Genomic DNA, 288,358 nt, shown 5'->3' with positions numbered 1-288,358 from the left:
AACTCTTCCTCATATGGATCCTCTGTTTTTGGTTCTTAGCTTCTCAAATAAAGGCCTAATATAAGCATGAGCAATTCTCCTTCATATATATCATTATTTTATTGGAACATTTCTCAAAGGGAAGATGGAATATAAATTACAAGAGACAAGAGTATTTTAGAAAACAAACCAAAAAATTCATTGTAAAAAAAAAAAATCATCGACCATCGACCATTGCTTACCATAGGGCTGTCTTAAACTGAACCAGCTCAAAGGAATCTAACTCAGATACCAGAGTCTGCTCTGCTACCTCCTTTGCCTGTCAAAAGAATTAGAGAGAGAGAGAGAGAATATGAATCAGCTTTCAAGCAGTAAAAAATACATGTATTACTATAGGAAGGGACCTTCTAACAGTTGGCAGGTGCCCCCTATATAACTACTCTGTATATGTTAAGACACTAAAGTATAAGCATCATGTCAAGGGAAACAGGTCCCTGCTTTCTTCAGGCTCACAGGAAAAAAACAAAACAAAAAAATTGCTTTCAGGCAGGTGGACACCTGATCTGCCAGAGAGAGGTAAGCAGCTAGGGTGATGCTGGTGGTATGTTAAGTCTGGAAAAGGGCTCCCCTCTCCCCTGACTCTAGGAAAGGGACCGCTGCCCTTAGTTCCTGCCAGATACTAAGAATATTCTAATATAGTATATTCTAGTAGAATATTCTAGTAGCTACAGTTACAAAAGATCAGTTAGAAAACAAAGGTGTGAGAACAGACTGAAGGACATTCCATGACTTTGCATAGGCCCTCTGCTATGGTAGCAGTTAAAGGGTTGAACAATTCCCCATCAGTACCAGGATTTCAGGATTCAAGTTGAATGAGGAGGGGAGACAGCAAGGAGCTGGTGACTACGGCTATGGTCTTTCTCACATCTACATCACATACAACCTTTCCAATGTCAACTGGCTTCCTTCGGGAAAGGTCCCACTGGCATTGGGAGGCACCAAGCCGACTCTTCTCATCTACTTACTGGGTCAGATTTAGGAATCCAACTCAGCAAGGCAGGTTAACCATAAAACATCAAGGAAGAAAATGATCAGAGAGCAAGAACATGCATGCTTGTCTAGGAAAGGCGAGTCAGATTTTCTAGATTATAGTTGATTTTTTAAACACTGAATTATAGGAAACCAAACTCAGTAGCTCAAAACAAACTTATCTATTAAAATTCATAGCAGAATAATCTACATTTAACTTCTAAAAGCATTCTGTTTAAACTCTTAACAGAACGATGTACTATAGAATGACTTTAACAGAATCAGATGTCTACAAAGTGCTGATTAGCTGTCACTGATAAAACAACAGCAGCATGGCTATAGGCAACAGAAGTTCAGCACTCCACAGGCATTTCTGCCTGGTGCCATTGCGGTCCAAGTTCACACAAAAGTGAGAACTCCAAAATGTTCAAAGACAAACAAATGGATAGAATGCTTTAAATTAAATAATGACTATAGAAAGAGAAACATGGTATTTAAATTACCTTTGTTAGACTGGAAGCTTTAGCATAACATGCAATGCCAGCCAAAACAGCCTCAATAACAGCAGCATATATCTGGGACAAGAGCCTACTTTAAAAACAAAAAGTAACTGTTAACTATAGTAAGGTAAGTTTTCATCATAAGTTGCATGCATGTAAACAGTAGTCTCCAAGGAAATGATTTTTAAACAGAATGAGAAAAGTACAAAAAATGGAACTCACTGAAAAAGGAAACTAACTTATTGAAAAACAGAACTCTTAAGTCACATGCCTGTTTGATTTATACTTTACTCTTATTAAATCATCTTAAAGTCAGCTCTTCTGAACTCTGCTCAAAAGTCCAACCCTCCCTTAGTAGGCTCCCTGAGCACTGTATGTGTAGGAGCAGCTACCCACAGATCAAGAATCTCTTCAGTGCAATGATACACACTTGCAGCTTTTCCAGGGACCAGTCACACCACACCTTCATGCTGAACACTAGCTGCTACAGAACCCCAGGGAAGGAGCCAGTAGGAAGCAAGAGAGATTTTCTGGTTGAAGAGAGTTAAATACAGATTAAACAAAGGCAGGCTACTCTCTAAACAGCCTGCCTGATCAAAAGAATAAAGAATGCTTCTGAGGGGATCTCTCACCTTCCCCTAAAAGTTTGGTCTTTCTGATTTTTCACTTCCCAAAGCCATTATAAAAAGGTCTTCTTTGCTAGACTGAGACTTCCACGAAGGTCTTCAGAAAACCCAAGTCTGGTTTCCTTTATGGAAGGGTTTCTCAAACTTGGTATTTTGGGCTAGATAATTCTTTGTTGTGGGATGTGTGCAGCATCCCTCCACCTCTACTACTTGACACCAATAGCACCTTCCAGTTGTGACAATGAAGTATCTTCAGACCTTGTCAAATGTGCCCAGGGTTGGGGAACAGGGGTATGAGGCAGAATTGCCCTTGGTAGGGAACGACTGCTTTACAGGAAGGAGGCCCAGGCTCTTCTCGTTAGGATACTTATGGAGAAAAGGGGCTCAACCACAAGGCAAGGGCTCATCCCAAAAGCAAGGGGAGGTGCCTGGCAAGGAACTGACATAGTCTCACAAAGAATATGTCTATTTTTAAGCCTATGAGCCTCCTATAACAGGAAAGAGGAAAGCAACAGCAATCCAAAAGTGGACAGAAACACAAAAGTAATGTGGTCTAATTCTCTTTAGAATTACGGAAACACGCAGAGCCTCTAGAGGTAAAGTAGGCTAAGGGCACAGAAATTCATGGCATTCCTGAACTCAGGTCTACTCTCAGCTGGTGCCTTCTTGCTGTGACACACTCATCCTGCCATCCTCTTCCTGCCATCCTGGGTTCCTGCATCACACTTCCCTTTCACAGTCAAGGGATTTTAGTCGGGTTGAAAAAGAAAAAGGGGAGAGAGTGTTCCATAGCAAAATGACAGCTTCAGAGAGTAACATATCCTGAAGATTGCTAGCCAGAGCAGAGGGTCTGCCTAGTAGGAAGGGGCCTGGCCAGGGACACTGTCAATGAGCTTTGCAACTTCCAGATGAGACCAGAAAAATTCTCCGTATCACCACACTTGGGTAAAGTTTTATAAAGGTCAACCCCAAACATATGTAAAGATATCCCCTTCCCTGGCTTGTCCAACACTAGTCAGCTTCCCTTCCTGGCCTTCTCTTACACAGATCCTAAGATAAGAGCTCAATACATAGGCCAATACCTGGTTACTGACCCTTAAAATGGCTTGGGTAGTACTGCTGTTTCCTTCACTATGACTCCACAAGGCCCAAGTTCCACTAGCTCTGTGATTTACCACATCTCCTGACTTGGGTACAAGTACTTCTCAAAAACAGGCCCCAATGCAGGGCACCAATGAATTTGGTTTAGGCACAATATCTAAGGGTCTCCAGAATGAGGATCCTGGGCAGTGGCTAAGCACATCTGTTATGGAAGCACAAGCAGGCACAAAGCACGACTACATCCACCAACATATGAGAAAATGGTTCACTTGCTGCTAGTGAAGAAAACCTGCAAAAAATCTATAAAGGTATTATAATTACAGTTAAGAGTCTCATGCTCAGGCTGGGGTTGTGGCTCAGCAGAAGACCGGCACTTGTGAAGCACTGGGTTCAATCCTCAGAACCACACAAAAATAAATAAATAAAATAGAGGTAACTTTGTCCATTTACAATGTAAAAAAATTCAAAAACAAAAATCTCATGCTTTACTGAACAAGCTAGCTGAGCAACCACAATTACAGTTAAGTAAACCTAAATGCATATTGTTTTTGTTTTTTGGTCATTGTTTGTTTGTTACAGAACAAGACTCTATTGGGACTTCCTGAAGGGAGATGCAACACTTACCTGTGCTATGCTTTTCCTAGTACAGGTTTGTGGGCCCTGACCTAGAGATTCTGATTCAATGGATATGAAAATGAGTAAGGGGAACCTGTACTTAAAAAAAGATCCTTAGATAATTCTTTCTGGCTTGTCACTGCTGGCCTTTAAGAAGCATTGGTGGTCAGAAGAACTTTATTATGATCATATTTCTGAAGGAGTATGCTTTTGGGAACTCAGTAGTTTCAACACTAATAACTTTATTTCCTATCTTTGGTTTTCTGCTGTATGTAAAGAGAGGGGTCATCATTAGTAGGCCTTTCAGACTGCAGCTCTGTTCTACCAGCCTGGGTGTCAGGTTCAGAAAACATACTTCTCAGGCCACATGGAGTTCCACAAAGAATCTTCCAATGTATTTCAGGATATTTTACTTTTAGATAAGCTCCCAATTAAAAATGCACTATGCAGAAAACATATGAAGGGAAGTTATGTCATGTAAATGCATGGATGTACAGATAGGAAGACTCTCAGTTCCAGAAAGAAGAGCAGATGGCAAAGCTGGCAGGGTCCTCTGACATGGATTCCAAGCTGACAGACAGGTGCTAGGGACCACCTGGAAAACCATGTAGCAATGTCCACTTCATAACCAGATGTCCTAATCAGTGATGATCTCAATAGGAAGTACATAGAACAGCCACAACTGAGAAATGCGATTTTAAAAAAGAAAAAATAAGATAAATATGAAGACCTACATTTGTTCAGTTTTCTTGGGCAGCTTGTCATTCTTTCGCAGCTTGTCACTGCCACCTGTAAAAGAACACGGTTTAAGAATGTGACCAGAGCACAGAATATGCAAATACTATACAAGAAAGTAGAAGTGATCTATCTATCTATCTATCTACCTACCTACCTACCTACCTACCAACCATGTTACCCATCATTGAAGCTAGAGGTGCTCTTCCACTGAGATACAACCCTAGTCCTTCTTATTTTTTCATTTTGAGAGAGGATCTCAGTAAGTTGCTGAGACTGGACTCCAACTTGCAATCCTCCTGCATCAGCCTCCCAAGTAGCTATAAATACGAGGGTGTGCCACCTTACCTGCTTAATTTAATTAGAAGACATTATCAAGAACTATATTTTTCTTTTAAGTTAAATACAGTATAAGCACAAACAACAATGGAACCTGTCTTCTCCCATTATCTTTTTGGACCTTCACCCTGACATTTCCTTTTACATCCCAGTTAACATCACTACTAAACACAGGAGATGTGCAGATTCTTAGGCTCCAGAATGTTTATACTTTTAACTTTTTAAACTTTGAGGTAAACAGGTTCAGTTCTGTTTATTTTCTTAATTATCTGACTCGAGATAATTTTTTTACAGGAACAAGACTCTTCATTGGGACTTCCTGAAGGGAAGGGTACTTTTCCAGAGTTTCCTGGCTTATCTGACAACACCCAGGAAAAATATCTGGTTTCTGATACACTATCTTCTGGGTTCACATTCATTCTTTTTTATTTTTTTAAATGTTGATAGACCTTTATTTTATTCCTTTATTTATATGTGGTTCTCTCTCTCTCTTTTTTTTTTTTTTTTTGTGGTGCTGGGGATCGAACCCAGGGCCTTGAGCATGCAAGGCAAGCACTCTACCAACTGAGCTATCTCCCCAGTCCTTCATATGTGGTTCTGAGACTTGAACCCAGTGCCTCACACATGCTAGGCAAGTGCTCTACAACTGAGCTGCAAGCCCAGCCCTGCATTCATTCTTTTTTTAAAAAATTAAAAAATTTTTTTTAGTTGTCAATGGATCTTTCATATTTTTTCTTTTCTTTCTTTCTTTCTTTCTTTTTGTTTTTTTTGGTTGTTGTTGTAGATGGACATGATACCTTTATTTTATTTATTTCTATGTGGTGCTGAGTATCAAACCCAGGGCCTTGCACATGTCAAACAAGTGCTCTCCCACTGACCCATAACTCCAGCCCCCCACAATCACTCTTTCAGTTACTCTCTTTAGAAGCTGGCAGCTTCTGGGTACCCCAGCAAGCAGAGCCTTTTTGGATAGTGCTACAGCATGTGCTGACTTCATAGATACCCTTCTAGTATGGTCCTTTGACACTTTTCTCACAACGGTCAGGTAGGAACCCAGCTGAGTCATTCATATTTCAACTGTCGCCCATATCTTCTGCTATCTCAAACTAGATCATCTTCATTTTGGTCTTCTGACACTGAGTACAGGGTCTTACACACAGTTAGACCTCCAATCCATAGATTGAGTCAATGGTTTTTCTCCTGAAATATTTTGTGAGTAATATGTTAGACACAGCAACTTCCCAGCTACAATCAGAGAAGGAGTCAAGAGTCCCACAGATTGGTATCATAAATTTCTGAGCAAAGTAGTGAATCATATGTTAACTTCTCATTCATGGGAAAAAACTACTAGGTAAGTTGATGAGATGATTCCCAGGGACTTACCCAAATAAGGAATGTGAGTAGCTCCAAAAAAGTAGGTTCTTGAACATGCGAGAGGTCCCTTAGGTGAGACACACTGTGCTACCTGCATTTCAGAAAATATTAAAAATAAAAAAAGGAGCAGAGGCTTAAGTATGAACTGCTAGAGAAACAAAAAGCATATAATCAATTGATATACATTTTATTTTACAAAAACATTATTTTTTTTTTTAAAGAAGTAGAAGAGATCACCTTTAATTTTGCTTTTTCCAAAGGTATCTTCTGTGTGTGTATGTAGGGTCCCCCTGCTCCAACCTTGGCTATAATGTGAGGCTGCTGTCAGTTACTCAGTTAGCTCATCATGCTAATGAATTCACAACTCAGATGAAAAAACAAGAAATGTGCTTGAGTTTTGACTGTCATTAATATTCAATCCAGAACTTTCACATAAAGGCCTTTGCCCACATGACAGGCAGAGACATGGGGGAAGCTACAAATTCAGGAAACCCAGGTCCCCACCTTCATTTGGATTTCATCTCTGTATATAGCCCTTGTAGAAAAGAAAGTAAGTTCTTCCTAGGTTTTCAGATTTATATTATTATTCCCTGTTAAGTTATGCATTTATACAGAGATAGAAATGGATGTCCAATATCTCATGTGCATTCCTAGGAGAGCAGGTACAAAATACAAAAGTGTATCATAAAAACTAAAGAAATGTAAATTAGTATAATATGTAAAAAGTAGGTGAATATTCATGAGTATTCATTCCTTCTATTCCATTTAAGGAAGTCACACCAGAATACATGGCATTTTCCCATAATACTGTGAATCCAAGTTACAGTTTTGAAATGAGAACTTCCTCTATCTATAATTTACTGAAGTGAATGTGATCAATATTGCCATGACAATGAAGGAAAACTCATGTACCTATTTGTAATTGTTGGCTAATATATTTAATTATCTAGAGCTTTTCCTTAAGCATGTTCCTTGGGTTTCCAAGTTTTTCTATACTAAAGGTTTTTTTTAAAGGTGCCATGTGTTTTAAGTCTGCATCCTTAGGTCATATCATAAATTTGGGTCAGCACATATTAGCATCAGATTTTTCTGAAATTTACTTTAAAAAGAAAATTGATACAATTTCATATAGAATGTAAAATTGCTTAAGTTATCTGGGTTTGCATATTTTACATGGCACTTACTAATCTGTAAATTATTCACAAGTCACACAAATATGGAAAAGATGAGTATATTACCTTGGAATACAGCTGTTTTTTTTCTCTTTACATTTTAGTTTATGAGGATTTTACTGATTCATCATCTTCAAGTTCATTGATTCTTCCTTTGAATATGACTTGTCTATTAATAAACCCATCAAAGGCATTTTTCAATTTCATTACCATGTTTTTTGGTTCAAGTATTTCCTTTTGATTCTTTATTCTTAGAGTTTCCATCTCCCTGCTTAACATATTCACCTATTTCTACATATTGCCTTCTTTTTCCATTAGAGCCCTTCACATATTAATCATAGTTATTTTAAATATGCTGTCTAGCTCAGTGGTACAGCACTTGCATAGCATGTGCAAGGCCCTGGATTCTATCTCCAGGACTGTAAAATAACAAGTTATTATCATCATCATTATTATTTTTGTCTGAAAATTAGAAAATATGTTTGATTCTGATGGTTGCCTTATCTTTTCACACAATTTTTTTTTTTATTGTCTTTTAGAAAGACTTGTGATTTTTTTGTTAAAAGCCAGGCATGTTTTATCAAGTAATAGAAACCAAGGGAAATAAGTCTTTAATATGAGAGTTTAAGTTAACCTGACTAGGAGTTGGGTTCTGTTCAATGTTTTCTGTAGTTCTAAGTGCCAGGTGCTCTGCATTCCTGTACTGTTCTTATATCTGTCTCTATTGTTATCTTTGGATTTCCCTATGAATTCCCCCTTACATAGTCTGTGCCTTGCAGCTCTTCCAGCAATAGCCACCTAATATACTGCAGACCTTTGCAGTGGTGTAATGGGGCAGGGAAAGCATTCTGTAATCTTGTGATTAAATCTCGGTCTTTGAGTGGGACTGTATCTCCAGGCTTTGACCTTTATAAGTGTTTCTTAGCTCTCTTCCCTTTCTCGTAGGTGAGACAGGAAGGCTAGTGTTACAGAGTCAAAGAAACGCCTTTCTCCTAAATGGAATAGGGTTTGGGTAAAATTGTTTATCCTGGAAAGTATGTCTTTGCTATTGAGGCCTTTGTTATTATCTTTCTTATATTTCAAAACAGTTACTCTTCTCTTTACCCTGCCAGTCATGAGAGAATTTTTCTTGTCTCTTCACCATGTGAACCTGTGAGGGTTCTAGAAACATAACCCACGAAAGTGTGAAAATTCTGTGTCTCACAGGAGTTTCTCACTCCCACACTAGTCCACTTTCAAGTCCCAGAGTTTCACTATAATTAACATTTAAGTGATCCCACCAGTATGCAACACCAGTGGTTTCTGCTTCAGGTAAGGAGACACTGGTTGTGATTCTCTGGATTTACCTGTCTCTTCAGATTTCACAGTGGGAGTTTGAGACCTTAGTTCTCTAATGAATCCATGAGAAGCCACTGATTTTCAGTTTGACTTTTTTCTTGTAAATATAGGGATAATTTCCAAGTTCTTTATACATTAGAGCTGAAACTGAGAGTCTTCTCTGAATCTTATTGAAATCTTATGTGTTAGAAGGCCTCCTCCAACACTGCTTCAGTGGTGAGCAGGAGGACCTGCCTCCTCATTACTGCCAGGTAGGAGTGCAAGTCCAGGTTCTCTAGTCAGCTGCTACTGACACCTGGCATGTGTGTGTGGGGATATATCTATAACAGCTTAGGTTCCCTACTCTGCCTCAGCTGATACCATCCCAGCTTTGGAGGGTGACAAACACTATGGGTAAAGGGGGGACACTTTATTACTGCTCAGTGGTGATAAAATTAATGATTCCCCATTGGCCACCTGTGATACTGCCCTAAGAAGAAGCCTCTTATTATATTGCGGAGTGGAAGTTCAGGCTCCCCACTGGGCCTTCTATTACATTATCCTAAGCAGAATATGGGTGGAGGTGGCACCTCACTCCAATATGGCAAGTGAGGATATCTACGGTCTTCGCTCAGCCTTAGTGGGCAGGGGTAGAAGAAAGATGTACTTTTTTCTGCAGGGCTTGTGTAGAGAGCAGTTATTATCTTCAAGTTTTCTATCTTACTAGGCTGTACCTTTTCTGGTCCTCTGAATATCTCTGGATATTCTCGAATATTCAGTCTGTATATAAGAGGGGAAAAAAAAAAAAAAAAAAAAAAACCCAAAGAACTCACCACCATTTTATTTCTTTTGTCCCGAGGTCTTTAGTCATCCTGCTTCCTTCTCTCTACCTTTCAGAGTATGCTTGTGTTTGTTTTATATGAAAGGTCCCAGGTTTTTGATTGTATTTAATGAGAGAGAAAGCATGTATACGCCATACACCATCTTTGTAGAAGCAGAAGTCAGAATTGTCTCTATGTTTTTTATTTAATTTGTGTACCCAAAAAATAATATTACATAGAGAAGCCTGTTACATCTGGCATTTTCTGTGTATTCCAAAAGTGCTCTGGGATTTAAAATGGGGTCTGAGCCCTCCATTGACAGAACAGCAAGGTCCTGAAAGCCCATTCTTTCTGGTAGCTCTATATCCTGAGCTGGCTTAGAGGCAGTTCTGGAATCATAACTCAGACTACACTATATACACCTGGGTCACATGTTCTCCAAATCCAAATTTAAAAAAATAACAACACCTACAACCCTGGTCTTCCTGATAGCCAGAAATATTCTGAAAATATTTAACGTTCTATTAAGATAGCATAAACATTTTCATTCATTAGAGTTCCCACATTCAAGTCTAATGTTTCCTTTAAAACAATGCAGCAGATAATATACTATCAAATGTAGAAATCTTCTCCCTGGCACTCTCAATAAGTAAACAAAGATCATTAAGGTTCATGATCTTGAATATAAGCCAGAACTTAACATACTTAGGCTTAGAATGACTATTAATCTGAAATTAATTTGAAATAGATTTTAATCTTTTTCCTTCAAATACTTCAAAATTAAATGTGTTCAAATCGTATCTAGTACTAATATATATTTATGCTATATTTATAAAATATACATATATAAATATTACATACTTATTTATAAATATTTTATAAATATTTATTTTTAAATAAATATAAATGTATTGATATGTATATAATATACATTATATACATACAGTCAGTTTTCAATCACTTTTCACTTTAAAACAAACTTCAGACTCAGGGTTAAATAAATCCACTAATTGTCCAGCAGGCACTAGGCAGTCCAGCCACTCACCATGTGTTTGGCAAAGCTCCCACCAGGACCAGTGCTGCGTACCAAATGCCCTTCAGAAGGGAAGTTAAAGTTGCCAGCATTCAGGTTTTCTCGGGTGGAGTGATTACCAAAGAGAACAAATGGCTGCCGGTTAGGGCTAGAGCAGCAAGCAAAAACATGTGATTAGAAGAGATTCCTGGCCAGGGCAACTTCCTATGACCTGAATAAGTTCTTGGATTTTTCTGATTGATGTCCTGCAGGGTGAGCAAAGTATAGTCTACCTAATGCCCCTGGCTGATTGGGAAGGGATGCCAGATGTCTCTGACTCTTTCTAGTGACCCACAGGGGTTAGTCATTGAGGGACATAAATACATCCACACTAGGCTTATATTTTCAGCTTACCCTACTTTTTGAGGAATCAGTTCCTTAAAAATTTGCTGTGTATAATGCAGTGATGGAGTAAAATTCCAGTTATATCCAACAGTATTATAATAGAAATACAGGTTTCAAAGTATGATAATCGTGATATTCAGACTAGACAGAAAATAGAGTAGTTATCAACTTCTGAGTAACTTTCAAGTGGAAAGGATAAGAGGAGGGTTGCAAATGTTTCATTACCTACCTACTCCTGTACCACCTGTCCATACTCTTCCTACCTCTCTGGATTCTACCCTTCTCCCATTTTGCACTCATTCCTCCTTCACTCTCATCAACCCCTCCTCAGTCATTTCATTCATAGAACTATTGTAAAAGTCACCAAATGACTTTCACATGTAGTATACTATTGCAAACCCAATGGATTTCTGCTTCCTCACCCACTAAATCCAAACAACCTCCTGAAAATCTTCCCATTTATTTATTTCTCTCCAACCACATGGTCACAAACCCTAGTCCCTGCTGCCATGGTTTCCTCCCTTAACAACTGCAACATTTCCTGTTTCACTGATTCCACCCTTGCCTTTCGATAACCTATTCTCCAAAAGCAATAATCATTTTTTTTTTCTACTGGGAATTAAGCCCAAGGGGGGTTTACCACTGAGCTACATCCCTAGTTCTTTTTATTTTGAGAAAGGGTCAAACTAAGTTTCTGAGGTTCTCAGTTGCTGAGACTGGCCTTGAACTTGGATCCTCTTGCCTCAGTCTCCTGAGCTGCTTGGATTACAAGAATGCGCCACTGTACCTGGTTGTGATATTAATCTTTTAGATGTGCAAAACATTCACTGCCTGTTATTCTCAGAAGAGTCAATTTCGCAAATGGCAAATAAGGGCTTATATGGTCTAGTCAATATCTTCAGTTCCACGTGAGGCAGGTCTCCTCCAACTCCCATATTCTAGGAAATTTCATGTTCTTTATGTCCCTTGTACTCTTGTTTCAGGACTTCTCATATTCTCCCTTCTCCCAATTATCTCTATTCATTGTTCACATCTCCCCCAGAGGAGGCCAGACTGTCCAGTTATGGTTTTCACAGTACCATCCATGTTCTTTTCTCTGTTATGGCACTAATCAGTTTACAATGATATATTTCTATGTGAGGTTATTTGATTAAGGTCCTATTTCTCCAGCATACCATGAACTCCATGAGGGCAGAGACCATATTTGGTTTATTTATTATCTCAACCATGTACCTCTCTTCCTTGGCATGTCATAGTAAATATTTTTGATGAGAGGGATATTTAAAAAGATGATTTCCTTTATCCCCTACCCTTTCCTTAAAGTGCCCTTAATGTGTGTCATGTAAAAATGTTTTTGCATTTCTTCTTGGAAATACTACCTTAAGCTTCAGGTAAATGGGGCTTTGAAAAATAAACATGACTGATTTTTCTTCTGAACTTAATTCAAGTTAAGTGACACTTCAGGCAGAAAAGGATGAGTCTGAATTCCAATGGGATAGTTTGTTTTACTATTAAGAGTGGACTGGAACTGAGGGAAGCAAAAAGGAAAGATCTATCTTCTTTATCAGAGGAAGCACTTCCTGTTGATCATGACAACATGTTCCTAAGGAAAACCTATGGAGCACTCCCAGCTCCCCTCTTCTTTGTGAGAAGACCCTTTTACTCCCTGCAAAACACTATTGCTCCCCTCTCCTGTGTCTAAATACTGTTTTCTCTTGTTTTCCTAAGCTAGGGATGGAATCAACATTCCTTTTTTTAAGTTTTAGCAGACTATGATGTAATAAAAACTAGTTTACTATAAAATTCAGAAAAATAAAACATATATTTTTTTTAAAAAAGCAGTGAAACCCACAAATTTACAGAGTACCCTGTGATGACTAAAGCCATGCTCCCCAAATTCACCTTGCTTATAAGTCTCATTTCTGCTATCACCATTCACACTTCTTCCCTTGAGGAACTTACCTGTTTTCAGTTATATGGCTGGATATCATTCCATGACTGAAGTAACTTCTGAATGGCTAAAAAGAAGCCAACATTGTATATAAGAGCACAATTTTATAAAATAATCAGAAACCCCTCATACGTCTATGTATGTGTACACACACACACACACACACACACACACACACACGGAGAATAAGTAGAATGTGTGTGTGAGAAAGAAGTTTGTAGATTATTCTAAGAATATGGAAGGATATGTGTGGTGGATAGCAACATTAATTTGGAGGACACATAGCAAAAAAAGCAAAGAAAAAAGACAAAAGGCTGCAAAAGTAAACAAAAACTAAAAAAAAAATTCTTTTCAAAGTTACTGTTTTTAGCTGGGCACAGTGACACATGCCTGTAATCCCAGCAGCAGCTCAGGAGGCTGAGGCAAGAGGATCTTGAGTTCAAACTCAGCCTCAGCAAAAGTGAGGCACTAAGCAACTCAGTGAGACCCTATCTCTAAATAAAATACAAAATAGGGCTGGGGATGTGGCTCAGTGGACCAGTACCCCTGAGTTCAATCCCTGGTACAAAAAAAAAAAAAAATTATAATTTTTAACTATTGAAAGAAAACTGGACCAACCACCATCTATTGTCCAAATTGCTAATCTTATAGGAATTTTTTCCCTTATGTTTAAAATGTTTTTTCTAAATTTCTAATACATGAATATGTATTAATTATAACACTAATTTATATTTATTTAAAAAATATTTTTAGATGATAGACCTTTATTTATTCATTTACTTATATGTGGTGCTGAGAATCAAACCCAGTGCCTCATGCATGCTAGGTAAGCACTCTACCACTGAGCCATAACCCCAGCCCCTAATACGTTAATTTAAAATCAGCAACAAGGGAGAATGCAAGGAACACAGAAGTACACTGACATAAGTTTCCTGGGAAACCAAAGAAACAATTCTCAGCTTTTGGATGTACAGCATTAGGCTAAACACTAACCAAGTTAAAACACAGGGTCTAGCATCCAAAGGGTCCAAAATTTCAAACAGCAATTACTAATCCCTCTAGAGAACACTTGTGTTTTTTTTCCCAGTTATTTAAGTAGTGTAGGTTAATAGCAGAACACAATAAAAACCACCACTGTAATCTCTCAGAACTGTTAACATTTTGGTATATTTTCTTTGAATCTTTTTTTTCCTTCTTTTTTTGGGGGGGGGCGGTGGGGAGGCAGCAGGGAGATACTGGGAATTGAACCCAGATCTTGTGCATGTCAGGCAAGTGTTTTACCACTGAGTCACAACCCTAGCCCTTTATATTTTTTTATTTTTATTTACTTATTTATTTTTGAGACAGGGTCTCACTCAGTTGCCCAGGGTGGCCTCAAGCTTGCAGTCCTTCCCATTTCAACCTCCTGAGTAGAGGGAATTAGAAGCATGTGCTGCCACACCTGGCCATTCAAATATTTTTTTCTATGACACATTCATAGAATTTATATGATTGTAATTAAGTTTATTAAGTAGTCCTTTGTTTATATTGTTACTAACTCTTCTATATCAAGAATAAATAGTGTACTGAATAACCTGTAGCTCTGAATATTTCCTAAGACTGCTCTGTAAATAAAATTATACGACAAAAAGGCAGAACTACATTGCCAAATTGTTTTTCAATGAAGTTTTATTAATGTATGTCTTCATTTACAATATCTGAGTGTGCTTATTTCTGGGTCTCATCATCAACACTGCCTAAGGAATGGTTTAAATAGATTTGCCACAATGATCAATGCCACAATGATTACTACATTTTATTTTATATCTCTTTGATTTTGTGTGTGTGAGTGTGTGTGTGAGTGTGTTACCGGGGATTGAACTCAGGGCAATCACTGAGCCACATTCCCAGTTCCTTTTTGTATTTTATTTAGAGAGTTGCTTAGGGCCTCCTAAGTTGCTGAGGCTGCCTTTGAACTCTGGATCCTCCTGCCTAAGCCTCCCAAGCTGCTGCAATTACAGGCATCCCTTTGATTTTTAATGAAGTAGAATATTTTGGATATGTTCAGTGGCCACTTGGATTTCTCTGTTAGTTGCTTATTATATATTCTTTGGAAATTTATCAATTAGAGTTTTGGCATTTGTGTTGCTGATTTATAACAATACTTTTAAAATAATAATTGTTGAAATTTATTATGGGCTTACCATGTGAACTGTGAAAGGCACTTAGATTACTTACTTCTAAGTAATCTTAATAACAACCTATGTGGTTCATGCTATCATCATCCCCTCTCTACAGATGAGTTGACTAAGACACAAAAAGTTAATTGATTTGGCCAAGACCACAGAGCTAGTGAATTACATAGTTGGGATTTTAACTAAGTAATCATTTAGAAAAAAAGATAAAATTAGATCTGTATCTCATGCCATACGTAACAAAAATCCCTTGTGGATTAGGAATCTAAATGTAAAACATTAAACCATGCAAGTACTAGATGGTGAATTACCCTTTAAATTTCAATTAAAGACTTTTTCTGATGGAGACTGCAATAAAATTCCTTGCATATATGATTTTGTCAATATTACCCACTACTATGTATAATTATAATGCTCTAATTCTCTGTACAATGACTCAAAATTTAGAGATGATAAAAGGTTGATAAATTTACATAAAAATAGTTTCCATGGCAAAACAAAATCATAAGTAAAGCAAGTGTGATTAACATGGAAGAAATATTTGGAGTATATATAAATAACTCTTTAAAACTAAGGGACGAAAGACCTAAAAACCTGTGTTCTTGTGCTGGCGATATAGCCCATCACGTAGAGTGCCTGCCTCTCAAACTCGAGACCCGGGTTCAAGTCCCCAGCACTGGTAGATTGTGGAAATTCCAAACAAACAAAAACCTATGTTCTTAGCAAAAAAAAAAAACTGTGCTCTTTTGTTTAGTCAATACTGTACCAGGACTGGGGGCATAGCTTAGTGGTAGAACACTTGCCATCATGTGCAAGGTCCTGAGTTCAAAATTGCATCACTTTTAAATTGGGAAAAAGACATAAAACAAAACATAAATGACTCTAAACATGTAAACGATGTTCAAACTTACAGAGAAACCTAAACTAAAACAATTCTGAGATACAATTTCTCACCTGTGAGACTGTGTAAACAATTTGTGTGTGGGGGTGGGTACAGGAATTGAACCCAGGGCTTCACACACGTTATGCAAGTGCTCTACCACTAAGTCACATCCCCAGCCTGGGACTGTGAAGATTTTAAAACTATGACCATATATTCTATCGGTGAGACTGTGGAGCAACAGGCACTCTCTTATACTGCTGGGAATGAAAACTGGTATAATCCTTCTAAAGGGGGATTTGGCAATAGCTAACATAACTACATATGTACTTCCCTTTTGACCCAGCAATCCCATTCCTAGGTGTGTGTGTGTGTCTATCTATATAACACTATGGAAATAGATAAGCATGCAGTTATTTGCATATAACACTGTTTGCAATGGTGAAAACTACCAAAATATGCATACATAAGAGAGTACCTGAATAAATTAAGATTCATTTACAAAATGGAGTATTGTAAATTATAGCAAAGAATGAGGAAGATCTCAACAAACTGATTTAGAAAGAGTTCCAAGATATTGTTAAATGAAAAAAAGCAAAGTAGAAACGACTCTATGCTACTCTTCAATGAAAGAAAGATTAAATAAGAAAATACACACATATCTGTTCATTTGAAACATGAAACAGAAGAGATAAATCAGAAACTAAAGAGATTTATGTGATGTTAATGAAATAGATAGGAAATGGGTGGGGAGAATAAAGCAGGGGAAGGAGAGCAGGATAGTAGGAAATAAAAGTGACACTTTTTTTTTTTTTGGCAGTGCTAGGGATTGAACCAGCAGGGCCTTACACATGCTAGGCAAACACTCTACTACTGAGCTATGTTCCCAAGTCTACAGAGTGACACTTCTGAGTATGACTTTTTGAGTATCTCTCATTCTAAGGACCATGGTAATGAGAGAGAAAAGAATGCAAAAAAATGAAAAGGGCACCATTGAAATATATGACAATTTTTGAGGTCTAATTTAGGAGTAACTGGAAAGGAGAGAGGTGGAAAGCAGAAAAAAAATGTTTGAACAAATAATATACAAAAATTAGCAAACTTGCCAAAAACTATAAGTCCGCCAAACTAAGCTCAACAAAACCCACACACGAGAAATATGAAGAAAACTGCAGCAAGACATATCATAATCTGATTATTCAAAATCAGTAATAAAATCTTAAAAGCTGCTAGAGGTAAAAAAGACCTGCCATGTACAGAAAAACAAAGATTAGAATGAAAGACTGCTCAGTAACAAAGTGAGTGATAGACAGTGGATCAATATCTTTTGAATATTGAAGGGAAAAAACTGTCAACGAGGGGTGTGGTTCAGTGGCAAAGTGCTTACCTAGCATGTGTGTAGCCCGGGGTTCAAACCCCAGCACCATAAAAAACAAAAACAAAAACAAACAAAAAAAAACTTCAGCTCAGGAGAAGGAGAAGGAATTGTTCTGGATCACAGGAGAACTTAGTCCTGGTGGTACAAGCCCAAGGTAGACTCAAGACAAGCTCAGGAGAATTGTTCCTCTTTTTTTTTTTTAATATTAATTTTGTATTTGTTCTTTTTAGTTATACATGACAGTAGAATGTATTTTGACATCTCATATATACATGGAGTATAGCTTCCCATTTTTGTGATTATATATGATGAGGAGTAACATTGGTTGTGCATTCATATATGAACATAGGAAAGTTATGTCTGGTTCATTCTACTGTCTTTCCCATTCCCATCCCCCCTCCCTTCTTCCGTGACACACACCAAAAAAAGCAGTTTTTTGTCCTATATGTTTTGGTTCTCAATTTAGGTACTTCAGTTTACTCATGGAGTGGGTTTTAGCCTGAACCTGGTAACTTCTTACTTTTGTTACTTGCTTTAAAAAGACAGTTTGGCATTCATGACCTGGTGGTTCAATCGTCAAAGGTGTGCTACGCACATGTGAAGAATTATTAACTAGTATCCAACAGAATTTCTGGCTGACAGAGGCACCACATGCTGAAAAGTAAATAACCATCTAGTAGAGAACCTGGCACAGGAAAAAAGACGACCCCATCCACCCCCTTCTGCAGTGCTGGAGATTGGAACTCAATGCCTTGCGCACGCTCAGCAAATGCTCTGCCACTGAGCTACATCCATAGCCCCAAACACATTTTTAAATAGGGATTGGCATGGGGGGGGCGAATTTCTTTACGGCATACAACACAGTTTAAGGAAATGACAACCAAACAATTTAGGATTGATAGTGTACTTTGGAAAAGTATTTAATAAAAACAATAAATAATCAATTTTTTCTTCTCATTGACCCTTCCCTTAAACATACCTCACCAGCCTGAGATTCTGAAAGTTCTAGCAGGAAAGGAATTTCTGTGTCAAAATTAGCAAAGAAGCTAGTCCACTGATGTTCAAAAGCCACCAAATCCTAGGGAGAAAATGAAACAGATATTATCATAAAACAGAGGTACTTTAGAAAACCAGAGTCATGAAACTGCCAAGGATCTCAGAACACCAGACTGTTTACAAATATTGATTAAAAAGTTGTAGCACACTACTGATAGATACTGCTACATAGACAAACCTTAAAAACATGTGCCAAGTGAAAAAAGTCAGATGTAAAATACCACCAGGAATGTAGTCCATTTATATGAAATATCCAGATGCAAAAGACCACCAAGAACATGGTCCATTCATATGAAATATAGAGCTAGAACACAGATTAGTAGTGTCCTACGGCTGGGAGTGGGGATGGAGAATGACTCTAAGTGGGCATATGGTAGATCTCAAAGGAATATTGTGAGATATTCCTGAGATATTGTGAGATGGCTAAGGCCCTGAGAAGCTTGCCTACCAGTCTTCTGTCTGATATTAGGTTCACTGGGGATGAATAAAGAGTTAAATGTCAGCTGTTTTCTCTGTAGCTTTTTAAGTTCAATGGAAACATCATTAAGTACCCATCTATAACTTACCTTTAAATTTTTGTCTTATAAATAAAACAATGACATGTACAGCTCTTAGTTTACAAGAACATGTTTTAAACCATGATCTTCTTCAAAGTACAAAATCCTTGTGACTTGGTTATGGTTTTCCCTGAAGAGTTGTGGAAACTGAGTCTCAAATGCTTTAAACAACTTATCTGAGGCCAGGTGGTGACTGAATGAACTGGACTTTAACACAGATCTGAGTTCTTTCATTCTAAGTTCCATTTTCCCTCTTTAATTCACTTCCAAAAGGTTAATTTTTTAAAGATAATAATGACCCTTGAGCGTATTGATTTATCAGCCTTTACTACAGGAAAGAACTTATTTATGAGGCACCTAAAGTAATGTGCTATGTCCAAGTGCCAAAAGGGTCACATCATAAAGCTTGTTCAAGTACAAATTAGCTGACCTTCGTTATAAGTTCAGGGGGCCAGGAATGACACAGTGCCCTCTTCTCCTTCAAATCCCCTTCTTAGTGGTTGTGTGAGTACTGAAGAACTCTGTACCCTTCCTGGTTGACTCCTTTACGCTCAGCTTCCACTCCATTCCATTCGCTTTTCAGTCTCTTCTTTGAACTCATTCTTGTTCCCAACCACCACATGCTGGGTTTTGCTATTATCTTTTCGTTAAGGAATCACCAGCTAACAAGAACAAGCCAGCTATGAGTTGCTTAAGATAATCCTCAAGTAATACCTTTGCCCTTATTTTGAAGTTGCTAATAATTTGTACTCTAACTGTATAGCTGTCTTCACTGTCTACCTTATACAAATGTCAGGCACCAGTCTAACACCTTGCTCTCAGTAGGCATTCTGTTTACTACACCAAAACCTGTAGTCTAGATTTGTTCTCCTTCATTCCTCTCTTCCAGTAGAGGATGCACTGATGGGCTCTATGCTAGCCATGCACTGATTCTCTACTACGTGAAATAAAATGGACCTCTGCTGGGAATACTTATTATAAATACTTATTATAAATACTTATATTATAAATACTTATTATATACTAACGGCTTCTCTACTTGCAGCCCAGACTTTTTATATACACATACTTCTATGTGCATATATGTATGTGTACATATATATGTACATATATACACACACATATATAGATGTATGTATATGTGTATATGACACATATATAAATTTCAGTAATCATTTAGGTGAAAATGTTATTTTCTGAATGTTTTCTATAGAATATAGGATAAAATAAGTGAGGCATACATGTACATGTCTATGTATATGTGTATTCATATACAATCAATATACCACATAAAGATGTTCTGGTTAATGAGGGACCACATACATGATAGTATATATAGCCTAGATGAGTAAAAGACTATACCATCAAGGTTTGTGTAAATTTATGATGTTTGCACAATGATAAAATTGTCCAATGATACACTTCTCAGAATGACTCCATGTTGTTAAGTGACACATGACTGTACACACACACACACATACACACACACACACACACACCCTACATGAGAGAGAGAGAGAATTTCCTAGTTCTGTGCACTGAAGAGATCTAGAAACAATGACCCAAACAGCAGCAATGACCATTTCTAGCACTTAGATTGTGATGCTGAAATACTATTTACAATTAAAAAAAACAGAACTTAATAGAGAAAAGACTAATTCCAGGTCTCGAACAGGAAATGTATAAAATTTGTGCCTGGAACATCTTATCATACTTACCAACTACTACTCATCATAGTAGCTGGCAAGGAAGTTATCAAGGACTATTAGTATTGTGTTAAAAGAACATATGAAAGGAAGTTCACTACCCAAAGATGGAATAATGTGAGCATCACTAAAGATGGTATCTGCAATGAATGTAATTGTGTCAAATATGTTTAAATCTAGGACTTCAAAATTATATATTATAATTTATTATATATATAATAATATATATTATATATTTTTAAAACTTAATTGGTTATTTTTGAAGAATGGTTAAGGAACCAACTTTATTTTGAAAACTGGTAGGTTCAGACATTTGTCCTGCTTGTCCTATATGAACTTTACAACTATATATTGCAAACTGAACATTTCTCTTTAGAATATGAATGGAAAAGGAATTATGGAATTGAAGTATCACCAATGTACAATGGTGAACTAGGGATCTAAGTATTGCGCAGCAATGGTGTTTCACCAAACGAAAAGAGTATCAATTAAACCTTATATGCTTTTTGCTAAAGAACCCATCAGTTACGGTGGAGCACACCTGTAATTTCAGTGGCTCAGGAGGATGAGGCAGGAGAATTGCAAGTTCAAAAAGCTAGCCCTAGCAACTCAGCGAGGCCCTAAGCAACTTAGTGAGACCCTGTCTTAAAATAAAAAATAAAAAGGGTTGGGGATGTGGCTGAGTGGTAAAGTGCCTCTGAATTCAATCCTCCAAGCCTGCCCTCCAAAAGAATACAACACCCTCCAGGAAGAAGTCTTTCCTTCAAATATCAATTCTGAAATTGATTAAACCTCTAGATTCAATGACTAATTATCAGGAAATACAAAAGAGGAAAATTTTAAATACATTATGGAAATGATATCAACAGAATCTCAACTGAGGGCAACTAGAAGACTAATGGAATGGCTTCTTCAACAAATAGAGAGCAAGTTGGTAGGAAGAACAAAGATATGGAGGGAGAAACCTGTAGATTAAACGAAACCTAAAACATGCCCCCCCGCCCCCACACACACACACACACACACTCTCTACAGGCAGGCAGTTCTACACTATGTGTTAATGGAAGCAAACTGGATGATAAAACTGCCAGGAAAAATGAGGAGGTGATTACCAAAGAATTCATGATAGTGAATTCTTGGGCAGGGAGGAAAGAGGTAATGCGTTTGGCAAAAAGCATTTAAATTACTTCTGCTGTGGCCAGCAAGGTTCAGTTGTTTTGCTTTATAATTCATTAGGTTATCCATTAGTTTTATTCTATTTTCTAAGTCTGTGTTCTTATTTTTAGTTTACTTGTTAATTATTATTTTTTGCACTACTAGGGACTGAACCCAAGGTCTTGCACACGTTAGGCAAGTGCTCTCTTACTCCCCGCCCTTCCTTCCTTTCTATCTATCATCTATCTATCTATCTATCTATCTATCTATCTATCTATCTATCTATCTATCTATCTATCTATCTATCTATCTATCTATCTATCTTGTGGTGCTGGGGATTGAACCCAGGGTCTTGTGCTTGCAAGGCAAGCACTCTACCAACTGAGCTATCTCCCCAGCTCATTTTATTTTGATATAGGGTCTCACTAAATTGCCTAAGATGGCCTCAAATTTGGCAATCCTCCTGCCTTAGCCTCCTGAGTAGCTGGATTACAAGCGTGCACTACAGCACCCAGTGAGTCTTTGTTATTTTAATACTAAAATATCTTTAAAAACAAATGCACAAGCAATATTTGTTCACTACAGAAAACCCAGAAAATATAGAATAAAAATAATTGTTAGCATTTTTGGAAATGTTCTTTCATCCCATTTATATATGTATATATTTTGTTTGCTTGTGATATTGAGGACAAAACCCAGGACCTTAATAGGCTAGGAAAGCATTCTACCACTGAGCTACAGCCTCAGTCTTATATATATATATATATATATATATATATATATATATATATATGTATGTATTTCGTATACACAAATATGCATGTAACTGATAATCTGTCATTGTCTAGGTCACACTTCCTTCTCATACATACTACCTGTATGCCTTGTCTCAGTAAATCAGTCCTTCAGGGTTTGGGTTCCTGACCCCCTGCTACTGCATCCAGTCGGTACTCTGGATCCTGGGTTCAGGTAAGTCTTCCCACTTGGGCAAGGGTTAGCTCCCACATATCCTCATGGAGTCTGAAGAAAAGTACATTCCCTACTGTTTCAACTGACACTTGAACCAAAGACCTTTAATGACTGTCTGACTCCTCTGGTTCCAGATCCACTCCCCATCTCTAGCTGACCGCCACCACAATCTAGCACTAAAATTATGTTTCAATACAGAAAGATGTGCTGAAACCTCTGCTCGCCTCTTTTTGCCTGTGTGACCTTGGACAGGAACTGCACTAGCCTAAAATACCTTATTGTACATAACTACTTCCTACATTACAGAGATGTTATAAATATTAAAGGAATTAAATGAAATAATCTATATAAAGCACTTATTACGACACCTTGTTCGTGGTCTTCGATACTTGCAAATCTCTCTGCCTCTGCAGTAGGCAAGCACAAGACTAGCTATGAGAACATCTGAGCCTCCACCTAATCCTCCTGACATTTGACAAACACCATAATGTACATCACTGGTCTCCAGAAAGCTATGCCTGAGGTTGCCCATCTCAGCATGTGTCTGACTCTGTACAATCTTTTCAGTTACACCAGAATGCTACACTTGTGAGACTTAAAAACACAAAAGGAACAAACATAGTTATTATTTATTAAAATACACTATTTTGTTTTCCAAATGTGTTCAGAAACAGACCCTGAAGGTACATTTCCATTTTAAGGGCCTACCCTAGTGACCATCTTGGTTTGGGACTATGATAGGAAGCAGAGTTACACCATTGAATGATAGCCATTCTCTGGCTATCTTCAAGGTAAAAAACACTGTATGCTTCAGGGTTACACAGAAGAATACAAGATCTTTGCTCCCAAAAATCACCCTGAAGGAGATGGCTATTGTCAGTAGTAATTACAGAATGAGACAATATTATTAAATACTGTTTTCAGCTCCATGTTATGCGTGAAATGGAAGATGTCATGAATTCTCATACTAAAAAGAACTAGCAGTGTATATGAAATGTTCTTTTCTATGGACACCACTAAGAAAGCATCGTTAAAGTCTCTGTTCCTGCTGCCATCATGTCTAAATCAGAGTCCCCTAAAGAGCCCGAACAGCTGCAGAAGCTATTCATCGGAGGTCTGAGCTTTGAAACGACGAGATGAGAGTCTGAGAAGTCATTTTGAGCAATGGGGAACACTCACGGACTGTGTGGTAATGAGAGACCCAAACACCAAGTGCTCCAGGGGCTTTGGGTTTGTCACTTATGCCACTGTGGAGGAAGTGAATGCAGTCATGAATGCAAGACACACAAGGTGGATGGAAGAGTTGTGGAACCAAAGAGAGCTGTCTCAAGAGAAGATTCTCAAAGACCAGGGGCCCACTTAACTGTGAAAAAGATCTTTGTAGGTGGCATTAAAGAAGACACTGAAGAACATCACCTATGAGATTATTTTGAACAGCACGGGAAAACTGAAGTTATTGAAATCATGACTGACAGAGGCAGTAGAAAGAAGAGGGGCTTTGCTTTCGCAACTTTTGACGACCATGACTCTGTGGATAAGACTGTCATTCAGAAATACCATCCTGTGAATGGCCACAGCTGTGAAGTGAGGAAAGCACTCTCAAAGCAAGAGACAGCTAGTGCTTCATCTAGTCAAAGAGGTCGAAGTGGTTCTGGAAACTTTGGTGGTGGCTGTGGAGGTGGTTTTGGTGGAAATGACAATTTTGGTCGTGGAGGAAACTTCAGAGGTCGTGGTGGCTTTGGTGGCAGCCGTGGTGGTGGTGGATATGGTGGCAGCAGGAATGGTTACAATGGATTTGGTAATGAAGGAAGCAATTTTGGAGGAGGTGGAAGTTAAAATGATTTTGGCAATTACAACAATCGATCATCAAACTTTGGACCCACGAAGGGTGGAAACTTTGGAGGCAAAAGCTCTGGACCATGTGGTGGTGGAGGCCAATACTTTGCCAAACCATGAAACCAAGGTGGCTATGGCAGTTCCAGCAGCAGCAGTAGCTATGGCAGTGGCAGAAGGTTTTAATACTGCCAGGAAACAAAGCTTAGCAGGACAGAAGAGCCAGAGAAGTGACAGGGAAGCTACAGGTTACAACAGATTTGTGAACTCAAGCACAGTGATGGCAGGGCCACCTTGGTGGCACAGTGGTGGCAGGGCCTCGCTGCTACAAAGAAAACAAAGTTTAGACAATACTCATGTGTATGGGCAAAAAAACTCGAGGACTGTATTTGTGACTAATTGTACAACAGGTTATTTTAGTTTCTGTTATGTGGAAAGTGTAAAGCATTCCAACAAAGGGTTTTAATGTAGACTCTTTTTTTTGCACCCATGCTGTTGATTGCTAAATGTAATAGTCTGATCATGATGCTGAATAAATGTCTTTTTATAAAAAAAAAAATTTTATATATTGTCCCTTTTAATTGCCCTAATATCCTTGTGTACTTCTCTATGTCCATTTACAGATGAGGCACACAGCAGTAAAGAAACCTGCCTGAGGATGCAACACTAACAAGCAGTAAGGGTGGAGACAAGACACCTAGAGCCAGTGTGCTTTTCACTGCACACATCATTCTCTAACTTTCCCCCAGCACACAAGGCATTTGTAGAAATGGATTCTGTGCTGGTAAGTGGAACCAGTTAGTTTGATGGAAAGTCTATCTGCTCAGACTCTTCAAGGACAAATCTCAAGGTGAGATATGCAACAACAGTTTGAAAACCCAAAGACCATGCCAGTATGCCTTGGCCCTTAGCCAGTAGACAAGGACACTGAACTTCAGATAGAACTCAGCCCTAGGCTGGCATCCAGCAGAGGCAGATCTTGGGTGGCTCAAAATCCATACTCATGGCACCATCCCTGAGTCAGGCAAGGGATGGCTTAAGGACTAGGCAAGGGCCAAGGCAGCCACATTTGAGGAGCACCTCTCAATGTGCAAAAGGGAATGATTCTGAGGCTTTCAGATGAGTTCCTTCCCTGTGCCTAGCATGTTCATAACAACTCCTCCTCTATTTGGAAAATTCCTGATCCCACACGAGTCCTGAGAAACAATCCTTAGCATTCACAGGAAGGGTTATTCCCTTAACTCTTATTTTCCTACCATTACTGTAGCAGTTACTCCTCTGAGAAGTAATCCTGAGCACTTCTAGAGAAAGTTAACATCTTACTTTATTGTTTTTAAATAAAATTAAGTCTGGCTCTTGGCCTTTAAACCTCAGGATAGATGTGAAGTCCACAATCAAATATTAAAAGGGCTTCTTTGCCCTTCTTAACATCATCTAAGAATATGAAGCTTATGGCAAGTCAGAAAAACAGGAAAGGGCCTTAAATACAGCCACTGCTGCTTCTTCAGTTATAAGATGTCACTGTTATTCCAGGCACAATTAAAGATGCTGTCCTGAGAGGGCCCACTCCAATGATTCCAGAAACACTTGCAGGGTTCTCCAAACAATGATGCTATGTCTAGCCTCCACGTGGGGCCTGCAGTGTCCTCACATTCAGGGTAGGGTATGCAAGTGAGACATGGGTCTCAGACACTGGAAGATACCAATATTCACATGAAACTCATCTGTAATTTTCTTTTTTTAGCTACTTTTGTTGGGGTTTGATATCATAGCTAACGTCAAGTAAAAGTAAGTTGCTCTTTCTCTACATTCTTTAAATTAATTCATCACTAAATTCAAATATATATATATTTATATATATTTATTTATACATATTTTTTATATATTATATATATTTATATATATATATTTTAGTTGTAGATGGACACAATATCTTTATTTGTTTTTTTATATGGTGCTCAGAATCAAACCCAGTGCCTCACACATGGTAGGCAAGCACTCTACCGATAAGCCACAACCCTAGCCCTAAATTCAAATATTTTGAGAGTAGGATTGGATTTTCCTTCTGAATATCTCTGGGACTATATTTTAAGATTTTAATAGAATTCACCCATGAAACCTTTGCCTTCTATGCCTTTTCTCATATGCCTTTTCTCTTTGGCTATTTTAGATTTCAGGTCCTTTGGTTATAGCAATGGGCAAGAGGAACCACATGAGTATATTGAAAGCCTCTGCTCAGACACATCGTGTGATGACCATTTACGTTATACTGGTCAAAGCAAGGATATATGACCAAAGCCAAAACCAGTAGAGCAGAAAATACTCTATACACTGTCAATTATAACAAGGCCATGAAGGGAAAGGACACTTACAAAAAAATAAATAAATAACCTAGCACAACTGAGCTAATGATTTTATACATTTCATTGTTCTCAATTTCAAAGTATCAGCTTTGAGCTTAATTATGAGTTCTAATATTTCCTGTTTTCTAATTCATTAGTTTTGTCTTTCCTATTTTTTTATTTTTAGATTTAAGATATTTTATTAATAGCTACTACAAACAGTGAGATAGCTCAATTAGATTACCAAGTACACACTCAACATACAAAAATCAGTAGTTTACATATATTCAATCTTTTGGAAGATTTAATGGAAGATAAGATTTCATATATAACAGTAACAAAAAATATATTAATGTTTGTCAATAAAAATATAAGACTTATTAAAAATTAAAATTAAAATACCGCTAAAGCCAAAAAAACAGCCTTTCTACAAATAGAAGGACCATATTATTGTGTAAATTAACTTGTAAATTTAACAAAATGTCAATGAAAACAGTCTTAAGCTATATCACCTGATGCTAAATTTAGGAAAAAAATAAACATAGAAGTGGGACCAGCACTAAAACACATTAAGGCTTTTTTAAAAGTCTAAATAATTTAAGAGTATCATACTGGTCTATTAGCAAAACAGAATGCCCAGATATAAGTACACTCAGATACATATAGAAATTAAATGTATAAAGAGAACGTCAACTCAAATCACTGGGAAAAAGAAGCAGTCAATAAATGTTATAGGAATAAGTAAAGTAATATCCCTGCCTTACCTACCACGATAAATTTCATATGTACCAAAAATATTTTTTAAATAACACAACAATTACATAAGATAAAGAAAACTTAAAATTTTTTTCTTTACAAATCTGGAATTACCAAGAACTGCCTAACTTTTCATGACTCAAAATCCACAAGTCATAAATTATTTCATTGGTACTTTTTGTTACATAAAAGTCAATTTTTTATAGATTATCTTTCCTGTTAATTACTTCTTTCCTTATTCTTTCTCGCCCTAAGTATTTCACTTACTGCTTAATTTATTTTAATTTAAAGTTTTCTTCTAAGCATTGCTTTTGGTACATTTCACATACTTTGATGTGAGTGTTTTCATGATTCTACTTTCTGAATTCTCCAATTTCAATTTTATCTTTACTTTCCATTAAGAATTAAGAGAACATTTAAAATGTAATAAGCTGTTAAAAAATTGTTGCTTCTCAGTTCTACTGTCTACCTGGTAAACTAATGTAGAAGTTTTAATGCTCAGTCTCCTTAATCTACTAATCTCTGACCATGTCCAAATGAAATTGGTTGTGCTATTGTAAAATATATATTTGGTCTTCCTCCCAGTTTCCTAAAGCCCTTGGAATCTCCAATGTGATGACTATCTTTTATATGCTAATGAGATGACTAGTGCCCAAGCACTCCAGATAGCTTCTAGAGGCAAAGACCAAAGTATAATTAGAGGATCGGAACTTTCAGTCCTACCCTGTAAACTTGGGGAAAGGCTAAGCTAATCACCAACAGCTAAGATTAAAATCAACCATGCCTACTTCACAAAACTTCCATAAAAACCTAAAGGAAAGGGTTTGGACAAGTTCTGGAAAGTTGAAAATATGAAGGTTTCTGGAAAGGGTACAGAAGCTCTGTTCCCCCTCCCAAATGCCTCTCACCCTAGGCATCTTCTCCACTGACTATCTGTATTCTTTGTAACATCAGTTTGTTGGGTTAAAAACTATTCAGTGCCTAGGAAAACTTGGAGTGAGATAAGGATTCCACAAAATGTGATAATGAAGGAAATGGAGTGGGGAAGCTTTACTCCAATCTTCAAATGAGGTTCAAAAGAATGACTGTGGTTGTAAAGAAAAGAATGCACTCATAAAACATCTGCAGAAATCCACCTGTGCAGTGGGCACGCATCCTTTATATATATATATATATTTTCTCCCTGCTTGTAGGCATGGTGCAGCCCTTCATATCCTGCCAGTCCAAACCCTCTCCACTGAGTCCTCCAAGTTCCTTCCTTGGGGATCTATAAACAGTATGGTGGAGCATTTGCAGCCCTGGGGCTGAACATGGTTATAATGAACAAGTAAATGTAAGTCAAGTGTTCCCTTGAGTTCTGCGAGTCACTCTAGCAAATTAGTTGAACCTAAGGAGAATTTTGTAGGAACCTCTGATGTATAGATGGGTCAGAAGTACAGGTGACAGATAACCTACTACTTGTGACTGGCATTTGAAGTGGAGGATGGGACAGTCTTTTGAGACACTCCTTAACCAGTGGAATCTGATACTAAGTAGACAATGTCAGAACTGAGTTGAATTGAAGGATACACAGCTGGTGTCTACTACAGAACTGGGTGTGCAGAAAAATACCCCCCCACACATCTGGCATAAGAGATGTTGTGTGGAGTGGCAATTGAGAGTAGGATAAAACTTTAGTTTGCTTTCCTATCTCTTTACATTAGCATATTTTTTTCTACCCCTCTCCTTTACCCATACAATTTTATTATTTTTAACTGTTAAACATATTCTTGTCCTTATTATTTGATTCTGGGGGTTCTAAAAGGCATTGTTTGTAAGGTTCCTTTAAGGGACGTGCTTGCCCTTTCCCTACACAGCTATAATTTCCCAACTGTGCCCAACTGTGGCTGTCAATGTAGGTAGATTTATATATTAGTTCTGTGTTGACCATATTAGCTAATTTCCTTGACTTGGGATATTCTCCATTCAGAAACAGCCATTTTCCGAGGGGAAGAACTGGAGGTGTTTATTTTTTTCTCACTTCTAAAACTAAGACATTTAGCACATGAAAGAAAAAAATTATTAAAAAACCCTTAAAATTCTATTACTCATGAATAAAAGGCATTGTTTGATAGTCTACCTTCCAGGTATTAAAGATTAAAAAATAATTCTCATGCTACCTCTTACCTTCTTTCTTCTATCAACGTTTTTCAGTTATATCATTCCTACAAGCAAGGTTAATACATTTACATTGCATTGTACCATCATAATGCTCAAAAATGCTCCAGTTTTAGTCTATAATTAAAGATCTATGCTCATTGCCAGTTCTTTTGCTATAGCTTTTCCAGTTATAGCTTGTTCTATTTGGTTTCTTCAGAAGCTCTTGAGAACCACATGTCTCAGTGCTTGTATGTTCAAAAGGTTTTGTGCTTTTACACTTGAAACACAATATAAAATTTGGAGATTATTTTTTCCTTGAGGACTTTATTTTAGGTATTACTTCATTTTTTATCTGCTGTGGAGAAACCCAAGGCCAGTATGAATTTCTCCTTTATCTGCATCTGGCTGCCAAAGCACTCTGTTGTTGAGTTTTGTGGGAGGAAGTCTAGTAACTTTACTAAAATATTTCTCAGTGTTAATCATTCAAGGGCAATTTTCTCTGGGAAATAGTACAACTTTTTAGATGTATAGATTCAAATTTTCTATTATTCTGTGGAAATACAATTTTTGAAATTGTGTCTTTTCCTTTTCTTCTTATTTCCTCACTCTGCCTACTTGAAGGAGCTACAACCATTGTCCCCACAGTAGCATAAATTATATCCAGTGCCCAGCTCATAGTCTCTAAATATTATTCTAAATAATAATAAAATTAGTAAAAATAAAAATAAGTAGCCCCTTAGACAAACAGCAAGTTCCAAGTGTGAGACAGAGAAAATTATTGATGATCCTGGAATATCTTATGTTATAAAAGAGAGATTTTTCTAATTTTCTTCATGCACCCTCCTAGTGCATTGGTCTTAGGTACTCTTTTTAAAAAATTACTGCTAGTTATCTAAAATGATGTTAAACACATTCTATTCAACCCTATTCTAAATGAGCAGTACAAAATTTAAGTGATACATCACAAGATTCAGCAGGTGAACCCTGACCAATTTTTTTAAAAGTCAAACATACTGAATACTCAAATCCATGACAATGCACATCCACCCATATCCACTAAGAGACTACTACTTGCTTAACCATAATACCTGTTCCTACATGGCTAGTTCTCATTGCAAATTGCTCTTCCCACCCTGAAAACAGTTTTCAAAGTTTAGATAAACAATTAATGTCTGAGGAGTTGGCAATTACAGTCTACAGGCGGGCCACATATTTTTATAAACAAGGTTTCCTTGGAACAGACACACCCATTTGTTTAAGCATTGTCTACAGCTCTTTCAAGCTATAATGGCCTTGCTGAGCAGCTGCAACAGAGATGTACAGCACACAAATCCAAAAATATTACCCTCTAGCTTCTACAGAACAAGTCTGCTGCCTCTGCTTTAATCCTTGATTCCTTTAAGCCATACCCCATTTTTGTCTTTTCATGCTGCAAAAAAAAAAAAGACACCAAAGATACCATCTGCGTTATTTTACTAAAGTCCAGTCAAATAGAAAGAATGTCTTTAAGGAATTTATACCCTGTAAGAGGTAGGAAGCTTTGGTTTTGCCTCAGGCAAGGTTTCCTCAGAGTAGAAGTAGTACTATTTATTTTTCTAGACTCCCTTCTAACCCCTACAAAAAGCTCAAGACAGTACTCTAAGAAGAAATTATTCTTTGACTAAAGCAAACTAAAATATACCTTGCATTTCTTCAAATTAAGTATCTTTAGTGGATAACTGAGCTGACTAATATAAGTTAAATACTATTTTGCTCCTTACTTCTGACAGCAAATTCTCCAGGGACACAGGATCCATCTTGCTGTAGACATTCCAAAGATTCAAACTCACATCCTGCAACTGCAACAAAAGGCAGAAACATTAAAATAATTAAAGTCAATTAATTAGGACAATCAGAATTATTCTGAAGCTCAGAAATAAATATCTTGGTGCAGGGAGCAGTGGCAAGCAATTAAAACTCCAGAAACTTGGGAGGAGGTAGGGAGATTGCAAGTTCAAGGCCAGCCTTAGCAATTCTGCAAGACCCTCAGCACTTGTCTCAAAGTAAAAAAATGAAAATAAATAAAAAGGACAGGGGATGTAGCTCAGTGGTAGAGAGCACCTGGGTTCAATCCCTAATACCAAAAGAAAAAAGAAAATTACTATCTTGGTATATACCCAGTGTAATTAAAATGATAAATCAAAAATTTTAATCAATTATAATACGACCTGTAGATTTCAATAAATGCTTTCTCATTCAATGAAATTATTTTTTTCAGGATCTTTGAAACATTTTTTGTTCAATGTGGTACATATTTATACACACACACACACACACAACACACACACACACAGACATGTTCACTACGAGTCTTTTGCCTTTGTTTAAAATAAATTTTTAATCAAAATAATATGTCCATGGTTTAAAATATCAAATAGTATAAAAAGCTTGCAATAAAAAATTCTAATCCCCTATTCTGACCTTTCACAAACCACTACTACTACTCTCACTTCTCAGAAGAAACCACTTTTTTTAGTTGTCAACGGACCTTTATTTTATTTATTTATTTGTATGTGGTGCTGAGAATAGAAACCAGTGCCTCACACATGCTAGGAAAATGCTCTACCACTGAGCTACAATCCTAGCCCCTTGACATTTTTTCTTAATTAATTTGTTTTTTATTGGTTCTTCTTAATACACATGACAGTGGATTCCATTTTGATAAAATTATACCAGCAAAGAATATATCTTATCCCAATTAGGACCCCATTCTTGTGGGTGGGCATGATGGTGTTTGGTACATACCTCTACCTTTTGATTTATGTTTCTATCACTACTTCTTATCAATCTAGAATGAAATATTAACTTATGGCAAAGATGCAGCTCTTCTAGGCTCAACCCATTCCCACTTTTTTTCTGTACACACACATACTCTTAACATTACTTTCTATCATAATTCCACTTTTTGTTTATATCGCTAATTATTGTTTATGACACTAAAAACCTTGTAAATATTATTTATTGAAGGCTAAATACAGACTACATTTCTTTTTTTAATGTAATTTATTTTACTTGTTCTTTTTAGATATACATGAAAGTAGAATGTATTTTGACATATTATATATACAGGGAGTATAACTTCCCATTCCTGGAGTGAGACTACATTTCTTTTTGCTTTCTTATTTTTCTCCTATTTACACTTTTCTTATAAGTACTAACAGATTTTGTTTTTGAGGCGGTCTCTCTGTTACCCAAGCTGTGCTCAAACTCATGATCCTCCCACCTCATCTTCCCAAATAGATGGTGTTATAGATGTATGCCATATTGTCCAACCCAACAGCTTCATTGTTTTCACTTGGATAATTTTTAGAAATGAATCCTAAACTTTTTATAACTCTCTACACAATTTGTTTATTCAAAGGTTTCTCGATAGTGATACTTTTGTCATTCGAGGCCTGATATTTCTTTGCTGTGTGAAGCCACCCTTATGTAGTGTAGGACGCTGAGCAGCATCTGTGGCCTCTATTCACTGGTTGCTAATAGCACCTCTCCTCAAAGTCAAACCAAAATAATTTCCAACATTGTCAAATGTTTGGGGATAAGAGAGGGCAAAATCATCCCCAACTGAGAAACACTGGCTTAAACTAAAATAATCCATTAATTCTCTTTCTTCTAGCTTCACTCTGGCACAGCTGTTGTGCAAGTTCACATAGCTACAACATTCACTTTGAATCTTCTCTTTACTATCCTCTGGAGCTCTCAGATGATGGAGTCGGTCCCATGACTTACTTTTCTCCTTTTTCTTGGTTGGCCACCTTGTTTGCTGGCATATACCATTCAATAACTTTCCAAGAAGGAATTAAGTGGGAAATAAACTTTTTTTTTTCAAGTCTTTATTCTGTTCTCATGACTGATACTTTTTTTTTTTTAATTCTTTAATCTGTTTCACCTTGGATAGTTTCTACTACTATGGCTTCAAATTCATTAACCCTTTTTCTGTAGTAGCCAATCTCAGCTAATGTACTTTTAGCTTAGCTACATTTTTTATCTCTAAAAGTTCTATTTGAGTCTGGTCTTTTTTATATCCTCTGTGTCTTAATCTTTCCTATAATTTCTTGAATAGTTATAATAACTGCTTTAACATCCTTGTCTACTAATTCTAACATTTCTGTCAATTCTAAGTAAATTTTATTTTATTTATTTGTTGTATTGCTGGGGATTAAACCCAAGGCCTAGCACATGTTAGGCAAGCACTCTACCACTAAGCTATAACCCCTGACCAATTCTAGGTAAACTGTGATGACTGACTGTCTCATTATCAATCATGTTTTCCCTACTTCTTTTAAACTTGATAATCTCTGGATGCCAGATACTGTGAATTGTATCTTGTTTGTACTCCGATAAACATTCTTGTGCCTTGCTCTGGGATGCAGTGAAGTTGATTCTTTGGGGTCTTATTTTTTATGAATTATTAGGAGGGTGTAAAGCAGTGCTCAGCCTTGGGATGATTATTCTCCAACTTTCCTGAGTACTCTACCCAGTGATTATCAATTATGTTTTTCCAGTGGTGAAAAAGGATACTATTCCCATCCTGAGCACAAATTAGGCACTTTTCTTGAATCATTTTAGATGAGTTTTTTTCCTTAGCCTTGGGCAGTTACCTCACACACAAGTATCAATATACTCTGCTGAATACTTCAGGTAGGGGACTCTCTGCAGATCTTAGAAGCTGGTGCTTTCTCTGGTGGTTCTTTCCTCTTTAGCATTCTAGCTGTGGTGGTGTTCTGGAAGTCCTAGCCTCATCTTCTGATTCAGGGAGTACACTAGGATCCACCTGGGTATACCTCCCTGTGCCATGGTCTAGAAATTTTCTCAGAGCCGTAAGCTGAAACAATCATAGGGCTCACCTTGCTTGTTTCCCTCATTTCTCAGGGCATCACTATTTCTCGCTGCCTGATGCCTAGTTTCCTGAAAATCATTGCTACACATTTTTTTTTTGGCAATGGGGGAGGGGATCTAGTTCCTCTATCTGTTATGTTTTTTCTAGGTGAAGGTAACATTTGGCAAATGCCTGATTTGCCTGTCACTCTGGGGGCAGGAGGAATGGCAGAGAAAGATACAGGTTGTTACATAATAATCTTCGATTAATTCCTTCATTTTTTTTTGCTTTAGTTGTCAATGAATCTTTTATTTCATTTATTTATATGTGGTGCTGAGTATTGAACCCAGGGCCTCACATATGCCTGGCAAGCACTCTACCACTGAGCCACAACCCCAGCCCTAATTCCTTCATTTTTAATATCACCAATTTTCATTCTCTGTCCTCCCTTTTATCATCTTCTCTATTGACTTAATCTGTTTTGGCCCCTTCCAACATTCTCTAAAAGAGTTTTTCAACTAAGAATATGTCAACTAATTAGATTTGATTTCTATTTTTAATGCAAATTTTAATTCTACTAATGAATTTTGGGATTTTTTACAATCTTTCCTTATAGTCATCCACCTCCCTTTTAAACTGTTCACCTGCCGCACCTCATTTCTCTTTTTACAAACTTCATTCTTAAAAGGTACAAAAAGGAGATTTTTTTCCCATTTTTATTTTATTTTGTAGAAAAAATCTTTATTAAAAGCATGCCGATCTATCCTTGCATTTTGTATGCTATGGTCTCTTTCTTATATTTTGTTGAATCTTTTCATAAGTCTTATTCCACATTTCAAAATGAAGATCTTATGTTTGTCCATAAAATATTAAAGAATGCTCATGTTATTCTTGTTTTTCAGAAGCTTCCTCTTAGGATTCTTCCCTTAGGGAACTGGTTGTTATAAATTAACATTATCAAATCACAGTTCCAGCAGCTAGAAAGTAAGAGGAAAGTAGAGGCAGGAAAACCTGAGCAGAGGAACCTTCCCTTACTGCTTCCAGAAAAAAATAGTTCCCATATCCATGACCCAGTGTAGCTAACTCTATATGAAGCAAAAGCTATGGCTGGGCTTGGCTTCCTTTCTCATGCTGGCACCTACCACATCAGGAAAAAAAGACCCTTTGGATGGATGATTTTTTTTTTTTTTTTTTTTTTTTTTGGTACTTGGAATTAAACCCAGAGGGACTTAATCACTGAGTCATATCCCCAGTCCTTTTAAAAAAAATTTTAAATTTTGAGACAGGGTTTCACAAAGTTGCTTAGGGCCTTGGTAAGTTGCTGAGGCTAGTCTTACAATTCTCCTGTCTCAGCCTCCTGAGCCAATGGGATTATAGACATGCACCAGCACAACTGGCGGCTGACTTTCCTTTAAGTATGGTCATGCGATAAAACAGAATTTTTAAAAATTAAGTTATACGTATCTGTAGTCCTCTTTCTCTTATCTTTCATAGGAGGCAAGAGTCTTTCTGGCTTGGGCAGTTATTAGGCCATCAAAGAGGAATACAGAGGACACTGGCAGAGCCAATCTGTAGACCAAACTGCTCTTCACCATAAAGGACTAGGAAAGGTAAAGAAAATAACTAGATGGGGTAAATGAGACAGAAACTGAAGAAAGTAGCTGGGAGAATAAAAATTAGCAGTTACACAGAAGGGCAGAAGCTAGAGAAAGTAACCTGGAGAGAGGACTTATAGTAAATATATGATGTGCACTGTTTCCTTCCCATGGCCCAACCCATCCTCTCTAAAAAGATATACATTATTTTTCAAATTTTTTGATGAGAGGTTTTTGTTTTTTGTTTTTGCTTTTTGCTCCTGTGAACATGACTTCACAATGTGAGGTACTTTAAGGCCAAAAGTTTATATCACTGGGTTTGCAACAACTGTATAGCCTCGAAGTGTACCAATCCACCTTCAGACTGGAGATCGGGGCAAAGCCTCTGAAGCCCAACCACTGTGCCCCAGCCCTGACACTCACTGTGACATTGGGAAATTCATCTAACCTCTCTATAAAAAGAGGGACATAAAGTAGTACCTACCTTGGAGGGTTATTGTCTACATTTTTTTTTTTTTTTACATAGAGTGCTGGCATAGAGTAGGTACTCTGTGTTTAGTTTATAAAATTAATTATGAATAAATATATTTTATTATTGTAAAACCGTTAAGCTTTCTCTATGCTCCCTGGGGCCTATCTCCCTTCAAGTCCCTTCTCTTCTGAATTACAGTATTATTTCCTATCAGTGGCAGCTCCTGCAGCCCTGCTAATGCTCTGCTACTTGTCGTCAGTATGAGAATACTGTGGTTAGGGAGCAGGAGAAGTACAGTCCAAGTGATAGCATCCCTCTTCCCTCTAGCCCCCCTTTAGCACATGCTGCTTTACATTAGAGTGTGTGATGTGGTCCCACCAGGCAAACCACCACACATGTCCTAGGAATATTGGTACTTCTTAGAAGGAAAGCCAGGAACCAGTCCTGTGCCTTGTTTCTAAATGTCACACTTAGGGCAGGGGTGATACAGCACTTGCCTTGCATATGTGAGGCCCCGGGTTCAATTCCCAGTATGGCATAAAATAAAATAAAGTGAAGGCCCCACCTACTCCCTCCCTAACAGGATATTCCATTTCTATCATAACAGTGCTCCCCATTTCAGGTTTCCTGTGCTGGGGCAGGTCATGTCACTGATGATCCTATGGAGGCATATGAATGCCTGTGATCCATGCTGCTAGCCCACAAGGCCATCCTCCCTACTCTCTACCCTGAATGATCCCATCTCCCAGACTCATTCATTAATTCACTTGAAAAATATTTATTCATTATGTCCTAGATGCAAGGAATACTGAAATAAAAGATAATGTTCTTACCACAAAAGCTAACCATTTCATTTAATCTACTATACTATACTTGTACAATATCCTGCACTGTCCCTTTCATTGTTCGTGAACAGTTTTCAAATTACCTTTCTGAGGTACAAAGAACAACAATAACAGGGCTTTGTATACGTACTCAAGAAGCTTACAGGGCTTGGGAGATAGTTTAGTTGGTAGAGTCCCTGGGTTCGATCCCCAGCACCGCAAAAAAAAAAAAAAGAAGCTTACAGTCCAGAGACCACGGGTGGGTGGGTGAGTAGAGTATGTATGACAAACATATGATAATAGGACAAAAGCTGTAAGAGAAGTCAGCCTTGGGTGCTACAGGGGTAGACAGGAAGAACAGTTAACTCAAAATGGGGAAAGAAAGAGAAGCATGGAGAGGAACTTCAAGAAGAGAGGATGCAAGAGCTCAGTTTGGAACTAGCTTCAAATAGCAACTGTTTTCCATTTCAAGTCTTCTAATTTGTCCCATGCCCTAAGGAGGTAACTGCCAGTTTTCAATGTGTTATAACAATGTATGCTTACATTGTGGGTCCTTCACAAAAACAGCCCAGTGACACACAAAACCTAAATACTGCCTTTCATACCTACCTCATATTTCATGGTAAAAAATCCATCCCCTCCAATGCCCTCAAGTGCAAAGGCCTGTACAATTGGCCATTTCTCCACCACAAACATATCAAATATCTGCAAGTGACCTAGAGGAATCAAATACAGCAACACATATCAAATACCATCCTAGATATAACAGTTTAAACCTGACCTAATGTGATTAGACAGGCATTGTTTCTCACAAGTTCACCAGGACCTTATCTGGGGCAATAAATTTCAAATAGATAAAATAGTTAGGTATTAAAACTAGAAATACACAATGAAAGCCAAGGAAAATTAAAAACATAAGCAAGTGACGTTGGTTTCCTAATTAAGTAATTAAGTAAAACATGAGTAAGTAAATAGTAGTCTGTTATATTTGAATTGCACCATTTAGTGAGTATAATTATTAACAGACCCCAAAGTTGACTCTTCTCCCTTAATAAACATAGGCAACTGGGACTGGGGGTTGTGGTTCAGTGGTAGCATGCTGGTTTTGATCCTCAGCACCACATAAAAATAAAATAAAGGTACTGTGTCTACCCACAACTAAAAAATATATTTTAAAAACATTTTTCAAAAAGAAACATAGGCAATCAACTTCCTCAAGGGAAAACTGCCAAATCAAAAATTTTCCTTCTTTAACAATAGCTTAAATGTGCAAAGCTTTTCCCACCTATAATAAAAATACTGCTAAACTTGTTGGGTTTTCTCAGTATTCCCTACATCATTTTTGAGCCTGGAAGCATATATTTAAAAAGCTATACAAATCACTATTTCTTATTATCAAGAGGTCCCACATCAAACTCTATATAACAAACAACAGAGAGAAATCAATTATACTAGATAGTTTATCAGTTCTTCTATCTAAGCATAAGAGGCTTGCCGTGTTCACGTGAAAACTTCATAGTTATAAATACAAGGTTATATAGGAAAGTGGCCAATTTCATTTGACTTGATCCTTTGCCTTAGTGAAAATAGATCAAGGGGTTTCTCAAATGAAAGCCTTCAGTGAAAGAGAAGTAGGGACATTCAATTCACACTTCATCCAAGCAAGGTTCTTACTCATTGTCACTCACCTTGGGAGCTGTAAGGAATGCCAATTCTGCTACAATCTCGGACCATGTCTACAAAGCTGGAAATTTTAAATTCTTCTGCAGCTTCCTCATCTTCATACTAAAGAGGGAAATTAAAAGGCAAACAGACTCTGATGAAACATCATGAAAAGTTCCATATTTTCTCTATATTTTATCAGGGTTATCCCAAGACATTTATACAAGACTGCACCCAAGAAGGTGTTAACTATTGAAATTGCTGGTCAGAAAAATTTTGTCACTCCCTTATCTCAATCATACACAAAAATCAACTCAAAATAGATCGGGACATCTAAGGCAAGGCATAAAATTTATCTTCCCTCAACTCCAAATGCTCAACATACAAAGAAGAGTTTTTGACCAATGTCAGGTCACAACTTCCATAAAGTCCTAAAACTCAAATCTCAATTTTTATTTCCAATCAAATTCTTGAAAAGGACCCAAAAGGAAACAGAAGCAGATACCAGGAAACCCAAAGACAGAAATGTCACAAAGCTGAAAAGAATTCTGAGGGTAGCACTAGTCCCAGGAGAGAGTGGGCTCAGGTTGGTGTAGAAGCAGCAGAGTAAGAACATAGGTTCCAAGCCTCCTACTAGGACCCAATTCCAACAGACCTTTTTGACACCTTTAAGCAAACAATTTACCTGAAAGGTAGCTTCAAAATGAAATATGAAAATTTCTACTTAAAACCATTTTGAGGGGCCTCCTATTCCAGACCAACACTTTCCTTAAATAAGTGCCAACTTTATCTTTTTTCCTCACCTCATTTTCCGTCATGCAGTGGAAATGCAGATTTCTCCAATGCGCCACATAGGGTAATAGATAGCGATAGTTAACAGGATTACAGTACAGATGGACACTGTCTGATTTAATCAATATAATTAAATCTGTAAGAAAACAAAAATCAAAACACAAGATTGTTAAAGGCTCTTCCTTTAGATAGTTCATTCCCAGAAACCATTAAGGGCTGGGGATGTCCAAGTTAAGTGGTAGAACGCTTACCTAGCAGGAGACCCTGAGTTCAAGACCCTGCACCACCAAAAAAACCCAAACAATCATCAAAAGTATTTCAGAAACAATGTAACAAAACTCTCAAATTATTTATTCAAGCAAGTGCTTCAAAGTGACTAGCACATTCAAGTGTTGACAATAAGAATTTCCTGGTCTCCCCCGCCCTCTGGTTATGGCAATGCAGGCACAAAAGAATAGACTTTCCTATATAAGCTTGTATTTATAACTATGAAGTTTTCACGTGAACACAGCAAGCCACTTATGCTTAGATAGAAGAACTGATAAACTATAAACTTTATCAACCAAAACAGGGTGTTTTGCAAAGGTCAACACAGTCAAATCTGTGGTACCAAACTTAGCTATGTAAATACAAAATGGAAACCCCATGGTTTAAAGTCTCTCAGACACAGGAAAACAGTACCAACTATGGCCAGTGACTGTGCTCCTACAGACATCAGTGTCTAAAGCTCTTGACTACTGGTTTATCTGGCTCAAGGCAATTGTGGTCCTGGATACTGCATGTCAGTTTTGGGAAAGCTTACTGTATAGTGGTGAACTCTGTACACAGGAAAGGCTGGGAGGAAGGAAGCTGAGGCAAGGGGAAAGAGTTTCTGTAAATAGATCAGCACAGCTCACAGATTTAAGGAATGACCATCAACAATGGTAAATCAAGTAAATAAAGCAATACCAAGGGTACAAATAAAACCAGGTAAATGGAAGAGCCATGGACTAGGGAATGGATATTATTAAAGTAGTAGGAACACTGAGAATGAAAGAAGCCATACCTCCAGAACAGAATCAGAGGTTTAATTCCATGGTTCCTCTGAGACCAGAACCAGCAGGCTTCTAACAAGATGAAGTTAGAAGTCACTAGAAGTGAAAAGGTGCACGGGGGAGGGAAGCATCTGATGCAGGAGAACTGTGGCAATGCCAACACAGCAGTGCAGTGAGACAGACAACACTTTATGAAAACTATTGTAAGTACAATGAATACAAGCCACAGTTAACCACACAGTGGGGTAGTCTCCTGAAATAGAGTTCCATTATGCTAGCCTTCACACCTGCACTTCACATCTGGTAGGCCCAGGGTATTCTAGGAACACACTAGGAACACTGTGGACCCTCAGGTTAAGTGCTAGAGTCAAAGGGTAGCAAAAGGTAGGAAAGAGGTGTACCCTCTCATCTTTCAGTACTGGGTTTCCTCACCACCCTCTCAAGAGCCCTGTCCTAAATCACTTGCAGATTATCTGCTCAGGAGTGTGAGCTTGATGTCACTCAGAGAGACTGTGACACTCTACACTGAAGTGTAACACGCCTCAAAGAACTAGGTTACAATAAAGGGCATTAACACAAGCCGGGCACAGTGGCCTGTAATTCCAGCAACTCAGTAGACTGAGGCAGAAGGATTATAAATTCAAGTCCAGTCCAGGCAATTTAGCAGGATCCTGTCTCAAAATAAAAAATAAAAAGCACTGGGAACAAGGCACAGTGGCAGAGCATCCTGGGTTCAATCCCCAGTAACACAAGGAAAAAAAGTTGAAAACATAACAGCTGTTGTACTCTTAGGAGCTCAACAGACTCATGCCATCATTATAAACACGAGTTTAACAGTACACAGGCAGGTAAGAGAATAAAGTATATATGAGTTGAATATGTAAAATATTTTTAAAGTTTCTTTTTAAAATAAGTCACTCTTGTTGATCCTTTTTCCTTTCATATATTGAATAGTTAACCGTATAAGCATAAATGTGATCACAGTTTTCTAAAAATGAATTTGCTCATTTGGAGGAAAATATTCATTTGCTAGGCACCCATTGTGCCAGATGACAGGATAAAGACAAAAAGGTAAAGACAAAAATAAGCAAAATAAAGCACCTTTGAGAATTTAAAGTATTTTCTTAATTTCAGTACTGTAATGTCTTTAGCAATCTTGGCTGCAGTGAAATGTGTAGCTGATTCATGTTGCCAAGATTAATTCTTTATAAACAAGCAGATTCTATGCAGTATAAGGGGAAAAAATTTTTAAATCAAACTCTGAAACCAAATTTGAATTGCAAAAACATTAATGGAATGGGTAATTTCAGTCAACTGTACTTCCTAATAAAAAGGAGAGATTTAATCTGTATAAGAATAAACATAACTAAGGACTTTACCACAGAAGATCAGGGTTTCTCAACTTCAGCACTACTGACAATTTATATTAGATAATTCTTTCTCATTAGGGGCTTCTCTGGGCATTGTGGGATGTTTACCAGCATCCGTGGTCTCTATTCTCTGATGCCCACAGCACCCCCTACCCAGTTGTGACACTCAAAAATGTCTTCAAACATTGTCAAATGTTCCCTGGGGGACAACAGTGCTCCCAGCTTAGAACCACTAATTTCACATCAGATGTTTGCTTTCATGGCTCCCCCAGCTGCCTCACAACAGTTGTCTGTCTTCTGTCCAGTTTCATTTGCCTCCTCCGTCTTCTGACCCATCTGGCTGGCAAGTCATGATGCTAAGTATGTGATATCAGAGATAGCTCCTGGGCAAGAGCCCACTGCAACATCCACACAGGCAGAGTGTCTCAGAGCTAAGGAAAGGGCAATGTAAGCAGAAAGCCTGCATTGTAGCCACAGACATCGTCATGAATTAAAGTCACACAGAAAACAATTCCAAAAGACAGCAGGACAAAGAGCCTTTGTCCCTCAGCTGAAGATCCACATGAAGTCTTCCTTGTAGGGGCAGCCTGCAGGCTTATCCTTGCTCCACAACTAAAAGTGCTTTCACTGGAGAACAGCACATATGTGAACCTCTAGCCTTAGAGGCAAATTATGGAGCCTTAGTGGAAAATTATGAGGAAAACTAGTATCTTGCCAAAAAAAAATAAAGTCAAATACTGATGTTTATTTTCTTCCCAAAAGTTGATTTACCCAGTAAATATATTCTGAAAATAACCTGTTACTATTTTCTTATCCAGTGAGTGACCAACAGAAGCATATTACTTAATATATCAACAAACAATAAATGCTACTTTTCACTTTCAAAAAAGCAAAAATTCGCCAGATGTGGTGACACATGCCTGTAATCCCAGCTACTTGTGAGGCTGAGGTGGGAGGATTTTGAGTCTGAGACCAGCCTGGGTATTTAGCAAATCTCTGACTGACTCAAAAAGAAAAAGGTGAGATGAGAAAAATATAAAAGGCAAAAATTTTACTGGGGCTTATATTTTAAATTTTATCATACTGTCCCATAAAAAAACATCAAATAATGATGCCAAGAAATAAAATGCCCACTCTTCTCTCACATACAATTTTACCAACATAGACTTACCATCAAGAACTTCTTCAGAAAATCCCGTTTTCTCAAAATCACTAGTATTCTGATTGTATAAACCAAACAGAAGATAATTTGCCAGTTCTCTGCAGCCTTCATTGTACCTGCTATCAATTCCTGCAAGGCAAAGAAAGTTCTGATCAGCTGTTCTGTATTATGGGAAGCAAATGAGTCCCAATAATTTTCCCCAGCTCAGCAAAACTCTGATAATCAAAGATGACATCTCAAACCAATTTTGTGCTAGAAACTAAGCAACTCTCTGTGAAAGAAACAGGTTTCAGCATCAAGTATCCTTACTTGTATCCCAAGATCTATATGCTTAAGAAAATCAAACAGCACAGATTTTTTTTTTTTTTTTTTGGGGGGGGGTTACCAAGTATTGAACTCAAGGGCACTCAACCACTGAGCCACATCCCTAGCCCTATTTTGTGTTTTTTTATTTACAGACAGGTTCTCACTGAATTGCTTAGTGCTCAAGTTTGCTGAGGCTGGCTTTGAACTTATGATTCTTCTGCCTCGGCCTCCCAATTTCCTGGGATTACAGGTACGCGCCACCACACCTGGCCCAGCACAGATTACTGAGACTATTAATTTCTGAAAATCAGTTCTTGAGGATAGAAGGAAACAGATAATAATGTTTGTTTCAGTTCTTCTATGGCTTGTTTAAGATCTTGGAAACACTTTCAGTTAGTCTAAGAATAGGGATCTTAAAAAACATTCACTTTTTTTTTTTTTTTTTTGGTACAGGGCAAGTGGATTGAACCCAGGGGCATGTTATCACTGAGCTATGTACATTCCCAGTTCTTTCTATTTTTTATTTTGAGACAGGGTATCACTAAGTTGCTTAGGGACTCACTAAGGTTTTGAACTTGCTATATCCTCCTGCCTCAGACTCCCAAGGTCCTAGGAATTTCAGACGTGTGCCACCACTCCCGCCTAATATTCACTTCTTATAAAGGTCTTTAGCAAAATATGTAAGATCAAATAAAGGCAATTAAAGTGGCTTGAAAAGAACACGAAGATGACAAGTGAATGGAACCATAAACACTTAGCATCTCACAAATATCAGGAGCAAGAAGACTGAGCATTTCACTGGATGCTGGAGTGCAAAGGTGCAAGTGCCTGCTAATGGTCCTCATAAAGTTTAGAATCTAGTGAAGCTGGGTCAGAGATAAATAAAAAGGCAATTAAGCAATGCTGTCTTTACTACTGCCTCTCAATGCCTCAGGTATATATACTTCCTGGTTCTGGGTATCTGTGAAGTCCCAGAACTATGACTCTGAGCAAGAAGGAAGTGTCAAGGTGGGAGGTAGCTGTCCATGCACAGCTGAGAGGAAAGGATTGGCAGAAAGAGCTCTAAGAATGGTAAGGGCTCGTTATCTCTGTGGTGTTTCCTTATCCAACCTCATTAAAACAGAAACAGATTTCAGGGGAATAATAGCTAGGAGGACATTACCTCACAGTTTGTCTTCCAATAATACTACTGTTAATAAGAATCCAAACTGCCCCCACCCTGAGTCCCACCTTGTTAAAAGTACTGACCTAGGATGCACAGGATTCCATCAGGCCGAGATTTGCTGCTCTGGGTCAGGATGCTCTGTATCTGGCGGAGTCGGTTACAGCTGCAAAAAGAACAGGAAACAGTTCTCTGAGTTCCAGCACGACCTGATGATAAAAGTTGCACTCTGTGTGAGATGCTCACAAGGCATGAAGAATAGGAATGACTTTGCTAGAGATGGAAACTGGTCCTTATCTGGTTCTAGTATCAAAACTACATAATTAGCTCCTCTCTCTTGTATTTTCTGGAAGAGATTGTACAGGACTGGTCTGAAGACTAAATCTAATCACTGATTACAAACTGGATAGCCCCTGGATCTATGGCTCAATGGAAGATGGAGTCTAAGGCCCTCTCATGGTCAATCCCAGTTAGGAATGAGACTCTGCCCCTTACTCCAAGAACTTCCAATGACTTCTCATTTATTATTATTTTTTTCTTTTTGAAACTTGATTCTTCTTTTATGGTACTGGAATTGAACCCAGGGCCTAGTTGTAGATAGACAGAGTACCTTTGTTTGTTTATTTTTATGTGGTGCTAAGGATCATGCTCAGTGCCTCACACATGCTAGGCAAATGTTTTGCCACTGAGCTATAGCCCCAGCCCTCTATGACTTGTTTTTTTATCAAGGAAGATTTTTCACAATCTTCCACAAGATATCAGAATTAGACCAAGGCAGTGAAAGAAACAAAGACCCAACCTATAAACCAATGTCCATGACGAACATAGATAGAAATCCCTTAACAGCCTGGCATGGTGGCACAAACCTATAATTCCAGCAGCTCAGGAGGCTGAGGCAGGAGGATTGCAAGTTCTAGGTCAGCCTCAGCAATTTAGAGAGGCCCTAAGCAACTCAGTGAGACCCTGTCTTAAAATAAAAAACAAAAAGTGCTGGGATGTAGCTCAGTGGTAAAGGGCCCCTGGGTTAAATTCCCATACAATTAAAAAAGAAAAAAGAAAGACCAAATAAACCCTTAAAAATATTTGCAAATAGAATTAAGCAACATATAGAAAGAATTACACACCACAACCAAGTGGAATTGATCCCAGAAATAGCTATTAGGGATTCACTGTTAATTTTCTTAGATGAAATAATGTGCTTATGCAATTCCTTTTCTTAGAGATGTATGAGGATGTAGTAGTAAAGTGTCATGATGACTGCAATTTATTTCAGAAAGGTTTAACATGAAAGAAGAAAGATTGAGGAAAAGAAGAAAAAAGATAAATCACATATGGCAACAAGTTAAAAATGGTTGAATCTATGGTGGGCTAAAGATAAATTCATTGTATTATTCTTTCACCAGTTCTCTGGTGAAGCCAGAATTAAGGACAGGCAGTTAGTGTAGAAATAGGGGATCAGGTCAAATCGAGGAAATGAAGGCCAAGAAAGCCATCTGTCTCTGGAAGTTGGAGACTACCCCTGGGAGAATGGAATGTTAAGGATCTCGGGAGCTCATTGATTACCAAATTTACCTGCCCTTATCAAGTACTGCAAGAATGGAGTTGCTAATTAAGCCCCCTGGGCCTTTTGCCTGGCTGAATTGCTTTGGCCCTCCCTCTGCCCCATCCACTTCTCACTTTTTACATCTCACCTGCAAAACCAGGCCTAGTCACTTAGGCAGGAAGGAGAGATAAGGGGGGAAAGAACTGGAGAACAAAAGAGACCTTAACCTATAAAAGATGTAGGGTGCGCTCACTTCTTGGGATTTTAGAACATCAGCCATGGCCCCCTTCTCCCTCCCAGGAGAAGTCTGTATTATTACTTTTAAATAAAACCTGCTTAATATGCTTGCCTTGGCTTGCTTCTCTAGTGTTCAAACTTCAACATTAGAGGGAGCAGAACTCGTCACCAGTAAACGGCGGTATCATAGGTTTGAACATTTTCACATCATAAAAATTGGGGAGCTGGGAGGAAAGGGTTGTATGAAGTAACGAGGTTTAAGAAGTAGCTTGAGTAGAAACAGCACGAACATTCAAGAACATTCAGAAAATTTTTTTCCCTGGGAAATGATTACTTGGCCCTCTCCAGTTTTTCATGTTTAACTTAAGACTGATCTTCCAATCATTCTCTGCACTAGAAAGATTTCATCAAATTGGCTCTTTGGCCTATTTCCCAATCCATACACCAGTGAGCTGACTGACTGCCAAGGTTACCAAGAGCTCTTTGGTTTTCAAACTAACAAGCAGCCAGTGACAAAAAGCATGAATAGGTCATGTGACCAAGAAACAAACAGCTCCCCGACTCCTGCTGTAGAAAGCCAAGACAATACTGAAAACAGAGTTTCTTTTCCACAATAAAGTGGGAGCACATAAACGTAGAAAGACCTTCCTCTTCTCAGAGTAAATTATCCTAATTAGTGTTTCTTATTTTCTTGTCAAATGGGTGAAACTAAATTCTTTTATTTTCTCTGTACATTTTCTTGCTTCCCAAATTTAATTTTTAACCAGAACATGTCCTGTTGTCACTGAACCATGAAACACGACATTTACTGAATTATTTACCTTTTAACTAAAAAAAATTTTTTAAACAAAACCACAATCCACCGGGCATGGTGGTACACTTGTATAATCCCAGCAACTGGGGAGACAGAGGAAGAAGAAATGCAAGTTCAAGGCCAGGATAGGCAAAACCTTTAGCACCTTAGCAAGTCCCTATCTCAAAATAAAAAAGTAAAAATGACTGGGGGGTGGGTTAGCTCAGTGGTGAAGCACCTTTATATTCAATCCCCAGAACTAAAAAGAAAAAGAAAGAAAACCACAATCCGTTAACATTTCCAGGACCCAAAATTACCAACTGTAAACATCTTGAATATTTACTGCTATCTACAATAGTGCTTTTGGATTTACATGTGTAATAAATTTATCATCTTTTTTAAAGGAAAAAATGGAATATTACATGCAAAACTAAAGTCTTCAAGGATCCTCATCCCCAGAGTCACCACTACGAGGATCTGTGTATCCAACCAGTATTTTTTCTTTTAACAGAAACTATGAAACATACATCAAACTTTGGCAATAACACTGCCCCAGAGCTCACAGGTCTACCTGAACGCAAATCCTAGGCAGGTCTATGGTTGCCTAAGACTTTACAACATTTTATCTTTAGAAGTCATGTAAACTCAGCCAAGCTAATAATATAGCTTATATCAAATATGTTGGTTTCATACTATAATTTATTTCTGATTTTCCTTGGGTTTAGGCTCCAACTTTGGACATGATGGCAGACAGTATGAAGAAAGAACAACTAAACTGATGCAGTTTTCCCAAGATTAACCCCAACAGAACCTGAGTAATCACAGACCCTGATTTTGAACTTATTCTTTCTGCTATATCTCACTGTTTTATATTTGTATTTCATTACTCTGGTTCCCTGGAAATGATGAAAATAAATTGAAAAAAAATTTACCTATTTTTCCTCTGGAATTTACTCTTTTTTATTTTGAAAATTAAGCAATTAAAATATTAATATACTGTTCTGCATGCTTCATGTTTTGAGTATTTTAGTAAATTAATCCTTATACAAATCTGACTAACATCGTAGGAAACTGATATGAATAATTTGATAAGAATCTCTAATATATAGTCTGAGTGGGCTGGGGGGAGTTATTTGTTTATGTAAATAAAATAAGGTATGTAACTGTTCTGCAACATGTTTTTCTCATTTATATACAACAGAAATCTTTCCAACTTAGCATATAGAACTAAACTCTTTTTTAATTTGTTCAATTTAGTTATACATGACGCATGATACATAAATGGAATATAACTTCTCATTCTTTTGGTTGTACATGATGTAGAATTACACCAGATATGTAATTATATATGCACACAGGGTAATAATGTTGATTCATTCAACCATCCTTCCTACCCCCATACCCTTTCCTCCCTTCATTCCCCTATTTCTAATCCATAGTACCTCTATTCTTCTTTGGCCCCACTGCGTATTGTGAATTAGCATCTGCATATGGGAGAAAACATTCGGCCTTTGGTACTTTGGGATTGGCTTACTTCTCTTAGCATGACATTCTCCAGTTCCATCCATTTACTGACAAATGCCATAATTTCACTCTTCTCTATGGCTGAGTAATAGTCCATTGTGTATATACACCACATTTTCTTTATTCATTCATTTGTTGAAGGGTACCTAGGTTGCTTTCATAGCTCAGCTATCATGAATTGAGCTGCAATAAACATTGATATGGCTGTGTCACTGTAGTATGCTGATTTTAAGTTCTTTAGGGTATAAACCAAGGAGTGGGATAACTGGGCCAAATGGTGGTTCCATTCCAAATATTTTGAGGAATCTTCATACTGCTCTCTAGAGTGGCAACACCAATTTGCCCTCCCACCAGCAAAGTATGAGTATATCTTTTTCCCCACATCCTTGCCAACATTCATCTTATATTCTTTTTTTTTTTTTTTTTCCGGTATTTTTTTAGTTGTAGATGGACACAATACCTTTATTTATTTTTGTGTGGTGCTGAGGACTGAACTCAGAGCCTCATATGTGCTAGGCAAGCGCTCTACCACTGAGCTAGAGTCCCAGGCCTGTTCCTTGTACTCTTGACAAATCGCCATTCTGACTGGAGTAAGATGAAATTTCAGCGTAGTTTCAATTTGCATTTCTCTAATTTCTAGAGATGTTGAAATTTTTTTCATATATTTTTTGACCGTTCATAGTTCTTCTGTGAAGTGTCTTTTCAGTTCCTTTGCCAATTTATTGATTGGGCTATTTGTTTTTTTGGTGTTAAGTTTTTTGAGTTCTTTATATATTCTGGAGATTAATGCTCTATCTGAGGTGCTTGTGGTAAAGATTTTCTCCCATTTTGTAGGCTCTCTCGTCAAAATTTGTTTCCTTTGCTGTGAAGAAGCTTTTTAAATTTGATTCCATTCCGTTTATTGATTTTAATTTTACTTCTTGAACTTTAGGAGTCTTTTTAAGGAACTCAGGTCCTAAGCTGATATGGTGGAGATCTGGGACTACTTTTTCTTCTATTAGGCACAAGGTCTCTGTTCTAGTGCCAAAGTCTTTGATCCACTTTGAGTTTTGTGCAAGGTGAGAGATAGGGGTTTAATTTCATTTTGTTACATATGGATTTCTAGTTTTCCTAGCACCATATGTTGAAGAGGCTATCTTATCCCCATTGGATGCTTTTGGCACCTTTCTCTAGTATGAGATGACTGTATTTATGTGGGTTTGTCTCTGTGTCTTCTATTCTGTGTACATGTCTAAGTTTTGGTGCCAATACCATGCTGTTTTTGTTTCTATTGCTCTGTAGTGTAAAGTTCTGGTAGTGTGATGTCTCCTGCTTCACTCTTCTTGCTAAGAATTGCTTTGGACATTGGTTGATGGCTCGGCGGCGTTTTGGAGTGAGGGTAGCACGTTGAGCTGAAGCCGTGCTGACCGCGGTGGCACAGGGCCAGGCATCTATCCCAGTTCTGGTGGGAATTTGGGGCAGGGTCAGCTCTGGGTCCCCAGGGTATGGATCGTGTGTGGAGTGCATGGTACGGAAAGTGTGTCAAAGAGAAAAGGTCGTCGCCACTCTGGGCTCAGAGCATCGTGGTCGCCTGGCTTAGCAGGGCCGAGTGGGACCAGGTGACAGTCTATCTGTTCTGTGATGACCATAAGTTGCAGCGGTATGCGCTGAACCGCATCACAGTGTGGAGGAGCAGGTAAGGCGGCGGGCTCAGGCCTCTTGCCTGCGTGCTGGTGGCATTTCACCTCTTCTTGGTCAAGTTCCTAAAAGGCCCTATTCTCAAGTCCTCCCCTAAATCGCTTAATGATGCCACTTTCCCAAGTGCCTGGAGGGAAGTCGCAGTCAAACTCTTGCACTAATTCCGTTTGTGGATGAAAAGTAAGAGGGTGTGTTTCAACAATCCTCTTGTCATAACTGTGAGGTTTGACTTTTACCTCCAAAAAGTAACCCTTTCTTGGGGAGGGAACCTGTGGGCCTGAATGAGGACTTAATGAGCAGGCCAACATCCTAGTGTGGATTTCTGATGCTAATTAGGGCAAGTGCAAGAGGATCTTACGTGAAAAAACATTTTCAAGTGAGGTACCTCTGTCCAGTTTATAAGATTGGAGGGGACAGACTAACAAAAGATTCAGGGATTCTCTAACTGAATGGTTTGAGGGTTGCACAACTATTGATTGGCAATTTCACAGTTAGATGTCTTGTGTACACCCTAGCCAGCTCCTAATGTCCTGTGTTGTATCCCACAGTCATTACCCTATTATTCCCATCTTCTTGTTTTGTGTCTTCATGCACTCTTGGGCCAGTATATAATGGGAATATCCTGCAACAACCAAGGTTCTGAAGTAGAGGGTGGACCAGTGCAAAGGATCTTTATGATGGTGCTGGACTGTGGCCCTTTAGGTTAGGCAACGAACTGCCCCTGGCAGTGGCTTCTACTGCTGACCTGATACGCTGTAAGCTCCTGGATGTAACTGGTGGCTTGGGCACTGATGAACTTAGACTACTCTATGGCATGGCATTGGTCAGGTTTGTGAATCTTATCTCCGAGAGGAAGCAAAAGTTTGCCAAGCTCCCCCTCAAGTCCCTGGCTCAGGAGGTGAACATTCCGGATTGGATTGTTGAACTTCGCCATGAGTTGCCCCACAAGAAAATGCCCCATATAAATGACTGCCGCAGAGGCTGCTACTTTGTTCTGGATTGGCTCCAGAAGACCTTCTGGTGCCATCAACTGGAGAACAGCTTAAGAGAAACCTGGGAGTTGGAGGAGGACAGGGTGGAGACAGAGGAAGAGGACCAAGAAGAAGAGAAGAACATTGCTGACGACATCAAAGGACAGAAACCAGAGCCTCAGGATGATGGGAAAGGTGCAGAATTGGATGTCAGGGCTGATGGAGATAGTAAAGTCAGTGAAGAGGTGGATGCTCATTTGGCAAAGGCCCTGAGACATAAAGAGTTGTATGAAAGAGCCCGAGAACTGCTGGTATCCTATGAAGAGGAGCAGTTTAAGGTGCTGGAGAAATTTAGGCATTTACCTCAGGCTGTTAAGGCATGGAATAAACTGTCCCCATGTGTAGAAGGCATCCTGGCAGAGCTCAAGGGGATTTCATGGGAGAACAGGAATGCTGTACTGGATGCTTTTTTGGACGATGGCTTTCTCATTCCCACATTTGAGCAGTTGGCAGCTTTACAGATAGAATATGAAGAAAACATGGACTTGAATGACGTCTTGGTGCCAAAGCCGTTCTCTCAGTTCTGGCAGCCCCTGCTCAGGGGCCTGCACTCCCAGACCTTCACGCAGGCCCTGCTGGAGAGGATGTTCTCTGAGCTGCCAACCTTGGGGGACAGTGGGATCCGGCCCACCTACATCCTTAGATGGACCACTGAACTGATCGTGGCCAACACCAAAACTGGAAAGAATGCTCGCCGGTTTTCTGCAAGCCAGTGGGAAGCAAGAAGGAGCTGGAGGCTGTTCAACTGCTCTGCCTCCCTTGATTGGCCCCAGGTGGTTGAGTCCTGCTTGGGCTCACCTTGCTGGGCCAGTCCCCAACTCCTTCAGCTTGTCTTCAAAGCCATGGGACAGGTCCTGCCAGATGGGGAGCAGGAGAAGCTGCTGCGCATCTGTTCCATTTATACTCAGAATGGAGAAAACAGCCAGGTGAAAGAGGGATCAGAGGCTCCCCCCATTGTGAAATCTCCATACACACTGGACAGCTTGTACTGGGGTCTCAAACCAGCTGGTGCTAACTGCGGGTCTGAAGGAAAGGCCCAGCAGCAGGGGGAACAGGGCAGCCATAATGATAGCAATCAAGAAGAGAAGGAGGAGAAAAAAGTGTTGCAAGACCAGATGGAGGAAGAAGACGAGGAAGAGGAAGATGACCTTGAAGAGGAAGAGGGGATTGAAGATGATGATGAAGATGTTGATGAAGATGATGATGACGATGATGATAAAGTAGATGAGGAAGAAGATGAAGACAGAATGGAGGTGGGGCCTTTCTCTACTGTGCACGAATCCCCTGCTGTGGAGCATGCCAGGCTCCTGGCTCATAAAAGAGGAGCTTTGCAGGGTTCTGCATGGCAAGTTAGTTCAGAGGACGTACGATGGGACACTTTCCCCTTAGGCCGAATGCCAGGTCAGACTGAGGACCCAGCAGAGCTTATGCTGGACAGTTATGACACCATGTATCTTTTGGACCAGCCTGTGCTAGACCAGCAGCTGGAACCCCCAATAGGCAAGACTGGCACCCTGGGCCTAAGCTGTGGTGTTGGCAGTGGCAACTGCAGCAATAGCAGCAGCAACTTTGAGGGCCTTCTCTGGAGCCAGGGGCAGCTGCATGGGCTCAAAACTGGCCTGCAGCTCTTCTGATGCCAGCCTTGATGCAACTATTCATCCATCCCTGCCAGGACAACAGCCCACCCCAGAGTACACCTGATGTTCCATGATACAATTGGGAGACAGACTGAATCAGCTGCATCAAATCAGCTTTCCACCACAATGGAATTTTGAATGTTTCTCCCCCTTTTAGTTTGCTTTGTTTTGAAAAACAATAAACAGGCAACTGTAAAAAAAAAAAAAAAAAAAAAAAAAGAATTGCTTTGGCTATTCTGGGTCTCTTATTTTCCCAAATGAATTTCAGGGTTGCTTTGTCTGTTTCTATGAAGAATGCCATTGGGATTTTGATAGGATTTGCATTGAATCTGTATAACACTTTTGGTACTATGGCCAGTTTGACGATATTAATTCTGCCTATCGAAGAGCATGAGAGATCTTTCCATCTTCTAAGGTCTTCTTCAATTCTTTCTTTAGTGTTCTGTAGTTTTTATTGTAGACATCTTTCACCTCTTTTTTTAGATTGATTCCCAAGTTGTTGTTTTTTTTTTTTTTTTTTGAGGCTCCTGTGAATGGGATAGTTTTCCTAATTTCTCTTTCAGTGTATTCATCACTGATATACAGGAATGTGCTTGATCTGTGGGTGTTAATTTTATATCCTACTTTGATAAATTCACTTATTAGTTGCAGAAGTTTTCTGGTAGAATTTTTTGGGTCTTCTAAATATATATGTTGTTGGCAAATAGGAAGAGCTTGAGTTCTTCTTTTCCTATTCATATCCCTTTAATTTCTTTTGTCTAATTGCTCTGGAGAGAGTTTCAATGACAATGTTGAATTGAAGTAGTGAAAGAGGGCATCCCTGTCTTGTTCCAGTTCTAAGAGGGAATGCTTTCAAGTTTTTCTCCATTTAGAATGACGTTGGCCTTGGGTTTAGGACAGATAACTTTCACAATGTTGAGATATGTTTCTACTATCCCTGATTTTTCTAGTATTTTGAAAATGAAGAGGTGCTGTATTTTGCTTTTTCTGCATCTACTGAAATGATCATATGATCATGTCTTTAAGTCTACTGATGTGATGTATTATATTTATTGATTTCTATTTTGAACCAACCTTGCATCCCTGGGATGAACCCCCCACTTGATCATGATGCACTATCTTTTTAATATGTTTTTGTATGTGATTTGCCAGAATTTTAATGAGAATTTTTGCATCTATGTTCATCAGGTATACTGGTCTGAAGTTTTCTTTCCTTGATGTGTCTTTGTGTCTAGTTTTGGCATCAGGGTGATACAAGCTTTATAGAATGAGTTTGGAAGGGTTCCTTCCTTTTCTATTTCTTGGGATAATTTGAGGAGTATTGATGTTAATTCTTCTTTGAAGATCCTGTAGAAGACAGCTGAGAATATGTCTGGTCCTGGGCTTTTCTTAACTGGTAGGCTTCTATTTTAATGCTTGAAGTTGATCTGTTTAAATTGTGTATGTCCTCCTGAATCAGTTTGGGTAGGTCACATGTCTCTAGAAATTTGCCAATGTCTTCAAATTTACTATTTATACTATTGGAGTATAAATTTTCAAAATAGTTTCTTACTATCTTCATATTTCAGTAGTGTTCACTGTGATATTTCCTTTTTGTATTTTAATAATTTGAGTTTTTTCTCTCTCTGCATTAGCATGGCTAAGGATTTATCAATTTTATATTTTCAACAAATGATGTTTTGTTTTGTCAATTTTTTGAACTGTTTCAGTTTCACTGATTTCAGCTCTGATTTAATTATTTCCTGTCTTCTACTGCTTTTGGAGTTGATTTGCTCTTTTTTTGCTAAGGCTTTGAGATGTAATGTTATGTCATTTCTTTGTTGACATTTTTATCCTGTTAGTGAGTTCAATGCAATGAACTTACCTCTAAGCACTGCCTTCATAGTGTTCCAGAGATTCTGATATATTGTATCACTATTCTCACTTACCTGTATTTTATTTCACCCCGATATCTTCTGTTATTCATCTGTCATTCAATAGTGTATTATTTAGTCTCCAGGTGTTAAAGTAGCTTCTATTTTTTATTTTAACCTTGATTTCTAATTCCTTTCCATATGATCTGATAGAATACAAGGTATTAACTCTATTTTTTCATATTTTCTAAGAGTTGCTTTGTGGCATAAAACATGATCTATTTCAGAGAAGGATCATGTGCTGCTGAGAAGAAAGTTTTTTACTCATTGATAAATGATATGTTCTATAAATGTCTGTCAAGTCTAAATTATTGATTGTATTATTTAGTTCTATAGTTTCTTTGTTTAGTTTTTGTTTGGAGGATCTATCCAGTGGTGAGAGAGGTGTGTTAAAGTCACCCAATATTACTGTGTTGTGGTCTATTTGATTCTTGAAATTGAGAAGGGTTTGTTTAATGTATGCAGATGCTCCATTGTTTGGGGCATAAATATTTATAATTGTTATGTCTTGTTGATGTATAATTCTTTTATGCAGTATGAAATGTCTTCTTTTTTAAAATTATTTTATTCATTTATTATTAATTTTTTAATGTGGTACTGAGGTTTGAACCAGTGCCTCACATGCACTAAGCAAGCACTCTACCATCGAGCCACAACCCCAGCCTCTGAAATGTCCTTCTTTGTCCCTTCTGATTAACTTTGGCTTGAAGTCCACTTTATCTGATATGAGGATGGAAACCCCTGCTTCTTTATGCAGTCCATGTGAGTGATTGATGTTTTTTTCCATCCTGTAACCTTCAGTCTATGGATGTCTTTGTCTATGAGGTGAGTCTCTTGCAGGCAGCATATTGTTGGGTCATGTTTTTTAATCCAATCTACCAGTCTATGTCTTTTGATTAATGAGTTTAGGCCATTAACGTTCAAGGTTATTTTTGAGGAATGATTTGTATTCCCAGTCACTTTGGCTTACTTCTGATTATTAATTTGAATTAGTTTCTTTGATTGACTATTCTTTTAGTGTAGTTCCTCCCTTTGCTGGTTTTCACTTTTTTTTGTTTTCATCTTCACAGAATATTTTGCTGAGAATGTTCTGTAGTGCACGCTTTCTAGTTGTGAATTCTTTTTAACTTTTGTTTATTATAGAAGTTTTTTTTAATTTCATCTTCAAATATGAAGCATAATTTTGCGGGATATAAAACTCTTGGTTGGCATCCATTTTCTTTCAGAGCTTGCTAAACCTTACTCTAAGGAATGCAGTATACTAGCTGGGCTTGGTGACACTTGCCTGTAATATCAGCAACTGAGGAGACTGAGACAGGAAAATTTCAAGTTCAAAGGCAGCCTGGTCAACTTAGCAAGACCCTGCCTCAAAATAAAAACTAAAAATTTAAAAAGCACTAGGAGTGTAGTGTAGCTCAGTGCTAAAATGCCTCTAGGTTCAATTCTTGTACTGTCAAAAAAACAAAAACAAAAAAAAAACCCAACAACAAAAAAACCCTGCTATATACTTTATCTTTTGTTTTACTTTAACTGGATGTTGATTCAATATTCCAGGTTTTTATTTATTTTCCTACTGCAAACAATGCTTTATTGAGCAACCTTATATATTCATCTTTAGCACAAGGACAAGTTTCTGTAGAGATCTAAAAGTAGCACTGCAAAGTAAAGAGGTACCTACATTTTAAATTTTGATAGATTTTGCCACATTATTCTTCTAAATCATTCACCTACAAGATACCACAGTACTTATTTTCCCACAATTTTCTAAACCATGTGTCACTCTTCAATTAATGCTAATACAATGCATTAATTGCACTGTTATAATTTTCCTAATCACTACAGAAATGTTTACTGATCATCAACATTTATTTTTCTATGAGTACATATTCATGTTCTTTGCCCACTTTCTATTAAGTCATTATATACTTCATCATATTAAAAAAAGTTGTACTTTGGCCATATGTTGCAAATACTTTCCTCAATTCTATACACCTTCATGTCAAAGTTATAAAATTAAATCTACCTTTACTTTTAAACTTAAGGAGCTTCTGTTTTCCTTTTGGGCTTTCTCCACTCAGCATCATAAACAAAATATTAAAGTGCAGCATTTCATTTGTGGGTTTTAATTTTTTTTCAGCTCTGAAATATTTTACTTTTGTGGAGCAAAAATCTAACTGTACTTTGTTCCCCAAAATATAAGTGAATGTTTCAAGACCATATGTTGATCCTTTTAGTCCTCTGATGTAGAATACCACCTGTAGCATATGCATATCCAGCTACATATGCCCTATGTAGCTGGATCTAATACTTGGGTCTCTACTTGATCCAGAAATATTACCCTTTAAAAAATAATCAGAGCTTTTAAAATATGCTAATACTTCACCTTTCTAGTATATAGATTATTTTTATAATTGATAGGACAAATCCTATTATTGCTTCAAAGATTTCATAGTTGTGAGTTCTAGGAGGAGAAAAATCAGGAAAGGCCTCAACAAGAGTACCTTTGTATAAAGTCCAGTGCAAAAGACCCTACAGAGGAGTGTTCCTTAACATTTTCCTTTCAAGATGAAATATAAAAACAGCTTGTCAAATTCCATAAAAGCCTGTTGAGCATTCATATTATAATCATATTGAGTATGGATAGTACTGAGCTCCCCACTCAAAAACATTTCTCCCTCCTATTCTGTTTCATACTTTCAATTTTATATTTTCATTTATAAAATATGGTCTTCCATATTCTTATTAGATTGATTCCTATAGATCTTATAATTTTTTGTTCCCATTTTCAATGTAATCTTGAATCCATTACATCTTTCAGAGTTTACATTTGCTAAACTAGTTTTAATAGAGTTGTCATCATATTTTTTCCAAGTAGAAAATTAGCAGTTTTATCTCTTCCTTTCAAATATTTACAGATTTTATCCCAAATCATAACTCACTTAAGTTTTACTGAGCACCTGCTGTGTGCCTGGTACTGTTCAGAGCATTAGAGATTTAGCAATGAAAGAAAGGGCAAAAAATCCCTCGGACAAAAACCTCAGAACTTACATTTCAATGCAGAAGGAAAGAGAGAAAATAAGTAAAATACATTTGTCATACAGTGATAAGTAGGAGATTTTGAGGCTTAGGAGGAGAGTAGATTACAGTTTTAAATAGAAATGTCAGGAAAGAACTCACCAAGAGTACCTTTACTTAAAAACTAGAAGCAAAATCACAGTTATGCATCAAGTGTAAAGGCCCTTCAGGGCAGTGTTCCTTAAATCCATGTGGATGGAACAGAATGAAGAAGAGAACAGTAGGAGATTACTTTGGAGGAGGACAGATTAAAGTCTTTTAGCTGATGATTTGAACTTCTACTAAAAGTACTTTGAAAAGAGGAATGACTAATATGAAAGTCATTTTAATAAGATCACTCTATTTGCTGTTCTGACAGCAAACTGAAGAGAGGTAATAATTGAACCTGGAAGACCAATTAAGAGTCCACTGCAGAGCTGGGGATGTGGCTCAGTGGAAGCATGGATTCCATGCCCATCATCACTTGAAAAAAAAAAAAAAAATCTATTGCAATGTTCCACATATCAGATGATTATTTTTTTGGCTTACCTCATATTGACTAGAACCTTATCATGCTAGCTGGTTTAAATCAGAAATGAGTGTTAAATTTTAAGCAGCTGTTTTTTTCTGTGGGGGGGAGATCTTCTACTACTACTTATCTGATAATTTCATTAATAGATACCTTAGTAATGAACAGTTCTTGCATCTTGCATTTCTGGGACAAAACCTACATGCACTTGAAGTAAGTATTGTGTTTTATTATACTTCTAGACTCAATATACTACTGTTTTGTTTAGAATTTTTACACTTGTGGTTCTCCTTTCCTAATCAAGCACCAGGATTATGAAAGGCTTAAACAATGAATGGGAAGCTTTCTCAGACATACACTTCACTCAGTATGATTTCCATCTCTATCCCGGCCCTGCTGGGTAACATACTCTGCTTGTTCCTGGTCACAGCATCCCATCATGAATAACCCAGGGCAAGACAGTTCGAATGGAGTCTTTTCCATGGACGTTTTAGTGCTAGAAGAGAAATGGCTCCAGGGTCATGATGCAGGAAGAATGTGGTTTGGGGTTACCATAGTCATCTATCCTGCCTTGGGTAAGGCATGTTGATAGGAAAAAAATGCAGAAAGTTAGTGAGAACAGGAAACAAAAGGCAGCCTGGACTATAAAGCAAACCATCCTGATAGCAGTGTCTTGGTTCTAATGCATAAGCCCTAGTTCCTTGCAGCTCAGCTCCTCCTGTCAGTCTAAGTCTCCACAGTCCTTCCAGCCAAGTAAACCAACAAATTACCTTTTTTACTTAAATCCTTTGAATTAAGTTTTTGTCATTTGTAAAACAAAACATTCTTCATTTTTCATTTTCTTTTTATACTGGGGATTGAACCCAGGACTACTATACCACTGAGCTACTTCCCCAGTATTTTTTTTTTTTTTTTTTTGGGGTGCTGGGGATCGAACCCAGGGCCTTGTGCTTACAAGGCAAGCACTCTACCGACTGAGCTATCTCCCCAGCCCTGAGTACTTTTATTTTTCATTTTGAGACAGGGTCTTGCTAAATTGCAGAGGCTGGCCTCAAATTTGCAATCCTCCTTTCTCAGCCTCCTGAATCACTGGGACTAGAAGCATGCATCACTATGCCTAGCAAAACATTCTTCTAAATATAACATCAATCTCAAGACATGTTTAAGACTGAAGCACACTGATATCATTACCTACTTTCAAAAGTATTAAAAAACGGGAAGGATGAAAAGAAGGATGAATATATGACAGGTAAACAGAACAAATATATTAAGTATAGAACCTAGATATGGATATACATAAATGTTCACTGAACAATTCTTTCAACTTTTCTGGTCTTTTGAAATTTTTCATAATAAAATGTTGGGGGAATAAATCAACAGCAGTTGTAAAAAAACCAAGTTAACATTAATCTGGACTTCAGGTAGTGATTAAAATGAGCTCACTGGAGGCTGAGCCAGGAAGATCAGAAGTTCCAGGCTAGCCTGAACAACTCAGCAAGACCCTGTCTCAAAAGAAAAAAAAAAAAAAAAAAAGAAAGGGTTGGGAATGTGGCTAAATGGATGAGTACTTAAGTGCAAAGTCCTATATCCCCAGTACCACAAAAAAAAAAAGAAAAAAGAAAAAGAAAGAAAAGGAATCTGACCCTTCACCAAAGCAGCACTTACTTCCCTTTGCAAAATGAAAGACTTGGAAGAAAGGCAGAAAGAAGATGTGTGGTAAGGCAATAAATGTCATCTCTCACTGATGTTTTTGTTAAAGAAATACCTGCAAAGGAAAAAGCAAAGTCAATGTGGCTGCCAATGCATAACCACTAACCATAAAGTGACTCATAATGAAGGGATATAAACACACGTATGATATGATTGAAGTTGGCATCATTTAAGTAGTTAATGACTTTTGTTCCCAGCACTTGTGGTGCAGCTCACCAGAGCCATTTCTAATACAAGGCAATACAACTCATTCCACACAGCTACCTCCCTGTGGTAGAAACAAACAGCTATCTAAGCTATTTCCAATCTCCTTTTTTTAAAAAACTAGTACCCTGATTTTATTTGGGAAATAAGCACAGCTTCTTTGCTTCTAGAGCTGACCAATGAGACTTATGAAGAAGTCATCAAGTGAAAGTTTCTGGGGAAGTTCTTTAAAGGGTACTGACTGAATAGCAGTCACCAAGAATACAAACAATAAGAAATTCTGAAGAGAATGTGAAGAAAAAGGAACACTTTTACAGTGCTGGTAGGACAGTAATTAGTACCACTATGAAAATTAGCCTGGAGGTTCTTCAAAAGACTAGGCATGGAGCCGCCATATGACCCACCTAGACCACTCCTCAATATTTAACTTAAAGAATTAAAGTCATCAGTGATACATAGATTTCCATATTTATAGCAGCACAATTCACAAAGGCCAAACTATGGAACCAGCCTAGGTGCCAGCCAATGGATCAATGGATAAAGAAAATGTGGTCCATATACACAATAGAGTTTTATTCTACCATAAAGAAGAACAAAATTATGTTATTTGCAGGAAAATGGATGGAACTTGACAACATTACATTACGTGAAATAAGCCAAACTCAGAAAGTCAAGGGCAGTATATGTGATCTTATCTGTGGAAGCTAGAAAGAAAAAAGGAGAAGAAAAGTGTGGGAGGGTTAGCTCATGAAAATCAAAGGGAGATCAGTAGAGTAGAGGAAAGGGACCAGTGGGAGAGAGGTGGGGAGGAAAAGGGGAAATACTAGGAAATGACAAATGGTCAAATTATATTGTTATATTATGTGCATGCAAGAATGTGTAACAACAAATCCCAACATTATGTACAACTATAAGGCCCTAATAAATGTATTCTACTGTCATGTATAATTAGAATAAATTGTAGAAAATTCAGAAAACATAAAATTTTTAAAAACTGGGGGAACTGATTTGGGAAGTTGAGGCAGGGGGACTACAAGTTTAAGATTTGCCTGGACAACTTAGTGAGACCCTGTCTCAAAATACAAGGGCTGGGAATATATCTCAGTGGTAGTGTATTTATCTTGCATGTACAAGGCCCTGGATTCAACACCCAGTATGGAAAAAAAAAAAAGTGGAGGGCACTGAGTTGACTAAGAAAGATACTCCTTTCCTTACCTTCATGCCTGACAGACATAAAGGCACTGGAGAGATCCTGCAACCATTTTGTGACCATGGGGCTATGGTAAAGATAAAAGTCACTTGCTAAAGATAACAAAATACAAACATGGAAAAAGGCCTGGTTCCTTGATGATTTTATACCAGAACTAGCCTACCTTTTTCTAGATATAACTCTTTTACATGAGACAATAAGCTCCAGAGTTAAGTCATTTTTGCCAGGCCTCTTTTACCAGTTGCCAGATGTAGTTCCTAACTGATAGACCACCTTATGTCAAAGTTAAAACTCATGCCTAATCACAGTTCATGTCTATACATATTTCCTAAATTGGTAAAATTTTAAAAATTCATAAAATACTCTAAAAACTAGAGCTAAGCACAGTGGCAGCACATGCCTGTAATCTCAAAAATTTGAAAGTCTGACACAAGAAGAACACAAGTTTGAAGCGAGCCTCCACTACGTACGAGAGGTTCTATCTCAAAATTTAAAAAAAAAAAAATTGAGGAAGGGAGATTGGGGATTTAGAGCACTGAGGGAGGTGGGAAAATACAAACTTCAAGAACTTCAGAAAATGTTAACCACCATATAGGAAAACATTATCGAGAAGTCTGTTGACTACATTCCAGTTTTATGACACCTTATTTTCCATTTTCTTCCTTTTCTCCTGCTTTCTATGAGTATTTCCTCACACAATCTGCCCTTTGTAAAGTCAGTTTCACAAATCTTCATTCAGAAAGCATTCACAATTACTCCCCTCACTTCTTTGACTATTAAAAGCATGCCAAATAAAAATGCAGTGTGGAATCCTAGAGTCGATCCTGGAATAGAAAAAGAACATGTAGGAAAACTGGGGAAATTCAAATAAAGTCTGGAGTCCAAGTTAAACTAAAGTTTACTAAGTAAACTAAAATATTATACCAGTATCAATTCCTGAGTTTTGAGATATACATTATGGTTATATGTAAAATGTTATCCTTAGAGAAAGCTGCATCAGCCTGGCACGGTGGTGCACACCTGTAATCCCCAGGTGAGGCTGAGCAGGAGGATCACAGGTTCAAAGCCAGCCTCAGCAACTTAGCAAGGTCTTCAGCAACTCAGGGAGACTCTGTCTTTACACAAAACACAAAAAAGGACTGGGGATGTGGCTCAGTGGTTAAGTGCCCCCAACTTTAATCTTTGGTAACAAAAAAAAAGGGCGGGGGGGAAACTGCATAAAAGGGGTACATAGGGATACTCTACACCATATTTGCAACTCATCTATAAATCCAAAATTACTTAAAACCCAAAAAGCATGCCAAATGAACTACTTTTCTTCAAACTAGGACTCAAAAATCACAGATATCAGTTTAAGTACCCAAGTTGTAAACCCTACTTTTCCTTTTCTCTTTATTTTTTAAATTTTGGAAGGGCGGTGTAATATACAAGGCAAGACATCTCTCATCATTCACTCTCCCATTTCCAAATGCTAAGACATGAAAGAAGAGCCCCAGAGGTAGGAAACATTGTCAAGATATTGTACACTACTAATGCCATAATGATCACCAAATAGGAGTCACAGTGTGCTATCATCCTAGACACAAGTGAAAAAGTAAATAGCAAGGCCTCTATCTCTGGGGCAGAAATAAAGCCACAAAAGTATAACTAAGCATACCCTTTTGCTTCTATAGTAAGCACATCAAGCTCCCTGGTCAGCATCCAAGCAAGTATTTTACAGGCTGAAACTTCACATTTTCAGACATCCAAGGGCACAATCTTGCTTTCATTTTGCATTTTGTTTTCTTAAGGCAGTTATCATCTGCACTATATTTATTACTTCTGTAAATATGCAAACCCAAAAAGTGTATTGACAACTGGCCAATGAACATCACCTAAAGAGATAACTGACCTCTGTGAGGTTTTAATTAAAGTTCTCAGTAAAGCATCACTTTTATGAATCATTTTCTCAACACCTAGGTCACAAGTATGACTCTTCATTCTCTAAGCACTCATGAAATTTAACATAACCCACTGCTTCACCCCAATTATTCTCTGTGCACTCAATAAATAATTAGCACAAGTAGTGTTTCATACTAGCTGTCAAAAGCAGTTGATATTGAGTGAGCAGAGATTATGTGCCAGACACTGATCTAAGTACCAGTGGAGGCAAAGTGGGAAATGGCAATTAAAAATTATCTCATCCCTTTTGGTAATTTCCAGGGGAACAAAGAATGTCCTTCCTATGAGTCCCTTGATAAGGAAGGAATCCCATCTGTACCCCGTAGAGAGAAACTCAGGACAGGGACCCCTGATTACAGACCATTTTGCCAGGGTATATCATCCAGCATTTTCTTCATAAAATGTGCATGGGATGTCAAATTTTAAGACCTTGCATGTGTGCATGTCTTGATCTTTTACTCACACCTGACAGTTTAGCTAGATTCAGAATTCTGGGTGGGAATCCATTTTCCTTCAGAAGGTACTGTTTGCTCCATTATTTTCTAGCCTCCAATCCTGCTAGAACCCTATATATGCAATTTATAGATGTTCTTAGGCTTTAAGAGTGCTCGAAGATTTCCTAGTGCTGTGCCTTCATATGGATTTTTTTTTTTTTCTTTTTCAGTGCTAGTAATGGAACCCAGGGTCTCACACGTCAGACAAGTGCTCTACACTGAGTTACACCCTCAACTGGCATGACTATTGTGCTGGATTCTTGGCAAGTCTTTTTAATATAAAAACTGAGGTCCTTTGATTCTGAGAAATTTTATTTTGGGATAAATTCTTCGTGCTGTCAATGATGACCACCCACTATCTTTCCTTGTTGCACACATTTACAGGTCCCTGGTCATTTACTCCTCCTCATTCCCTAAAGATTTCAGCCTCTCAGTCAATAATTCTACCCTAATTCATGATAATCTCAATACGCACCGTTGTCTTCACCTCTCGGTTTCTTGACCCTCTCTTTACAATGGTGTTGTTCTATTCTTCTGCCACTACCTCTCATACCACCCACATCCAAGCAGTTCAACACAGTTGTAGGGAAACCATGCAATTGTGTTAACTGGGTCTCATCTTAATTCTTTTTGAGGGGTACAGGGGTTGAGCTTAGGGGTAGTTTACCACTGAGCTACATACATCCCCAGCCCTTTTTGTTTTTATTTTGAGAAAGGGCCTCACCAAATTGCTGAGGCTGGCCTCGAACTTCCAACCCTCCTGCCTCAGTCTCAAGTTGCCGGGGTTACAGGTACAGGCCATCACACCTGGCCTTAAGTTTATCACAGCAAGGAACAGGATATAGCTCAGTGGTAGAACACCTCTGGGTTCAATTTCAAATACTACAAAAAAATTATGACCACAAACCCCAAATGAGCACTTGGTGCTGCCAGTCAATCCTAAAGCACTTCCTTACTCAACTCATTCTTGCCCTTCCCTAGATGAACTTCTAACACTTTTCCACTCTTCACTTTTAGCTGAAGACCTTTCTTATTTATCTGAGAATATAGATATAAGTGGAAAAGAACTTGATTTATTCCCACCACCAAACTACCAACACAACAGTACTTGAGTTCATAAAATCTGCTACTAATGAACTGTCCACATTGCCCTTATCTAGTTTCAGGTCAACATATTCATTTGTGGACTAGTTACCATTTCCTCTTACCTATTCAAAGATTTCACACCTCCAAGTGTCCCTTCTTTATATTTAATCAATTTATCTTCCCTATTGCACTATTCCCAGTAATTTACATATAAGCAATGATATCTGTCCACCTAAAAACAAGAGATTTTTTTTTTAATTGGTACCAGGGATTGAACCCAGGGGTGCTTTACCACTGAGTTACAATCCTAGTCCTTTTCATTTTTTGAGATATGGTCTTGCTAAGATGCTTATGGCATAATCAAATTGTTGAGGCTGACCACAAACTTGCAATTCTCCTACCTCAGCCTCCTGAGTTGCTAGGATTGTAGGTGTGTGCCACTACACTTGGCTAAAAAATGCATAATACCTCATGACCTTCCAATTATAGTTCTATTCTTTGGCTTTCCCTTACAACAATACTCTTTTCCCATATTTTATTGGCACATTATAATCGTATATAATGGTAGGATTTGTTATTACATATTCATACACACACACAAGAATGTCACTATGACTATCTATACCCACTGTCTTCGATTCTCATTTTCTCTTGAACCCACAGTACCAAAACTGTTCTTGTCAAGGTCACCAATGACCTCCACCTTATCAAGCCTAATAATTTATTCTTAGTTATCATCAGATTATTAACAGTATCATTCAACTTTTGATTCTACTACTTGATTCTGTTCTTGATTCTCAGTGGTAGAAAACCATTCTTCCTCAGAATTTGTAAAACAATGTTAAACTGTCCTTTCTGGAACTTTTTTCACTCTTACTTTACACAGGCACTATCCCAGGGCTTAGATATTACTCCTCTATATGTACTCACTCCCTGGATCTCTATTTAGTCTCCTGGCTGTATTTACTTATTTTTGTTTTGTTTTTAGTTGTAGGTGGACACAATACCTTTATTTTATTGTTATGAGGTGCGGAGGATTGAACCCAGGGCTTCACTCACGCTAAGCAAGCGCTCTACCACTGAGTCACAACCCCAGCCCTAGTCTCCAGGTTTTAAATAAAAACATGCAAGCCATCAGCATATGGACAGTATTTCCATAGTTCCAATATCACTCTTGAACTACAGACTAATACAGTCTACTGCCTATTTAGTATCTTCAATTAGATATCTATTAGGCAATTCAAAAGGATCATGGCCATAACTAAACTCTATTTTCTCCACAAACCTGCTCTTCTACCAGTGTTTCCACTATCAGTAAATACCAGCTACCTTCTTCCAACAGCTAAAATCAAACCCAGCTACGCCTTCTTGCATTATTGTTCCTTCAGTCCTATTTCTTCCTCAGTATTTATTTCTCACTACTCTTTATGATTTTTTGCTGTATTTGTCTATTTCTACTTATAAAAGAGTTCTCTGTAGACAGGGGACTGCCTTATTCATCTGCATCCATGGTGCCTAACATGGTATATGTTGGATTATTTACTTAAAGAGGCAGTGAAATTTAAATTGTTAAACAAGTCCTGAGCAGGAATCTTTAAAAAAAAAAAAAAAAAAAAAAGATTTGGCAGCAGAAAAGTATATTTCAGCCAGATTTCCACCAATTTCTTACTACTAGTCCAGATAGGCTAGGTTATACTTTAGTAATAATTCCAAAATTCCAGTAGCATTTCACCTCTTTCTTACTCGTTTTACTCTGATCCCAGACTGATAGAGTAACCACAATTTTGAGCAACAGTCATCATGACAGAAGGAAAAAGAGTGACAAATTACACACTAGATGCTTTTATCATGAATGACTACCATTTTTCCTACATACATTTCAATGACCTAAGGCAATTTACGAGGCCATATCCAACTTCAAAGGGCAGACAAGTACAATTCTACTACATGCTCGGGAGACAGAAACAAAAAAATATCTGATAGACTGCACTGATGACTATCATATCCTTAAAAGGAAACCTCTAATTCTGAGCAACAATACTTTAGCCCCTGATCTCCATTCTCTATCTGTGAAAATGAACTCCCCTGCTAGAAGAGAACCATACACTTGCAAATGCTATCTATGGACCTTTAGGAATGTAACTTCTCCAGTTAGGCCTGCCTCTCATCACCCAGGAATCAGAGAGCAGCAAAGAAGCCAAATATGGGTGACAGGAAAGTGCTGAGTCCAAACCTGCTAGAAACATTCAGTGTCAAAAGTGAGGGAAAGGTTGGGTGTTGTGACACATGCCTATAATCCCAGAGACTTGGGAGGCTGCAGCAGGAAGATAGCAAATTCATGGACAGCTTCAGCAACTTAGTGAGACCCTGTCTCAAAATTAAAAATAAAAAGGGTTGGGGATGTGGTTCAGTTGTTAAGCACCCCTGGATTCAATCCCCAGTACCAAAAAGGGTGGGGAGGGCTTGAATATGTAAGAAAAGCAAGTTCAACTACAAGTAGGGAAAGGAGGGAAACCTTCACCAAATTTCTTTTACCAAAGGTATAGAATAGTTAAGCCTTGGTGTTCCTTTCACTACCCATCTGAAGTCTAACAAGTTTCACTCAAACCACTTGATAGAGTACTCAGAGTTTGGGTATGACTAATAAAAGACAACAGCATACTTCTTTTTAACATAAAACACTATCTCGAAAAAAACCCAAAATGCATGCTGCTCTGCTATTAGAAACAAGAAGGTAGCAATTACTTTAGAGATGGATTTTTACCAATAAAGATGATTTCCCCATCCCTCAGAAATCTCAAAAAACTCAAGTAACAAATCCTGAGTTCAAGATGATCTGGGATAAACCCCTAAGTCTACAAAGAGCTGGATTTAGCGGGTGGCTGCTCCAAGTTCTAAATTTCTATGCAAAGTTCAAATACTTTCAAACAGTGAAACCATCTGGCAGAAACATTGGGATGGATTGGAGATGGTTACCATAATCAACTAAACACTCGAAACTGTAAAGCCCAGAAGGAATTTCATTAAAGAGCAAAGAAATTCGCATAACATTGAATTAGAAGTAAATTAGGACTCCTAAATGCATCATCTCATTACCAACTAGCCCCTTCTTCCATCCTTTAATCATTCAACAAACATGTATTAGTTGCTGGGATGTGGGAAGGAATGCCAGGAAGTAAAAGAGGGACAGAATTCTAAGAATGAGTACTTCCTTTCCATGAATTTGGTCTAGTTTTTTTCTTTTTTTGGCGGGTGGTCTCTCTCTCTGAAGACCCTCACTCCTACACACAATAGCTCCCCTGAAAACCCCACACCCCCAAAAAAGAAAAAAATTGGCAAGCAAAAAAACCACCAAGCTTTAAGTACCATAACAAGAATACAGGAAAAACCATTCTAACATAAGTTAGTAAGTTCAAGGGAAAAATGCCATATTCGCTTTGCTAAGTGGCTGGAATAAAGAAAAAACGCAAAAAAAAAAAAAAAAAAAGTCATCTAATTTAATGACAGTTTATCAGTACCAAAGCTCATTGCTAGTTCTCCCTCTCTCTCAGAGGTCTCTGCTGCAACCCCTCCATCATTCCAACCTCCACACTTCGCTGGCAGCCCAATATCAGCCCGGTCATGAACAATGGCCAGACTATCAAGGTCAGCCCCAATGACACACGGAGTAGAAACTGGAAAAGAATCCCTTGACATAGAAAGGGGGCAGAAGAATCCTCTCCAATACCAGCCCCCACACCATACCAAGACACCCGGAGGCTCTGTCTCTAGGCTCCGGGGTCTGGCGTCAGAGACTTTGGGGGGTTCGGGATCTTCTTTTCTCTACCCATCTAGTTAATTTCCACTCCTGCGACCCTAATGACCTCCATCTCCCTCCAACCTGAGCTCCCCGTCGTGGAGTGAGGGGGTGTCCCGCTTCAGGCTGGGGCAGGAGAGGTGGGGAAATGCGCAATAAGGGAGATGCTCTCGGTAGATATGTAAGGGGCGGGGGTGCTCTTTAGGGGAGTCGCTGTCACAGGCAAAGGCTCTAGAAAGCTACAATAGTGGAGGTTTATAGGTAAACGGTTTCTGAGCGGAACCCATTTGGGATTCTATTACAGGGGAGCTATTGTGTGTAGGAGCGAGGGTCTTTTCAGACAGAGAGAGAGAGAGAGCTATTTCTACTCCGTGACCAAGGCGAGTGAGTTATCCACGGAGATGCCACTGTGGGTTCTCAAAGGGCACTCTTTCCTGGGGGAAACGTTCTACCGGGATGAGGATGTCACAATAGGGGGGGGTCTCCACAGGGAACCGTTGGAGGGTCGTCCGCAGCGAAGCCATTAAGGAGACTCCACGGAGGGCGCCTTCCTGGCGAAACGTTCCTCCAGGAGCCGTTTTAAAGAATCGTCCGCCAGGAAGCCATGTCGGGCCACGCCCTGCGGCGGGAGGCGTCGCCGGACCCCGACATCCCGCATCCCCCGCCCGGCCGCCCCTCTGCGGCCTCGGGCCCGCGTACCTGACGGAGGGCGACGCGCGGCCAGAGCTGCCGGGGAACCGTGAGCGGGGCAGCCCCAGCTGGTGCACGGGGTATACGTCCATGGCGGCGGGCTGCGGAGGAGAACCGTGCCGCTGCGAGGGTCGCTAAGGCCCGCCGGGCGGCTCCAGGCCCGCTGCGGCCGGGCGGGGCGCAGGGGTGTGCCGGGTGGGAGGGGGTGCGGCGCGCGGGGGCACGTCGAGGGGCGGGGCGGACGCAACCGGGGCGCGGCCGGGGGCGTCAGGACTGCCCGGGAATGGGGGTCCAGTGGACTGCCGCAGGGCCACGCCCAATTTAGGCTGCGAGGCGGCCGGGCTGGACGCCGTGGGCAGGAGGCCCCCGCTTGAGAGATACCCGGCAGCCGCTCTGCCCTGTTATCAGACTCCGTATAATCCAGAGGGACTCTGCCCGGCGCCCCCCAGCCACGCATACGGACGCGCCTGGGGGCGGAGCCTCGCTCCGGCCCCGCCCTACCGGCTCAGCCTTCCAGTGAAACCTTCCGCTGCAGTCGCAGGAGTTGGGCCACCCCCCCGCGCTGATCTTTGGTCGCCGGGTCCCCTGGGCGGGTACCGCCGCTGCGGTCTCTCACCTGCTGCTCATCAATTGCGCACTCGCGCTGCACACATCTGCACGCAGATTCCTAGCAGGCCTACGATCTGCAGTGCGTATCCAGCCCTGCCCAGGATATGAGCGTTAGGGGCTCAGGCTCCTGGAGGACCTCGCGGCTCGTTACTCTCCAGATTCTGGTTTGACCCTTTCCCGACTGCAGAGCCAACGACCAGAAACATAATCCCACTAAGCCCCAGTCCTTTTCTCTGTAAAATTGGGGAAGTATTTTATTGATAGGGTTGCCAGGGTTCTGTATGTACAGGATCTACTAAATGATTTCGTCCTGCGTCATGGATGTTTTAAATTCCCTGCATTCATCTTTTTACTATTAAAGGAATTCGCTAGAGCTGTTTTTCCGCCATAATTGGCGTTTCAATCACTTAAATGACAGCACTGGCTGAAAATTCTCCTTCCGTGTATAACGCTCTTGACAATCCCTGTGGCGTCTCCTGCATAGTTCGCTAAAAGGAAGACCAAATGGTACAAATTTAAGGTACGTGTTTTTCATATTCAAGAAAGGGAAAGACTTTTTAAATTCAAATCCCAATGGTGAACAAGTAACCACCATTAGAGATAACGTCACATCGCTACACAGGCTCTGAAAATCAGCCAATCAGCGACAGCCTCACTCCAGGGGTTTAGCTTCTGAAAATCAGCCAGTCCTCAACAGCTTCTGAGAGTAAATCAGTGACAGTCCCGTGCTTCTGAAAATCAACCAGTCATTGACAACTCTTGGTTTCTAGACACTAGCCAATGAGCAATTGACTCACACCAGTGACTGGGCTTCTAAAAGCCCGTCCTCAGCAGCCTCTCTGAAGTAACCACACTAAAACGGCTGAGTCTGTCGTTTGCTAAACGTGCCAATTTCTTGGAAGACCACCAGTCCCTAGAGGCCAGACTTCCCAAAACTTTTGTGTACAGCCCTGGCATTGTTCAGAGACTGTCCCTTGCAAGCAGATGAGAAATTCGTCTTTGGCTTTGGTTTTGTTTTTGCATCACATTGAGTTCAATTCGTTGTTTTCTCACAAGTTGGAAGTTTGCAAATCTTTCAAGATTCAACTCCAATTTATAGTTAAGTATGAGTTTGGATTTGTTTCAGATGCAATGATAAAAGCTAATGAGACTTGTCAAATAAAACCTTTCCAATTCTTGCTGTGGTGGCTGCTATCAATTTTTGAAAGTGCAACAATCGTTTTTAGAACTCGCTCCGCCTCCCTGTTACTACGCATTAATTGAACCCAGGGGCACTCTACCGCTGAGTTACATTCTCAGCCCTTTTCATTTTCATTTTGAGACGTTCTTGCTAAATTGCGAGGGATGATTTCCAATCTTAGATCTCCTGTCTCAATCTCCTGAGTTGCTGAAATTACGGGTCTGAGCTACCATGCTGGGCCATTTTTAGAACATTTTTATCATCCCAACAGGAAACCCTGTACTTATTAGCATTCATTTCCCATTTCTTCTCAACCACTCCAGCCCTAGACAACCACCAATCTTTGTCTGAATTTACCTATTATGAGCATCTAATAAAATCAGAATCATACACTATGTGGTCTTTTGTGACTGGCTTCTTCCAATTAACATAATTTTTATAAGGTTTGTCCGTGTTGTAGTATGGATCAGAATTTTCTTCCTTTTCCTTATTATGTTTGAAAAAATTCCATCTTATGAATACCCCACACTGTACTTATCCATTTATCAGTTAATGGATATTTGGATTATTATTTTTTTTTTTGCTATTTTTTAGCTAATGCTATTATGAACTTTGTTATAAATTTTTGCATAGATATACATTTTCAGTGCTCTTGGGTATATGCTTAGGAGTAGATTGTTAGATCACATGAAAACACTTTAATATTTTGAGGAATTCCAAACTGTTTTCCAAAGAAAGAGCACCATTTCTATTCCTACTAGCAAAGTCTGAGGGTTCAAATTTCTGCACATTTTCCCAACACTTATTATTATCTCTTTGGTTGAAGTAATCTCAGCAGATAAGAAGTGGTGTCTCATTGTGGCTTGGGTTTCCATTTCCAGGATAGCTAAAGATGCCAAGCATTTTTTAAAATTTTTAAATTTTTATTTATTTACTTATTGGTACAGGGATTGAACTTGGGGGCATGCCACCAATGAGCCACATCCCCAACCCTTTTTTGTATTTTATTTAGAGATAGGGTCTCACTGAGTTGCTTAGTGCCTTGCTTTTGCTAAGGCTGGTTTTTGAAATTTTGATCCTCCTGCCTCTGCCTCCAGAGCTGCTGGAATTACAGGTGTGCACTACCACACCCAGCTATTTTTATCTTCTTTGGAGAAATGTCTGTTCAAATCTTTTGTCCATTTTTATTGGGTTATCTGTGATTTTGTTATTAAGTTCTAATAACTCCTTATATAGTCGAGATACAAGTCACTAATCAGGTATATGATTTGTGAAATTTTTCTCCCATATCATGGATTGTCCTTTCATTTTTTTCTCCCCACCCATCCCCCAGTACTGGGGATTGAACTCAGGGGTGAGCTACTGAGTTACAGCACTAGCCCAGTTTTTGTTGGTTGGTTGGTTTTGGTACTGGGGATTGAACCCAAGGATGCTTTACCACTGAGCCAACCTCTCACCTACCCATCGCCCACTGCCCACTGTCCACCTGCCAGTTGTCCACCATTAGCCTGCAGACCACCTGCAGACCGCAAGCAGATCTCCTGCTGCCTGCTGTTGCCTGGAAGTCCATATTGTCACAGTACCCACACGTTTGGTTACATGCAGCTGCCACCATCTTGGGACAACAGCCAGGGCCTGCAGGTTTGTTGCTGCAGCCACTGGCATCTTGGGGTGTGGTCTCCTCTGAACTCAGTCCAGGACCTGGATATATTGGAGTACCTGCAGGTCTGATTGCACCTGAGGTCTTTCTGCTTGGTGTGGTAGTTGGCTGCCATCTGGCTGCCTCTTTGCAAGTTCTCTCCTTTGTGTGAGTGCATCCCCGGTGATCCCAAGTTGAAAGGGCATTGAGATTTTGGGACCGCAGCAAGACAGGGCCTAGAGAACCTGAAACCCAGGTCCATCAGATTGCAGCTGAGTATGTGTGGGACAGTCTGGATCTGGCAGGCCCGTGGAAAACCAGAGACTAGGGGCAGTTCCCTGGGGGGAGCACAGGTTGAAGAAACTGGAGAAAACTGGGCTCTCTCTAGTTCAGTGAGTCCTAAAGTGTGCAGGGACGGAAGGGGCCAGCTACAATGGGTGGGAAAACTGTAAGAGGCTGTGAGAGCATCTTGCTATCAGCTCACCCACCCAACCAGTCTGACACCCACTGGACTGAGCTAACATGAAACTTCAGACAACCCCACTTCTCGGAGGAGAAGGGAAGCTAAGAACATTTTTGAATGCCAACGGAAGCAATCATTCAATTTTCCATTCAGACTTTCCTCCTTTTTTTTCTTTTTTCACCTCTCTCATACCCCTACCATCTTTGAATCCAAGTATTTTTCATGCATCAGTTTATTGAGAAATGGGATGTCTGAATAGTACATGACAGTTTTGTGTGTCCTTATATTTTTACTTTTTTTTTTAATCTGTGCATATTTTTTTCTCACCTGTCTCCCTGGATTCTCTTTCTCACTTTTCTCATACTAATAGCCAACATCCATTAATTCCTCCCTCACACTTACTACAAATTTTTACCTCTGTCTTCTCTTCCTCTCCCTCATAAACATCACATCTTATATTACTTCTATTCTCTCATTGTCCATCATTTGAAACGGTAAGCCCTTTTACCAAACTTACTGTTTATATTGTAGACAATAATTGAACACTTCATTTCTATTGTGACAAAACTGTATATGCCATAATAGGGGCAATTTGGTTTAAGGTGGCATATTGTTTGCATTGGGTGCTGTTAATATTGGTCTCCTCCTTAAAGGTGAGGTACTGGAAGACTTCAGGGACACTATAAGACTACAGGGTAGAATCTGTACTGCCTCAGCTCCATACCTCTAGATGAGAAGACATACAACATGAAAAACCAAGGGAACAAAGTGCCTCAAACAAGTGAAGATGTTCCAACAATAGAATCCATAGACAACACAGTAGAAGAAATGTCAGAGAAGGAGTTTAGAAAAAACATAGTTAAATTGATCTTTGAAATAAAGGATTGTTTTGGAGAGAAAATACAGGAAGTGAAAGATCATTTCAATAAAGAGGCAGAGATTATAAAAAGGAATCAAATTCTCAGAATGAAGGAAATAATAAACCAAATTAAAATTTCAATGAAAAGTATCACCAACAGACTAGACCACTTGGAAGACAGAACCTCAGACAATTAAGTGAAAATATATACTCTTGAAAATAAAGTTGACCATACAGAGAAGATGGTAAGAAAACATGAACAGAATTTCCAAGAAATATGAGATAACATGAAAAGATCAAATTTAAGATTTATCAGAATAAACAAAGGCACGGAGATACAAACCAAAGGAATGCACAATCTTTTCAATGAAATAATATCAGATAACTTACCAAATCTCAAGAATGATATGGAAAATCAAATACAACAGGCTTACAGGACCCCAAATGTACAAAATTACAGCAGACCAACACCAAGTCACATTATAATGACAATCACTAACATACAGAATAAAGATAGAATTTTAAAGACTACAAGAGAAAAAAATCAAAGTACATATAGGGGGAAACCAATTTGGATCTCAGCTGCTTTCTCAACCCAGACACTCAATGCCAGGAGGTCCTGGAATAACATGTATCAAGCCCCAAAAGGAAATGGATGCCAACTGAGAATTTTATATCCAGCAAAATTAAGCTTCAGATTTGAAGATGAAATAAAAGCCTTCCATGATAAACAAAAGTTAAAAGAATTTACAACTAGAAAGCCTGCACTACAGAACATTCTCAGCAAAATATCCCATGAGGAGGAAATGAAAAAAAGCAGTGAAAACCAACAAAAGAGAGAAACTACGTGAAAGGAAAGGTCAATCAAAGGAGAAACTAAGTCAAGTTAATAACCAAAATAAACCAAAATGACCAGGAATACAAATCATATCTCAATAATAACTCTGAATGTCAATGGCCTAAACTCATCAATCACAAGACATAGACTGGCAGATTGGATTAAAAAAAAAAAGACCCAACAATATGCTGTCTGCAAGAGACTCATCTCCTAAAAAAAGTACAAAAAATAGGAATACTACCCTGAATTCTATCAGATCATAATGGAATGAAACTAGAAATCAACAATAAAATAAAAAATAGAAGCTACTCCAATACCTGGAGACTAAATAGCATGCTACTGAATGCTGAATGGATAAAAGAAGAAATCAGGGCTGGGGAGATAGCTTAGTCGGTAGAGTGCTTAGGCCTTGGGTTCGATCCCCAGCACCGTGAAAAAAAAAAAAAAGAAGAAATCAGGGATGAAATTGAAAAATATCAGGGATATCAGGGTAAGTGAGAATAGCGATACAACGTATCACAATCTCTGGGACACCATGAAGGCAGTGCTAAGAGGAACATTAACTGCATTGAGCTCATTCATTAAAAGAATAAATGACCTAACATTACATCTCAAAGCCTTAGAAAAAGAAGAATGAATTGACAACAAAAGCAGCAGAAGACAGGAAATAATTAAAATCAGAGCTGAATCAATGAACTGAAACAAAGAAAAATTGAAAAAATTAACAAAACAAAAAGCTGGTTCTTTGAAAAATTTTTTAAAAATTGATAAACACTTAGCCACACTAACAAAGAGAAAGAGAGAAAATTCAAATTACTAAAATTAATAACAAAAAAAATATCATGATGGATACTACTGAAATACAGAAGATAATTAGAAACTATTTTGAAAATTTATACTCAAATAAAATAGAAAAACTTGAAGACAGCAACAAATTTCTAGACATATTATCTACCCAAACTGATGCAGGACATATACAATTTAAACAGATCAACTTCAAGCAATGAAATAGAAGACTCCATCAAAAGCCTACCAACCAAGAAAAGCCCAGGACCAGACATATTCTCAGACAAGTTCTACAAGACCTTCAAAGAAAAATTAACACCAATACTTCTCAAATTATTCCATGAAATAGAAAAGGAGGGAATCCTTCCAAACTCATTCCATGAGGCTAGTATTACCCTTATACCAAAACCAGACAAAGACTCATTAAGGGAAGAAAACTTCTGACCAATATCCATAATGAACATAGATGCAAGAATTCTCAATAAAATTCTGTCAAATTGCATACAAAAACATATTTAAAAAATAGTGCACCACGATCAAGTGGGGTTCATCCCTGGAATGCAAGGTTGGTTCAACATATGGAAATCAATAAACTTAATACATCACATTAATAGACTTAAAGAATATGATTATCTCAATAGATGCAGAAAAAGCATTTGACATAATACAGCACACCTTCATGTTCAAAGCACTATAAAAACTAGGGATAGTAGGAACATACCTCAACTTTGTAAAAGCTATCTCTGCTAAGCCCATGGTCAACATCATTCTAAATGGAGAAAAATTGAAAGTATTCCTTCTAAGAACTGGAATAAGACAGGGATGCCCTCTTTCACCACTTCTGTTCAACATAGTCCTTGAAATTCTAGCCAGAACAATCAGGCAAAAGAAATTAAAGAAATACGAATAGGAAAAGAACTCAAACTATTGCTATTTTCCAATGACATGATTCTAAATTTAAACGACCCAAAATGTTCCGCCACAAACTTCTAGAACTCATAAATGAATTCACCAAAGTATCAGGATATAAAATTAACACCCACAAATCAAGTGCATTTCTATACATAAGTGACAAATTCACTGCAATTAGGAAATTAGGAAAACTACCCCATTCACAACAACCTCAAAAAAGACTACTTGGGAATCAATCTAACAAAAGAGGTGACAGACCTCTACAATAAAAACTACAGAACACTAAAGAAAGAATTGAAGAAGACCTTAGAAGACTGAAAGATTTCCCATGCTCTTGGATAGGAAGAATTAATATTTTCAAACTGGCCATAGTACCAAAATTCAATGCAAATCCTATCATAGTACAGATTCAATGCAAATCCTATCAAAATCCCAATGGCATTCTTCATAGAAACAGACAAAGCAACCATGAAATTCATTTGGAAAAATAAGAGACCCAGAATAACCAAAGCAATTCTTAGCAAGAAGAGTGAAGCACGAGACATCACACTACCAGAACTTAAACTACACTACAGAGCAATAGTAACAAAAACAGCATGGTATTGGTACCAAACAGACATGTACACCAATGGTACAGAACAGAAGACACAGAGACAAACCCACATAAATACAGTCATCTCATACTAGAGAAAGGTGCCAAAAGCATCCAATGGGGATAAGATAGCCTCTTCAACATATGGTGCTAGGAAAACTAGAAATCCATATGTAACAAAATGAAATTAAACCCCTATCTCTCACCTTGCACAAAACTCAACTCAAAGCAGATCAAAGACTTAGGCACTGGAACAGAGACCCTGTGCCTAATAGAAGAAAAAGTAGTCCTAGATCTTCATCAGGTGCCCTACAAAAGATGAATGGATAAAGAAAATATGGTACATATACACAATGGAATATTACTCAGCCTTAAAGAAGAATGAAATTATGGCATTTGCAGGTAAATTGATGGACCTATAGAATATCATGCAAAGTGAAATAAGCCACTCCCAAAAAACCGAAGGTTGATTCCGATCCATAGCGCCGGGGAGTGACGATAGGGGTGGGGTGGTGGGGATGGGAAGGACGGTAGAATGAGACAGACATTATTACACTATATAAGTGTATGAAAAAATTTAAATTTTTTATCATTGTCAAAAAAAAAGATAATGAAAAAATTTTCAATACCACATATTACTTTACTGGGATTACTCTGAAATGTTCACGTTTTTCCTGCTCCCAAAGAAATTGATGTGTACTTTTAAAAAATCACATTTTTACACTGATTATATGTTGAGGTCATATTTTATTTATTAATTTATTTATTTTTATTGTAAACAAATGGGATACATGTTGTTTCTCTGTTTGTACATGGAGTCAAGGCATACCATTTGTGTAATCATAAATCATAGGGTAATGTTGTTTGATTCATTCTGTTATTTTTTTTTTTGAGGTCATATTTTAGATGCATTGAACTGAATAATATATTTGAGTTAATTTCACCTGCCAAAAAAAAAAAAAAGGAAAGTCAATTTCATGATGAGTTTTCTTTTTCTTTTGTTTATTGTTTTTTGTTTTTTCTCATACTGGGAACTGAACCCAGGGCACTCTACCACTGAGTTACATCCCCAGCACCCCTGCATTTCTTTTAATTTTGAGACAGAGTCTCATCAAGTTACTGAGACTGGTCTCAAACTTCTGATGCTCTTGCCTCAGCCTCCCAAGTCACTGGAATTACAGGTGTGTACTACCACCCTTGGCTCCTGATGAATGTTCTAAATACTGCACTTTTGAATAAGGGAAATATTCATTTTCAGTTCTTTGTGAAACATGCAAGTAATCATTCAATATTAAAAATGGTGGAAAGTCAGATAAAAAGCAGCCTATGCTAACAGCTAAGCATAAAAGATAGGGGATTCCTTCAACTTGTACCAAAGGAAATCATAAAAAGAACTTTTGTTGTTGTTGTTGTTACCAGGGATTGAACCCAGAACCACTTAACCACTAAGCCACATCCCCACCCTTTTAATATTTTATTTAGAGACAGGGTCTCACTAAGTTGCTTAGGACCTCCCTAAATTGCTGAGGCTGGCTTTCAACTCATGATCCTCCTGCCTCAGCCCCCAAGTCACTAGGATTACAGGTGTGGACCACTGCACCAGGCCTAAAATAACAAATTTTTTATTGAGATTCCAATAAAGGTAAAATAATAACAGTAGAAGTTGTAATGGCTTCCTACACTATTGTCTTCAGTCAAATGATTCTTTGAATACCCTGTTACCTGAAGTTTGTTTGTTGGTACTCCTGTCTTGAACCCAGAGGCATTTAACCACCAAGCTACAGCCCCAGCCCTTTATATATTTTTTTATTTTTATTTATTTATTTATTTATTTATTTATTTATTTTCACTTGCAGGATCAGGTTTTAATGAATTTGTACACAAGGCTTCCAGGTATACAGAAATTACAATTGCTTCCTCTACCCCTTCTAGTACTCGGGATTGAACCGTAGGCTGCTTTACCACTGAACTACATCACCTTTGTACTTTTTAAAATTTTTTCATACAAGTTCTTGCTAAATTGCCAAAGCTGGCCTCAAACTTGCCAGCCTCAGCCTCCCGAGTACCTGGGATCACAGGTAGGCACCTCCATGCCTAGCTACAAGTGAGTTTTGCTTCTTTCATCTCTTACTCCTTTTGGACAGGGATGACAGAATGTCTGAACTTTTTCCTGTTTAATCAAGAACTTCCTTAATATAGCTTTCTTCCCACCCCCCTCCCCCAAAAAACTACTCATCAGAATTGCTAAGACTTCTTGAAATTTTTTTTTTCTTTAAATTTCATTTCTACTACCTACCTCTAGCTGGTTGTTGCTCCCTAGATCCTGGTGAGTTATCTGTGATTAAATGATGCTTTTAATTTCTGCATCTATGCAGACCCTCTTGGTTGGTTTCTCCAAAACAGTATTTTCTTCCTCTAGTGTGTCATTACGTCCCTTTTGGCTTTTGTTTCTTCTTTATGGAATAAATGTGGGTGTTCAATGCGTCCTCTGCGTACAAAATACTGGATCTGAGATTCCAAACCTTGGCATTTAGGACGATCCATGAGGGGTCTATACGTGCCCATTTTCACTCCTTCTACAAAGGCACTGGTCTGCTTTATGACAGAGGGCTTTATGTCTCTCCACTCTATTGTTCCATCCATCTTTGGTCCTGTCTCACAGGGTAACACAACAGAGTCCAGTCCGTGTAGCATACTATATAACATGTGAGTTTTGACAGCATGATTAGCCCATAGTAGGTGAGTAATATTGTATTCCTGAACCTCCTGATCATAGATCCATGTAATATTTTCAAACTTACAGTCGTACAACACTAGAGGAAATTCTACAGCCATACTATATTGAGGTTTCTGGGGATTTCTTTCTATGTTCAGTAGTTCATCAATAATCTCTGGCTTCTCCAATCCTTGGCCAATCAGAAAGAGGATAGCCATCATACAACGGACTTGATGATAAAGGAATGCCTGGCCAATCACTTCAAATTGACATAACTGCAAAGGTTCTTGCCACCTCTTCTCACCCAGGCTTTGGCTCACTAGCTATACTTGAGCAGACAGAATAGTCCTTTGAAAATTAATCACTCCATTGGCTACATCCATTTTACACAAATTCCTGAAATCATGGGTGCCAACATACTTCTGAGCTGCAAAATTTATTGTTATAATATCTAAATCAGCACGAGGGAAAAAATAGCAGTATGTCTGCTCAAGACAGCTAAACCTAGCACTGAAACTAGGTTCCACAGGGGCCCAGGCCAGTATAGGACGTCTGGAGGAAGCACCCGATTGAGAATGTGGGTGTAACGGATCTCTTTAGCAGCATCATTGGCTTCCTCTTTTAAATTAAGAACCTCTGAATCCCTGCCCCTTGGAAACTGAGAAAGTAGGTCAAGAGAAATCACCTGTCCAAAGGCACTAACTCCTTTGTCTGTTCGCCCACACCAGTGATAGCTGGATGTCTGTCTGCTTTCTACTAGTCGAGTCTTGGTTAAAGCATTGAATAGTTTCTCTTCAATGGTATTGTTTGTGTTTTCCTGACTAGCAAAGGCCTGGTATCCCCAGCCCAAATAAGCTATTCTTAGGGCTACATGTCTTTTGCCATGAGCATTGAAGTCAAATGCATGCTTAGCTTTTCCAGATCCTGAAGAATCTTCTCTAACAGTTGAATCTTTAATGTTGTCCTGTTCTTTCTTAAGCCTTTGCACCTCCTGCTCCAATTCTTGTACTCTTTGTAGGAGTTTCTCAATCTGGTTTCTATCTGTGTCATTTTCAGCCATGATGTGACAACCCCAGGAGTAAACAAACAGTACTGGTCTACCCTCCCTTCCGGCAGTCGGCAGCGCGCCCTATATTTTTTTATTTTGAGACAGGATCTCACTAGGTTGCTTAAGGTCTCACTAATTTACTAAGTCTGGCTTTGAACTTGGAATCCTCATGCCTCAGCTTCTTGAGCCACTGGGATTACAGGCATGCACCACCGCACCCAGCAACCAGAGTATTTTCTATTTCCAAAATTACAAGCAAATTTTCAGATGCCACGACAAAATATATTGCAATAATTAAAACTGTAATAACTCCATTTACCGCTGCAGTGATTATAAAGCTCTAAACGCCTCACCTTTTTTATAGAATAGCTATAGATGCAAGTAATCACAATGTAGAAAAATTTCCCCTTATACAATATCTTTCTAGTGAAAAAGACTTGCTTGTAAGGCTGTTTTGAGTAAAATTCCTTCCAGACCATTCAGAAATAAGAGATTCTCTTATGGAACTGGGAATTAATGAGAAAAATTTACTGTTTTTGATTGAGACAATACAAATAAAATTTCAGTAGGCATTCACACAATGTTTATTCAAAGTTGAAGTAAAGCTTGAATAATCCTGTGGAAACTGAGTGTCTTGCTCACGTTGTGAATACTGTTGCTCTGAAACAATCTGTTGTCCTTTCTGTTGATTATGAAACAATTGTCATGAAATTATTCTCTTATGTCAGCATTTATATTGTTTGAATTGAACAATTAAAAGATTTTTGTGGCTGGGTATGGTGGTACACACTTGTAATCCCAGCAGCTCGGGAGGCTGAGACAGGAGGATTGCAAGTTCAAAGCCAGCCTCAGCAAAAGCGAGGTGCTAATAAGCAACTCAGTGAGAACTCTGTATTTAAATAAAATACAAAATAGGAGTAGGGATGTAGTTCAGTGGTCCAGGGACCCTGAGTTCAATCCCTGGTACTCACCCCCGCCCCCCAAAAAAGATTTTTGTGATTTGTTTGGCATTTGACATTCTTTGATTCTGTTGCATTCAAAAACCTATTAGAGGGCTGGGGATATGGCTCAGTTGGTAGAGTGCTTGCCTCGCATGCACAAGGCCCTGGGTTCCAAGGCCCTGGGTTCAATCCCCAGCACCGCAAAAAAAAAAAAACCTATTAGAAAAAAAAACCCCATTCGAGTCAAGCATGGGGGCATATGCCTATAATCTCAGTGGACAGTAGGATCACAAATTTAAGCAATTTAGGGAGACCCTGTCTCAAAATAAAAAATAAAGGGTTGCAGTGTATAGCTCAGTGGTTGAGGACCCCTAAGTGTGATGCCTAGTACCAACAAACAAACACAAAATGTCTTAGCTTTCTTTAACATATGGAGTGGAGAGAATCCTCAGTTTATTTGAAACACTGATATTAGATTTCTAAGAAAAGACCTCCAAAAGTCTTATTGGCTTTTAAAATAACTAATTGAAATAAACCTGTTTATTTCCTATTTGTTGACCACAATATATTATTAGTAATAGGATTACATAAAGTGAAAGAAAAAGAACAGTGTATTGAAGTACTTCATTGCTTAAGGAATTGTTGAATGTATTAAAGAAATAATCAATGAAAAAAATGTATCCCTTTAAGTGTCAAGACTGTTTTTTAAAGAGACAATATTATTTATGAATGAGAAGACATTCTAACTTGATGTGGATAATTAATACAGCACTTGTCATGACTACTTTTTTTTTTTTTTTTTTTTTATTTTATTTTTTGTGCTGCCTGGGACGGAATCCAGAATCTCACACACTTTAGGCAAGAACTCTACCAACCCAATCTTTATTGTTCTGTAAAACAAACCCACTCCTTGCTCTGGGTGACAGGTTCCTTCCAAGTATGCTCCTCTTAAAATAGCCTTTAAATGGTCTGGAGTAATTGTTGCCTTGCTCCTAACCCATGAGGAACAGAAGACCCTAGGAAAATTGTCACCCACAGTGATGTCTTGGAATTTCCAAGGTACTGATAAAATAAATAAGTGTACAGGTGTGCAAAAACATGAATCTATACCAAATTTATTTTAGTTTCAAATTTATAATTTTATACTCACATCTTAAAATTCTAGAAACACAGGTCATCACCACATCTGTCAGTTCCCGCAGCATCTGTTGCTATTGAAGCAAAATGAAAAAGAAAAAAACGCTGGCAGTGGTAATGCCTGCCAAACTAGTAGTCCCAACTACTTTGGGAGGCTGAGGTGGGAGGATCACTTGAGGCCACCAATTCAAGACCAGCCGGCACAACACAGAGATCTTGGCACAAAACAAAACAAAGAAAAACTCAGTAAAAGTTATGTGTGTGTGTGTTTTCCTTAGTCACACTACGGATTGAATCCAGGACTTCATGGATGCTAGGCAAGCACTACCAGTCAGCTGCTAGTTTTAAGTATTTTTAAAAATTGTAGCCAGGCACAGTGGTTCATGTCTGTAATCCCAGTGGTTCAGGAGGCTGAGGTGGGAAGATCAAAAATTCAAAGCCAACCTCAATAATTTAGAGAAGCCCTAAGCAACTTAGTGAGACCTTGTCTCACTAAGGGCTGGATTTGTGACTCAGTGGTTAAGTACCCCTGGGTTCAATCCCTGGTACAAAAAAAAATCATTGATGCTGACCAGGCATGGTGGTGTGCAGCTGTAATCCCGGCTACTCAGGAGACTGAGGTAGGAGACAGGGAGAGCTGGAGACCAGCTTGGGCAACATTGTGAAACTCTCATCTCAAAATAGAAAACAAAAAATTGCTATATTCACTAATATTTATCCATAAAAGGCAGGAAGAAGATGAAGCAATGTCTAAGCTCACCCTTCACAGTCTGCTACTTCACAGATAGTAAGAGGTTTTGAGTCATAGCCAATACCAAAATAAGGCTTCAATGCTTCAGAAAATGTATCCATGAAAGAATGGATGTGGGACCTGTCATTCACACTGTAAAAGGAAATCTCACCCAACTCATAGTCCAGATAAATGCCAATCCATGTGGGCTTTTCCATTAGCCAGAGAGTGACTGGGTGCACAGTGCACCACATAAACACCATTGTGCAGCTGAATCATCCAGCATCTGCTCAGACTTGACAGTGGCCATTTCCCCTTTCTGGAAATGGAGTCTTGACAAACCCCCACAGTCCATTCAGGCTTGTCTTCCCAGTAATGCCGACCAGAACTGAATCCCTCTGAACCCAGAACCACTGGATAAGCCATGAATCTCACTGAATCCAGATGAACAAGTTCCTCTCTCTGAATGAAAGTCACACACTTTTTATCCTCAGACACAAGCAGATTAGGATGCGCTGTCTCGGGATCCAGAGTAACTTCCTCTCTCAACTTCTTATTTTCTTTAGAGCTGAAAACTGCAAAGGAAGACTGCATCTTTCTTTCCTTAACCGGAAGGAAAAGAGAGCTGGGGATTTGAGGCTCTCACACCTGTGGAAGATGCTCTTGATATCTGTCAACAATTTCACTTCTGACATCATGCTCTTCTCTGCCACCTCCGTTATTAGACCCTCGATCTTGGAAATGTGGTTTGAAAATGCCCTCTTGTTTTCGTTGAGTTTCCTTTCAATGTCCCTCTCCTCTTTTGCTAACTTTGATATAACTGCTTGTTGCTCATTTTCAACAAATTGGTTCAGGATACTCAAATTCGGAGGATAATTTCTGTCTCTGGTGTTCCACCCTCTCTCTTAGTTCTAACTGTTTTTGGTCCTGGGTGACTAGTAATTTTCGAACATCTGCCACTTGCCTCTTCAGGGACTCCATGTAACTCTGAAGCTTTTTCCTGTGGTGAGAGGCAGCCTCCTTGATGGGCCTCACGTAGTGGCCCTGGTGGTCAGGGGGCTGAGCACACAGAGCACACAACAGCTCCAGGTCCTCCTCACAAAAAAGGGTCAGGACCTCGTTGTGCTTCTCACACAGGCCTGTCTTTTCCTTCTTCTCCTTCCTCAGGCTGATGTGGAGCAGCCTGGCAATTTCAATCATCCTCCCCAGCTGGGTGTTGCTCCTGAAGTGCCCTTCTTCGCACTCCAAAGAGCAGCTCTGGGAGGGTCCTGGAGGCAGGTCTCCCAGACGGATCTGTGAAGCCAGGCTTGTCCCACACTGTCATGACTACTTTTAAAGTTGAATTTCATCCCATAAAGAATTTCATTTATTTATGAGGTGCTAGGGATCAAACCCAGGGCCAAGTACATGCTAGGTAAGTGCTCTACTGCTGAGCTACATGCCCAGCTCCAAGAATTTTATTTTTTTATACAGATATTACTAAATACCCTTCTAATACTAGCATGGGAACAAGTTAAATTAAGTTCAGTGTTGAATAGGAAAAGAATAAAAATTGATGATAATGTTCTTTTTTGTCAGCAGACAGCATTTTTTTTAGGGGGTCTGGCCTTCTTTTTAGGTCTCATCACACTGTAAGTCACTGCATCACTTAAATGGTAAAGACATCAGATTCTGGTCAGCAGAATCCTTCCTCTCTCCACCAGCTCTGGAGGGAGAGGGAGGACAATGACATCTGCACTTGACATCTCCCCATGGCACTGGTATGTGGATCCCCATAACAGTTAGATCATGGGGAGACTCAAGGCTTTGACCTCCATTCAGCATGTGTGGGGAGGGGTTTCAGAAACAGAAGTCAAAATTGGAAAGGCAGGGGCCTGGGAATGTAGGTCAGTGATATTGTGCCTGTGTTGTAGTCAACTTTTTCGCTGCTGTGACTAAAGACCTGATCATAACAACTGTAGAGAAGGAAAGGTTTATTTGAGGGCTCACGGTTCTCAGAGGTCTCAGTCCATAGATAGCAGGCTCCATTCTGGTTCCATTCCTCAGGGCTCAAGGTGAGACTGAACATTATGGCAGAAGAGTGTGGCAGAGGGAGGCAGCTCACATGATGATCAGAAGGCAGAGAGGGAGGTCTCCATTTGCCAAATACAAACATATACCCCAAAGTCACAAACCCAGTGCCCCACCTCCTGCAACCACACCCCACCTGCCTTCAATTACCACTCAAGTAATTCCATCAGGTGATTAATTTACTGATTGGGTTAAGGCTCTCATAACCCAATCATTTCTCCTATAAACCTTGCATTGTTTCACACATGAGCTTTTGGGGGACAGCTCACATCCAAACCATAACAGCCTTCTTAGCATGTGCCAAGCCTTAGGTTCCACCTCCTGCACTATAGAAGAAGGAGGAGGAGAAAAAGAGAAGGAGGAGCAGGGAGGGGAGAGGGAACCTAAGGCAGGATGTCCAGGCAACTTCTCCGAGCCAGCTAGACAGCACTTTTTAAAAGTTTTTTGTTTTTTTTCCCCCACCAGCCAGTGCCTGGGATTGGACTCAAGGACTTGCCCATGCTAGTCAAGTGCTCTAACATTGAGCTGGGTCCCTATTGACAGTTATTGATCAATAGATGCAACATGTAAGGGCACACATCTATGATCTCAGCTACTTGGGAAATTGAGGCAGGATGACCTCAAGTTCTAGACCAGCCTCAGCAATTTAGCAAGAACCTGTATCAAAACTTAAAAAATAAATAAAAAGGGCTGGGAATGTAGCTTAGAGTAGAATGCCACCACAATTTTGAAAGAGAAGCAACATAATCTCAAAGAATGGAAAAGCAAGTCATGCCATGAGAGATATTTGCTTCAACAAACCAAATTTGAAAGGACATGTGCAGTATACTGGCTCATTATACAAATGTTGAGCAGATTTTCTAACAAAATGTTCAATGAACAAAAGAATGAAATAAGTTAGATGTAACCACTGTTGAATGGATGTTACAATGAAAATGAACATAGGTATATCTATAAGGAATTTTTTACTTTTATTTTTTATTTGTTCTTTTTAATTATACAAGACAGCTGAATGTATTTTGACATATCATACATACATGGATTCTTCTACATTCTTCTACAAGGAATTTTATAAGTAAATGATAAGAAATGGTTAACTAAAATGGTCAGAAAATTAAACTAAAGAAAGAATATTTAATTTAGATGCTTGCAATTTATTTGCTATAAATATTAGCCAAGTGGGCTGGAGTTGTGGCTCAGTGATAGAGTACTTGCCTAGCACCTATAAGGTACTGGGTTTGAACCTTAGTACCACATAAAAAAATAAATAAAAGAAAGGTATTGTGTCCATCTACAACTAAAAATATTCTTTAAAAAATATTAGCCAAGTGCAGTGGTGCACGCCTCTTATCCCAGCTACTTAGTAGACTGAGACAGGAGGATTGCACATTTGAGGCCAACCTGGGCAACTTAGCGAGACCCTGACTCAAAATAAAAACTCAAAAAAGTACTGGGGATGTAGTTTAGTATCAGAGTGTCAGGTTTCAAACCCCAGTACTGCCAAATTAATTAATTAGTTAATTAATAAAATTTGATGCAAACATAACAGAATTTCAACATCTGTTCATTTGGGCAATTGGAACCCAGGTGTTCATTACATTAACTTTTGTTTTGATCAGCATATTTAATTTTTTTCAAATAAATTAGGAGCACCTCAAATCACTACAATAATCTAAGTACCCTTAAAGAGAATGGCAAAATGATACAGCTGCTTTACAAAGAAATACAAATGGCTCATGAAGAAATGAAAATACATTAAAGTTGACCAGAAACCTAGAAAAAGAAAATGGAAACAACATTAAACTTTCTTTCTGCCTATTAAATTGAACCACATTAGGGGCTGGGGAGACAGCTCAGTCGGTAGAGTGCTTGCCTTGTAAGCACAAGGCCCTAGATTCGATCCCCAGCACCCAAAAAACAAACAAACAAACAAAAAAAATTGAACTACATTATTATTTTTTCCTTTTTTGGATCTAGGGATTGAACCTAGAGCTGCTTGGACAGGTACTCTACCACTGAGCACCATTCCCAGCCCTTTTTATTTTTTGAGACTGGATCTCATTAAATTGCCCAGTCTAACTTCAAACTTGTGATCCTCCTTCCTCAGCCTCCCAAATCACTGAGATTATTAGCATGCACTACTGTGCCTGGCTATGGATTATGATTTTTTAAAAAGAATTTTTTGCAAACCTGGAAATTGAATCCAGGACCTCATGCGTATTAGGCAAGTGTTCTATCACTGAGCTACATCTGTCCCTAAAAAATTAACAACTGGTGTGGAGAAATGAACACTGATATCTTATTTATTTTTAAAATATTTTTTAGTTGTAGATTGACACGATACCTTTATTTTATTTATTTTTATGTGGTGTCGAGGATCTAACCCAGTGCCTCACACAGGCTAGGCAAGAGGTCTACCACTGAGCCACAACCTCAGCCCCACTGATATCTTCTGAATGAAGTAGAAGTGAGTATACTCTTGCTGGAGGCAAAATACATGGCAATTTGTGGCAAAATAGATTTTACCCTGTTCACATTAGTTGACCCAGGTAGGTTATACCTCCCTATGTTGAAAGTGTGTTCACTATGGTTCAATGAAACCTCAGGAATCGAAGCCCCCTTTCTAACTGTGGCCCTGCTAACCTTCCTTCCCTGGGTCACCTCATAGTTCTAGATATCTGTTTCTGCTGTATCCATCACATGTGCATTCAAGTCAGTAGGATAAAGGAAAGGGCAAAGAAGGAACAAAAAGTAACACCAGCTGGTCATAGTAGTACATACCTGTAATCCCAGCAGCTCAGGATGCTGAGGCAGGAGGATTATGAGCTCAAAGCCAGCCTCAGCAACTTAGTGAGGCCCTACACAACTCAGTGAGACCCTGTCTTTAAATTAAAAAAAAAAAAAAATTTAAAAAGTTGACACCTGCTGTCTTTTAAGGAAGATCCCTAGAAACTTCCATATGATGTGTCTACCATCATCTGGTGTTCAAAACCTAATTACTTGTAGCTGTGCATAGTTAGAAGGGAGTCTGAGAAATGTGGTTTTTATTCTGGATAGCTAAATTATCCTGTTTTTCTTTTTGGTAAAAGAAGTAGGAGAGGATGCATATTGGGAAATAAATAGCAGTATTTGATATGGGTTTATAAAGAAAACAGTATTACCTTTTCCACCAAGATGGCACCAAAAACAAAGCAGGAAGCTCCTACACCTCCTAAAGCTGGAGTCAAAGCAAAGGCTTTGAAGGCCAAGAAGGCAGTATTGAAAGGCATCTACAGACACAAAAAGAAGATCCATATGTTACCTACTTTCTGGCAGCCCAAATACCCTGGGAAGAGCGCTCCCAGGCAAAACAAGCTTGACTTCTATGCCATCAACTTCCCCCTAACCACTGAGTGGACCATGAAGATAGAAGACAATGACAGTCTTGTGTTCATTGTGGATGTCAAGGCCAACAAATACCAGCTCAAACAGGCTGTCAAGAAGCTTTTTGACATTAATGTGGCCAAGGTCAACACCCTGAACAGCCGTGACAGAGAGAAGGGATATGTTCCACCAGTGTCCCTGATTATGATGTTTTGAATGTTGCCAACAAAATTGGGATCTGAACAGAGTCTAGCTGGTTAATTCTAAATACACCTTTTTTTCAACATAAAAAAAGAAAACATAATACTTTTATTTTGATCTGGTCTTTCATAAGCCATATGGTAGATGCCATTGATCACCCATCCAGATTCCCTCAATCAGGTGGCATACCCTACCCCCAGCTATTGTGAGTTTCCATCTATCTTAGGTCATAGCTTCTGCTTTCTCCAGAGAATTGCACTTGGTCTATAGCTGCTCTCTCACAAAGAAATTCCTAGACTGCCAGCATACTAGCGCATGCCCATAATCTCAGCTACTTGAGAGGCTGAGGCAGGAGGATCAAAAGTTTGAGGCCAGCCTCAGCAACTTAGTGAATTCTCAGCAATTTAGCAAGACCCTGTATCAAAATAAAACACCAAAAGGGACAGTGGATGTTGCCCAGCGGTTAAGCACTGAAGCACTGCCAGGTTCAATCCCTGTTGGCAAAAGAAAAGAGAAAGGAAAAGGAAAAGGAAGGGAAGGGAAGGAAGGAAGAAAGAAAAGAAAGAAGGAAGGAAGGAAGGAAGGAAGGAGGGAGGGAGAAAAAAGAAGAAAGGAAGGGAAAAGAAGAAAGAAAGAAAGAAAGAAAGAAAGAAAGAAAGAAAGAAAGAAAGAAAGAAAGAAAGAGAAAGAAAGGAAGAGAGAAAGAAAGAAAGAAAGACCAACTGACCTGGGCAATTATAAAAACTATGAGGGAGAAGGTGGCAGCACATGACTTATGGATATAGACATCAAAAAGTTCCACGGGAAACGACTCTGTAGTACAATTCTCACCCCAGTCTCCTACAGGATCAGACTAAATTCCAGTTGAGATCACATTTCAACCCTCTCTTAATACATTATTCATTCCTGCTCCTTTTCCTTCCCCTCTTTTATCCTTGTCTCACTTCCTGACATGTTCCTCCTGAAAAAACACACTCAGGATATTATGAGCTTAGGAATTCTTGGGCTCTACTTCTGGGGAACATGAACTCAGGGCCTCACATATGCTAGGCAAGCACTCTACCACTGACCTACATCTTATATGTATATATATGCACACACACACACACACACACACACACACACACACACACACACACACACACATATATAGTTGTAGATGGGCAAAATACCTTTATTTATTTTTATGTGATGCTGAGGATCTAACCCAGTGCCTCACACATGCTAGGCAAGCGCTCTACCACTGAGCCACAACCCCAGCTCCATCCCTAGTCCTTTTTATCTTTTATTTTGAGATAGTATCTTGCTAAGTTGCCCAGGTTAGCCTGGAACTTGCGATCCTCCTGCCCCCTCAACCTCCCAAGTAGCTGAGATTACAGGTGTGCTTGACTAAAACTCAATTTTGAATGTCCAAAGATGAAAAAAAATTCCTCTTTGCTTATCTCCTGCAATACATGGAATCTTTTCCACCATCCCACCTGGACAGACAAATTGTGGAGATGTGCCATTCAAATCTCCCTCCAAGGAAGGACTTGCTGCCCAGCTGTAGAGTGGTCAACAGACAACCTCTATCCATCAGTTCCTTGGGGTCTTCCTGAGCTGCAGAGAGTTGCTTCTTCCAAGGTCATGCCCTTCCATGGCAGCCTGCATTTGATGAACAAGTTAGGAAGAAAGGCCTAGTGAATTGGGGGTCAATGTGGAATACACTAATAGGCAATTCCTGCTCAAAAGCTCCCACTGGGTTAGTCAAGGAATCAGTTTGAAGTCCCCAAATTCCTCTCTCTAATTTGGCCTCTGCTGCCTTCTTTTCCATAATAAATAAATATGTTGTAACCCAAACTTCATCCCAGTATCTGATTCCAGAGAACCCAACCTGTGGCATGGATACTTAGGGCTGAACACAATGGTCCTTATACAGACAATGAAATATTATTCAGTCTCTAAAAGGAAAGAAATTCTGACACGTTACAACATGGGTACACCTTGAGGACATTATGCTGAATGAAATAGGCCAGTTTCAAAAGGACAAGTGCATTGCTATAGTTTGGATCTTGAACGTCCCCCAAAAGTTCATGTGTTGAAAGCTTGGTGTCTAAACCACGGTGCTATTGGCAAGTGGTGGAACTTTTTAGGAGATGGGGCCTATTGGAAGGAAGTTAACTCACTGGGGCATGCCCTCAAAGGGCATATTGGTGAAAGTGCTGAATCCTAACCACTAGATCACTAGCAAGCTGCCTCAAAGGAGCTATTAGGACTCGAGTCTCTTCCTTTTTCTGTCTTTTGCCTCCCATCTGTTATGAGGCTAGCAGCTTCTGCCATATGCTTCCATCGTGATGTACTACTGCCTTGCCACAGGTTCAACAACAACCAACCATGGACTGAGAGCTTTTGCTCTTTGCCACTTTTTCCTGGCCTGGAATGCAGAATCAATGCCTGAAGGAACATTAGCCATCTTGTGAACGTGAGCATGAAAACCTGCACCAAGGAAGACAAAAAAGGTAGGAGAAGCCTGGCTCACTGAAGATGGTACTGAGAAACTGACCCTGCCTTGGAATTCTTTCCTCTCTGCTCATTGCTGTGAGAGAAAACCATGACCTATTTATTTTTTTAAGTTGGATTTTCTTTTACCTTCAGTCAAATGCTATCCTCACTAAATCGAAAGATATTTATTGTCTTTAATACCAGTGAAACTGAAAACGATTTAAATGTTCATTAACAGAGGACAGGCTAAACTAATGAACATACACTCATTCAGTGAAAAAGATGAATGTCTGTATGTATTGATATGAAATGATCTTTGAATTACATCATTAAAGGAAAAAAAAAAAAAAAACAAGATGGAGAACAATGGACCTGGCCTGCTATCATTGGCAGAGGTATGCGCTACATAATGATGGTTCAGTTAATGATGAACTACAGAGATGTCCCATGAGATTATAATGCAGTGGTAAAATTCCTGTCATCAAGTGATATTGTATTCATTGTAACATCATAAAACAATGTATTACCTATTGGTGATAACACTAGTGTAAACAAACCTACTGTACTGTCAGTTGTATAAAAGTACAACCCATATAATTATGTACAGTATGTAACACTTGATAATGATAAGTTACTGGCTTATGTATAATAAATACCATACTGTTTATCCTTATTTTGGAGGGTACTCCTTATTTAAAAAAAAAAAAATAGTTTACTGTAGCTGAGTGTGGTAACACATACTTACAATCTCAGTGATGGGAGGCTGAGACAGGAGGTTTAGCTTGGGCAACTTTGTGAGACCCTGTCTCAAATAAAAAATAAAAAGGGACACAGATATAGTTCAGTGGTACAGTGCACCTGGTTCCAATCCCCAGTACCACAAAAATAAACAAAAAAACTATAACATAAGTGTGTAGCAGGATAGGCCATGTGGGTTTGTACAAATACATTTTATGATGTTTGTATAATGACTAAATTCCCTGATGACATATTCCTCAGAGTGTATTCCTATCACTAAGTGATACATGCCTGCATAAACAATAAGTTGAGAGGTATAGTTTGAATAACTGAAAGGAGTAAGGGATGGCACAGGCCTTTTTTTCAAGACCAAAGGAAAGTAAAGAAGCTTCTTCTCTGGAAGGGCAAAAAAGGAGAGTGAGGATAATGGTGGCTGCCACACACCCCCTAAACCTGTCTGTCATCCTGCCCTCTTCTGCTTTGGTAGGCATTTTGTCCACAGGTCTCTGGCCTATCTAGTGAAACACATCTTTGTCTTATAAAGCTCCAAGAGGTCAAATGGGCTGATGAGAGAGTTCCAGAATGAACTGGATGACTGGGCAGGTGGTTGGAATCAGACTTGCCCAGAGAGCAAGTCTAGCAGAATTATATGAACTTAGCCACTTTCCCTTGGCAGATTACCTTGGACCCACTTCTCAGTTTGAGGGAAAGAGGGAAGAATGTGAAAAGTGTTTGTGAATTCTTGGTGAGATGCTGAAAGTCTGACATATAGTCCCTTTGGGACCATAATGTAAGAAAGTGGCCCTGAGGTAGGTGTATTTCAGCAGCTTCAGCACAGAGTGACTCTAGCACTTCATAGACACAGAAATGGGGCAGAACCCATGCTCACCCCATTCTAGAAGGAGAATGGATGATGCTGAGGGAAATACATGGGCATCTTCCCAACCACTTCTAGAATATATAGGAGACTGTGGTATACAAGAGACCTGAAAGTTTCAAAATGTTCATTATGTCCATTGACTAACCTTTGTGTTTAAAATCACTATGACATCAGAATGCATGGGACTCTAACTTGACTTGATTTGAGGTGGGGAGGGTACTAGGGATTGAATCTAGGGGTGCTTTACCACTGAGCCACATCCCCAGCCCCCTTTTCTTTTTTGAGACAGGGTCTCACTGAGTTATTGAGAGCCTCCCTAAGTTGCTAAGACTGGCCTTGATTTAGACTGGCCTGAACTTGTGATCCTCTTACCTCAGCCTCCTAAGTCACTGGAATTACAGGAACCACCATGCCCAGTTCTGACTCGATTTTCTTAAAAATAAATATGGTAAAAATATTAAGTGATGTTGTAGCCTCTTCAGTGCATCACATCAGTTTGTCACCTTCATCAAGGTGGTAGCCACCAGATCTCTCTGTAGTAATGAAATCTTGACCCCTTTGCAATTACTAGTCTACAGTGTGATACTTTTAGACCTTGTATATAACTCTTTTCCCTTTCTTCTCAATGTTTTTTTCCTCCATTACTGCCAGAATTAGTAGTTGTCTAGACTGGTCATAAAAATGACAATTTTTCAATTTCTATCATTCCTTTTTTTGGGGGGGATTGAACTCAGGGTACTCAACCACTGAGCCACATCCCCAGCCCTATAGTGTGTTTTATATAGAGACAGGGTCTCACTGAGTTGCTTGCCTTAGCACCTTGCTTTTGTTGAGGCTGACTTTGAACTTGTGATCCTCCTGTCTCAGCCTCCAGATCTTCATTCCTTCTACATCAACTATTCAGCATTCTTCTATGAAGAAGGGATTTCTTTTGTACCCACCCCCCTTAAACTTTTTTATGTTACTATAAATAAAGGAACATGGGATCCTTTTTATTTAATATATTATACAGCTTGGGCATCTCTAATCTGAAAAATCTGAAAAATCTGAAAACAGAACGTTCCAGATTCAAAACTTCCTAGCACTGACATATGCCACACATAGAAAAGCCTACATCTTGAAACTTTGTTTCATACAAAATAATTAAAACTATTGTACAAAATTATCTTCAGGGTACCTGTGTAAGATGTATGTAAAACATATGTGAATTTGGTGTTTGGACTTTGGGCCTGTCCCCGAGATACCTCATTATGTACATGCAAATATTCCAAAATTTGAAAAAAATCTGAAATTTGAAACACTTCTGGTCTCAAACATTATGAATATGGGACAATCAACTTGTAATCCATTCCTACATTATTCATTTGAGACTGACATTGTCCCATATTTGACATGGGATTCTCTATAAAATATAGATTTCAAAGTACTTTCTCCCTCTTTTGGGAAGTGGAGTAGAGGGTTCTGCATTTATAACTGGCTCCCTCTAGTGCTGCTTATATCCATTAAAATTTGAAAAGCTGGGGCAAAGCCCTTTCAAAGGACCATCTGCAGAGTTTGTTAATGGTCTGAACACTGCCAGGCAGTATAGCTAAAACTTGAAAAGCCTACTCCTCTGAGGTGAGGAGACAGAATACCAGCCAAAGGTCGGTCTTCTGCAGGCAGAGATGTGGAAAGGTTAGGGTCAGAAACTAAATGCTTAAACTAGGCACAATGGTGCATGCCTGTAATCCTGGCAACTCAGGAGGCTGAGGAAGAAGGATCCCAAGTTCAAGACCAACTTCAGTAAGTTAGCGAGGCCCTAAGGACTTAGTGGGGACCCTATCTTAAAATAAAACATAAAATAAGGGCTGGTGATATACCTCAATGGTTAAGTGTCCCTCGGTTCAACCCCCAGTACCAAAAACAAAAGAATAAATGAAATTCTTATTGTTATTTGTCCTCAAATCACCATCTTGAACCTTATAGTCGGTGCAGGGTTTTGTTCTTCTATTTGTTTTAGCTCCCATTGCTGGGGATTGAACCTGGGTCCGCATGCATGCTAGGAAGTTGCTCTACCACTGCTCTTAACTCCATTCCAAGATTCTTGGTCCACCCCCACCCCCACCCCCACCTTGGGAAGACTAGCAGATATGGTAACTACTAATTCTAAAAACATCACAACAACATTTTTTTTTTTTTTTCATAATGGGAACCTATCCCAAAAGGTGAGGAGCTCTTTTTATTTGGAATTAAGCATTGGTGTATCAGGGAAAAGCTTACATTAAAAAAAAATTAGCTTCTTTTGCGTGGAGCTGGCGGAGTAGTCGTGTTACAGGCCAGTACCCGGGCGCACGGTGAGGTTGGGGCCTGCGTACTACGAAGCCTTCTTGGAGCTTTGATCCTAGAATGCTAGTTTTTGGAAGCTCGCACGTGCGGAACGCGCCGCCCGGCCGCCACGTGCCCTGAGTAGACTCTGGGGGACGACATGCTTGGAGTTTAGGCGTGAGGCGCCTGCTTATAGGCCTAGGGCGCCACGCGCGGCCCTATTTCTGGCATGGGGCCACCGGCTGCCCTGAGCCTAAGCGTCGGCGGGAAAAATCACCTGAGGATTTACAAAAGATTATTTCAGCATGGGCAACCCCGAATCTGTATAGAACTCTAGGGGCTATTTTGAGCCCGGGCGGCGCTGTTTCCAGTACTAATTAATGAGTGGGAGAGGATTAGTACAGAAAGAAATTAAAACATGACATTCAGAATGTTTGATTGCAAGCATCGATCCCCCGCAGTAATGGCGCTGGCTTTCGGTGGTACATCGGAGCTGCTAAGATGCACAAGGAAATCCCAAAACATCCCACAGAATTAACAGAATTACTTGCTTAAAACCTGACAGTCACACCTGTGATTGTGGCTGTGTGCCCATTCAGAAGGACCAGTTTGCTGTAAAGTTCATGGGATAGAACAATTTCTGAATAGTTCTGCAAAGTTTCCTTTTTCTGTTATCAAAACCTGGTGATAAGAAAAACATCCAGGAAAAGCAGACGTGAAGAGAAAACATACAGTTTGGGAATATATTTTTTAAATTTATAGCTATTATTAGCTAAACCATGAATGGATTTTAAACAAAATTCTTGACTTTTGCATAATTAACTTTGTAATCAAATTATTCATGAATGTTTTGTCATTAATCCTCTTTTGAATTTAAGATACATAGTTGTAATTAAGACAGTAAAAGTTACACTGGCTTATGTATGAATTTAGTAATGTTTTTATAGAGATAGATGTCTGGTTATTGATAAAAAGTGGTTAGTAGCCGAGTCATGGAATATTTAAGTCATAATGTAATAGGAGAGAAATGTAAATAGGATGTTGAAAATGAAGGGAGAAAATAATAATAAAGTTTTTGTTAACCTAAAAAAAAAAAAAAAAAAAAAATTAGTTTTTTTTGTTTCATTTTGTTTTGTTTTTAGTACTGTGGATTGAACCCAGGGACTCTTTGGCACTGAGCTACATCCCTAGCTCTTGTATTTTTTATTTTGAGATAGGGTCTCATTAAGTTGTTTTATGGCCTCACTAAATTGTTGAGGCTCTCCGCAAGCTTGCAATCCTCCTGCCTCAGCCTTCGGAGTTGCTGGGATTATAGGCATGTGCTACTGAGTTTATACTTGCTCTTGCTGAAAACTCCCAATGTAATTCAAAGAAGAAATGAAAGAGGGAAAATAATAAATCTATACCAGCAACGTGAACCTGAAAAATAATGGGCCAGACATATTTAAAAAGTCCTGAATGATAAAGAGTAGAAGGAAATGTGTGATCAGAAAAGGGGAATTGAGGGCTGGGGTGTAGCTCAGCGGTAGAGCATTTACCTTGCATGTATGAAGCTCTGGGTTCAATCCTCACTACTCCCCACCCCCACAAAAAAGAAGAGTTGATTCTGTTTATTCCTGCTTCTTCCTCAAACCTCACTCATATAAGTTAGAAAAAAACAAATAAAAAAGAACAAAAAGCAGAAAGAGAAAAAGAACAGGCGCTGAGGCAAGTCTAGACTACTCATGTCAAGAATAAGTATTTTAGATGTCCTCCCTTGACTTAGGGGAGAAAGGGAAAATGATTACGTACTTGGAAAAGTGGCAAAATGATGATTGCCTGATTCCTGAGATCCTGAGGGTACACATTCTCAAACTCTGATCAATAGCAGAACCTTGCACCCTGGGAAATTTACCATCATTTGACATTCCTGAGGAATGCAATTTCATTGCCACAATTATCTAATTAATCCAGAGTGACTGACATAGCAGACAGTTTTATGGTTCTATAAAGTTACAGTTCAACTTCAGAAACTAATAGGTTCTATGATTTTATAGCCTGGTTGTATAGTTCAATGCAAGGGTTTTATTGCCTTGTAGAAAGTTAATCAGTCTTGAATCATACCTTGCAAATGCCCTTGGAATTCCTTTCATTAACTCTAAATCTATTTTTGTTCATGGATGGTGTGTGTGTCTACACACACACACACACACACACACACACACAGTTTTTCTTTTTTCTTTTTTTTTGCAGTGTTGGGGATTAGAACCCAGGTCCTTGTGCTTACAAGGCAAGCACTCTACCAACTGAGCTATATCCCCAGCCCCCACATAGTTTTTCTAGCTTGGTCAAACTAGTTTCTTTTTGTCTACCTGCTGACTTCTTCCTTAATGAGTTAAATTAATTATTATTATTATTATTATTTTTTTTTTTTGTGGTACTGGGGATCGAACTCAGGGCCTTGTGCTTGTGAGGCAAGCACTCTACCAGCTGAGCTATCTCCCCAGCCCTAATTTTTTTTGTTAGTTATTTGCAAAACTTTTTATTAATGTGAACCCACACAGTTAATAAATATAAATAAGAAATCAAGAAATTTCCAAACATGTTCCCTCTCAATTTGGGGAAGTGTTCAAGAATATGAAAACTTTTAATTAACAACATCACAAATAACCTCTTTAAGAATTATATTAATAGGTTATCTATCACTTCAGGAAACAATAACTATACTCAGTAATCCAACTGCAGACTATTTCACAAGGTGAAAGTACTCTAAAGTTACATTTTTAAACATAAGATAGCAATAAAATAACACAATCAAGAAATATAAATCTAATATTGCAAATTTTTTCTTGAAAGGTCAATTTGAAAGATTCATTACTTATATTATCCAATGCAAGAGGCAGACTGAATCTTCATAAATTCTATCTGTAAGAATATGAAGAAAGAAATTCTATCTATAAGAATATGAAATGGTATTTATAGCTTATACGATCAGTGCTTCTCAAGGTGTGGTCCATGTGCTCCTAGTAGTCTCCAAGACCTTTCCAGAGTGGTTCCTGAGGTAAATTATTTCCAGAAATACAGTGAGATGTTATCTGCCTTTTTGCACTGTCAACGTGTGCACCAATGGTGAAAAGCAACAATAGGTGAGACCACTGGCACCTCAGCATCAATCAGTACAGTGGCACCAACTCAAGCTACTCATGGTTCACTTCCCAGTACAGGAGGGGCAGGGCAGGTGGGAAGGGACAGGGAAAAGGGTTGCTGTAGATTATCCTTAATGGAGTAACAAAAACAAAAAATTTAATAGACTCTTGACTTATTAATATTCCCTGTGAGTTAAATTAATTTTTGATAGATGTCCACAATCTCTTGGTTCCAGAATTTTGCTTTGAACATTCTTTTCCATTCTCAGTTCTACCAAGGAGATGAGGGCAAACCCACAAGAGGAAAATCAATTTGTGTACAGTAGTACTCCAGAAAGGCTCAGAACTAGGAAATATTACATAGTTCTGATGTCAGAGAGGGCTGGTGCTGGAATAAAAGGACATAGTTCTAATTTTTGGTCCTCCTGTACTTGAACAGAAAACTAGAGTCTGGAAAGGTTGGACTGCAAAACTCTAGACTTAGGGAGATCAGGCACAGCTGAGGGAAGGGCTGCTAGAGTGGACACTGGGGAACCGAATGAATCTATGTTGTAAACAGAGACTTTGGCATTAATCCCCGGCTCTAAGCCAGGAAAATTCCAGCACTATCTGCCCATCACCCCCTCCCATTTTTTACCACCTCTCATCAGACAAAATTATCTAGAGAAATTGACCAGACCAAAGAAAAATAGTTACAGAAACTGACATTTGGTGGGGTCCCCCCAATAAACCGCCAGTTTCTTATGCATCTTAGGAGACCACCATCAATAAACTCTACCTACAGACACAAAGCTCGAGTTCATATACATATAAACAGAGGTCACAGGTCACTCATTGAGGAAAGCTGCTAACATAGAAGGCAAAGCAAACAGAAATAGCCTATGACAAGGGACAGAAAAATAAAAAAGCCATTTAAAACCTACTATAATTAATATTCTGAAAGATTAAAGAAGATTTTGCATCTAGGAAACAAGATTGGGATGATATATATATAGTTAGATACAGATATAGATGTGGGTGCAGTTGTATATATAGATATTTCCAAAGAACATGAAAAGACATTTTGGAAATTAAAATATTATTACAGAAAATTCTAAAAAATGGAAGAATTAGAAGTTAGCATTGAAAATATTTCCCCAAAGAGAAAAACAATAAAGAGATGAAAAATAGAAGAGAAATAATAAGATAATTAAAAAAAAACTGTCTGGGAGGTCCAATTCCCCTCCTTCCTTTGTATCAATATCCAAACAAGAAAACAGATTCCAGTTAATGTAGTCCTGTTTTCAGCATAATATTAGAGCACTAGAGCTGCTTCTGTCTTGCCAATACTGCACACTTGGGCTTTTGTTCAGCATTGTTGGGAGGATGGATCAAGAGACAAAAGTAAGAAGCTTGGGCTTGCTTATGGTGGGTGGTCCTAAAGAAGATCCTGTCCAAATTGAACTGGATCCCCAAAGTCCAGCACCCCTAGAGTGAATGTGAACCTGCACTAAACTTACTTCCTTTCCCTGCCCTGAAAGACTTTAGAGAAGATTCTCTTCATAATGAACAAAGAGGGAAAAAAAGGTAAGAGTAACATTTGTCTTTGAGATCTATGGCTCCACATCAGTCCTGATGTGCTACCTGGATGGGAATGGAAACTGAACACCATGAACTCATTTTGAGGAAGTCACTGAATGATGTAACAGAAACAAATAAAAGGTCTCTCTGGTACCAGATATGTTCATTCTGGGCCTTATTGAACCCAGGGCCTTACACATGCTAAGCAAGTGTTCCACTGCTGAGCTACATCCCTAAAATAAATTCTCAAGGGTAATGACCAGCAGGAGGTCAAAGATAACTAGGTACACAAGGCAAAGAGACAACATGAGAAAGAAGAGAAGTGACCATCTCCGGAAAGCGACTCACACAGACTTCAGATATTAGCATCGTCAGATTATAAAAAGTGTGATTACGATATTTAAAGAAATAAATGAAAAGCCTGAAAACTATCTGTAGGGGGTGGTAAAGGTATTGATATGGGTTCTGGGAAAAAGCGTGTTTGTAAGGTTATGAGCAACAAGGGAGAAACTGAAGTGCCTCTACTTTGGATACAGGTGATTTCTCTGAGTCCACAGGTGGGATGTGACCCACACTGAATCAATCACATTTCCATGGCCACATGAAACACACCTTCTACACTTTTATTTAGTTATGATCTGTAAGTGACAATGTATCCCTGTTTCTGAATTCCAAAGAAGGAAGAGGAGGAGGAGGAGGAAGAAGAGGAGGAAGAGAATAAGAAGAACAAGAAGAAACAAACAATAGGCCCACAGATCTATTTTGTTTGCTTCTTCTGTTAATTTCTGAGAGAACTCTATTAAAATGTCTTACTAGGCCAGGTGTGTACCTGTAGTCCCAGCTACTCAGGAAGCTGAGGCAGGAGGATTAAAGTTCAAGACCCTGTCTCATTCCTGGCTAGGAATGTAATTCAGATGTAAATCACCCCTTGCTTTAATTCCCAGTAACTACCCCCCCACAAAAAAAGTCTTACTATAATGCAAACATATCTATTTCTTCTTATCTGTTAATTTTGCTTTTTATGTTGAGGATCATCACATCATTATGTGCCCACAAATCTAGAATTATTATATTTTCCTGACTTGTTGAACTTTTTACCATTATGAAAAACTTTCAAAAGAGCCAGGCAAAGTTGAAGGGCCAGTTGAACCTGGTCCCTAGGAGATCTCTGAAGTATAAATTGCACTGCATAATTGGGAATGAGGCAAGCACCTGTCTTTTATACTCTGTTTAGGATGTGCAATGCCCCCTAGGGGAGATAATCTCCCAGGCAAAGAGACTATACCCCCTCCTACCTCCCCAACAGGTCCCTGCTCCCTCCCTGGGTAATTCTCTGAAGAAAAGTACTTCAGTGAACTTCTAGCAGCAAAACACCCACCTGAAATGGATGGGGGGATGGGCCAGTAAAAGAGATCTGGCTGGCCTTCAATGGGTCTCCTACAATGAATTAGCATGGTTGGTCAGCTAGGATCATGTGTCTACTCTGTGACAGGGGAGGTGGCCCTTAAAATTTTATTTTTCTAATGTCAGGTATAGTGATGCATACTTGTAATTCCAGTTCTGAGAAGGCTGAGGCAGGAGGTTGGTGAGTTCAAGGCCAGCCTGGGCAGCACAGTTACTTGGCTATTGTGCATGATACTGGGAGTAACATGGGAGTGCAAGTATTTTTAGGAGGTGGTGATTTCATTTCCTCTGGATACATACCCAGAAGAGGGATTGCTGAGTCATATGGGAGTTCTATTTTTAATTTCCTTTGGAATCTCCATACTGTTTTTCACAATGGTCATAGCAATCTACTTTCCCACCAACAGTGTAAACAGGTTCCTTTTTCTCCACACCCTGGCCAACACTTGTTATTTGTGTCTTTGTGATAATAGCCACCCTAACAGGCATGAGGCCATATCTCATTGTGGTTTTCATGTGCATTTCCCTGATGATTTAAATGACAGTTCCACCAGAATCCTAGGGAATGGAAGAAGGGCAATTCCAAAAAGCAAAGATAGTGTGCACATTTCACTTCTCTGACTGCTCAGCACTCACACATGTGGGCCTACAGGTTTTTTAAATGCCCTCAATTGAGATAATGAGTTAGCTCACAAATGGAGAAAGACCCTCCAGCTTTTTGCAGTAGATGCAGTCATTGCCTTGCCCATGTTCCTTTGTCCTTACCACTTTAAAGCATACTGACCTGACTTTCAGCTGCCAGCATGTGCACTTCTTTGCCTAAGGGTTTTCTCTGGCTGTTGCTTACTTTGCCACCTGCACAGCAGGCCAGAACTGCAGAGGAATTAATGTTTCTCCCTCCCCAGAAGCTATGGGGAGGACTGATGGGAAGCCATCATATGAACACTTCAGCTCTCTTGTTCCTTGTATTGGAATAACTGCAGTGTGTTCCGCACTGGCTCCCAGAGTTTCCTGCAGGATTAAGCTCCAATTGTACACAATAATAATTGACCTGATAATGCATCCTATATTGGTTTCCTTATTTTCTCTGTCATACTTCCCCACTCTCCTACCAGTATTTTCCTTTCCCTCCTAAATAAACAATCTGCAGTTGATTTCTTATCTCGCAATATGCTTCTGGCAACACCAAACTAAAACCTCTCCTCCCCAAACAAATAGCCATGTCTGTTGCAGGAGGGAGTGTGTGTGTGTGTGTGTGTGTGTGTGTGTGTGTGTGTGTGTGTGGCTGGCTGGTTTCCTTCAGTTGTGAACTAGCTGCATTCTTCTAATTTAATTCCAGATGTGGCTCCTCATAGTCCAGCAACATAAATAATCCTCTCAAAAAAATCGTTGAGAGGGGCATGGAAGAACCTACTTAAAACTCATATTTGGAATTGGAAAGAGGGAGAACATCAAAAGGTGGTTACCACTTCACATATCAGTTCCCTTCAAGACAGGAGCAAGTTCTTTCAAGTGCTCTTGGCCTTAGCAGCAGACAATGTTCCTTGGTCAGTTCATCTCACTGCCTCTGGGCTGCTCTTTGTGCTGATCCCCCTTGTCCATTGTCCTCCATGGCCACATCTAAAGGGTTCCTGGGATGAATTCCTTTTTTGAATACTGCACAGTATTTGCAGTTCATTTCCTGTTGATGCAAGATCTGAGGCCTGAGGATGCCTTAAGGTATGTCAGCCATACTAGCCTGATCATGACTCACTTGGAATGCTTATTAAATACATAAATTCCCAGCATTGCTGTTTGGCTCCTCTGAAGAAGATCCTGGGAAATTGTCTTTGCCTGGATTCCCTAAAGACTAGAGCAAGAAGCAAAGTTTTCATGGTAAAGCCTCAAAGAAAGGCACAGTTTCAGAGCAACAAAACTTAGGGCCAGGGGAAGAAAGGAAAATCCAAGGTCATATATTACTGAGCTGATCACAGCTTCACAAGAAAACATAGCTGGTTGCTTGGTTACACAGAAGTTTTCTTAAAAAGTTATATAAACTCATGTCTTGGAATATTTTATTTTATTTTTTTGCGGTGCTGGGGATTGAACCCAGGGCCTTGTGCTTGTGAGGCAAGCACTCTACCAACTGAGCTATATCCCCAGCCCATGTCTTGGAATATTGAGGGAGAAAGGGAAAGATTATTTATTTGTTGGTTCCTTTCTGTCTCTTATCTTGTACCTGTCAAAGTTCATCCATGAAATGTTAACTTCCTAATGGCCTGGGATTCTTTGCACTTCTATAGAAGGGGAGGCCAAGTTCCTTGACTGACAAGTTCACTAAATTATGGATGGTAGGAGAATAACAATTCCTCAAAATGAAGAAATACAGGCAGAAGTTGGGCGCAAAAAGACATGCCTGTGTATCCTAGATACCCAGGAGGCTGAGGTGGAGGATCACTTGAATTCAGGAGTTCAAAGTCAACCTGGGCAACATAGTGAGACCCAGTTTTTTAAAAAATTGCACACAGAAAACAATTCACAGAATTTGAAGATCATGGGCTGGGATTGTAGCTCAGTGGTGGAGCGCTTGCCTAGTATGGGTGAAGCATTGGGTTCCATCCTCAGCACCACATAAAAAACAAAATATAAAGGTTAAATTCTTTAAAAAATTTTTGAAGGTCATAAGGTAAGGGGTAATATTCAAGATATTTAACTATCATTACAAGCACAGCTCGACCAGAAATTATTATAGGTATTATTTTGATAAGGTTAGAAGCCAAGATTCTCAGTCTAAGATATATATATGTATATTTTTATTTATATATACATATATATGTATTTATGCATATATAATCAAAGAAGTAAAACTTTCTAGTCCTAAACTAAATTCTATTTTATTAAAAAAAAAAAAAAAAAAAAAAAGATTATTTTCTGGCTCTATGTACTAAAAACAGACAAAACCCCCAAACTCCAAGTCAATAGAATTGAGATCCTTTCCGACACCCACGTTTTGGTCCCTAAATACCATTTTTCTGCAAAAAGGAACCATAGCTTTTTAAATAAATGTCAGATTCCATGTCTGGGGCAGAAATGGTACAAAATGAACCTGAAACATCTTGTTGTATTGGAAATTAAAAAAACAAAAACAAAAACCAGAACTATACAATATTACTGTAGAAGCCAACCTACAGTATTGACAATTTTCACATCAAAACATCACAAAGAATTGTAAGAGAAATGGACTGAAAGACATCAAATATGTTCATGAATTCATAATGATATGCTGAACAACAAAATGCTTTGATCAACTTCAGAGGATGCCAAGAATTACCTCATTATTTTGAATGCTGATAAATAAAGGCAAACAAGCACTTAATCATACTTTTCCTGTATGAAGAATATTGCAGAGTAGCTAAAGAATTGATGGGGAAATGTTATTCTTTATAAAACAATTTCAGCTAATAAACACATGAAGGATGATAATATGAAATTCCAAAAACTATGAATACTAGAAATAAGATGAAATAATGGTTCTAGGCCAGCGCCAATAGAACTTTCTGTAATGATGAAAATGGTCTATATTTGCATTTTTCTACACAGAAACAACTGTAGTAGCTATTGAACTCCTGAAATGTGGCTATTATAACTGAGGACCTGAATTTAAAATTTTATTTAATCTTCTTTAAATTAAATTTAGATAACCACATGAACATTTAGCAAATTCCTATTGTATTCAACAGTGTGATTCTAGAAAGCAGTTATCCTTGACTGCTAAAATCATTAGATGAATGATTGGAAAGGTTATGATGGATGGATCAGAATGACTACCCCAATACTTACTGATCTATCTTAAAATCACGAAAGAGATGCAAACTGACATCTTCTGATGCGAAACAAATAAGGAGTGTACAATAACACCCAGGAAGTATCCTTTTTTCTTTCTTTTCCTTCCTTTTCTTTCTCTCTCTCTCTCTTCTCTCTCTCTCTCTCTCTCCCCTCTTGCTTCTTTTGAGTACTTGGGACTGAACCTAGGGATGCTCTACCACTGAGTTATATCCCCAGCTCTTTTTATTTTTTATTTTGAGACAGCATCTTGCTAAGTTTCTGAGGCTGGCATCAAACTTTTGATCCTCCTGCCTCAGCCTCCCAAGTTGCTGGGATTAAAGGTAAGCAATACTGTAACTGGTTCCATGAAGTATTCTTTGCCAAAAAATAATCAAACTTAACAGGCTTCTAGATGTAACTATCAATGTAGAAAATATAGAAAGCAGGAACACAGCGACACCATAGTAGGAGAAATCAGCAAATTTTAGAATGTGGTGAATGTGGTATAGTCCTTACAAAAAACATTATGTTTTATTGAATATTTTTTTTTTTTTTTTTTTTTTTTTGTGCTGGGGATTGAACCCAGGGCCTTGTGCTTACAAGGCAAGCACTCTAAACTGAGCTATCTCCCCAGCCCCTATTTATTGAATAATTTTAAGAGAAAAGATGAAGGGCATGGAAAACATGGAGCAGAAACCTAAAAGACAGATCAACCAAATTCTAAGTGTGGATCTTGTTTGAAACCAATTATGTCTTAGTCTGGATTCTCCAGAAAGTATTACTCAATACAAAGGCAATGTGCAAAGACTTTATTGAAGATTGTGATCTCAGAGAACAGGAGTGAGGTATTGTAAGCACAACAGGGAAATAGGGAAAGTCAACACAGAGAAGCATAATGACATTGACCACCACTAAGGGTGATTCCTAATTCCAAAGGAATTTCTTAAAAGGGGGTTATACTGCGTCTCAGAAATTTTGGTCTAGAGATGAAAGGGAGAAGCATTTAGAAGAGATTCTTATCCCCCATTGGTCAAAGTGTGTCTCAATGTACATTAAGTGGGGCTGGGGAAGTCACTCATGCTAAGCACATGGCTTCAATTCCCAACACCAAAACAAAACAAAACAAAACAAAACAAAACAGTTCTCATCTTTTACAAATTCATACTGAAGTACTTACACATGAATGATATGAAGTCTAGACTTTTCTTCATATAATCCGGTTGGTAGAGGAGAATGGATGAAGGCACACCTGAAACAAGACTGGCCGTGTTATGCCCCGGTTTAAAAATGTCCACTAACTTTTTGACATTCCCCCCGCCTTTTTTTTTTTTTTCAAAAATGGTGCTTAATTTCCCTCCCCTTGGGTGTAGTGGGACTTAGTGATTCACTTCTAATGAATACTATGTGATAGAAGTGGTTTTTATGTTTCCCAAGTCTAGGTCATAAAAGGTTTGGCAACTTCCACCTTGCTCTGTCTTGGGTTTGCTCTTAGGGAAGGACATTTTACAACTCAGTGAAGAGGTCCAGGTGGCAAGAAACTGATACCTCCTGCCAACAACTCATGGGCCACGGGTGTGAGCCACTTTGGAACAGATTCTTTAGCCTTGCTTGTGGCTTCAGATGACTGCAGCAGGCCAGCAACTTCACTGCAGCCTCATGAGACATCCTGGGTCAGAACCACCCAGCTAAGCACTCCTGACATTCTCACCCACAGAAACTATGTGAGATGAAAAAAGGTTTATTTCTGTTCTGATCTGCTAAAACAAGTTAAATGTTGAAGCTGAGTGATGAGTTCATTTTACTCTTCTACTTCTGTGTATGTTGGACATCTTCTATGATAAAAATTAAATAGTGGGTTTCTACACTGCATTATTATGTAAATAATTTCCAGATGGTTTAAAGTTTAAAATGACTAGTAAATTGTTATCTTGGTTACCTCAATATAGGAAAGGAATTCTTAAACAAGAGACTAAAAACCGACCATAAGTCAGGCACAGAGGCACATGCCTATAATCCTAGCTACTTGGGAGCCTGAGGCAGGAGGATCACAAGGTCAAGACCAGTCTGGGCAACTTTGTGAGATTCTGTCTCAAAATGAAATAAAAAATGCTAGAGATGTAGCTCAGCGGTAGAGCACTTTCCTAGCATGCACAACGTCTGGGATCAATCTCCAGTACTGCAAAAAACAAGCAAACAAAAACCCAAAAGGCTACAAATAAGATGGATAAATTAATCTGTCTTTTAAAAAGGACTATTTATTGCTCAATACCATAAATAAAGGGAAAAGATGGACCTCAATCTGGAAAATTATATTGGTCACCCATATAATGAAGAAAGAATTAGTATCTGAATATATAGGAAACTCCTATTAAATCAATAAGAAAAAAAAATAAACCAATAGAATATGGGCCAAGGATATAAATGTACAGTTCACAGAAGCAATATCCAAATGATCAATAAACAAAAAAAGATTAATCAACCAGAAGCGGAGTATAGTGGCGTACACCTGTAGTCCCAGTTACTGAAGGAAGTGAGGAAGGAGGATTCCTTAAACCCAGGTGTTTGGAGTCAGACTGGGAAACATAGTGTGACCCTGTATCCTTAAAAAAATTTTGGTCAATCAGGATCCTAATCTCTGGCCCCTATAGTAATTAACATCCTCCTGCTTAGTAGCTTTCAACATTAATTAAGTAGAGTTAGTATATAATTACAGTCAGCCATATCTGTAGGTTCTGCATCTGCAGAATGAACCAACTGCTACATATCAAATATAATCAGGAAAAAAAAAAAAAAAGGTGTCTATAGGCTGGGAATGCTGGGAATGTAACTCATTGATAGAATGATTGCCTGACATGTGTGAGGTCCTGTGTTGCACAGCAAAAAACAAGAACAAAAAAGCAAAAAATGTGTGCACTGAACATGTACAGTCATTTTTCTTGTCATTGTTCCCTAAATAATGCACTATAACTATTTGTATAGCATTTACACTGAATTAGGTATTATAAGTGATCTAGAAAAGATTTAAAGTATTTGGGAGAATATGCATGGGCCACATGCAAATACTATGCCAACTTATTGCTTTAATTTTCAAGTCAAAGACTTTTGTTTATTCACATATTTCACAGGAAAAGGAATGTAGCAAATAGGTCAGGGTTGTATGAAAAGATCCACGTTTGTACATGTTACTCTATGATATGTCTCCACACCCAGCCCCCTTTTGCCCCCTGAAGTGCTAGGGATTGAACCCAGGACCCTGGGCTCTAAGAAGGTGCTCTACCACTGAATTACACCCCTCTCCTCATTTGCACCCTTGGTATTTGTAGGAGACAGCACAGGTGCTGGGGTTCCAATGGCACAGGAATAATTGGGGTCGATTTTCAAATAAGGTCAGGCTGGAGATTCAAAACAAGAGGCAGTGAGGCAGCTGGACTAGTGGAAGGCATGTTCTTTAACATTTGATATCAAAGACATGAGCATACCACAAGTACTCCACCCCCCCCCCCCCCACACACACACCATTTCTGGGAGTTCTCTCCATGGAATTAAGCACTAATTACTCACAACAGTAATTAGATTGATTTTGCACCCTGTATTGTGCCTTTCTTACCCCTGTCTCAATTCCTTACTCTTCTACCTTCTTCCTTGAATCACATTTCACTTTACTCTGAATCCTTGCCATAGGGCCTTCTTCTGGGGACCCTAAACTAACATAAAATTGTTCAAGCTTCCATGCTAGTATCTGATTGATAAATCTGAGCCCTGGCAGTTTTGTGAGAACTTTCCACACAAAAACAACAACAACAAAAAAAACTAGTTTCCCTTGAAATGCATATGAAAGACAGGACCTGATGGTGGGGGTGGTGAGTAAAGCAGACTGGTCACAGGCACAGACTTCAAAGTTACTCAAGCCAGGCACTATGGCTTAGGGACCTCCAGCAAGTCTGCTTTCTTTTTGTCTTCTTTGAACCTTGTCCACAATCAGTGCCCTTGGCTCTGGCTTGCTCAGGTTCATAGCTAAACACCCTTGTTCCTTGAGCCATTTTTGATATGCTGATCTGGTTTCTGCCTGTTTAATCTGGTAAACACTGCAGTCAGGTCATACCTCTAGTCACCGGTCAGGCTTTGGGTCAGTTCACTCTGCACACAAGATAACCTGCAACCCTCCCCCACTTTGGGGCTCCTGTCACAGTGAAGGCAAGAACCACTTTGCCATAACAAAGGCTGCTTCGTTGCCAGTGGCTTCTCAGATAATAGGAGTTGGTGCCAGTGGCTTTGGCAGCAGCTTGAGATGGGAACTGCTATACAGGCATCAGAGACCTTCATCACAATCCCAGAAGCAGGCTGCCCCACTGGCTCTTTTTTTTTCACCTCCAATACTGAGAATTGAACCCAGGGGTGTTCTACCACTGAGTTACATCCCTAGTTTGTTTTTTTAATTTTGAGGAAGGGTCTTGCTAAGTTGCTCAGGCTAGCCTCAAATTTACCATCATTATGCCTCAGGCTCCCTAGTAGCTGGGTTACAGGCATGCACCACTGTACTTGGCTCCAGCAGCTGTCTGAATCAGGGTCTTAGACTAGCATTAGAAACAGTGGCACGAGGACCATGGGCTTTGATGGAAATCATCTTGGAGAGAGAATGACTTTTCAGTGAGCCAAAGCAGGAAATGAGGGAATGAATACCTCCACTGGGTTGCAATATTGTCTCAGTGGTAGTATCTCCTGCTAGAGTGTTGGGGTGTGGGTAGGTGGGCTTCCAAATTCTTGGTGCTTATATTAGTTCTCTTTCACTGTAAGTCATCAAAATTTAATGGTCTAAAGAAATGACAGCAGCTTATTATCTCCACAGTTTCTGTGGGTCAAGAACTCATGAGCAACTTGGTTAGACGATTTTGCCATCAAGAAGTTGCTCAAAGCTTCACTCACCTGAGGCTTGACGGGAGCTGGAGGATCTACTTCCAAGTTGGTTGGCACACTTGTGTGGCAAGTTGTTTCTGACTTTTGGTGTGCGTGTGGGTCCTCGGTTCCTCCCCACCTGAGACTCTACACAGGTTGTTTTGAGTGTCCTCATGTCATGGGGGTCCATTTCCCCCAAAGAAAGTGATGGCAAAGAGAAAGAGAAGTAGAAATTATCTTTTGTAGAACCTTACTTCAGAGGTCACACAGCAGAATGCTACACATTGTATTTGTTAGAGTGAGTTATTAAGTCTGACCTATATTATAGGGGAGAGGAATTAAACTTCAACTTTTTTTTTTTGGGTGCTGGGGATCGAACCCAGGGCCTTGTGCTTGCAAGGCAAGCACTCTACCGAGTGAGCTATCTCCCCAGCCCCAAACTTCAACTTTAACTAGAATTTGTGAACACTTTTTAAAAAGTACCTCAATGCTTTAAGTGCAGTAGGTAACTATAATTTGGATCATGAGATCTTTTCCAGCTTCTATTTCTAACCAACTTGTTCTATTTTTTTAAATTTTCTTCTTATATAATCAATAAGATAGAAACCATCAGGTTGGGGGGTGTAGCTTAGCAGAAGAGCACTTGACTAGCAAGCATGAGGCCATCGTTTCAATATCCAGCACTGCAAACAAATAAGCAAACAAAGGAAATAAAATAGATTGTCAACTGAGGGTATACAGTCACATACCATGTATATGATGGTAGTACCATAAGATTATATCACTGAGTGGTGTTGCAGCTGTTTTAATTAGTGTAAGTGCACACTGTGATGTTTGAACAATAAAAAAATTGACTAACCATGCATTTCTCAGATGGTATCCTCATGGTTAACAAGCACATGTCTGTAGTATGGTCAATTCCTATTTCTTTAATCGATATTATAACACTTATCTGTGCTTCTTAGGAAGAATTCCAGTGTCCTCTTTCAGTCCCTTTTTTCTTTACTGAATTACCCAAGAAACCAGGAACTTATTCCATCTCAAGTGGCCAGGTCAGCTTGAAAACAAGTCAGTCAAGTCAGGGTTGTGCATCTAACTTGTGAAAAGTAGGATATCTAGAAGGAACACTGAGAAGTAATCTCATGTCTGCGTAGAGAGGGTGATGTTGCCAGGTATAATGGCAATGTGAAATGCATCACTCAGACATCCTGCTGTGGGAGCTTAATTGGTTGGCAGAACCAGCTGCAGCTCCTCTGGTTCTGCCACTGCATTTCTAATAGTGCAGACTGATTTCTGAGAGATACAGGACTGCTCCAACTGGCAACTTGGCTCCAGGACTCCCCCATTGGCCTGGGAGAGACTTTCTTGAACCTGCACTGAGGTCTGAGGCTTTTAGTCTGTGCCTGTGTGGTACTGGGTTTTGAAAACAGGATCTTTTGCATGCTAGGTGAGTGCTCTACTACCAAGTTACATCTCCAGTCCTTTCAAAACTTTTATTTTGAAACAGGGTCTCACTAAGCTGCTCAGTCTGGCCTCGAACTTGCAAACCTCCTGCCTCAGCTTCCTGAGCAGCTGAAATTGCAGGTATACACCACTTCCTTCCTTCTTCCTTTCCTTCACAGCTGTTAGATATTTATTCCAGTCTGAGTCCTCCCCTTGCTTTTCTGGCTTCCTTCCCTCTTATCCTTCACAGACGCTTCCCCTAATAAATCTCTTGCAATGTCTAATTCTGTTCTGGCATCTGTTTCTCAGTGGACCTCCCAGGCACACTCAGTGCTGGCACTGGTTCCCACTGCTTGGGAGAGCAGTCTTGGTCTCTCTTCCCAATTCCGCTCTCAGTGATATGCTGGTAGTTGACATGGTTCATGATGGGAACATTTACACTATAGAAATCAACTAATGCCATGCATGAGAACTTTTCTGTCCCCAGTGAGCTAGTTGTTAAACATCTATCAGCATACCTCTGGTCTGTACTCAACAGAAATGCTCACCAAGAGACCTATATTGGATTCCCAGACTGTTTATAGGATCATTATTCATTGTATCTTCAAACTGGAAATTATCCAAATGTCCACCAGCAGAATAGATCAACAATTCATCATATCATGGCATATATATTTTTATATGATAGACTATAGCAATGAAAATAAATACCTACTACATACAACAATATGGAGGAATCTCACAAATACAATACTGAGTGAAAGAAACCAGACACAAAAGAATCCATACTATAGGATTCCATTTACACAAAGCAAAAAAAAAAAAAGGTAAAACCAATCTATTGTGCAAGAAATCAAGAGTGGTTCTCTTGTGGAGATAGTGAGAGGGAGCGGGAAAGAGGAGTTCTGATAATGTCCTAATTCTTGACCTGGGGGTTGCTTCTTTGGGTATGTTTACTTCATGAATATTCATTAAGCTATATATGTATGATCGTTTTACCTTTTCTATATGTATGTTATACTTTTAAAAAAGGGTTTTGGTGTGTGTGTGTGTGTGTGTGTGTGTGTGTTGTGTTTTGTGGTACAGTGGGGGGGGGGGGCGGTGAATATGTTGCCTTTGTACATGCCAGGCAAGTGCTCCACCACTGAGTACTTTATTGTATGTTTATCTGCAATTATGAGAAATTCTGGGTGGGGGGGATAATCCAAAAGAATGACTTCAGTTTGGGGGATTCTAATTTTAAGTCCTCCTCTTGGCCATGTTTAGTAAGGCCATTTCCTTTCTAAGAATATTACTGTTTTCATGATGTCTTATCTATACACAGGAAAACCTTTTGTTCTCTATTGTAGAAATTTGTAGAAGGCAGGAGTCCAATTCATCCAATTGAAATTTCAAGTCCTCCTACTCTAAATTGATGAACTCAGTCCCTTGAGCTGATAAAAAGGCCATTTCCTGTACTTGTGGCGCTTATCTATAGAGGCCACTGGGAGCTCTGCCAACAGCTCAGGGGCTAATCCTGAGCTGTCAGATCAAGGTCTCCTAAAATCTCCCCCTTAGAGCCTGCAAATGACTAGATGGGATCTTCCTCTTGCAGGGAGCTTCATTTTACCTATAATCCTCCCAGTTGTGTTTGTTGCAAAGTTTCAGTATCACAGGCAACAAAGTACCTCATCTGCTAGGTGAGATCCTGACACCAATGATCAAGATTTGGATGGTTTCATGTAGACTAAAGTATTCATTGGGTATACTAAGGGCATACTAAAACATGTTGATGTTTCAGAGACAAGTGTAGAATGAGATTTGGTGCTACGTGGGGAGGAAGATCAGATGGTCAATCAGATAGATCTTACTGAGGTAGCATTCAACCTTTGTTACATAGCAGGTGTTATTCATAGTAGATGCACACAAAAAATATACTACTGGTACTTCTCCCAAGTTTTCTTTACTGGGTTTGTGTGTGTGTGTGTGTGTGTGCGCGCGCGCATGTGTGTGGTGCTAGGGATTAAACCCAGGGCTGTGTGCATGCTAAGCAAATGCTCTACCACTGAGCTCTAAGCCCAGCCCTACTGGATCTTTGTTACAGCTGTGAGAGTTGTCTGCTAAGTGGGAATGAGATGTGTTCAAAATGCTGCTCTTACTTCATGATAGTTTCAACTCTTTGGTACAATTAATGCTCCAGGGTTCTTCATGGTAATCTGAAGCTCACTTCCAGACAAGATTAAATCCTTGCTCAGCTCCCTTTCCTGATCTTTCTTCCTTCACTATGTTTCTTCTGAGAGAACTGTACTAATAAATTATGCACTAAAATTCTGCTGCAGGCTGTGCTTCTAGGGAAACTGTCTTGGTCCATTTTCTTTTGCTGTAACAAAATACCTGAGACCCAGAAATTTATAAGGAAAGAGGCTTATTCTGGTTTATGGTTCTGGAGATTGGGAAGTCAAAGAGCATGGTACCAGAAAGAATCTCATGCTGCTTCAACTCAGGGTGGAAAGCAGGACAAGTTAGAGTGTCCAGAAGAGAGTCAAAATGGGGGATGAGGTTGTGGCTCAGTGGTACAGCACTTGGCTAGCATGTGTGAGGCACTGCGTTTGATTCTCAGCACCACATAAAAAAATAAAGGCATTGTGTCCATCTACAACTAAAAATAAATATTAAAAAAAGAAAGAGTCAAAGGAAAAGCTAGAAAACAGAGCACACTTTATAACAATCTGCTGTCCTGGTGAACAATCCAATCCCTGGAGAAGGAAAACATGTGACAAAGGCATTAATACATTCCTGTGCACTCTGCCCCCAAGTCCCAAACATCTGCCAGGTTCCTCTTCCCAATACTGCCTCACGGGGAAACAAATCTCAACATGAGTTTTGGTAGGGACACAGTATATTTAAACCACAGCATGGTCCTAGGACATGCATGAGAAAAAGTCAACAATTATAAAATCTATCCATGTTCATGACCAGGAGACAACACAAGCAAAGATACAGAAAATGATGATATGAAATCAGAGAGAGAAAAAGGGCCATATAGTGTTACCTTTCTCTAACGAAACTACACAAAACCAGGCAAAGGCACCTTCAAACCAACTAAGTGGGTGCAAACCCCCATGACCAAACTGTTGGTGAGGACTCTTATTTAGAGACTGCACTTAGAGCAACTCTGGATCAAAGACTAGGATTTTCTTGTTATTGGTATTAAAGTTCCTGGGACCTGGAAGTGGCCACCTCCATAATGACCAGTGGAGAAAATGGTGACAAGTCATACAGGAGGAATAGTCACCGAATCTTGGTGATAAAACATATGAAGTAAAACAGATGTGCTTCCAGAGTTACAGTGACCCTTCCCTTCCATGAGAAGCAACTGGGCAATAGTATGAATGACTGATTGTATATTATTTCATATGTGATTACTCTCTTTTTTTTAATTAATGGAGTGAGCCTCAGATAACTTGTCATTAAAAAAATTTTTAGTTATAGATGGACACCTTTATTCATTTTTTTATGTGATGTGGAGGATTGCTGCAAACTCTTTCTGTTATCCTTGAGCATTGGTAAAATCAAGTGAAATTTCACTGTGTGGGCTCAGTTTTTCAGTGAGGAGGGAGGGGAAGCTCTGGTTCTACTACTGTCCTGAAAGAGTAGAGGGAACAGTGTCTCCTGCAGACTGGGCATGGTCCATGTCAGCTTCTCCTGTCTGACCAGAGCCTGCCAAGGGTAGAGCCATATATTTAATTTCCCCATCTCACCCTACACAGCCCTGTGGAGGACATTGCAGCAAACATAACCCACAAACCAGAATAGCAATGCTAGAGCACAGGCCAAACAAAAGATCTCCTGCGGGAGTGGGAAGGATGTGTGGGTGGAGCTGGGGGCGAAGTTTCTTAGGTGCAGTTGAACCTCACCAGGCTTCAAGTGAGGAAGGTTGGGGCATGGGGAAGCAGTGGCACCTGGCTACGTGTGGCGTACATCCTAGTATCTCAGAATCTGTGTCATGAGGCAAAGCTGAGAGGTTCCCCCAGGTCTATGAGGGGTTTTCTCTGATTCCCAGGGACTGTGAGGTGCCTAACTCTGAGGTAGTTGCTCTAGGACTATGCCTCACAGCACCAGGGTTATATGAGACAATGTTCTGATTATTTGTTGCTGAGTAACAAGCCTTTTTTAAACCCAAGAGGCTTAAAACAGCAATAGATCTGAGGATTTTGGATAAGGCACAGTAGGAAAGACTCATCTCTGTTTTAGATAACATGGAACAGCTCAGATGGTTGAAACACCTCAAATGACGTAGTCATTTGATGACTGAATCCCTCAACTAGGAAGGCATACCAGGTTCAGGTCTGGGGTCTTTCCCTTTCTACGTGGTGTCCACATTTGGTTTCTTTCCAACAGGTGGAAGGGGGGAAGCACCTTAGGACTACCAAGAGCTCAAATTCAGGTCTTTCTAAAGTTCAGAACTGGAGCTGGGCTGACACATTGTCACTTCCCCATACTCTTCTATTGCTTAAAGGAAGTGATAGGCCCAGTCCAGATTCCAGGGCTGAGGCTCAGACAAGGTTATTATACTGCTGGGAGGTGCGTTTTCTTGTGGGGGAGGCACTGAAGTTAACAAGAAGGGCTCTGGGGCTCACTTGTGCAAGTAAAGGGCTCCATAATTCTTAATTCTAGGTTGCCCTCTCTTCAGATAATATGGTTAGAAGGTAAATGGTGGGGTGCAAAGTAACCCCTGAACTTCTCCCACAGAATTAGAGGTGGGTGGTCTGTTCTGCCACTGAATCATCCAGTTATCAAGGGAGGCCTGGTAGTGTCTTCAGTCTTGTTAGGCATTTATTTATATGCCAGGTTCTTTTTTTTTGCGGGGGGGGGGCAAGTATTGAACCCAGGGGTGCTCAACCACTGAGCGGCATTCCCAGACCTACCTTTATTTTTTATTTTTGATACAGGATCTAAGTCTCTTGGGGTCTTGCTAAGTTGCTGAGGCTGTATATGCCAGGTTCTTAACCCACGTGTTATTTCGTTATCCCTATTTTAATTTTTATTGATGCATTGTAATTATACCTAATAGTGGGACTCGTTGCTACACATTAGTACATGCACATAACATAATCTCATCAATTCCATTATTCTAGAGACTATTTTAGAGACTAGACTGCAGCACTCCCTCTTCGACAGGATCGCACCTAGCACTACACCACGATGCAGCCTTTGAGGTCCTTTTCGCCTGGCGGCTGGAGTCAGGGAAGAGCGCTGATGGGCCCCGGGCATTCAAGAGGACAATACTCATCGCGGTCGGCGTGGCTATACAGTTCACAACTAGAGACTTTGTTGCTGTTACCTGGCCGCCGCCGCCGCCACTCAGCGAGAAGGGCAAAGTATAGCGCTAGGGCCACTCTATAGAGATGCTAGGGTCTCGCGTCCTGAACCCTGGTAGACGCTGACGTACCGTTCGCTCGAGGACCTACCGCTCTCGCAGTAGGACTCCGCCTGCGCGCCCCGCCCACGCACGCAAGCACGCACGCACATCAGCTCCGCCTGCAACGCCGCTCTGGTCCCGCCCTTTGGATTGGCCGCCGGAGCCACCGTCCGCACAGCCCCGCCCCGCACGGCCAGGCGAAGCAGAGCCGGCCGTGCGGTGTGTGTGTATGTGTTCGCGGGGCGCCGTCTCAGCCCCGGGAAGATGGTGGCGGCCGCGGCGGCGACTGAGGCTAGGCTGAGGAGGAGGAGGACGGCGGCGACTGCAGCGCCCTCGGGCAGGAAGGGCGGGCGGCATTGGGATTGGGACGTGACAGGGGCTGGGAGGCCGGGACCGGGGGCCGGGCTGCGTCTCCCAGGACTGCTGTCGCCGTCACTACCGCCGCCACTGCTGCTGCTGGTGCTCCCGCCGCTACTGCTGCTGCTACTGCTGCCCTGGGAGGCCGAGGCCGCAGCCGCCGCCGCGGCGGTGTCGGGCTCAGCCGCAGCAGAGGCCAAGGAATGTGACCGGCCCTGTGTCAACGGCGGCCGCTGCAACCCTGGCACTGGCCAGTGCGTCTGCCCCGCGGGCTGGGTGGGCGAGCAATGCCAGCACTGCGGGGGCCGCTTCAGGTGAGTGGGGGTGGTGTTGGAGGGTCGGGCTAGGGGGAGGCAGGGGTGAGCGGCGCTTGAGACCGTTCCGGCTTAGAGGCGAATGCGGGACAGAAAGTGGGGAGGGAGGGTGGCCCCACTCTCTGATGGCCATTTGCTTCTGGGGTGATCACCGTCTCTGGCTTGGGGTTTTCCGGTGACAGAAGGTGAAAAGATGCGAGGCAGAAGTGAGGGTATCCCAAAGGTATTTGGTTGCTGCGGGTTAAACTGGAAGGATGCTTTGGATTCCAGACTCAAATCCAGTTCAGAAACTGGGCCTATTTCGGATAAAGGAGGTATCAAGAAAAAGGTGAGCGAGCCAGTTCTTAACCGAGCACTTCATTTTAACATCCCCTTTTGCCCTAGATTCAAATGAGTTCCCCAATTGTTGGAGGTGTGGGATGCTCTGAAGGAGCAGGGCCCTGAAAGTGATTTGTTGGTGGAGATATAAAGAAAAGGGTAGGTATGAGAGATTTTAAGAATAGAAGACCAAGTGATTGTTGGCTAAAGGAAAGTGAGGAAGCTAGCCTTTAGAAGCTCATTGGCCAGTGGCATATTAGAACAGGGTCTGTCCTGGAGAAGGGTTGGAAAGCTGTTTCTGTTTGCCCTGGTTTCTGAATATATGGAGTTCTGAGTTGGCTTGGTTTGGGACAGTACCCCTTGGAGAGATCACTCATTAATTGATCAACAGTTATGTGTTATTTACTTCAGTTGTGCAAGGATTTCTGGATACTACACATAAATAGATTAGCCAGACTTTGGCGTAGTCCACAGGCTTCTGGAATATAGCAGGAGGAAGATATGTAGACAAAACCCTAGTCATAAGAACCACAGAATCATTCAAGCTTTTGGCAGGTATTTACTGAGTACTGTCTCCATCTGACCTGAGGGAGTGGTGGACTGCAGTGAACAAGACAGATAGGGGCCTGCTCTCAGGGATCCTCTATTCTAGTGTGGGTGACAAGCAATTAACAAATAAGTGAAAGAAATGAAAAGGTAATTCCAGCTAATGGTGATTGTAGTCACCCAAATAAAAACAGACTGATCTGATAGAGAATTATAACTAGCCAGTCTTTTGAAGTGCCATTTGATCTGAGACCTGAATGAGGCACTGAGGAACCTGTGAAAATCCAGGGGTAGAGAGGTTGTGACTAGCTGGGACCTGCAAGCAAGAAAGACTTGGAGGAGGAGGTAACATTGGATTTGAGCATTTGAGGCTAAGTAGGATTTGGAAATGTGGAGCTAAGGGAAAAAAATCCCAGTTTGAAGGAAGGATGAAGACAAAGTTGTGGAGGCAAGATTTGCTGGTGCCTCTGTAGAAGAGAGTTGTGAGGGAGAACTTTGGAATGATAAAATTATAGATCTTCTAGGGAACTCAAGAGAACATTGAGCAGATTAGCTCTTTAGTTTTATAGATGGAGAAACCAAGTGTCTTCAGGACCAGTGTGTAGTGGGCTAGTCTTTTAACTTACTTAGGATGTTCTGATTTATGAATTGTTAATCTGCATATATTTGTTGAGAGTTCCCAGGTTTGTCCTTCCTTCCTTCCTTCCTTCCTTCTTTTCTTTTCTTTTCTTTTCTTTTCTTTTCTTTTCTTTTTCTTTTCTTTTCTTTCCTTACTTATTTATACTGGAGATTTTACAACTTAGGTATGTTCCCAGCCCTTTTTGGACAGGATCTTACTAAGTCATCCAAAATGACCTTGAATTTCTGATCTTCTGAACTCAGTCTTCAGAGTATTTGGGGCTACAGGCATGTGTCACTGTGCCTGTTCACTTTTTTTTTTAGATTGCAAGGTGTAGTGGTAAACAAGACAAAGTTCTGTTCTTGTGGAGCTAACCTTCCTTCCAGTTTGGGAATTAAAAAATCCAACAATCTACAGTAATTTTGTTTAAGGCCGTAGAGGTGAAGAGCAGGGGACAGAGAACTTGACTCAGTTTGGAATAGGGTGAGGTTAGTCACTGGATAAGTGAGTTCAAATATGAAGGGTAAGGTACTAGGAGGCCATCATGTTCAGAGGCTTGGGGATGCGTGGGATCGTGGCAAGATGACTGGAGCTGAGAGAGCAAAGGGGAGCATGACAAGACTGGACAGACTGGTGGGGCCAGGCATAGTGGAGACCCTTTGGTCAGATTGAGAATTTTGACCTTTAACCCAAGAACAGTGTGATGGCATAATTCACTCTTGTTTTCATGATGTGATAGGCTATTAGATTATACTTAGAGCAGGAATAGTTTTGAAGGTGAGACCAGAGCATTTTGAATTTGAGATTCTTCCAAGATCAAATGAATGGTTGATTGAGTCCAGTGAGGGTCCTTAACATTCTGAAAATCTGGGACATGGTGGTGGGCAGTGGGACCCCCAGAGTGGGAAGGGGCATTTGTAGCAAAGTCAGTCTGCCTGTAATATTCAGAGTAGGTGGACTCACTGAGCATGAGAGTACAAATGGGTTTCTAAGTGGGGTCTGTTAGCATGAGTCAGAACATCAGTAATGAGAACCTGAGGTAGGCAGTCTGAATGGAGGCAGGGCTAGATGCTGTGTGGTGTTGCAGAGGTAAAATGGACTGGTCTTTCTTTGAAACTGGATTTCTCTTGGGAAGAGAGAGAATTGTGGTGAGGGAAAGAAAACTAGATTCTATCTTGAATGATTCAGTGATATTATTAATAGACCTCGGGACTCAGGAGAAGCTGATCTGAGACCAGTTGAATTTTGTACATACTGAGTTTGGGGTGGTCTTAGGTATGTACATGGCACACAAAAGTGTTGGAGTCATCTACCTAAGAGAGGGGTATTGCCAGGGAGAGAGACTGGTCTAGTGTCCACATGGACAGTCCAGAGGATTAGAGAAGAGCTGCTTATAATGGGTAACAGACATTCTTGACACTCAAATGATGTCATATGTAAGTCAAGGGGTTCCCTTAGCTATTGAGGACACTCCCTTTGAGCAGATACTAACCAATGTCAGTGCTCTTCTGTGGCAAACAATTATGACTGATCCTGACAATACCATTATATTAAATGCCATCCAGAATTTGCATTTTTAAAGATAAAAGGAGGAAGATAGGTCTCTAGTCTTTTATAAAAACTTTCGGTTTAAGATTTTTTGGGGAAAGAGTTAAATGTTGATTTTTATTACAGTGCTATGTGTCTTGCTTTAACTTACAAATTTCTGTTATTAAACTAAAAGACTTTAAATGAATACCTTTTTGGTTTAGAATAGCATCAAGTCACGGTGTGTTATTTAAAGCTTTTTAGTTCTGTAGATCCTGTGTTGTTATTGCTGTTATAGTCTTTTTCATTAACCGAAAGGAATGTAGGATAATAAAAGGATTATATTTCACTAAAATTATCAGTGAGTATATGGTGTGTGCCAGCACCTTGGTCACCAGTTTTATATACACAGTACCATTTAATCTTCAAACTCTTGACTATGTTGTATAAAATTTGTATTATTATATGATTGTGATGAGTCTCTTAATTTTTTTCCCAAATGAAAGATGTTGTGGAAATGATTAATTATAGTTGGGTGTGGTGGCGCATGCTTGTAATTCCAGGGACTTGGTAGGCTAAGGCAAAGGCACAAATTTGAGGCTAGCCTTGGCAATTAAGAAAAATAAAACAGACTGGGGAAGTACTCGGTGGTTAAAGTGCCCCTGGGTTCAATCTCCAGTCCCCAAAAGAGAGAGAGAGAGAAAAAAAAAAGACCATAGAGGACAAGGTTAATAATGTCAGTTTCATAAAAATAACTATAGACTCTTTGGTGGGTGATTTCTAAGGCAGTACCATTTTCATTTTTATGTGAATCTTCATAAATCAGTGTTTTTTTTCTACTTGTGATATCACCATTACAAAATTCCTATGGATTATAGGTATGTCCCATGAAGTTAGCAAGTAAAGGCATTAAGACCATTAATGAAATTAATGAAAATTCAGTGAAATTAATATGCATTTAATTTTTTATAAGTTCCTGCTGCATAAAACTTTTGGAAGGTTAGAAGAGAATAACCTAGTGAACTGACACCTTTTAAGGACCCATGCTGTTAAGATATACCTTCTGTAGAAGAAAAAGGAAGCATTTATTGGACATCTATTTTATTTTATCACATGCCGTAATAGTAATAGTGTTGGTCACAGTAGCAGCTTCCACCATTTCTCTGCCATTTCTCAATTTTTTCCCAGGCATTGTGCCAAGTGTTTTTTTTTTTTTTTTTTTAAACTTAATTCCTTTAATCATTATAGTGAAGTGATTCCCATTTCATTGATGGGCAAACTGAAGGTTAGAGTAATAGTATTTTTTGGTGTTGAGGATGAAATCCACGACTTTGTGCATTGCTAGGCAAGTACTCTACCATTGAGCTTCACTCCCAGCCCATAGCTTAAAGATAGTGAATAACTTGCCTAAGGACAAACAACTTGTGCAAAATTGGAATTTGAACTTAGAACTTATCTAATTTCCAAACCCCGTTGTCCATGCTGTATCATTTGGCCTTTCATTTTTTTCCTGAATCCAGTCACCCTTTATGAGCATTCTTTGGAAGGGTTGACCTAATTCCAACAAACAGTCTGAAAAACAAAGAAAGGAAAATAGTTATTTTACATTAGGAAATTCAAATTCCCAGCACCACAAAAAAAAAAAAAAAAGTTTTTTTACATTAGGAAAGGTAGCACCAAATATATCTTAATTTGCTTAAATCTGTCTGCTGCTGGTCTGACTAGTGAAATGAAAATTTTGGAAGTAAAATTTGAAGACAAAGGTAAAAATTTTTTTCTTGTTATAGTTACTAAGTGTTGCCAGTTTCTCCCAGGAGACTCTTTAAGTTCCTGGAGGTCAGGGGTTTTTATCTGTTTTGTTCAATGTTGCATTTTCAGAGCTTGGAATAGTTTCTGGACTACAGGTGCTTAATAAATGCTTGTTCAATGAATGAATAAATTCTACAGCATATTTCTTTTTAATTTTTTTTAGTTGTTGATGAACCTTTATTTTAGTATTCATATATGGTGCTGAAAATTCAACCTAGTGCCTCACACATGCTAGGCGAGTGCTCCATCATTGAGCCACAACCCCAACCAGACAGCATATTTCTTATTTCTTTTTTTTTTTTTTTTTTTGCGGTGCTGAGGATTGAACCCAGGGCCTTGTGCTTGCAAGGCAGGCACTCTGCCGACTGAGCCACATCCCCAGCCCTATTTCTTATGACTCTTTAAAAAGTCATCTTAAAAAAAGAAAAAAATAGTCATCTTTACCTATATGACTGTTGTATGTGAGTTTCATCATCATATTTCTCCTGAACTTCTCTGTTTTGTCTTCTGCTGTTTGCCTTGGCATCTTTCTTGAGGTGTTTTGCTGTCAGTTCATATTGAACCATATCTAACTTAAGGTTTCTTATCCTCATTGGAAAAAATAGTCTTTTCCTTTGCTCTTTTGTATTTCAGTTGCAAATCCTCTTTTAGCTAACCAAAGGTCAAAGTTAGGAAGAAGCCTTGGCTCTTTCTACTTGTTTATTCTCTTGAAAGTCTTGTAAATTTGCTCCTTTCTATTCTTCTTGCTGCCTAGTTTACCTGGGCTTTTAACCCTGCCTTGCTGACCTGCCTCAGTTGTGGTTGGCCTACCTGGTCTCTTATACCTGAGGAATCCATTCCACATTTTGTCATGTAAATCTCTCCAAAATGCCTCATTCTTTTGCTCAGAAACCTTTTTTTTGGTTGTCATTGTAGTACTGGGGATTTAACCCAGGGGTACTTTACTATTGAGCTACATCGCCAGTGCTTTTTATTTTATTTTTAATTTTTTTAGTTGTAGATGGACACAATACCTTTATTTTATTTATTTATTTTTATGTGTTTCTGAGGATCAAACTCAGTGCCCTACACTTTAGGCAAATGCTCTACCACTGAGCCACAACCCCAGCCCTTAATTTTTATTTTGAGACAGGGTCTTGCTAAATTGCCCAGGCTGTGAATTTGTGATCCTCTTCCCTCAGCTGCCTGAGTCACTGGGATTACAAGTGTGTGTGACCCTGCCCAGTAGAAATCTTTCTTTGAAAAACTCCTCTTACCACCATAAAATGACTCTTAGCAGAAGATTCCCACTTCCTTATACACATCCCCTTTGCCCTAACCAAATCTTTTTACTTTGTATTTTTCTGCCTCTTTGCTAAATTCTACATTCTCTGTCCTCATCATCCCAGCATTTTCTTTTTTCTGTACTTTCCTAGGTTCAACTTTCCAAACCTCATCTTTAGTTCTTAGGCAGTTCTCCCATTATAGCTATTGTCTTCTTTTGCCATGAGTCATCAACCCATTCAATTCATAGATATCTTCTAAATGATTATTAAGTGTTAGGTACTGGACCCTTCCTTGAAGATATGAGGGTGGGTAAGAATTACGCCTTCTTTTCCCTCAGAGAGCTCATAATTCTGAAGGGAAGATAGATGCATGGGCAATTAGAATTTCATGATAAAAATACAGATAATAAGTGGTGCTGGACTAGTATGTATGATGAAAAGTCTTAAGTCTTTTGGGGACTTCGTTGGAAGGCATCACAGAAGAGAGGACTTTTGAGCAGATCTCAGAGGTTGAATGTGAGTAGATTCTGAGGGAGAAAGATGGTGCAGAAGGAATGAAGAGTTTGTGTGAAGACGAAGGTCTTAGATTATCATACTTAGTATATTACTCTCCTAGGGTTGTTATAACAAGGGTACCACCCACAAATGACTTACAACCGTAGAAATTGAGTTTCTCAATTCTGGAAACTACATGTCTGAAATTAAGGTAAAAGTAGAGCTGTGTTGTCTGTAAAGACTCTAGGGGAGAATCTGTTCCATGCCTTTCTCTTGTTTCTGTTATTACCATTAATTCTTGGCATTTGTTGTCTCGTAGATGAACTTTAGTCTCTGCCATGATTGGTTCACTTTCACATGACACTCTCCTTGTGTGTCTCTTCTTTACAGACCCCAGTCATATTGGATGTACAAGTATGAACTAATCTTAACCTGAATGCATCTGGGAAACCCCTTAGTTAATGAAAAAGGTCACATTCACAGGGTTAACCCACAACACTTCGAGAACTGAAACATCAGTGGGTACAAAGGATTACTTGTGAGGCGTACAATGCTAGAGGGTGAGAGTAGAAAGGTGATAATGGCTTTCTCTCTTCCCTGCCTTCAACTTCACAATGCGTTCTTGCCTAAAGATGAACCATCAAGGCATTCCAGTTTCTGTCTATAGTGAGTTTTTTGAGATAGACCTGTTAACTAAACTGAATCAAGCAGAGAACCTCAGGACTTTTTCTGGAGACTTGCTGTCTGCATTTATGAAGGAGAGATACTTCATCATCTTTTTGTGTGTGTTGATGCTGAAAGGTCTAGAATTATTGTTAGTATTGCTATTCTAAGAGGAGTTCACCTGAGATCAGAGCAATTTCAAGAAGAGGGAGGATGGCAGAGAAAATGGAGCTAGAAACCTGATGGACTTTCTGAATCTCTGGATCAAACTTTGCCTGAAGCTGTACTTCTTAGTTTTGTGAGGTACCACAGTCCATATTTTTTTCCAGTTAGAGTTGATATCCTGTTACTTACAAATACACAGTTCTTGACACATGGAGGTAGCTGATTAGGATTAATCTGCTCTGGCTACTATAATAAATTATCCCAAACTTTACCTGTGTGAAAGGTTTCCAAGATAGGCAAATGCTTTTTATTGCTATAATATAGAGGAGTACATATAAATAAATATAAAGGATAGATGTGGCTCAGTGATAGAACGTTTACCTGGCATGTGTGAGGTCCTGGGTTCAGTCCCCAGCAATGCAGGAAAAAAAAAAATATTGTGTGTGTATAGAGAAGCAGAATGTGTGTGTATGTTTACGAACAAAACAGCTTTTACTAAATATGACTAAGTGATTAAATATATTTGTAGGTTGTCTTTATCTTGAGAATTAAATATAGAATTAGGCACTGAGTACTGTGATTGAATAGAAATTTTACATTGTTTTTTTCTTTTTAACACAGTCCTATTTCCCAAACTGAAATAAAAACTATAGTTGCGCTTTTTAATTTTTTTTATATATTTTTTTATTTTGGTACCAGGGATTGAACCCAGGTTCCAAACTACTAGCTACATCCCCACCTATTTCTATTTTGTATTTTGAGTCACGGTCTTACCAAGTTGCTCAGGGTCTCACTAAATTGCTGAGTCTGGCTTTGAATTTGTGATTTTCTTGCCTCAGTTTCCCAAGTTACTGGGATTACAGGCTTGTACCACCATGCCGGGCTGTTAGTTGTACTTTTTAAAATACTCTTGTCTGGAAATTTATCAGCCACTAACCTTTTTTTTTTTTTTTTTTTTTTTTTTTTCGGTGGTACTGGGGATTGAACTCAGGGGCGCTTTACCACTGTGTTATTTCCCTAACCCTTTTGGTTTTTATTTTGAGTCACTGGGATAACTAGCATGGGCTATCACACCCAGTTGCCACTAACCTATTTCATATCTTGTCTCCCACTTTAAATAACACTCTACCATTTTATGTGATTTCCCAAATGGATTTTGGCAAAAGTGAGCCCCATCTGTGTACTATGAACTATTTACTATTTTGTTACTTTCTTCTTTCCATTTTCCTTTTTATCCCTTGACTTTCAAACTGATCCTTTATTATTATTATTTTAAAAAATTTTTTGTAGTTGTATATGGATAGCATGCCTTTATTTTATTTTTATGTGGTGCTAAGGATTGAACCCAGTGCCTTACATGTGCTAGGCAAGCGCTTTGCCCCTGAGCCCCAATCCTAGCTCCCTGATTCTTTATTATTATTATTTAAATTTTTTTTTTGTAGTTGAAGATGAATAGCATGCCTTTATTTTATTTGTTTATTTTTCTATGTGATGTTAAAGATCTAACCTACTGCCTCACACTTGCTAGGCAAGCACTGTGTCACTGAACCCCAGCCCTAGCTCCAGATTGTTTATTATTAACCTGACTTTTTGTAGTTTTTATTAGGTTTGCTTTTTTGTATTTGTCTTGATTTTTTTTCTTCTCATCTTATTTGTGTCAGATCTCTTTAACTGCTTTTTTAAAAAAACACTTGATCTTGGCTTGATTTCATCCTTATAATTTTTAATTCTCAAGTTTTCTGACTTTTTGCAAGTTGCATTTTGAGTTCTGACTGTTTATTTACATCTTTACTTTTTTATAATTCTCTGTTTTTCACTTGAAGTTAATTTTAGTCATGGCTGAATTTTAATGATTTTGGAATTTGACTTTAACAGTATATAGTTATTAAGTGAATAAATTTTCCAGTTAATTCCTCTTGGTTCTTTTTGTAGTCTAAGAATTTCAAATTTATTAGTAAACCAGTAAACATTAAGGGCTAGAATTGTGTTAGCTGCTATTAACAGCCACAGAAGTAATCTACCTTCATTCATGTTTCCTAAATTTTTTGATCCATAAATCCTTTCCCCAAAATTTATTTCCTATGGACTCTCTTTAAGAATTAAAAATAATCTTTTGGATAACTCAGTGGCAGAGGGTGTGCTTGGCATGCACAAGACCTTGGTACCACAAAAAATAAAAAATCTTCTAAAACAATGTATTCTGTTGTTGTTAGGATAACTTTACATAGATTAAAAGTAATTTATTAATAAAGATTGTAATGTACACTTAAATATAGTTTATAATAATATTCATAAAATAAAAAGAAACATTTGATCTTCATCCTGTTTAACATGTGGTGTTTTATATACTTCAAAATTATATAAGGGAAAATATGATGTGTAGATAAAAATGACATTCATTTTTGAGGTAAATATAAAAAATGAAGATTGAATTTGATTCTTTAATGCTATTAAAATAGATGGTTTTCCTGTCCTGATGTTTGGTATTCAGCAGTTGTGCTTTAAAAATTGTTTCTAGAGGGCTGGGGAGATAGCTCAGCTTGTAGAGTGCTTGCCTCACAAGCACAAGGCCCTGTTTTGATTCTAAATGGTAAAATGAAAGTGGTTTTCAGTCATTTGTGAACATTTCTCTGCACATAGAACATTTCTTGTGTGTAGTGTTTTTCTGTGAAAAGGCCAAAATGGCTTTAAATTTCATTTAATTTTCTCTTTTTAACATTGATTTTTACAAAACTATAGAAAGATTTTGATCAGAAGGTTTCGCAAAGGTGATTGATTATGAGGCCGATTTTCAGAAGTAGATTCATTTCATGGCCTTCTATAGCTTGTATTTAAATGTCATTGTGTCCCAACAATCCCTCCCTCCACCCGCCATACTTCAACACTGAGTTATATTCCCAGTTCTTTTTATTTTGAGACAATGTCTTGCTAAGTTGTGGAAACTGGTCTTGAACTTGTGATCTTATAGTCTTAGCCTCCCAAGTTGCTAGCATTATATATATGCACTATTGTGCCTGAAATGCTTCTCTTTTAATAAATGCCATTACTGTCTTTTAGTTAGAATAGTATTTGGACTGCTAATTGGGAAATACCAACCAACACTGACAGAAAATAACTGGTTGCTTTAAAGATATTTGGTGTTGGTTTAGTTCTTGAGCTTACTTTAACCTTTGTTTAATATTTAATATTCTAAGCATATGGAAAAGGTGCAAAGAATAATAAATGAACATCTGTGTATCTGCCATTAAGCTTTGCTTAATTTCCTTCACATTGATGTAAGTAATAAAATATTACAGATACTAACCTAAGTCCTCATGTTACCCCTCTCTAATTCTGATCACCTTGCTTTCTGCCCAGAGGTAACTAATATGGTGAAGTTATTTGTAATCTTCCTTGCATGTTTCTACTTTCACTGTGTGGGGAGACACACACACACACACACACACAAACACCAACACCTCCACTCACATAATATCTTGTTTTCAAGACCAAAGCAATTTCAAAATTTTATTAAAAAGTTACTCTGCCAGCCATGGTGGTACATGACTATAAGTCTAGCTATTGGGCTTTAAAAAAAAAAGAAGGCGGGGGGGTTGCTTAGTGTGTAGCTTAGTGGTAGAGTTCTCCTGGGTTCCATTCCCTGTTACTACAAAAACAAAACATTCTTTTATGTGTTTATTTTTTTAAACCTGATAATAGGTTGATATCTTTATTGATAAATGTAGGTCTAGTTGACTGATAGTTATATTAATTACAGAAGAATTCCAATTTACCCATTCTTCTGCTGATGGGCATTTAGAGTTTTTCAAACTTGCTGTTACAAATAATGCTACAATTAACATTCTTTACATATTTCTTCACTTACCTGTATTTGATTTTGCTGGAGGGCAGTGATTTTGAAGCACCTTCAAAATGACTTTCTTGTTATCTTTTTTTTTTTTTTCTCCTGGTGCGGTCTCTATTGCCTAGGCTGACGGTAAATTCCTGGGCTCAAGTGATATTCATGCCTTAGCCTCCCCAGTAGCTAGGACTATAGGTGCATAAATATTGCATAAATTATTTCCTTGTTGGCTTTTAGGTTGACATGTCACTGACATATATTATATTTTAGAAAATGGATTTATATGATAGCAAGGATAGAATTTCTAGTGTATAATATAGTTACTGAAAAAAAGCCCATAATATTATTTTTTTAAAAAATGTATTGAGTGGAATCTATATTCTGTAGCAGTTTGATAACCATTTTCATACATTTAAAAATAGAAGAGTAAGGGCATCTTCAACAATTTTTGTGTGGGTTCTTTTTCTCCTTAAATTCTTATTTTCATTCTAACTCCCTCTTATAATCCGCCCCCCAGGATTATCAATTCTTTCTCATTGATCTGGATGCCATATAAGCATCCAAATGATTTATAGGTACATTTTCAAGACTTTTCTATGTTTAGCTCTTAGATTTAGATCTTAAATTCATTTTGAGTTAATACATGATAACATGATATGAGGTCCGACTTTCTTCTTTTGCATGTGGATATTCCGTAGTTCCAGCACCATTTGTGGGAGCAACTATTGTTTCTCTATCATTGGATCATCTTGGCACTCTTGTCAAAAATACAATTGATTGTAGATATATGTAGGTTTTGTTCTGGACTCTCAGTTATATTACATTGACCTGTATGTTGGCCGTTTTGTCAGAATTACTCTGTATTGATTACTGTAGCTTTATAATAAGTTTTAAAATCTTTTCACATAGCTAAAAAATGTTTAATTTCGTGTTAACTGTAGATTCACATATAGTAAGAAATAATATGAGAACTTTGATACCTTTTCCCCATTTCCCTCAGTGGTAACATCTTGCATTATTAGAGTTCAATCATGAAACTGGTATTGATGCACTCCGTCAACCTTATTCAGATTTTACTTGTTATACATGCCCTAGTTTATGTGTTTGTGTATAGTACTTCCCCCATAGAATTTTATTCTGACATATTTCTATGCTTGAAGATAGTTTATTGAGCATTCTATCATACTTCTCTAATACAAGGATTTATATGTAAATGAAAACTTTTCCTATGAAAATTAGACTCTTGTGTGGTGAAGATTTTCTTTTGGATTAACCAATTACTATAATTTGTTTGTTTTTGCCAGACCAGGGTGCTCCACCACAGAGCTACATCCCAGCCCTTTTATTTTTTATATTGAGATAAGGTCTTGCTAAGTTGCCCAGCCTGGCCTTGACCTTATGATCCTTCTGCCTCAACCTCCCTAGTAGATGAGATTTTATGTGTGAGCCTCAGTGCCCTTCTACTATGGTTATTTTTGTACACACTGAGAATATCTATAAATGTAATATACATTTTCTTAAGTAATTTTTAAATACTATAGGTACATTTTTATTGGGAAAGCAGCTCTTATTGAGATGGATGGTTACATAGTATTTTTAGAAAATCTGTGATGCTGTAACTTACTGCTAGAATGAGACAGGGTTCAGTGTAAATCATTCCTTTTTTAGGGGTGGGAGTAAATGCAAATCTGAGAAACCTTGTTAAAATCGATAAGTATATCTAGATGTAAGAAATTTTGTCATGGAATTGTCTCTCCATTATTTTCCTTTTTTAAAAAAAATTTTAGTTGTTGATGGACCTTTATTTTATTCATTTATTTATATGTGGTGCTGAGACTCAAACCCAGTACTTCACATATGCTACGCACACACTCTACCACTGAGCCACAACCCCGGCCCCATTCCTTTTTTTTTTTTTTTTTTTTTTTTTTTTTTGCTAGGTGCAGAGTCTTCAATAAGTTCCTGAGGAGAGACCAGAAATACCACATACTTTTCCTCAGGCACATTAACTCTAGGAAAAGAGAGTGAGTGGAAGATATTGTTTAGAAATTTATTCCATTCTAGTGTTTCAGACCCTGGATATTTTGAAAAGTTTTCACATATTAACCCTGGTCAGTTAAAGGCTGTTCTTTGGAGTATGTCCCTTGGAGTAAAATTGCTGGGACAAAGCACTTACATTTTGATAGTGCTAAGTTGTTCGTAAAAGAAATTGTTCCAGCATTTTATTCCCATCACTCATGTTTGGGTGTTCTAGTTGTATTTCTTCATGTTAGTCTGATGATTTAGAATGACATGGTTGTTTTATTTTGCATCCCTTTTATTACTAGCAAAGATTAGTGATTTTTTCATGTTCAGAAGTCATTTGACTTTGTTTTCTTTGAATTGCCTTTTCTTTTGCCCATTTTTTGTTTTGTCATTTTTTATTTTTTAAAAAATTGATTTATATGAGTTCTTCATATGTTCTGGATGTTAATCCTGGGATTTTATCTGCAACAACAATTTTATTATACTGAATACCTTGTCATATTTTATCTCACATTTAAACATTTTTATCTGTTAGTGATTGGGCAAATAAATGTTGAAAAAAGACTAGTTTTCCTTACTGAAGAATTTTGAATGATATAAGTAGATACTCCTCCTTTCAGGGGTGCAGCTTAATTTCTCTCCCTCATCTTCCCTTGAGTGTACACTGTATTTGGTAACTCTTAGGCAAAGAGGAGAATACAGTAAAGGTTAAGATAGTTAAGAGTGGAGGAACCTGTTAAACATTACCTTACTGGAAAAATCAGGGTTAATGTTGCAGTGATGATAAGCTGACAAGTTGATATGAAGTACCTGGTGATGTGACCTGACTAGGAAGGAATGTCACCTCTGTGGTATTTTCCCCAAAACTCATAACCCCAATCTAATCATGAGAAAAAACATCAACAAACTCATACTGAGGGACATGCTCCAAAACATTGAATAGTACTCAAAACTGTCAAGTTTGTGAAAAACTCTCACACCAGAGGAGACAAAGAAGATGTGATGAATAAATGTCATTTGCTGTTCTGAAACAAAAAGTGTATTAGCATAAAAATTAGGTAACTCTGAATAAAGTTTGAAATGTAGGGAATAGAAATGTACCAATATTAGTTTCTTAGTCTGGCAAATGTATCATGGTGATCTAAAATATTAGCATTAGGGGAAGCTTGGTGAGGGTATATGACAAATCTCTGCATCTTTTCAACTTTTCTGTAAGTCTGAAATTATATTTCAAAACGAAAGGTTTGTTAAGAACTTTGACTTGATTTTATTTGAGCTAAGATGTGATTGAGCTAGGCATGGTGATACACACCTGTAATTCCAGCTCCTCCTGGGGAGGATTGTAAATTTGAGGCTAGCCTGGACAATTTAGTGAGACACTATCTCAAAATAAATAAGAATTAAAAGGGCTGGGGATGTAGCTCAGTGTCCCTGGGTTTAATCACCAGTATTGCAAAAACCAAACATTTAAAAAAATGTGTAATATTGTTAAAGGTACAGAAAGGTATATAGTGAGAAACTTCCCTTTCTCTTCCTGGGAATAAGTAGTCAGTGTTACCAGTTTCTTGTGTATCCTTCTGGCATTTTAGCTGTGTCTGTAAATAATTATATAAGTTATATTCTTTCCTTCCTGTTTTTAAATAAATGGAATACTCTACTCACTGACCTATACCTTGTTTCCCCCCTCTTCTTTGAATAATGAAGTTTGAAGATAGTTTCATACCAGTGTGTATTTTTTCTAAAGCAGTTGTATTTGGTATTCTGTGATATGGATGTGCCTTAATTTATTTAAAAATGTTGAATAAGCTTGCACACAGTCATATTATACATTTTCGGACCAGGTCTGCCTTTAGGATTGAATTCTCAGAAGTGGAATTGCTGTATAAGGGCATATAAACATTTTAATTTTTGTTGCCTGTTACCAAATAGCTTTCTGCAGAGATTATTCCAGTTTTTTGTTAGTAGCCTCAGTGAAGATACGGTCTTTCTTTAACTTTATAGCTTCTTTTAAACAGAAATTTCAGAATTCTTTTATGTGTGTCATATGGGGGCCTCCTGCATGATAGCACGCACTCTACAACTGAGCTACATCCTCTGCCCGGAAGTTTCACATCTTAATGTAGTAGTTTTGATGACTCTTTTCCTCTATAACTTGTGCTTTTTGTGTTATACTTAAAAGTTTTTTTTCTATATTGACCTTGTAGAGATATTCTTCTTTATTTTACATCCTCAAAATTAGAAAAAGAATTGCCTTTTCACATTTTGATCTTTTATCTACCTGTAGCTTATTTCTTTGGATGTTTTGTTATGGTGACCTTAGTTATTTTTATATGGTAAGCAGTTATCTCAGTCTTATTTATATACTAATATGTTTCCCCCTCACAGATTTGACATAGACCTTAGTCGTGTAACACCTCAACATTTTCTTGGTTGTTCATAGTACTTTGCTCCTCTATTTTCAACAAAATTCCTGGTTGAGATTTTGACCAAAATTTCCAGAGTAGCTGGGATTATAGGCCTGTACCATCATACCTGGCTCACACATGTTTTTTTTTTTTTTAATTTTTTTCAAATATTTTTTAGTTGTCAGTGAATTTTTATTTATTTATGTATATGCGGTGCTGAAAATTGAACCCAGTTTCTCACACTTAAGAGGCAAATGCACTACCACTGAGCTACAGCCCCAGCCCTGCTAATTTTTTTAATAAGTTTATTTTGTTTATTTTTTTATGTGGTGCTGAGGATCGAACCCAGTACCTCACATATGCAAGGCAAGCACTCTACCACTGAGCCACAATCCCATCCCTCATACGTGTTTTTTAAATATGTCTTTCTGGATTGATTGCTAATATTTTGTGACACCCCCGCCCCCCCTTCTTGATGCCAGGGATGGGATTCAGGACCTCACATGCGCCAGGAAAGTACTCTGTTACTTAGGTACATTCCCCAGCCCCTGCCTTGAATTTGAAACATTTTTCCCCCTTTTTTTTAATTGGTTCTTTTTAGTTATATATAATATTAGGATTCATTTTTTTTTTTTTTTTTTTTTTTTTTTTTTTTTTAGGATTCATTTTGACATGATTATAAAAGTATGGAATATAATTTGTTCTAATTCAGTCTCTAGAACTTCCCATTATTTCCCCTCCTTCCTCCCCCTGTTCCCTTCCCTCTACTGCTCTTTCTGCTACTTACTTAACAGTTCTTTTTTTAAAATTAGTGTCTTGTGGATATACGTGATGGTGAGATTCACTGTGGTATATTCATATATGTACATAGTTATGTATTTGTTGACTGCTTTTATTTCTTCATTTGAGAAATGTCTGTTTAGTTCTTTTGCTCATTTATTGATTGGGTTATTTTTTGAGTTCTTATATATTCTGGATATTAATGCCCTACTGAGGAGCAGATGACAGAGATCCTCTCCCATTCTGTAGGCTCTCTCTTCTTGATCTTGTTTCCTTTCCTATGCAGACACTTTGTAATTTAACATCAGCCCATTTGTTTTCTTTTTTTTTTTTTTTTTCCTGTACCAGGGATTGAACCCAGAGGTGCTTAATCACTAAGCCACATCTCCAGCCCTTTTTAATTTTTTTATTTTGATATAGAGTCTTGTAAGTTTCTTAGGGCTGAGGCTGACCTTGAACTTATGATCCTCCTGCCTCAGCCTCTCCAGCTGCTGGGATTGCAGGCATGTACTACCATACCCAGCCCACTAACCGATTTTCGATTTTACTTCTTGTTCTTTAGGAATCTTGTTAAGGGAATTGATTCCTGTACTGACAAGTCGGAGTGTTGGGCCTACATTTTCTTGTAGCCGTTGCCGGGTTTCTGGTCTAATTCCCAGGTCTTTGACCCACTTTGAGTTGACTTTTGTGCAGGGTGAGATAGAGGTTAAATTTCATTCTGCGTATGGATTTCCAGTTTTCCTAGCAACATTTGTTAAATAGGCCGTCTTTTCTTCAGTGTATGTGTTTGGCACCTTTGTCTAGTGTGAGATAACTGTATTTGTTGTGGGTTTGGTCTCGGTGTCTTCTATTCTGTCTGCTTGTTTGTTTTGGTGTCAGTACCATGCTTTTGTTACTATAGCTCTGTAGTATAATTTGAGGTCTGGTTTTGTGAGGTATTGTGATGCTTCTTGCTTCGCCTTTCTCGCTAAGGATTATCTTGGTTAGTCTGGGTCTCTTGTTTTTCCAGATGAATTTCATAACTGCTTTTCTAGTTTTATGAAGACAGTCATTGGAATTTTGATGGGAATTGTGTTGGGTCTGTATAGTGTTTTTGGTAGTGTGGCCATTTTGACAATATTAATTCTGCCTATTCAAGAACCCTGGAGTTCTTTCCATCTTCTAAGGTCTTCTTCATTTTTTTTCTTTAGTGTTCTATAGTTTTCATTGTAGAGGTCCTTCACCTCTTTTTTGTTAGATTGACTTCCAAATTTTTTTTTTTTAGGTTATTGTGAATGGGATAGTTTCCTAATTTTTCACAGATTAATCATTGGAGTATTGGAACATGATTGATTTATGAGTGTTAATCTTGTATTCTGCTACTTTGCTGAATTCATTGTGAGCTCTGGAAGTCTTCTGGTGGAGTTTTTTGGGTCTTCTAAATATAGGATCATGTCATCAGCCAATAGATAATTTGAGCTCTCCTTATCCTATTTGTATCCCTTTAATATCCTTCTCTTGCCTGATTGCGCTGGCTAGAGTTTCAAAGACTGTGCTGAATAGGAGTGGTGAAAGTGGGCATCCTTGTCTACTTCCTGTTTTTAGAGGAAATGCTTTCAGTTTTTTTCTATTCAGAATAATGTTGGCCTTGGGTTTGTCATATATAACCTTCACAATGTTGAGACAAGTTCCTTCTGTCCCTAGTTTTTCTGGGGTTTTAAACATGATTGGGTGCTGTACTTTGTCAAATGCTTTTACTGCATCTATTGAGATAATCATGTGATTCTTATCCTTAAGTCTATATCTATGGCGAATTATGTTTATTGTTTTCCATATGGTGAATCATCCTTGCATCTCTGGGAGGAAATCCACTTGATCATGGTGCACTATCTTTTTAATGTGTTTTCATATGTGGTTTACCAATATTTTATTAAGAATTTTTGCATCTATGTTCATCAAGGATATTGGTCTGAAGTTTTCTTTCCTTGATGTGTCTTTATCTAATTTGGTATCAGGGTGATACTGGTTTCGTATAATGAGTTTCCTGCCTTGAATTTTCGAATGATGCTCATGAGCTTCTCTTTTAGAAAGGGAATCAAGTTTTGTTTTGGTGTTTACCTTTGAATGCTGATATAGCTGGGCGCAGGATTTAAGATTAACCATTGTTTTCTCTCAGTACTTTAAATGTCTCATTGTCTTCTAATTTTTATTACTAATGTTTCAGATACCTAACTCATTCATTCATAATTCATTTCCTTTCCTTTAACTCTCTTTTTAACCTGCTGTTGCTCTCCTGCAATCACTGCCCCTGTTCTGGCGACTGAATTCAGGGCCTCTCACTTTCTAAGCAAGTGTTCTACCACTGAGCTATACCCCTAGGTCTTTTTAAGCTTCTTATTTTGGAAAATTTCATATAAACAGTTCTTGTCACCACCTTCAACATTTTCAAGTCACAGCCTTTTTTACTTTTACCACTACCCTTTTCTTATATACTCCCTGACCAACTAGCATAGGTTAATTTGAAGCAAATCTTTTTGTATCATTCCAGTTTTTCATAAATGCTTTTGCTTACTCCCATGCTTTTATCTTTTTATCATTTTTTTTTCTCTTTTGGTTGAGGTTTTTTATTACTGTAAGTACCCAAATGTAGATTTATTTTTCTTCTTTTGCTCAATGTATGTGCTTCCTTCATCTATGGATTCAAATTTGTAATCATTTCTGGGAAATTCTCAGAACTTCTTTAAAGTTTCCCCTCTATTGTCTCTGTCTCCTTTTGGTACTACTTTAAAAAGTAGTACCTACTTTGATTGCCTATTTTTTTTTTTTTTTCTTTTTTTTGTGGTGCTGGGGATTGAACCCAGGGCCTTGTGCTTATGAGGCAAGCACTCTACCAACTGAGCTGTGTCCCGAGCCCTGACATTGCCTATTTTTTATTCTCTTTTGCCTTCTACTTCTCAGAATCCTCTTTATTTTCCTCTCTTCTAGTCAGGATAATTTCCTCAGATTTCTTCTCTAGTTCTCAGCTTCTCACTGTAGCTGTGTCTAATTTGCTATTAACTTTATTTTCAACGAACATATATATATATATATTTTTTTTTTTTCTTTTTTTTTTTTTTTCTTCTTCTTCTCCCCTATCCCCATACTGGCGATTTAACCTAGGAGTTCTTTACCAAAGAGCTACATCTCCAGTCCTTTTTACTTTTTATTTTGAGATAGGGTCTTGCTAAGTTGCCCAGGCCTCAGTGATTATATTTTTAATTTCTAGAGGTTCTGTCTTTTAAAACTGTCTGCTCATTTTCATAATGTCCTTTTCTTTTTTGGTATTTCTAATCCTATTTTGCTTTTTTAAGTATTCTCTGTTGGGTTGTTCTAATATATAAACTCTTAGGGTCTAATCACATTGTTCGGTCAGCCTGCTAAATTTTGTTCATGATACATTGTTCCAGGTATATATAAACTTTGATTTTGAATTTATTTTCAACTAGTACATATATGTGTCTATAGAGAGTTTGTTCTTACTTCTACTAGGTATCTAGTACCTAGATCTAGGTACCTAGATCTTGAAGTGAGTATGTATTATAACCCATAGGGGCATGAGACCCATGGTTATGAATTCTTAGAAGGGTATTTTATCCTACCCTGAAGCCAAGCTGAAATAGCTTCTTTGTTGCTTTCCTATGCCTAGGAGCTATGTTTTTTCTAGTTCTTTGAGAGTTTTTTCCTGAAGGGATCTCAGTTCCAACTCCTTGCCTTACTGGTATGGTTCTAAATTCAATGTCTTTCTTGTGGTTGTTTAGACAAAGATTTTTAGTTTTTGGAGATAACTCCAGAATCACAGGGAATAACGTTTCACAGGGCACCTGTAGAGTTGGCTAACATGCTCACTGCTCTGGTTTTTCAGGTCTCACATTATTTTTTGCCCTTAGTGATTTTCTTACTGTTTTTTTTTTTTGTTTTTTTTTTTTTCTTTTCAGGTTCAGCTGTGCAGTTAAAATGGCATTATAGTACATAGTGCATTTAGTTTTTTATTTTATTTTTTAGTTTTGGTACTGGGGATTAAACCCAGGGGTGCTTTACCACTGAACCATATCCCCAGCTCTCACTTTTTTTTTTTTTTTTTTTAATTTTGAGACAGTGTTTTGTTAAGTTGTGAGGGTTTCACTTAAGTTGCTGAGGCTGGCCTCGAACTGGTGATCCTCCTGCCTCAGCCTCCTGAGTCACTGGGGTTACTAATGTGTGCCATCACACCTAACTGGTTCTTGATTTTAATGTAGTAAAATGCATTATTTTTAAAATATTATTTTTATTTGTAGGTGGACACATACCTTTATTTAATTAATTTATTTTTATGTGGTACTGAGGATAAAACCCAGTGTCTCACATGTGCTAGGCAAGTGTTCTTCCACTGAGCCACAACCACAGCCTTTAAATGCATTATTTTTTTCTCCCATTGTGAATAATGCTATATGTGTCTCATTGAAAAAATATTTTTTTCCGTAGCAGTCTTAGAGATAGAGATATTCTTCTATATTGTCTTTTGGGCAGCTTTTTTTTTTTTCTTGTATTGGGAATTGAACCCAGGGGCGTTTAACCACTGAGCCACATCCCAAACCCTTTTTAAATATTTTATTTAGAGGCAGGATCTTGCTGAGTTGCTAAGTGCCTCGCTAAGATGCTGAGGCTGGCTTTGAATTTGGAATTCTTCTGCCTCAGTCTCCCGAGCCACTGGGATTATAGGCATGAGCCACCGCACCCAACTGGATAGCTTTATTTTATTTTCTTTATATTCATTTATCCAGTCTCATTTAGTGACAAGAATTTTCTTTTTCCACTGTTCTGAAGTACTACCTTTGTTATCAGTCAGGTGTTTATATATGTATGACCTGTTCCTAGACCTGTTTTTTTCCATTTGTCTGTTTTTCTATCCTTATGCCAGTACTTCTGTCACAGTTTTAATTATTGTAGCTTTGTATTGTCTTCCTACTTTATTCTTCTTGTTCTTAAAGTTTGTTTTGGCTGTTCTTGGTCCATGCCATTTCTATATAGATTTTAGAATTACCTTGCCCAGAATAATATCTTGAGAATAATTAGGGTAGTACTGCTCCTATAGCTTAGTTCAATAAGAGTTGCTAACCTTATTAAAGTTGAGTCTTCTAGACTATGAACATGGTGTATACATTTAGGTATTCTTTGTCTAAATAAGTTTTTATAATTCTATGCAGAGGTTTTATATATCCATTTCTATTTGATATTTTTGATGCTTTTGTAAATAATTTCTTTTAAAATTTCAATTTTAAATTGTTACTTGAGGAGATGTAGTAGACTTTTTGTGCATCACTTTCTGTCCCATGTCTTTCCCAAACTCCTTTATCGATTCTAATAAGTATCTGCAGATTACAATATCTGGGAAAATCCCCTCAATCCCTCATGACCTGGTCACCTCCCAATGGTTATTTATTTACTTTAGTAATGAGGATTGAATCTAAGGGCATTTTGCCACTGAGCTACATCCCCACCCCTTTTTATTTTTTAGTTTGAAACATGTCTTGCCAAGTTGTTCAGGCTAACCTCAAACTTGTGATCCTCTTGCTTCAGCCTTCCAAGTCACTGGGATTTTAGATGTACACCAGGGTGCCTGGCTAGCATAACTTCTTTTTTTTTTTTTGGTATCAGGGATTGAACTCAGGGGTGCTTAACCACTGAGCCACATTCTCAGTCCCTTTTTTATTTTTTATTTACATACAGGATCTTGCTAAGTTGCTGCGGCTGGCTTTGAACTCACAATCCTACCTCAGCCTCCCAAGCTGCTGGAATTATAGGCATGCACCACCGTACCCAGCTAGCATGACTTTTTAATACCAACACATTAAGGAATAGGATTTGTGTTAGGGCTCCATCTTTTGAGTTTTTTTTTTTTTTAAACTGGAGCTAGCTATATTTTTTAGTTGTAGATGGACATAATACAATACCTTTATTTTATTTATTAATCTTTATGTGGTGCCGAGGATTGAACCCAGTGCCTCACACATGTGAGGCAAGCACTCTACCACTGGGTTACAACTCCAGCCTAACTGTGGATACTTTTATGTGTTCTCCAGGTAAGAACCACATATCAGAGGATGGGCAGGGACTTTGTTAGTATATTTTGTTTTTTGCTTATAGAGTTAATTTTTCTGTTTAAACCTGTAACAGAAAAGGCCAAAATACCAGCAAGTTAGTTGATCTGGCCATCACAGTAAGATGGTTTGATTTTTTTAATGTGAATTTAAATTACATATATATGTATAAAAGAATGGTTATATATATGTGTATATGTATATCTATATACATATAAAAGTATATATGAATATATTTATATAATGAATGTAGTAGTGTGGTAATAGGGATTAAACCCAGTGACTGTCTACCCCTGAGCTATATTCACAACCCTTTTTATTTTTTATTTTGAGACAGGATCTTGTCAGGTTGGCCTTGAACTTGTGACCCTCCTGCTTCAGACTTCTGAGTTGTATGAATTTAAATCATAAAACAAATTCTGGTAGCAGTTCCATTTGGGATCATATCACTAGAGGACTGGCTAAGGACTATTTGGTGTGCTCATACAATGGAGTACTGTGCATCTCTAAAAAGGAACAGGGAATATACTGCTGTAAGATCATCTTGAGATAATTTTGTTAAATTACTCTTATTTTATACTACCATTTTAAAGAAAAGGGTTGTACAAATATGTAAACATTGTGTACATATGTGTACATACATACATATCCCATCAGAATGATAACCCCAAACTAAGAATGGTTATTTTAAGGAAAATGAAGGAATAGGGTAGAAGGAACAGGGTTGGAAGCTAAATTTCTGAATGTACTTTGTTTTGTGGATTAGACTTTTGAATTTGCAAATGCTTTACCATATTATAAAAGAGAAATAAGTTAAAAATAGAGAAAAAAGCCAATCCTTAAAAATCAAATGCAGAGGGCGAGGGATGTATCTCAGTTGGTAGATTAGCATGCATAAGGCTCCAGGTTTTATTGCCAGCACCACCTCCACACACACACACACACACACACACACATACACACACACAAAAGAAAAAAAGAAAAAATGCAACTTAATTAAAAAAATCCAATGCATTGCACAGTGGTCATAGCTCAGTGGTAGAGTGCTTTGCCTAGCACACGTGAGACACTGGATTTGATCTCAGCACCACATGAAAATAAATAAAATAAAGGTATTGTGTTCGTATGCAACTAAAAAAAACAATCCAAAGTATAATGAAATACGTGAACCTAAATGTGTATCAAGTTTAAGGTTGAGCACACAGAATATTACAAATGTGTCTGAAACCTTGTAATGTACATTTCTAGAGTGGGATATATTCTTAAGGACAAAGAACCAAAAAGACATCATGAGCTATTTTTAGTAATCATATAATTGGCATTATTTTTTTTTTTTTTAATTGGCATTATTAATGATATTATTATTCAGAAGATGTGTCTGTAAAGCAAGTGGATAAGCATATTGGATTTGGTCCTGAATTTTGGTGTAGAAAAGAGATGAGGGAAGTTGGATAAGAATCTTGGAATCCTAAATTTAAGTTGGAGATGTCAGTGTGAATTCATGATGCATTTTCTTTTAAAAAACTGTTATTTCCTAGATTTCACTACTGAAAAATCCTAGAAACCAACATAGATAGTGTTGAACATTTCTAGTGCTAGACTGTGTTCTCTAAATCATAATTTTTACTACAAGAACTTTAGGGTAGCTTGGGAAAATGGTTTATTTTAGGTTTGGGCCAGGAATTCTGTAAGGTGGGTCTGGAGCATCTTTTCATATTATAAAACATGGTATCGGGGGAGACTTCTATTTCTGTCCAGAGTGAAGTAACTTTCTCTAAGCTAATATTCCATCTGAGAAGAACTAGAAAAGCTGCAAAATACTTTAAAAAATCTATTTGAAGGTTTTGGAGAGCAAGCAAAAAAAGGACTTGAGACCAAAGTTTTGGAGAGGAAGTAATTAAGGTCAGAAGCCAACTATTATTCTTTTTTTCTTCAAGATAGGGTCTTGCTGTGTTGTCTGGGCATTCTTTCTGCCTTAGTCTTCTGAGATACTGGGATCACAGGTGCCTGGTGAGGCTAGTTTTTGGTAGTTTTCTCCTGGGTGATTGATTGGCTAATTTGAAATGAATAGCAAGAGGTTGAGCAGAAAATTGTGGTAGAGCTTAAATTCTGAGCAGTTTGGTAGTTATATAGGGGTGGGGAAACAAAATTGAAAGTTTTGGGCCTGCAAAGATAAAAGGACTCTGAATAACACCCCATGATTTTAGATAGGGAACCTGAAGAATGGGCTATACTCTGTGTTTAATTGTGAACTCAAAATAGATCTGCTGTCACTGAGGTTAAAACCTAACTTTCAAATCACCTCAATCCCTAATTGGATTAAGAGCTCTATCCCTGGCTTTATGCTTGCTAGAAGCAAATGTAAATCTGTAGGTGAAGACAACATCAAGCATTGATTCAAGTTATCTGTATAGTTTTTTTTTTAATATGTTTTATGATAATATGTAACATATAACCATATAGCATGTTATAGCAACATGTGAATATTATATGGTATATATTTATATAGTTATAAAATTTATATAGTTATAAAAATGATCAGATACATAAAAACCAAAATAATTGACTGAAAATTAAGAGGAAAAAAAAACAGATAATTGAAACAGGTTTATACAGAGACTTTTAGCACAGGCGAGATGGTATAGACCCATTTTTTCCCTGCTCCTCCCTGCTAAGTACAACTGTAAATCTTAGAATCAGTACAGAAGATAAACAAAGGAACGCTCCTGAAGGTTGTAAGAAGAAGGTGAGCTGGTTTGGGACCACAGAACATCATAGCCATGGAACATCTTGAATCTGGCCTCTCCCCACACTCCCTCCCCTCCTGTCCCTGCTCCTACCCACACACTGAAGGTGGTCACCTACGCTTGGTGTTTCTGACCCATCGAAGCAACAGAACATGGTCTTGGTGGACTTGTTCCTCCCCTAAATCAAATGGGAGTTCCTCAGAAAGCATCAAGCAAATCTGAAAACATTGGCAAGGACATCAGCTGAGAACTCTTAACTCTAACCCTGTATATTTTAGTGGTGAGATAAAGTACTCTCCTTCACTTCTACAAAGAGATACCAACTGTGCAAGTTGGCCGAACTGGCAAGACAGACCCATCTACAACATCAATCTAGTCTGAGAAATGTCTTTGGCTATGTGTACTTGAGACTTCCCTTTCTAACTTCTTGACACCAGGGTGGGCATTACCTGCAAAAAGCGCAAAGCCACTAAAAATGGCCTCATCCAAGAAGTCTCTTTGGATGTGCAGCCCTCATCATCTTCTTCCCTACATCAAGACATGGGCTAGTGGGTGTAGGGCCTTTCTATAGGAAGCGGCCATTTCTGGGAAGCTTCTTTGTCTCTATGGTCTCAAGGCTTCCCTTTCCCACCCAGAGGTGTTGGAGAAACTGGCGGGGGTAGAGTAACCTAGCACCAGTATACTTCTCCTTCACCAAGAGATACCTGGCAGCCTAGTTTGGGGAAACCCCTTTGCTCTCTATGGGAACCCAGTGTTACCAATAAACAAAACAAGCCAAATAACATTGCAAGGCTATGAAAACTAATCTGCCATTGAAACAGTAGCTCAAAAAAGTAGACTAAGACCTATGATACAGCCAAGCACAGTGGCACACGCCTATAATCCCAGTGGCTCAGGAGACTGAGGCCCGAGGATCCCAAGTTCAAAGCTAGTCTCCACAACAGCAAGGTGCTAAGCAACTCAGTGAGACCCTGTCTTTAAATAAAATACAAAATAGGCCTGGGGATATGGCAGTGTTGAGTGCCCCTGAGTTCAATCCCTGGTACTCCCCACCCCAAAAAAAAAAAAAAAAAAAAAAACACCCACATACAAAACTAAGAAGGATGAATACCTGCCAAAATAAAAGTTTTAATAAAAACCTATATAAGAAACTCCTAATAATAGGCAAAATGTTCAAGATATGATAGAAAAATCACTTGTGATACTAACAGCAGAGGAAACTATAACTTGAATAAGACAAGCAACAGATAACCAACCAACACAAGATAAATCAGATGTTGGAATTTTCTGACTGAATTTGTGTGTGTGTGTGTGTGTGTGTGTGTGTGTGTGTGTGTGTGTGTGTGTATGTTTTGCTGGGGATTGAACCCAAGACCTTATGCATGCTATGCAAGTGCTCTACCACTAAACTCTATCCCTGGGCCCTCTGACAAGGATTTTAAAGCAGCCATCATAAAATACTTTAAAATCAATTAAAAATTATATCGAAACAGAATTTTAAAATGCAGAAAATCTCAGCAACCAAAAGTAATTAATTAGAACCAAACTAGAAATGAAATTAAGAGCCAAATGGAAATTTTAGAACTGAAAAATAGTAATGGGAAAGAAAACAGCCTTGCTGGATTGACTCAGTAGTAAAGTGGCTGTGACAAAGGATAGAATTAGTAAGCTTGAGGACCCCAGTGGAATTCGTTTCATCTAAACAATGCTCTAAACAATGCAAAGAAAGCAAACTAGAAAAAAAAAAAATAACCTGCTAGGCAATAATAAAGGAACTAATACCCTGGGTGTGGTCCTGCATACCTGTAAGCCCAGCTGCTCAGGAGGTTGAGGGAGAATGATGGCAAGTTCCAGGTCAGTCTGGTCAACTTAGTGAGGCCTTGTCTCAAAATAACAGAAGTTCCGAGTAGGAAAATAAACCAAAAAAATAAAGGAATGGGATGTACTTCAACGTTGGAGTGCTTGCCTAGCATATGTGCCTAGCATATAGGTTCAATCTCCTGCACCATCTCCCCCCCCCCCCTCTCTCTCTCTCTCTCTCTCTCTCTCTCTCTCTCTCTCTCTCTCTCTCTCTCTCTCTCTCTCTCTCTCATTCAGTCTCACATACACACACACGCACACAGGAGCTAACATTCATATAATTAATTAGAGGAAGAATGAGAGAGCGGAACTCTAAGTATTTGAAAAAAAAAAAAAATGTCTGTAACTTACCCTATTTGGCAAAAGAAACCAACAGAAAGATCCAAGAAATTGTGCAAACTTTTAACGGGATAAACCCAAGGAAATGCATGCAAAGTATGCATCATAATTAAACTTTTTAAAATGTTATATTTTTATATCTTTAATTAATTTATTTGTATGTGGTGCTGAGGATGGAACCCAGCACCTCACACGTGCTAGGCAAGTGCTCTACCACTGAGTTACAACTGCAACCCCATAATTAAACTCTTGAAGTCTAAAGGTAAAAGAAAATGTCTCAAAAGCAGCAAGATGCATTACTTGCAGGGAATACCAGTTCAAATGACGGTAGATTTCTCATCTGAAACCATGGGGGCCAGAAGGAAATGGCACATTATTTTTTCAAGTGCCAAATAAAGAAACTGTCAATTTTGAATTTTGTTTCTGTTGAAATTGTCCCACATTCTCAGATGATGGAAAACTAAAAGAATTTGTTGCTAATAGACTTACCCTTGAAGATTGGCTACAGTAAGTTCTTTAAACATAAAGGAGTATGGGAGCATTAGAAAAGAAGGAAGATTGGAAGGAGCAGAAATATGGGTATAATAATTGGTTCTTTTTTTCCCTTCTGAGTTTTAGCAGTCTCGTTTGATGAATGAATCAAACATATAAGACCAACTGATACTAAAGGTGATGATATTAACATGAAGATAAAGGACCTAAATGGAAGTGAAGTTTCCACACTTCACTCAAATGTTTTTAGTAAGTAGATTAAGTCACATGTTTATTTTGTAGTAATCACTTAAAAACTATATAAACAGATAAACTCAAAAACAACATAAATAAATCAAGATGGAATTTCTGGTTAGTTTTAGTTGTCAACTTGCCTGGGTTGAGAGATAACCAGAAGGCCTGCGGATATAGCTCAGTGGTACAGTGCTAGCATGTGCTAGGGTTTCATCCTAGTACATGTTAAAGCATTATTTCTGGGTATATCAGGTTGTGGGTATTTCCAAAAGATATTGGCATCAGAATCAGTGGACAGAACAAGGAAAATCCAGCTTCATCTAGTGAAAGGTGAATTTAATTTCTCATTTGGAGGTGAGAAACCCATTTTCCACTGCTCTTGGGCATCCAAACTCCACATTCTCTGCCTTTCAGACTCTGGGGTTTGCACCAGTTCCTGTCTTGGTCCTCAGACCTTTGACTTTGGACTGAAAGTTACACTGTACTCCTCTCCTTCTCAATCCTTGGAGTTGGACTGAACACTGGCTTCCCTGGTTATCTTGCTTGCAGTTGGCCTATTATGGAACTTCTCACCCTCCATAATTGCATAAGCCAATTCCTCTAAAAATCTACTCTGAATATCCTGTTGGTTCTGTCTTTGGGGAACCCTAAAAATATGTTCATATAATCCTTAGGAAGGCAAAAAGAGAGAACTGGCAAACTTCAACTTTAACATTATCAATGTTACCTTAAATGTAATGCACTACTCAATAGACATTGGCAGAGTGGTTTAAAAACGTGACACAAATAAATGCCGTTTATAGAAAAATCATTTAAAATTCAACTAAAAAAGGCAGTAGGAATATTTCAGATTAGAGCAAACTACAGTCATTAGGGCAGATGAAGCCTGCTGCTTGCTTATATAAATAAAATGTTATTGGGATATGGCCACACTGTTTCATTTACTTACTGTCACTGACTGCTTTCTGCTACAATAGCAGGATGATATAAGTAGTTTTGACAGAGATCTGTAACAGACAAAATTGAAAATGTTTACTATCTGGCTCTTTGCAGAAAAGATTTGCTGATCTCTCCTTTCAATTAAAGCAGGTTAAAAAGACATGACAGATGCAATACCTAGTCATAGACTAGATCTTCTGCTGGAGGGGGAAATTATATAAAGTACATTGTGGGTTATTTGACAAAGTGGCGTGCAAATAGTAGATTAAAGTATAGTATAGTGTTAAATTTATTGATGATGAAAACTGTGGCCTAAGAATTAAGTCTTTGCCAGGCACAACGGTGTATACCTGTAGTCCCCAGCTATTTGGGAGGCCAAAACAGGATTACTTGAGCCCAGGAGTTGTGGGTCAGCCTGGACAATATAGTGAGACCTAGTCACTTAGAAAAGACAAGATTTCAGTCTCTTTACTCTTTGAAGAGTCTATGGAGACCCTAACCTTAATTTGCCTGTGAAATATTTTGTTTGTTTGTACTTTCATGATCTTATTTTGTCATTTATATAATAGAAATAGTAAGCCTTTTCTTCTAAGATATATCTTCACATGTGTTGGCAGGCATTTAAAAGGAGAGAAAGCATTAATACCTAAGATTGCTCATAATTTGCTCCAATATTTTCTTTCTCCCTGAAATTTTTTAACAAATTGTTAAAATTTCCATTTATAAATTCATGTTTAACACAATGATTGATATTTTAAAGAGAAACAATCTTTCCAATTTCTTTTTCATATTCTTTAATAAATATAAACATAGAAAAAGAATATCTCTATTCTTTGAAAATATATACTAAAGTATTTAGGGTCAAGAACTCAGAATAAATATAAAACTTCCCCTCAAATGGTTCAAAGGAAAATAACACACACACACTTTTGTGTATGGAAGAGAAAAAAAAATGATAAAGCAAATTGATCTACTTTTAAATTTTATTTATTTATTTATCTGTTTACTTATTTAATTATTTATTTATACTGGGGATTGAAACCAAGGACATTTAACCAGTGAACCACATCATCAGCCCCTTTTATTTTTTATTTTGAGGCAGGACCTCGCCAAATTGCTTAGGGCCTCAAAAAGTTGCTGAGGCTGGCTTTGAACTTGTGATCCTCCTGCCTCAGCCTCCTGAGCTGCTGGGATTACAGGTGTGTGCTCTAGCTCCTCCTACTTTTTAATATCAGCAGATGATGACAAATAGTCATCATATTCCTCTCAGTAATCCATAAAAGAAAAAGATTTGAAAAAACTAGACTTAACATATAGAGAACACTTTTTATGTCAATACATTTGATAATTTAAATAAAATGGAAAAATTCCTTGCAAGACAAGCATTTCATGAATCAGTAAAAAAGGAATAAAAGGGAATATCTTCACTCTGATTAAAAAGCACCTACAGGGGCTGGGGAGATAGCTCAGTTGGTAAAGTGCTTGCCTTGCAAGCACAGGGTCCTGAGTTCAATCCCCCACACCGCAAAAAAAAAAAAAAAAAGCACCTACAGGTCTGGGTGTGGTGGTGCCCGCCTATAATCCAAGCGACTCAGGAGGCTGAGATAGGAAGATCGCAAGTCCAAAGCCAGCCTCAGTAACTTAGTGAGCCTTGTCTCAAAATAAAAAATAAAAAGGACTGGGGATGTGACTCAGTGGTTAAGCACCCCTGGGTTCAACAATCCCTTGTACAAAAAACAAAAAAAAGCACCTTCAGTACTGCAATGTAGTTCACTGGTAGAGCATACAGTGTGAGGCCCTGGCACCCACATATACCCAAGCATCTTCAAAAACCCTACAACTAACATCGTACTCCCTGGTGAAATTTTAAACTCTTTCCTTGTAACATTGAAAACAGGCAAGGATGCCCATTCTCATGTTTTCTTTTCAATATTGAATAGAAGTCAATAAAGTTCTGATTAGGAAACAAAAAAGTAAGATGTAGATTCACAGAAAATATTTGCAAAATATATGTCTGATAAATGACTAGCACCTAGAATATATGAAGAATTTTAACTCAGAAGACAAAACCCCATATAAGATACATTTTATGCGTGTGTGTGTGTGGTAGATTTTACTATCATGTATAGATTCTACTGTCAGGAATAACTAAAAAGAATCAATTTTAAAAAACCCATAAAATGAGCAAAGATAAGAACAAACATCATGAGATAATATGTGGAAATGAGCAATGCAATAAATTAGGAAGAATAAACCAAAAGCAACCAGAACTGGGGGAAAATATGAAATAGAACTCTGTGCAGGTGATGTGATAAAGTAGAAAGAAAATAATAATGAATTTATTAAACTATTAAGTGAATATATTAAGGTTGTTAGATACAAGATATTCTATAAGCAAGAAACTGTTGGAAAATAAATCAAAGCAACAACATTCAAATAACATTTACAAGTATAAAATGGGGATAAAAGGTATATACTTATATAGCTTATACTCTGAAAAGTAAAAAAAAAATTGTTAGATATTAAAATAAGTTCTGTGTAAAGGGAGGGATATGCATATTTATGGATTGCAAGGAGGTTTATTCTCCCCAAATTTATCTATGGATTAAATAAAATACTAATCAAAATCCTCAAAAGTGGGCTGGGGATATAGCTTAGCTGGTAGAGTGCTTGCCTCGCAAGCACAAGGCCCTGAGTTCGATCCCCAGTACCGCAGAAAAAGGAAAAAAAAAAAAAAATCCTCAAAAGCTTTTTTGTTTGTAGATTTGGACAAAATATATATTGGATTGCAAAAGACCTAGAAAGCACATTAACATAAATAACCTTGAAAAAGAACAGATTTGGAGGAATTATATTACTTTGTTTCAAGATCATGTATAAATTAGAGCAATCAAGGTATTGTGGTAAGCATGAAGAAAGACACACATTGTTTAGAAGACAGTCCAGAAATAGACCCACATATTCATGGCTAATTGTTATTTACAAAAAGATATCATTTTCAGCAAATGATAGTGAAACACCAGTATGTTCATATGGAAAAGAAGTGAATCTTGACCCCTGCCTCATACTACTCACAAAAATTAACCCAAACTTAACTAAAGACTTAAATGTAAAGCTCAAACTGTATATAAGTGTAAAGAAAATGTGAGACAAAAATCATTCCTCTTTTGGTATAGGCAAAGATTTTTTTTCAGCCTCAGAAAGCATTAACCATATAATGGAAAAATTTGGCTTAGTCAAAATTAAAATCTTTTCTTCCAAAAAAGTTCTGGCTAGGAAACAAAAAAGTAAGATGTAGATTCACAGAAAATATTTGCAAAATAAATGTCTGATAAATGACTAGCACCTAGACTATATGAAGAATTTATAACTCAGAAGACAAAACCCCATATAAGATATATTTTAGGCTTGTGTGTGTGTGTGTGTGTGTGTGTGTGTGTGTGTGTGTGTATAGATTCTACTGTCAGGAATAACTAAAAAGAATCAATTTTAAAAAACCCATAAAATGAGCAAAGATAAGAACAAACATCATGAGATAATATGTGGAAATGAGCCATAAACATCTGAAAGGTACAAAAACTCTAATTACCAGAGAAATACAAATTTAAACCATGAGGTACCACAACAGATACTGGAATGGCCAACAAAAAGTCTGATTATACCAAGTGTGGGCATCAATATGGAGGAAATTGAGCTCCTGATACTTTGATGGTGGGAATGTAAGATGGCATCACCACTAGGAAATAGTTTGGCAATTCATATATATTTAAATGCATAATATACTTTGATACAGCAGTTTCACTTTTTATATTCATCCAAGAGAAATATAAATACATTTCCACACAAATACCTATTTATGCCTTAACAGCTTTATTTATAATAGCCTAAAACTACGTAATCCAAGTGGTCCTCAAGAGAAGGGATAAAGAAATTGTGGTATATTCATTCAGTAGAATACTACCAGCAATATAAAGGAGAAAACCCTTGATACACACAATATTCAGACATGGTGATGAAGAGTAGTGAGACACAGAAGTGTCTCTATGATTCCATTAAATCAAGTTCTGTAAAACTGATTTGTAGTCACAGAAATATGATCAGTGCTTGAGACAGAAGTTGGGAAGGATTACCTGCATTCGGGTATGAGGGAACTTTGGAGGGGTGATGGAACTGTTTTGTGTCATTTGAGGAGGGCTACATATATACATACACATTTATCAAAACACCAAATTTTACATTTTAAGTGGTCACATTTTGTCATGTATGAATTACTCCTCGTTTAAGATTTATTAAAATGTTTGATTGAAGTAATATAATCAGTACAGCAGCCATTTTACTAAATGTGAATAGTAAAACACAAAACCTAACCGGGTCTTGCTTAGAACAAACTTACTTGAAACCTTGTTCATAAAAATGAAAGAGTTGGATAAAGATATGTTGGGTATGGTGGCACATACCTATAATCCTATGTACCCACAAGGCTGAGGCAGGAAGAGCCAGCACAAGGTTGAGGCCTTCCTTGGCAACATAGTGAGACCCTATTTCAAAACAAAGAAATAAGGTGGGAATAAGATTCAATGGTAAAGTACCCCTTGCTTCAGTTCCTAGTACTGGAAAAAATATAAAAGAGCTGGATAAAGATTGAAGGCACAGAAAAACAACAAAATTAAATAATTATTAATAATGTTAGATAAGTTGGCACTTAAGCACCAAGACAGTGTGTATTAACAATGATAAAAGGGGCAGCTTATGAAAATCTGATAGTCATAAACTTATATGGCCAAATAAAGAAATCCATAAAGCAAAAATCATGTGAGAACTGTGATAGAGTAGTTATAGAGTGGGACTTCAGTATATGTTTTTCAAGAGTCATGCTTGGTGGCGAATGCCCCTAATCCCAACTACTCATTAGGCTGAGCCAGAGGGATCACAAGTTTGAGACAAGCCTGGGCAATTTAGCAAGACCCTATCTCAAAATAAAATTTAAAAAGGGTTGGGGATGTAAATCAGTGGTAGAGCATTTGTCTAGTATGTGGGGGGCCCTGGGTTCAATCCCTAGCACTGCTTAAAAAATAGTTTTACAGAATCATATCTAGCAGATAAAATAATAAGTGTGTAAGGAATTGAATAGTACATTCAGTTAATTATATGTTTACATAAATAGTGGTTTAGATTCCTGCAGTAGGGTTTTTTTTTTTTTTTTTAGTGCTAGGGATTGAACCCAGTGGCACTTAACCACCCAGCCACATCCCCAACCCCTTTTATTTTTATTTTGAGGCAGGTTCTCCTTAAATTGCTTAGGGTTTCTAGGGTCTTGCTAAATTGCTGAGGCTGGTGTTGAACTTACAGTCCTCCTACCTCAGCCTCCCAAGTTGCTGGGAATAGAGGAATATACCACCACGCCTGACAGATTTCTTTCTTTTTTTAAATGTCCAAACAACTTAAAGTTTGTCATTGTTCAAGGTACTTGATCAGAAGGCAACTCTTAACAGATGGAAAAAGTTGATTCTTTAGGCCACATTATTGTGTAATAATACAAGTAAATCAGAAAGAAATAATTACAAATTGATTCTTTTGAAACCTGCCTCCTAGAGGGTTTCCCTGTCCTATTTGTTTCTACTGCAGCATTATCCTCAGTATATTCTTGATCTAAGAAAATGGTAGTGGTGAGGAGTTTATTTATTCTTGTTATTTCTGGCCTCGTATTGTTGAAATGCCTGATTAATGGGCCAAAAGAAATACTAATTTTCATTGTTAACCAAGTTGTCAATGATTTTCCAAAAGGCTGTAACAATTCACAGTTGAGCCAACAGTATATGAAAATATGCTATTCATATCTTCTCATGGCCTATAGATGTTTTTGTTTATTTTAATTTTTTCTAGTTTTTAACTTGACACTTCCTTTATTCTAGTGAATGGCCAATGGTTACTGAAAGGTCAGAGAGGTTTGCAAGGGAAAGACCAAGAAAATCATCCTAAAATTTGGGGGGTGGGGGAGTGGCATTGACGTCACATTTCATTAATGTATGATTTTGTCAGAACGAACCCAAATACTATGTATAACAAAATGCTCTAATAAAAAATGAAAAAAAAAAAAAAAAAAAAAAAAAGAAATAGGCTGAATTTTGAAAAGAACTTCTTAGATTTTGATTCAGATGAATGGAAGACAATGAATGGTTTGTTAATATCTTCAGTGTATGAGGAGGAGTAACTGAGATGTCAGTAGCTGACCCAGAAAATAAGGGAGGCAGATCCAGAAGAGTGGCTGTTTCAGAGGCTGACATTGTTGATGGAAGACAAAGGGAAAATAATCTGGAAATAGCATTGAGAAAAGAAATACTTTCTTTCTTAAATATTAAAAATTTGTCTGTAGCTAAAGACTACAATGTAAAGCATAAAAGAAAAAGTAAAGTAGGAAAATATTTTTATAGAAACTATTATATATTTGACATACACATGAAAAGAGCTCCTAAACATTAATTTGAAAACAACAACAACAACAACAACAACAACAACAAAAAACTCAGAAAAGTGAGCAAAGAATATGAAATCTTAATTCACAAAGGAGAAAATGCAGATGGCTGAAACATGAGAACATATTCAGACATCAGGATTAATAGCGGTCAAAAGAAGTAGACACCAAGGTATGCCTATCATACTGGCAAGATCTAAAAGTATTAAAAAACTTAAGGCATGGCACAAGTATGGGAAGACAGGAGCACTGTTTGTGGGAGAGTGGTAAATGGCCACTTCAGAAGCAGCAGCTAAATAGCCTTGATGGAAAAATGGCTGGATCCATTGAGGTTTTGTGCCTTGCTCCTCACAAGTATGCCATCTTAAGTGTTACTGTTTTACTGGTAACTGTAACTATGTAGTCTTATTCGTATTTATAAGTAAGTTCTTGTGACCATTTTTATGGTATAAAATAGGACTTCCATGTCTTAGCTACATAGATTTAAGTGTTTTTTTTTTTTGTTGTTGTTGTTGTTCAATCCTTTGATTTTATTGTTGATGTATCTTTTTTAACGTGTGTAGCAAAATTTGTTTCATCAAAATTTGTTCAATCTGAATATAACTATTTAGTCACTTTCTACTATAATTTGCATTGATGTATCCAATCTACTTAATTTGTATTATTTTGAGAACTAATAAAATTATTAATATATGAAATTCTGACAGACTTTTTGTTTTTAATTTAAATTACAGACTGACTGGATCTTCTGGGTTTGTAACAGATGGACCTGGAAATTATAAATATAAAACGAAGTGCACGTGGCTTATTGAAGGACAGTAAGTAGTAATGACTGACTTTATTTTCTGTTTGTATATTTTTAGGATAGAGCTCAGTGTGACACTACTTTTCCTACAAATGAAATTAATAATTTATACCATAAAGTACTTAAATATTTTTTATTTGATAACTTTTCATTTGGCAAGTGATTTTTAATTTTTAAAATTTTTCTTTATTTTTTTTCTTGACAATGCTGGGGATTGAATGCAAGACTTTGTGTATGCTAAACAAACTCTCTGCAACTGATGTATATATCCTAGCACCTTAATTTTCCTTATTAATTAAAAAAGGCTTCAAGTAGATTTAATGGAAATGAATTATATGCAACAGAAATTTGTATATTTTCAATGGTAATGGTCAAAAAACTCAGTTTTAATTGTTTTCTTAATGCATTATGAAATTATAATATTGTGTTATTTTCCTAAATACCTATTTTTTATTGTGATAAAAAATCAGAATAACCATTCTTGCATAAATGCCCCTTCTCTGGACCTCTTATATTCTTCCAGCTTTTGCTTCCTTTTTCTCCTTCTCTTCATGGTAGACTGTTATAGCATATTTCTCGGACTTTTTTAATTTCTGAACCTCTTCATACTCTTCACCTTTGAGGATTCCAAATAACTTCAGTATATGCGAGTTCTATCTATCTATATTTACTGTTTTAGAAGTTAAAACAAAAAATACTATTTAAGAATTTATTTAAAAGCAACAATTATAAACCTACTACATGTTGGCATAAATGCCACTTTTATGGGGAAAAAACACCCCAACTTCTTAAATATCAAGAAACTTTTGTGAGAAGAGTGACATTGTTCCCCATTTTACAAATCTCTTCAGAGGGTACATCAGGACCTTTATGTTTTGTTAAATATGGGATATTTAGCAGATTTAAATGTGAATGGTAAAGTCTCATATGAGAGGGAAATATTAAATATTTGAGAGATGGAAGGAAAAATGGGTTTATCTATTTTGGGAAATGGAAATTTCATGGATTTTTGTCTAGATGCAGAGCATAAGCAGGAAGGTGGGATTGGATGGTTCCAATAATCACTGAAAATTAGTGATTGTGAAGAGGGAGAGTGAGTTAGTGGTAGGACTGCTGGCAGAATCCAAGTGTCACGTGAAGTCCTGAGTAGGGATGGGTGCCAGAAGCAGTATGCCTGATGGTGTGACTTCTCCAGTACCGCTCAGTTTTCTTTGGATTCAATCTAAGTCAAAGCCATTAAATGTTTTCCTGTAGATGAGGGCTTTTGCCAGGCAGTGCCATGAAGAAGCAGAGGTCAGGGAAGTTTAGAGAACTGGCAGGTGTGTTTGTGAATGATGCAGTGTGGAATCTGAAGTTGGATAAGAAAGGAAGTGGGAAAGTGGAAGGGCTAATGCGTTGGTTCAGAGGCTGTTAGACTCTGGCTGTTCCAGACTGCTAAACGGACTGTTAAGCCCCAAGAGTCATGGACTACATCTGTTTTGTTTCCCATTGCATGTTTAATGTCCTCTTGCACGTAGTAAGTACTGAGTAAGTCTTTGACAAATGAGGGAATGCTGTTTATATACTATTAATTTCTTTTCTTGTAAATTCTTAGTCTGTTTTTCTCCAGTGTTTGATGGTTATGTTAATTATCATGAATGACTATTTTTGTTTTTTTTTTCCAGGCCAAATAGGATAATGAGACTTCGTTTTAATCATTTTGCTACAGAGTGTAGTTGGGACCATTTATATGTTTATGATGGGGACTCAATTTATGCACCACTAATTGCTGCCTTTAGGTAAGCTTAGTCATATAAATAGTATGCCATCATTATTTTATTTTTGAATTTAAACCTCTCTCTTGCATTGCTTTATTTTATTTTATTTTTTTGGTACTGGGGATTTGAACCAATAGGTGCTAACTGAGTTACATCCACTGCCCTTTTTACTTTTTATTTTGAGACAGGGCCTCATGAAGTTGCTGGGGTCGACTTCAAACTCGTTATCCTCCTACCTCAGTCTCCTGATTGGCTGGTATTATGGTTGTGCACCACCACACCCAGCTACGTTCTGATATTTAAAGATTCATTTACAGGGCCAAAGAGCAGACCATGGATAGGACATGCTAAGCATTTAAGTAGTGACAGTACTACCAAGTTTACCTGTTGTTGACCAAGAGCAAATGTTGGCCCCATTTACCTTTATGTCAACCTTTGAAATATGCCTTGTATTATAGCAAGAGGCACCTCAAACTTTAGTAAAGCATGGAAACTAAGTATTCTGTTATCAGGATATAGTATTTGCTGGGGATTCACTTGTTACTTAATTAGTTAATCAGAATTCATGGAACTTTATTAAGTACCAGGCATTTTGAATCAGCTTGCCAGTATCCCTTGTAGGAACATGTGCCAAGTAGGTGTGTGTAACCTCGTGGTTTACCTGAACTGTGTATTCAATGAGCAGACATGTGCACTGAAATAGCAATAAGTAAACTAGTAGAAAGCTGTATTTGTTCTAATCAGTGACATTTAAGAGAAGGCAAAGTATATGTACAAGAGAGTTGGTTAAGTGATAGTGATTATAGGAAAATTTAACTTTTTAAGATGTTTGACTATTAATTTCCTAAAATTAAAGTGAAAATATATGCAAAAAATTGAAATTTACCTGAAACACAAAACCCTTAAAGCACTGGTATGCAAAAAAATTTCAAATAAGAGTCTCTCCACAAGATGATTTGCTTAGGAGTGTGGTTGGTCCAGGAGGACTTTGGGTAGAGGATTCAACCCATTGGTGATGTGTTGAGGGTCCAGAGTGGAGGGAGGCTGGCAGCAGATGTTTAGCCAGGGCCAGAAACAACAAAGAAAAGAAAACTAAGCAAGATTCAGAAAATGTAACTTTTTAATCTAGGTTCTGCCCAAGTCTCTGTGAGGACTTGAAAATGTTATTCAAATGCTCTAGGACTCAGCTTCTGAAACCGAAAATAAAGTTGTTTTACTGTGTTAGTGTAACCCGTGTTCTCTCTGGGCTTATTGCAAACTATAAAGTTTAATTTGACTCCAAACCAGTTAATCACATTTATCTTTTATATATTGGATTTCCAAGTAAAATCAGTTTAACAGAATTACATTACCATACAAATACAAGAACCACTAAAGCAATTTAAGACTCTTGCAGCTCTGCAACCCTATGATTTTATTGGGTATTCCACAGGTACACGTGTGGAGCGCCTTGTAGTGCAGGCATTCTGCTAGGGTCTGTGGGTAGGAGATGCAGAGGCGGTTGCAGTGATGCAGCAGGAGGGTGGTTTTCCTCCCTGGGAATATTCTTCCAAAGAACACTGTTCCTTTTAGAGTTATGATTTTTTAAAGCAAGTGGTATAGTGATGAGGCAGTTGTTAGACTGTGAACAGAGGCCTTCTGAAAGCAGGGCTCAGTCGGTCTACTTCTGTGATTTTCACAACTGGTTCTAAACAATGATGGTCTGTGTTTAGAATATAAAATCATGAGCAACCTGAGAGCAGGCCATTTTTGATTTGCTCAGGTTGAACAAGTGGCTGTAGCCCAGGCTGAACCTGCACTTACTGCCTTCCTTAGGGGCAGGGGTAGGGAGGTGGGAGCTGCACAGGGTGACAGCTGGGGCACGCCTGCAGCACCCTTTCCTCACCCACAGGCCTTCCTTTGTCTCCTGTGCTGAGAGAAGCCGTTTGTTCATTTACTCTGTAAAAGTTCATTTTTGTCTTAAACCAGTCATTTTGCTTTCACACTGGGAGAAATCCACATACTCCAAAGCTGTCACAGTTTCAATTTTATGAAGCAAACAGTAGCGAACCCTCCCTGACAGTGGGAAAGCTGATCCACTTTCTCTGGTTGGTAAAGTCATTCATCCTGCATATTTAAATGTCCCCACCATATGAAGAAGGCCACCAGCTATCATTTACTGAGCACCTCCTAGTGGGAGGCTATTTTAGTTAGCTTTTTCAATGCTGCTATGACTAAAAGGATCTGATTAGCACAATGGTAGAGGAGAGAAGTTTTATTTGAGGACTCATGGTTTCAGAGGTCTTTGTCTTAGTTCATAGAAGGCTGATTCCATTCCTTGGGGCTCAAAGTAAGGCTGAACATGATGGCAGGAGAGGGTGGCAGAAGGAAGCAGCTTACATCACGGTGATCAGGAAGCAGAGAGAGTCTCCACTCAACAGATACAAAAATATATACCCAAAGCCATGCCCCAATTCCCACCTCCTCTAGCCACACCCTCCCACTTTAGCTACCACTCAGTTAATCCCTATCAGGGGATTAAATCACTGATTGGATTAAGACTCACAATCCAGTCATTTCTCCTCTGAACCTTCTTACACTGTCTCACACATGAGCTTTTGGGGGACACCGCATATCCAAACCATAACAGAGGTTTAAGCCCTGCATGTACTCGACCAATTTGTTCCTCATGATGTCACTGTGAGCTGCACAGGATTTCTACCATTGTTCATTTGAGGAAATTGAGGCTCAGAGATGTCAGCGACATGGAGCAAGGATTGGAGCTCTTTGATCCTGAAATTTGTGCTGGGCACGACCTCTCACTTGTGACTGCATTCCCAGATCCTTTCTGGAATGTGCTTATGTTTCTTAGAGGAAGATTGCTTTTGGCATACTTGTTTGTAGGAGGCCCTGCTCTCCCAAGTACTTATCCCTTCAACATTCTGGTATAGATGGAGCATCCTTTATCCAGGAATCTGAAATGCTCCAAAACGCAAAAGTTTTTGAATGCCAATATAATGCCACAAGTAGAAAATGCCACACCATGGGACTTTGTTTCATGCCCCAAATTATTAAAGATATTGTATAAAATTATCTTTAGGTTATGTGTATGGGGTATATATATGCAATACTAATAAATTTTCTGTTTATATTTGTGTCCCATCTCCAAGATATCTCATTACATATATGCAAATATTGCCAAATCCGACAAAATCTGAGATTTGAAACACACGTGGTCCCAGACATTCAAATCAAGTCTGCTTGACCTCTATGTAAAGCAAATGAAAACATGGTGATGGCAAAACTTTCACTTAGGATTCTGACTGAATGTCCCATCTTCCGAGAGCCCTTCTGACCGCCCTTCTGATCCAGCATCTCCTGCTCTCTTCCTCTGCCCTGTTTCCTTTCATGGCATTGTGAGAACACACACGTGTGTGAGGGTGTCAGGGCTTATTTGTTTTTCTAACTGAACTCCTTGAGGGTAGGAACATTGTCTTCTTCACTGTCGTATTCCTGGTGCTCTGAACAGTGCCTCATGTGTAGTAAGAGATTAGTAAACATTTGTTAGCTGAATACCTGGTAGAAAATATGTCAGTGTTTTCTAGACACCCCTGGGGTGCCTTCCGAGTCTTAGGGTTCCTGAGTTCTATCTTCATGTTAAAAATTAAGTGGAAATCCCATCCCTTCCTGTCTTACTCCATGTTTATGTAGTCTTCAGTCACATTTATATGTTCAGGTCAATGTACACATATTCTAGGCCTGTTGTTTTGCTCCTTCCTGTCCCATCAGGGTGTACAGGTGAACTCCTGAGGCCCAGCGCCTGGTTCTTCAGCTCCCTGTGGATGAGTACTTGGATGTTTTCAACCTGTTGTCATCCACGTGGTGCTGCCGTTAGGATTCTTGTGAATTTTTCTTTGTGAACAAGAACAAGTATTTTCTCTGCAAAGAGAATCACTAGGTCAGAGTGAATGAGCACTTAAGATGGTCTTGGCCCTGAGGTGGGAGTTTACCTGGCGTGTGCTCTAGGAAGGGACTGGGGTTGAGGGTGAGAGAGTGAAGGGGAGAGTGCTAGAGATGTTTGTTCACCGAGTGGGAGTGCGTGCAGCAGATTCCATGGGGCTTGGTAAGGATCTAGGCACTGGCCAAATGTGATGGTGGGGGAGGTGAATCAATAATGGGGAGGCCCTGAGCATGTGAAGAAATGCAAATGGCAAGTAGACATAGGAAAGTCATTAACCTGAGGAGCAGAGAAGAATGCAAAATCACAAAAAAGTCTCCTAATAAGTTAGCAAAACTAACTTAAAACTCGTAATCGTTCTTGGTGGTGAGAGGTGGGATAGACCCTTTCAATCTGGATTGACACAGATAGGTTTTCAAATTAGCATATTTCTTCGGGAAAAGAAGACCTTTGACTCAGTCATTTTTTTCCTCACTTGGATTTATTGGCACCAAACCAGTACTTATTTAGAATGTTATATGCTGAACTCTGAGTGAAGTCCTTGAAAGAGCCTAGAGAGCTTTTAGTGACAGGGAATCCCTGTGGTATGTAATATGCAAAATAGAACGTAAAATGTTAATGGTATCAATTAGGGAAAGAAAATGCATCAGAATGCCAGTAGCGTTAGAGTTGCAGGTTTATCTAGCTTCTTCATATTGCTGTGTAAATAAATATTTTTATTTATCAATGTTTATCAATATTTGTCATTCATCAACTCATAAATTTTATTACTTTATGTCATTATGGCGATTTAGAGAATTATAAGGTGGTGTATAAAATATAGAGCCTTTGATTTCAAATTTTATTCGAAATGCAACCCAGAATAAAGGAAACCTAGCAAAAGCTAATAGGGTAGCTATGTGCATCCATCCTAGGACTTCACCCTCTGCCTGCATGTGCTTTCTAAAGGTGTAAAGATGAATTCCAGTTTTGAATTGCCTCTGCTACAGTTTAACATGACTGACATTGTGCTATAAGAAATGTGTTTCCATTTCAGTGGCCTCATTGTTCCTGAGAGAGATGGCAATGAGACGGTCCCCGAGGTGGTTGCCACATCAGGTTATGCCCTTCTGCATTTTTTTAGTGATGCTGCTTATAATTTGACTGGATTTAATATCACTTACAAGTAAGATATTTAAATCTAATTTTGTGATTTTATTTAAATAAAATGTTTTAATAATAATGATTAAAATATTGAGGACTTACACTGTGCCAGAAATTTCAGTAAGCAGTTTACATGGTTTCTCATTTAAAGTTTTTTTAAAAAACATTGAGGCTTTTTGGTAAGTACAGTTTAACAAACATTAGCAGTTGCCATGTACTCAGTGGTAGAATAAGTCTGTACTTTTAAAGTTTCATGATAGTTCATTTATCTGCCCCCTTTAAACTGGAATTATGTTGTTTCTATGTGCTATCTGCATAGTTATCTTAAGCCATGTTATTATGAGATATATTATGGTTAAACTCACACATTAAGTTGTGTGGCCCTGCTTCTTCCATTTGAAATGGGTCAAGTTACTAAAGAATTTTAAATATAATATTCTGGGGCAATAATCATAAGTTCTACAAATTATCAGAGACGGTCCAGAGGGCTATGTACCATTAGCGTGTGGTTGGAACTTTGTCCTTTTCCTTCCCACACTTGCAAAGGTGAATTTGGCAGTTGGGTGGCTCCTGCATCTAGAGGGTTACCGAGAAGAATAGGATGGTTGTCCCAGGCTTGAGCAGCCAAATCTGGACAAATGTGCACAAATCTCTTCTCTCCTTGTGATTTCTTTAACTTTATGAGTCACTTGTTCTTGCCCTGTTCTCATGAGGCTCCACCAGGGTGCATTTGAGCTCTCATGCTTGAGCTGTGCGGTGTGGAGTGACCCCTGTGGGCTGAGTGGTAAGCACTGCATTTATGCTTCTGAATGAGCTGAAAAGACAGGGAAATCCTTAAGTGTTACGTAGGAGGAAGTTCTGCTAAGTTCATCGATGTATTGCTTTGTGTTGACTTAGTTTTTTCCCTGTCTTTATAGTTTTGACATGTGTCCAAATAATTGCTCAGGCCGAGGAGAATGTAAGACCAGCAACAGTACCGGCAGTGTGGAGTGTGAATGTTCTGAAAACTGGAAAGGTGACTCGTGTGACATTCCTTACTGTACAGACAACTGTGGTTTTCCTCATCGAGGCATCTGCAATTCAAGTGATGTCAGAGGATGCTCCTGCTTCTCTGAGTGGCAGGGTAGGAACTTCTTTCTCTTGTTTTTCTTTCAGTTCACAAATTGTTCCCAGTTTAGTACATTGTTAGTTGACTTTATTCTTAGCATGTGTACAGTTTATGTTCATCGGATATCAGGAGGCATGTAAGCTTTCTCCTCACTTAATCCAGTTTCTTACAAATCTTTCAATGTCACACGTGTGTGGTTGTGGTCTCCTTAGAATTGTGGACAGGTTTCACATTGTATGCGGCTCATTCATGAAAGTTGAAGAACTCCGTCTCAGCCATAAGAGGATGTAGCAGAGAACCAAGCTGGGAGATGGGGCAAGAACTGACAATAATGTTATTTCCCCTAAAACTTTCTTTGAGTTCTGAGAAAATTGCTGTCAGTTGTGCAATGAAAACTTAAAGCAGTCACCTAAAGGCATTATCTGCATAAATAGCTTATTAAAGGAGCTTTAGGGGATTCCTTAAAGGCTAAGGGCAGTTGTCGATTTGATGACTTTGTTTATATACCTATTCCTTCCTCAGAACTTTTTCATTTTGAAAGGAAATGTGATTGTTTAAATGCTTTGGTCTTTTGGGTTTGGTGATACTGAGGAGTTAACATTTGGAATATTTGAATACCTTTCATCTTGTAACGTGTGCAGCAGAAACCAGACCTTCCAAGAACAGATTCTGTCTCTTACATTTGTTGAATTCTTTGCTTTACTGGAAGATAGGTATTTTTTTGTTTATTTGTTTTATTATCATTCCTAGGTCTAGTTGTTACATTTTAGGTTTTTCAATTTAAATTAGTAATTCCTTTGTGTAGTCTTTTCCCTGAAAGCTGTTCAAGTAGGATTTTTATTAATGAAATACCTAAACTGGATATGGTCATGTCATTATTAGAAAGTATATGATTTTGAATTTTATTATGAATTATTGGGATCTCAATACTGTGAGTAAATTAAAAACACAAGGAAATTTGTCTGATATAGATGCTAAATGAGACACTAAATATTCCTTATGAAATTTTTACATTTATATGATTAAAACTTGAACTGCAGTAAACCGTCAAGATGCATTATTAGTGAAACTAATTCATTATGTTGTATTAGGTCCTGGATGCTCAGTTCCTGTGCCAGCTAATGAGTCATTTTGGACTCGAGAGGAATACTCGAACTTAAAGCTGCCCAGAGCGTCTCATAAAGCTGTGGTCAATGGAAACATAATGTGGATTGTTGGAGGATATATGTTTAATCACTCAGATTACAGCATGGTTCTAGCGTAAGTTTTTTCAAATATTTTTGAAGGAAGCTTAATTTTGTATTTTTCCAATTTATTAAGCATAAACAAGTGAAAGGAAAAGAAATGATCAGTTCTATTATTAAAAAACTATTAAAGGGCTGGAGATATAACTCAGTTGGTAGAATACTTGCCTTGCAAGCATGAGGCCTTGGTTTAACCGCAGCACCACAAAAAAAAAAAAAAAAAAAAAAAAAATTAAAAATCTTTCAAGCTTTTTCATGTATACTAAATTTTTGAATTTGAGCACCACAAAGAATTCATTTTTAAGTTATGCTAATTTATCATTTTGAGGTACATTTTCTCTTATTTTACTTTAGAGTCTTGCAGTAGAATATATAAATAGGGAAGTATTTTAGGTTTTAATTGAATTAATAGTTTTAGGGAGACTGACTTACTCATCATGATTTTGTGACCTGAAAGTTTATTTTAGGCCTTTTGTATTACTGAAGATTGTAAAACACCAGCATCTATTTTTCAAGGCATTCTGGAAATATGGCAGGGGTGCCATAGTTTCTGAATCCTTCCAAATATAGTCACTAGAACAGAAGAAATAGGGTAGCAAAATAAACACACGAGTGCCTGGCATGATGGTGCAAGCATTTTAAATCAGCTACTTGGGAGGCTGCGACAAGAGGTTTTTTTTAAAATTTATTTTTATTGTAAACAAATGGGACACATGTTGTTTCTGTTTGTACATGGAGTAATAGCATACCATTCGCGTAGTCATACATTTACATAGGGTAATGATGTTTGAATCATTCTGTTATTTTTTCCTTCCCCCCCACCCCTCCCACCCTTCTTTTCCCTCTATACAGTCCCTCCTTCCTTCATTCTTGCACCTCTCCCCCCCATTATGTGTCATCATCTGTTTATCAGTGAGATCATTTGTCCTTTGGATTTTTGAGATTGGCTTATCTCACTTAGCATGATGTTCTCCAATTTCATCCATATACCTGCAAATGCCATAATTTTATTATTCTTTATAGCTGAGTAATATTCCATTGTATATATTTACAACAGTTTCTTTATCCATTCATCACTTGAAGGACATCTAGGTTGGTTCCACAGTCTGGCTATTGTGAATTGAGCAGCTATGAACATTGATGTGGCTATATCTCTGTAGTATGCTGATTTTAAGTCCTTTGAGTATAGGCCGAGGAGTGGGATAGCTGGGTCAAATGGCGGATACATTCCAAGTTTTCTAAGGAATCTCCACACTGCTTTCCAGAGTGGCTGCGCTAATTTGCAGCCCCACCAACAGTGTATGAGTGTACCTTTTTCCCCACATCCTCTCCAACACCTATTGTTGCTTGTATTCTTGATAATCACCATTCTAATTGGGGTGAGATGGAATCTTAGTGTAGTTTTGATTTGCGTTTCTCTTATTACTAAAGATGGTGAACATTTTTCATATGTTTGTTGATTGCTTGTAGATCTTCTTCTGTGAAGTGTCTGTTCATTTCCTTAGCCTATTTGTTGATTGGGTTATTTGTATTCTTCATGTAGAGTTTTTTGAGTTCTTTATATATTCTGGAAATTAGTGCTCTATCTGAAGTATGAGTGCCAAAGATATTCTCCCACTCTGTAGGCTCTCTCTTCACATTGCCGATAGTTTCCTTTGCTGAGAGAAAGCTATGAAGTTTGAATCTGTCCCAGTTATTGATTCTTGCTTTTATTTTTTGTGCTATGGAAGTCCTGTTAAGGAAGCCTGATCCTAAGCCAACAAGGTGAAGATTTGGACCTACTTTTTCTTCTATAAGATGCAGGTTCTCTGGTCTGATTCCAAGGTCCTTGATCCATTGTGAGTTGATTTTTGTGCAAGATGAGAGATAGGGGTTTAGTTTCATTCTGTTGCATATGGATTTCCAGTTTCCCCAGCACCGTTTGTTGAAGAGGCTATCTTTTTTCCATTGCCTACTTTTGGCACCTTTGTCTAGTATGAGAAAATTGTACTTATTGGGTTTGTGTCCGTGTCCTCTATTCTGTACCATTGATCTACCTGTCTATTTTGGTGCCAATACCATGCTGTTTTTTTATTTTTGCTTTTTAGTATAGTTGAAGTTCTGGTATTGCGATACCCCCTGTTTCATTCTTCCTGCTAAGGATTGCTTTAGCTCTTCTGGGTTTCTTATTCTTCCAGATGAATTTCATGATTGCTTGCTCTATTTCCGTAAGGTACATCATTGGGATTTTCATTGGAATTGCGTTTAATCTGTATAGCGCTTTTGGTAGTATGGCCATTTTGACAATATTAATTCTGCCTATCCAAGAACATGGGAGATCTTTCCATCTTCTAAGGTCTTCCTCGATTTCTTTCTTTAATGTTTTGTAGTTTTCATTGTAGAGATTTTTTACCTCTTTGGTTAGATTGATTCCTAGTATTTTATTTTTTTTTTTTTGAGGATATTGCAAATGGAGTTGTTTTCCTCATTTCCCATTCAGCTGTTTCATTGCTTGCGTATAAAAATGCTTTATATTTATGCGTGTTGATTTTATAGCTTGCTATTTTGCTGAATTCATTGAGGAGGTCTAGAAGTTTTCTGGAGGAGGTTTTTGGATCCTCTAAATATAGAATCATGTCATCCGCAAATAGTGACAGCTTAAGTTCCTCTTTTCCTGTTCGTATCCCTTTAATTTCTTTGGTCTGCCTATTGCTCTGGCTAGAGTTTCAAGAACAATGTTGAATAGAAGTGGTGAAAGAGGACATCCCTGTCTTGTTCCTGTTTTTAAAGGGAATGGTTTCAGTTTTTCTCCATTAAGAATGATGTTGGCCATGGGCTTAGGAAAAATAGCCTTTCCAATGTTCAGGTATGTTCCTACTATCCCTATTTTATCTAGTGTTTTGAGCATGAAGGGGTGTTGTATTTTGTCGAACGCTTTTTTTGCGTCAATTGAAATAGCTATATGATTCTTATCCTTAAGTCTATTGACATGATGGATTACGTTTATTGATTTACAGATGTTAAATCATCCTTGCATTCCAAGGATGAACCCCACTTGATTGTGGTGCACAATTTTCTTAATATGTTTTTGGATATGGTTTGCCAATGTTTTGTTAAGGATCTTTGCATCTATATTCATCAAGGATATTGGTCTAAAATTTTCCTTCCTTGATGTGTCTTTGCCTGGTTTGGGTATGAGGGCGGTATTAGCTTCATAGAATGAGTTTGGTAGGGTACCCTCCTGTTCTATTTCCTGGAATACTTTGAGAAGTATTGGAATGAGTTCTTCTTTGAAGGTCTTGTAGAACTCGGCTGAGAATCCGTCTGGTCCTGGGCTTTTCTTGGATGGTAGGTTTTTAATGGCTTCTTCTATTTCCTTGCTTGATATTGATCTGTTTAAATCGTGTATGTCCTCCTGGTTCAGTTTTGGAGGAGCATATGTCTGTAGAAATTTGTCAATGTGTTCTGTAGTTTCTATTTTGTTGGAATACAGATTTTCAAAGTAGCTTCTCATTATGTTCTGTATCTCAGGGAAGTCTGTCGTGGTATTTCCTTTTTCATCACGAATTTTAGTAATTTGAGTCTTCTCTCTCCTTCTCTTTGTTAGTGTGGCTAAGGGTTTGTCTATTTTGTTTACTTTCTCAAAGAACCAACTTTTCGTTTTGTCAATTTTTTGAATTGCTTCTTTTGTTTTAATTTCAATGATTTAGCTCTGATTTTAATTATTTCCTGTCTTCTACTACTTTTGCTGTTATTCTGTTCTTCTTTTTCTAGGGCTTTGAGCTGTAATGTTAGGTCATTTAGTTGTTGACTTTTCAATCTTTTCTGGAATGCGCTCCATGCAATGTATTTTCCTCTTAGTACTGCTTTCATAGTGTCCCAGAGATTTTGATATGTTGTATCATCATTCTCATTGACCTGTAAGAATTTTTTTTTATCTCCTCCCTGATGTTTTCTGTTATCCATGTTTCATTCAATAGCATATTATTTAGTCTCCAGGTGTTGGAGTAATTTCTGTTTTTTATTTTGTCATTGATTTCTATTCTCAGTCCATTATGATGTGATAGAACACAAGGCAGTATCTCTTTTTTTTGTATTTCCTAAGGGCTGCTTTGTGGCATAACATATGGTCTATTTTTGAGAATTTTCCATGTGCTGCTGAGAAGAAAGTGAATCTGCTCGTTGATGGATAGAATATTCTATATATGTCTATTAAGTCTAGGTTATTGATTGTGTTATTGAGTTCTATGGTTTCTTTGGTTGGTTTTTGTTTGCAAGATCTATCTAGTGGTGACAGCGGTATATTAAAGTCACCCAGAATTATTGTGTTGTGGTCTATGTGATTCCTGAAATTGAGAAGGATTTGTTTGATATACAGGGATGCACCATTGTTTGGGGCATAAATATGTACTATCTTTATGTCTTCCTGATTTATGGTTCCCTTAAGCAGTATGAAATGCCCTTCTTTATCCCTTCTGACTAACTTTGGCTTGACGTCCACTTTATCTAATATAAGGATGGAAACTCCCGCTTTTTTACTGAGTCCATGTGCGTGGTAGGTTTTTTCCCATCCTTTCACCTTTAGTCTGTGGATGTCTTTTTCTATGAGATGAGTCTCTTGCAGGTAGCATATTATTGGGTCTTTCTTTTGAATCCATTCTGCCAGTCTATGTCTTTTGATTGATGAGTTTAGGCCATTAACGTTCAGGGTTATTATTGAGATATGATTTGTATTCCCAGTCATTTGGCTTATTTTGATTTTTAAGTTGGCTTGGTTTCTCCTTTGAGTGGTTTTTCTCTAAGGTAGTTCCTCCATTTGCTGACTTTCATTGTTGTTTTTCATTTCCTCCTCATGGAATATTTTGTTGAGAACATTCTGTAGTGCAGGCTTTCTATTTGTAAATTCTTTTAACTTTTGTTTATCATGGAAGGATTTTATTTCATCTTCAAATCTGAAGGTTAGTTTTGCTGGGTATAGGATTCTTGGTTGGCAACCATGTTCTTTCAGAGCTTGAAATACATTGTTCCAGGCCCTTCTAGCTTTTAGAGTCTGGGTTGAGAAATCAGCTGCTATCCATATTGGTCTACCCCTATATGTAATCTGATGCTTTTCTCTCGTGGCCTTCAAAATCCTATCTTTATTTTGAATGTTAGGCATTTTTATTATAATGTACCTTGGTGTGGACCTGTTGTGATTTCGTGCATTTGGTGTTCTGTAAGCCTTTTGTATTTGATTTTCCATTTCATTCTTCAGGTTTGGGAAATTTTCTGATATTATTTCATTGAATAGGTTGTTCATTCCTTTGGTTTGTATCTCTGTGCCTTCCTCAGTCCCAATAATTCTTAATCATGATGTTTTTTCATGATGTCCCATAGTTCTTGGAGATTCTGTTCATGATTTCTTACCATCTTCTCTGTTTGGGCAACTTTATTTTCAAGATTAAATATTTTTTCTTCATTGTCTGAGGTTTTGTCTTCCAAGTGGTCTAGTCTTTTGGTGATGCTTTCCATTGAGTTTTTTATTTGGTTTATTGTTTCCTTCATTTGAAGGATTTCTGTTTTTTTTTTTTTTTGAGAATCTCTATCTCTTTGTTGAAATGCTCTTTTGCTTCCCGCACTTGCTCTTTCAGCCATTGGTATTATCATTCTTTGCCTGCATTTGCTTTCTTATCTCATCCTTTGCTTCGCGTATCATCTTAATCATGTATAATCTGAAGTTCTTTTCTGACATTTCTTCTAACATACTGTCATTGGATTCTATTAATATAGAATCTAGATTTGTTTGGATCATTTCTTCCCTTGTTTTTTCATGTTGTTCATGTATCTTCCCCTCCAGCAGTGCAGATCTGGGGTATTGCGATTTCCCCTATAGGCTTGTAGTGGCCCTATCGGTTTCCATAACCTTTTCTGACAATGAGCTTCAAGCCTCCAGCAGGCGTCTCAGGATGGGTTTTGCTCCACCTAAAGATTGGAGCTATGGCTTCCAGGATTATCCAAGATGGCCGCTCTGGCTTCGAAATGTGTTGGCATATGGGGAGCTGCAGCTCAGGATGTGGCCGTGGTCAGCAGGAGGTCCTGGCGGTGGGATGCAGTTGGTCAGGCAGGGGTCCTGGAGGTTGGGTGTGTTTGGTGTGGTTGTGGGATCCTGGAGGCGGGTTGCAATCAGTGGGTCTGGGGTCCCAGTCATAGTGCGCAGTTAGTTGGTCTGGGGCTCCTGGCAGCAGGGAGCAGTCAGTCTATGTGAGGGCCCCAGAGGCAGGGAGTGATCGGTTGGGCTGAGGGATCCTGGAGATGGGGCTCAGTCAGTCCGGCCAGGGGTCCTCCGGGGCCTGGCTGTTGTCTCAAAATGGCGGTAGCCACATGTAATCAAACCTGCAGGTACTGTCACAGTGAACTTCCAGGCAACAGCAGGCAGCTAGTGCTCCACTGGTTGTTGGCAATCAGTTTGCTGACTGTTGTCGGACCATCAGGAGGTGAACTTCGTGCGTTGGGTGATGGATAGTTGTAAGGCAGGCGATGGACAGGTGAGAGGCAGGCAAATGGCAGATGATAGGTGCTTGATAGTGAGCAATCAAGAATTTTAAAGTTTTAAAGTTTCAGGTCAGCATGTCCAACTTTGTGAGACGCTGACTCAAAATGAAAAACAAAACAAAACAAGTGATGTTTCTCAGTGGTAGAGTGCCCTTGGGTTTAATCCCATAAAAACCCCACAAACACAGGAGCAATATCTGTAAAAAAATTTGGTTTGAAGGTTTCTTCTCTGTGTGGAACTGAACTATTGATAGTTATAAGATCTATCAGCTTCTGTGCAGGAGTGAGCAGTGGGCATCAATGGGAGACCTATAGCATCCAGAATGGCCGGATGGTACTCACTCATGGGCTCATCAAACCACATTGAGCGCCACAGCTTTTACTGGAAGATGTTGCATATTCTAGTAGCCAAGTAAGCTCAAGGCATGCATAGCAGGATTTGAAGGGGATGGAGCAATTTGTGCTGTATTTATTCTCAGAATGAACCAGCTAAAGTTTCTGTCTTTCTTTTTTATTATTATTTTAATTGCCCAGCCAAATTTTCTTTGCAGGAGCAAGTTCCATACTGAGGAGAAATGCTGGGGATAGAATTCATATTGAACAGGAGAAGGACAGTGGAGACTAAGTGAGCAAAGGTTCAGATAGCGGTGAGAAGGGGACAGAGCCAGGTGTTCTCACCAAGTGAACTACCATCTCTGGGAACATTTCATTGCAACAGCAAAGAGTGAGCTCCAGAACTGAGAAAGTAGAACTGTCCTACAGCTGACCTCCCCTGTGAAAACGCAGGGAGAAGCATTGTTACTTCAACAATGTCAAGGGTAAATCTTATGGAAAGTCTTACCAGAAAAAAGGAGAGTATGGAGTAGAATAAGCCCCTTCATACAGGAAAGAATTAAAAGTAGAAAAATATAAAACTGATGAAAATGACAATACAGTATTCCAAAACAAGCTAAATATGTAGTGTTCAAGAACAATCTAATCAGAACTAGAAAAATTCAGAAATTTAAATGTTTATTTGTTTGTTTTTTGGTACTGGGGTTTGAAGCCAGAGATGCTTTACCACAGAGCCACATCCTAAGCTTGTTTTTTTTTTTTTTTTTTCCCTCCTTCTTATTTTGACATGGGGTTTCATTCAGTTGGTGAAGTTGGTTTTGAACTTGCAGTCCTCCTTCTTCAGCCCTGCAAATTGCTGAGAGGGTTACAGGTGTTCAGTACCATGCCTGATTGAAAGTTACAAATTTTATTTTTTTAAAATTAAATATAATTTTTTAGAGGTTAAGAATTTTAGAGATTCCAGAATAATTTCTGAATTGAAGACAAACCTGAAGGACACAGTTCATAAATGCTTTAGAAACAGAATATGGAAAGAGGGATTTTTTTTGTAATTATAAAGAAATGAAGGTTACTTCCCCCTGTTTTTGTAGTAAGTACAGTTAAAAATCCTGGACACTAAAACAAACATGGAAAACTCTGAAAGGTTGACAAATGGATCAGTTTGTCTAGGGACACTGGATGCAAGGAATGACATGGCAATGAGTTCTGAGGGCTTTCTTTTTGACTTGTGCATGTTAGAGGTGTTGAGGAAGTTGGCAATCAGGAAATATCAACAAGTACACATTAAAAATTTTAAGCCTCAAGAAATGTCTATTTTCTTTCTTTAGCCTTAGGATTAGGAAAGGAATTAGCCTTCCAAGACAAAGCTTTTGATAGTAACCGCTCTATTATACCCAATTTCACAGGAATGATTTCTACCCTTGCCATGATGTAGTGAGGTTCCCCAGCCCCTCTGTTAGGATAGTGTCAGAGAAAGCCGCATAAGCAGCTGGGACTTGCATCTCTGCCGTACGGTTCTCCCCACCCTTCTAATGTCAGTGGAGACTATACGGGGGACCTCTGGTAGTAAAGGCATTTAGCATTCAACCTTCTCCATCGCACAGAGGAGCCCTGCTATTAACACAAGACTTACATGGAAATTTTCCGGACATTATGCTTTTTATTCTAAGAGCTAGGAAAAGCTCAACTTGAGTGACAAAGGCAGCTGGGACACTGACACTGGGATAACACATGTTAGGATTACCTGATGAGGTTTTTAAAATAGCCACCATAAAAATGCTACTTAAAACAATGAAAAACCAGAATGAAAAACCACAGAAACAGATGATATAAAGAAAAATTAAATGGAAATTTAAAAGTAGAAAAGAAAAAGTCCCAGGGGATATGACTGAACAACAGAATGGAGGGGACAGAGGAAAGAATCAGTGAACTGTAAGATAGAACAATAGTAATTTTTCAATCTGAACAACAGAAAAAATAGGATTTTACAAAAATGAACTTTACCTCAGAGACCTGTGGGATTATAACAGATAATGTAACATTTTTTCCCCCTGGAGGAGTCTGGAAGGAGAGGAGAGAGAGTATATCTGGAAAAGCATTTTTTAAGAAATAATAACTGAAAATTTCCCAGATTTGGCAAAAGACATGAATCCATGGACTCAACTATCTAAATGAACTCTAGATAGTACAAATGCAAAGAAATAGATGCCAAGACACACCAGAATCAGCCTTCTGAAAATGAAAGACAATGAAAATTTGAAGTCATTGAAGAGAATTGACCTTACTTAAATTCAAATGACAAAGTAATTCAGATGACAGGATTTCTTACCCAAAAGTATGGGTATCAAAAGGAAGTGATAGAACATTCTTCAAATGCTGAAAGAACAGAACATTCTTTAAGTCATCCTAGAATTGTATGTCCAATGAAAATATCTTCTGGGAAAGAAGAGGCTGAGCAGACTGGTGTTCACCTATAATCTCGGCTTCTTGGAAGACTGAGGCAGGAAGATTTGAGGCCAGAGTGGACAAATTTGTGAGCTCTCTCTCAAAGTAAAATAAAAAAGGCAGAGAATTGAAGATGTAGTTCAGTGGCAGAGTGCTTGCCTATCAAGTGGGAGGACAAAAGAAATAAGAGGAAATCAAGACATTCTCAAATGAAGGAAAACAGAATTTGTTGCCGATAGACTTTTCCTGTAACAGTGGTAAAGGATGGTCTTTAAACAAAACAAATGAAAAAAGAAGGAATCTCAGAACCTCAAGAAGAGGACAAACTGAAAGGAGCAAACATGCTGAAAAAAGCAATGAATTTTCTTTCCTTCTCTGAAGTCTTTTTAATTAAATTTAATAGCCAGTAAAAGTATTACAGTGAAATAACCTTTTGCAACTTAGAAGAATAACTCACCAGAAATTTGTGAAAGGGTAGATGGAAAATGCACTGAAATATTGCTGTTATTTTTTCTCTTGTTTATTCCGCTTAGTTGAGCAAGTATTAGTCTCTGAGATTGTTTTCCATCTGTAAAACGAGGGCTGGTTGGATAAGGAGTGGGGTTCTTAACGTGCAAATTTCCTTTTCCGGGTTAGTTTTAGCAATCTTATACCAAAAAGATGATTCCTCACCCCAAAGTCTGAAAATTAGATAGAATTTGCATGACAGTTATTTAATGAGCTCCCCATAAAACTGGATTCAAAAGCATAGTCCCTGTTTCCTGTAAGTGCTCTCCTTGGTAAAAACAAAAACAACAACAACAACACACACACACACACACACACACACACAAACGCATACACACGCACATGTATTTTAGTGGAAAACAAGCTGTTTCTGAAAGACCATAACTTTCAGTACTAATCATGCTCAATCTCCAGAATGGATATTCTTAATCACCTTAGATGTTTTCTTGCTTTTAATCCTGATATCAATGACATCACCTTTCGCCAGCCGCTCAGTCAAGCTAAAATCCTGAAGTTTTCCATTAATTCCTTCTCTCCTTTGACTACTTAGGTCAAGACTAACAGGTACACTTTCAAAGTGTCTCTCAGTAAAACTGGTCCAATCTCTATTCCCATGGTTGCCGTGTTAATTCAAACCCTTTAATTTTTGATGGGATCTCTGTCATGGTCATTTGAGGTTATTCTCCCACCAGATTCTTTTCTTTCTCTATACCATAGACTCAAACTACTTTCTTTGCCCAGAATATATTTTCCTTAACATGCATATAAAGCCTCCTCTTATTTTAGTGGGTTTTTGTTTGTTTTTTTGTTTAAACACAGATTTAAAGCAGTTTCGTGTTTTTCTTCAGTAGAATTGTCTGCACTGGGAATAGTGCCAATAGGACGTAGAGCTATTTCAGGAGATTGGATCCATACAGAGTTCCTGTCCCACTAGAGGGGAAAGACAGTGATCAGTCTCTGCTCTCTTTGCTGGACAACCCAGAGAAAGCTCCATAGTTTTTCAGGGCTAATCCTGTCTCTCCAGTTCACTGCTCCTCAAGCAAATCATTAGTGTGGGCATCTCCTATATTGTGTCATTATCATTAACTTCAACTCTTCCATGTGATTACAAGTGTAAGCATTCTACATTCCAGCCACTCTCTTCTGTGATAGAAACTATTGGGACCTAAGTCCCAGTACCCTTACTTGACTGGTGCACCCAGTCACTAGCTGCTGTGAAAGTTGTCTGTTGTCAGCTCACAGCTGTCTCTTTCTCTGAAGAATTCTCCTAGCATATTGGAGCCATTTTGCCCAGAAATACTTGGAAGGCTATGCCCTGTATTTGGGACAGACCCTAGTAGAGTGACCAATCATTCCAGGTCAGCTGGGACTCTCCCAGTTATAGCACTGAAAAATCTTACATTCCAGAAAACTCCTTAGTTCTGAGCAAACTGACATGGTGGTTACCATAGTCTGTCAGTGACTGACTGACATGGATGGTCAAGAGCCAGACTGTTTCTATGTGGGAAGACTGTGGTACCATTCTTGCTCCAGAGCTCCCCTTGAGATCATGCTAAAGCAAGATTTCAGCTGAGACCACATCTGCCTAGCTTTTCCTTCCCCTGTATCTTGATTATCTCACTCCTGACATGTTTATCCAGAGAGCATTCCCTTGATTAGTCACTTGCCCAAGAATCCTATTTCAAGCTCTGTTTGCAGGAAATTGGACCTGAGACACTTTCTAATTGTTCCAGATTTTTTTCCTGAAGTACCTTACCTCCAACCATCTTTGACCCTCAGAAGGGGCCATAATCCTTTGACTCTGTCTTTCCCTCTCCCATTTTCCTGTTCTACTGTCATATCTCCTTTTCACTTTCCAGATTTCCACAGCGTTTTCTCCTATTTTCCTTCTGAATTAATGACTTTGCTTTGTTTCTGTTTTGAAAGATAAAGCTCTTCAGAAAAGGATTTGCCGAAACTCGTACCACCACATTTACCCTTTGCCTACATCTGTATTGATTTATTCTTTCATCTGTTTCTGTAGATCAGTGGTGGTCAGTAAAAGTTTTGGGCCTGATGGAAATGTTCTATATTTGCTGTCAAGTCAGCAACCACATATGGTTATTAAGCTCTTGGGAGGTAACTGGTGTGACTGAGTAGCTGAATTGTTTTTACTACTTATTCTGCTTATTCTTAGTCCTCATCTTGTTGGATATTGAACCAGTATTCTGTCACATTTATCTTGATAGTTTTTTTCTAATTATTTATTCCTGCTCAGACTCTTGAGCTGGTTCCTTTTCATCTGACTACTTTCTGAATGCTGGTGCATCCCAGGGCTCAGCCGTTGGTCTGCCTCTGGCTGGGTATTCTCTCTCTTGGTGATCTCACGTGATATCTTGACTGGTGACCCCCAGATACATAGCTGCAGCTTAGACTTTTCACCTGAACCCATTCTTTAACTCTTGACACCTCAATCTATTGTGTAAGAGGAACTGAAAATGCAACATTTTCCATACTGATTTTTCTTGCCAGACTGCTTTTCCCCAAGATGTCCCCATCTCAGTTAATGAGCATTCTATTCTTCTGTTCACTTCATTCAGAAATCTTTACCTTATCCTTGACTTCTTGTTCTTTCCTATTCCATACTGGAACATGTTGTTATCTTGCTGCATTACAAATTATCATAAACTACCTGGGCATGGTTGTGCATGACTGTAATCTTAGGGACTTGTGAGACTGAGATAGGAGGATGGAAAGTTTGAGGCCAGCCTCAGCTATTTAGCAAGGCCCTAAGGAACTTAATAAGACCCTGTCTCAAAATAAAAAATACAAAGGGCTGGGGATATAGCTCAGTGGTAAAGCACCCCTGAGTTAAGTCCCCTGGTACTGCCCTCACCTGCCAAAAAATAAACAAAATATAGGGCTGGGGATATGGCTCGGTTGGTAGAGTGCTTGCCTTGCAAGCACATATATATAAACTTAACAATGTGAAACAACTCACTTTTCTTATCTAATAGTTTCCATTGGTCAGAAGTCCAGTTCTGTGCATTCAAGATGTCAGCTGGCCTACATTCTCACCTAAAGAAGGAAGATTCACTTCCAAGCTTACTCAGGTTGCTACCACAATCAGTTTCATGCAGTTATAAGGCTGAGGGTCCCAGTTTTCTGCTGGCTGTCAGCTAGGCTACTCTCAATTCCTTGTCAATTGGACCTCACTGATATGGCTGCTTGTTTCCTTCATCAGGCCATAAGAAGAGTCTTGTCTGAGTCTGCTAGCAGGGTGGGTCACAGAAATGGCATCCCATCATTTTTTCCATGTGGTTTGGTTAGAAGTAAGTAAGTGATTCTTCTCACTCTAAAAGGGAGGTGATTATATAGCTGGATGTAAATACCAGGAGGCAGGGATCATGGGGGACAACTCATGTGTCTGCTTGCCACGATAATCTCAAAAAATCTTGTTAGTGCTGCCTTTACAATCTACCCCAAGTCTAACAATTTTTCACCACTTCTAGTGCTGCCACCATAAAGAAAAAAGGTAAAGTTGAACTTAGGAAAGTTCCTGTCAGGCTAGATATTTAAAAGAGCCATATATGTTGCCATTTACATGATTTTTATCCTTGCATCTGACATTAAGAAATCTTAGAGTTGCTTTGATTCTCCCCTCCTTCACCTTCCTATACCATAATTTCATCTCAAGTTTCATCAACTCTGTCATCTAATAATGTCATAGTATATATATATATTTTTGTGTATGTGTGTGTACCAGGGATTAAGCAGTGCTTAACCTCTGAGCCATATCCCTGGCCCTTTTTTATTTTTTATTTTGAGACAGGGTCTCTCTAAGTTGCTTAGGGCCTCACTAAGTTGTTGAGGCTGGCTTTGATCTTACAATCCTCCTGAGCCTCTGGGATTACAAGCAGGTACCACAATGCCCTGCATTTTGGTCTTTTTTTATGCCTGGGCTGATATTATCTTCTATCCAGTCCTCAATAGTAGGTTGCTATTAGATTTTTGTTTCTATTCCTTCCTCTTAATCCATTTTCCATAGATGAATTAGGGTAATATTTTAAAAGTATAAATCATATCATTTATTCCCCTTCTTAAAGTCCACTGGTGTCTTCCCATTAGATTTAATGGTCCAATATGATCTGACCATAGTTAACTTTCACAGGCTCAGTTTTTTCCTCCCCTGTCTTCATTCTCTCTACTGGCATGTGAGCTTTCTTGTTTTTTTTTCCCACCCAAAACTCATCATATGCATTCTTACTTCATGGAACTTTGATTTGCTGTTTCCTCTGTCTAGACTGTTCTTCCAGTTATACCTGAGGGCTGGTTTCTTAGCCCTTTCTATCTCAGTTTAATTGTCCCACAGAGAGATCATCCTGTTTAGACACATTCTTGCAGTGTTTCTTTTTTGTAGTTTTCATTTCCTTTATGGCAGTGTTATTTTAAATTATATTTATGCCCATGATTGTGCAATCTCATTTTCTGTCTTTTCTTCTTTAAGTTCTCTGAGGTCCCTGCTTACTCACTCATCTCAGGACTTAGCTCATAGAAGGTACTCAAATGAGTATTAATCAAATACATGGGGGAGTATTTAAAATTTCGTTCCTTCATAAATGTTTTTCCTGAGCATAGTAATGTTTATGTTTCTTTTATTTGGTGTATTTCATGAGTCATATTTGTCTTTTAGATTGTAACTTTATTTTTCTGCTTGTGCTTAATCAAAACATGTTGTTTACAGCTTCACATATTTCCTATAAATACTAGTATGGTTTCAAATAATGTTTTATTAGCTTTCATGAAGGTAAATATAGTGATTCCTTCTAAAAGGAAATTTTCTGAAACTTCAATTATAAATATTATAGTCATTTATACTTTCAAATAAGTGTATTTCAGAACTTGGTCTTACTCTTTCTTTCTTCCACAAGCTTTTTAATCTAAAATTTTAGGTTTTATTAAAAAGCATTTCCTGTTTTATGTCACTCTGTGGTGCTTTTACAAAATCAGTGGTCTTGACCTCCCGGGATAAGATTTCCAGTTTAAATTTTATACTGAATTTCCTTCCCTTGAGAAAAAAAAAAGGAGAAGAATAATTGAGCAACGTATAGCCAGATAAGGAAAGGACCATCACCTCATTCAGTGAACTTTAAAACAGACTCAGGGTACATTAAGTATAAGTTCTCCTGTACCTCACATCACACTGGGAAGATTCTGATACTTGTCCCCAGTAGCCTCAAATCTAGAAAATAGTAAACTGAGTGGGTATTATTTTTTGTGTGTGTTTATGTGTATGTGTGTGTGTGTGTGTTTTAACTCTTTTAACCAAAACAGGAGACTAGTTGCTAAGGAAGATCAAATGAAAAGTGGGGGGCTGGGGAGATAGCTCAGTTGGTAGAGTGCTTGCCTTGCAAGCACAAGGCCCTGGGTTCGATCCCCAGCACCTCAAAAAAAAAAGTGGGAAAATTAACCACAAGTGAATGACTGCCCAAATATTAGGGCTTCCATTTGAATAGTGAAATGACCTCCACACTGGAATAGGACTTTTGAACAAGCTCTTAAAGGAGAGAAGAGTCTTTTATTCTGAAAGAGTGTACACCCCTTTTTCTGAGGCTGAACATTTCCTCAGACTTCAGAGAAATGGATTGGACATCCTACTTCAGGCTAAAGTAGAATGGCAATCCAATAAATGTGTTAGAAACAGAACTAAGAAACCACCCATACTTTGTCAATAAAATGTCTAGAGAGCTATGTCTAAGAACAAATAAGATGAAAGAAGCAGCATTGTAGCTATTGCAAATATTCTATGATGAAAAAAAGTGAAGAGGAACATAGAATGTAGCATGTAAATTCTGACAAGAACCCATTATGTAAAAAACGTTACTTCAAGATTACTTTCAAATGTTTGTTCTACAGATCACCTTAATTTAGAATTTGAATTCAGAAAAACAAGTCAAAAGATAAGAAAATAAAAACAGACCAAAAGAAGTAGAAATAAATTAGTTTCAGGAAAACCTGGAATAAAATTGAATGACTAACAGATTAATGAGATAATTCCAGTGAATACAGATGAAAACTTTGAGAAAATTGGAGAAAAGCAAAAACATAGGAGAGACAGGAAGTGATCCAATATAAACATAATTGTTGTCACTGAAGAAAAGAGCCTAATAAACAGAATAAATGGATTGAAGTAGCATAAACTTTTTCAGGAAAATTTTCTAGTTTCTCAATGAGTAGATCCGATTTGATCATCTCATTGAATTTCAGGAAAAATTTTTGTTTGGGAAGACTCAGGTCTTTTTGTGCTTTCTGTTGATTCTGGGGTTTTGTTCTGTCTCTACAGAGCCTTTACTTTGATCTTTGGGGTGTTGAGATGCTGTCCTTGGGTGACAAGTACACTGTGGCATGATGGTTATTGGGTTGCCAGCCAATGGAGGGGCTTGTGACGGTGACAGCTGTTCTGTGGAAGATACCTATTTCTGAATTCCTGAAGTTTATCTTTGCTTATCTGCTTGTCTGTGTCTGAGACTAGTTGTTTAATATTCTGTTCTTCTAGGCTTGGCTCCCAGAAGAGTAATTTATTTGGTCCTTAGAATTTATTGTCTTTTATCAATATTGTTCCTGTCTTGTATTTGCCTGTGTTGTGGAGAAAATTGACAGACAGCCTATTGTGTAAGGATCTTTTGGGAGTTCACTTATGTCAGATTGTGGGAACCTGCCAGCACCTGTCAGCTCTTGGACTGACAAGTTGAGGAGGAGCAAAATGCATTAAGGTACAGATTTAGCACCCTCCATCACACTTGAAAGAGATGTGAATTGAAGCATCTAGAGGCTTAATTTTTGCTTCCTTTTAAAACTTTCTTCTCTCTTATACCACTTAATTTGTGTGTTTATATGAAACATCTCCTATAGCCAGAATTCTACAAAAATTTTACAGTGATATTCAATGCATTTTGTAAGAACATTTTCTTGAATGGATTTAAGGAAAGAAAGACCTGATACAGACAGAGAAGAAGAAGAAAGAGGAAGAGAAAATGAGAATGATGAAGAATTCTTCAAACTTCCAGACAGAAAAGCAAATCATATAAAAGGGAGAAAATCAAGATGGTCTCAGATACCTCCACAGCAGTGTTAAACCCAGCCATGTTGAATGGAGCAGCCATCTGCAAATTTCTGAAAGAAAGGAAGGACAGGGCCACAAATTTTATACCCAGCTATTATGCCATTCACCTGTAAGGCTAGCATCCAGATGTTCTTAAACATGAGAGAACGTAGGTAAAGGAGTGTATATGAGTGATGCTTTTACAAAACATCACTTGGTGGTGAAATCCAATCAATTCAGTGTTGAAGAGATGAAGGAGAAGTCATGGTAGAAGGACTGTGAGGAGATTGCCTGAGCTCAAATACAGATTCAGTAGTAAATATTTATGGAATTATAGACTGGAATGTGAATGTTATGAACATGTAGTGTCCAAGTTATGTAACAAAAATAGGGAGAAGGGGCCTGGGTTATGGCTCAGTGGTAGAGCACTTGCCTGGCATGTGTGAGGCACTGGGATCAATTCTCAGTGCCACATATAAATAAATAAAACGAAAGGCTATCGACAACTAAAAAAAAAAAAAAAAAAAAAAAAATGTATATATATATATATATATATATATACACACATATATATTTAAAAAATAGGAAGAAGAAATGGGATTGGAAACATTAATGCTAAGGTTTTCAACTTTCAAACAGGAAGTTAGTAGAGTCTGTCCAAAAGTAAATTTTATATACATTTTAAACTTAGCAAATAACATTAGTTAATAGAATAATTTATTTACTAAAATTAAATAATTAGCTACTTAATGGATAATGATTAAATAACATTAAAGCTTAAATAATTTTTCATGCATTTTCAAAAATGTGGACTGTTCCAAAAATAAATAGCCAATACTAATTTGTCTTATTCACATTTAATAGGTGTCACCAGTTTATTATATTTGTTTCATATCTTGTATAAAATATTTTAGAGAAAAGGAAATGTTTAGTGAAAAAATAATACTAATGCATTTACTACCTGTGTTAGTAGTCAAACATTGTTAATACAATTGAGGACTCTTGTATGCTCTTCTCAAGTCCCAGAGACAGTGTCCTGATTTTGGTTTCAGTTGTTCACCTGCATTTCTTTATACTTTTAAAAAATATATGTATATTTTTAGTTGTAGGTGGACATAATACCTTTATTTTTAATTTATTTTTATGTGGTGCTGAGGATTGAATGCAATACCTTACACATGCTAGGCAAGTGCTCTACTGCTGAGCCCCAGTCCCAGCCCCATTTCTTTAATTTTGAAAATATGTTGAGTTACTACATTTTCTGGTTTTAGTCTTCATAAAAAAACATTTTGGCTGGGCACGATGGCGCATGCCTGTAATCTCAGCTACTCAGGAGGCTGAAGCAGAAGGATTGTAAATTTGAAGCCAGCCTCAGCAACTTTAGTGAGACCCTGTTTTGAAATAATAAGGAGGCCTGGGAACATACTACCAAAAGTAATATACTGATTCAATGCAATCCCCATCAAAATACCAAGACATTCTTTACAGAGCTAGAAAAAACAGTTCTAAAATTCATTTGGGAAGAAAAAAGACCCATAATAGCCAAAACAATTTTAAGGCAAAAAGGCAATGCTGGAGGCATCAGAATACCTGTCTTCAAATTATACTACGGAGGTATAGTAACAAAAACTGTATGGTACTGACATATAAACAGGCATAGACAAACCACACATCTGTCATTCTTTGACTAAAGTGCTAAAAACATACATTGGAGAAAAGACAGCCTTTTTAACAAATGGAACAAATGGTGCTGGGTAAACTGATTTTCCATATGTAGAAGAGTAAAATTAGACTCTTTTCTCGAAAATCAACTCAAAATGGATCAAAGACCTAGGAATTAGACCAGAAACTATGCAACTCCTACAAGAAAACAGGGTCAACACTCCAACATATAGGCACAGGCAATGACTTCTCAGTATCCCTAAAGCTCAGGAAATAATGCCAAGAGTTAATAAATGGGATGGCATCAAATTAAAAAGTTTCTGCACAATAAGAAAAAGTAATTAGGAATGTGATGAGAGCCTACAGAATGGGAGACAATCTTTGCTAGCTACTCTTCTGATAAAGGATTAATATCTAGAATATATTAAAAAACACCAAAAAATCAAATAACCCAATTAATAAATAGGAAAATGAATTAAACAGACATTGCTCAAAAGAAGAAATACAAATGACCAACAAACATATGAAAAAATGTTCAACATTATTAGCAGTTAGAGAAATGCAAATTGAAACTACACTGAGATTTCATTTAACACCGGTTAGAATGGCAACCATCAAAAATACAAATGTGGAGAGAATGTGAAGAAAATCCTGTTGTAGGATTGAATGTTATTACAACCACTAATGGAAATCTGTAGCGATTCCTTAAAAGAGTAGGCATGAAACCACGATGTAACCCATTTATACCACTCCTCGGTATTTTTCTTAAAGAATTAAAGTCATTATACTACAGTGCTACATGCATACCATTTTTATAGCAGCACAGTTCATAATAGCCAAACTATGGAATCAGTCTAGGTGTCCATCAACCGAAGAATAGATAAAGAAAATGTGTGATATATACACAATGGAATTTTACTCAGCCCTAGAGAAGAATAAAATTATGTCATTTGCAGGAAAATAGATGGAACTAGAGACCACATCATGTTATGTGAAATAAGTCAAACTCACAAGGTCAAGGGTTGTATGTTTTCTCTCATAAGCAGAAGATAGAGAGGCAAAAGGAGAAGAAAAGTGGGGACAGATCTCATGAAAATCAAAGAGAGTTCTGTAGAAGAAAGGGACCGAGGGGCGGGGGAGGTGGGGAGGAAGGGAAGAAGTGCTGGGAAGTGATATTGGCCAAATTTTTTTGTTATTTTGTGTGCATGTATGAATATGTAACAACAAATCCCATCAGTATGTACAGTTATAATGTAACAGTTTTTAAAAAGGTAGATTAAAAAAAACCTGGGAATGTAATGCCCCTGGGTTCAATCCCCAGTACCAGGTGAAAAGCTTAAAAAAAAAAAAAAATTTTTTTTTTGTCTTTTAGCTTAACGTTCTTTGAGATTTATGTTGCTATATGTTGCTTGAGTTTATTTTTTAGTCTGTGTAATTATTTGGTTACATAGATATAACTTACTAATCCATTTTAATTGATAGACATCTTTCCTTTTTTGCTATGATGTTATGATAATATTTTTCTTATATTTTCTTTTAAGAATGTTTTTGATGACTTTTTAAAAACTTGGATCCAGGTATACTCTCATGGAAAAGAAATTTTTACTTAAAGTACAAGACCTTTTTTTTCCCTTTGACTTTTTCTGTTAATTCTAGAAAAGTTAAAATTAATACTTTTAGCTGTATATGGTGCCACATGCCTATAATCCCAACTACTGTGGAGACTGAGGCTTGGAGGGTCACAAGTTTGAGACTAGCCTGGGCAACATAGCAAGACCCTGTTTCAAAGTAAAATTTTAAAAGGGTTTGGGGATGTAGTAATAGAAAAACCCTGGGTTTACTCCCCAGTACCAACCCCCACCCCTACACAGTGCCCCCCCTCAAAAATTCTAATACTTTAAAAGTATCATTTAAGGTTTTATTCCTTTATATAAAATTTTTTATTAATTTTTTTTGTTTATATGCTTAGAAAGATATCTGGAATGTTGTTTACTCACTGTTAACAATATTTATTTATAGATGATGAATTGTGGGGGTCATCTTTTAAACTTCCAGCTGTTTTTCTGCATTAACTGTTTTCTTCATAGTGAGCATGTATGATTTATAATAGAGATACAGTGATATTTTTTTCTCAAAAACAAACAAAATACTCAAAATTAAATGTTAAGGTGTTTAATATTGAATTCAGTAATGCAAGGATAAGTATAAATTGTATAGCAAGAATACTAATTTATTTTCATTTGGCATTTTTTGTATTTCAAAGATTTGTATGTAGATTTATAGTATAATTGAAATGCTATAATATATTCAGCCTCCCTTAAAAGTATTACTTTAAAATCAATTAGGTGAAAGAAAAGGAAATTTTTCTAGTAATTTCCTATTATTTATCTGTAGTTTTTAATGATGGAATGAAGCAAAAGTTAAGTCCCTTTAGTATGAGGCAAACTTCAAGTGATTTGACTATAGAGGAGATTTCAGAAGAGGCCTTAGAAGCTTTCAGCAGACTTTTATTTCCTTCTTGCCCCAGTGTTGCGTAGTCCACCTCCCCTTCCTGAGTTCTCAGGTGCCTAGTGGGCCCAGGGGTCAGGAGTATTTGCCATGGTAGCAGGTGCCTCCCTCTGTCCTTGGTAGATTTAATGAGCATCTCAAAACTGGATTGTTTCAAATAAAAGAGTACAAGATGTTGTGTTTTGTCATTTGGATAAAACTCTGATGTTTGTTTTATAGGTATGACCTTGCTTCTAGGGAATGGCTTCCACTAAACCATTCTGTGAACAATGTGGTTGTTAGATATGGTCATTCTTTGGCTTTATATAAGGTAAAAATACCTCCACTCTGTACTAAGCAAGGAACGGGACTCTTCCTCAGTTAATTTATGTATTATGCAGTTGAAGAGCTGTTGAATGTTGTTTTTTAATTGAAGCAGACTTTCTCTTGGGGTTGGGTTATAAGATTGACTAAGTTGTAAGTGGAAATTGAAGTTGCAACTTTCTGAACCCAAGAGGTTTTAATGAATCAAACCATACTGAGGTATTACTGATTATGGTTCCAAGTGGTTAAAACTGTAGATTAAAAAGTATCCATTAGCATTTATGCCCATTCCAGGTTTGGCTAAGAATTGCCAAGCCACTCAATAATAATTTTCATCTCCTTCTTTTTGGAGGTATGTGGTGGGATGAGGCAACTTTATTTTTCCAAGTCATTTTATTCTGTAAAAGATCTCTTGTGAGGAAATCCAAGAAAATGACAGTTTTAGAGATATACAGTATGACTGGTTTATTTTGTTCCTTTCTGCATCTTCTCTTCCTAATTATTCATTGAATGGTCCATTAATAAGTTGAGAATAATGTTGAGGTTTTGAACTGGTCATTTTCTGTTCTCAGATTTGAATTTTTAATGTTTTTTTTTAATCCCGTTTACATTTTTCCCTCTAGGATAAAATTTACATGTATGGAGGAAAAATTGATTCAACAGGCAATGTGACCAATGAGTTGAGAGTGTTTCATATTCATAATGAATCATGGGTATTGTTGACCCCAAAGGCAAAGGAGCAGTATGCAGTGGTTGGGCACTCGGCACACATTGTTACACTGAAAACTGGCCGGGTGGTCATGCTGGTCATCTTTGGTCACTGCCCACTCTATGGATATATAAGCAATGTTCAGGAATATGACTTGGGTAGGTATATTTTTTCCAATGGACATGTTATAAACATCAACTTAAAAACCTCTCCCTTTATTGTTAGGATATGAGAAAAGATTCAAGCTAACCTTGATGCAGTCCTTCATCTTGAAATGCAGATAACATGGATGTATGACCAATAAAATTCAGGTTACTAATGCCCCTTTGTAGTATGTATGTGCTATTGTCAATATGCAAGGAGCCAAAGAAGGCATTGAATACTTGGGTGTTACAAATAAATAAAAGTAGTTCAAAACTACAAATACTATAGAAAAAATCTGGATGGTCCTTTAGTGGTTGGTTTAATGGAGTGTGAATTTCCCTTAATACATAATCTTTCCTTTGGTTAAATTTTATTTTATCTGTTACTGTTCAGTGGGAGTATCAGCCATAATTGACATTTTGAGAAAGAGGCCCATAAAGTACACCTGTGTACTGGTTACTAAAGGTCATAGGGAATTAAATTCTCACTTGATAAATGTAATGAAATCCTTTTCCTGTATAGCCTGTTAGAACATGAAAACATTTAAGAGATTGGAGTTTGGCCTCATGCTTTGTTATAAGTTTTAGGTAAAAAAATTTTTTTTAGGCAAAAAGATATAATTATGTGTATCAGCTCTCTTGAAATCCCTTCCCCATCCTTGAGATATTTTGATGTTGAGTATTAGAGAAGAGGAACCTGCGTGCCTTTGACTGTTTTTCCCTTTCCAGATAAGAACACCTGGAGTATTTTGCACACCCAGGGTGCCCTTGTGCAAGGGGGTTATGGCCACAGCAGTGTTTATGATCACAGGACCAAAGCCCTGTACGTCCACGGTGGTTACAAAGCTTTCAGTGCCAATAAATACCGGCTGGCAGATGACCTCTACAGATATGACGTGGACACCCAGATGTGGTAGGTGCTTTTTCTTGAGCTTTTGCTTTGAAGTGTGAATTCTATAGAGGCACACTTGTTGGGAAACTATATTTGCTATATTTTTTTGTTCTCAGACCTGGTGGATAATTCTGTTCAGCATTGTATATAAAGAAATTAGGAAAAAGCATAGGGAGGGTAATAAATTAGCTGGTATATATTTTGTTGCATTATCCTAAGTTGTAGTATGATGATTAGAAACTGCTTGGTGTTTGGGAGTTGATTTTCAGTTTTCATACGCTGAACACTACTATAATTTTTTTTACCTTCAGAATCCTAACAAATAAAGTACATAGTTGAGTTTGTATGCATTTGTAATTAGACTAGATCTTTTTTTTTTTTTTTTTTTTTGGTGTTGGTGTTTGAGATGGAACTCAATTCACTTCATTGTGAATTGCAGATCATCTGTAAAAAGTATTCTCATTGTAACAAATGTAAAACTAATTTGAGTTATGAAGTAATGTAATTTTAAAGCAATGTTTTCCTTCATTTTGTATTTCCTCACATATTTGAGACCATGCCAATGAAGATGGTTTTACATTCTGTCATAAAAATCATCATTGTTAGTGGCTTTGTAATACTGTTATCTGATTATACTGAGCCTATATATTTGGAAATTTTGATTTCTAGCTTTTGTCTTATTAGTATTGTGCATAGGTGTCTCTCTGTGTTTCATATGATTTCTGCCCAGAAAGTGGAATTATAGCACCATGGGGTATTAACATTTTAAGGATCTTAATATCTTTTGCCAAAATTCTTGTAAGTTTCTAAGGTTTTACATGTTTGTTGAGAGAGCTGCTTACATATAAGGAAAATTCTGCAAGTATTTGCACATGTGGGTTTGAAGCTAATAAAATGGCTATGTTTGCATTAGCAGATAGCTATTCTTTAAAAACTAACCTTATATTTGTTATTTTTAAATAAACTCAAAGGACCATTCTTAAGGACAGCCGGTTTTTCCGTTACTTGCACACAGCTGTGGTAGTGAGTGGAACCATGCTGGTGTTTGGAGGAAATACACACAACGACACATCCATGAGTCATGGTGCCAAATGCTTCTCTTCAGATTTCATGGCTTATGACATTGGTAAGCTTCCCAGAGCCATTTTTCTCTTCAGAAATGTTTTTGTATGTAAGAAGCATTTAAAAAGAAACTGAAAATATCACTAGTTCAAAACTGTCAAGTCACTTGAAAGAGGTCCAAATGGTAGTTTTGTATTTATTTGGCTAAGGTTATATGTTTATTAAAAAGCATTACTTCTACATTTGGTTCTTTTGGAAGTCACTCTTGTTAATTTTTGAAGCTGAGTTGAGATAACTGGTCACTCCTTTGGTTACAAATGCTTTTTACGCAGTGTTATTTTGTAACTGCAAGCACTGGCTTAAGATTAACTTTATTTCTTGTAAAACTGGTTTCACCTGTATTCTTGGTGTGATAATATACTTTACCACCAGAGGGCAGTATTTCCTCGTTCATAAATAATACCAAGTGTTCTGTGTAAGTATCAGATGTTCATTTAAAAAATTTAAAAAATAGTGTTTGGTAAAATACATATAACATAAAACCTACTATCTTTATTTTTAAAAATTATAGTTTTAGGGCTGGATGAGTTGTGGCTCAGTGATAGAACGCTCTCCTAGCACATGTGAAGCACTGTGTTTGATCCTCAGCACCGCATAAAAATAAATAAATATATAAATAAATAATAAAGTTATAAAACTAATTGTATAGTTTGGTGGAATTAAATGTATTCATAATGTTATACATTCAGTACCACCATTCATCTCCATAACTGTCTTCATGTTGTAAATCTGAAACTACCCATTCGGCAACATTTCCATTTTCCCTCTATCCTTTGCAGCCACCATTATTCCGCCTATCTGTGTGCTTTTCATTATTCTAAGTCAACAGTTCACTTTTAACAGATATTAATGTGCTAACTCCTGAACTTGTACATTGGTGATGATAAAATGAGTAAGTTATAGCCCTTAGAGTAAAGGTGAAGGAGACAGAGAAATGAACAAATAATATAGTTCAGGAATTTTTTTTTTTTTTTTGCTGGAAACTATATATGAGAATATATCTGAGTATTCCTAAGTCATGAAAGGCTTTCTTGAGGGAGGGGCTATCCAACCTAGGTCCCAAGGAACACTGGAAATCAGCCATGTTACATTAGTCAGGACTTCCCAGACGGAGGAGGCCCATGTGCAGAGACCAGAAGTGACCATGGCACACATTTAGGGCCTGTGAGCCATTACTTTTGTGTTCATCATACCAAAGGTAGCAGTGACCCCAAAAGAGACTTGAAAAGTAAGCAGCTATCAGTCCAGGGACTTCAGATCTTAAGCCTGTATGTCATGCTGAGGAATGTAAGATTTTTGAAGTATCTTCCAGAGGAAGTGATGGGATTGTATGTATATCTCAGGAATATCTCATTAGTGGTTTTTTGTAGTGAGTATTTGAAAAGAGGCATGTTGGCATTTAGGAGACTTTTGCTGAAGTCATGGTGAAGGTTTGAACCAAGGTGATGGATGTGGCTATGAGGATAAAGAGATAGACATACTTTTATAGCTTCCAGAAACTTGAGGTTTGATGGGATGTGTTTTGAAAGAGGTGAAAGCATCCTTACTCCCAGGTATCTGGCATAGACCATGGTAGATGGTACCTTTTTCTAAGATTGGGAATCAACATGGAGGAGTTCAGTGTGGGAGGAAGATAGTGAAGGAAATGTGGGGACATATCCATTTAGGGATATCTGTGAGAGAAAGCAACTCAGGAGAGCCAGTAGGAAGTTCCAGGAAGTGTGAACTTCTGGAATGAAAAAGAGCCAGATGGCAGATGGATAGAGAAGTCCAAAAGAAAATGAAGATTGTGAATAGTGTCATGGAAGTAGGAGGAAAACAGGCGAAAATTATGATCTCTGAAGGAACAGTTAATGCCTGTAGAATAGTTAAGTAAAATAAGGACCTGATAAGCCCTTCAGATTTAGCAACAGTCCCTTATTACCCTCTAGTCATAGAGGAGTAACCCAGATTATAGGAAGGTGGGAAATAACATGGAGTGAAGTGCCTACTTGGTGAACATTGAATTTTATTTAAAAGCTTTCAGTGAAGGGAAGGAGAAGGGCAAGTCAAGTGCCTCAGAGGGATATAAATCTAGGAGAGGCATGGTGGGGTCGGGGAGGGAGAGATGGGATACCTTGAGCATATTTAAATGCTGTGGTGAAAGCCAAAGATGAGTGTGGAGACTCAAAGGAGAAGGGTTATATGTTGTTGAATCAGGGAACGGACTTTTGGGATGGGAGAAGAGGAAGGGATCTTGCCACACTGGTTTTGGGGAAGGAAGCAGGGTGGGTAGGCAGAAAGCTGGGGCAATTGTAGCCTCCAAACTTCATGTTGAGGAAGATTGGATGGAGGCTGGATAGGAGAAGGCCACGCAGGTTATGGTCAAGGTTGAAGAAGCTCTGCTTGGGCAGTGTCCCAGAGAGTGAGACAGTGAGCATATGGGTAGTGTGGTGCAGGAGCACCTGTTAGTTTTCATTCAGGAGAGAAATTATTAGCATAGGTCAGGACGAAGGAAGCTCAGTAGATCTAGGGGATCTAGGAAAAGACTTAAAATTTTAATTTTCACCTATATTATTCCATTGTAGCTACTAAGTTTAGGCAAATCAGTATAGAGAAGAATGGAACATAATTGTGTAACTCACGTTTTACTTATATCAGCTTTGTAGAATATGAATTTTCTTTAAGTTTAAAAATATACTGGTTTGGGGTGGGGTGTGGTTCAGTGGTAGAACACTTGCCTAGCATGCACAAGGCCCTGTGTTTGATCCCCAGTACTGCAAAAAAAAAAAAAAAAAAAAAAAAGAAAAACATAGTGGTGGGTACAATCAGTAGATAGCAGGGTGAAAGGCCTGGATGTCATGGTTGTTAAATTCTAATGGAATTGCCATATGACCCATCTTTTTATTTTTTATTTTTTCGGTACTGGGGATTGAACCCAGGGGCACTAAACCACTGAGTCACATGCCCAGCACTTTTTATATTTTATTTTGAGTCAAGGTCTTGCTAAGTTTCTTAGGGCTTTGCTATGTTGCTAAGGGTGGCTTTGAACTTGAGATCCTCCTATCTCAGCCTCCTGAGCCACTGGCTTGTGCCACTGTGCCTGGCATGACCCCATCTTTAGTACCCTACTGCTCCACTGCTGCTGGTTTTTACTCAGCAATCACAGCATGACTAATAGAGTTGAGAGGTAGGTTTTACGAGACTGTGTGTGTGTTACAGTTTTCTTCTCGAAGACTTAGTTCCTGTTGATTATGAACAACAGTCCTCTCTGAAACATGTTTTTCTTTCTTCTAGCTTGTGACCGCTGGTCAGTGCTTCCAAGACCTAGTCTCCACCATGATGTCAACAGATTTGGCCATTCTGCGATCTTACATAACAGGTAATTGGAGAAGTGCTTGCTTCTTTTCTCTTGTGCTTGAGATGGAATTGAAATAAAATATGAAGACATGAAAGTGGATTAATACTATTTGCAGTATTCCATCATCCATTAGTTTTTCACAGAGTATGAATTTCCTGATTGATGTTTAAAATATTTGATGTGACTATGGATTGCTTCAAATGCCATGATTATTGATCTGGTGTTGTTAGCAGGGACATGCTGTTTGCTGGCATCCGAATGCATGAGACAACAAAAGCTTCTTGCAGGTTACTATGTTTGGTCTTCTGTGATTCTTTTTGTTACTTAGATTGTATCTGTACAGTAAGGAGAGTTTGGAAAAATGCAGAGAAGGCCCTTTAGGTGAGAGATAAGAATAGAGATGGGGAGGTTGTGAATCTTGATATAAGGCCAGACTCTAGTCCTTGGATGATCTGAATTCTGCACTGTTTTTTTGTGTACTGCTCAAAAATGCCTGAGCCAGCTTTCAGAGCTCTTCATAAATCTGCCCTGGAGACATTCTGTCAAATAAAGGAGATTCAGAGTGGCCACTCTACCTGTTCCTTACAGTGAGCTTTAAAGATGTTTGAGAAGTTAAACAGCCTACTCAGGTCATTAGTTTTTTTCATTGTTTCTGCTACTATTATTACTATTTCTTCTTTTAAAATTCAAAGTCATATTGACCCTGTAGCTATTGAAGTCTAATGCCTGCATTATGTTAGGATTCCTTTGACTTTTAAAATTTCTGTTGTGATAATCAAAGTAATTTAACTTGAATTAGGAAAAATAAGAAAGCAGTAGTTTTGAGATGTGGTGAAGGAAGAGTTGACAAAATTTAGATACTAGGTATTGGTCAAGGTGCCATCTTTTGTAGAGCAATTATTTAATTTTTTTTAGCAATATGTATGGTTTTATGGTGAGAATGTTTGATAGTTTTTATAGACTACAATGGAAGGATTTTGATTACTTTGCTAATCTGAAGTATTATCCTCCATTGTAACCTGATATTTGCTCTCTGAGGAAGTCCCTTAAAACTCTCTAACCTCTTGAAGTTTTCCCATGGAGAGCAGTGGGAGTCCTGGGTATCATCTTGACTGTGGCTGCCTGGCCCTAGCTCTCCTTATCTTGACATTCCTGGAGTTCTCAGGTTGGAATGGAATAGGCATTGGCTAAATGTCAACTGTTAGTACTATGATGGTAACTATTAAACAGATGAATCTTCTATTAAAACCTTCTTGAGGGCTGGGGTTGTGGCTCAGTGTTAAGAGTACTTGCCTAGCATGTATAAGGCACTGGATTTGATTCTCAGCATTGCGCTTAAATAAATGAATAAATAAAGGTCCATCAACATCTAAAAAATATTAAAAAGTAAATAAATAAAATTTTCTTGAGTTTTATACAAACTCAGCAAGTTGACTGTTTACCATAAAATGTAGTTTAACCATGAATCAAAGTTGGAAATGGCTTGCTGGAGTTATAATGACGTTTCTGTTTTTGTGTAATACAATAGTGTATTTGAGCCTGATGTGTGAGTGTGAGTATCCGTCAGGCTTGGCTTGGGCAGGGGATGATGAAGGAGGCCGTCTACTGAAAGGTCATGGTTTCAGTTTAATTTTATGGAATAGTATGCTGAAAGAGAAAGTGATTCACATCATTTCTTTGTGTTATAAGTGAGCAGCAGTGGGTCAGATATGCCTGACTTAGCTGTTCCTCTCAATCGCCTGCTCCAGGGTGTTTTGAAGAACTATCCTTACCTTCCCAGAGCCACTGGGTGACCATAGGAATTAAGCATTGCTGAGAACACTAACTCTTCCTGGGTGGAGGAGGGAGCTTATCTGGTTAAGGAACAAATTGACTAGTTGAATCTAGCCTGCTTCATGTGATACTCAGTGAGCCAGTGGTGGGGTTAGAAATGAAATGTGGTGTTCATTTTGTTGTCATTGTTATTAAAATGTGCAGTTTTCAGATATGGTTACAAGTACTTTTATGCTGCTGTGAAATGTACAAATATCTCTTCAGTGTACTGATTTCATTTCCTTTGGATATATACTCAATAGTGGGATGCTAAACTATATGGTAGTTCTTTTTTAAAATTTTTGAGCACCCTTCATATTCTATAATGGCTATAATAACTTGTATTTCCATCAGCAATATACAAGGGTTCCCATTTTTTTCATATTCTTGCCAAAATTTCTTCTTTTGTTTAAATGACTATTTTAACAGGTGTGGAGTCATATCTTATTGTATTTTAAACTTGGATTTTTCCCTGGTAACTAATGCTTTTTTCATATACCTGTTGTCATTTGTATGTCTACTTTTGAAAAATGTCTATTCAAGTCCTTTGCCCATTTTTAAATCAGAATAATTTTTATTTACTTTTGAGTTGTTTGAATTCCTTATATACTTTAGATATTAACCCCTTATCAGATGTGTTATTTAAATAGAAATATTTTCTCCCATTACATAGGTTGTCTCTTCAATCAATTGGTTGCTTTCCTTCCCTGTGCAGAAGCTTCTTAGTTTGATGTAATGTTACTTACTTATTCTTGTTTTTGTTACCTGTGGTTCTAGTGTCATGTTAAAAAAAAAAGTCATTGTCTAGACCAGTTTCTTGGAGCTTTCACCTTATTTTCTTCTAGTAGTTTTTTTAAGTTGTAGATGGACACAATATCTGTATTTTATTTATGTATTTTTATGTAGTGTTGAGGATCAAACCAAGTGTCTCAACACGTGCTAGGCAAGCACTCTATCCCTGAGCCACAATTCCAGCTCCTCTTCTAGTAGTTTTATGATTAAGTTTTTAAATACATTTTAAAAGACTTAAAGTCTTCTAATACATTTTGAGTTGATATTTGAATAGGTATAATTTCATTCTTCTGCTTTTGGATATCTGATCACTATTTGAATTCCATTATTGTGGTCAGAGAACACATTTTATTTTCCCTTTTGAAAAATACTTATTGGGAGTTTTTTATGACCTAGTATATTAACTGTCTTGGAGAATGTTTTATAGGAGATCACATATGTTACTTTTACTGGGTGGAGTGTTGTGTAGATGTAAGGCCAAGTTGGTTAAATGTTGTTCAAGTGCTGTGTCCTCTCTGATTTGACAAGTTGTCTTATTCATTATTGAGAGTGAAATATCGAAAAGTCTCCAACAGTTATTGTTCCTTTAGTATTTCTTACAAGGCAGGTCTGCTAACAGTCTTTATCTGTTAATATCTTTGGTTCAGCTCCATTTTTGGAGGATAGTCTTGTGAGAGCATTGTTGTTTGACTTCCTGCTTTCTACACTTTCCCTTTGTCACCTTTTGCCTTCTAGTCTCCATTGTTTCTTAACTGTTAGTCTTAAGGTGATTCTCTTGTCTGATGAATTGTTTTACTTTTGTCATCTCAACGCTGTCTCTTTGTTTTGGGCTTTCAGTAATTTATGTTGTGTTGAGGTGTGAGTCTTCCTGTGTTTGTCCTACTTGGAATGAATTGAACTTTATGGATTACGGATTAATCTTTTTCACATTTGGAAATTTTTCAAAAATTATTTCTTTAAATGTGTTTTCTGTTCTTTCTCCTGCTTGTGGAATTCTGTTGTGTATATATTGGTGTGCTTGATAGTGTTTCATATGTCTCTGTGGCTTTGTTAATTTTTCACAGCATTTTATTCCTTTCTTGTCTTCAGAGTATATCATTATTAATCTTTCTTTTTCTTTTATGTGGTACTGGAGATGGAACCCAAGGCTTTGTGCATGCTAGACAGTTGATCTTACCACAAGCTGAACAACCAACCACTGAGCCACATCCCCAGCCCTGTTCTGTATTTTATTTAGAGACATTTTCTCACTGAGTTGCTTAGTGGCTCACTTTTGCTAAGGCTGGCTTTGAACTGTCCATCCTCCTGCTTCAGCCTCCTGATCTGCTGGGATTACAGGTGTGGGCCACCATGCCCGGCTCCATTTATTTTTTATAATTTATGTCTCTTTATTCTCTCTCAGTTGAATTATTGATGTCATGCTTTCATTTAATTTTTTTAGACATAGTTTTTAAGTTCCTTAAATATATAATAGCTACTTTGAAACTTGTCTACCTGCCTCCTGAGACAAACATGGGGAATCCCACACAGGCAGATTTTATTGATTTATGTTTCCTGTGTGGGTCACAGGTTTTAATTTCTTTGCATATTTTGTTAAAAACTAAACATCTTAAACAATATATGGTAAGAAAACTGGATTGTGATTCCTTAACCATCACCACTGTAAACTATTACTATTTATTTGGAATCCTGTGTATTCTGTCCTCTCCCACAGTATGCCACTGCTGATTTCTTGATTAGTATTTTTTTTTTTTTTTCTTGCTTTTAATTTAAAGCCTCTTGCTCTGGAGTTTCCCTAGATCAATGCAACTTAGTGTTCAGCCAACAATTTCTCAATGGTTTTGCTTAAATACTTTTAGCCATTTTAAGGATCAACTATTTGCTGATGGGTCTATATCTGATTTGAGCAATATATTCAAAGTTCTGGAAGTTTGAAAGTTTGCCCTGGCTTTTACTAGATGGCTAGTGCTGCCGTCTTCATTATCTTCTGCAAGTTCTTGAAGCCTTATGCAGACACATAGCCTTCCAGACCACTGGAGGTGTGAAATTTTATTAAAGCACCCTGAAGGAGAACTGGACGTGATTTAAAACCCTTAAAACCTTGATTCTGGCCAGGTACACTGGTGTATGCCTGTAATCCTAGCTACTCTGGAGGCTTAGGCAGAAGAATTGCAAGTTCAAGCCCAACCTGGGCAACATAAACCCTGTCTTGAAAAAATAAAAACCAAAAAATGTCCTTGACCCTGGATGTTAGGAGGACTTTCACTTCTGGCACTTCTCCCACTGAATGATTACCAAAAAGTATAAAGCAAAAACCAGAAAGATAATGAAGAAACACTGGACAGAAACTAAGAGATGAATAAAGTTCAAGGAGGTAGACCAAGCTGCTTCAGCCTGAGATTTCACTCATCCAGCTGTGGCAGCAGAGAGGTGGAACTGAATTTCGAATTGATTTTCAGACTGGAGGACCAGGGACGAGAGGTATTTTTGTACATAATGGATGCTAAATAGATATTTCTGAGTGAATGAGTAAATGGATTGCATGATTTGGGCCTTGTTCTTTTTAGAGATAGATAGTATAAATGATCATATGAAGTTTTTAGACTGAAAACAATATTAAACTGAAGAAATCATATGCAGGAAAGAATAGGCCCATTTGAAATATTAGTCAGTGCTAGAAATATGTGTAATGTCATCCTTGAAATAAAGAGATTTAAACAAAATTCTTTTTAGGAAAAAAGAATCTTTTTAGGAAAAAAGATGTTAAAATTTTTATTGTGAAAATTTGAAAGATATAAAGAAGTAGAGATAACAGTATAATTAAACCCCAGGTGTTCCTTACTCAGCGTTAGCAGTCATTAATCACTGGCCATCACCCTTAGCTGGTCCAGATTACTTGGAAGTAGTTTTCTAGCACAATAGGATTTCACAAGTATTTCAGATTAGAGTTGATTTTTCATTATTCACATCAATTATGTTCTATAAAGTCCTGCACACAATGAATTAGTGAATATTGAATCTCTGCTCCTAGAGGACATGTAGGTTTCTGCAAGCCTTGCGTCACAACCTTTTCCTAAGCCAGTCAGTACATTAATCCTGTTCAATGTGTGTTTCTCTTTAAACACAGCATATTGTTGATTTCTTACCATTGAGCTCATGGCCACCAGCACTTTGACTCACGCCTAAACAAAGGTTTATCTAACACACATATTTCCTCCACAAAGGCACATCACAGCTTAGAACAGGAGTCAGTTCTTGAGCACTGCACTGGGGATCATTGTAAACAATGAAATCACCAGCATAAAGCACAAAAATGCAGGAAGGGGACACTAAGTAAACCATGAAAGGGACACTTGTTACAGGAGAGCTGAGGCAAGAAGTCAGAGCCTTGTCTGACCTGAGCTGGGAACATGATGTTTGTCAACCCAAATGTTCTACCACTCTTCATGTACTTGCCTGCAGGTGACCATGAAGTGCTACATAGTATTGATTTTGAAATTTCAGTGAGTAGGTAAATTCACAAATACAGAATCTGCAAATAATGAGAATTGACTGTCTTTCATTAAAGACTCTTAAAAACATGACTACTGCTGAGAATGGGGGTGCATGCATGGAACCCCAGGGTCTGTGGTGGTTGAGATAGGAAGATTGTAAGTTTGAGTCCAGCCTCAGTGGCTTTAGTAAGGCCCTAAGCAACTGTCTCAAAATAAGTAATAGAAAAGACTTGTGTTGTAGCTCAGTGGTAAAGCATCCCTGAGTTTAATCCCCAGTACCCCTACCCAGAAAAAAAGAAGACAAAAAACCTAACCAAATCAAAACAAAACAAAACCCCATAACCAGTGTATTACAGCACTTAAAAATAAATAATAATTCTTTAACATTATTGGTGTCCATTTCATATTCAAGTTTCTGAATTGTCTTGTAATTTTTTTAAAGTTTAACTTGTTGAAATCAGGGTCCAACTTACATCACTAAATTGAAACTAGTTAAAATATGTTCTTTCTCTTAAAATACAGGCTCCCTGCCCATCATGTTTTTGTTTATTTTCTAGAGACTGTGATGTGTGTCCTGTAGTTTCTTACTGTCCAGATTTTGGCGGTTGCATCCTATGCTTCCAAATACATATTGGTATTCTCCTGACCTTGCTGCAAATTAGTGCAGTCAGAGTCACTTCAGGATTATGATAAGATCACTTCATAAGGTTGATTTTTTTCTCTTTATTTGCCAGTTTTCAAAGTAATAGATTGATTTCTTAGCATTGTCCAGAGATGACAGATAAGGTCAGGGGCATGTGTTATTTTGAGTGTAAGGATTTAAAAATACTTGGTGTGTTCTACCAAGTCCATTATAGTTTTTATTCTTACTAAAATTCAAACATCTCCTGTCTGTAGTCAGGGAGCTCTTCATGGTAGCTCTTGAGTCTTTCTGACACTACTCCAGTCTTTCTCATACATTCATTGTGAACATTTCCTGACCCGGACACACATTGGGTTTTTCTCTAAAAAGTTCTGTTGTGGACTGGCAGGGGAGAGAATTATTATTTTTTAAATACCACAATCTTAACTCCTAGTCCTGTGCACTACTAGTGTGCTGGTCTTTTAAGAAGACTGGTTAAAGAAAACTGTGTATTTCTGTGTTTGAGCTCTTCCTTCTCTCAATAGATAAACTGCCACATACTCTACATACTTTTTTCTGCAAGGCTTCCTCCTCCCCGCATAACAATATATATCGGAGATCACTCCGTAGCAGCATGCAGAAATCTTGCTCACTTTTTACATCTGTGTAGTATTTCATCCTGTTGATATATCATAGTTTATTTAATACATGCCCAATAGATGGACATTTGGACTGTTAGAATCTTTTTCCTGTTATTACTTAATGATGTAGTTACCTCACATGTACTTTTTGTATTTTTGCTATTGTATCCTTGTGATAGACTTCTAGAAATGTGATTTCGGGTTCAGAAGGTTGATGTGTAGTTTTGTTAGAAATTTCCAGATTACCTGTCTGTGGGCTTGTGCTATTTTAAAGCCCAGCAGCAGTAAATGAGTGTGCCTGTTGCCCCACAGGCTCACCTTTCCATGTATTACTCAAGTTGTATGGTCTTTTTCTTTGCCAGTCTGACAGGCGAAGTATGCTGTGTAAGTGTAGCGTTGTTTTTTTTTTTTGTTGTTGTTGTTTTGTTTTGGTACCAGGGATTGAACTGAGGGATGCTTAATCACTGAGATACATCCGCGACTTTTTTTTTTTTTTTTTTTTTTTTTTTTTTGAGAAAGCTTCTTGCCACGTTTTTTAGGGCCTCAACTAAGTTGCTAAGACTGGCCTTGACCTTGTGATCCTCCTACCTCAGCCTCCTCCAGAGTGGCTGGGATCACAGGTGTGCACCACCATGCCTAGCTCATAAGTGCAGTTTTAATTTGCATCTCTCTTTTTTAAAAAAATTTTTTAGTGTAGATGGACACAATCTCTTTATTTATTTATTTATTTTTATGTGGTGCTGAGGATAGAACCCAGTGCCTCATGCATGCTAAGTAAGTGCTCTACCACTGAGCCACAACCCCAGTCCTTTAATCTGCATATCTCTTGACTGAAGTTGAGCATCTTTTCGTGTGCTTAAAGACATTTGTATGGTTAGAGTCCTCTCTGTGTAAAATTGTTTTCCTACTTTGCGTATTTTAAGTCCAATGGAGGTTTTTGGTTTTAGATCACATTCAGGTTATAGAAAAGTTTGCCCATTCGTTCTTCTAGAACTTATGTAATTTCTTCTTTTGGGTGATTCTCTGATACATTTGGAATTTATCCTTGTATATGGAGTGAGAAAGGGATTCAGTTTTATCTTTTTTCATGTGTTTAGTTATCTCAATACATTTACTGAAAAGTTCATCTTTTCCCCACTAATTTAAAATGTCACTTTCCCATGTACTAAATTTCCATGTTCAATTTTATGGGTGAATTATTGGAACTATTCATGGTGATTACAGGTCAGGATGAAAGGGTAGAATTTGGGAGGGAAGAGAATTATAATTTCATAGACCTTGAGGGCTTGTCTGAAGGTTGTCTATAAAGTGTATATATAAAGCCTTTGTACCATAAGCTTTCAGCAAATTCATTCTCTCCCTTTTTTCCCTAGCACCATGTATGTGTTTGGCGGTTTCAATAGTCTCCTCCTCAGCGACATCCTCATATTCACCTCGGAACAGTGTGAAGCACACCAGAGTGAAGCTGCTTGTGTGGCAGCAGGACCTGGTGTCCGATGTGTGTGGGACACAAGGTCATCTCAGTGCATCTCCTGGGAGTTGGCAACTGAAGAACAAGCAGAAAAGTTAAAATCAGAATGTTTCTCCAAAAGAAGTAAGTTTTCCTCTACTTAGAATTTAATTAGAAATCTCATTTTGTCAGAATTATGAAGAAGCTTAGCATATGTACACTTCTTATGTTCACCTTTTCATCAATACTAGTTTAGTAATAACTTGTGCAAAGCCTTTCTGGGTGTTTGAAAATTGGTTTGTAAACATCTTTATACATGTCATGTAGCTCCTAGAAGCTGTCTGTGAATGATAGGGACCAGTCCTTCTTGGCAGGCGTAGGCTTTGTCCACCAGCTCCAGGACCTGGCTACAGTTGATCCAAGGCAGTGCTATGCAGTGGAACTTGTTTTGATAATGGAACTATTGTTATGTGCCCTGTTCAAGTCTGGGAGCCACTAGCCACATGGGGATATCAGACACTGGAAAGGTGGCTAGTGTGCCTGAAGAACTGAATTTTTAATTTATTCCTGGCTACCATATTGGACTGTGGAGGTCTGACGTTAAGGATGAGATTAGGAAGGTCAGCCCAGGAGAGCCTGTTGTAGGTAGATAGAGGTCAGGTCGCTGTCCTTATCAACTGTTTGCTAGCTCTTCTAGTTGGAGACAGCAGTGAGAGCCAGACAGACAGTTGCTGAGGATGAGCAGTGATCCCCACTTCTGGAAGCTCCCCCCATGTTTTCTAAGCTATTCTCTTCACCCTGCCTACTTAGCTTCTTGCCCTTTTGCTGTGACATAGAGAGCACAAACAACACAGTGAATAAATGTGTGAGAAAGTCCTTTCAAATAAGAAGGATGCCTCTGCAAAGTGTTTGTTCACATCAGGTAAGAATATTGGTTGAATTCCATAGCTAGCAGGATGGGTGTTGGAGTTACTGTGACCATTATGATGGAGAGAAGCAGTTTTATTTTCCCGGGATGCTCCAAATTAATCTGTGCAGAAACATAAATCCTTAGTAAGAACACCCAGGCAATCAAGTTCATGGTTGGAGAACAAAGATTACCAGAACCTTGTAGGATTACTCATTGTCTTCTGAAAGGGATAAAATCAGTGCAACAGTTATTTTTTTAACCAGATTTTTTTAAAGTTCAAATTAAATGTTCAAGTATATATATGGGAAATAATATTGAATTATCAGTATCAACTTCCTATTTTACTCTGTTCTCAGCAGAGGTGACCCTAATCCTTCAATGATGATCAGAGAAGGAAGAGCAACCTCAGGGTTTACTTCTGGGGCCTTTATGAGGGTGGGCCCTGGGCCCTCCCATTGGCTTTTCCTGGGTTCCACCATGTGGCATGTCCACGAGATGGTTCAGCAGATGAGGCAGCGTGGTGGTGTAGCTTCTCTTTTCTGGGGTCAACAGGAAGTGTAACAAGTCTACAGTCACCCCAGGGTTCTGCAGCTTGCTTTCTGGAATTCATGTATATGTGTAGAACATGCAGCATGGCTCAGCTCACACTTCCTTTGGGGTCTGGGCACTGCCTGCTGCCTGTGCTCAAAATGAGCCGTGTTGCTTGGTCTCCTTTATTATTTTCTTTGGCTTCTGTGCCGTTTCTGGTGTTTATTTTGTTGCTAGTTGGTTTTTTCTTGGGAAGAAAAATATTCAAAGACTTACTTCTATTATATCTTAGACTTGTTAAATTAACTTACCTTTACTTTTCATTTCCTGTTTAAATTTTTTTTCGGTGAAAATTGTGTCTTCAGATTGTCTCTAAGTCCTTTTTAACCTGAAAATCCCAATATACTTTACTTCCAGTTTTACTGTTCATTTTCTTCCTAGCCATTGTTGGAATTTTTTTGACCTGCCTCAGATTGTGCTTAACAAAAGCTGTCACAGTTGATGAGTGTTTCTTCTCTTCCTAGCTCTTGACCATGACAGATGTGACCAGCACACAGATTGTTACAGCTGCACAGCCAACACCAATGACTGCCACTGGTGCAATGACCATTGTGTCCCTATGAACCACAGCTGCACAGAAGGCCAGGTCAGGGGCCATTTCTTAAGGATTTCAGGGGGTAGAAATATAATAATTGTATTTAGGTGTAGGTTGAGTGTATGGCATAAATAGTGACCCAGATATTTTTTAAAAATGGGAATGTAGATTTGGATTTTGTTATAGTTCAGGTTTTCTTTTTGGAAGGGATGCTATATACATCTTGATTCAACAATCTCACTAGCCACAGGGGTGAGACTAAGATGAGGTGATGAGGTAAGAATAGTGTCTGAGAACTATTATCCCTGGGCATGGTTGTGGCTAAGTACTGGATCTTCCATCTGAGACTTGTAACAGCAAGCTCAATCCACCTGTGTGAGGTCTTGGGAGAAAGTAGGATTTGAAGCAGGTGCAGTGGTCTCTAGTGGACTGGGCAAATGATAGAGTTTGCAAAATCTCCCTGTCTTTTGTTACATCTTTGGTCAACATTAATTCAGTGTTTACCATATATGATTTTGGATATTTAGATTAAAGACTTAAAGAAAATTAAGATAACCAAGCTTTTGTAGTTTATGTATAAGACCTTTTTTGTCATTTTACTGCAGTTTATAAAATATATTATTGGACTGTTTGGGGTCATTTGAAAAGTAGCAAGTTCCATATTCCTGAGCAAGTTCAGGCATGCTGTTTAAAAGAGTAGACTGCTTCCTTGCCAGTTAAAGGCATCTCTGTGAGCAAAACATTCTATTGCAGTGTTCCTACTCCAGTGCAACTTAATTAGCATTTTATTTATGTTTATTTATTTCCTTCCTTGATTAGATATTAATTGTGTTTAGTATCATTTTGGTCTTCACCATGAGTTATCTCTGTGAATATGACAAAAGCTTTTGTTCTCTGTGTTCTAGATCTCCATTCCAAGGTATGAGAATTGCCCCAAGGATAACCCTATGTACTACTGTAACAAGAAGACCAGCTGTAGGAGTTGTGCCTTGGACCAGAACTGCCAGTGGGAGCCCCGGAATCAGGAGTGTATTGCCCTGCCTGGTAAGCCTTGCTAGGCTCCTGGAGTATGGGTCTAGAACCCTTAATACTGTGCAACCTGGGTTGAACCTATTTGTGGGGAGGATTTTATTCTATGTATCTATCACTTTTATTTATTTATTTTAAAAATCCAGTTTGTAAGTATTTACTTATACTGTTCTTTGAAATAAAGTCAAGCATTTATCTGCTCCTCTGGAGAATGAAACGATTCTGTGTTCATGTCAGTGAACCTGTTCCTTCCCATGACCCCCACCTGTCTGTGATAACCTAGGACTAGAACTCTGTAGTCTCAGCTGCCAGTCTTCTGGGCACTGTATGGAAGGGCGTTACTGAACAGGGGGATCTGATTGTTGGCACCTCTTAGGAGCTTCTCTGAGCAGAGGGAGAAGAGGATTTCTGTGTTAGCAGCAACTTCGAGGTGACCTCCAGTCCTGAGTACCTGTTGACGGCATCCTGGGGTTTAGGATGATGACTTTTGACCCGGCAGCTGGGACTGAACCCCTGTGATATATTCACTCCAAGCTGATATCCAGGAAGGGGAAGTTGTGTGGCACTGTGCAGCAGCTGAGGCATGAGCAGGCCACTTGAGGTGGACCAGGGCCCTTTTGAATATCCTTTGAGGAATGCAATTCAGCTTGCAGAATGGGCTTCTTATTCTTCCACTCTTGTTCTGAGTCTCAGGTATTCATGTATAGCAAAACACCTGGGGATCTTGCCCAAAGGCATGTTCTGGTACAGGCCTGGGGTGGGTTTCTAGAGTTTTCATTTTAACTTGTCATCCATTCCATGCTTCAAGGAGCAAGTCTGTATGCTCTCAAATGATCTCTTTCCCGTGGTACCTCCCAGTGATCTCAGTGGCTGTTTCTGGTAATGAACATTGTTGATGGTATTTCCAGGTCACTTTGGTTCTGATGGAGTTGCTGTTTCATTCACTGTTGAACAGGGAGCATCCCTAGCTTCCATGTGGAACCTTACCTGGGTTCAGTCTGATTACAAGGAACTTGTAACAAACCTTGCCTTGTGTGTACTTTGGATTTTTCCCAGGATCGTTCCCTCCTCGTTTGGGGGATATTTTGTGCACCTGGTTGTAACTTGTACCTGAAAATAAGAAAAAAAAAATGCAGCATTTGGATACTAGATTTATTCATTTCCAACCTGTTTACATGTTTGCAGTTCTGTATTCCACCTTTCCAATGTGCGTAATTCATCTGTCTGCTCTCTACTCAGGATTTAATCTTATTTCTAATTGTTCTTCTAAAGGAGCTGGTACAAAACTAGCATTGACACCAAATGGGTTTTCCTTCAAGTAACAGGAGAGTTGACCTCAGCATATGCTTCTTGAGATTCAGTAAATATGATTGACAAACTTGTTTTTTATCTCTTATATTCTGTGTCTGGAAGTGAATAATGTATCTGTTGCCCTTGCCACATTCTAATGGAGCACCTGGAATTCAAATCACAAGGATCACTTAGGTGTTCAGTAACTCGAACTAGTAATATAGTAGTTTTTTGTAACTTCTAAAGCTCTTTTTTCTCTCCCCCTTTGTTAAAGAAAATATCTGTGGTGTTGGCTGGCATTTGGTTGGAAACTCATGTTTGAAAATTACTACTGCCAAGGAGAATTATGACAATGCTAAATTGTACTGTAGGAACCACAATGCCTTCTTGGCTTCCCTCACAACCCAGAAGAAAGTGGAATTTGTCCTTAAGCAGCTACAAATAATGCAGCCGTCACAGAGCATGGTGAGTGAACCCTCAGAACCTGAGTTTCTCATATGCACCCTCTGCTGAGGGCAGGATCGCAGCTGGTGCATGGAAAGCTGTGAGTGACGTGCTGGGAAGAGGAGGAATGCAGGATGCACCGTGTAGTAGATGTAGCACTACGCTGTCATTCTCTTCCTTTAATGCCTTTTACCTGACCTTGGAACTTTCGATACTTCATATATTTTCTTAGTCATATTTATTATAAAATGAAAAATAATACGTGAGATGAACAGTAACTTGTATTTGTGCACATACTCTAGGGACATCACTAGATGATTTTATGCTGGTTTTATCTCTAGATTCTGCTGTGGTGGGGAGCAAGGGGTCACAGCTAATTAGGTGTCATATTTAGATACTTATGTCCTTTACAGGTATTATTTCAGAACATGTTGTCACCACCACTAAGAAATGTATATCTGTCTGGATCTTTTTAGACCTGGCCAGCCCAACAAAAGAGGGTATCTTCTTATAAAGGGTTTCTGAGCTGAGAAAGGCCCTCACGTTCTCTTCCTGTTCACCCAAGTTGTTGAATGACTTGTAGTTGGTGTTCTATAATCATGTTTGCCATTTGTAGTCCTAAGTGCTGGCCCTTTGATTATACTTTCACTTAAGCAGATATTCAGAGAACAAAGCTGGGAACTCTCTCAGCTGGGTCGACTGTGGTGGAAAGAAGTTTGGGAGTGATGTTCTCGTTAAGCAGTGAGGAACTCAGGGCTGGCTTCATCCAGTGACAGTGTGGAAGTGTGACCTGGGTCTTGACTTTGTGTATTACCTAAAGGGCCATTCTGAGATGGGGAGGGAAGAGGTGCCCTGTGTTTTACTTTTCTCTTATAGTTTTTTCCAGTGCAACTTTGTTATGGTGTGGACAGATATTGGCAATACATACTTCAGTGTGCCTACCTCAGGGACCACATTTGGTATTTTATGATATTTTGATAACTTTTTCTAATTTTATAATCTCCATCAGAGATTGTGCTGTTTCTCTTCTTCTTATCCCCAGATGTTGGCCTCTCCTAGCATTCTGTCCTTGTCTGTCAGCTAACCTTTCCTATCTATGGTCATTCACTCCCTCAAGAAATGGGAGTCTCACAGCTTTTCCCATAGTGCTGGTTTCTCTACTGGTGACTCTCAAGTCCACCTCTATGAGAGACAATCTGTGTAGAAAGTTCCCATCATCCCAGCTGGCCACAGATGTACCTCTGTTCCCTCTTCTCTCTCCTTCAGGTGTTATAGCCCTACCAGGTTCTGGGTGGTCTAGTCTGCTATGACAGCTTTAATTAAACAGAAACCCACACTCTTGTAATAAGACAAACAGATGAGACAACTAAAGTGTAATGTACTCCCACAGCTTAAACTCCAGATATGGCCCAGTCTGTAGAGCCCAGGTGTGTATGAAAAAGCAAGATAGGGTAGATGCTGTCTGGAAGAGGTAACCCTGAAGGTGGGAAGGAGTGAAGAGGAAGGGGAAGGGCAGGCTCCCTTTGCCTTGGTACCATCCTGTGTAGAGGTTAAGGGAATGGCTCACTGAGAGAGCTGCAGGTCAGTTTGTGTGTCTGGGGCAAGTTGGATAGGAGGAAGATGCTATAGCTGGGCTTCAAGAAGGGACCATGGCCAAATCCAGAGACACCTTGTCCACAATACTAATGGCTTTGCATTTAATCATGAAAGCAAAAAAATGTTATTAAAAGACTTTAAAAATGTATTATAATCATGTTTTTTAAGGAAAATTAGAAAATACTAATAAACGTATAAGAAAAATATCATTTATTAATATCACTAAAGCCTCTTGGAATTTATTTCTTTCAGGTTTTTTAATATATGTGCATATTTTTTCTTCTTAAAAGTGAAAATACATTGTACATTTTGTTTTTCAACTGCCAAAATTAAGACTATCTTTCATTTCTGCTTTAAACATTATAATTGGTTCCAAAAATTTTTTAAAAGTCCAATGGCAAAGAAATTTTAGGAGAGTAGGAGACAAAAATTATCCCAGGTGTTCGCTGCTCTTATTCTTCATAAAATCCAGTGCCAAGATTGAAAAATGCTGTAAACACACACACATACACACACACACACACACACACGATTATGATTCAGCCTTAAAAAGAAGGAAATACTGTCATTTGCAACAACACTAGATGGATCTGGAGAACCTTATACTGAATGAAGTAAGCCGGTCACAGAAAAACAAATACATGACCTTACTTATATGTAGAATCTATAAAAGTGTAACTCATAGAGGCAGAGAACAACAGTGGTGGTTTTTAGGGTCTTAGGAGGTGGGGTGAGAAATGGAAACATGTGGATCAAGTGTTCAAGGTTTTAGTTACTAAAGATGAATAAGTTCTGGACATCTAATGCATGCTATGGTGATAATAGTAACGTTATATTGTATGTTTAATTGTTAAGGACGTGAATGTTAAATGTTCTCACCACATACACATACATACATAATATGAGAGATGATGCATATCAGTTTGTTGATAGTGGCAACCATCTCATAATGTATCAATTGTCAAAACATCATACAGGCTTAGCTCCTGTATATATTAAAATATTTATATATCAATATTTTACAAATGTTGGTGAAATGACTTCATGTGTGAATAAGCATTTAAACCCAGTTTGGGGTGACTATCTCTTCAAAGCATTTGTCACAGAGTGTAGAAACTTTGGAATTTTATTATCACTTTGCTGTGGAACTCTGTGAAAATTTTGATACATCTCTTCTCTAAGCTATATCTTTGTCCTTTGTAAAATGGCCATGTGGAAGTAGTGATCTACCCCAATGACTGTGTTTAGAGTATAGGAAAGCTTTCCTGTACGTGTGTGTATGCCTAACCTAGTGGGTTTTTATCAAGTAGCCTATTTTGGTCGAGACTTTGGTTGTTTTCATAATTGTGTCTGTTTTGCCCACAGTCCAAACTCACCTTAACCCCATGGGTTGGCCTTCGGAAGATCAATGTGTCCTACTGGTGCTGGGAAGATATGTCTCCATTTACCAATAGTTTACTGCAGTGGATGCCATCTGAGCCCAGCGATGCCGGGTTCTGTGGAATCTTGTCAGAACCCACTACTCGGGGATTAAAGGCTGCAACCTGCATCAACCCTCTCAATGGCAGCATCTGTGAACGGCCCGGTAAGGACACTGGTGATGGGTGTTCCGGCAAGTTTCAGAAAGAAAGTATAGGAGGCAGGTTAAGTACTGACATGCATGAAGTGGTCTTGAAAATAGATGAAATTAATTTCAGGCATATTTTAAGCAATACCTAGAATTTTAAAAGTAGAAGGAAATAGTTTGTGGCTTTAATTTGAGCCATACACCAAACCAAAAATAAAATGTTATTCCAAGAACCTAATAGTCCAATTAGCATTGAGATAGATTGATTCATTGAGCAGAAAAAGTATTGAGAATTGCCCTTATGGGCAGATTTCTTGTTGGTAGCAGAAAAATGCTATGGAAGAAAAGAAAGGAAAATAAAAATCAAAGATGAGAAAAACAAGCAAGTCACCACAAGACAATATTCAGGAAACTAGTTTCATTGGGGAGGAAAATGTTGAGAGAGGTCTGTGACAGGAGACAGAAACCAGTCAGAACCATGTGCGAGCTGTGGCTGAGTACTGAACCATCATATGTTTTGAGTAGCTTCTCAGTTTGCATGTGTCTGGGGACTAAGTTTAGGCTCCATAATGGCAGGTGCCAGGGGCAGCCTCTGCAGCATACAGATGGAGGCTTACCAGTGATAGGTGGAATTATTGGTGATTTGGGAATTTAAATCATGTTCAGTTGTGGGAATGTACAGTAATTTGAGGAAAACAGAAGTGTAGATGGTAGTGCTGTAGGAGTCCCCTTAAAACAGAATGTCTGACCCTTTGCTCGGCCATTCCATAACGGGGACAGAGGCAACTATAGAGACTGAAGCTACTGGTGAAGTAACCATGTAGGCATTTCTAAAAGGCTCATCTATTAGTACTAAACCACCACTGACAGGGATTGAGGAGCAGTGGATAGAACAAGAAACTCAAACCTGTTCCATGGGTGGAAAAAATATTGCTCAAAATGTGTAAATGAAGTTGCTTTCCAAGAAGTAGTAGTTGCAGTGTTGAAAAAAATCTTTAGAAGGAGGTGATCTGCCTAATCTCTTGTGTTATGGGCCACCTGGAACAGGGAAAACATACATTATTTTGGCAGCTGCTAGAGAACTCTTTGGGCCTGAACTGTTTTGATTAAGACTTCTTGAGTTAAATGCATCCAGTGAACATGAAATACAAGTAGTTCAAGAGAAAGTTAAAAATTTTGCCCAATTAACTGTGTCAGGAAGTTGGTTAGATAGGAAGTCATGTCCTCCTTTTAAGATTGTAATTTTGAATGAAACCGTTTCTATGACCTTAGCTGCTCAGGCAGCTCTAAGACATACCATGGAGAAAGAGTCTAAAACTGCACATTTTTGTCTCATCTGTAACTGTGTTCATAGAATAATTGAACCCCTGTCCTTTAGATGTTCAAAATTCTGCTTCAAGCCTGTCAGATAAAACTCAACAGCAGTGATTACTAGACATTGCTGAGAAGGAAAACATCAAAATTAGTAATAAGGGAGTAGCTTATCTTGTTAAAGAATCAGAAGGAGACTAAAGGAAAGCCATTACATTTCTTCAGAGTGCTACTCAATTAACAGATGGAAATGAAGTGATGGAAAAAGTGATCACAGACATTGCTGGGGTAATACCAGCTGAGGCAATATTTGCTGCATGTCAGAGTGGCTCCTTTGACAAACTGGAAGCTGTAGTGAAGGACTTAATAGATGAGGGTCATGCAGCAGGAACTCAACTTGTAAATCAACTCCACAATGTGGTTGTAGAAAATGGAACCTTTCTGGCAAACAGAAGTCCATTATTACAGAAAAACTTGCTGAAGTTGATAAATGCTTAGCAGATGGTGCTGATGAACACCTGCAACTGATCAGCCAGTGTGCAACCCTGATGCAGCAATTAACTCAGAATTGTTAAGTCAATAAGAGTGACTTTTTGTTTTTGGTAAATAAAGGGTTACGGGTGAAAATAAAATGGCCAGAGCAACTTAAAAAAACAAAACAAAACAAAACAAAACAAAAAAGATTTCTAAATTGTAGAGGAGCTTTTCAGCCTTTTTGAATGCTAAATGTGTTGGTGAATTTAATGAGTGCTGTGTTCCTACTTACACTCAAATTTATAAACATAGGATTTTACGTGTTCAGGTGAGTTGTAAAACTTCTAAAGTTCATTCGGGGTCCCATACATACGAGTTTTCAGATCCTGCTTTTGTTGAAAGATTCTCTTGTTCCTTTGCCTTCGTCCTCAGTGCTCTTTGAATAGAAGGTCTGTTTCTTTCCCCTGACTAAACAGTATGTGATGACTCCAGTATCATCTGTTTTCTATGTCATATAGGGCCTGAATTGAGTTCATGGCACACTCCTGGGTCACAGACCTACATTTGAAATGTCTCTGACCTTAGGTGACATAATGGGAGCTCTTAAATGTCTCTTTTGGATTTAATTCCCAGCGAACCACAGTGCCAAGCAATGCCGAACACCATGCGCCTTGCGGACTGCGTGTGGGGAGTGCACCAGCAGCAGCTCTGAGTGCATGTGGTGCAGCAACATGAAGCAGTGTGTGGACTCCAACGCCTACGTGGCCTCCTTCCCTTTCGGCCAGTGTATGGAGTGGTATACCATGAGCAGCTGCCCCCGTAAGTGCAAAAGGGAGTTTAGGCACTCTTGAGTGCTTGGCATGTGGTGACAATAGTGGTGACAATTCTTGGCATTGTGACAATACTTGGCATGGCATGGGACATTTTATCGGCTGTTGGATTTGACCTACTCAAGTCATCTAGTCCTGCATGATGAGAACCTGCGTACAGAATCAGGCACAGTGACGCATCTAAATAAGTCAAGCAAATCTGGGCACACAGAGTACGGAAATTAGCTAATTCCAGGGTCATGTTGTTCAATCCATATGATAGTTCCACCTTTTACTCTCCTAATTCATTAAGTAATTGCCCTAATTCATTAAGTAAGGGCCCTCTGAGGTCCCTTTTGCCTCCAGCATCCTGGGATTAAAAGAGGAGGGAGGGATCCCAGTTATGTGTTGGGCAAAATATTGAGCTCTTTAAATTCTTTATCTCCTTTAAATGGTCACTATAGAGTAGTGATTTAGACTCACCAAAGTTAGTCTGTTAATGAAAAGGTTATTTAAATGTACTGAATTCAGATCTATGTGTGATTGAGGTTTTTTTTTTGTGTGTGTGTTTTTAAATAGCTGAAAATTGTTCAGGCTATTGTACCTGCAGTCATTGCTTAGAGCAGCCAGGCTGTGGCTGGTGTACCGATCCCAGCAACACTGGGAAAGGGAAGTGCATGGAGGGATCCTACAAAGGACCAGTGAAGATGCCGCCACAGGCCTCTGCTGGAGCCGCCTATCCACAGCCCCTTCTGAATTCCAGCATGTGTCTGGAGGACAGCAGATACAACTGGTCTTTCATTCACTGTCCAGGTAAGCTGCCTGTAAACATTCACTACCTGTTGACAAGGAACACAAACTTGAAAGTAACACCATTCATATGAATTTCCTTTAAGGGAAAAATAATTAGTAACATACCATTTTAGGAGAAAAGACAGTTTCATTTAAAAAATATTTTTAATGTCAGTAAACAGAAATATTGAGAACTTCGTGTGAGTTATAATACATTCTTTATAAAAAATCTGTATCCGACATAAAACCTGGAGTTCCTCCTCTCAGTTCTTTGTAAACACTTTTTAAGAATTTAATATGACTTCCAGACATACCAATTTATATATTTTAATATAGAATATATTTTGCTATATTAGGCATATTATATTTACAGCTCTACAGTTTACTTTTTACTTAAAAACACATCATGGAAGTTGTTGGAAATTTAAAAAAAACTCTTTTCACTAGAAGAGTTAATTGTCAAGAATTCTTTAAATTTTAATAGAATTCACCAGTGAAATCATCCAGTCTTGGGCATTTTTCTTGTGCTAAGATTTTAAATTATTAATTTGATCTCTTGATCTCTTTACTTGTTATAGATCTATTCAGAATTTCTGTTTCTTCTTGAGTCAGTTTTGATGTCTATTTTTTAAAGAATTTGTCAATTTCATCTGTTTTCAAATTTGTTGAAATATGGGTCATGATATTTTTTTAAATCTGACTTTTTTTGTATGTTATTTTTATTTGTTCTAATTAGTTGTAATGACAGTAGAATGCATTTCATAAAATATTTTTAGTTGTAGTTGAATACAATACCTTCTATTTTTATTTTGTTTATTTTTATGTGGTGCTGAGGATCGAACCCAGTGCCTCACATGTGCAAGGCAAGCACTGTATCACTGAGCCACAACCCCAGCCCTACTAGAATGCATTTTGATACATCATACATAAATGGAGTATAACTTCTCATTTGTCTGGTTGCACGTGATGTAAAGTTACACAGGTCACGTAATCATATATGCATATAGGGTAATAATGTCTGATTCATTCTACTATTATTCCTACCCCCCTGCCCTCTCCACTCCCTTCTGTCTAGTCCAAATTACTTCTATTCTCCCCACCCTCTTATTGTGAATTAGCAACCGCATATTAGAGAAGACATTTGGCCTTTGGTTGAGATTGGCTTATTTTGCTTAGCATAATATTCTCCGGTTCCATTCATTTACCAACAAATGCCATAATTTCATTCTTCTTTAAGGCTGAGTAATATTCCATTCTGTATATATACCACATTTTCTTTATCCACTCATCTGTTGAAGGGCACCTAGGTTGTTACATAATTTAGTTATTGTGAATTGAGCTGCTATAAACATTGATATGGCTGTGTCACTGTAGTATGCTGATTTTAAGTCCTTTGGGTATACACCTGTGTGTGGGATGACAGGACCAAATGATGGTTCCGTTTCAAGTTTTCTTAGGAACCTCCGTAATGCTTTCCATAGTGGTTGCACCATTTGTAACCCCACCAGCAATGTGTGAGTGTACCTTTCTCCCCACATCCTTGCCAACATTTATTGTTAATTGCACTCTTGATAATTGCCATTCTGACTGGAGTGAAATGGAATCTAATTGCTAGAGATGTTGAACATTTTTTCATATATTTGTTGATTATTTTACCCCCAACTTTTTAGCCTTTTGTATTCCCCTTACAATCCATTGAGTATTGTTTTCATATGTCTAATTTTATTTCATTTACCTTTTACATTTTACAAATACTCTAAATTTTGTGAGGTTATTTTCAGAGCTTGACTTCTTTTGTGCATTCAATTATTCAAGCCTCTTTGAATATTCTAAAATTAGTATTTTTTATTCTCTTTTATTTCTTCCATTAAGCCCTCTTTCAGGGTTAGTTTCTTTGCATGTTTATCCCGCGACTGTATGTAGTTTGAGCATTATCTTTTTCTAGGGTTTGAGCATTTTCTTTTGCCAGGGCTTGAACTCAAGGGGCACTCAACCACTGAGTCACATCCCCAGCCCTGTTTTGTATTTCATTTAGGGAGAGGGTCTCACTGAGTTGCTTAGCGCCTTGCTGTTGCTAAGGCTGGCTTTAAACCTTTGATTCTCCTGTCTCAGCCTCATGAGCCACTGGGATTACAGGTGTGCGCCACCTGCCCAGCAAGCATTTTCTTAAACTTGTGAATCCTCAGGATTGATTTCCATTTATAATTGACCATGTAGATTGTCAGTATTGATTAACAGTGGTGTTTACTGAACTGTTGTGAAGGTGTGGGATGAGATCCTAAGGGAGCAGCCAGCTAGCCGACCTCAGGATGTTTTAGTTCTTCTGCCCTTACAGTTGTTGAATGGTTTGTGCTCCTCTCTGTGAAGCAGTGGCCCCTTGTACCTGGATACATTTGGCACATTCATGGTTGTTCCTGTACCTCTACCTTTTGGTGCTATGGCAACCTAAAGATAGCTGGTATGATGCCCTGATATTTTTCTGACCCCAGACTCTCCTCCTCTGTCTTTCACCCCTGTTCCATCCAGAACTGCTCTTTCCCACTGCAGCCCCTAAACTCACACCTCAGCCAACTGGGGGAATAGATGCAGAGCAGGTCAAGTGCTTCCTCTGCTGCCCACCACTCTGCTGAAGCCTCCTCTGGTTTCCAGCCTCTGCTGAGTTTTTCATGTGTCCATTAGTAAAGTTCATCTAGTCACTTTGGCAGTCCCCTTCCTTTTCCTACTTAAGATACAGGTGTCTCAATTCTTCTTTTCTTTCTGATTGGCCCAGTCTGCTTTAATAATTTCTAGAAATTCCTGAATACTTTAGAAGAAAGAAGCATTTTCTGTATCTTTTGTTCTTAAACCAGAAAGGAGGTTTTTTTCATACATAATTTTTAGGTAATTTTATACATGTACTTTTCTCTTTGTTCATCTTCCTGGGAACAAAATGTATATTCTACATATCTTAAATAATTGTGGTGCAGTAGTTTAAGTTTTATAGTTGTGATCTGTATAAAACACCTCAAGTACCTACACAGCTAAAAGGTGTAGCTAAAATATGAGTAAATGGAACCTATGCAAAGATATGGAAATTTTTTCAGGATTTCAAAAAACTGCCTCATGTTGATGAACTAAGATCTGAAGAATTAGCAATTGTGCTTATAGTGGTGCAGTTTGTGCCTTATGTGTACACACCCACATTCTGCAGTATACAGACTGCACAGCTGTCTTAAGTAGTCTTGAGGAGTCCAAGCTTTATATGCTGTATCCGTCAGCAGCCTTAGTAACACTCCTCTGGAAATGCTTGTATGTAAAGTTGATTATATTTCTAATAGTGAGAAATTTAAAGCAAACAAAGTATTAGAACTTAGGGGGATGGGGATGGTTAAATAAGTGTTATGATTCATAAAAATCATCAAGTTTCTAGTGAGTAAATTTTGATTATTTGTTTTGTTTTGTTTTATTTTGAGACAGCTCTGTTGCCCAGGCTGGCCTTGAGCTCCTGGGCTCAGGAGATCTTTCTACCTCAGTCTTCCAAGTAGCTGGCATTATAGGCATGTACCCCCATACCCAGCTAGTTGATGATTTTATTTGTACAGGCAGTAGGAACTTAAAGATGCAGATAAATCTCATGGAACTCACCACACCCAGTTGTGCCACGGGAGGCCCTTCAAGTCCTTTTCCTTTCAGCTTGCCAGTGCAACGGCCACAGCAAGTGCATCAACCAGAGCATCTGCGAGAAGTGCGAGAACCTGACCACCGGCAAGCACTGCGAGACCTGCATATCTGGCTTCTATGGCGATCCCACCAATGGAGGCAAATGCCAGCGTAAGTCGTGTGGGTCAGCTGGCTGAGTGCAGGTCAGGTGGAACACAGGACTTCTCTGACTTGAGTACCTAGGGGGACAAAACCACTTGTCTGTGGATACTGCATTTCTTAGAAGTCATAGTGTCAGGAGCTCAACTGAGCTGGGAGAGAAAGCTGACTTGTTGGATGTGAGAGTAGCCTGGTGAAGCAACAGCTCAACAGTGAAACAGTGAAAACCTTTATAGCACTCAGCCATGGGATAAGCAAGGGGCCCCAACCAGAGAAGTGCTGACTGCCCGGTTTCCATCTTCCCTCGAGGAACAGTGCAGCATGGAGAGTCGGTGGCTCAGTGCTGGTGGAGCAGTGTCTCACCACGAGGGAGTCTTCCCAGCAATACTGTAGCCCCCAAGGCTGTGGGAGGGAGGAAGGAAGGACTAGGAGTTGGGAGGTCCTGGGCACTGAGTCAGTGTGAAGAAAGTATGTTCAGACCCGGACCCCAGGCCCCATAAAGAGGCCTCAGCAGAGGCCCCTGAAACCAACCTGTGCTGGGGGCATTGAATGAAGACCCTTGGGAATGAAGGCGCATGTGAAGCGTGACCGGCCGGGGGTCCAAGGCCTTGACTACACCTCCCATACAGACTGCAGTGCCTGACTGTGCCCTGAGTCTGCTGAAGGAGGGCAGTTGTCCTCTAAGGCCACCAGGTAAAGCCTTTTCAGTGACCTGTGGTTGGGCCTGAAAAACCACACACAGGTTTTAAATCGGGAGCTGTACTCAGCCCTTGTAGTATCTTAAAAATTTCAGTAGTCCCATGTTCCCTCATTCATGGTGGATAGAAGCCTATTAGTGTTAGGACATGTTATTGTTGGACTCTAAACTGCTTTTTAAAAGTGAAAAGTGTAACCAATGAACTGATTTTGATTTGTTCTCGTTCCCAACTGAAAAATATTTTGAATCTATCCCCTCTCCGCTGCCACCTGGTTCTGGGGGTTGAACCCAGAGGTGTCTTACTTTGAATGACAACCCCAGCCCTTTTTAGTTTTTATTTTGAGACAGGGTCTCACTGAACTACCCAGACTGGCCTCAATATTGCAGTTTTCCCACTTCTGCCTCGTGAGTTGATGGGATTACAGATGTGTGCCATTGTACCTGGCAATTAAGAGTCTTTTAGTTGAAAGACTACTCAAGTTCTGAGTGGAAAAAATAAGAAGGGACATCTCTACCTCAGATTCCACCTCCAGACTCCTTAACATGACCCTTCAGAATCTGATCCCAGGCCAGCCAGGACAGAGTGGCGTTCTAGTGTATGCCCCTTCACCTCCCTGGAGTTGTTTCCTCATCTGAAAAACAGCAGTTTGGAGTAGTGTTGAGATTAAAGCAATGGGAGCAGTACATGGCACATAGGTAACACTCAGTAAATGTGAGCCATTACTGTCCCCATTCTAATGTCATTTCCTTTTCCTCTTAAATGAAGTGGTATGCACAGATTAAAAAGTGTCTAGTAAAAACATCTATAGATGAATACGCTTCCTCCATTTGATAGTAATCAGAACACATAACATTACTGAGGGGTAAATGTATATATACAAAGCTTTGTGCTGACAGCCTTTGGAGACAAAGGTACCTTTATTGTCCCCAAGGTCATATAGCCTGCCCAAGATCTCATAGTGAGATGTGGCCAAGCTGGAACCTCATTCAGTAAGTGCTAACTTTTAACTACTGACCTGTTGGTACCTCCAGGCCACCATCCCCATATCTGCAGCTGCCAACTAGAAAAATCGAATTTTCCTCTGTGACATCTATAGGGCTTTAGTACGCTTTTCCAGAACTTAGAGATTGCTTTATTTTCTGGGCCCCAACCCACACAATAGAAGCATAGTTTTTAAAATACTGTGAGTGGCCCCAAGTCTTCAGTGTTTCCTCTTGCAATGGTGTAGTCCTGAGCTAAGGATAGCAGCCATGATGTATTGAGTGTCATGTTTCAGATAACATACATGCCTCCCCTTTTAGATAGGTGCTAATATTATCCACATCATGTGGACAAGGAAGCAGACTCAGAAGGGCTAAGGGGCATGCCCAGAATTCCAGAAGGGCTAAGTGGAGGGCAGAGGATTCAAACTCAGGAACACTGACATTAGGCCTCTGCTTTTCACTAACACTGCTCAGCAGAGCAAGAGCTGAACACTTATTTTCTGCTCCACCATGCATTCTGGTAATCTCTGCACTGTTCAGATTTGCACATTTCTTTGGTTTTTTTTTTTTTTTTTCTTTTCAGAATTTATTTATTTATTTTTATTTTTATTGTTTATGATACTGGGGATTGAACCCAGGGGCACTCAACCATTGAGCCACATCCCCAGCCCTATATTATATTTTTATTCAGAAACAGGGTCTCCCTGAGTTGCTTAGGGCCTTGCTAAGTTGCTGAGGCTGGCTTTGAACTTGCAAGCCTGTATTTATTTTAAAAATACACCTTTAGCCAAGTATGGTGGTGCCCGCCTATACTCCCAGCTGCTAGAGGGGCTGAGGCAGCTGGATTATGAATTCAGAGCCAACCTGAGCAGCTTAGTGAGACTCTAAGCAACTCAGGGAGATGCTGTCTCTAAATAAATACAAAAACGGGCTAGGGATGTGTCTCAGTGGTTGAGGGACCTTGGGTTTGATCCCCAGTACTTAAAAAAGTACGTCTTTACTCCAGCCTAATGTCCTTTACTTTATGTACAGAAAGTCAGGGTGTACAGGGAAAAGTTGTTGGGCACAAAGACGTTTGCATTTACTTCAAAGCTCCCCTTGCCATGGGGGTCCCCCTACTTATGAACCCTGGTGGGTTTTAATATGTGGCCCACTTGGAGAGGGCTCATCAGCTGAGGCACAGGACAGTATGGCCAACCTCCTTCTAGAGGCCAGTCAGCAAACTGAGCATCTCCCTGGGGGCAGGGACCACCCAGCTTTGGAGATGCTTCATAAATATTTATTGAACAAATGAAACAATCATAATACTGAGACAGTGTCAGTTAAAAAGATCAAGATATCACCTCAGCTGGGAGATGGGAGCCAGCTTTCTCTTTCCTACAGTCCCTTTACTGTTACTTTAATCTTTCCTTTATATTATTAGAGATAAATTATTACTTTAAAATCGTGACTCTACCTACTAAATGTCTTTGTTTTAGTGTGACTTCCTACCAGTCCCAATTCAGACAGAATTCTTTGTTTTGGGACAAGTCTGTGATAGTAATAATCTTTTAAGCCAGATGTGTCCTGTGTTCTTTTTCCTTTTCTCCAGCATGTAAGTGCAACGGGCACGCTTCCCTGTGCAATACCAACACTGGCAAGTGCTTCTGCACCACCAAGGGTGTCAAGGGAGATGAATGCCAGCTGTGAGTATCTGTTCCATACAGGGAGGGCCCAGAGGCTAGGAAGCTACATGAACCCTGCCTGGGAGCTGCCCCTTCCCTGTGCTTTGTTGCCATGGATTCTGAGGGATCCCCACAGAGATTAGTTTGAAATTTTGCCTTTTCTACTTCTGACAGGTCAACGCCCAAGCTGAGGGATCTTCAGTAGCAATTCTTTTTTTTAGCGGTAACCCACCCCTACCACTCTTTTGTTTTTGTTTTTCTTTTAGTTGTAGGTGGACACAATACCTTTGTTTTATTTTTGTGTGGTGCTAAGGATCGAACTAGAGACCTCTCGCATGCTAGGAAGAGCGTGCAACCGCTGAGCCACAAACTCCAGCCCAAGTAGCAATTCTTTAATGGCTCTTTAATTCACATTAAAAAAAAAAAAAATGTTTGAGTGATACTGATGTTTCCTGGCTTGCTCGTTTGGATTAGTCATTTTAACGTAGCAACTACTCAATTTTTGTCCCATCAGAAGTTTGCATCTTTTCTGAGGGATGGAGTTGGAGGAGCTGGTGTTCCAGTGCTGGTGTTTCCTTGACATTTTGTTTCTCTGATAGTGGAGGTGATCCTCTTGCCTTAGTATGTCCCTCCTACTCTAGGACTTCCTTTGGAGAAGTGTGTTTATCATCTTCAAGGAGAGGGCTTCAAGTCCATGAGATGCAGACTCAACTTCAGGCAAACTTGGGTTTCAGACCTAGCTGTGCCTCCATTGAGCAGGATACTCTGAGGCAGATCGCAGAACCATGCTGAGACGAGTTTCAGCATGCTGAGATGAGTTTCCCCATCTAGCAAGGAGGGGAGTAGCAATAATAGTTTTTAGTAACACGGAGAGTTGAAACAAGAGAGATTGCCCCCAATTAACATAGTCCTGTCTGCCATAGTGGGAAGCTTGATGAAACATACATCCAGGCTTACCCAATCTCTCTGGAAGAGACTTAAGAGAGACATGTTTAGTGTGAAAACCTTGAACAGATACATGCAGATACATCACCTTGACAAACTTCACTTTTCTTAAAGAATGTCACTAGTATTTGAGACATGGATGCTATTCAGTAGGGAATTGGTCTAGCTACACTTTATAGATTATATTTTAGTTTATGTAAATGTACATGGTTGTAAATTTGATGCTTCCCCAAAGCCAATGTTAAGAAAAGTCTAATCAAAGTTTAAATTTAACTTTCAGATTCAGGTTCATTTTCACAGAAAATGTGAGAGACCAAAATTAGTCACTGTTGTTCTCTGTTGGGGGAAATAGTAAAGATGCGAGTTGGCACACAGTGGAGGACTTCCAAGTCTCCTCTAGAAGTTGTAGATAGAGGCAAATGCCAGTCATCTTCCTGGATGAAAGGGCAATGTTCCTGGCTCATTTGACCTGGGAAAAGTGCTTCCTGCAGCCGGCCCTCCATCCCTTGTGCATCATAGCCACTGTGTTTGTGTATTGATTTTGTGAAGTGGGAGCCTGGGTTTTGCTGAAGTTTGTAAATGACATCTATGGGAAAACAAATAGTTCTTTTTAAGTAGAACTTGTTTTTCCTGTTTCCAGGTGTGCAAACACTTGCTTAAGGATTTTTTTTTTTTTTTTTTTTTTTTGTGGTGCTGGGGATTGAACCTAGGGCCTTGTACTTGATCGGCAAGTACTCTGTGTACTGAGCTATATCCCTAGCCCCTTAAATGATTCTTGGTATTTAGTTTTCTCTTATTTGTGTTTTCGAACAAGAATAGTTTACCCAGGGAGGAGAAGAAAGGAGGGATAAATGAATATTTGAAAAATGTTGTTACTGCATTTTTAGAAGAATATGTAGTTCACATGAATGGAAAAATGTGCTTTTCATTATAATAAATAAGATCTAGATTTTTGACAGTTGGGTTTATCTCCTGTGCCTTGGCAAATGTTTATTCATTATTTTTATATAGTGATGGTGGAACTGCTAGGCAATCAGTATGAAAATTCATGTAGACTCTTCTTAATCCACCTTATCTAAATAATGGTGAAGACTGTAATTATCAGAATTCAAAAGTGGTTGTGGTCTATATGAAAGGATCTTCTTGATTTACAAATGATCATAGATTCCATATTGAATAACAATATAAAATAATATCAATTTTTTTCCTCCTAGATGTGAGGTAGAAAATCGATACCAGGGAAATCCTCTCAAAGGAACATGTTATTGTAAGTGTTTTTGTAATTCTTAATTTTTTTTTTTTCAATTCAGTTACTTTTATCATCTGTACGTAGTTAAATTTAGTCTCATGAGGGAAAATTTATACATTGATTGGAATATTCAATACATTTTTTTAACAGTGAAATTTCTTTTTAATTTTTTTAAAATTTATTTTTATTGTAAACAAATGGGATACATATTGTTTCTGTTTGTACATGGAGTAGCAGCATACCATTTGTATATTCATAAATTTACATAGAGTAATGATGTTTGATTCATTCCATTATTTTTTTCCTTCCCCCCCACCCCTCCCACCTCTCTTTTGCCTCTATACAGTCCCTCCTTCCTCCATTCTTCTCCCACTCCCACCCCCCATTAATTGTCATCATCTGCTTATCAGTGAGATCATTCCTCTTTTGGATTTTCGAGATTGGCTTATCTCGCTTAACATGATATTCTCCAATTTCATCCATTTGCCTGCAAATGCCATAATTTTATTATTCTTTATAGCTGAGTAATATTCCATTGTATATATATACCACAGTTTCTTTATCCATTCATCAATTGAAGGGCATCTAGGTTGGTTCCACAGTCTAGCTATTGTGAATTGAGCCGCTATGAACATTGATGTGGCTGTATCTCTGTAGTGTGCTGATTTTAAGTCCTTTGGTATAGGCCGAGGAGTGGGATAGCTGGGTCAAATGGTAGGTCCATTCCAAGTTTTCTAAGGAATCTCCACACTGCTTTCCAGAGTGTCTGCACTAATTTGCAGTCCCACCAGCAATGTATGAATGTACCTTTTTTCCCCCATCCTCTCCAATACCTATTGTTGCTTGTATTCTTGATAAGCGCCATTCTAATTGGGGTGAGATGGAATCTCAGTGTAGTTTTGATTTGCATTTCTCTTATTACTAAAGATAGTGAACATTTTTTCATATGTTTGTTGATTGCTTGTAGATCTTCTTCAGTGAAGTGTCTGTTCATTTCCTTAGCCCATTTGTTGATTGGGTTATTTGTATTCTTAGTGTAGAGTTTTTTGAGTTCTTTATATATTCTGGAAATTAGTGCTCTATCTGAAGTATGAGTGGCAAAGATATTCTCCCACTCTGTAGGCTCACTCTTCGCATTGCCGATAGTTTCCTTTGCTGAGAGAAAGCTATTTAGTTTGAATCTATCCCAGTTATTGATTCTTGCTTTTATTTCTTGTGCTATGGGAGTTCTGTTAAGGAAGTCTGATCTTAAGCCAACAAGGTGAAGATTTGGACCTACTTTTTCTTCTATAAGATGCAGGGTCTCTGGTCTGATTTCAAGGTCCTGATCCATTGTGAGTTGATTTTTGTCCAGGGTGAGAGATAGGGGTTTAGTTTCATTCAGTTGCATATGGATTTCCAGTTTTCCCAGCACCATTTGTTGAAGAGGCTATCTTTTCTCCATTGCATATTTTTGGCCCCTTTGTCTAGTATGAGAAAATTGTATTTATTTGGGTTTGTGTCCGTGTCCTCTATTCTGTACCATTGATCTACCTGTCTATTTTGGTGCCAATACCATGCTGTTTTTGTTACTATTGCTTTGTAGTATAGTTGAAGTTCTGGTATTGCAATACCCCCTGTTTCATTCTTCCTGCTAAGGATTGCTTTAGCTATTCTGGGTTTCTTATTCTTCCAGATGAATTTCATGATTGCTTGCTTTATTTCTGTGAGGTACATCATTGGGATTTTCATTGGAATTGCATTGAATCTGTATAGTACTTTTGGTAGTATGGCCATTTTGACAATATTAATTCTGCCTATCCAAGAACATGGGAGATCTTTCCATCTTCTAAGGTCTTCCTTAATTTCTTTCTTCAGTGTGTTGTAGTTTTCATTGTAGAGATCTTTTACCTCTTTGGTTAGATTGATACCCAAGTATTTTATTTTTTTTGAGGCTATTGCAAATGAAGTTGTTTTCCTCAATTCCCTTTCAGCTGTTTCATCGTTTGTGTATAAAAATGCTGTAGATTTATGCGTGTTGATTTTATAGCCTGCTATTTTGCTGAATTCATTGAGGAGGTCTAGAAGTTTTCTGGAGGAGGTTTTTGGATCCTCTAAATATAGAATCATGTCATCCGCAAATAGTGACAGCTTAAGTTCCTCTTTTCCTATTCATATCCCTTTAATTTCTTTAGTCTGCCTAATTGCTCTGGCTAGTTTCGAGGACAATGTTGAATAGAAGTGGTGAAAGAGGACATCCCTGTCTTGTTCCCGTTTTTAAAGGGATTGGTTTCAGTTTTTCTCCATTAAGAATGATGTTGGCCATGGGCTTAGCATAAATAGCCTTTACAATGTTCAGATATGTTCCTACTATCCCTATTTTTTCTAGTGTTTTGAACATGAAGGGGTGTTGTATATTGTCAAATGCTTTTTCTGCATCAATTGAAATAACCATATGATTCTTATCCTTAAGTCTGTTGACATGATGGATTACGTTTATTGATTTATGGATGTTAAACCATCCTTGCATTCCAGGAATGAACCCCACTTGATCGTGGTGCACAATTTTCTTAATATGTTTTGGATACGGTTTGCCAATATTTTGTTAAGGATCTTAGCATCTATATTCATCAAGGATATTGGTCTAAAATTTTCTTTCCTTGATGTGTCTTTTCCTGGTTTGGGTATGAGGGTGATATTAGCTTCATAGAATGTGTTTGGTAGGGTACCCTCCTGTTCTATTTCCTGGAATACTTTGAGATGTACTGGAATGAGTTCTTCTTTGAAGGTCTTGTAGAACTTGGCTGAGAATCCGTCTGGTCCTGGGCTTTTCTTGGATGGTAGATTTTTAATGGCTTCTTCTATTTCCTTGCTTGATATTGATCTGTTTAAATCGTGTATGTCCTTCTGGTTCAGTTTGGGAGGAGCATATGTCTGTAGAAATTTGTCAATGTGTTCTGTAGTTTCTATTTTGTTGGAATACAGATTTTCAAAGTAGCTTCTCATTATGTTCTGTATCTCAGTGGTGTCTGTTGTGATATTTCCTTTTGCATCATGATTTTAGTAATTTGAGTCTTCTCTCTCCTTCTCTTTGTTAGTGGGGCTAAGGGTTTATCTATTTTGTTTACTTTCTCAAAGAACCAACTTTTTGTTATGTCAATTTTTTGAATAGTTTCTTTTGTTTCAATTTCATTGATTTCAGCTCTGATTTTAATTATTTCCTGTCTTCTACTACTTTTGCTGTTACTCTGTTCTTTTTCTAGGGCTTTGAGCTGTAATGTTAGGTCATTTAATTGTTGATTTTTCATTCTTTTCTGGAATGCGCTCCATGCAATGAATTTTCCTCTTAGTACCGCTTGTATAGTGTCCCAGAGATTTTGATATGTTGTATCATCATTCTCATTGACCTCTAAGAATTTTTTAATCTCTTCCTTGATGTTTTTTGTTATCCATGTTTCATTCTAATTCTTAATTTCTTTAAGTAGTTCTGTAAAACTCCATTGTTTTCTTCAACATGATTAGAGAATGGTAAGCACTAAAGGAATATATTCCCCAGCATGCAATTGTCCCCTGACTTAATGGGTTTGCCTGTGAACACTATTTTAAAGTGGTCATGTTTATGGTAATGTGTTTGAAGCAGATAACAGGCCAATACAGAGTTATGCACACCTGAATTTCCGTTTTTTATGTTCTCTTGAAACTTTACTTCATTTGCCACCACTTGGTTGAAGTTATCTAACATTTCATATTTCAGAATATAGATAATAAACAATTCCTAAAATATAGATGAAGTTTCATCATTCCCTCTAGAGCTCATTTGTGTTAACTACCTCTTTAGGAACAAATTTTTAAAATAAAGTACCACACAATTATCTTGGAGTGAAATGTGAATCTGGCAAGGTGACTATTTATTGATAAATGGATTTTGTCCCTTTGATAATCCACATGGTATACTAGATTATGGATCCAAAAAAAGGAGCTAATGTTCAACATATCCAGTGTAGTTATGTACCTGCTGTATTGGGTTGAATAGCTCTAATGACATAAATCATAAAGAAGAAGTTGATTAATGAGACTTTTATCCAAATTTCAGACTTGTATTTAAAAAAACAACACCGTTCAAAAAATCAGCAAGCTATAGGCTAGAGAAAATATGTGCAAATCTCACCTCACCAGACTGGAAAAGGGTGGAATATTTTAATAACTCAGATCATCATGATAGTATCCTTTGATATCATTGAAACTGGACAACTAGTCATTTCTTTTTTTCAAACATATTTTTAAAAAAATTGTAGATGGACACAATTTATTTATCTATTTATTTATTTATTTATTTATTTATTTATTTATTAATTATGTGGTGCTGAGGATTGAACTCAGTGCCTCACATGTGCCAGGCAAGTGCTCTACCACTGAGCTACAACCCCAGCTCCCTAGTCATTTCTTAAAGGTTGAAATTTGGAAGCAGAGACACATCAGTGAAATTTTTGTAATTATGCACATTAGAATCCATTTCTCTTTGGGAAGAATAAAAGCTAACACCATGTTTTAGCAAAGATGTTGAAGAACAGGAACTTTTGTGTATTGCTTATGGAATGTTAAATGGGTACAGCCATTTTGGAAAATCATTTGGCAGTTTCTGAAACAGTTAAAAATATCAACTTACCAGAAACTCCCCATTGCCTGCTCCCCCTGACCTCTGGTCACCACACATCCTACTTTGTTTCTATGAATTTGACCTCTCTGGGTATCTAAGTGGAAGCATAGTATTTCTCTTTTTGTGACTGACTTCTTATACTTGGTGTGAGGTCCTCATGGTTCATCCACGTTATAGCATACATGAGTATTCCTTTTCTTTTTATGACTGAATAATATCTGATAGTATATTCCATATTTTACTTATCTATTCCTTGGTGAACATGGCTTGCTTCCATCTTTTGGCTGTAGTGAATAATGCTGCTATGAACATGGTAAACGAATATCCATGAAAGATTTTGCTTTCAGTTCTTTGGAGTGTGTACCCAGAAGTGCAACTGTTAGATCATCTGGAATTCTGTTTTCAAATTTTTTTTTTAAGTAGTACAAATAACTTTGCATTTATTTAAGCAGACTTGAATTCACATCTGTTAGCAACTTGGAGAAATTTCTATCTTTCTTTGAAATTAAATTTTCTCATGTTCCAGTAAAGAAACTAATGCTAATACCTGCCATATGGAATTAATAAGAAATTCAAAATTCTTATTAGAAAGTGTCTTTCTTATCATCTGTCTGTTCCAATAAACCAAAGAAATAAAGCAGGGTTTGATATTTTTAGTAATATGGAAACCATTTAGTTATAAAGGATTCTTTTTTTTCTTTTTTCTTTTTTTTTTTTAAACTTCATTGGCTCTTATTTTTCTTTCTTTGACCTACTACATTTGGATTTTTGTTTCTTCCCTGATCAGATCACCAGTAATCTTCCAATGACACCATCCTTTTTTTTTTTTTGGCAGTACTGGGGATTGAACTCAGGGCCTTGTGCTTGCAAGGCAAGCACTCTACCAGCTGAGCTATCCCCCCAGTCCCAGTGACACTATCTTAAAGTCTGTACACACCACCTTCCTGACCATTACCACTTATTAACTGAGGGCTTTAGAACAGTTCTGTTTTCTTTTCCTTCCTCCACATCTTATCATTACTTTTCAGAGAGAGAGAGAGAGAAAGAGAGGAGGTTGAAGACTCAAGGAAGAATTGTAGAATTTGGATATAGATCTATGGACATAGAGCTAAAAATAGAAGTGAAAGCTGGCACTGTGTGTGTGTGTGTGTGTTTTGAGGAACAGCTGCACTTTTTTCTACAGCAACTGCACCATTTTTCATTCCCATCAGCAATGCATAAGCATTCCAGTTTTCAGGTCCTCGCCGATACTTGTTATTTTCTGGGTTTTTTTGTTTTTGTTTTTGTTTGATAGCAACCATCTTAATGGGTATGAGATGGTATCTCATTGTGGCTTTGATTTGCATTTCCCCAGTGATCATTGTTACTCAGAATCTTTTCATCTGCTCTTTGGCCTTTTATGTATATTCTTTGGAGAAATGTCTGTTCAAGTTTTTTGCCCATTATTAAATAGTTTCAATTGTTAAAACTTTTAAAATTACACTACCGGTTTTGGGCATTAAACTCTCTTTTTGAACTCTATCGCTTTAGTCTACGAATGCTTTCTTCTCTTCTGCAGTAAAATATCCAAGGCCTGTATTCTTTGCCCAGTCCTGGAATCAACTATTTTTCCATGGAGTTCTGGTTCCTTTCACAGCATACATGTAATTTATACTGTTTTATCCATAATTTATACTGTTGTATCCATCGGCAAAATTTAGCATGTATACATGTTCAGTTATATTTGTGAGTGAGTTAGGCTGGAGCCAAACCTCATCGAGGGTTATTATAGAAAGAGGATTTGGTGTGTAACTCAAATAAAATGATACTGCCAAAAGACTTGGTTTCCTTTGAAAAACCTGGATATAGGTAATCAAAGTCCTTTCCTGGCTATTGAATTTATCAGAAAAGCAATCTGCATCTTGAGCAAACTGTTCTTTTTTGTTCTATTTTAATTTTAAATGTACATTTCTTTCTTTCCATAGATACTCTTCTTATTGACTATCAGTTCACTTTTAGCCTCTCCCAGGAAGATGATCGCTATTACACAGCCATCAATTTTGTAGCTACTCCTGATGAAGTAAGATTTTTAAAAGTTTACTTCTTTTGTTTTGAATTTGTTAGGATTTTTTTTCTTGGTCTTCCTATATAGAGTACTGCTTTAATAATAGTCTCAGAGTAAAGTACAATATATAGGATGTTTAGAGGTGCAGGAAAAAAAATTTTAGAGTTGACATTTTATCTCATTTCCATCTAGAAGGTAAGAGCAATATTATAAGACTTACCAGAACCTGATGCACAGACTGACAGTCACACCACATACACTTAGTGTTCTTTTCAGCCCATCACAGCCTCAGACAGAGGAGACTGCAAAGGGAGCTCCATCATTAGGGAGCAGATGGCAGAGCCCAGACTTACTCACAAAAGGGACTGGAAGTTTAAAAATCAGCCATAAAACATTGCTGTCTGGATGGTGGCCCATACCTATAATCCCAACTTCTTGGAAAGCTAGGTCAGAGGATCACAAGTCCAAGGGCAGTCTCACAGAAAATAATTTAAATGGCTTAAATGATTGTTTGAAATGTGCATTTATATCTACTGTCATTAATCATAAAGTCCATCCTGCCAAAAGCCATTACCTACTTGCAGAAAGGAGCCAACACAGCATGGCATTTAAAAACAAAGCTTCTAGAACATGAAGATACACCTATATAAATTCTTTTCTTTCTTTTGATGCTAGGGATTGAACGCAGGGCCAGTCCTGCTAAGTATGAGCTTTACCACTGAACTGTGGTTTTGTTAATGAATTCTCTAAAGTCCATACCCATTCCAATACTTCGGGAAACTTTTATTAAACTTGATCTTAAGTTATTTAGTTCATTCCTTGGAGGTTTCTTCTCATGGGCATACTCAAGCCATTTATCATCACAAAATTCCTGTCACAATAAATGTGACAAAGTAACACATGGAAAACAGTGTAAACAAATGTGTATTCCTTTTTTTTAACATGTTATCAGTAATAACTAAATTTTTTTAAAAAGTAGAACAAAGTCCATAGTATGGTATACTTAGTATTAAGTAAAAGTAAGATTTGTTTTAAATATTCCATTTCCAATGATAAAATTAAGAAAACATGCACTAGAGAAGATACATTTTCAAGAGTGAATGACTGTTGGTCAAGATGGTATACGCCTGTCATCCAGCTGACACCAAAGAATATTGTGTTCCAGGCCATCCTGGGCAAGGTAGCAAGGCCCCATCTTAAAATATGAAAACAAGAACAGCAAATGACCTTTTAAGTAAAAGTAATAAGTGACTATAAGTGAAGACATTTTTTGGAAAGACTGTGTAGGTAAATGTCATTTGAACAACTGTATTATCTGGAATTTTTAAAAAACATTTTAGGACAAAGTTACAACAAAACTGCTACACATGAAATTTATTATTGCCTAATGTTTATAAGCAAGCGGTAGAAGTGCTCAACGTATTTTAGGATACAATCGATGATATTAACTTGATTTTTTAAAAAAATATAAATATAGAAGAATATTTGTAATATTTCTTAAAGTGGGAAGAGACCTCAACGACCAAGGTTTATCAAACCAAACCCCTTTGCATTTCCCTATTTATGTTATATAAGAACATTTGATAGACATGTCCAAATGTGTGTGTTTTCTCTTTTACAAAACCACAAGGATTTTGAGTTTATTGATCCTTATCACAGAAAGAAACAGTTGTTTGTTGTATGCTGCCAGCAGATATTAAATACAAATAAATAAACTCTTGAACTATTCTTGCAACAGAAAGTGTGGTTTTCCCAGTAAGTGAAAAAATAACTACCTTGTGAGAGAAACCTCTTATTTGGAGATCACATTTTTAAAAATTACTACATGCAGATATTTCCATTGTTCTAGTTTTGTGTTATAATAAATATTAAAACAACATCATTAAAAAATGTTAATTTTCTAACCTGTTTTAGTATTTTTAAAATTAAGAATTACAGCATAACTGGATGAGTGTATAAAATGTAAGAATATAATACCTAGATTGCAGAAAGAATTGACCCCCAAGGAAGAAATTTACTGGTCACATTTCAGTGAAAACTAAGAATTAGTATGAGAATTTACCTAGCACAGCCAGCAGTGTCTTCTTTCATCTGGATCAACATATTCCTCAGAGATAAGTATTTCAGTTATGACAACCAAGATTCAAAATGAATTAGGCTGGCCCTTGAAATGCTGAACCTCTTAAGGGGTAAAGATGTTTTTCAAAGTTAAGAAAGCCTACTCATTCACATTTGTCTTCAAATAATATTTTCAGTGAAAGAAATGTTTTAAAATTATGAATTAATGTAATTTAATTATTATTTAGTGTATTTCAGTTTTATATGAATTTTTAAGACCATTTCAGTATGGGAGAAATGTTATTATAATCCACGAATTTAAAAGTACATGTATTTAAGTTATAAATAAATAAATCAAAATTGGGACACTAGGTCAGGTACTTTCCTAGTAAGTGGGAGATCCAGATTTGGAAACAGCTGCCCAGAGGATCCTGAAGAGTCTGGATCCTCTGACATAGGTCAGAAGGTATAAATCATTGTTCTCTGACAGGGCCTTTTTAAAAGGAAATTTTTCATTCGTTAGGCATCTGAAAGAAGCAGTGAATGCTGTGTACTTTTCTGGGAGGGAAATGAAATTTTATCTGGGTGTGTTGCTTGTATTAAGGAAAATTATTTAGGAATTTTGCTAACTTTTCTATAAACACAAGGTTCTCTTGAGACATTGTAAAATATTCTGTAGTTAAGAAAGTCAAGAATAGTAGAATTATATATCTACTTATTTGCATCTCTCATCAGCAAAATAGGGATCTGGACATGTTCATCAACGCCTCCAAAAACTTCAACCTCAACATTACCTGGGCTGCCAGCTTTTCAGGTAAAGACATACCTAGCAAAGACATGTGAGCAAAGGTGCCAGGTTGAGAACTATAACATAGGAGTTGGGAAGGGGGGCTCTGAAGACAGATGGATTTCAAACCCAGTTTTCCAAGTACTATCTGTGAGACCTTGAGCAAGTATCCAGATCCCTCTCTGGATTGTTCATCAGTAAAGTGAGCATAGCAACATTTACCTCCAAGAGCCCTGTAGATTAAATGAGATGAAAGCCACCATCACCTACCATGGTTCAGGCTCAGTAGGTGGCTCCTCCCTCCTCCCCACTCTACCTCCCCCACCACCACCACTCACACCCTTACAGTGGCCACTGCTCTGCCACTGTCTGCAACATCCAGATGCTTCAGAGGGGAAAAAAATTTAGTGACTCTGTTTCAAGAAATGGAAATGTTTTAAATAAAATGAGATTGTAGTAGGTATAGAGAACCATACTTTGGATATTCAACTAAGCTCTGAAAGCACAGCTTTTGCTCTCTGGTTTGTCTTAACTATGAGTTACTGAAGATCTGCTGACCCTGATGTAGTGGTTAGGACAGATTACCACTACTTACCAGGATAACTCGACAGAGCTGGGTTTGAGTTCTGCCTGTTTTTTATTTGCACTGTGCTGTTGAACAAGTTACCTAGGCTCTCTAAACCTGTTCCCTTGTGTGTGAAATGTGACGTCCAAACTCCTTGCTGCATAGAGTGTTGTAGGGACTACTTGAGATGATAAATGAAGTACTCGATGTAATGCTTGAATATGGGCAGTTGTCACTGAATGGTATCTCTGTTTCGTCAACATCACTGCTGTAATAATACTCCTGTTTTTGTCAACACAAAACCGAATTAGACTGGTACAAAATAAGAATATAATCTTTGCTGTCATTTTGGGATTTATTATGCCTTAAAAGATCTCCAGTGACATCTCAATGAAGACATGACAGGTAGGGCTCTAGTCCCACAGTTTAACTCAACATGGAAAAGAGTGCATTTTGTGAGTCTTTATTCACACTTGAGTTCCTGGCTGAGGGAGAATCTAGAATGTGGAAAGACCGTCTAAGAACACATGGAATTACATCAGGTAGGGGGCACTTAACTACAGTGGCATCTGGGAGCAGAAGGCAGGACTGAGTGGCACCTTGAGCACCTACCTCCCTGTTGAGACTTGAGACAACTGTGGGTTAGAAAATGAGGATTGAACCAGCCTCCCTGGTACATAAGCCTGGAACTTTGCCACATAGATGTGAAAGGGAAATGCAAAGGAATTGTAGCATTATTACAGAGTGAGTGATAATGTGTTAATACAACTCTGCTGGTGTCTGTCATTTCATGGCCATGGGTTCCAAGTTTCAGGGGTGGTAGGAGAGTCACAAGGGTTCCTGGCAAAAAAAAATTCTGGTTTGGGGCAAAGGATTGTGAATCAGCCTGCCCAGCATCACATCCCACCTACATCCCTTGTTGCCCAATAATCCTGAGGCAAGTTACTTAATTTCTTGGAACCTTAATTTCTTAACCTGTAAATAAGGATAATGAGATTGTTTTGAGGATTAAGGGAGATAGAATCTACAAGGCTATTCTTAGGACTTCATAATTATTCAATAAACAATATTATTATTATTAAGAGCAAATTGTATCTCCCACATCTTGCCAAAAAAGTACCTAATTTTCATTATTTTCCCCTTAACAGCTGGAACCCAGGCTGGAGAAGAGATGCCTGTTGTTTCAAAAACCAACATTAAGGAGTACAAAGACAGTTTCTCTAATGAAAAGTTTGATTTTCGAAACCACCCCAATATCACTTTCTTCGTTTATGTCAGTAATTTCACCTGGCCCATCAAAATTCAGGTAAGATGTGCTTTTTGGTCTCAGACATGCAATGATGGTGAACTCTCCTCCATGGAGACTAGATTCAGTAATGTGGAACTTGTGGTAAACAGAGTGGACAGTTTTGCTCTGCCTTTGTGAGAACTATGGCAAAGGAGTACTGGGGACATCATGTGTCCCTTGTGAGGGACGTTGAAAGGCCCTTCTGGAAGCAAGTTGGCATATAACACACTTGGTGATTACCCATGTATTCATTTCTTCATTAATCACTTGCCGTGAAAGAGGCTGTAGGGCCAAAGAGCCTCAGATCTGAAATGGACAACGTGAGTGTAGAGGAAGCAGATGCACTTCTAATCAGCGAGAGCCAGAGCAGGGGAAGTGACGTAGGAAAAATGTCCCAAACTGCAATCAGAGTTTACCGCAGGAGAGCGGGTGTAGGAGAAGGTGGAGTGTGGTGGGTGTGAGAGCACAGGCCTTGCAGTGGGACGGAGGTGGGTTTGACTCCTGGCTCCTGTGCAGACTGTAGGGCCTCTCCAAGTCTCGGGTCGTTTGTGACCTGAAGGGTAGTGCTGAGTGTCTGTGTTGCCTGCTGTGGCCTCATCCACCTCAGAGGGCCAGTGCCCTGCCTCCCGTCCAAGACTCTATGGCCCCTTTTGAGCTTTGAGAGATCACGTCCCCCGAGCCTGGCCTCAGTCCTTGCTGCTCTTGCCTCCTTCATTTCGGGTGAATGTGGACGTCAGGGATGGTGGACTTGGAAGGACTGGTTTGCCTTTAGCCCTGGAAGTGTGCTTACTGGGCTGGGGCTGGGGCTTTACAGTGTTGGCAGCAGGTCACACAGTTGCCTGGGATGGGTGTGGAGCTACTCGCGGTGCTGTGTCTTCATGCTTGGGGCTGTGACTAAAGGACGGTTCATCTTTTCCTTTCTGGAATGTGGAGGACAGGAAAGCTGTTGTGTCTTTTCCCACCACCCTCTCTCCTTTTCCTGTCTGGGTGTCTGCACACTTGTCCATCCTCTGATCTGCTTTTCCCTGTGCTCTTGCACACTCTGCTTCTCTCCTCAGTCAGGCTTCTTGTAAGCCAGGGCCACGCTCCCTATTTCTGTTCCTCATCTCTACTCATGTGTCAGTCCCCAGCAGTCTGGCTTCGTGCCTGTCACAGTGAACCTCAGCGACTGAATGGTTCAGGCTTCTTTTCTTTCCCATTGCACAACTTGAGTCTCTTTGCTTCTTGCCTGCCCGTTCTTTTCCTTTCCTTTTCCTTGGGCCAGCCTCTTTAGGGAGTCCTCTTTCTTAAACACTGGGGTTGTCCAGGATTCAGTCTTAGTCCTCTTCTCTCTCTGCTGCAGCCAGCTTCCTGGGTAATTCTATCCCACTTTTGCACTTGTGGTACCATGTCTGTGCTGGGGATTCTCAGTACCATCTTCAGCCCAGCTTCAGGTGGGCTGCAGAACAGTATTCTTGGTTGCTGCCAGACATCTCTACCTGGATATTTACAAGCTTCCTGCACTGGACACTTAATGGCTCTTGTGCTCTTAGCTGTAGTCTGTCACACTTTCTTTCTCAGTGAACAGCACCACCAGTCACCCTGTTGCAGCAACCAGGGCCTGGAAATCATTTGCATTCCTGGCATAAGCCCAGCGTGGGCATGATGTACCATTCCCTTACTTTACACATAGCTGGGGTCAGTTTGCTAGTAGCTTGGTTAGGATTTTATTTCAATTTCATGAGTGAGAATGTTCAATAGTTTTTGTATTCTGTCCTTGTTAAAGTTTTGATGTCAAGGTTAAATTAAGCTGATGTTTAATAATTATAGCTTGAGGAGTTCTCTTTTTCCTAGTTCTGGAAGAGAAGTCAGATTAGGATTACCGTAATATCCACCTCTTGAGGTCATTTGATTCTAAGAGATTTTTTTTTTTGGTAGTGAATCAACTTCCTTTACTTTTGTGGTATTCTGATTCAACCAAAGGGTACTTAACCAGTGAGGTATTCTCCCAGCCCTTTTTTCTTTTTATTTTGAGATATGTCAGTAAATTGCCAAGGTTTACCTGAAATTTGCAAGTTAATCAACTTATTTGGGATGTTTTGGATTTTCTCTTTCTACTTGAATCACTTTGGATATTTTTCTCTAGATAGTAATTTATTTCCTATGTTTTGAAATGCATTGAAATAAACCCAATAACACTGCTCTTTTATGTAATCTTTGAAATATTTGTGCTTATATAACCCTTTCTGTATGCCAATGTTTATAATAGCATCATTCCCAATAGCCAAAAGATGGAAACTGTCTAAATGTTTATCAACAAATAAATGGATTCACAAAATGGTATGTGTGTATATATATGTGTGTGTGTGTGTGTGTGTGTGTATATGTACGTGTATATATATATATGTATATATATGTACAATTAATTATTATTTAGACTTGAGAAGGGAAGAAGTGGCTGGGAGTCCCCCTCAGTAGCAGAGCAAGTGTTAGCCTTACACAGGGATGTGGGTTAAGTCCTTAGCATACATAAGAAAAAAGCAAGAGGCAATGAAATTCTGATACATGCTATAACCTGGGTGAACCTCAAAAACATTATGGTAAGTGAAGTAAGACAGTCACAAAGGACTAATGTTATATGACCTCACTCTCATGAAGTACCTAGAGTACAAAAATCAATATAGCCATGCAGTAGATTAGACGTTATCACTGACTGGGGAAAATGGAAATTGGAGGTTACTTCTTCAGGATTATTAGAATTTCTGGTGGGGAGATGAAAAGATTTCAAGGTAGGTGGTAGCACTTATTTTACAAAATTGTGAATTATTGTCCCTGAAACATAACACTTAAAAATGTTTAAAATGAAGTCAGACTTGGTGCTATGCCCCGTGCAATCCCAACTATTCAAGAGCTAAGGAAGAGTGAGACCTTTTCTTGGGGAGAAAAAAAATCTAACCAAAATTTAAAAAAGTTAAAAAAAGATCACAAGATATTTTTGGAGATGTGTACCACTTTATCATAAATATTTTGAAAGGATAAAAGTTCCAGAATAGCTGTAACAGTTTTGAAAAGGAGGAATAAAATGTGAGGATCATTGTACTCCATGTTAAGGCTTACTGTTTGGGTACAGTAACCAAGACATTGTGGCTGCTGTGAACAGTTAGTCCAATCAGTGGCACAGGCTGATCTGCACAGCCCAGAAATAGAAGCACATAAATCTGTCCAGCTGAGTTTTAGTAAGGATGCAAAGGCCATTCCATGGAGGAAAGAAGGTCTTTCAACAAATAGTGCTAGAGCATTTGGACAACCATAGGCAAAGACACAAACTTCAATGTAAACTCCACATTTTATAAAGAAGTTGGCTCAATATAGATCAAAGACGTAAAGGTAAAACATAAAACTATAAAATATTTAGAAAAAATACACAAGGAAGTTTTTCCTTCTAGAGCTTGGCAAAAAGTATTTAGATTTGATCCATAAAATGAAAAATGAGTGTATTGGACATAAAAGCCAAAGTTTTTGGCTTTGTGAAAAACCTTGTTAGGAAAAGGGGCAGGCGGAAAGCTATATACTCAAAGAAAATATTTCTGAATCATGTATCTGAAAAAGCACTTGTATCTAGAAAATATCAACTCTCAAAGCTCAATAGTGAGCCAAGTGCAGTGGTGCACACTTGTACTCCCAGGTACCGGGGAGATTCAGACATGAGGATCACAAGTTCAAGGCCAGCCTCGGCAACTTAGTGCAGAAAAATGAGAAAGGTTCTTGGAATTAGGTACAGTGGTAGAGCACCCTGTACCTAATCCCAGGAATCTAAAAATACAAAAACCGGTAAAGAAACAGTTCAATTAGAAAATGAACAAACCAGGGGTAGGAGTGTGGCCAGTGTAGAGCATTTACCTAGCATGTGCCAGGTCTTGAATTTGAACTGTAGGTCCACAAAGAGAGAAAGGGGGGAGAGAGAGAAAGAGAGGGAGAGGGGGATATGGAGGGAGGTAGAGAGGGGGAGAGGGGAGAAGAAAGAAAAGGAAAGGGAGGAAGGAAGCAGGGAAGGTGAGATGGAAAGGAGGACAGGAAGAAGCAAATGAGGAAACCAAATCCATGAGACACTTTATCCAAGAGGCAAATAATCACATGAAAAGATGTTTAGCATCAATAACCATTAGAGAAATGCACATTAAAACCACAGCAAAATATCACTGCATATCTACCAAAATGGCTAAAATGAAATAGTGAAAAGACAAATCCTGTAGAGGACAAAGATTACTCATATGTCGTTGGTAGGAACCTGTGATGGTCCCTCCAGTCTGGAGAATACTTTGGCATTTTTTTCTAAAACTAAATCTGTACTTATTAGACAACCCAGCAATTGTATTTCAGTGCATTTAACCCAGAGAAATGAGAAGCAGCGGTCACAAACACCTGGTCACCAGTGTTTATAGCACCAGTGCAGCAGTATTTGACAGCTTTGTTCATAATAGACAAGAATTAGAGACAACCCAAATATCCTTCAACAGGTGATTGGCTCAATAAATCATGCTGCATACACACTGGAATAATAATACACACTATGGGATAATACGCAGCAGTGAAAAGAAATGAACTGTTGATGCACAATAACTTTGATAAATCTTGAGGATATTTTGCTGCCTGAAGGAAAAAAATCTTAGAAATTCACATTACTTCATCACTCCATTTATATAACATTTGAAAATAAAAATTTGAAATTTTAAATGTCTGTCTACACATGAATATACACACAATACTGAATATGTATGCTGAACCTTCAAATTTCTCTGATGCCTTGTGGCTCTGACTTCTAAACCTTTTAAAATGGCTCATCAGCTTAGGTCAGGCCCAGCCACACAGGAGAAGGGGAATGTGCAGGGTGTGCATCCCGTGGTGGGAATCTTGAGGGGGCACCTCCTGAAACCTCCCGCCATGAAGTGCATTTGGACCAGGACTAGCGGGCTTGAGACGGCTTGTCTGAGCTCAGGGAGGTTGAGCTCTAAGCTCCCATCAGTGAAATTCTTCCCTTTTCCTTTCCCTCTGTCTTGCCTATCTCTTTCCCTTTCCCTTTCTGTTCCTTCTTTTGCTGGGGATTGAAGCCAGGGCCTCAAGCATGCTAAGCACACACTCTGCCACTGAGCCATGTCCCCAGTCCTTGGGTACAAGGTCAATTTGGTGACATTCGACACTGTCAGTTATAGATCATACACATTTGTTGGAATATCTTGATGTAGCCAACTTGATTTGGGATCTAGTACGTAAGATTGATTGACCTGTTCAGAGTTGAGATTGTTTTCTTACTGACCTCGTCATAGTCCAGCTCCACTGGAACAGCAGGCTGTGTTGTTATAGCTGTAAAGTGATCAGCATTTTTCAGTCTTGGTGAGAATGTTGTCTTGCGCCACGGATGTTTTCCCCGGTGGGAAAGAGGGTTCGTGCACAGAAGCAGCTCTTGTGTGGCGATAGCCCTGCCGTTGCCCGTGCCAGCTCTAGTTTTTTTCCTCCCAGTGGCCTGTGGCTCCACCCTCTGAAGTCCCAGACATGGTGTTAGAACTGTCCTTCTAGAAGCAGATCTTCCCCGCATTTGCTTTTCAAGGTAATCATTGTAAGAATCAAGGAGATGTTGGTTTTCCCCGATTTTTGGGTGCTCCTTCCCTGGGCTGGGCCGCTGACTTGAGTCAGATCCACGTGTGAAAGCTGCAAGCAGAAGCACTTGTGAAAACAAGCAATGGCTGCTCACCATTGAGTCGGCCAAGCTGTCCTTAAACACAGGTAAGTTCTCTGGGAAACATGTCTTTGCTCTGTGGTTACAGTGACTGCAGTGTTTACCAACGGTGACCTCTGGCATCGTGTGTTCTCTGCTCCCAGGAGCTCAGTCGAAGCTAGCTCTGTGCTGGGGATGGTCTGCCTGTGTGCTGTGCGGAGGGCTGAGCCCATGTCCTCCTGGGCATTCTCCACAAGAGGTTCCTTATTGCTCTACTTTTCCCAGGGCTGTAGCTTTTCTAGGTGTAAAATAGTGCTTAATTGTGTGTGCGTATGCACAGGCGTGCATACACACACACACACACACACACACACACACACACACATTGTGTCCCCCTCTCTCTCATCCTCTCTGCGACAGTACAAAGTCTGTGAAAATGTGGAGACATATAAGGAAGAGAGTGGGGAAACATCTAAATGGTGGAGAGTAGTTTGTTCTCTTCAGTTTCAGCATGACTTTCAGTGCAGGCGAAGCCTTTGAGTCTCAGCTTTTAAAGCAAAGGAAATCTAATTCTTTACTTAGAAATTCATGTCAACATTGGTGCTTTATAAATGGTAATGCCAAACTTCAGTTCCTTCCCTCTGGACTGATCTGGGGTTCTTTTCCATAATTAGAAACAGATCAAAACCTGTAACTGCTGCGGGAATTTGGAACAAACTATAAAAATCTTTGTAGATGCAGTTTAAAAATTTTTTTCAAAACCCAACATACTCAGACTGAAAAGACCTGTGTGTAGGAGAGTGGCAGTGTGTTGGGGCCAGTGGCGCCTTTTCTGGCCAGTGGTTCCTGTGGGTGAGGTCCCTTCCCTCAGCGTGGTCTTTCTGAAAGCTCTCCTAGTTGTTTTCCCGGTGAGCAGGGGCTCAGTGGCTTCTGCAGTGCCCACAGTGTGGGGGGTAGGTGTTCAAGACAGAGAAGGGACAGGCAGGCGTTGTGTGTGCAGTGGGGAGGTGGGTGGTGGGGCTGGGTTCTGGCTCGTCCCTCACTCTGCACAGAAGTGGTTATTGTAGATGGAACTGACATTAAAGCCCTCTCCGTGCTGGCCGTTTCATGTCCACCAGGGAAGCCAACCCAGGATTTGCCATGAGAACTGGGTGCTCCTTCCAGCTTGCAGGGATGTTTCTGGGTGCTGATAGGATGGCCGTACTGAGCAAGGGGTGTGTGAAACTTTTGTTCCCTCAGATACATGTTTTAAAGTAACAGCTTCCCTGAGATAGAATTCACACCCCATACAACTCGCCCAGGTGAAGTGCAGTCATGGGGTTTAGTGGTCGCTAGAGCTGTGCAGCCCTCACCACAATCACTTTTAGAATATTTTTATTACTCCCAGGGGAAGCCCATTAGTGGGCCTTCCCCGTGTGTCCTACCTCTGGCAGCCATCCTCCTGTTCTTCCTGTGCCTCCATTTGCCTGTGCTGGACATTTTAAATAAATTAAATGATATAATGTGTGGTCCTTCATGGCCAGCTTCTTTCACTTGGCATAGTGTTTTCAAAGATCATGTTTAGAGGGCTGGGGTTGTGGCTCAGGGGTAGAGCGCTTGCCTAGCATGTGTGAGGCACTGGGTTCAATCCTCAGCATCACACAAAAATAAATGATAAAATGAAGATACTGTGTCCATCTACAACTAAAAAATTTTGAAAAAAAAAAAAAAAAAAAGATCATGTTTAGGCTGTTTCACTGTTTTATTTCTTGTTAAAGCTGGTTGACAGTCCGTGGAATATCTGTACACATTCATTTATCCATTTATCTGTTGTTAAAGGATATTTGGGTTGTTTTCACCTTGCGGCTATTATGAGTAATGCCAGTTATATATTTGTTTAGTTAGTTACTTAGGTTGTGTGTGTGTGTGTGATGCTGAGGATTGAATCCAATGTAGGCAAGTGTTCTACCACGGGGCAATATGCCAGCCCAAGATATGGTTATGCATTGTGTAGTGACAATGCATTCACATGACTCCTGCTGCTGGTGTCTGAACCTTCAGAGTCTTCGGAATCATAAAACTGTGAAATACACTTCAAACTGAACTGTATTAAAGTTTGAGTTTTTTTTACATTTCGAATTACTCTTAAATGTTTCTTTTCCTGCCTTGTGGCTTTTATACTTGAGAAGAATTTATCATCCTTCTTTAGAGGCTCTTCTCCTGCTTTTCACTTGTGTCTTGACTGTTTCTGGGGCTCTTCCCTGGGGTCTGTAGACCTGGGAAGGTGCTCCTAGAGGACCATGTTGTATTGTCTCTTGTTCTAGCAGCTGTTTGTGGGTGACAGGTACATGTTCTCCCTATATCCAAAGGTGTTCCATCTACTTTCTGTCTGCTGACATCTTTCCCTCAGTTTCATCCTTAGAATAAAAACACCAGTGTACTGACAGAAGCTCTAAGCAGTGATTTAACCCTTAGGGAGTGGAGATGCTGTCCATCTAAATATCCTTCCATTACAGTAGGCAATTAGTGAGGAGCCTAAAATGGATAGATCAAGAAATAGCAATAAAAACCCAAGTGACTATAATTCTAGATATTTGGGAGCCTCAGCCTGCATGACTCTGCAAGACCATGTAACAAAACAAAAAATAATAGGACAATAATAGGACTGGGAAAGTAGCTCAGCTTAGTGTGGATCACCTGGGGTTCTATCCCCAGTACCAAAAAAAAAAAAAAAAACTGGAATTGGTGTCTCCGTAGTGAACCATACAGGAACTTCTCCATGATCTCTGTGTTCTTAGCCATAGTAGAAGGTGGTATATGACCAGAAGGTAGACTATCACATGCCCTGAAAGGGAGGTGGATCTGGTGTGAGAGATTCTAGAGCAGAGTGAGCTACTTCCCATTGGTGATGGCTGAGAGAGGGAGTGAGCGATAGTGCTGGGCCCCAAAGGAGAAGGAGGACCCACTGCATACAGGCAGGGAGGCTCTCTGGTGGCCAATTGCCTTAGGTTGAGGACAGTAGTACAACACACTGAAAATATTTATTTGACTGAAGCACAGAATTAATGTATGTAAAGTGGAGATCCACTATATTTTGCTCAAATCCCTGGGGCTAGCTGGGCTTCTGAGTTTTTTAGAATTTGTCTAACACATCAAGAGGCCCTTGGGGCAAACATGCCATAAGCAAGCATCTTGGTGAAAGAACCAGCTTGTGGAAATGTAGGGGCACAGATTTTATGTTTCTCAGACTGTATCTGAAAGGCTATCCTTAGCACCCAAGGTTTTGTGTGCCCAGGAATGAGTAAAATTTCCTTAAGTGTAAGCACTGTGTTTATGCCATTGTTTTATAAGTCAAGTATAAACAGAGCTGGGAGGAATTGGAATCTGTTTTCTTCTCCCTCTTTCTGTGTTTTATCTGGAATCTTGATTCACCCATATTGATTGACCTTGTTTATGTAGTTGTCTTCCAGTCTTATTAAAAAGCTTAGATGAACATGGTGGCACATACTTATAATCCCAACTTCTTGGAAGGCTAAGGAAGGAGGATCACAAGTTTGAGGCCAGCCTGGGCAACTTAATGAGGAGACCCTGTCTCAAAAAATAAAAAGAACTGGGAGTGTAGTGCTCAGTAAAGTGTAACTGGGTTCAGTTTTCAGTACAAAAAGAAGAGGAGGAAGAAGAACCTGTAGGTGAAGACCATGACTTGTGTTCTGTAGCTTTTCTTCTTTCAAGGACCCTTGTGGTTTGGGACTGGTTATTGTAAAAATGAAGGAAAAGAAAAGAAAGTGGGTTTTTCTTTATCATATTATATTTCTTTATATTTCTGATTATAAATGGTTGCTAGAGGGAGGACACAAAAACTTGAGATTCTGAAGCTTTAGTATGTAGTTTGAACTTTATTGATTTGTGGAATGTCGAAAAGTAAATAAGAACATCAGAAAAGCAAACAGCAGATATCTTCCTTCTGTAGTTGTCAGCCAGGCTATGAAGAGTGCAGGAGGTGTGGGGGTGTGACTCAGTGATAGAGAATTGCGCCTAGCATGCTGGAAGCTGTGGTTCAGCCCCCAGTACTGCAAAAGAAAAATGGGGTGGGGTGGGGTGCAGTGATTAGGAAAGCTAGATGCTAATCATTGACTTTTCTGATTTCTATCATACCTGTTTTCTGTAGTGAGATAGGTAGCCTTGCTTGGCAGTTGTTTCATCTAGAATAGTATAGGTTTAGGAATAACCGTATTCTGAAAATCTGAAATCCCAAACTAATGCTCAAAAAGTTTCTAATTAGTCCTAAAGATGTGGTACAGCACTTGACTAAGGTGCATAAGGCACCTTGATTCAATCCACAGCACTGCAAAAAGAAAAAGATATTTGAGCTGGGGCATAGTGGTACAGACCTGTAATCCCAAGTGAGAGGCAAGAGGATCATACATTCATGGCCAGCCTGGGCACCTTATAGAGACTATCTCAAAATAAAATTTTAAAAAGGGCAGGTGTTGTAGCTCAGTGGTGGAGTACTTGCTAACATACCTGAGGCTCTGGGCTTAATCCCCAGCACCACACACGCACACACAATTTTAGATTTCTGAGCATTTCAGATCTCACATTTCCACCCTAAGGATGTTCAATTAGTAATGTCTAGGCAAATATTCCCAAATCCCAAATGAAACAAACAACAACAACACAACCCTACAAAATATGAAATACTTCTAGTCCCAAGCATTTTCAGATGAGGTATATTAAACCTGTGCCTTTGTCTCTCAAGCGGGCCATATTCCCCACAAAAAGCAGGGACTAACACCTTGACATTTGGTCAGTAGTCAGTACCTAAGAAGGTCACAATTCTATTTAATCAATTCTGAGATATGCATTTATTAATATTCTAATATCCCTGAAATCACATGTATTTTACAGACAGTTATTTAAAAAAACATGTCATAGCTTGCAGTGTTTGGTGGTATTTTTTCTTAGTAGTACACAAAATAATTTTGCCTCTTTCAGTCAGTGATATCTTAGATTTGCTGGAATAAATTGGTTTAATGTTGGTATAAAGACTATTAACTATATAGTAAAATTATTTAAGTGCCAACTGATAACATATTGTCAGATGACAGTCAATGTAGCAAAACTTGAGACACAATTTTTTTTTTAAGTCAGTATGAGTTGAGTACACATTGGGTACATAAATGTTGAAGGAATGAGGGCTCAAACAGACTGCCCACTGAGGTAGATTGAAGGGTTGGAGCCAAGAGAGCAGAAGAGAACATTATGTCTAAGGGAGGGGCTAGAAGGGAGGGAGCAGATCCATATGCCCATCATTGGGGTTACAGTGTCACCACTGGGATTTTGGGATAGGAGTCTGAGGGGTCAACTGAAGGAACTTCAGATCCAGTGTACAGTGCAGAGGAGGCTGTAGGAAGTTGTGTGGAAGCCTTAGAATAGGTTTTGGGGTTTGCAACTCAACAAGGAAAGAAACTAAAGGGTGGGGCACTTTGCCCTAAGTGAAAATGTTTTCATTAATTTTTTTAAGATGTAAAGTCTGTCTTTCAGCTCAGCTTTTGAAATGAGGAGGCTGAGTGAGTGGTGCTATTTTGTAGCCAAATAACCTGCTACCTGTTTTTCTACCACAGATTGCCTTCTCTCAGCACAGCAATTTTATGGACCTGGTACAGTTCTTCGTGACTTTCTTCAGGTAATTTTCCTTATATAAACTATTCCTGTTCTTTCAGTTCAAGCCCTTAATTCCCTAATTGAGTATCAGCTTGTAAAAGATAAAAGAATAATCCTATTTCCACAACAGATTCAACTTACTTTATATGTGTCCTGAAAAGTTGCCTCTCAGTTTCAATAATGCAAGTTCAGTAAAACCCAATAAAATGAAAACCTCTGGTTTGTATGTTCTAGATTTGGGGGACAGCTTTGTAAGCACTCTATATTAAATTACAGATAATTACAGCTCTTCTTATGGGGAGAATTTTGGACTAAAAAATAATATTTACTGACATGATCTATGTATATGCTTCCTCTTGTTCAAGAGATAGTTTCGTTATTATCTAGTGTTTAAGGTAAATTAGTCCTCAGGGATTCTCCCTTTTATTTTCATAGTCTTAATTTTATTTTTCTGAAAATGCTGTGTAAAAGCAATTGAAAAGACAGATTCTTGCTGCCATGCTTATAAGTGAAAGTAACAGCAGCCTACCTCACACCTTCCCGTCCCTTCCTCCCCAAATTTAAAGTTTTCTAGCTGTTTTTTACTATTCTATGCTTACACTAATTCTTTTGTTTGTTTATTTGTTTTGTTTTTAGTACTGGAGATTGAGCCCAGGGACACTCTACCACTTTATTTATTTTATTTTGAGAAAGGGTCTGTCTAAATTGCTGAGGCTGGTCTTGAACTTACAATTACCCTGTCTTAACCTCCTGAGTCACTGAGACTACAGGCATGCACCACTGTACCCACCTACAGTAATTTTTTATTTTTCTAGTAATGTCTTGATGTCCTCTAGGAGATGAGGATTTACTGTCTTACATTGCCCCACCCAGTAACTCCCTCCACACCACAAATGCGTACAAAATTTCCTGCTTCTCATTCATTTGATTCAGTTATATCTTAGGGTTTGGCCAGATTAGTGAACCCTATTCATGTTATTATGACCCTAACACAGTTATTCACAGCTGAATTGAACTCAGTGCCTCCCTGTTTTCTGAATAAGTGATCACTCTCTGGTTATCCTAAATCTAATATTTGCCATGTTTTGTCTTTTCCATGTTTGTCTTTTCTACAAACCTACCCCTGATTTATGCCTGTCCTCTGACAGAAATGAAACATCTGTCACTATGGTGAAACCCAAGCAGGTGTTCTCTTGGAGACGTGTGCCCTGGAGCCCTGTTAGCCTCCTGCCCTCCAGAGCACTAAGTTGTCCCAGGCCTGCTGTGCACGACTGTCATCTTAGGAATTTTCTGCACTTTCCTCCTCTGTTGAAGCTTGTTTCCATGTCATAACTTTGCTGTATATCCCCTCTTTCACTGGAGATATTTTCCAGGAGGTTCCTGAGAAATGTACATGGGAGGTACCTTCCCTTTCCTGTGAGCTTCCCCTACTGAAAATGAAAATTTCTTCTTTTTTTGGTATTGGGGATTGAACCCAGGAGTGCTCTTCCACTGAATTACATTCCTAACCCTTTTGATTTTTTATTTTGAGATACAGTCTCACAAGGTTGCCCAGGTTGGCCCAGAACTTGCAGTCCTTCTGCCTTAGCCTGCTGAGTATCTGGGATTACCTCATTTTTTAAAACAACTTTTCTCATAAAATGAATGTACCATATTTTATTTGATTAGTCCTCTTTTGTGTGAACTATAGATTATCCTCAGTTTTTGTTGCATATATCTTTTCATTTTTCTGTGACTGTCTTTCCAGGATAGTTTTCTATCCTATCATTACTGTATCAGAATTTAAAAACACTGCCAGATGTCCCCAAAAAGAAGTTGCTTGAGTTTACTCTCCTATAGCAAAAATGAGCCCGCCTGCTTCTCCCATTCTACTGTGCTTAGCTAGAAGAATAAAAATAACAAGCAGCAGCATTATGCATGGAAACAAGAAAGACAGAGAAGGTTTTTCTCAGATTCCTTTACTCCTTCCTGTTCTCCCCACCTTTTCAATGTTGGGCAGTTGGGACATTCTCCTCTGTTTCTATTCCTTCCCTTGGTGACCTCATCCAGGTTTCTTGCTTCAAACTCCACATGTATGCTGATGACTCCAGGTAGACCTGGGACCCAGCCTTCAGACTTGTTTATCTGCCAGGATGTCTCACCTTGGCATGTCTAAAATGGGATTCTTGATTTGCTATTTCCTTCCTGTTCCATCCAAAGCCTTCCCATTCTAGGTTGATGGCAAGTCCCTCAGGCCAGAAATTTGGACTGTTCTGTTTCCTCCAATCCCTGCATTCATCCCATCAAGAATTTCTGTCGTCTCTACCTTCAAATTAAGCCGTTTCCAAAGTACTTTGCATATCCCTGCTACCATCACCCTGGTTCGAGCCACCATCAGCTCTCACTTAAATGCTTCTCTCCCTGGTCCTGCAGTTTCTGTCCAAATGGTCTCCTCAGCATAAGTTACATCATGACCCTTCTCTACTCAGAAACCTGTATAGCCTCTTTGTCCTACTCGAAAATTCAGTGCCACTGTACTGCTTATAGGGCGTCATGTGATCTCCCCTTCACCCTTACCCTTACTCAGCCTTTCCCTCTGGCCATTTTAACCCTACTGATCTCCTGTGTCATTAAGCCTTCACTGGCAGGTCCTTGCCTGAGGCTTAACACTGACTGATCTCTTTGTCCCAGGACACTTTGCACTTTTCCTAGTATCCTCTTGAGTCTCTGCTCCACTGTCACTTTCTCAGGAAAGAAGGTCCACACACTCTGCCAATATACTATTGCTTCCCTCCCTTTTGCTCCCCTCCCTTTCATTTTTTGTCCTGGAAATCAAACCCAGGGCCTTGCATGGGCAAAGCAAGCACTCTAATACTGAGCCACACCCCCTAACCCCTAGGCCAGGTGTTCCTGAAGTACTTATCCTTCCTGGCATTTTTATGGCTGTAGCCCTTGCTGCCTTCAGCAGGCTCTGCATTTGCTTCTTTATGTTGTATGCTAGTGGTCTGTACTTGCTGAAATGTAAACTCCACAGACCCAGAGATCTTTGTTCATTGTTGTGTTCAATGGTCAAGGACAGTACTTGTCCCAGTGAAGTGTTGATTAAAAGAACACTGTTGGCTTTCAAGGGGGAGGGAGGCCCAGCAAGACAGCAAGGTAGGAACTCGAGGCTCTCCATTGCGATGACCCTGAGGGATTCGGGGCACTTCTCTTTTGTCAAGGCACCTCTTGGAGGGTTCTGAACCAATGTACTTCTTGGGGAGGCAGTGGGCTACAGGAACCTGGAGGTTTCTGTTTGTGAAAGGGTAGTTGTCTCAGTGTCAGCACTTGGGTATACCAAGGTGCCATGCATGACATTGACATTGCCCTGAGGCTTGCAAGAGGGTACCTGACAGCAACAGGATAGAGCACCTTATATCTGCCTGTAATACTCTGGAAAAATACTTTGCAGCAAGCCCCTTTTACAAGTTAACACCAATTTTAAAATTATAGCAGTTATTTAAGAGGGTGGTTTGGTAGGCCCACACCTTTTTAAACTGCAAGTCAGTCCTTTTCTTTGCTATCACAGTAGATTTTCAAACCATTCAACACTTGGTTTATAGATGAGATAACATAGAAACCCTTTGCAGTTATAAATAACTGGGAGTTATTTTTCCCTAGTATTTTTAAGGGAGTCATTGACTTGAGTTTGATCACTTAAATGTAGGTTGTTGTTGTTTGTTTGCTTGCTTGCTCGCTTTTTGCAGTACTGGGGATTGAACCCAGGGGCATTCTACTATTGAGCTGTATCACCAGCCTTTTTAAATTTTCTTTTCTTTTTGTTTTGAGACAGTGTCTCTTTAAGTTGCTATGACTAGCCTCAAATTTGCAGTCCTCCTGCTGCAGCTTCCTGAGTTGCTGGGGTTATAGCCATGGGTCACTATGCCCAGCACTGAATGTATTTTATTTTATAAAAAATAGGCTTTTACTTTTAAAATATTATGAATATAAATCATTACATGTACATTTCTTCTGTTTACCTCTTCTTATGAAAAGATGTTACTCAAATAATAAACTTTTCTCATTTTCTTATACTTCACCTGTAAATGTTTGCTACTTTGATTAAATGGCTTACTTGTTATTTGCTGTCATTATCTTAGAATTGTTTCTCTTATTTGGTCTAAGCCGTGATGGGCCATTCTGATCAAATGAGATGTCAGGACATTCTCCAAGTACTTAGTAGGAGAGGGAGATCCTTCCTAGGCTTTAGGGACAGGAAGCTCACAACTCACCAAAGTCTTCTCACACTTTGCTTTCTGTGAACCAGAATGTTGTGATGAATCATCATAAAGGAGCTCAGAGTTGGGATTTGGGGGAATGTTCATTTCTGGACCTGAGGTGTGGGTGGTGCTGATTCTGGGCCTGAGATAATAACTCAGTATTTTCTTTTTCACAGTTGTTTCCTCTCTTTGCTCCTGGTGGCTGCTGTGGTTTGGAAGATCAAACAAAGTTGTTGGGCTTCCAGGCGTAGGGAGGTAAGACTTAGAGGATAAAAATTGAAGCATCATCATAAGAGAATTTTTCCTTTTTTTCTTAATCCATATGTCCTAGCATCCCATATGTGGGACACCTATAAAAACTTAAATTGTGCAACAATTTGAGGTCGTTTAATAGAAGTTTTATTTATAATTGTCTGCCATATGGGACACTAAGTCAGTTTTAACTGTTTCACGATAATTGATAGAGTATCTGTAGAGAAGAGAATACTGCCCTTTCTAAAGCATATGGTTCTGCAGTACACCATTATAGACTTGGATTACTGTTACATAAAGCATCATTAATTCCTGCTACAGCCATGGCTAGCACATGATTTGGCATGGTCATCAAAGAACCTTTAGTGAGAATGAGGGACAAGGGTCTGGGGATGCAGTTCAGTGGTAGAGTGCTTGCTTAAGCAGGTGCCCAAGGCCCTGGGTTAGATTCCCCAGCACTCCCAACCAAATGCACAAACAATGAGTGAAAAATAGCCATTTAAGCATCTCAAATTTTCTTCATTATTCAAATAATTATTAACACATATCTGAGTTTTTACCTAGAGTTTTATTTTTCAATTGAGTCTTGATTTGACTGGAGCCCATTCCAAAAGTAATAAGTTAAGCAGATATTCACAATGGACTAATTCAGATAAGTAATCGTAGTTTAAAATTACAATATAAAAACCTGTTTATTACAGCTTTCAGTTGCAGCATTCCTTTCTGTTAATCATTATATCTGTTACATTTTTGCTAATGGAAATGCTCATATATAATATCTAGACTTGGATGTATTCCTTGCATTTTTGGATCTACTTGTGCCTTTTTCTGTATAAAAATTTATAAATTCAATCCTCAGCACTGCCCACCCAAAAAACCCCACAGTTATTTATAGATGAGATTTATAAGATAATGGGAGTATTTTTTAAAAATGGCAATTCACTAGCATCTGGCACTAATCATAGAAGATTACTGTCTGTCATAGGGTTAGGATAGGCTCCAGGATATGGGATATGATGCAACAGCATCACTTTTTCTGACATACATGAGGGTAATGTCATTATAGAGGTATTGTTACATCCTTTTTATTATTATTTTTTTAATTCAGGGGCTAACATATTCAGAGGGTTTTTTGTTTGGGGTTTTTATGTTTGTTTTTTTGAGATAGGGTCTTATTATGTTACCTAGACTGGCCTTGAACTCATGTACTCAAGCAATCTGGAATTTTTTAAATAGATTTGTTACTGATATATTTAAAAATCACAGTGAATTATACAATATTAGGGAAACAAGTTATCAATATAGAGTAAGACGTAGGAAGCTATAGTAAACCAGTAAACAAAGAAAGGAATTGAAACCTTGTCAAAATATTATTTTCTGAAAGAAGAGCATTAGACCCAGGAAGTTTCAAAGTTAAGATGGATTTATGGAAATAATGATAATTATTCTTCTTTGGGTGCTTATGAGAATTATATTTCCAAAAATTTATAAAATGTTCCAGAGCAAAGGAAAAAAAAAAAAAAAAAAAACACTTAAAAGATTTCTAATTCATTTTATACACAGAAACCTTGATACCAGCCAGGCGTGGTAGTGTGCAACTGAAATCCCAGTGACTTGGAAGGCTGAGACAGGAGGATTGTGAGTTCAAAGCCAGCCTCAGCAACTTAGTGAGCCTGCAGAACTTTAGCGAGACCCTATCTCAAAAGACAACAATGAACAACAAACAAACAAACAAAAAATGCTGGATATGTAGTTCAGTGGTAAAGCCCCCATGGGTTTGATCCCTAGTACCAAAAAAAGCAAAAAGAAACCTTGATCCTAAAACCTAACAAAGGTAGCATCAAAAAACAAAGGCCAATTGTGTAATAAATATATGTACAGCTGATTTATTGCCAGTATAATAAAAGGATCATTTAATGTCAAAACACCTATTATAATATTTCTTAAAATCAGTGGATAAAAAAAAAGAAATCACACCACAATTCTTAGAAGCCAAGTAATCATTTAGTCATTGGTTGAAACGTAACACGCATTCCTAATTTAAAAATAAATCTCTTAGTAAGTTCAACGATACTTGTTTAACTCTATGAAGAATATCTAGGTAACTGTGTAGGTTACCTTTCCATCACTATAACAAATACTTAATACAATCAACTTACAAACAGGAAATGTTCATCTGGATATGGTGGTGCATGCCTGTAACCCCAGCAGTTTGGGAAGCTGAAGTCAGAGGATTGCAAGTTCGCCAGCTTCAGCTACTTAGTGAGACCTTGTCTCAAAATTAAAAATTAAATATTAAAAAAAAGACTCTTAATAAACTAAAAAATACTTGTTTAACTCTATGAAGAATATCTAGATAACTGTTACTCACCTTTCCATTACTATAATAAATACTGAAGATAATCAGTTTATAAAGAGGAAAGATTCACAAAAAGCATGCTTGGGTTCAACCCCCAGAATACTCTGTCTTCATAGCCTATGTTCCTAATTGTTATGCTTCCACAGTCATTTCACTTTGTTCTGGATGTTCTAGATTGTGCACTAAAAGAGCAGTAAGTTTTGTTACTATTGGAAAGGCAATACAATTATTTTATATAAAGTTATTGAGTTATGGTTGTGTAGTAGAGATTTGCCTGCATAAAAATCAGTATGTAAGTTATGAAAATAGCCAAGTGCAGTGGTGCATACCTGTAAACTCAGGTACTTGGGAGGCTGAGACAGGAGGATCACCAAGTTTGAGGCCAGCCTAGGCAACTTAGTGAGACCCTATCTCAAAATAAAAAATAAAAAGGGCTCAGGATATAGCTTGGTGGTAGAGTATCCCTGGCTTCAATTCCCAATATTGCCCCCCTCCCATACACAAAGTATATAAAAATAAATAAGTGAATAATACAGAAGACAGTCAATCAAATGGAAAATATTTGCAACATACTTGAGAGAGAAAATAAGATGAGCGACCTGTTTAAAAAGGTTAAAAGTATGCTTGCTATACACATAATCAACTAAACTTGCTATATACATAATAAACTAAACTTTTACCCTGTAATTTGAAATGTCTTGGTAACTCTAAACCTGACCATTCGGGATATATTTCATCATTTTTAGAATGTCAGTCATGATTTATTCCCAGTAAGAACAGTGTTTAAGTCCTTGCCACATACCAGGCCCTGCTTGGAGTGCTTGTACTCACGTTAGCTCCTATACCCTTCACAAGGGCTGTAGAATAGGAACTGCAGGAGGGTAAGAGCACTGTCATACTATGACCCCAGCTCTTAGAAGAGCACAGAACCCAGAGTAGGGTTGCTGCATATATCTGTTGAGTAAATGGACCAACAACATTAAGAAATGTAGGAATTTATTTTTGGTTTTTAAGAATATGTTTAATGTAAAAAAAAAAAAAAAAAGTCATCATCTGTGTAGTCCAGAATTCTGTTTCCTATAACAGCTCCAAGGAGGTAGTTGAAAGCAAGGCCTATTTGTCTTCCATAACATAAACCTCAAGGGTTCAAGAACATGCCCAGAAGATCTCTAAAATCCATAGTGATATACAAATAACCACACTATGTGCTAGGCCCTGTGCTATAGTGTCTCATCTAATCCTAATGACAATCTTATGGGAGGAAAACAAATTTCAGAGAGGAGGAAACAAACCCAGAGATTTTAAACATCTGTCTTAAAGTTGCATACTTGGAGAAAATTGGAGCAGGGATTCATATCCTCACCTTAAATCCAGAGTCCCTACTCATTTCTCTGCTCTGCATAATTTCATGTTTTTAGCTTATACCACCTCTCTGGAGAGTGCTCTTAGTTCTTGTCTGATGTGTAACGAGGCACAGTTTTTTTGCTGTTGTGTGGATACCTGGTTCAGTTTTCTGCAGGAAGAGAGCAGAAATGACCTTAATGATAGAAATGTGAAGAGATAGAGCTATATCATTTTAGATATTGAGCAAGAGATATCATATCATTATATTCACCAGTACTTTAGCATGTATCTCCAGTGTTAAGAACTTTTAAAAATATATCAATAGTAGTGTTAACACATCCAACAAAATTTAACAATTCTTGATGCCATCTAATACATAGCTTATGTCCAGTTTTCCTCAGCTGTTACAGAAGTATCATTTGGGTTTGATTGTTTGAATCAGGGAGCATAAGGTATATATGATATTCGCTGATAAAATCCCCTCATTACTCATTGCATTAATGCTTGCTGTATTGTTCATTAGCAACTTCTTCGAGAGATGCAGCAGATGGCCAGCCGTCCCTTTGCCTCTGTAAATGTTGCCTTGGAAACAGATGAAGAGCCTCCTGATCTTATCGGGGGGAGTATAAAGGTGAGAAAATAATTCAAAAGTCCCTATAACTTAACTTCTAAACTCAAGCTTCTGAGTCTGGCAAACCAGAGAAGGCAAATGACTTATCCTATTTCCTTTTGTTTTTCTTCTTTCTTTCCCTTTAAGAATATGTGGAAACACCAAGGTTCTCTATTCTTTTGCTTTTATTTTCTAGTATTGGTTCATGTCATTAAGCTGTCATATGTTTATCCTCCTGCCTCAGCCTCCTGAGTAGTTGAGATTATAGGTGTATGCCACTGTTTCCAACTCCCAAAGGTAACCAGGTCCCTGATAGTCTTAATTATTTGGTGGCATTATACTTTAAACTTTTTATTTGAAAATAGTTAAATAATTATTCTATTTTTTTTCTCCCTAGTACTAGAATTGAACCCAAGATTTTGCACATACTAGGCATGCATTCTACCACTGAACTATATCCCCAGCCCTCCACCCCTTTTTTAAAATTTTTATTTTGAGACAGTATCTTTCTCAGGCTGGCCTTGAACTTTTGTTTTCCCTGCCTCAGCCTCCCAAGTAGCTGGGATTATAGGCATGTACCACTATTCCTGGCTCCCCATTGTTCTTTATACTTATATTTTGGGGATTTTTTTTTTTTTTACACTTCAAAATGATAACTCACTTTGTACTCTGTGGAAAATAAATATTTTGACTCCTCCAGAAATGATAAAGAAAGTGGTAAGACTTTTTTCTTTTAGTAAGATGATGACATAGTTCAGATATTCTGGGAAAACAGTTGTACATCCCAAATAGAACATATAATCAAAGCATAACTGAGCTCACAGAAAGTAGGTAAAATCTCCAGAGAATGCTCTTCCTTCCCTCCCCCAAAGAAAGAACAAACCATGGACCAAAACCAGATCCATGGGTTTTCTAAAGTGATTCCCAATTGGTAACATACCACAACACCCCACTGAAGTGGATGCAAATCCTCTCCATAGGAAAACATCCCAGTCACTGTAAGATCCCACAGATCAAGATAAAACAGTTAATGATTACCAAATATGCATAATGCAACCATCATGAATGAGTGAATGGAAACAACAAACAGTGGATTTAGCTAGGACTCTGAATGTTAGAGTGGACATCTAAAAAATATAGCTATGTATTAAGTGTTTAAAGGGATAAAAATTGGAACCATAAAGATGAGGAAGTCACAGGAGTCAAGAATGGCCAAGCAGATCTGAAAAAAGAACCAGATGGAACTTGCAGGAATGAAAATATGATAGTTGAAATTTTTAAAATAAATGACTCTTTTTGTTAGAGAGCACATTTGATACAAATGAGAATTTATGAACTGAAGGAGGAATATGAAAAAAATTATATAGATGTAGCACAGAACAACAAGGAAATGGAAAATATGAATAATACAAATATGGAGGACAGGATAAGGAGATACCATGTATGTATTTTTCAGAGTACTAGAACAAATGAATGAAAGGCAATATTCAAAGATTTAATGACTGAGAATTTTCCAGAACTGATGGAAGACATGTATATCAGATTACAGAAGCAAAACATATCATAAGGAGGATTAAAGAAAGCAAGCAAGAAGGAAGATAAGCAGAAAACTACTGTTGGGTTTATCATAGTGAAACTGCAGAACTCTAAAGAGCATCTTAAAATTAATGTAGAAATAAAAAGATCACCTACGATGTGAAGAACTTAGGACCCTTGTGCACTGTTGGTGGAATTATTTTATACATCTACTGTAAAATGAAAAACAGTATTGTTAATCTTCAACTAAAAATAGAATTACCATATGATCTAACAATTCTACTTCTGACTACCCAAAAGAAGCAAAAACACAATCTGAAACATATTTATATACCAATGTTCATAGCAGCATTAATAATAATACCCCAAAAGTGGAAGCAACTGAATGTCCATCAATGAACAAATACCTAAAATGGAATATTATTCCTCTTTAAAAAGGAAAGAAATTCTAACACATGCTACAACATGGATGAACCTTGAGAACATTGTACCAAATGAAATAAGCTAGTTACAAAATGCCAAATACTGTGTGATTCTACTTACATGAAATACCTAGAATAGTCAAATTCATTAAAAAAAAAAAAAAAAAAAAAAAATAGAATGTTGGTGTCCAGGAGCAAAGGAGAGAGGAGAATGGGGAGTTCCATAGATGGATAGTGATTATGGTTGCACAGCTTATGAATGTACTTAATGCCACAGATTCGTACACCTTTATATGGTTAAGATGGTAAATTTTATACATATTTATCACAGGGTTTTGAAAACTGGAAAGGACTTACTCAGTGGTAGAATGCTTGCCTGACATAAATGACACCCTGGGTTTAATCCCCAGTACTACCAGAAAAAGAAAACAAAATTGGGAAAAGATCACCTCCAAGGGAATGACAAATGGACAACTGATTTCTCACTAGTAACATCAGTGGCCAAAAGAAAGCAGAATGGAAAATGGAAGAACGGGCCAGGCATGGTCATGAATGCCTGTAATCCGAGCTACTTGGGAGTCTGAGGCAGGAAGATTGCAAGTTCAAGGCCAGCCTGGGTAACTTGGTGAGACCCTATCTCAACATAGAAAAAAATTTAAAAGAGAACTTGCATGTTCAAAGCCCTGGGGTTTAATTCCCAGTACCACTTAAAAAAAAAAAAAGTGGAAGACTGCCTTCAAAATCCTGAAAGAAGAACTGCCACCCTAGACTAATGTGCCCAATAAGTTACTTTTCAAGATAAGGATGAAATAAAGGAATCTTCAAATTAGAAGAAAAACAGAATTTGTTACCAACAAACCTGTACAAAAGAAATGTCTAAAAGATGTGCTAGAAAGAAGGAAATTTCACAGTGGGTTACAGTGTAAGAAGGGATAGTGAGTAAATAAAATCATAAGCATGTTCATAAATCTAAACAGTGTCCTGATAAAATAATAATTTGCAGGATTAAAAAAAAATTAATCTAGCTGGGCACGGTGGCAAGTTGGAATCCAGCCCTGGCAACTGAGACCCTGTCTCAAAATAAATTTTTTTCTTTTCTTTTTTTTAATTGGTAAAGTTACATAGAAATAAAAAAAATTTTAAAAGTGTTGATGGTATAGGTCAGAGGACCATGCATATTCTAGGAAAGTACTCTGCCACTCCGGTAGTCCAACTTTTAACAGTTGTGTTGCCCAGGCTTCCATCTTTTGGCCTCTTCTCATTCTTTTAAACCCATTCCTTTGGTAATCTTAACTCTCCCAACTGACTGATATACTCAATTATTCATTCATTGTTACCACTTGAGTGTCTTAACAGGCTCATACTTAACATATCCAAACCAATCTCTGGATATTATCCTCCAGGCCTACTCCTTTGGCTCATCTTCTCCCACTCAGCAAATATCACCCCATTATTCTAGTTGTTTGCCAAAATGTGGACTTGTGCTTGACTTACTCTTGCTCTTTTGTCCTCTCATTGAATAGCCAGTCTGGCAGTAAATTTTATGCTGTCTTATATAGTTTTTCCCAGCCAATGCCCTCCCTACCACCACTGCTACCGCCTGGATCTAAGCCACTGTCATCTCTCCCTTAGATTCTTGCAGTTGCCTATCTTAGCATTTTACCTGTCTAGTCACTTCTCTGTGCCATAGCCAGGGGTATTAGAAATGATTTTCTTCACTCAGATTAAAGGAATTTATGACATATTTGTGAATATGGTAGACAGAATTCTAAAGATGGTCCCCAAGATTTCTGTCCCACAATCATTCAATCAGACAACACTCTAGATGCTGCTGTATAGGAATTTTCAGATGTGATAAAAGTCCCAATAGGGTTGACCTTCAGTTACAGAGTTTCCTGGCTGGATGCAGAAGAGGATACCAGGGAGATTCGAAACATGAGAATGATTAGGTGCACCATTCCTGGTTTGAGGTGGAGTGGGCCATATGGGAAGGAATGGTGGTGGTTTCTAAGAGAGTGGCCCCTGACAATCAGCGAAGAAATGGGTTCCCCAGATCTATTTTCACAAAGAATTAGACTCTACTAATAATCCGAAAGAATTTGAAGCAGATTCTTCCCCAGAGGCTGCCCACCAATAACTCAACTTCAGCCTTGTCAGACCTTTGTGAGAGAACAGCTGAGAGTTTTCCAGAACTGATCAGAGACATGAATAGGCCTGTATCTCTAAGCAGAGAACCCTACAGAGCTTTCATGGACTTCTGACCTATAAAACTGTGAGATAATAAAAGGATGTTGTTTTAAGCAACTAATTTTGTAGTAATTTGCTGTATAGCAATAGAAATTATTATAGGCAGCAGTTTTGCAAATCACATCTAAAAGCTGCAACAGAAAAGAAGGCCATGTTCTCCAAAACCAAGTGCATTCAACAGGTAGACCAGGATCCACTTGTTGAGTGAAATAAGCTTGAAATAAAACAAAAAGAAGTAGCTATAATTTCAGGATCTATATTTGAGCCAGGTTTGCAAAACTAACCAACAATCCTATCAAATACTCACTGCCATTTCTTTGACAAGGGTGAATTAAGATTTAAAATTGAGTGAAGGTACTGAGCCCAAAGGAAGCTAACTAGACATGGCTCTCTCCTAAGTTCAGCTCTTTTTGGGGAGGGTGAATGTCAAAAGTAGCAGTCTGTAGCATCCCTCCTACTGTTCACTCTTGTTATTTGGGTTACCGTACTGTGATATTTTCTTTGTGTGCTTAAAGTTGTCAGTGCTCTTAAACACCAATGACCATGAAGTGTCTAGTAGATTAAAGCTTGAGGAACACCAATTTAGGTAATACTACTTTTTTTTCTTTTGCTAGACCGTTCCTAAACCCATTGCTCTGGAGCCATGTTTTGGCAACAAAGCTGCTGTCCTCTCTGTGTTTGTGAGGCTTCCTCGAGGCCTGGGTGGAATCCCTCCTCCTGGGCAGTCAGGTGAGTAGATGGTAGTGACAAACATGTATTATACTGTCAAGAAGCTAAGCCTTGGATTCTTCCTCTTCCTAGAGAACAGGGTCTGAAGAGGATGTTGACTAGTGCCTACTTCAGGTTGTGGCGAGGATTTGGTGAATAATCTCATTGTCATTTATTCCCAAAACGATTTTCTTGTGGTTGCCATTCCCTTACTGGGGAGAAGCTCAGGGGCCCTCTCACCTTGCCCAGTTTCCTTGACCGCTGAGTAGCAGGGGTGGTTCAGGATACACTTTCCTCTATTCTCCATGTTTCTGATCCCCCCTTTGCTCTGCTCCCACCCCTGAATTTAGGCTTTTTCCCCACCTTGACTCCATATCCTCTTCCCTGCCATGTTCTCCATGCCCCTGACTTCTTGCCATCTCCTCAAAGCTGGTGGTGCTCAATTTGGTATTTCTAGCTCTACTCTATTTCTTTTGCTCTTTTAAATGTAAGCTCCTAATGATAATTATAACAACATAAAGGAGAATTTTGAAATTTTACTCACAGTTCTACTATGCTAACACTCACCAATTTTCAGTATTCTGTTTCTTTCCCAGCCCTTGCCAGTAATGTAGCTGAAATGATTGAATAGATCTAATTTTTATTCTGTCTTCATCTATCATTAACATTTTTTACAACTTAATACATATTTTATTAATGTCTGACACTTTTCCATCAAATACATGAATCATAATTTACATGAACATTCTCTTGTTTTGATCATGAAGGCAGTATGGAATACAGTTTTAGAAATAATCTTGATTATCATGAAGTATTTACAGGGATGCCTCAAGCAACATAAACAGTTTTAGATAACCTTCTGTTGTGGTGATCCTGGGAATCAGGGTTGTCTAAGCCAAAGAAGACTTTGGGTCTGGAAGGAAAGTATTCCCAGAATTCCTGTCTACTTCACTGTACCCTCAGACCCACAAGGGCCTCCAATTCAGCTTGTGGAATGGTGGGGTTCTGTGGTTTCCCTCACAAAGGAAACATTAGGTATGGCAAGGTGACAATTCATTATCTTCATCTCATCTCAGAATCCCTGGAAGTTGAGCCCCCTAACCCAGCTATGGGTACTAGTACATAGGACAGGGTACTTCTGTGAGTTGACAGTGGGGCAGTGATTGTCTCCTGCTATTGTCAGGCTCAGCAAACTTTAGACAGGGTTTCCTGAAGGCAAGATAGGATGAGCATGGGAAGGTGACAGGTTTGCAATACTGTAACCTTTCCTGCCCCAACTTTTGTTTAATGCATAGCTCCCCTCCCCACATATACATTCTTAATGAAGTCCTGCTCACTGCTTGGAACCCACCCCAGTAGTAGGGCCATTCGTGCCAACCCTTCCATACCTTTTTTTTTTGGTAGTGTTGGGGATCAAATCTAGGGCCGTGTACATGCTAGTCAAGCACTCTACCATTGAGCCATACCCCCAGCCTCTCCCCATTTTAAGTGGTTTCTTTTTCTGAACTCTAAGAGCACCTGGCTCTGCCTTTGCCATCACTGGTATAGATTCCCCAACTCTGCCAAGCACTAAACCAGGCATTTAAGAGCTATCCCATATTTCTTGTTGTACACGTAAAAATAACTCATACTGAGTGATGTGGGATGAATCTGAAGTATGCCTTTTCTTGCCACCCTTGTAGAGGCAGACAGGAGAAGGTGCACACCTTGGGTATAGCTGCAGTATTAATTCATATGTCACCACTACCCAGCAGAGCACTTTCCTTAGACGATTTACTGACAAGCTACACCATTTATGTCAAAATCAGGGAGGGGAGGAACATACGTAGTTGCATTTGCATAAAAAACCTGAAAGAAAATGAAACTAATGAAAGAGGTTATCCAGATGAAACAGGGAAGGTGGAGGGAGGGTAGTGTAGAATTAAGACTCTTCCCTCTATACCTTTTTTTTTCACCATGAAAATATAAAGAAAAATTAAAAATAAAAGCAAGCTGCTCCTTGACTTGTGTCCCCTTTATGGGTTCTCCCAAGGTCTTGCCGTGGCCAGCGCCCTGGTGGACATTTCTCAGCAGATGCCAATAGTGTACAAAGAGAAGTCAGGAGCTGTGAGAAACCGGAAGCAGCAGCCCCCTGCACAACCTGGAACCTGCATTTGATGCTGGGGCCAGGAACTCTCCCGCGCACACAGAAGCATGTGGCCCACCAGAGCCGTCTGCAGGGGAGGGCGCAGACAGGGAAGCAACGGTGCAGGGCGGGGCAGAAGACTGGAAACCCTCAAAGTATCCGACTCATCTGCATGATCACAAGCTTTCTTTGATGGTTTCTCCCATCTGTGTCCGGCATCTAACCTTTTACTTTTGCATAGGAAATAATTGATTTAATTACAGGTCCAGGGATGATCTGATTGTTGTTGGAGGAGGCTGGTGTAGAGCCAGTGAGAGAACTAGGAATGATACCCATGTTCACTTGTGGAACTGTTCTTGGGACTGTCTCAACTGCAAAAAATGAAAGATGAAGTGTTTACACACAGACCTTCGTTATCAGTTGTTCTTCAACTTGGTCTTTTAAAGACTAGTCAGATGAATTAACTTGTTTCATCTGAAGCCTGCTATCTTTTTAAAAGATGTGCTGTTTACTCTTGCACAATTTTGGCAGATATCTCTCTTCCAGGAAGTAGTTTTTTTCTAGTTGAGAATTAATAATGGTCCATCTCTTTTGAATCATATCAAATTAGAATAGAAGGGGGCTATTTTAATTGTCAAGGTCGGTAGTGTTACTTAGAATGTAAACAAATGTAGTAGTAGTTTTCTATAGCAACTTGATTTAGTCTTAATCCATTTGAAATGCTCTTTCCCTCTTTCCTCCTCTCTCTCTCTCTGTCTCTCTCTCTGTCTCTCTCTCTGTCTCTCTCTCTCTCTCTCTCTCTCTCTCTCACACACACACACACACACACACACACACACACACACACACACACTAAGTGCCTAGACTTTAAATAGATCTAGCAATTGGAAAGTTAGTAAGCCTAAGTTTTTACATAATAGCATTCCTACATTCTTGTAAAATCTAAATAGCTACCATTGGCAGTCTGCTCTTTTTCTAAAATCTAATTTGCAGCCAGGAAAGAATTTTCTCACCCCAAGAATTTGATCTAGCAGCAGAGACTGAGGAAAGCAGAAATGAACTAACTGTGAAAGCTCCTGTTTTTATTGTTCTCAAAAGGACACTGTCAAGAAGGCACAGTTCCCATGCACCTCCTACCAGGGCACCACAGAGGAAGGAAGAGACTTGCTTGTGTCATGAGTCTCCTTTAAGCAGAAAAGAACACTGAGTGCACCTGGGAAGCCTGGGTCAAAGAGCAGCTGTGGGTTCCTCTTACAGCCTGCTCTGAACCTGTGGGCCATCCTCAGGCTGGGAGTGCAGCAGACACCAGGATAAAGACAGCCCCTGCTGTCGGGCATCACCTGCCCAGAGCCTGGGGAAGGACCTGGAGCTGTCTGCCCTCTCTCCAGCCAGCAGGACTCGGCCCACCTATCCTCCTTCCAGACCAAGCTGGTGTCTGTGAGGAGAGCAGCAAATGCCGATAAGGATGAAAAGCACATGGGAAAGATGGACAAGGAGGGAACACTCTGCCAAATGGAAAATGACCAAATTTAAGAGGGGCAGGACAGTCCCCTGCTCTTCTGCTACAGGGCACTGCCTGGATGTTGCGTTCCCCATTTATGGTGCTCTGTATTCTGGCATTATGCAGCAGCCTCCCACAGTCTCCCTTCTGCTTCAAAACCCGCGACTCTCTGGCATTTCCTGATTGGGATGGACTATTGGATGGCAGTGCTCAAGTTTGTGAATTTAGAGAAATTAACACTCAGAAGAGCAAAAACTATGGCATTTCACCTTTAAATGCAGTGCCTAGAGAGGGAGTATGTTCTCTAACACAACACTAACCCCACTCCCAAGAAGAAGCTCCTGGAAAGATGTTTCCACGGAAGTTGAACCATAAAACACTTTTGCACAAAACACCTCTACTGTGAGACTCGCCTCTCAGAAAGCTTCTTTTTCACATCATTGTTAAAAGAGTGGACAGTTCTAGAAAAGACCCTTCCTCTTAGGAGCTCCCCACATCCCTACCAGAATAGAGCACCTGCAGAATGCCTGCAGCAGCGTTGCCCTTGCCCCTGTATTACCAAGAAAGGGGGAGGTGATGGGGCTCAGCCTCCTACAAGGGAGATCTTCCTTGTTTGTTCAAAGGACCAAATTTCTTTGGCCAAAGAAGTCTCTTCCCCGTGTTAATCCTATGCCTTGAAATAACATGCACCGTGACCCCCAGCCACCTGGTTATGTCTGTCTTTTTTTTTTTTTTTTAAGATAATGTTTATTTTTAAAAAGGAAGAAGCAAGTGAGATTTAATTCTACGTCACAGTGGAGGAACAGTTGAATTTACCTGCTTCTTCTTGGCAGCCGACAGTCAGCAGCTTCCTCCTGGCTTGGGGAAGAAGGAGTGGCAGGGAGGAAGAGAGTGCAGCTTAGGCCAGTTACCAGGAGGGACTGGGCCATCATCTGGTAACTTTGCGAGTCACAGAGAGCCTGTACATAAAGTTGTCATTGAAACATTGATCTTGCACTTGTACATAACTATTCAATAATGTCCAGGATGTTTAGACATTCAGAGTGTACATAAAGCAGAAAAATATCATCATGTATTTTTATTAAATGTAATGACATCTGAGTTTCACCTAATATGTTTCTGTGCCATATACTGGGTATCCAAATTCTGGGAGGTCCTTTTGTCAGGCCCTGATGCTTTGATGATGAAGCCAAGAACTATACCACCTTGGCACTAAGTGTTCGTTTGCATCTGGTACCAGTTAGATGATGATGACGTAAGACAAGACTGGTCTGTCAGAATACCTACGGAGAGGCAGGCAGCAAGTCTGTTCACTTGGCAGTGCCAGAGGAGACTCGGTAAGCAGGAATGTCTGTCACTGTTGTTGGTTCTGAAAACTCCTTTGGAATCTTCTGGCAGCCTGTTGGTACTCTGGGGAGTGAGGGATGACTAGTATCATCCTGAGAAATGTTTTCTCTAGTCTTTGAGTTCCAAGACTATATAACCTATGGAAATTGAGACTTTCAAAAAAGGGGCTCTCCAGGCTACATTTTGTTATGGCTTGGTCTACCTTTTTAATGATCATTTCTGGGAACCATAGTCTTTTATACTGAAAACTGGGGGCAGGAGTAGTAAGATCAGATCATTGATAAATAGTTCTATTTCCCCATGGAGACCTCACACACTCTAGCCTCCCGTCCACCTCCTTCCCTCCCTGTGCACAGTATGGAGAAAGGCCTGTGTTTCCCTCAAAGGGCCACCTGTCAAGGTAGGAGGAGATATGGAGAGAAAGCAGCCCATACTCCCCTGAGCTTACCTGGAGGAAGACTGTCGGCAAAAGGGAATGGGAATATCCATGGATAAGGCCTAAGGGGCAAGATTTAAGGTGCACTGGGAAATATGGGTGAGAAAAAGATTGTACCTTCCAGTGCCGGTCCTCCTCTTTCAACTAATGGAATAGTCGGGGGTGGGGAGGTGATTCACTTCCTTGGGTAATGGTAACACTTTCATGAACACTGTTTGATCTTTCCATTTCATGGATTCCCCCATCCAACATACTAAACACTAACCCAATGCTAGGGCAGTGACCACGATGGGAAAGTAGCTCTTTAGAATTTCAACAAAACCCAACACCTCACAGCTCTGTCATCCCAGGAGATCTTTCCTTGTGGTCGCTTCTGTGAGAATTGGCTATCCTGAGGGCAGAAGGAAGACAGAGGCTTCCTGTCCTTGGGTCTTCCCTGGCTCCCCTGCGAAAGTCTGAAATGTTTGCCCATTGACTGACCAAACAGTTGCCCAGGATGGCTTCCAGATAAGCAGAGCCGCTGGTATGTCTACAGGGAGGCGCTGGGGAGTGCAGAGGAAAACTGGCAACTTCTCTTCCAAAGGCAATAAGAGAATCGACTTTGAGGAACTGAATTTGTGCACAAAACATTCTGAACACTAGTGAAGCCTGTTTTGTTGAACTAATTCTGGCTCTGGAAATGTCTTTGTTTTATAGTTATTTACAGTTTTGGGGGGTTTTTTGTTTTTTGTTTTTTGTTTTTTTGTTTGGATTCAAGCTTAGTTTGTTAATATGTACAATTTAGCACCTATTGCACTCATGTAAATATGGAGTAAGTATTGTAAACTATTTCATTGCTGGGATTGTGGGTGTTATACATACATTTAGGACTGCAATTTTTTGGTATTTTTTGTATTGTAAAATAACAGCTAATTTAAGCAGGAACAAGAGAATTAAGGGAGGTCTGTGCATTTTAAACACAAATGTGAAGCACTTGTATATAAACAAAAGTAAATACTATAATACAAACTTCCTTCTGAAATAAAAGTAGATCTGGTAAAAATGTAGTTTTATTCTGAACGTTTAATTTTAGTTTTGTTTATTGACATTTTGGACATGAGAACCTTAAGGAAAAAAATGTTTAAAATGTTACAAGTTTTTAGGGACTGAGCTCAGTGGTGGAGCGCTTGCCTAGCACGTGTGAGGCACTGGCTTTGATCCTCAGCACCACATAAAAATAAAAAATAAATGTTACCAAATTTCAGAGTGCCCCAGAGTACACATTTGGCAGTCATGAAGGTGACATGTAAAACTGCCTGTGGGGTGCCTCCCACTCTTCTGGGTGAAATTCAGCTCTTGGGAAGCCCCAGGCAGCTTATGAGCAGTTGCCCCACAATAGCTTGTATACCTGCAGTGCAGCTCTGCCGGGCCTTGAGCAGTCAATGTCACCTACCTGGAGTCCAAACTTGGCACATGAGACCACATGGAGACCACATGTTAGAAACGTTAGAAGGAACGTGGGTTCCTGAGTCACTCAGAATGCAAACCCCCTGCTCCGTGAGATCCATGCTGGTCTTCACATCACTGAAAAGCAAACTTCTACCAAGATTAGGGCCTTTCTTACAACTGTTAGCCGTTCTTCTCATTAAGACACAGATCTGTACCTTGAAGTACAAGGCACTGTAGCCTTTTGGCATTGGTTTAGTGGCCAGTTTTCAGGAGCATGCAGTGAAAACTGATGCAACAGGGAAGACTGTCTGGAGGTCCCTGCTAAGCCATTGCCATAACACTGGGGAAGGCTATTATGTTAAATAACTTGGAAAGCAAACCAAATGTCTACTGAGTTTTTGGCTTGAGGGGAAAAGAATGTGGCATGTGTTGTTAATGGCTGCTTTGGGCAAGGCATCACAAGGAAAAATTTGGTTCTAGAAAAATTAGCCAGTTTGCCAGCAAAACATAAAAGGGGTAGAGAGAACTGAAGTACAGTATATTGCAGGAAAAGCCAACTGCTTGTCTCCGAACAGGTGAACAACAAAGACCATGAGACTTAGTTGAACACAGTGACAAGGACTTGTGAAAATTAGATAGAGGCCATAGTGTCCCCACTTGAACCTGCTAACTTCAGGCCAACATCTTGAGGGAGAGATATGTGAATAAGGAAGCTCAGTGGTAGAGTGTTGGCCAAGCATACAGGAGGCCCTGGGTTTGCTCCCCAGCACTGAAAACACAAACAAAAAACCCCCACATCTAGTAAGTTTAAGAAACTATTAAAGTAGTCTTTAAAACAAAAACAAAACCCTGGGACTATTGAGGAAGCCTTAGGACCACCCTCAAAACAGGAAGACAGTTGTGAAAGTTGGGTACAGGGAAGGGTTACCACTCAATGTCATCCTAAATGCAGCCCAGAGAGCAGAACTGGGCCTGAACAAGGACTTCCCCCACCCCAGGGCAGGGTCCAGAAGGATCTGAAAGGCACTGCAGACCAGTGATTGCTCTGAGCAATCACTTCCTGCCTGAGATGGTTTGTGAGGGTGCCCTGCCCCATTCAGCCCTGCCTGTTGGGAGGTGAAGTGGATAAGTTGTTAGGTGGTGAGAGAGACTGTGTCCACTTTTAGGTCTAAATGGGATGGGTCCTTGACCCCCTAAGAGAGGTGCCTATGTTCATGTGAGGCAGGAACAATAAATGGGTTATGGTGACAGAATAGTAAACAGTACCTGAGACTGGCTAGATGCTCACCACACCATTTCCTCTTCTTGTGACCCCAGCTTCACTTGTGTTACTCAGGCTCCTGTCACCTGGGTGGAACCATATGACTATTCCTCACCAATGATGGGTTCACTTCCTTGTCAAGGTTCTTCAGAATGTGTCTCTTCCATTATCAACCTTGAGGGCTCATGTGGAAGATGGCAGTACAACAGAATGGAAGGAGCCTGGGTCCCTAAGACTTTGTGGAATGGCACTATAAACTAAAATAGTGGGATCAGGTATCTTCTCTTACCCTGCCCATTTTAGTTAATTATTCCTCTAGATTTATTCATCTAGTCATTCATTTTTTTACTGAGCACAAAGTGTCAGGTAGTTTGCAGTGAATAAAATGGACAAACTCCCTGTCCTTGAAGAGTTAGATTCTAGGGGGGCAGATAATAAATAACAAAATGTCAAGTGATAAGTTCTGTGAAGAAAGGTAAAAAAAGGAGGGTTGGGGTAGAAAGTGCTGGGGGGTTGCTACTTAAGCGTGGCTGGGGAGGGCCATTCAGGTAAGGTGACAGCAGAGCGGAGAGCTGAATGGAGGGAGTGGGAATACAGAAGTTTGATAGAAGAGCATTCCAAACAGGGAGCAGCAGGTGCAGGGTCCCTGAAGTGGCAGCATGCCTGATGGGTCCAGACACTCACCAGGCAGCCAGGGTGGCTGGAGCCAAGTGGGCTCCAGCAAGCAGCGGTAGATGTGAGGGTGGAGCTGGGCCATGCTGGGCAATAGTTCTCAACAGGCATAGTACTGCCCCTTGGAGACTTTTTAGGAAAGTGCCTCTGTGTTTTAGTGGGTGGGCTGTGATGGGCAAGACTCTCCCACCTAAAAAGAAATTGATCCAACTTTCAAATGTCTTGCTGGCTATTTGTGAAGATGAGAAAAAGATCTATTTCTAATTATTTTAGACATAGAAAAATATACCTATTATACCCAAAGTATTTAAGAGCTGGTTTAATATGCAGTTTTTGAGAAATGCAACTAAACTACTTATAAATCAAGGGAAGACTGAAGTTTGTTTTCTTAAAAGCTTTACCAAGAGCCGATCAATTTTGGAAAATTCTGTCACTAACAGCAATGTCATTCCTGGCATCTTGGGTCCCCACCCCCACACACATGCACGGGTCACATCCTGAAAAGACACATACCTCCTGGCCTTGTTATGAGTTATGTAACATGCCTGGTAAGAATTCCCTTCCACTCTGTCCTCAACACAAGGAAAGGGTTAGACCAGATGATCCCAGTGACTGAAATGTGCTGAACACAGTTTGACTCAGCTCTGCTGCCGGGACCCATTGGTAAGCTTTTCCTGCTCTTTGCTTAATTCCTGTCCTTTTCTCCAGTCCCTTGAGTTTTTGTGTTTTGTTTTCTTATGTGGATAATCATCTTAAGTTTTCTCTGTATTTTCTACCTTTGTCTGGAGGTTTATTTGGGTGTGGGCTGTCATGTCTCCCGCAGAGCAGTTATACAGGACCTCCTTCAATGCAACCCTTTGCAGGCCAGTAAGGTGGGGCCCTGTCCCTGCCACCTTTATGGGTATGCCATGTTTTCTGGTAAGCTGCTGTCTACGTGGGGGACCACTCTGAAAGTCCTGTACCAGCTTGTCCTGGCCTTCTGGAAATTTCCTTGGCCAATGTCCATGCTGCCTGCAAAAATGAGCTGGTCCTGTGAGCTTGGCCTGGCCTCACTCCCTTGAGGAGTGGGCAGTGAGTATTTTCCACATTAACTGTGCACTTAGATGCTGGGCTACAAGCCAAAAAGGCACTCATGAGCCATGAAGTTACCACCAACAAATCCCAGATGTTTCCAGCACCTGCCTTTCTGCCTCAGCCCCAGTCCCAGCCATCAGGAATCAATATTGGCAACAGGTAACAAAGACCCAGTTGCAGGGTGTGTATAATCCCCAGTCAGGACTACAGTCTCCCACAGTATGTCCATGACAGTAATAGCTACCTGGCAGGACAGATGGCTTGCATGTGGTGATGGGGGCCACAGCTGGAATCAGCCTTGAGGTTTTCGGCCAGAAAACTAGGCCCCTTTTAGCTAGAAGTAACAAAACCCAAACTCTAACAAGCTTAGGCAGCTTTATTGGTTTCCTGAGGGCAAGTGAAACAAACTACCACACCTTTGATGGCTTAAAACAATGGATGTTTATTCTCACAGTTCTGACTTGCTCCCTGTGGAGGCTCTGGGGAGAGTCCACGCCTTGCCTCTAGGTTCTGGTGGCTTCTGACATCCGTGGGCTTGTGGCTGCATCCCTCTGACCTCTGTTGACTTCACCTGCCTATTCCTGTCTATATCTAGTCTATGTGTGTGTGTGTTAGGAGAGATGTGATGGATTTAAGGCCCACTGGACTCATCCAGGATAACACCCTCCTCTCAAGATCCATAATTTAATCTCATCTTTTGCCATATAAGGTTAAATACTCTTTTGCCTCTACGGTGACATTTGCAGGTTGTGGGGATTAGGATGTGGGCACATTTGGGATCACCGGCAGCCATGGAACAATTTTACAATTTTCAAATAGGTTCTGTTCACTTCATCTGCCCAATCTTTAGGAACGTATATGCCTATACTTTCCTATTTTTATTTGGAGTCATTCCCATTTCTTTTCCAAGTTGAAAATGGGGCAGGGTTTAACACACCCTCACATATGAAAAGCATTAGCAGACACTTAATTCTTCATGTGGACCACCGTGTGATTACAGTGAGTAGGGCAGGATGATGCTTTCACTACCCTCCCCCAACACACCCTGACTCCCCAACCCAGATACAGGTGTCCAGTCCCATGCAGGTGTGGGAAAGGGAGTAGTCCCTCATCTGGTTTTTTTTTTTTTTTTTTTTTTTTTTTATTGTAAACAAATGGGATACATGTTGTTTCTCTGTTTGTACATGGCGTAAAGGCATACCATTTGTGTAATCAGAAATTTACATAGAGTAATGTTGTTTGATTCATTCTGTTATTTTTTCCCTTTCCCCACCCCTCCCACCCCTCTTTACCCTCTATACAGTACTTACTTCCTCCATACTTGCCCCCCTCCCTAACCCTAACTCTAACCCTAACACTAACCCTTCCCTCCCCCCCATTATGTGTCATCCTCCACTTATTAACGATATCATTTGTCCTTTGGCTTTTTGAGATTGGCTTATCTCACTTAGCATGATATTCTCCAATTTCATCCATTTGCCTGCAAATGCCATAATTTTATCATTCTTTATGGCTGAGTAATATTCCATTGTATATATATACCACAGTTTCTTTATCCACTCATCAATTGAAGGGCATCTAGGTTGGTTCCACAGTCTGGCTATTGTGAATTGAGCAGCTATGAACATTGATGCGGCTGTATCTCTGTAGTATGCTGATTTTAAGTCCTTTGGGTATAGGCCAAGGAGTGGGATAGCTGGGTCAAATGGAGGGTCCATTCCAAGTTTTCTAAGGAATCTCCACACTGCTTTCCAGAGTGGCTGCACTAATTTGCAGCCCCACCAGCAATGTATGAGTGTACCCTTCTCCCCACATCCTCGCCAACACCTGTTGTTGCTCGTATTCTTGATAATCGCCATTCTAATTGGGGTGAGATGGAATCTTAGGGTGGTTTTGATTTGCATTTCTCTTATTACTAGAGATGTTGAGCATTTTTCCATATGTTTGTTGATTGCTTGTAGATCTTCTTCTGTGAAGTGTCTATTCATTTCCTTAGCCCATTTATCGACTGGATTATTTGAATTCTTGGAGTAGAGTTTTTTGAGTTCTTTATAGATTCTGGAGATTAGCGCTCTATCTGAAGTATGATTGGCAAAGATATTCTCCCACTCTGTAGGCTCTTTCTTCGCATTGCTGATAGTTTCCTTTGCTGAGAGAAAGCTTTTTAGTTTGAATCTATCCCAGTGGTTGATTCTAGCTTTTATTTCTTGTGCTATGGGAGTCCTGTTAAGGAAGTCTGATCCTAGACCAACAAGGTGAAGATTTGGACCTACTTTTTCTTCTATAATCTGCAGGGTCTCTGGTCTGATTCCAAGGTCCTTAATCCATTTTGAGTTTAGTTTCGTGCATGGTGAGAGATATGGGTTTAGTTTCATTCTGTTGCATATGGATTTCCAATTCTCCCAGCACCATTTGTTGAAGAGGCTATCTTTTCTCCATTGCATATTTTTGGCCCCTTTGTCTAGTATGAGAAAATTGTATTTATTTGGGTTTGTGTCCGTGTCCTCTATTCTGTACCATTGATCTACCTTCATCTGTTTTTTTTTTTTTGTTGTTGTTGTTGTTGTTTTGTTTTGTTTTGTTTTGTTTTGTACTGGGAATTGAACACTGAACCCAGGGATGCTCTACCACTACACCATTCCCAGCCCTTTTTATTTTTTATTCTGTGACAGGGTCTCGTTAAGTTGCTGAGGCTGGCCTGGAACTTGCAGTCCTCTAGCCTTAGCCTCCCGAGTTGCTGGGATTAGAGCTGTGCACCACAGCACCCAGCTCCCTCTTCTTTGTGAGGGGAGAACAGGCTGAATTCAGCTTTGCTTTGCCCAATATCTTCTCTTTATTTGGAAAACCAGGTGACCCTGGTAGGCTGATATGCTCCAGGCCACAGAAAGAAAAAGTCCTTAATTCATGCTCAGCCCATCAAGGCCCATGAATGCTGTGGAAAAGGTACCTTTCTCTGCAGGGACTGCTAATAAACCTGGGGTGTTAGAATTCTACCCACCACTTGGTGAGGGCCTAACTGACTGCAGAGGAAAGTCACTGGGAAGACCAGTAGAGACAATATCATTTGAACCGCTGGAGACAGCTGTGCCTGAAGCTTAGGTTACTCAGGTGCGTGCTCAAACCACTTTGACTTATTTTCTTGCAATCAGGAGCATCCTGGCTGAAGCTGGGAGCTGGATGACAGTATCAGCAAGAAGCTTGTGGGTTTGGTGTGAATTGCAGTGTGCACACCCAGTCCCACAGCTGCTGTTCTGGTCAGGACAGTCTTAGTCCTCAGTGTTGGTGTGGTCTCTGCTTAACCACTGTGTTTGAGGTCCGGTTCTCCAGCAGCTGAAACCAAGACCAGGATTCTCACACAATGAAGGAAATACCCTTAGGGAAACCTGTAAATAAGGGAGGCAGGAGGTGGATCTCAGCAGATAGAATTGTCCCAGCCTGAGGCAGGCAGGCCAGGCCCTTGTACCCCTGCCTCAGTCAGTAGTGGGCTGTCGTTGTCTCAGGAGCAGAGTATAACCTAACAGGCATTTCTGGGCAGTGATTCTCTAGAGAATGAGTTTGGTAAGAAGCTAGGGAGGGTTGCACAGGGTCTCTGAGCAAGGCACCAACAGCTCCACCTCAGCCTGCTTCATGGTTCCTATCAAACCTCAGAAGGGTCTAGGAAGAGGCAGGAAGCAGGAAGAAGGAAGCAGGCAGAGGCTTAGTACCCAAACCCCGATATTGTACACAATCCTCCCCAAACTTCTTTGCAAAATGCAATTTTTTTTTCAGTGTTGGGTATGGAACTAAACATCATTTTTCCCCCAGGTACTGGGAATTGAACTCAGTGGTGTTCTTCCACTGAGCTATATCCCCATCTCTATGTATGTATTTATTTATTTAGTGTCTCATTAAGTTGCCCAAGCTAGCCTCAAATTTGCGATCCTCCTGCCTTAGTCTCCTAAATTGCTGGGATTACAGCCTCACCGTGCCCAGCCCAGGACTGCAATTTAACATTGTTTGTAGCATTTGCCGGGTCACACGGGCTAATATGTGTTACTTGGCCATCCCAGTGTGAAGGAAGTTGGAAAATGTACTTTCTTTATCTGAAAACTGGCAGAGAAGAGACAAAAGCAAAGAAAATCCCTGACTGTAGGACCTGAGAGTTGATTCATTTCAGCATCTGTAGGGGGCCTGACAGAGCCCAGAGTTCTGGAGACATCTGAGGTCACACAGGCCAGGAGAGGCACACCCCACAGCAAACACTGGTCTCCAGGCTCCAGGACGCAGACAACATGAAAACAATGTCAGTCTCGGTGCAGGTGGGTTTATTGAACACGATGCACTGTTCCTAGTGCTGAGGAAAACGGATGACCAAGTAGCCAGTGCAGTGCAGGGGCAGGGCAGGGACTGACTCCTCTCATTCCAGGGGATGCCCACCAAGCAGCATATCGTGGACAGGAAGCAATCTGCCAACATTAGTTCTGGGGCACAGGTATTGCCTAAGTGGGAGGGTGCCCTCAAAGGCGGCTGTGCTAGAGGGAGTCTGCTCCCATGCATTCCTTAGGGTGCTACCTGCTTGAGAGGCCAACACAGTTTCCTAGAGTTCCAGGAGTCCGGATGGTCTCTGACCTTCTTTAGATCTGGGGATGCTAGTGAGGCCTCAGCTGCAAAGGTGACCCTCTCCTGTGCATCCCCAGTGAGAGAATCCAGTTGTCTCAAGGTCTGTGAAGAAAGGGACCTACAACCAAGATGACTACTGATAGAAAATCAGGGGCTTTGCAGCCAGGACCCCAGCCTCCAACCCTCACTCCAGGGCATAGGCACACAGGTGTCCAGATGGGCAAAGGACAGGTGGGAGAGCTAGCCAGTCCCTTTTCAGAGGGCAATAAACCAGAGACATTGTCCTGTACCCCAGCAGTGTGTGCAGTCAGCTGTGGGGTCCAATGTCTGCTGTCCTAGTCAGAGCAGGGCCTGGAGAACCAGGACAGGGAGTATGGACTGCAGGGAGCTCCCTTCCAGGGGCCTGTCTGCAGAGGGTACCTAGGGGTTGGAGCAGAGTGAGGACTGGAGGCAGGAACCCGGCACTGCTTTCTGCCTGCACTCCCTCCCCAGGTCACTCAGGCGTCCATCTCTGCAGGCCTGGGTGGGAAGGCTCTGAAAGCAACAGTGTGAGAACTGGCTGCATCTACCTGTAGGAGGCGCTGCCCAGGGTCGTGGTGGGAACCCAGCTGGTCCTGCAGGATTGAGGGCCATTGGCTGTCAAAGGATTGTATGGCACCATCTATGGAGGAAGGAGTCCAGGGTGGGCTTGGCTGGGAACCTCAAGCACAGCAAGTCCCCCTGGCATTTTCAAGGAATGGCTTCTGGGACAAATGGGAGGTGCATGTCAAGGAATAACAAAATAAGGACTCACAAACTCTAATCTTCCATCCTTATAGGAGGTGACAATATACCCACATTTTACAGACAAACATAAAAAGTCTTAGAGGAGTTAACCAACTTTTAGCTAGTAAGTGAAATAGAGTCGGGTTTCAAACTCGGGCCCCCTAACTCCCAGACATTTAAGCCATTAGGACCCCATGAGAGGAAATCATCAGAAGAGGGAATAAGCACATGGGGAAGGAACCCACTCATTAGTGCTGGAAGTAGAAGTCTCCCCTTGGCCAATCTCAGGCCCTGAGCAACGTGTTTTAACTCTTGCCCCCACCTGTCCTTAGAGACTTCGGCTTTGATACTACTAGGATTCTGTGACCTGGTCTCCAGAGAGACCCCCCAGGGGCAAGACGACAGACAATTGAGGAGGGAGTGTGCTGCGTGGATGCTGCAAGAAGCCTTAGTTTCCTTCCCTCTAAAATGGGCTCTGTCAGCCAGGCAGCCATCCTGGCTCTCGAGCCATCCCTGCGCGGGGGGCGGAGGGGCCCTCACCCAAGCAGCGGTTCCTTGTAAAGAGCCCCTGGAAGGCTTCGCACTCCTCACGCCGGTTTCCGCTGGCTCTGCAGTCGCACCAGGGAGCCACGCGCGCACTCGCGTTGTCCACGTAGTTGGGGGTGATCGCGGTGCCTGGGGGACCCCAAAGCGGAGTCATCGGCCCACACTGGCAGAGGCATCCTCTGGAGAGCCCCTGCCCGTGCCCGGATCCCGACCGTGCATACCCACCAGGCCCGCGTAGGCGCGCAGGCAACTGGGGCCCTGGTCCCGCAGGCAACTGTCTTGGGTGATGGGGACCGAAGCGCAGGAGGCCTGGAAGGTCAGGAGGCGGGGCCTGCGCGGGGCGCGGGGAGGGAGGTGAGCTGGCAAGAGGACCCGCCCTGGTCAGCCCGACAGACCGGCCCCGCCCCGCCCCACGCACCTGCAGACCCGGCTCCTCTCGCAAGCGTCCATCCGTGCGAGGCAGGAGGGCGGCTCCTGGCCCAGTCCGGAGAAGGCGCAGGCGGGCACGAAGGTTTGGCGCCGTCGCTCGCCGCACGCGGGGCTCGCACACGGACAGAAGAGCAACGCGTGGGTGAGCGCCTGCGGCCCGCGGGAGAAGAAACGGCGCAGGGCGCGGTGGCAGCGGGAGCGGGGGCACCCCCCGTTTACGACCCTCCCCAGACACTGCTCCACGTACTCCGTGCGCAGTCGTTGGCACAGCGCGTTGGCTGTGCACGCTTCGGCAGCGTCCACGCAGCGGTTCCCCCCAGCGAAGCTTGCAGACCCTGGTGGAAGTGGGGCACGCTTCAGTTCTCTGTGCACCCTACGTGCACGTTTCACCCTGGCCACACCCCCGGAATTTGTAGGGCGCTCAAGACTCAAGCGGGGACAGAGTGGGGACCAAAGGTGTGGCCACTTGTCACTGACCTGACCTCGTTCACAGAGTGGGCAGCGGCAGGTTCTTGGAGTCCTTGCAACACGTTAGGGATGGATGGGATGCCTGGAAGCTGGTCCCCGCCCTCCGCAGAAGCTAAGGCCCATCCTCCCCAAGTACACCCACACCCAGAACTGAGGCACTTATCCAGAAATGAGCCTGCGGGGCGCCTCCCGTCCTCACGGACCCTCCCTGATGGGGAATCAGTGAGGCTTCCTGGAGACCTGGCTAATAGAGATTTATTGGAGATGGCACTGAGGACAGTAGCCGCTCATCCTTTCTTTTTAGTACAGTGGGACACCTGACCTTTCCTCTTTCTCCACTCTTGCCCCACATAGAGACCCTTTGGGTCTATAGGTTTCTAGTTCTCCCTCTTTCCTAGTCACCTCCTGCACCTCCTCCTTTCATCTGTGGCAGGAGGTGTTGTCCCTCCTAGTCCTTCCAGATGTGCCCTCAGGGGTCTAAGTCATCCTGCCCAATCTGGACTCTGGCTCCCCAGCCCTCCACCAACCAAGCAAAAGGATTCCCTGAAAGGGCTCAGGCCATTGGAGAGACCAATTAAACCTGACTGCGGAGTGTGGTTTTAAAGTCCCTGATGGCAGGCCACAGGACTTTGGAGACACAGGTCTAGGGGATTCATCAGGGGTTTCCATGAAGGCATATCCTAGTGACAGGTGATACCCTGCTGGAAGCAGAGAGGGCTTCTGCCACAGTAGACTCACACAGGTGATGTAGACAGGGGGCAAACTGTGCTCACTTGTGCCATCTATCACCTGTAAATCTAGGGAAGCTACAGTATCCAAAGTTAGGACTTGGCAGCCCCTTCTTAGGACCTGAGTCACTGAAACCAAACTGACCTCCCCACTTTCCCAACCCTTTACTGAAACGAGAAGGCTTTCTGGTTCCCCCATCTGAATAAATAGAGCCCAGTCTGGCCCCTCATCTATCTTGCTATGTCTGACTTGCTGGGGGCAGGGGGTATCCTGACTCAGGACTGAGAACATAGTCACTCTCTGGCACTTGCTACCTCTTTCTTCCTAGGTTGTGGGTTGGATGGCTTGGATTATGATTCTTGCTGTGTCTTCAGGGGTCAGCACTGCAGGAAGGACAGACTTTGAGGGCTTGGAATAAGTACATAAGTGTAGGGGGCAGATGGGAGAGTGACAGGGCCTCCCCTCCCCACCAGAGGCCCAGAGCAGAATTGTCCCCTGCTTTGCTGGGCACACCCCCCCCCCAGGCCTCAACCATGCACAACAGCACCTAGTGCTACCTGAGGTCTTGTAACCGCCTGTTTCTTTGCTTACCTTCCTAGGCACACCCTTAGCTCCTCTCCACTCTCAAAACAGCACACCTCAGCTTCAAGATATCTTGTGCCATAAACCTTTACCAGACTCCTTTCTTCACACCACACCAGACCCCAGAAAGTCACCCCTCCCTTGTGATGCCCCAGGGTGGAGAAGGGACAGTCCTAGAGGGTACAGCAGATGCCAGGCACTGAGACACTGAAGATGCTGGGCAATGAGCCCATGTGATACTTCAAGACTAGGAGTGGAGCACTGGGCTGGGGCAGAAAGACAGCTGGGGAGGGAGGCGATAGGAAAGGAAAGCACCTGGGTCAGAGGTTCCAGGATGGGACTTAGGAGGTGGGTGGCTCAGCTAGGCCCGAAGATTGTGTACATGGCGTGTGCAGCAGGGCAGACTGCCAGGCCTTTTCTCTTGCTCCCCTTTGTGTGTTTCAGCTTTTCCTGGACTCTCCCTCTCACCCTCCAGAACTGCCTCTGAGATACAGGGCAGAGGTCAGGGTTTGGGGTTCAAGGGAGGAGACAGGTACTCACCCAGTAATAGTAGTAGCAGCAGCAGCAGCACAGGCCCCATGCAGTGAGCCATGCTTGATCATGAACAGAGAAGGACCAGAACAGAGAAGGACTGCTCCAGGTAAGAACTCCGGCTGGACAGTGCACTTGAACAGAAGAGCAGCAGACACGCAGGTGTCTGCACTGACACATGCGCTCTGCTCCCTCCGGGAGGAACCTTTGCAGAGGGATGATCCACCCTCTCGGTCCCCCGCAGGCTGCGCCTTCAGGTGTATCCAGAGCCATGAAAGCCAACACCTGACTATACCTAGACAGACCCATCACGCTACGGTTCCCGTACATTCATAGCAACACCCACACAAGCCAAGGAGACTTTGCTAAACTTCTAACTTTAAGAAACCTAAGAGGTTTAAATTAAGAATTTTTTCCTTTTCTTTATACTTTTATTGTTAACCTTTTGTTAACTAATTTTATGCTGATATGAAATTTGCAAAAATGTTAGCATGCCCCTTATATCCTTCACCCAGCTTCCCATAATTTTATCATATTACATAATCACAGTACAATCATTAAAACTAGGGAATTAACATTGGTACAATACTGTTAAATCATAGACCATTTCGAATGCCCCTGGTTTTCCCACTAATGTTCTTTGTCTGTCCCAAGATTCAATCTAGTTTCCCACAAGGCATTTAGTTGTGGTCTCTCCTCACTCTCCTCCCATCTGAGGGAGTTTCTCCTTTCCTTATTCCTATCCTTGAATATTCTGGTGGGTGAGAGGGAGATTCCAGTCTTCAATAGGCATATTTTGTAGAATGTTTCTCTTAAGTTTATCTGATGTTTTTTTCTGATCAGCAGGAGACAGCATTGTTTCGACTAACCAAAAAGTTATTCTATCAATAAATGTTGAGATTAAAAATCTCAATACTGTGATTTTAAAAATGCACAAAAAAGAAATCACATCCTCTGTCTGGACTTCAAACACACTGTCCCAAATTTTCAAATCTTATTCAAATATTCAAATATTTCAAATTTACCATAAGTGGCATATTTTTTTTATTGTAAACAAATGGGATACATGTTGTTTCTCTGTACATGGAGTCAAGGCATACCATTTGTGTAATCATAAATTTACATAGGGTAATGTTGTTTGATTCATTCTGTTATTTTTTTTCCTTCCCCCCACCCCTCCCACCCCTCTTTTCCCTTTATACAGTCCTTCCTTCCTCCATTCTTGCCACCCTCCTTAACCCTAACCCTAAACCTAACCCTAACCCTAACGCTAACCCCTCCCACCCCCATTATATGTCATCATCCGCTTATCAGTGAGATCATTCCTCCTTTAGTTTTTTGAGATTGGCTTATCTCACTTAGCATGATATTCTCCAATTTCATCCATTTGCCTGCAAATGCCATAATTTTATCATTCTTTACAGCAGAGTAATATTCCATTGTATATATGTTTCTTTATCCATTCATCAATCGAAGGGCATCTAGGTTGGTTCCACAATCTGGCTATGGTGAATTGAGCAGCAATGAACATTGATGTGGCTGTATCTCTGTAGTATGCTGATTTTAAGTCCTTTGGGTATAGGCCGAGGAGTGGGACAGCTGGGTCAAATGGTGGTTCCATTCCAAGCTTTCTGAGGAATCTCCATACTGCTTTCCAGAGTGGCTGCACTAATTTGCAACCCCACTAACTATGTATGAGTGTACCTTTTCCCCACATCCTCGCCAACACCTGTTGTTGCTTGTGTTCTTGATAATCACCATTCTAATTGGGGTGAGATGGAATCTTAGGGTAGTTTTGATTTGCATTTCTCTTATTACTAGAGATGTTGAACATTTTTTCATATATCTGTTGATTGCTTGTAGATCTTCTGTGAAGTGTCTGTTCATTCCTTAGCCCATTTGTTGATTGGATTATTTGTATTCTTGGTGTAGAGTTTTCTTTTCTTTTTTTTTATTAAAATCATAAATTTACATAGGGCAATGTTGTTTGATTCATTCTGTTATTTTTTTTCCCTCCCCCCCCCACCCTCCCCCCCCTCTTTTCCCCTCTATACAGTCCTTCCTTCCTCCATTCTTACCACCCTTGGTGTAGAGTTTTTCGAGTTCTTTATAGATTCTGGAAATTAGTGCTCTATCTGAAGTATGAGTGGCAAAGATATTCTCCCACTCTGTAGGCTCTCTCTTCACATTACTGATAGTTTCCTTTGCTGAGAGAAAGCTTTTTAGTTTGAATCTATCCCAGTTGTTGATTCTTGCTTTTATTTCTTGGGCTATGGGAGTACTGTTAAGGAAGTCTGATCCTAAGCCAACAAGTTGAAGATTTGGACCTACTTTTTCTTCTATAAGATGCAGGGTCTCTGGTCTGATTCCGAGGTCCTTGATCCATTTTGAGTTGAGTTTTGAGCAGGGTGAGAGATAGGGGTTTAGTTTAATTCTATTGCATATGGATTTCCAGTTTTCCCAGCACCATTTGTTGAAGAGGCTATCTTTTCTCCATTGCATATTTTTGGCCCCTTTGTCTAGTATGAGAAAATTGTATTTATTTGGGTTTGTGTCCATGTCCTCTATTCTGTACCATTGATCTACCTGTCTATTTTGGTACCAATACCATGCCGTTTTTTGTTACTATTGCTTTGTAATAGAGTTGAAGATCTGGTATTGCGATACCCCCTGCTTCGCTCTTTCTACTGAGGATTGCTTTAGCTATTCTGGGTTTCTTATTCTTCCAGATGAATTTCATAATTGCTTGCTCTATTTCTGTAAGGTGCATCATTGGGATTTTAATTGGAATTGATTTGAATCTGTATAGCACTTTTGGTAGTATGGCCATTTTGACAATATTAATTCTGCCTATCCAAGAACATGGGAGATCTTTCCATCTTCTAAGGTGTTCTTTAATTTCTTTCTTTATTCTGTAGTTCTCATTGTAGAGGTCTTTCACCTCTTTTGTGAGACTGATTCCCAAGTATTTTATTTTTTTTCAAAGCTATTGTGAATGGGATAGTTTTCCTAACTTCTCTTTCTGAAGATTCTTCACTTATGTATAAAAATGCATTGGATTTATGAGCATTGATCTTGTAACTTGCTACTTTACTGAATTCACTTATAAGTTTTAAAAGTTTTCTGGTGGAATTTCCAGGTTCCTCTGAATATATAATCATGTCATCGGCGAACAGGGATAGTTTGAGTTCTTCTTTTCCTATTCGTATCCCTTTAATTTCTTTGGTTTTGTCTAATTGCTCTGGCTAGAGTTTCAAGGACGATGTTGAATAGAAGTGGTGAAAGAGGGGCATCCCTGCCTTGTTCCAGTTTTAGGGGGAATGCTTTTCAATTTTTCACCATTTAGAATGATATTGGCCATGGGCTTAGTGATAGATGGCCTTTACAATGTTAAGGAATGTTCCCACTATCCCAATTTTTTCTAGTGTTTTGAGCATGAAGGATGCTGTTATTTTATTGAATGCTTTTTCTGCATCTATCGAAATAATAATGTGATTCTTAACTTTAAGTCTGTTGATATGGTGAATGACATTTATTGATTTCCGGATGTTGAACCAACTTGCATCCCTGGGATAAAACCCACTTGATCGTGGTGCACTATCTTTTTCATATATTTTTGTATGCGATTTGCTAAAATTTTGTTGAGAATTTTTGCGTCGATGTTCATAAGAATATTGGTCTGAAATTTTCTTTCCTCGATGTGTCTCTGTCTGATTTAGATATCAGGGTGATATTGGCTTCATAGAATGAGTTTGGGAGGGTTCCCTCCTCTTCTATTTTATGGAATACTTTGAGAAGTATTGGAATGAGCTCTTCTTTAAAGGTTTTGTAGAACGTGGCCGAGAACCCATCTGGTCCCGGACTTTTCTTGTTGGTAGGCTTTTGATGACCTCTTATATTTCATTGCTTGAAATTGATTATTTAGTTTTGTATATCCTCCTCCTTCAGTTTAGGTAATTCATATGTCTCTAGAAACTTGTGATGTCTTCGAGGTTTTCTGTTTGTTGGAATATAGATTTTCAAAATAGCTTCTAATTATGTTTTGTATTTCACATCGTGTCTGTTTTGATATTTCCTTGTTCATTCCAAATTTAGTAATTTGAGTTTTCTCCCTCTTTCTCTTTGTTAGTGTGGCTAAGGGTTTATCAATTTTGTTTATTTTTTCAAAGAACCAACTATTTATTTTTGTTAATTTTTCCGATTGTTTCTTTTGTTTTAATTTCGTTGATTTCAGCTCTGATTTTACTATTTCCTGTCTTCTACTACTTTTGGTGTTGGTCTGCTCTTCTTTTTCTAGGGCTTTGAGCTGTAGTGTTAAGTCGTTTATTTGTTTTGATTTCTACTTCTTTTGTCGAATGCACCCCATGAAATAAATCTTCCTCTAAGTACTGCTTTCATAGTGTCCCAGAGATTTTGATATGATGTAGTCTTTGTTCTCATTTACTTCTAAGAATTTTTTTATTTCCATCCTGATGTCTTCTGTTATCCATTCATCATATAATAGTGTATTATTTAATCTCCAAATATTGGAGAAGCTTCTGTTTTTTATTCTGTCATTTATTTCTAATTTTAGTCCATTATGATCTGATAGAGTACAAGGTAGTATCTCTATCTTCTTGTATTTGCTAACAGTAGCTTTGTGGCATAAAATATGGTCTATTTTAGAGAAGGATCCATGTGCTGCTGAGAAGAAAATGTATTCATTCTTTGTGGATGGTATATTCTAATAAGTCGGTTAATTCTAAATTGTTGATTGTGTTATTGAGATCTATGGTTTCTTTATTCAATTTTTGTTTGGACAATCTATCCAGTGGTGAGAGAGGTGTGTTAAAATCGCCTAGTATTATTGTGTTGTGGTCTATTTGATTTCTGGAATTGAGAAGAATTTTTGTTTGACGTACATGGATGAGCCAATGTTCGGGGCATAGATACTTATGATTTTTATGTGTTGCTGATTTATGCTTCCCTTAAGAAGGATGTAATGTCCTTCTTTATCCCTTCTGACTAACTTTGGCTTGAAGTCCACATTATCTGAAATGAGGATGGATACTCCAGCTTTTTTGCTGTGTCCGTGTGTGCATGGTATGTTTTTTACCATCCTTCACCTTTAGTCTATGGGTATCTCTTTCTGTGAGGTGAGTCTCTTGCAGGCAGCATATTGTTGGATTTTTCTGTTAATCCAATCTGCCAGTCTATGTCTTTTGATTGATGAGTTCAGGCCATTAACATTCAGGGTTATTATTGTGATATGATTTGTATTCCCAGTCATTTGAATCATTTTTGTTTTTTTGACATGAATGGTTTCTCCTTTATTTGGCTATTCCTTTAGGCTAGTTCCTCCTGTTGCTGACTTGCATCATTGTTTTTCATCTCTTCCTCATGGAATATTTTGCTGAGAATGTTCTGTAATGCTGGCTTTCTTTTTGTAAATTCCTTTAGCTTTTGTTTATCATGGAAGGATCTTCTTTCGTCGTCAAATCTGAAAGTAAGTTTTGCTGGGTATAAGATTCTTGGTTGGCATCCGTTTTCTTTCAGGGCTTGGTAAATGTTGTTCCAGGCCCTTCTACCTTTTAGGGTCTGGATTAAAAAATCTGCTGATATTCTTATTGGTTTCCCCCTGAATGTAATTCGATTCTTTTCTCTCACGGCCTTTAAAATTCTGTCTTTGTTTTGTATGCTAGGTATTTCCATAATAATGTGCCTTGGTGTGGGTCTGTTGTAATTTTGTATATTTGGAGTCCTATAAGCCTCTTGTACTTGGTTTTCCATTTCATTCTTCAGATTTGGGAAATTTTCTGATATTATTTCATTGAATAGATTGTTCATTCCTTTGGTTTGTTTGTGCCTTCCTCAATCCCAATAATTCTTAAATTTGGCCTTTTCATGATATCCCATCATTCTGTAGATTCTGTTCATGGTTTCTTACCATCTTCTCTGTTTGGTCAACTTTGTTTTCAAGATTAAATATTTTGTCTTCAATGTCTGAGGTTCTGTCTTCCAGGTGTTCTATCCTATTGGTTATGCTTTCTATGGAGTTTTTAACTTGGTCTATTGTTTCCTTCATTTCAAGGATTTCTGTTTGTTTTTTTTTTTTTCAGTATCTTCAACTCTTTATTGAAATGATCTCTTGCTTCCCATATTTGCTCTTTAACTGTTGATTGGTGCAATCATTTAATGCCTGCATTTGCTCTTTCATCTCCTCCTTCAATGCCTGCATTTGCTCTTTCATCTCCTCGTTTGCTTCCCTGATTGTTTTAATTATGTATATTCTGAACTCCCTTCTGACATTTCTTCTGCTGTGCTGTCATTGGGTTTTATTGATATAGTATCTAGGTTTGTTTGGGACATTTTCTTCCCTTGTTTTCTCATATTGGTCAGATATCAGTGGGACTCTGAGATATTGCAGATTTCCTCTATTGGCTTATAGTGTCCCTGTAGATTTCCAGTATATCACCTCCCAGCCTTCAGTAGCCTGAAGTCTTGGAGGAACTGGATAATGCAGTGCTTCCGAAAAGCTGCCCCTAGCCTGCTACTGGTTCTAGGGCTTGGAGCTGGCCTCTGTGCAGAAAGGCTCTCACCTGGGCAGCCTGCTCTGAGAAGCTGGCTGTGGAAGGAGCCTGCCGCCGGAGGGAGCAGGGCTGCCTGGGAAAGACTCTAGCTGCCCTTCCCTGCTCTGAAAAGCCGCCCCCTGTCTGGGCCTGCCGCCTGGGCCGAGCTTCACCCGGTGGGGAGACTCACCCCCGCGGCTCTATGTTAGTCCAAGTCTCCCAGTACCTCCCCTTCTTGAATCCTGGGTTCTGGGAGTGACAGGAGATGCAGTCACCCTCTAGTCTGCCATCTTGGATCCTCCGCATATTTGTTGCTCAATATAAATTTTTATAGGTGGTCCACATCTGGGACAATGGGACAAAATGGGTTTAATGAAAAAACAGTAGAATTCAATTAACAAGGTGCAGGTCAGATTGACCTTCCTTATTAAAAGAAGCCATGAACAATTCTTCCTTCTTGAAACATTATTTGAAAGTAAAGACAAGTGTTGATCTCCTAGAGAGAGTCACCTATTGTGTTGAATAAAAATCCTAGTAAGTAAAAAAATTTATGAACGTGATAACACAAACAAGATAAAAGCCTGTGAGATTTTCTCCGCCATTCTCCTATATTGCTTATTTTATTTTTTGTAGTACTAGGATTGAACTCATGGTGCCCCCCTACCACATGCTAGGCAAGAAGAACTCTATGACTGAGCTGTACACACACACACACACACACACACACACACACACACACACACACACACATATTTTATTGAGACAGGGTTTACTAAGTTGCCCAGGCTGACCTTGAACTTGAGATCCTGCTGCCTCAGCCTCCCACAATGACATTAGTCTGTCTCTTTGCTATTATTCTCATTCTATAAAGCATACAAATCTGTGTTTGGTATAGATACATTTTTACAAAGCAAGCTGACATTGACATCTGTTGGGACCCCCTCTTTGTCTTTTTGTTTTGCATACACCCAAGTCCCTGCTGGACTGAGTATGGGCAAGCTTTTGCAAATCCTGGAGGATAATGAATTAGAGGATTAGCAGGGAATTTCTTGAAGACTTCCAGAGCTGAAAAAGAAAGGTCACCATAGAAGCAAATACTTCACAAAGGAGACAAGTTTTTGTCTGTCTGGCATCCTTCCTTTTAGTGATAAAGTCTGTCTCTTATTTTGTGGAACACACTCCTTCTCCAATCTTTGTGGCTGTACTGCCTTGACCATCCCAGTCTTCCATGACCCAGGCCCTACAGTGAAATTACAGTGTCTATCTCTGAGGCAATAGTGATTGATTCATAAATGAACATGTAATCCAAGCTGGACTAATCAATTAATTCTGGTTCTATAGAAGGTGCATCTTTGCGTTAGGTTGGATGAAAGGAAACATAAGCCACCAGGGACATCTTAGATGAACCTCCCTGAGCAAAAGTCCACCCTAGAGAAAAGCAAAGCCAAAACACAGAGTGAGGGAATGCAGAAGCTGACAATATCTGTGATGTGAGCCCATGGGTGTCTCTTTCACCAAAGCCTCATTTCGAGTTGGATTTCTGTCACTTGAAGTCAGAAGACCCTCTTAGGACCACATGGTAGTTCTTTCTCTACGTGATTTTTTGTTGTTTTTACTAATCTTTAAAACCCAAGCATTGGAGGGCTGGGCATATAGCTTAGTGGTAAAGCACTTGCCTAGTTTGTGTAAGGCCTGGGGACCATCACTAGCAATGAAAACAAACAACAAACAGAAGGGAAAAAAAGAAAAAGAAGAAGAAAGAAAACCCAAGCATTCAGTGTGTATTCTAAGCACCGCAATCAGCCTAGCCACCCTAGTTACGGTAACACATCTATCTGTGGTCTGTTGTGGCAATTTGCTTCATGAATCAGGAAGCCACCGTAGGCTTTCTGCTGCTGATGACCCTGACCCCTGACGCATCATGCTGTTGCAGTGGGTTGGGTTTTAATTCTACAAAATCTACTGTATTCTGGTCCATGGGAGGGGAGAAGTAGATGAGAAGGAGGAAACTCAAGACCAAGGTGTGATGGGGCAGCGACCTCTTCCACCTTTGTAGGTGGTCACAACCACTCAGAGGTGTGAACACTTCCCTTCTTTAGAGTAGAGGAACTCAAGGTGGGGGTTAAGGGGGTGAGAGATGCCCTGCACACCACAGTGTCAGAGGAAGGACAGCCCATCCCAGGGGCAGTCCTGAGCAGCTGGCAGGTGGATGGCCAAAGACAATAAGGCATAGCTCAGTTGGGCTCAGCACCCCACAGCTTGATGTCCACTGCCCCGCGGACACCCCTGCTCAGTTCTAGGTTGCCAAGGCTCCCTCCTGTCTTGCAACTTCTTCTGTACCCCTCATCCTGCTGCTCTTGCCTGGTGCCAGCTCTGCTCTCCCAAGTCTCTGTCCTTGAGCCCTCCACCCTGAGCCAGGGGATCCCAGGCTTCAGCTGTGTCTCTCTCCTTCAGACCTGGATTTCTCCTCCCACTGCTGTCTTTCAGACCCATCTGGCTCTTCCAGAAGTCTCCACGTAGGGTGAAGAGTGGGAGTGGAGGTCAGGGCACTCTTAAGAAATAGTCAAGAGGGCTGAGTTTGGCCTCCCTTCGAGTCCTTTATGGCTTAAGTCCCAAGGAGTCTGGACACCTCCTCCTGAAGGCCAAAAGAGAAGGTGGGTATATTAATCATGTTTTTTAACTTTCTCTACTTTGTGTGTGTACGTATTGGGGATGGAACCCAGGGCCTCCTGCATGCTCTTCAAGCTCTCTACCACTGAGCTACAATCCTCAGCCCTTTTGATTTTGAGACAGGGTTTTGTCAAATTGCTCAGGCAGGTCTTGAACTTGCGATCCTCCTGCCTTAGTCTCTGGAAGAGCTGGGATAAATAGCATGTGTGCCACCTCTCCCAGCACAAATTGGTTATGCCTTGTAGTCCACTGGCCAATCTGATTTTGTGCCAGTGCCACAATGATTATTGAGCTTAACAAAATATCCACTTTGGGGGAGGCACAGTGGATTGTCTTATCCCCACCCCCAATTTTTTCTTGGTCTAGATACATTGTAATTTTGAATAATTTTATTGATCAAGGACACAAACATGGGAATTTCATTGTAGTTGGTGAAATATAGAAACAAAATGTTTTTTTCCTTTAGAAATATTTAGAAATGAATGTCTTTATTTAATTCTTTTTATTTCCCTCCAAGCCTGGAGGGCCACGACCATGCTGCCTGGTGGAAGAGTCAATATACGAAGCTAATTAAGGCTGAGAAAACGCTTGGTCCTCTGACCCTCCAGAGAACAAAATGCAACTGAAGTAAAGATTCTCAAGTGAAACTTAATCAAGAAGGGCGAGTTGGATCTTGTCGACAGTTTTCTTTTTCAATCTCATCAGCTCACAGCAGGCAGACTGGGTCCATAGGGGATGGGGATGAGTCTTGATTCAAGCCCATCTGCTCCCAGCATCCCCCAGGAAGAGATTTCTTCTTTCATGGTAAAAAGGGTCCCCAAGGAGGTCACTAGATGGTTTGCTGAGGGAAATACAATTGCATGGTTCTTGTGTCAGCACTTGACCCTTATGGATAAGGCCTGGAAGAGAGAGATGTTGGGGACAATGTAAAATTGACTTTTTAACCTTACTCTCGTGACTAGCAACTGTTTCTGAATTCACTTATTAGTGTCACTGGCTAGGGGTCTCTGAGGTCTCTTAGAGTAAGGGAAACCTTCATTTGAACCCTCCAGGCTCTTCACCAAGGTCAGAGAAAGGAATTTCAGGACACTTCAGGTTTTAGGAGCAGAGGAAAAGATTGTTTGAAAAGCAAAAGATACACATGCTATGAGTGTGGGCATCCTCAAGAACTGAGCTTCCTCTGCTCAATTCACAAGAGCTAGATTGTGGAACCAACCTAGATGCCCTTCAGTAGATGAATGGACTAAAGAAACTGTGGCATGTATACACAATGGAATATTATTCAGCTATAAAGAAGAATAAAATTATGGCATTTGCAGGTAAATGGATGGAGCTGGAGAATATTATGCTAAGTGAAATAAGCCAATCCCAAAAAACCAAACATCATCTGTTTGGTCGTGGGGGTGGGAGGGAGGCAAGAATGGAGGAAGGATGGATTTCATAGAGGAAAATGAGGGGTTGGGAGGGAAGGAAAAATAATAGAATGAGACAAACATCATTACTCTATGTACATGTATGATTATGCAAATGGTGTGACTCTATGTACAATCAGAGAAATGATAGATGTACCCCTTTTGTGTACAATGAATAAAAAAAGAAAGAAAAGAACTGAGCTGCCTCTTAGGTGGGAGGTGCTTGTAGTGTTGAAGGGAATGAAATATTCAGAAAGCAGGGGTTGATTATGGATAAAGTTTTCTGGATTGGGAGGTTCATATGGAATCTTACCTAGCCTCATTAGCATCTAAGTATGCAGCTAAGGGGTGGGTGATGACCCATGGTAATCAGTCAAAATGAGCAGAAAGGTCAAGTTTGGTCAGGAGGTTCTTCTGGTGGCCTGTGTGAAACCAATTGGATCTGGCGTGGAGAGCATGGCCACCTTGTGGTCAGAAAGACTGCTTTTGTCCAGTCATATGGTGGAAGGATGCCTGGCTGAGCCCAGCTCCCAGGCTATCCACACCTATTTCCCCCTGCCCTATCTCATTAATTCTAATACTTTATCTGTAGATTCTTTAGAAATTTTAGGAATCCACAATCATATCATGAGTAATGATGATGTCCATCCTTTACTTACTTTTTTTTTTTTTTTAATCTTTCTGTAGTGGTTAGAACCTCCATTACAATGGTGGAATAGAAGTGATATCGGATATCTGTCTCTTTCTCTTTAAGAATGTATTTTGCTGCTGACTTTCTATAGATCCTTAATCAGATTTAAAGAAGTTTCTTTCTATTCCTAGTTTTGAACGAGGTTTTTTAAATGAAGAGCTATTAAACTTTTTATTAAATGTTTCCCTCAGCAATGAAGATGATCAGATCATTCTCCTCCTTTATGCAAATAATGTGATTTATACTGATTGCCTGTCTTATGCTAAATCAATCTTGCATTCCTACATAAATCCAACCGGGTTATGAGTTAGTAGCATTTCTATTACTGACAGATTTTGTTTCTTCTTTCATGAGAGTGCTCTTGTAAATTTGTTTCTCATGATATTTTTGTAGGTTGTGCCTAGGATCATAACACAATTGCA

General features: G+C 39.1%; 5 protein-coding genes and 4 pseudogenes across 11 annotated transcripts in view; 5 read left to right on the top strand and 4 right to left on the bottom strand.

Moving 5' to 3' along the window:
• The window catches only part of DNAAF9 (dynein axonemal assembly factor 9), a 139,253-nt gene extending 66,967 nt beyond the window's left edge, over positions 1-72,286 (bottom strand). Inside the window, exons 1-14 of one of the 2 annotated variants that reach the window (XM_079129142.1) lie at positions 70,237-72,286; positions 45,245-45,324; positions 43,700-43,819; positions 40,136-40,260; positions 39,359-39,455; positions 38,280-38,386; positions 31,682-31,759; positions 18,388-18,486; positions 12,988-13,043; positions 10,654-10,789; positions 6,308-6,389; positions 4,585-4,639; positions 1,512-1,596; positions 222-298 (exon numbers count right to left, since the gene is read on the bottom strand). In XM_079129142.1, the coding sequence (XP_078985268.1) occupies positions 222-298; positions 1,512-1,596; positions 4,585-4,639; positions 6,308-6,389; positions 10,654-10,789; positions 12,988-13,043; positions 18,388-18,486; positions 31,682-31,759; positions 38,280-38,386; positions 39,359-39,455; positions 40,136-40,260; positions 43,700-43,819; positions 45,245-45,324; positions 70,237-70,319 (1,280 nt within the window). In that variant the 5' untranslated portion in view covers positions 70,320-72,286. Of the gene's footprint in view, positions 1-221; positions 299-1,511; positions 1,600-4,584; positions 4,640-6,307; positions 6,390-10,653; positions 10,790-12,987; positions 13,044-18,387; positions 18,487-31,681; positions 31,760-38,279; positions 38,387-39,358; positions 39,456-40,135; positions 40,261-43,699; positions 43,820-45,244; positions 45,325-70,236 lie in introns of both variants that reach the window. The other variant, XM_079129141.1, reaches the window with a different exon arrangement.
• Positions 22,707-24,969, top strand: LOC306655015 (heterogeneous nuclear ribonucleoprotein A1-like; annotated as a pseudogene). Its single transcript has one exon. The product of its transcript is annotated as a heterogeneous nuclear ribonucleoprotein A1-like (transcript).
• Positions 50,603-53,822, top strand: LOC306655012 (ribosomal biogenesis protein LAS1L-like). Its single transcript, XM_079129161.1, has 2 exons — positions 50,603-50,930; positions 51,635-53,822. The coding sequence occupies exons 1-2, from the start codon at positions 50,740-50,742 to the stop codon at positions 53,595-53,597; spliced, it is 2,154 nt and encodes a 717-aa protein (XP_078985287.1). The 5' UTR covers positions 50,603-50,739; the 3' UTR covers positions 53,598-53,822.
• Positions 72,287-80,290: 8,004 nt separating the features above from the next.
• On the bottom strand, positions 80,291-81,946 carry LOC306655014 (tRNA pseudouridine(38/39) synthase-like; annotated as a pseudogene). Its single transcript has one exon. The product of its transcript is annotated as a tRNA pseudouridine(38/39) synthase-like (transcript).
• A 2,757-nt stretch (positions 81,947-84,703) lies between these two features.
• LOC306655365 (tripartite motif-containing protein 75-like) lies at positions 84,704-86,422 on the bottom strand (annotated as a pseudogene). Its single transcript has 2 exons — positions 86,378-86,422; positions 84,704-85,970 (listed from the first exon to the last, which is right to left on the bottom strand). The product of its transcript is annotated as a tripartite motif-containing protein 75-like (transcript).
• Positions 86,423-89,921: 3,499 nt separating this feature from the next.
• Positions 89,922-90,326, top strand: LOC306655022 (large ribosomal subunit protein uL23-like; the record flags this gene model as incomplete). The annotated part of the gene is made up of 1 exon (XM_079129175.1): positions 89,922-90,326. One exon carries the CDS (start codon positions 89,922-89,924, stop codon positions 90,324-90,326), a length of 405 nt encoding a protein of 134 aa, XP_078985301.1.
• Positions 90,327-118,502: 28,176 nt separating this feature from the next.
• ATRN (attractin) lies at positions 118,503-264,577 on the top strand. 2 transcript variants are annotated; one of them, XM_079129138.1, is made up of 29 exons: positions 118,503-119,015; positions 155,386-155,469; positions 157,121-157,234; positions 162,187-162,315; positions 163,211-163,416; positions 164,493-164,661; positions 185,911-186,001; positions 186,618-186,861; positions 187,576-187,759; positions 188,710-188,864; positions 192,137-192,221; positions 200,935-201,155; positions 202,974-203,095; positions 203,950-204,088; positions 205,638-205,828; positions 208,769-208,988; positions 211,389-211,574; positions 212,144-212,377; positions 216,029-216,166; positions 219,427-219,520; positions 221,659-221,711; positions 228,294-228,388; positions 231,167-231,245; positions 232,932-233,089; positions 244,367-244,428; positions 248,821-248,899; positions 253,123-253,230; positions 258,029-258,147; positions 260,155-264,577. In XM_079129138.1, exons 1-29 carry the CDS (start codon positions 118,609-118,611, stop codon positions 260,438-260,440), a joined length of 4,452 nt encoding a protein of 1,483 aa, XP_078985264.1. In that variant the 5' UTR covers positions 118,503-118,608; the 3' UTR covers positions 260,441-264,577. The 2 variants fall into 2 exon arrangements, with proteins under 2 accessions (XP_078985264.1, XP_078985263.1); XM_079129137.1 differs by having other exon boundaries at positions 258,029-258,143; positions 260,155-260,418.
• On the top strand, positions 209,004-211,382 carry LOC306653728 (replication factor C subunit 4-like; annotated as a pseudogene). The gene is made up of 2 exons: positions 209,004-209,015; positions 209,862-211,382. The product of its transcript is annotated as a replication factor C subunit 4-like (transcript).
• Positions 264,578-271,399: 6,822 nt separating the features above from the next.
• LOC306655364 (GDNF family receptor alpha-4-like) lies at positions 271,400-276,676 on the bottom strand (the record flags this gene model as incomplete). The annotated part of the gene is made up of 7 exons (XM_079129718.1): positions 271,400-272,985; positions 273,135-273,226; positions 273,871-274,005; positions 274,098-274,207; positions 274,295-274,696; positions 274,783-274,885; positions 276,625-276,676. 7 exons carry the CDS (start codon positions 276,674-276,676, stop codon positions 272,905-272,907), a joined length of 975 nt encoding a protein of 324 aa, XP_078985844.1. The 3' UTR covers positions 271,400-272,904.
• Between the last annotated feature and the right edge of the window lie 11,682 nt (positions 276,677-288,358).

Source organism: Sciurus vulgaris, assembly GCF_902686455.1.
Source record: "Sciurus vulgaris genome assembly, chromosome: 2".
NCBI classification, from domain to species: Eukaryota; Metazoa; Chordata; class Mammalia; order Rodentia; family Sciuridae; genus Sciurus; species Sciurus vulgaris.
This window is presented reverse-complemented; position numbering and strand designations above follow the sequence as displayed.

Bases quoted from the DNA above. Each gene is read 5' to 3' on its own strand.
- LOC306655012 (XM_079129161.1), top strand. From the start codon at position 50,740: ATGGATCGTGTGTGGAGTGCATGGTACGGAAAGTGTGTCAAAGAGAAA. The intron at 50,931-51,634 runs GTAAGGCGGCGG...GTGGCCCTTTAG, and splicing joins ATCACAGTGTGGAGGAGCAG to GTTAGGCAACGAACTGCCCC.
- ATRN (XM_079129138.1), top strand. From the start codon at position 118,609: ATGGTGGCGGCCGCGGCGGCGACTGAGGCTAGGCTGAGGAGGAGGAGG. The intron at 228,389-231,166 runs GTAAGATTTTTA...ATCTCTCATCAG, and splicing joins TTGTAGCTACTCCTGATGAA to CAAAATAGGGATCTGGACAT. The intron at 231,246-232,931 runs GTAAAGACATAC...TCCCCTTAACAG, and splicing joins CTGGGCTGCCAGCTTTTCAG to CTGGAACCCAGGCTGGAGAA.